Source organism: Vitis riparia, chromosome 2 (genome assembly GCF_004353265.1).
Source record: "Vitis riparia cultivar Riparia Gloire de Montpellier isolate 1030 chromosome 2, EGFV_Vit.rip_1.0, whole genome shotgun sequence".
Taxonomy (NCBI): Eukaryota; Viridiplantae; Streptophyta; class Magnoliopsida; order Vitales; family Vitaceae; genus Vitis; species Vitis riparia.
The window spans coordinates 14,015,529-14,302,999 of NC_048432.1; the positions used below are offsets into that span (position 1 = coordinate 14,015,529).

The 287,471-nt window shown below is 34.8% G+C and overlaps 26 protein-coding genes and 1 long non-coding RNA gene across 44 annotated transcripts in view; 18 read left to right on the plus strand and 9 right to left on the minus strand.

Moving 5' to 3' along the window:
- The first annotated feature begins 4,409 nt into the window (after positions 1-4,409).
- Positions 4,410-40,178, plus strand: LOC117927874 (chaperone protein dnaJ 13). Its single transcript, XM_034847599.1, has 13 exons — positions 4,410-4,750; positions 11,050-11,336; positions 11,952-12,149; positions 12,240-12,354; positions 12,781-12,867; positions 22,187-22,275; positions 26,065-26,149; positions 33,757-33,810; positions 35,669-35,749; positions 36,506-36,583; positions 38,628-38,858; positions 39,577-39,684; positions 39,765-40,178. Exons 1-13 carry the CDS (start codon positions 4,607-4,609, stop codon positions 39,819-39,821), a joined length of 1,614 nt encoding a protein of 537 aa, XP_034703490.1. The 5' UTR covers positions 4,410-4,606; the 3' UTR covers positions 39,822-40,178.
- A 78-nt stretch (positions 40,179-40,256) lies between these two features.
- LOC117927872 (protein arginine N-methyltransferase 1.6) lies at positions 40,257-48,664 on the minus strand. Of its 2 annotated transcripts, none has more exons than XM_034847585.1 (14): positions 48,252-48,664; positions 47,879-48,113; positions 46,446-46,571; positions 46,171-46,335; positions 45,974-46,092; positions 45,784-45,887; positions 44,964-45,235; positions 42,933-43,169; positions 42,507-42,580; positions 41,732-41,825; positions 41,490-41,639; positions 41,284-41,358; positions 40,840-40,936; positions 40,257-40,711 (listed from the first exon to the last, which is right to left on the minus strand). In XM_034847585.1, the coding sequence occupies exons 1-14, from the start codon at positions 48,560-48,562 to the stop codon at positions 40,554-40,556; spliced, it is 2,217 nt and encodes a 738-aa protein (XP_034703476.1). In that variant the 5' UTR covers positions 48,563-48,664; the 3' UTR covers positions 40,257-40,553. The 2 variants fall into 2 exon arrangements, with proteins under 2 accessions (XP_034703476.1, XP_034703485.1); XM_034847594.1 differs by having other exon boundaries at positions 40,635-40,711; positions 40,817-40,936.
- Positions 48,665-49,997: 1,333 nt separating this feature from the next.
- On the plus strand, positions 49,998-53,144 carry LOC117931390 (bifunctional adenosine 5'-phosphosulfate phosphorylase/adenylylsulfatase HINT4). Of its 4 annotated transcripts, none has more exons than XR_004654037.1 (7): positions 49,998-50,127; positions 50,210-50,256; positions 50,991-51,067; positions 51,188-51,254; positions 52,235-52,312; positions 52,397-52,558; positions 52,803-52,896. XR_004654037.1 is itself a non-coding variant. In XM_034852371.1 (7 exons), exons 1-7 carry the CDS (start codon positions 50,053-50,055, stop codon positions 52,913-52,915), a joined length of 537 nt encoding a protein of 178 aa, XP_034708262.1. In that variant the 5' UTR covers positions 49,998-50,052; the 3' UTR covers positions 52,916-53,144. The 4 variants fall into 4 exon arrangements, 3 of the variants coding, with proteins under 3 accessions (XP_034708262.1, XP_034708281.1, XP_034708270.1); XM_034852371.1 differs by lacking the exon at positions 52,397-52,558 and adding an exon at positions 51,334-51,413 and having other exon boundaries at positions 52,803-53,144; XM_034852390.1 differs by having other exon boundaries at positions 52,397-52,494; positions 52,803-52,892.
- Positions 53,145-53,146: 2 nt separating this feature from the next.
- LOC117931383 (probable aspartyl protease At4g16563) lies at positions 53,147-60,575 on the plus strand. The gene is given in 4 exon segments (XM_034852359.1): positions 53,147-53,233; positions 53,884-53,957; positions 57,478-58,959; positions 58,962-60,575. Coding segments are annotated over 2 exon segments (1,455 nt in total). The 5' UTR covers positions 53,147-53,233; positions 53,884-53,957; positions 57,478-58,838; the 3' UTR covers positions 60,296-60,575.
- Positions 60,576-65,653: 5,078 nt separating this feature from the next.
- LOC117928900 (phosphatidylinositol/phosphatidylcholine transfer protein SFH11) lies at positions 65,654-74,882 on the plus strand. 3 transcript variants are annotated; one of them, XM_034849024.1, is made up of 12 exons: positions 66,119-66,249; positions 66,357-66,715; positions 67,070-67,169; positions 69,269-69,535; positions 71,524-71,601; positions 72,717-72,818; positions 72,899-72,948; positions 73,046-73,154; positions 73,272-73,337; positions 74,207-74,353; positions 74,437-74,478; positions 74,593-74,882. In XM_034849024.1, the coding sequence occupies exons 2-12, from the start codon at positions 66,531-66,533 to the stop codon at positions 74,635-74,637; spliced, it is 1,191 nt and encodes a 396-aa protein (XP_034704915.1). In that variant the 5' UTR covers positions 66,119-66,249; positions 66,357-66,530; the 3' UTR covers positions 74,638-74,882. The 3 variants fall into 3 exon arrangements, with proteins under 3 accessions (XP_034704897.1, XP_034704905.1, XP_034704915.1); XM_034849006.1 differs by having other exon boundaries at positions 65,654-66,715; XM_034849014.1 differs by having other exon boundaries at positions 65,656-66,715; positions 74,228-74,353.
- A 1,273-nt stretch (positions 74,883-76,155) lies between these two features.
- Positions 76,156-78,961, plus strand: LOC117928558 (vesicle-associated protein 1-1-like). The gene is made up of 8 exons (XM_034848468.1): positions 76,156-76,474; positions 76,575-76,645; positions 76,932-77,013; positions 77,106-77,221; positions 77,289-77,453; positions 77,616-77,657; positions 78,219-78,296; positions 78,579-78,961. Exons 1-8 carry the CDS (start codon positions 76,423-76,425, stop codon positions 78,687-78,689), a joined length of 717 nt encoding a protein of 238 aa, XP_034704359.1. The 5' UTR covers positions 76,156-76,422; the 3' UTR covers positions 78,690-78,961.
- A 2,086-nt stretch (positions 78,962-81,047) lies between these two features.
- Positions 81,048-82,081, plus strand: LOC117904917 (23.6 kDa heat shock protein, mitochondrial-like). Its single transcript, XM_034817741.1, has 2 exons — positions 81,048-81,274; positions 81,528-82,081. The coding sequence occupies exons 1-2, from the start codon at positions 81,088-81,090 to the stop codon at positions 81,944-81,946; spliced, it is 606 nt and encodes a 201-aa protein (XP_034673632.1). The 5' UTR covers positions 81,048-81,087; the 3' UTR covers positions 81,947-82,081.
- A 4,952-nt stretch (positions 82,082-87,033) lies between these two features.
- Positions 87,034-88,384, plus strand: LOC117928201 (small heat shock protein, chloroplastic-like). Of its 2 annotated transcripts, XM_034848131.1 has the most exons (3): positions 87,034-87,264; positions 87,500-87,919; positions 88,249-88,384. In XM_034848131.1, the coding sequence occupies exons 1-2, from the start codon at positions 87,078-87,080 to the stop codon at positions 87,916-87,918; spliced, it is 606 nt and encodes a 201-aa protein (XP_034704022.1). In that variant the 5' UTR covers positions 87,034-87,077; the 3' UTR covers position 87,919; positions 88,249-88,384. The 2 variants fall into 2 exon arrangements, with proteins under 2 accessions (XP_034704022.1, XP_034704017.1); XM_034848126.1 differs by lacking the exon at positions 88,249-88,384 and having other exon boundaries at positions 87,500-88,210.
- Positions 88,385-89,097: 713 nt separating this feature from the next.
- Positions 89,098-90,741, minus strand: LOC117907257. The gene is made up of 3 exons (XM_034820744.1): positions 89,818-90,741; positions 89,637-89,718; positions 89,098-89,459 (listed from the first exon to the last, which is right to left on the minus strand). The coding sequence occupies exons 1-3, from the start codon at positions 89,872-89,874 to the stop codon at positions 89,278-89,280; spliced, it is 321 nt and encodes a 106-aa protein (XP_034676635.1). The 5' UTR covers positions 89,875-90,741; the 3' UTR covers positions 89,098-89,277.
- A 638-nt stretch (positions 90,742-91,379) lies between these two features.
- Positions 91,380-95,280, minus strand: LOC117907247 (leukocyte receptor cluster member 1 homolog). 2 transcript variants are annotated; one of them, XM_034820731.1, is made up of 3 exons: positions 94,389-95,280; positions 93,659-93,664; positions 91,380-91,612 (listed from the first exon to the last, which is right to left on the minus strand). In XM_034820731.1, coding segments are annotated over exons 1-3 (654 nt in total). In that variant the 5' UTR covers positions 95,036-95,280; the 3' UTR covers positions 91,380-91,611. The 2 variants fall into 2 exon arrangements, with proteins under 2 accessions (XP_034676622.1, XP_034676616.1); XM_034820725.1 differs by lacking the exon at positions 93,659-93,664 and having other exon boundaries at positions 91,380-91,610; positions 94,389-95,279.
- Positions 95,281-95,876: 596 nt separating this feature from the next.
- LOC117907771 lies at positions 95,877-105,517 on the minus strand. 2 transcript variants are annotated; one of them, XM_034821421.1, is made up of 16 exons: positions 105,343-105,515; positions 105,088-105,259; positions 104,639-104,690; positions 104,518-104,557; positions 103,268-103,321; positions 100,598-100,710; positions 100,414-100,479; positions 100,175-100,320; positions 99,833-99,926; positions 99,658-99,719; positions 98,822-98,926; positions 97,765-97,840; positions 97,131-97,243; positions 96,550-96,609; positions 96,285-96,434; positions 95,877-96,186 (listed from the first exon to the last, which is right to left on the minus strand). In XM_034821421.1, the coding sequence occupies exons 1-15, from the start codon at positions 105,428-105,430 to the stop codon at positions 96,329-96,331; spliced, it is 1,347 nt and encodes a 448-aa protein (XP_034677312.1). In that variant the 5' UTR covers positions 105,431-105,515; the 3' UTR covers positions 95,877-96,186; positions 96,285-96,328. The 2 variants fall into 2 exon arrangements, with proteins under 2 accessions (XP_034677312.1, XP_034677319.1); XM_034821428.1 differs by lacking the exons at positions 95,877-96,186; positions 96,285-96,434; positions 96,550-96,609 and having other exon boundaries at positions 97,156-97,243; positions 97,765-97,835; positions 105,343-105,517.
- A 6,498-nt stretch (positions 105,518-112,015) lies between these two features.
- Positions 112,016-113,969, plus strand: LOC117930556. The gene is given in 5 exon segments (XM_034851200.1): positions 112,016-112,639; positions 112,641-112,718; positions 112,808-112,951; positions 112,954-113,897; positions 113,966-113,969. Coding segments are annotated over 5 exon segments (1,791 nt in total). The 5' UTR covers positions 112,016-112,018.
- Positions 113,970-113,979: 10 nt separating this feature from the next.
- LOC117906377 lies at positions 113,980-119,020 on the plus strand. The gene is made up of 2 exons (XR_004649803.1): positions 113,980-114,021; positions 118,814-119,020. It is a non-coding gene; the product is annotated as an uncharacterized LOC117906377 (long non-coding RNA).
- A 16,278-nt stretch (positions 119,021-135,298) lies between these two features.
- Positions 135,299-138,546, minus strand: LOC117932952 (scarecrow-like protein 22). The gene has a single exon (XM_034854280.1). It carries the CDS (start codon positions 138,132-138,134, stop codon positions 135,711-135,713), a length of 2,424 nt encoding a protein of 807 aa, XP_034710171.1. The 5' UTR covers positions 138,135-138,546; the 3' UTR covers positions 135,299-135,710.
- Positions 138,547-151,312: 12,766 nt separating this feature from the next.
- Positions 151,313-155,535, plus strand: LOC117926538 (autophagy-related protein 8f). 2 transcript variants are annotated; one of them, XM_034845664.1, is made up of 6 exons: positions 151,313-151,421; positions 151,978-152,019; positions 152,158-152,213; positions 153,190-153,242; positions 154,968-155,086; positions 155,214-155,535. In XM_034845664.1, the coding sequence occupies exons 2-6, from the start codon at positions 151,983-151,985 to the stop codon at positions 155,315-155,317; spliced, it is 369 nt and encodes a 122-aa protein (XP_034701555.1). In that variant the 5' UTR covers positions 151,313-151,421; positions 151,978-151,982; the 3' UTR covers positions 155,318-155,535. The 2 variants fall into 2 exon arrangements, with proteins under 2 accessions (XP_034701555.1, XP_034701562.1); XM_034845671.1 differs by lacking the exon at positions 151,313-151,421 and adding an exon at positions 151,575-151,815.
- Positions 155,536-171,486: 15,951 nt separating this feature from the next.
- Positions 171,487-173,304, plus strand: LOC117906960. 3 transcript variants are annotated; one of them, XM_034820258.1, is made up of 4 exons: positions 171,487-171,649; positions 171,733-171,961; positions 172,405-172,487; positions 172,781-173,304. In XM_034820258.1, the coding sequence occupies exons 1-4, from the start codon at positions 171,539-171,541 to the stop codon at positions 172,934-172,936; spliced, it is 579 nt and encodes a 192-aa protein (XP_034676149.1). In that variant the 5' UTR covers positions 171,487-171,538; the 3' UTR covers positions 172,937-173,304. The 3 variants fall into 3 exon arrangements, with proteins under 3 accessions (XP_034676149.1, XP_034676163.1, XP_034676158.1); XM_034820272.1 differs by having other exon boundaries at positions 172,420-172,487; XM_034820267.1 differs by having other exon boundaries at positions 171,745-171,961.
- A 1,515-nt stretch (positions 173,305-174,819) lies between these two features.
- Positions 174,820-179,776, minus strand: LOC117928123. Of its 2 annotated transcripts, none has more exons than XM_034847989.1 (5): positions 179,415-179,776; positions 178,188-178,265; positions 178,019-178,103; positions 176,565-176,653; positions 174,820-175,276 (listed from the first exon to the last, which is right to left on the minus strand). In XM_034847989.1, exons 1-5 carry the CDS (start codon positions 179,712-179,714, stop codon positions 175,133-175,135), a joined length of 696 nt encoding a protein of 231 aa, XP_034703880.1. In that variant the 5' UTR covers positions 179,715-179,776; the 3' UTR covers positions 174,820-175,132. The 2 variants fall into 2 exon arrangements, with proteins under 2 accessions (XP_034703880.1, XP_034703888.1); XM_034847997.1 differs by having other exon boundaries at positions 179,426-179,491.
- Positions 179,777-181,481: 1,705 nt separating this feature from the next.
- On the plus strand, positions 181,482-183,578 carry LOC117926640 (L-lactate dehydrogenase B). Its single transcript, XM_034845823.1, has 2 exons — positions 181,482-182,271; positions 182,882-183,578. The coding sequence occupies exons 1-2, from the start codon at positions 181,663-181,665 to the stop codon at positions 183,347-183,349; spliced, it is 1,077 nt and encodes a 358-aa protein (XP_034701714.1). The 5' UTR covers positions 181,482-181,662; the 3' UTR covers positions 183,350-183,578.
- A 7,964-nt stretch (positions 183,579-191,542) lies between these two features.
- LOC117904852 (NADH dehydrogenase [ubiquinone] 1 beta subcomplex subunit 8, mitochondrial) lies at positions 191,543-205,189 on the plus strand. The gene is made up of 4 exons (XM_034817645.1): positions 191,543-191,721; positions 191,901-191,987; positions 192,102-192,197; positions 204,850-205,189. Exons 1-4 carry the CDS (start codon positions 191,584-191,586, stop codon positions 204,904-204,906), a joined length of 378 nt encoding a protein of 125 aa, XP_034673536.1. The 5' UTR covers positions 191,543-191,583; the 3' UTR covers positions 204,907-205,189.
- A 5,814-nt stretch (positions 205,190-211,003) lies between these two features.
- LOC117928025 (14 kDa proline-rich protein DC2.15-like) lies at positions 211,004-211,828 on the plus strand. Its single transcript, XM_034847774.1, has one exon. The coding sequence runs from the start codon at positions 211,080-211,082 to the stop codon at positions 211,476-211,478; it is 399 nt and encodes a 132-aa protein (XP_034703665.1). The 5' UTR covers positions 211,004-211,079; the 3' UTR covers positions 211,479-211,828.
- A 5,879-nt stretch (positions 211,829-217,707) lies between these two features.
- On the plus strand, positions 217,708-218,796 carry LOC117928138 (36.4 kDa proline-rich protein-like). Its single transcript, XM_034848009.1, has one exon. The coding sequence runs from the start codon at positions 217,852-217,854 to the stop codon at positions 218,548-218,550; it is 699 nt and encodes a 232-aa protein (XP_034703900.1). The 5' UTR covers positions 217,708-217,851; the 3' UTR covers positions 218,551-218,796.
- A 2,809-nt stretch (positions 218,797-221,605) lies between these two features.
- LOC117927947 (14 kDa proline-rich protein DC2.15-like) lies at positions 221,606-222,333 on the minus strand. Its single transcript, XM_034847683.1, has one exon. It carries the CDS (start codon positions 222,256-222,258, stop codon positions 221,851-221,853), a length of 408 nt encoding a protein of 135 aa, XP_034703574.1. The 5' UTR covers positions 222,259-222,333; the 3' UTR covers positions 221,606-221,850.
- Positions 222,334-226,901: 4,568 nt separating this feature from the next.
- Positions 226,902-227,738, plus strand: LOC117928541 (14 kDa proline-rich protein DC2.15-like). Its single transcript, XM_034848427.1, has one exon. The coding sequence runs from the start codon at positions 226,989-226,991 to the stop codon at positions 227,385-227,387; it is 399 nt and encodes a 132-aa protein (XP_034704318.1). The 5' UTR covers positions 226,902-226,988; the 3' UTR covers positions 227,388-227,738.
- Positions 227,739-230,124: 2,386 nt separating this feature from the next.
- LOC117928532 (14 kDa proline-rich protein DC2.15-like) lies at positions 230,125-230,817 on the plus strand. The gene has a single exon (XM_034848416.1). It carries the CDS (start codon positions 230,205-230,207, stop codon positions 230,604-230,606), a length of 402 nt encoding a protein of 133 aa, XP_034704307.1. The 5' UTR covers positions 230,125-230,204; the 3' UTR covers positions 230,607-230,817.
- A 10,132-nt stretch (positions 230,818-240,949) lies between these two features.
- LOC117905727 (protein NRT1/ PTR FAMILY 6.3) lies at positions 240,950-245,063 on the plus strand. The gene is made up of 5 exons (XM_034818611.1): positions 240,950-241,173; positions 241,296-241,473; positions 241,575-241,614; positions 241,906-242,477; positions 243,862-245,063. The coding sequence occupies exons 1-5, from the start codon at positions 241,062-241,064 to the stop codon at positions 244,733-244,735; spliced, it is 1,776 nt and encodes a 591-aa protein (XP_034674502.1). The 5' UTR covers positions 240,950-241,061; the 3' UTR covers positions 244,736-245,063.
- A 7,004-nt stretch (positions 245,064-252,067) lies between these two features.
- LOC117932364 (oxysterol-binding protein-related protein 2A-like) lies at positions 252,068-264,335 on the minus strand. Of its 4 annotated transcripts, none has more exons than XM_034853606.1 (12): positions 264,025-264,251; positions 263,482-263,923; positions 261,797-262,156; positions 259,775-259,871; positions 258,396-258,841; positions 257,470-257,625; positions 255,885-256,052; positions 255,615-255,755; positions 255,239-255,469; positions 255,011-255,130; positions 252,572-252,762; positions 252,068-252,456 (listed from the first exon to the last, which is right to left on the minus strand). In XM_034853606.1, exons 2-11 carry the CDS (start codon positions 263,872-263,874, stop codon positions 252,577-252,579), a joined length of 2,298 nt encoding a protein of 765 aa, XP_034709497.1. In that variant the 5' UTR covers positions 263,875-263,923; positions 264,025-264,251; the 3' UTR covers positions 252,068-252,456; positions 252,572-252,576. The 4 variants fall into 4 exon arrangements, with proteins under 4 accessions (XP_034709497.1, XP_034709488.1, XP_034709503.1 ...); XM_034853597.1 differs by having other exon boundaries at positions 264,049-264,250; XM_034853612.1 differs by having other exon boundaries at positions 255,011-255,124; positions 264,049-264,241.
- Positions 264,336-276,204: 11,869 nt separating this feature from the next.
- Positions 276,205-287,471, minus strand: part of LOC117933427 (probable lipid phosphate phosphatase beta) — a 13,800-nt gene continuing 2,533 nt past the window's right edge. Inside the window, exon 2 of one of the 2 annotated variants that reach the window (XM_034854791.1) lies at positions 276,205-279,606. In XM_034854791.1, coding sequence (XP_034710682.1) covers positions 279,494-279,606 — 113 coding nt within the window. In that variant the 3' untranslated portion in view covers positions 276,205-279,493. Of the gene's footprint in view, positions 279,607-285,516; positions 287,130-287,471 lie in introns of those variants that run through there. The other variant, XM_034854798.1, reaches the window with a different exon arrangement.

Sequence of the window (287,471 nt, forward strand, 5' to 3'; positions counted from 1 at the left end):
TCCAACAAGATTTAAGTCATCAACATACACTACAATAATTGCAAATCCAATTTCTGATTTCTTAATGAAGATGCATGGGCATATAGGGCTATTCACATACCCTTCTTTTAGCAAGTATTCGCTAAGGCGATTGTACCATATGTGTCCAGATTGCTTTAATCCATACAAGGATCGTTGTAACTTGATTGAGTACATGCTACGAGGCTTTGTACTATTTGCTCCAGACAATTTAAATCCTTCAAGGATTTTCATGTATATATTATTATCCATGGATCCGTATAAATATGTTGTAATAACATCCATGAGACTTATATCCAATCCTTCTGAGACTGCCAAACTAATTAAGAAACGAAATGTGATTGCGTCCATGACGGGAGAATATGTTTCCTTGTAGTCAATACCAGGTCTCTGCGAGAAACCTTGTGCTACTAATCACGCTTTATATCTTATGATCTCATTTTTCTCATTACGCTTTCGTACAAATACCCATTTGTACCCAACAGGCTTTACATCTTCAGGTATTTGGACTACAGGTCCAAAAACTTTTCGTTTTGTTAATGAGTTTAACTCTGCTTGTATAGCTTCTTTCTATTTTGGCCAATCATTTCTATGTCGACATTCTTCCACATTTTGTGGTTCAGGATCTTCATCATTTCTTATGATATTAGAGGCCACTTGGAAAGCAAAAATATTGCTAATAACAATATTATTTCGATCCCATTTTTCTCCCGTTTGTACATAACTTACCGAGATCTCACAATTTAGAGGTACATGTGTCTCTTCAGGGGCTTCTCGTTCAATATGTGGCTCTTCACGGGCTTTTTGTTCAATATATGCCTTTTCGGGGGCTTCTTGTTCAATATGTGTCTCTTCAGGGACTTTCTGCATTATTTGTGCTTCTTATACGGCTATAGATTTATCAATTTTAAATTGATCAGTCATTTTGATGGCCTATTATAGAGTGCCAAGTTTTTCTTGGGTTCTCCTCTTTCGGGGAGTTACATCATATGAGCCAATAGGTTTACCACGCTTAAGGCGTATCTTAGATTCATTTATTAACTGTCCTACAGGGACATCAATCCGTGTTGGAGTATTTGCAGCTGGGATATGTGACTTTGTCACTTTTTTTGTATCAATGAATGCATTTGGTAATTGATTTATAAGATTTTGCAAATAAATGATCATTTGAACTTCTAGTTCACATTGATTTGTACGAGAATCAAGATGGGTCATAGTAGATGTCTTTCAACTAATTTCTCATCGTTATTCAAGAATCGACTTTTCTCTCCCTAATGATGGGAAAACACTCTCATTAAAATGACAATCCGCAAAGCGGGCTATAAAAACATCGTCTGTCAAAGGTTCAAAATATCCTATAATAGATGGAGAATCAAAACCTACATAAATCCTAAGTCTTCGTTGGGGACCCATTTTAGTGCGTTGTGTAGGTGCAATTGGTACATATATTGCACAACCAAAGATTCGTAAGTGAGAGATATTTGGTTGTTTTCCAAGCATAAGTTGTGAAGGGGAGTATTCATGGTAAGTTGTAGGTCGAATACGGACTAAAGCTGCAGCATGCATAATAGCATGTCCCCAGGCGGAAGTAGGTAATTTGGTTTTCATTAGTAATGGTTGAGTTATTAATTGAAGACGTTTGATGAAGGATTCTGCTAAACCATTTTGGGTATGAGTATGAGCAACAAGATGCTCAATATTTATCCCTACTGACATGCAATAGTCAATGAATGTTTGAGAAGTAAATTCGCCAGCATTATCAAAACGTATTATCTTAATTGGATAATCTGAAAATTGTGCTCGTAATCTGATTATTTATGCAAGGAGTCTATCAAAGGCAACGTTACATGTAGAAAGGAGACAAACATGTGACCACCTAGTAGAAACATCTATTAAGATCATAAAATAACAGAATGGTCCACATGGTGGATGGATAGACCCACATATGTCCCCATGTATTCTTTCTAAAAAGACTGGTGACTCATATATGACTTTAGTAAAAGATGGTCTGATTATCAATTTACCTTGTGAGCAGGCAGTACATGAGTATTCATTGGGCGAAAGAATCTTCTGGTTCTTTAGTGGATGCCTATGTGAGTGTTCGATTATTCAACGCATCATTGAAGACCCTGGGTGACCTAGCCTGTCATGCCAAAAGATAAAAACTTTTGGGTCGTTGAACTTCTGGTTCACGACAACATATGATTCAATAGACTTTATAGTTGTATGATACAACCTAGAGGAGAAAGCCAGGAGTTTTTTCCATTATAAGCTTCTGGCCAGATATAATGGAAGTAATGTAAAGATATTCTACATTATCTTCATTCATAGTTTCAATATGATATCCATTTATGTGGATATCTTTAAAACTGAGCAAATTTCTTCTAGATTTGCTAGAATATAAAGCATCATTTATATGAAATCTAGTTCCATTTGACAACGTTATGTTTGCTATTCCATAGCCTTCAACTAAGTTTGTAGTACCAGATATGGTACTTACATTAGCTTTTATTAATGTCAATTCGAGGAAATATCTTTTATCTCGAAGAATTGTGTGCATGGTCGCACAGTCTGCGAGACATACATCATCCTCATTCATCTTGAGACCAAATAACACATGGATTTCAGATATAACAAAAAAAAAAACAAGGCATAATGTAAATAACAAAGTAAATCAAATGTAAATATAAGACATAATAATATATTATTTCATATATAAACTAACATCAATCAATGTTAATTTTCTCATCATTTATCAAATGGTCTGTTTTTTCATTGGGACCTCCAAATAAATCAATGTCATAGTAGGTTAGGTCCAATCCATCACCATCGGTAAAGTTCATCTCTATCTCTTTTCCTTTAGCTTTTATTGATGCTTGGTAAAGGTCGACCAAATGTTTGGGCATACGATAAGTACGCGACCAATGCCCATTTATACCACATCTATAACAATTATTATCATGGTTCTTAGGAGGTTTATCTTGTAAACGCTTCCCATTTTCTTGTTTTGTCTCAGTATTGTTCCACTTCTGGTGGTGCAATGAGACTTTCATTTTCTGAGAATTATTACTATAAGAACCATGGTATCGTGGATTTCTTCCATGACCATGACCATGACCACGTCCTCGTCCTCGTCCACGTCCATGAGTTTGGGATGATATTGCATTCACTTCAGGGAATGGTTCAGATCCAGTTGGACGAGACTGGTGATTTCTCATCAAAAACTCATTATTTTGTTTAGCAACAAGAAGACATGATATTAATTCATAATATTTTGTAAATCAACGCTCTCGATATTGTTTTTGCAGGAGCACATTCGAGGCATGAAACGTAGTAAAATTTTTCTCTAACATGTTTTCCTATGTGATTTTTTTTTTCCACATAGCTTTAATTGAGAGCTGATTTTGAAAAGTGCGGAGTTGTATTCACTAACAGTTTTAAAATCTTTCAACCTTAAGTGCATCCAATCATATTAAGCTTTTGGGAGAATCACAGTTTTCTGGTGGTCATATATTTCTTTCAAATTACTCCATAGAGTAAAAGGGTCCTTTACCGTAAGATACTCATTTTTTAAACCTTCATGGAGGTGATAACAAAAGAAAATCAATGCTTTTGCGCGATCCTACAGGGATGCTTGATTTCCTTGTTTGATCGTAACTCCAAGGTTTATTGCATCAAGATGTAATTCAGCATCAAAGATCCAAGATAGATAGTTCTTTCCCGAAATGTCAAGTGCCACAAATTCGAGTTTTGTAATATTCGACATTGTCAAATAACTTCATATATATATGACAAAACAATATTATTAGAATCAGTTATAATAACTTGATAGCATTGATATAATTTTGATTATAAACAAAATCAAATAATTTGTTTATAACTTTTAACAATATGTAGCAAAAAATTTCAATAATAATATAAATATTTAAATTTTATTTTATATAAATAACTTCAAGTTTAAGATACGAGAATTACCTTCAGAGCAATTCGTGTTGATAACATGTTGTAAAACAAAGACAAATATAATGCAAATCAGAGTAGTAGAGATAAAATATATCTTACTTTGATAATAATATATAATAGAGAAGGAATCAAAGAAGAAAATTGAGAAAGTGAAAGAAAGAGAGAGAGAATGAGAAGAAAAACTTTTCTTTCTTTTTTCGGGATGCTCTTACATGGGGTGTAAGAAGCCTTTTATAGGCTTCATAATATGAACTCCCATTACTCATCTTAAAGACGAGTAAATAGAGTTCATAATGACCATCAATGTCGTCATTCATCACTCTTCATTTACAGAATAAACAACCATTTTCGCCCATCTCTCTCTTTTTAATAATTAATAATTATTAAAAAAATAAAACGAAGAAACCCGAAAGTGGCCTGTCGTTTGGTGAGTGGTCAAAGAAGATAGCGTCCGGGCAGTGCGTCCCTAGGAATCCAAAACCCCTAAAACCCCTCGCACTCGTCAGTCGTCACCCTCCGCTCTCCACTGCAACAATCGAGCTATACTTCCCAACTCAACCTCTCCCCCTTTCTTCCTCTTTTGCAAAAACCCTAATCCTCTGTCTTGGATTCCTTTCTCCCAAACATGAAAGAAGAAGACGCCGGACCGCCCAACAGAGAACTCTACGCGCTTCTCAACATCTCTCCCGACGCCTCGGATGAAGAAATCAGAAAAGCGTATCGTCAATTCGCCCAAGTCTATCATCCTGACAAATACCAACCTCATCAGGCACGGCCTTCCCTTACCCTTTATCCAATGTTCTTTCTTTTTTTTCTTTTTTTTTGTCTTGAATGATGTTTACTTCTTGAATGCGTCTCATAGCTATGGATTCGGTTGTTATTGAATATTGAGTGCTCCGTTGATTTTGTTTTAGTTGCATTTTCACTATATATTGGAAGTGTATTAGTGACGGGTCTGCGGGGTTTGCAATTTAATTATTCGAATTGGTGTATGTCTCTGTCGAATGACATTGGGATGGAATGCTCTTTGGGCCATGTCGTTTCTGCCACAGTTTTTTTTTTTGTGGATTCTTCAACTTTGGGAATCTTAACACATTTAGATAATGAAGAGTGTTAGGGAAAAGAGAAAGGAAAAGGGAAGGAAGATAAACTATAAGTCTGAGTTCAATAATTTTTTTGTTCGATCCTTTCCCAAGTTTATTTTCCCTCTCATATAGAAAGAAGAATTGGAAAATTTATATGTTTTTCAAATATGTTTTCTTGTTGTTTCATTTTCCTTGATATTCCATGCTAAATCAAACAGGAGAAATTGAGACTATTAATTTTATCTATTCTGTAGTATTTTCTGAGACTCCACCTAAGTGTAAATATGTTGGTTGATAAATATGATTATGAGACTTTAGAACTGTGACAGGAGGTTGACCCTTTTAGCGTATAAAGAATGTTGGCCTGTTGGTCTAAAATTAAAAAAAGTGAAGAAAATTACTGCAAGAACCATATGAATACACATAGTTGAAGAAGAATGTATAGAAACCATGGATATGCATGCATTGATTATGATTGCTATAATCTTCTGCAAAAAATTGAAGCTCAATTTTGGTCTATCTGATGTGTAATTCCAAATAAAGGATAAAACTTACTGTGGAACTCACTCTTAAACTGGAATTCATATCTCTGCCATAGCCTCAAGCACACCTGTGTGTTCTCGCCTTCCTATTAACTATCCTGGTTATCCATCTTTATTGCTTGCTCATTTGCATTCGGTCATATTAAATTTCCTGTTTTCCATCATTATTTCCTGTTCATTTGCATCTGTAAGAAGTCATTTCCTCCATTGAATGAAGGTTTATTTCCTGTCCAAGAATCTCGCAGTAGGGATTAAAAGGATTTATGAGGGTTGGTTCTGTTTTGGCAAATGGATTTAAGGAGTTGAGCAAAAGCCCTAATCAGTGGAAATCTTCAGCAAAGGAGGATAATTGGCTCGGTGGGAAGGACATAAGGTGGATGGTCCACATTTATGATCCCACTATGTTCTTGAAGTGTATGGGTCAGGCTGAACATAGCCCAGATTTAAATAGTGCAGACAGTGGAGAGGTTGAGCGAGTTGAAGGAAAGATTTGAGAATTTGTGGTTGCTCCATTCAGATTTCAAGGAAGGATATAGTGTTTGGTGGAGAGATTTCCGGAGTGAAGGGTGGGAAGGGTATAAGTTTATGAAGAAGCTGCAATTTGTTAAATCAAAACTGAAAGAATGGAATAAGGTGTCTTTCGGAGAGTTAAAGGACAGGAAGAAAAATATTCTTGCTAATATTGCTAGCATTGATGCTATTGAGTAGGAAGGGAATCTATCTCTTAAGCTTTCAATGCTGAGGGCCTTGAGAAAGGGGGAGTTGGAGGAATTGTTGTTAAAGGAAGAGGTGCATTGGAGGCAAAAAGCTAGGGTGACATGGGTAAAAGAAGGGAATTGTAATTCAAAGTTTTTATGTAGAGTGGTTAATGGTAGGCATAATAGGAACTACATCAAGGTCTTGGAGGATGAAGAAGGAGCACTTTTGGATAACATTGACAATTTTTTAGAGGAAATATTGCATTTTTAAAAAAATCCATGTACAAGTCCCCTTAGAAAGTCTTAGAGGTTAGAGGGTTTATATCATCCATCTTAGCAAAGAGTGCTACTTAGTTGGATCGCCCCTTTACTGAAGAAGAGATCCTCAAAGCCATTTTTTTCAGTTATATAAGGACATGACTTCTGTGTCTAATGGTTTCGCCATCATTGTGTTTCAAAAGTGTTGGGATGTGGTTAAGGGGGATTTATTGAGGGAGTTTTTGGAATTCCACGATAGTGAGGTAATAAATCAAAGTGTCAATGCCATCTTTGTTGCTTTATTGCCAAAAAAGAGTAAGACCAAAAATATATTAGAGTTCAGACCTATTAGCTTGACCACTTGTTTGTATGGGATCATAGCTAGACTTATTAGGCGTATATGAGGTGTTCTTCATGAAACTATTCATGTTTCAGAAGGAGCTTTTGTTTAGAGAAAGCAAATCTTAGATGCAATGTTGATAGCCAATGGGATAGTGGATGAGAAAAGACGCTCAACAGAGGAAGGGTTGTTTTCAAAATTGATTTTCAAAAGGCTTATAAACATGTGGATTGGGGTTTTCTAGACCATGTACTTGAAAGGAAAAGGTTTGGTTTTAGGTGGAGGACTTGGATGAGGTTGTTTGTTTATGGCAAATTTTGCAATCTTGGTGAATGGAAATGCCAAAGATTGGGTTAAAGCAACTAGAGGTTAAGACAAGGAGATTTGTTGTCCCATTTTCTTTTCACCATTGTAGTTGATGTGTGAAGTAGGATGTTGTTGAAAGTTGAGTAGAGTAGGTTATTGGAAGGCTTCCTTGTGGGCAAGAGTAGAACTAAAGCGTCCTATTTGCAATTTGTAGATGACACAATTTTTTTTCTAGAGCCTATTCGGAAGATTTGCAAAATCTAAGTTAAGTTTGTTAGTTTCGGGCACATGTCTGGACTTAAGATCAATCGTGACAAAAGTACCCTTTTTGGTATCAACATGGGTTAGGATCAGATCATTCGGTTAGCTTTGTCAATTGCAAGGTCTCTGATTAGCCTCTCCCTTATTTGCGTCTCCCATTAGGTTGAAACTCAAAGGCTTGTATTTTTTGGGATCCAGTGATTAAGAAAATTTCATGAAGATTAGATGGGGAAAAAACCTATTTGTCATTAGGTAGAAGGATAACTCTTCTCTAGTCGTGCTTTTCTTATATCCTTAACTATTTCCTATCATTTTTTAATATACTTTCTTTAGTGGCGTTAAAGATCAAGCAAATGCAAAGAGGTTTTCTTTGGTTAGGGGTTGGGGAGTATAAGAGAGACCATTTCATTAGTTGGGATCTAGTGTGCAAGTCTAAGGTGGAAAGGGGTTTGAGGTTTGGGGAGATTTTTACAATGAATTGTGCTCTTTTAGGGAAATGACTATAGAGGTTTCCTAAGGAAAGTTATGCTCTTTGGCATTAGGCTATTTTGAGCATCAATAGGACACTTTCTAATGGGTGAGATGCCAACATTATAGTTAGTGGTCACATTGTTGTTCTTGGAAGGTCATTGCATAGGTCTTTCAAGAGTTTTCCTAACACACTCTTTTTATGGTGGGTGATGGGGCAAGAATATGTTGTTGGGAAAATTTGTGGTGGGGATTAACCTTTGTGATCACAATTCAATTCCTAAGTCTATTTAGAATTGTGATAGTTAAAAACCTTCATATCTCATCAATTCTTAGCTTCACTTACCCTTTCTCTTGGAACTTTAATTTTTGTTGTAACCTTTTTGACTTGGAGATGGAAGATATTGAAAGACTCATGTCCTCTCTCACTTGTTTGTATTTATTTCCATCCATCCTAGATGTGAGAGTCTAGTCATTATCTTCATCAGAATTATTTACAGTAAGGTTGTTCTTTCCAGTTTTGTCTAATCAATCTGATCCAATTTCATTGTGTTTAACTAAATTTGTATGGAAATCTAAAGTCCCATCTAAGGCCAAAACCTTTGCTTGGCTAGTGACACACAAAAAAGTAAACACTAATAACATGCTACAGTTGAAAAAAATCTTATAAAGTCTTTAGTCTTGATGTTTGCTTATTACGTATGGAGAGTGGAGAAACAATGAATCATTTTTTCTTACATTGTCTGTTGATGTTGGGGCTATGGCACAAACTTTTTAGATTAGCTAACCTGGACTAGCTTCATTCTTAGAGTGTTTGTGACATGATGACTGTCTTATATAAGGAATTGGGAAGCTCCATTAAAGGCAAGGTTCTTTGGCAAACCACTTGTTTAACATTGATTTGGATTGTTTGGCAAGAAAGAAATGCTAAGTTTTTTTAGGAACAAGGTGAGGACTTCAAAGGCTATCATTCATTTCTTTGCCTCCTTTTGGACCTTTTACACCACAACATTTAAGGGCATTCCCCTCAATATGGTCTAGCTCGACTAGTTTTTGGTGTGTAGATCGAAAGGTGTGGGTTAATAAGGAGAGGTTGCTTGGAAGGAAATTATTTTAATATTGGAGTTATGAATTGTTTTGGAGTCCAATCAGATTTTGGTTGGACTCTTGGTGTGGAGATGAGGCTTTGTGCAACTCTTTCCCTTTTTTGTTTACTTTGGCGGTTTCTAAAAAGGAGTGGTTGGCGGAGGTGTGGGACCCTTCGGTTGAGGGGGGGAGTTGGAGTCCTCGTTTTTTGAGGGCTTTCAATGATTGGGAGGTAGTCTTGGTGGAACGGTTGTTCATGACAATTCAAAGTAAGAGAGTTAGTGCAGAAATGGAGGATAGGGTGATTTGAAAAAAGACAAAAAGTGGGTTTTTTACAGTTAAGTCTCTTTATATTCTGGTTTCCAAGAAAAATAATTTGGAGCCCTTATGTTCCTTTAAGAGTGGGTTTTTTTCTTGGTAAGCCTCATGGGGGAAAGTTTTAACTTTGGATCAACTCAAAAAGAGGGAATGGTCCCTTGCCAATTGATGTTTCTTTTGTCTAGCCGAAGAGGAGTCTACTAATCACATCTTAATTCACTGCACGAGGACTAGAGTTTTGTGGGAGTTATTATTCGCTCTCTTTGGGGTGACTTGGGTTCTCCCTTGTTCGGTAAAGGAGACTCTCCTTGGTTGGTTTGGGTATTTTGTGGGCAAGAAACGCAAAAAAGCTTGGAAGCTGGCTCCTTTATGCCTTTTTTAGGCGGTGTGGAAAGAAAGAAATAGGATAGCGTTTGACAATGAAGAGTTTTCAGTACATAGGTTGAAGTATTCTTTTGTGTGTAGTTTATGGTCTTGGACAAAGTTGTATATAGATGCTGACCCTTTATCTTTAATCGACTTTTTTGATTGGATGGGCTCTAGGCGAGGGCGGGTGAGGTTTTTGTTTCCCCTCATGTTTTGCTCTTTTTAGCCTTTTGACACCTTCTATATACTTCCTGTATGTCTTGGGTTGCCTTCCAGGTTTCCTTTGTCTACTTAATATATTCTCTTCTGTGTTTACCCACAAAAAAAACAAAACAAAAGAATGAATTGTTTTTTTGTTGTATATTCTCATGTGGTACTTTACTGTAATATAAGTTTACTTAGCATTTTGGAGGCTTCAAACATACTTTCTGATTAGTTCATGTATTTTTGGGAGGATTTTTCATCCTTCTTTTGTATTTCTTTATCCTTAATTTATTATATTTGTTGTTTCTCATAAAAAAAAGAAAAAAGAAGTCACTTCCTGATAGCAGTTTTTTGTTTCAGTTGGTTCCTTTGTTAAAAGAAATGGTTTTGCTTCAAGTAATGGAATTTTAAACTTATTTTATAGGAAGTCGGAGTTCCTTTTTTAATGCCACAAGTTAATCAAAGAGGATAATATTTTTAGAAGGTTCTTTTTGAAGTTCTTTCTACTGCTTTTGTCTGGCATGAAGAGAAGTGCATTTATTATCATAGCTATTACTGATAAAAGTCTCTTTTGTATTGCATGTCTTTTCTAGTAAATGACTTCCATTGCACAGGTAACAGAGTCTATGTAACCAGTGCCTATGTAAATGATATTTTCAGTTATTTATTTGGATGGACTAATCATCCGCTGAAATTAAACAACTAGTCTGCAGGATCACTGGGGTGTGACACTAAAGCTGATGAGCATTGTTTTTTATGAAAGTAGATGGGAAACTAAAACTTTACTGGAAACAAAAAGAAGCAAGCCTGAGGTATACAATAATGTGAAGTGAATCTTACCTATCTTAATACGTGTGCTTCTCTTGTTCTCTATGTGCACACTTTGCTTCTCTTGCCATTTCAAATGGAAATTGTGCTAAAAGGACAATCATGATCAGAAATACATCTATACTTTTATCAAGTTAAGTCCTATATAACACTTGTTACCTGTTATCTATGTTTTTCCTAGTTGATTCTGTGTACACAGCTATTTGTGACCATAATTAAAAATTCTGAGCTTGTGGTTTCATTTGAATTTTTCCTCTCTTGATGTCAACGTGACTAATTGACTAAATTTCCATTCCACATCTTTCCAGATGAAGGAAATTGCTACAGAGAACTTCCAAAGGATATGTGAAGCATATGAAATTTTATCTGATGAGCATAAAAGGCAGATATATGATATATATGGTATGGAAGGGCTGACTGCAGGCCTGGAACTTGGTCCAAAACTGAATAGAGCTGAAGAGATTAAGCAAGAATTTGAAAGATTACGACGTAGGAAGGAACAAGAGAAGGTCTCAGCCCATATTCGTCCTTCTGGTTCAATTTTAGCCAATTTGTCTTTGCCTGAGTTTCTTAATGGTGATGGCATCATGATAGGGTACGATTCATTTTAATCATTTGTTTCTTTGTCTAAATTTGTCATTCTGAATAAGATTGGTATGCTTTTAGCAATTACTTTTCTCAACTTTATGATATGTCTTATCACATGGATTTTCATTAAAAAAAAAAATTATAAATTTGATACCCTATCAGACTTAGTTTTGCCCTCTTCAATTTTTGAAGATTCTTTCCAAATAGCAATCAAACAAATATGTCAGTGTAGCATTGTCTATTACACTCTCTTCTCTCTAGTATTTTGGATCTCTGTCATAAATTATTCTAATTTTGATTGCATTTATGATCTTCATATTCAAGTAAATTTAAATACAGTTTCATTAATTTGGAGGTTCATATTACAATTTTATTTTTCGTTTTAATAAGTTATGATCTCATGTATGTGTGAGTGTATATGTGTGTGTGTATCTTCTTCTTCTTCTATTTTTTTTTTTTTGGTAAGTATTTCTACATATAAATGATTCCCTTCTGTTCTTTTGGAGTTTGGTCGTTGATCTATTATGTGTGTGTACATGCTGGTAAGTGGTGAGGTTTGCTTTAGTTTATGAGTCTACTGCTTCATTTGGAACACTTATGCTTTTATACATGTGAATGTCAGCATGTCTATGTCTAGTGACCTCCAAGCTCAAATATCCAAACGCAATGCTATTGCTATTGGTGGAAATTTGGCAGTCAATGGGAATGTTGGTGGTGGAGCAGCTACTGCTGTCTTTAGGCATCAGATTTCTTCAGTTTCTTCAATAGAATTCATGGCCTCAGCTGGTTTACGGGCATTAATTGGCATACAAACATCACGGTAGGTTAATTGACTTGTAAGTGAGACAGATTTCACATCTTTTCCTCATTTACTGGTTTCACTCCCCGTTTTTTATGTCCCTCTTTCCAGCAATCTATCACTTCACTCAACTGCAACAACTGGAATTGCAGTGTCTTTGAGAGATGGTTCAATCAATCTTACCAATGCCTGGACTCGTCAACTGTCTGAAACGACAAGCGGAACTGTATGCTTCTTTTTATTACAAGTGGATTCGTGTTTATCTTGTCTTCTTGAGATTTCCATAATATTATTGGGGACAATATTGATATTGGAGAAGCAGTGAAATGCAATGGTTTATGTTTGAATTCAGCATACATTGGGACTCTTAGGTGTTTATGCAATTGCATTCTATTTATTGTTTGGGGGATATGTTTATGTAAGTGATTTAGCATATTAAGTGGAAAATTATCGATAAAGAGAAGATTAAATAGAAATAGCATGATCATTCGAAGTATGAAAATCACTGAAGAAAGAGAAATTAGGTATAAAAAATGGGCCATATTTGTTGGAAAGCAAGGGAATAGAACTTTTGGAGTTATATTGATTACATCCTTACTTTGTGTCTGCTAAATTTTTTAAAATTATTTTTGTTCGTCTTTTCTTTTTTCAGATACAGCTGGCTTTGGGTCCAGAATCATCCGTTGCTGTTGGATGGCAAAAGAAGGAAGAGAAAATGTCTGCTTCTGGAGAACTGAAGGTTGGTCTAGATTTTCTCTTTAAGCTAGCTACAACTATATCCCGAAAAGGTTATAATTTTTTTCCCTGAAAAACAATAACACCATGAAGAAAAGGATGATTGTAGATATTCTGTGACACTTGCATGTTCTATGGTGCTCATTCTCAGTGGTTGCATTTAATTTTCATACCATGGTTAATTTGAATGTTATTTTCTTAGATTAGAGGGTTTAGTGAATGATAAGCTGATGTCTGGCAGACTTTTTTTTTTTGTTGGATAGGCAAAGAGTATTTTACTGATAAAAGTGTCTAACAAAAAGGGGGGCACACTCCAAGTATGTGGGGATGTCTGGTAGACACATAAAATTGCTATAAGTTTCTAGTTTTTATAGAATATTTAAGATATAATAAAAGGTGCTGAAATGAACATTGAAGTTGTCAAGATCATTGCGTTGGCATTTTCACGATAGATTTTGAAAATATTACTTGGATTTTTTTTTTTACTTATATAAATTTCAAAATTTTCAAGAAGGGATATTAAGATCATGTGTTAGTTCTTCTCCTCTTAGTTGCAAGCATCTTCTTGAATAGGTGATTCTCCAGCTTGGGAATATCGATTTAGTACTTCCTACATGATAATCCAAAATAATGAGAAGTCTTTTGTGTAGTTGCTAGGAGGGACAGCTAAAAAAATAAAAAATGGAGCAACTATGTAAAAATTTACTTAGATAAAAAGTCTATATTGAAGTGAACGTATTAATATGATTTTTCATTAAATAGGCAACCAAACCTAAACAAGTTCCCACATAAAAGTAACCACTAATGCACTTGCATAAACATAACGGGTGTACTATTCCTAAAACATAGGACCCGCATTTTGACTCTTCCAAATTTGTATGACACATGTTAAATTTCGTTTGACTTGATCTGAGATTCCAACAACATCATAACTTCATGCTAAACCAGGGCTCAATTTTAATGTTAATCTCAACACTCCCCCTTAATGCTAAAATTTTACATCCTAACATGTCCCTGGAATACATAAACTTCTCCAAAGCCAGACTTTGTAAACATATCTGCAAGTTGCTCATTGGTGTTACAATATGACATCTTGATGCTTCCTTTGGCTACTTATCTCTGATAAAATGATTTCGTATCTCTCTGTGTCTTCTGCGTTGGTGAGAAACTGAGTTCTTGGTGTTAATCTCAACACTCCCCCTTAATGCTGAAATTTTACATCCTAACATGTCCCTGGAATACATAAACTTCTCCAAAGCCAGACTTTGTAAACATATCTGCAAGTTGCTCATTGGTGTTACAATATGACATCTTGATGCTTCCTTTGGCTACGTATCTCTGATAAAATGATTTCGTCTCTCTATGTGTCTTCTGCATCAGTGAAAAACTGAGTTCTTTGTCATGCAATAATGGATTGATTATCACAATGGATAATTGTTGGGTTTTCTTGAGATGTTTCACATATTCTAAAATTTGTCTTAATCAAATGCCTAGACAAGCTATAGAAGTTGCTGCAATGTACATAACCTCTGAGGAAGTAGGGTAGTTGATTCCTGCTTCTTTGAACTCTATGAAATGACCCCTGAACCAAGATTGAAAACATAGCCTGTAGTACTCCTACAACCTTCATTTGAACTTGCCCATTCACTATTAGAAAAACTAACAACTTAAGATTGTTAGCATTAGTATTGGGATGCGGCACTGGAGCAGATGGAGTATTGGGATGCAAAGGAGAAAACCAGCAGGCTGTCATTGGAAGAGCTGGAAGCCAGAAACGAAGCGAAAGAAGAGTATAAAAAATGGGTCTTACTTGAAGAAATCACGTGGAGGCAAAAATCCAGGGAAGTGTGGCTGAAAGAGGGAGATAGAAATACCGGTTTTTTCCACAAAATGGCCAACGCACATAAGAGGAGGAATAATGTGGACAGAATTAAGATTAACGGAGTGTGGCTCACGGAGGAAAATGATATTAGGGAAGGGATCGCCAATGCTTTTAAGACGTTGTTGTCTAACCTGGGGGATTGGAGACCTTCTGTTTCTGGGCTGCAGTTTGAGATGTTAGAGCCTTTGGACGTCAGTGCATTGGAGTCTCCTTTTATGGTAGAGGAGGTGTTTGACGCCCTAGTGGGCTGTAATGGGGATAAAGCCCCGGGGCCAGATGGATTCTCTATGGCCTTTTGGCTTTTTGCTTGGGATTTCGTGAAGGCTGATGTGATGAGCTTCTTTAAGGAGTTTCACGAAAATGGCAAATTTGTTAAAAGCCTAAATGCAACATTTATGGTCTTAATTCCAAAAAAAGCAGGGGCTGAAGTTTTAGGGGATTATAGGCCTATAAGCTTGGTGGGAAGCTTGTACAAGTGGTTGGCCAAGGTATTAGCCAATAGGCTAAAAAAAGTGGTTGGAAAGGTGGTCTCCAAAGCTCAAGGGGCGTTTGTGGAAGGTAGACAAATCCTAGATGTAGTGTTGATAGCCAATGAAGCCATTGATTCGACCCTGAAGAATAATGAGAGCGACATTTTATGCAAATTGGACATAGAGAAGGCGTATGATAAAGTGGACTGGAATTTTATTCTCACAATCATGAAGAAAATGGGCTTTGGGGAGAAATGGATTAGGTGGATTCGGTGGTGCATATCCACTGCAAGTTTCTCAGTGATGATCAATGGAACCCCTACGGGCTATTTTCAAAGCTCCAGGGGTTTGAGGCAGGGCGATCCCCTTTCCCCCTACCTCTTTGTCATTGCTATGGAGGTCTTTAGTGTTTTCATTAAAAGGGCAGTAGAGGGAGATTTTTTATCTGGTTGTAGGGTAAAAGGTCGGAGTGAAGAAGGGGTCCTAATTTCCCACTTGTTGTTTGCTGATGATACACTGGTGTTCTGTAAACCTTCACAAGATCAGTTGACTTACCTCAGTTGGCTTCTCATGTGGTTTGAGGCTGTTTCAGGATTGAGGATAAATTTGGAAAAAAGTGAATTAATTCCAGTAGGGAGGGTGGAGAGTATGGATGATCTTGCTGAGGAGTTTGGATGTAGTATGGGTAGTCTTCCAACCACCTATTTGGGGATGCCCCTGGGTGCTCCTTTTAAGTCAGTCACAGTTTGGGATGGAGTGGAAGAGCGCTTCCGAAGAAGGTTAACTATGTGGAAGAGACAATACTTGTCCAAGGGAGGAAGGGCGACTCTCATTCGTAGTACTTTATCGAATTTACCCATCTATCTAATGTCATTGTTGTGCTCACCAAGCTCAGTTAGACGAAGATTAGAGAAAATCCAAAGGGATTTCCTATGGGGTGGGGGCAACCTGGAACATAAGCCCCATTTAGTAAGATGGGAGTTGGTGTGTTTAAGCAAGGCGAAAGGAGGCTTGGGGGTCAAAAGCCTATCCCTCCTTAACAAGACTCTTCTTGCTAAATGGAATTGGCGTTTCGCAAATGAGAGAGAGGCTTTGTGGAATCAAGTGATTAGAGGGAAGTATGGAGAAGCTAGAGGGGGATGGTGCTCTCGGGAAGTGAGAGAGGCTCATGGTTTGGGTTTGTGGAAAGGAATTAGGGCGGATTGGAAGTTGGTGAGTGATAGGATGGCTTTCACAGTTGGTAATGGAAGAAGGGTGAGCTTCTGGAGGGATAGATAGTGTGGGGAGTCTCCTCTATGTATGACCTTCCCCTCTCTTTTTGCTTTGACGGTTGAGAAGGAAGCGTGGGTGGCAGATATATGGGATCCCTTGGCTGAGGGGGGTTGGGGGGGACCCCTGTTTTTTAAGAGCGTTCAATGACTGGGAGGTTGAGGAGGCAGAAAGATTTATGGAGAGGATTCAGAGTAAAAGAGTTATTGAGGATGTGGAGGATATGGTATCTTGGACTGAAACCAAGAGCGGTAAATTCTCGGTCAAGTCTTTTTATATAGCTCTTGAAGCGGGTGGTTCATCTTTGTTTCCTTCAAGCTTTATTTGGAATGCGAATGTGCAGCCCAAGATTAGTTTCTTCGCATGGGAGGCCACGTGGGGCAAAGCTTTAACATTGGATCTAGTCCAGAAAAGAGGATGGGCCTTGGCGAATAGATGTTTTATGTGTCTTGAGAAAGAGGAGACCATAAACCATCTCCTTCTTCATTGTCCCAGGACGAGGGCATTATGGGATCTTCTCTTTGCCTTATTTGGGGTGTCTTGGGTTTTGCCCTTTTCAGTTAAAGAGACCCTTCTGAGTTGGAATGGTTTTTTCATGGGCAAAAATCGCAAGAAGGTGTGGAGAGCTGCTCCTCTTCATATTTTTTGGACGGTTTGGAAGGAGAGGAATCGATTGGCTTTCAAGGATGAGTCGGTGTCAATTCAGAGATTGAAACAATCTTTTATTCTTACGTTATGGGCTGAGGCTAAATTGTTCATAGACGATTGCCCTCTAACTATAGCTAACTTTATTGATTGGTTGGGCTCTAAGTAGGCTTGTGGCAATAGGCTTTTTGTCTTTTGGCCTTTGATGGCGGGTGTATAGGTTTTGTATACTTAGAGTCGCTATTTTAGCGTCTCTTTCCCCCCTTTTTTCTTTAATGAAATTCACTTACTTATCAAAAAAAAAAGATTGTTAGCATTAGTGTACCATATATCATATGAGCTTATTCCTTTTAAATATCTTATCACTCTCTTGGTTGCTCCATAAAGAAGTTTGCTTAGGCTTTGCATGAACCTTGAAAAAAGACTTTTGCTTGCATAATATTTAACCTACTGTGGTGAGATACAACAAGCTTCCAATTAAACTTCAATATTCTTAAGCATCAATTTTTTCTTCTCTATCATTCAAGCAAAACATATAAAATATTTTTTATGTGACCCATTTCACATGATTTTACCTTTACAGTACCTTTGCCTTGTGCTTCTTTGACTATGCTATCACCCATCTTCACCTTAGTGGTCACAGATTTGTCCTAACTTGTGCAAGCTTCCAAGTTTGTTGTGATGTGATTACTACAACCACTATCCACACTCCAAACATTTGAAACACACTCTATAGTGGAATAACAAGTGAGGAATAATGTTTCAGATTCTTCATTGTCTTTTTCTTTCTCTTCAATGAATTTTGCATGCTCTTTTTTTTTTTTTTTTTTTTTTTTAATTCTATAGTATTTTTCTATGTGCCAAATTTCTTATGGTAGTAACATTGAGTTGACTTATGATTATAATTTTCACCTTTTTTCAACAACTTCATTTTGGTAGTGGTTGTTGTTGCCTGAATGTCCACCACCTTTTCCACCTCTTCTGCCATGAGAGGGATGTTCTCCATGCCCTCTTTTGTTGCTATTACCACTTGTCTTGTCATTAGAAAACTATAACTTAGTCTGAAATGCATTTTCTACAGAAGTTTCTTTTTGTATCTTTTCAGCCTATCTTCATGGAATTGAAGGGAACCAAGTAATTCATTAATGGTTAATACACTTAAAATCTTTGAACTCTTCTATTGCTGCAACCACATGATCATGCTTCTTAGGTAAGCTCTTTAAAATTTTTTTCAACCTGTTATTCATCAGATAATCGTTCACCATATTTCTGAATTTGGTTCATAATTTCCAACATATTACAAAAATAATCATGCATATGTTACCATCTTTCATTAGTGGTGTTTCAAACTTTCTATGAAGAGTTTGAAATTTAATAGTAAGTACCTTATTTGTGCCTTGATGCCCTTTTTAGGATCCTGAACTTCTTTGGAATTTGTTGCTGTAGAAATTTGAGGAAATATAGTTTCCGCAACAACTTGTTGAATGAAAAACAAGGCCTTGACATCTTTCTTTTGTACACCATAATAGTCTCATCCTTGTGCTCCAAAAATCATATGATTCATATCCACTTCTTTGAAAGAGTGGGATGGTAGGCTGCCGGGTGGGTTGGGGTAAGAACAATGTTGTTTGCCATTATAACTATCCACTAAAATAGGAGTCGATTTCAGCATTAATCTCAACACTAAATAGATGCTTTTCCAGCTTTTGGTCTTCTATGAGAGTCATGCTTATGTAATGATGAATCTAAAACTAGTTAGAATTGTTTGAGTTTTTAAGAAAAATCTATTTCTTTCTTGTATGGAATATTTTAGCAAAAGTAATGGAAAGTTAAATAATTTCTGACTTTACTGTAAAAAAAATTTGGAATTATGTATAACATATAATTTAGAAGTAGTATTAGTTATTTAGGTGTTAGATATGCCTTGTTCAAAGTTCTCATCATAAATATGTTCACTTCATCTATAACATATGGTCCAAAGGTTGAAAACATGTATGTGTGTGCATATGCGATCTTCTTCTAGAAACTTCTAGAAGTTCTCCTTTTGTGTTCTATTCAAATTTTCATTAGTGAGATATTTTTATTTTGTCCATAACATATATTTGACGTTTAACTGCCTCCTATTCTCTAATCTTTGGACCTTCTAATAGAGGGTGATTTTTGGTTCCCATTGTTGCCCTTACTTTATTTTTCTTAGTTCTGAGGACTTAAGGTCATTGATTTGGTTGGGGATGGAAAGGTGGGGTCTTTTGTGTCCTTTACTGTAGGGCATTTCAAGATAGGTTCAAGATTGGGAAATGGAGATGGTGAGCAGATTCCTTGAACATATTCATTCAATACCCTTTCCAAGCAATGGAGAGGATAGCTTAGCATGGAAAGTTACGAAGGAGTGATTTTCTTGTCAAGGCTTTTTACTCATCATTAACTTTGGAAATTTCTGTGAAATTACCTTCTTAAGAGGGATGTAGGTGGTTTCACTAAGAGTGTGCTTTTTTGCTCGGGAAGCTCTTGAAGAAGATCGTGGCACTTGATCTACTTATGAAGAGAGGCGGACCTTTAGTTCATAGGTTTGTGCAAGATTAGTGAGTTGTCAGAAAATCATATCCTAATTCATTGTGCTGAAGCCCATATGCTTGGGGCCTTTTGCTTGCTTTTGGGTTGGCATGTTGCTAAAAACTATATTAGGGAGGTGCTTTTAGGTTGATATCATGAGGCGGTGAGAAGATGGTGAAGAGGAGTGTGGAGGATGGCCACCCCTTTGTTTTAGTGTTTATGAAGGGATGCAATAACAGGATTTTCCCCCTATTTGTTTGTCTTAGGAATGGAGGCCTTAAGCTGCCTCATTAACAAAGCGGTTAGGGGGGGCTTCCTATCTGGCTGCAGGCTAAGGGGAAGGGGTGGAAATGGGATTCAAGTATCTCATCTTTTATTTGCGGATGATACGTTGGTCTTTTGCAAGGACTCCCAAGACCAAATGGCTGTTCTAAGCTGGCTTTTAATGTGGTTTGAAGCCATTTCTGGTCTGAACATCAACTTGGAAAAGAGCGAAATTCTGCCGGTGGGAAGAGTTGAGAATGCTGAGGTCTTGGCTTCTGAATTGGGCTGCAAAGTGGGTTCTCTTCCTTCCACTTACTTGGGGCTGCCTCTAGGTGCTCCTCACAAATCGGTGGTTGTGTGGGATGGTGTGGAAGAAAGGATGAGGAAGAGACTCGCTTTGTGGAAGAGGCGGTTCATTTCTAAAGGGGGGAGAATCACTCTCATTCGGAGCACTTTGGCTAGCATGCCGATTTATCTTATGTCCTTGATGCGTATTCCAAGAGTTGTAAGATTGAGGCTCGAGAAAATCCAAAGGGATTTCCTTTGGGGAGGGGGTGCGTTGGAGAAGAGGCCTCACCTTGTAAAATGGGATGTGGTTCGCTCTCATATAATGAAGGGTGGCTTGGGGATCAGAAATTTTTTTATCCTCAATAGGGCCCTGTTGTGTAAATGGAGCTAGCGCTTTGCGGCTGAAAGAGAGTCTCTTTGGAAACTTATTATCAACTCGAAGTATGGGGAAGAAGAAGGAGGATGGATCTCTTGTGAGGTTAGGGAAGGCTATGGGGTGGGGTTGTGGAAGGAAATTAGAAAGGAAGGCATTCTGTTGTTTAAAAACGCTTCCTTCACTGTAGGGGATGGTGGAAGGGTGAAATTTTGGAAGGACATTTGGTGTGGAAACACTCCCCTATGTGAGGCTTTTCCTTCTCTGTTTGCCTTTGCGGTATCCCAAGATGCGTGGGTAGAGGATTGTTGGGATTCTATGGGGGATGCGGGGGGATGGTATCCTTGTTTTTCTAGATCTTTTAATGACTGGGAGCTGGAGGCGGTGGCGAGTCTCCTTTCGGTCCTTCAAGGTAAGAGGCTCAATGTTGGGATGGAGGATAGAGTGGTGTGGAATGCTTCTAAGAATGGGATTTTCTCTGTAAAATCCCTTTACAATACTCTTGATTCTGGTGGTGCAGTCCCGTTTCCGTGGAGAATCATATGGAGCCCTTGCGTGCCTACTAAGGTGGGTTTTTTTTTGCTTGGGAAGCTTCTTGGGGGAAGGTCCTAACCCAAGATCATCTCAAAAGGAGGGGCTGGTCTCTAGCAAACAGATGCTTCTTATGTTGTGATGATGAGGAGACAATTAACCACATCCTTATTCATTGCCCCAAGGCGAAGGTGCTGTGGAATCTTGTGTTTACGATGTTTAGGGTTAATTGGGTCCTTCAGCTCACGGTTAAAGACACTCTCCTTGGATGGTCCGATTCCTTTGTAGACAAGAAGCGTGGGAAGATTTGGCGGGCAGCCCCCCTTTGTTTATTTTGGACGATGTGGAAAGAAAGAAATAGGATAGCTTTTGATAATGAGGCTTTGTCGGTCCAAAGATTGAAAACCTCCTTCGTTTGTAATCTTTTCTCTTGGACTAAGTCTTGTTTAGTTGGAGAGCCCCGCTCCTTAATTAACTTTGTAGATTGGTTGGGCTCTAATTGAGGGTTGGTGAGTGTATGCTTCGTTGTGCTTTTTGTTTATGGGGCTTCTCGTGTATACTTCCTGTATGCTTCGGGTTGCCTTCTTGCTTCCCTCTTTTAATATAATTATTCTGTGTTTATCTATCAAAAAAAAAAAAAAAACAGGATTTTCAAAGACAGAGGTGCTGAAAGCCTTTTTTTTTTTTTTGAAGATCTTTTTTTGATTGGTTGTAGGATCCCTTGGGGATTTGATCTTACTTTATTGGATTCTGTAGATTGTTTGGGTTAATGCTTAGAGGTAATTTTTGTTTGCTCTTGGCACTCTCTGTGTACTCCTAGTATACACAGCTGCACCCCTCTTTATCTTTTGCTTTCTCTTTGCCTATAAAAATATCCAAAAAAAAAAAAAAAAAAAAAAGAAAAGAATTTTTTTTTTTTACACTCTAGAAGTATGATTGATGAGAAGTGGAGTTGAAATTATAAGCTTAGTTGTCTGAAGTTTGTTCTCTCTTTGTTGTCTGTTCTAGACATGGTTTTCCCACCTTTACTTTGTTTGTTTAACTGCAGTTTGGAACAAGTTCTTTTGGGGCAACTGCGAGTTACATTCGTCGCTTCTCCTCAAAATCCCATGGTCGTATTGCAGGCAGAGTTGGAAGGTATGTGCCTGGATTCCACTTTGGGTGTTGATTTTGTCAACATGTGTTTAGTCAATATTGCTTTCCATGTATTTTGTAGAAGGATTTTCTGAACGGTTCATAACATTACACCATTCAGATTGTTGATTTGTTACAACTGGACATTCTGTACCTTGGGAGGATACTAGAAATCTCAAGTGATTAGTTTGTCAGTATACTGTCTTTCCACTTTAGATATATTTAGAGTATACATTGTTGGTGTTTTTGATTTTGGTAACACATAGTTTAGTCATCAATAGGCTTCTCCTACAAAGGAATTGTTGGCTATTATATAGGATCCAATTCTTGTCCCATTACGGGGCCTCCAAATATTTCATATGTCCATGGTTGCAACTTTCCATTAAGAGTGAAATTACATAAGAGGCCATTCAGTTTCAAGTTTTTTTTTTGGGGTCATATATCTGTTGCTGCTTTTTCTTTAACATTAACCTTCCACATTTGGGAATTAGTTTTTTGTTCCATGGTTAGGTATAGATTCTTTTAACCTGAAGCTGCTGCTGGCATGACTAGATGGGTTTCAGAAACTCTGCTGATGTAAAAATCTGCAGGTCACATGACCACCAATAAATTCACTAAATATGAAAGAAATGTACAAAGTTTTACCTGATTTGAATGCATCCATACCCAAGGATCTTATACCAGTTAGTACTTAGTACCTACACTTTTCCTTGATGTCCTTGATGCAACACCTGGTGTTCCTTAATGGATTACCTTAACCTCATGTTCAGGCTAGTGGATCAATGCACCTTACCTTTTTTGCCAAAACACTTCCAAAAATGCTCTTAAAAGGTCTGAGAGTTAGAGTGGCAGAGCAGAGGGAGGGCTATGAATTCACTTGCCTATTTTAGTTTAGAAAAATTAGGTTTTTATATCAAAACACAACATGGGTGTTTGAATAGGTTTATGAAAATAAAATTTACCAAAAAGTCTAACAAAAATATGAAAAAACGGGTTTAGAAAATAACAGGAATGAATCAGTGTTTGAACAGCCCCTGGAGGACATTTGAACGTTCTCCTTCGTGACGTTTGAATGTCCATTCTCATTTTTATGCATTCAATTTTTTTTTTTTTTCCGATATTCTCTTTGAAATTCCAACTTCTTTAAATTCAGTAGTCATTTCTTATGTCATAATACATCCAATGTGTAGGTACCTCGAATTTAAATCAACTCTGAAGTAGCTTGAAATCGACTCTAAATCAGTGAAACCCTCAAAATGTATGTAGTGTTGGATTCAGTACAATAATAAAATAAAATTGCCAATCTAATCTAATACATCAACAATATCCCTTTTTGGCAATTTTTTAACAACACAAAGATTATAATGAGGCCTCCCAACTCTCAGACAAAACCTCATTGAATCCTAATCTAAATTTGTCTTAACCATCGTGCACTTGAGTTCAATATCTCTATAACAAACCCATCAGATGCACACACTCAACCACCAAACCTCTAAGAAGCAATGGATGATAAAAATGTAAATAAAATAATTGTTGAATAAAGATAGAAAAAAAAATGTAAACTCTACTCCCTTTTTTTTGGTAACAACAATGACAAATCTGGAATGTAGAAGCATTCAACAGTGATAAGAGACGGAAGAGTAATGCAAATGGAAAATATCCGGAATATAGCATATATCATAATAATCAATATATAAAAGAAAAAACCATCCAAGATACATCTATAGAGTACTAGAGAGTGTAAAACAAAATACAACCATAGCAGAAATGTATCAGAATACATCTAAAACAAAAGAACACTCTCTCTCCTAACATCTAATATATCAAACTCTAGAAGTTCATATTAGGTGGCGGGAATGGACGAGAGCTAGGGAAGTATGTAGAGGAAGAAGGGGGGTAGTGTTCCAGAGTTTCGAGGGAAGGTTATGGGGTGGGTTTTTGGAAGGCAATCTGGAATAGGTGGAAGGAATTCAACAACAAGGTTGGTTTTAGGGTAGGAAATGGTAGGAGGGTAAGGTTTTGGAAGGATGGGTGGTGTGGGGAGGATCCTTTAGCAATGGTTTTCCCAGAGTTTTCAATTGCCATTGATAGATAAGCTTAGGTAAACCAAATGTGGGAGTAGGTTGGGGAAGGGGGTTGTTGGAACCCGACGTTCACAAGACAGATAAATGATTGGGAATTAGGAGAGGTGGAAGGGTTGCTTAATAGGTTGCAAGGGCAAATGATCAGAAGTGGTGTTGAGGATGTCATAGCTTGGTAGATAACAAAAGGAGGCACCTTTATAGTGAAGTCCTTTAACTACTCCCTAGTAGGGCGCTCTCCAAAAGGCTTCCCATTAGGTATTGTGTGGAATTCTTTGGTCCTGATAAGAGTCAGTTTTTTTGCTTGGGAAGTAGTTTGGGAAATTTTTTTAACTCTATATCAACTAAAAAGGAGGAGTTGGTGTCTTTAGAGTAAATGTTATTTGTGTAAAGGTGAAGAGGAGTCAACAAACCATATCTTTCTCCATTGTTCAAAGGCGACCTTGTTATGGCACCTCATCCTTACTCTTTTTAATGTCCAATGGGTAATGTCTTTCTCAATCAAGGATGCCCTTCTTAGTTGGCAGGGACACTTTGTTGGGAAGAAAACAAAGAAAGTGTAGAGAGTAACTCCTTTATGCTTATTTTAGATCCTTTGGAAAGAGAGAAATTGAAGAGCCTTTGAAGATTCAGACTTGACAAACCATGTTATTTTACGCTTCTTCATGTACATGTTTTTGGAGTGGGTCAGGGTACATTTAGGGTCTAGCACTTTGTTTTTATTTGATTTTATTGATTGGTCAGGCTGTAAGTGAGGCGAGGGTGTTGTTTTTTGTGAATCCCCTCATTTTTTGGCCTTGGATACATGTACACTTTAGGCGCTTTTAATACAATTGCTTTTACCTATATATATATATATATATATTTATATATAAAATAAAACCTCTTCTTATTGCCTTCCATAAGCTAACACCATAACCCTTCTACTAGCAAGAGAGCACCTACCTTTAAGTTCTTCCCCAAACTTTTCCACTATAACTCGTCTCCAAAGAAACTCCCTTTTCAAAGCAAATCTCCAACACCATTTTCCAAGCAAGGCTTTATTAAGAGAGGAGAAGACCTTAATACCAAGCCCTCCTAACTTCTTTGTCTTTGCAAATGGAAGACCACTTGACCAAGTCTTAGTCTTCTCTCAAGGGCTCCCCTACCCCCCAAGATGTCCTTTTTCCAATCTTAAAGCCATCATTAGGAATGACAAGAGGAGACATAAAATAGAGCAATGGATTTTTAACTTATAAATCATTTAATGACCTCGTCTATAGCTTAGTGGCCTCATCTACCATCAACCATGCTCTAGTTAACGTGGCATCTGCTAACTATTTCAATAATGATCTTAAGCTTATGGGAGTATGCCTAAGAATAATAGGACTAAAGATGGTCTTCAAACATAGTAGGTTACCTAACAGCCTTAATATTATGAGGCAAGATGTCAGTCATTCAAATAATTCTCTCAAGATTCACCTTACACTTAGATCAGATGAATGCAAATTTGTCCTATATTCCTCTTTTGATATATATATATTTTTTTCTTCATTTTTTTGTCCACATTGGGACTTGAACTTAGAGCCTCCCATAAGCCCATTCAAACCCTTTTACCACTGAATTTTGTTCCTTAAGAAGTGCCCTTTTAAATATTCAAATTAATTTATGTGTCTGTGGCTTTTATGCATGTCAAATTATTCCTTTTTGACTTTTAGTATTATTGTTACAGCTCTGCTCTTGAGATTGAAGTTGGGGGTGGAAGGAAATTATCTGATTTCAGTACTGTCCGCATGTTATATTCTATAGGAATTCAGGTAATTATGGCCATGTAGGCAAAAAAACAAATTAGCTTCTATATCCTGGGTGATGCTTGTGCCATTAATATTACATTGCTATTACTCTGGAAAATCCTCATTTTCAGGAAACCTGGAATGAGCCATGTCTGTAATTGCCTGGATGTGGAAAGAAATTACTTGACATACCATGTGTCTGATGATATATTGGTGTCATGAATTTTATTCCATTAAAAAAGTGTCATTCGGTTTTTACTTTCATAGGATTTGAGTCCCTGTATACCTAGAATGACGTTTGTGAATTTTGGCATGATTAGTTCGTGTCACCTTCCAGCCAAACTGAAAATAAAAAAGCATTGCTTTAAAGTAGAGTGCCAAATCTTCGCTTTTTCTTACTGCTGCTTAGCTTGATACTTTTAAGGCAAAATTGATTCCACCTGATTTTTATACAGCTCCAGAATGACCAATTGAAAGTTTATGCATCTCTCTCTCTCTCTCTCTCTCTCACTTTCTCTCTCTCTTTCTACATATATATATGCATAGCCTATCTCCTATATAGTGCTGATTGTTTTAATAGATTATCCATATAATCTATGCATATTCAACAATGAAGAACTTAAGAAGATTACCTGAGAAGATTTCACAAGTGCAAAATCCTCCTAAGCTTATGTGCAATGCTCCCTTAAAGCTTGTACTTTAACCTCCCAAAATAGAGAAAAATTGATGACTCTCACTAGTGATGACTTTCACTTTTTCTAGGCAAGTCATGAGACTTGCTTATTCTTAATAAAATAAATTCACTTTTTAGAATTCAAATCCAAAAATTAATTTTCTTATCAAATATACATGAATCCGACAATGGGATGCATTAATTTCCTTCTTAGGATAGATGAATTTCAAAAGAAAATGACTTTTCTTTCAAGTTTCATAAAATCCTGGCATACCATTTCTTTTAATAGGCATGCAAAAATATATTAAATCCTTGAATACCATGCATGAACTAGTATTAAAAGCCATGAAATTTTTTTCAAGATTAAGTTATTCGTATCGTAGGATTCATGAATTAACATGAAGAGCCATTAATAGGATAGCTATACTCCTATTCTCAAGTCTCTTAATAATTGAACTAATTATATATGTTTATTTGACTTTGCAATTGCAATCATGTACCATAACAAACTACAATCTTGTCTCCTTACATAGTTATATCACATATTTGTCTTTTTATCAAGTTATATTCTATATAAGCTCACATGGTAGGACTGCCTTTGGCATTGGTAACACCCTCATCTTATATGTATGTTTCTTTGTAATAATGAAATATTTTCCAAATTGTATTGGTTAATTTCACAAGAGACACAAATCAACATATTCTCTCCTGCAATAAGAGTTACAGATCCTTCATTAGATGTCTAAAAATCTCCATGATAATTAATATGAACCTTAGGCATCATTGGTTGACAACTTCAAGATCACATTAATCATGCATAAAATTTAGTAACAATCTGCAGGCCTGAAGTCATGAGGAGTTTCTGTAAACTGTGAATAAAACATTCTCTTTTTTCATTAATGGTGGTAAGTTTAAGAGTGTTTTATCTTATTTGTCATCCTACAAATACTCATAATCTTTACTAAGAGTCTTCTACTCTAGGGTTGGGATTCGTTACTCTTATCACATTTCTATCAAAAACTCCATATCACTTTCCTTGCTGTAATCACTTTATTTTTTTGCTGTTCAGTAATCCTTCATCAATCTCCATCTACTTTTGTAACTTTTACAGGGTTAGGTGCTTCTCTTTGGGGCCTCAAAATTCTTGTCATGTACACCTTATCAGAAGCTAATATCTATAAAATAAATGTGACGATAAATCTTTTGTGGGCTTAGCCGCATTCGAATGATTGATTTTCTGAATTTGACAAAGGGTTAGAGTGTCAACTTCGTGTACACTTCATAGCATGACACTATGATTAATGCAATTAAATTTGTTGAGTTTAGATTGAAGATGGTATTGCATTATATATGCATGGGCAAAGTGTTAGTGAACTTAATACAGCTTCCCTATTTATGGAGAAACTTTATTAGTTATAAATATGGTCCTCTTCATTTTAATTATAATAAATAAAATTTGTTAATGAAAAAAAGGGAGTATAAAATGGTGGACATCTTGTGGCAAAAAGGCTGGGAAAAGGGTTTGGGTGCTAACTTGGCTATTAGAGAGTTTCAGGGAAGCCCTTCGAAAGGTATTTCCTAGGAATTCTAGGATTCTAGCAATCAAACTTGTAGGAGATAGTTCCAGAGTTTGTTTATGGGAACATTTATGGTGTGAAGATCAAACTCTTAAACTTGAGTTTCCTTACCTACCTAATGTCTTTCATCTTAGGGAAGCCCATGTCATAGACTTTTTTAATCCATCTAGCAGGTACTGTTGTTGGAACTTGGTTTTTATTAGTCTGCAAGGGAGGAGGGTGAATAGGATAGAAGAAGATAGGATAATTGGATAGAGTTAAGAGTGGTAAGTTTTCTGTCAAAGCCCTTTACATTATCTTGGAGTCGAGAAATTCAATATCTTCCCAATAGGTGTTACATGGAATTCATGAGTACCACCAAAGGCTAGTTTCTTTTCTTAGGAGGCCACGTGGGGAAAAATATTAACTTTGGATCAACTTCAAAGGAGAGGGTGCTCTTTGGCAAACAAAAGTTTTCTTTGTCAAAACCAAGAAGAATCCATTGGCAACATCCTTATTCTCTATGTCAAGACGAGGGTTTTATTGTTGTTGTTGTTTTCCCTTTTTGGTGTCTCATGGGTGTTATCTTTTTCGGTTTGAGAAACCCTCTTAAGATGGCATGACCTTTTTGTGGGAAATGAAAGAAAAAAGGCATGACAAGTGGATCCCTTATGCATTTTTTGGATGCTTTGAAAGGAAAGGAACAGAAAATCGTTTGAAATTAACGAGAATTCTAACTAAAGGCTGAAATACACTTTTCTTTGTAATCTTTGGTCATGGACTAAGATGTTTATAGATGATGGCCTTTCTCTTTGATTGACTGTGTTGATTGGTTGGGTTCTTATTGAGGGTGGACAAAGTTTTTTGTAGCCTTCTATTCTTTTGGTTGTGCCTTTGTGTGATTCTTGTATACTTTTTGTGTACTTTGGTGCACTTCTTTTGGCTTCTTTCATATAATACTCTCTTGACTTATCAGAAAAAAAAAAAAAAAAACTACTTTTAACCTAGCTATCAAACAATCCTTATAATAATCTCATATTAGTTGAACTGGGAGGAGAGTAGCCTGATTAAATTCAGTCACTTTTTAGGTTTTTCTACGGAAGGCCTGGAGAAGGAAATACTGAGCTTCTTGGGCAAAATCAGAAAAAGAAAGGAAAAGATTGTAGGTAAAGGTCTGTTGGAGTCTTCAAGGTTTGAAAGGGAGCTTAAGAGACTGGAGCGCTCTATTAACTATGAGGGGGAATCTAAGAAGAAAGGCCCTATTCAGGGTAGAGGGAACCAGAATGCAAGTTTCCAATGACTTTAAGAATTTTGAGTTGGAATGTGAGGGGTGTGAATGATAGTTCCAAGAGGAGAATTATCAAGTCAGTTATCAGAAACCAAAAGGTGGATTTGTTCTGTATTCAAGAGACGAAGGTGCAAGTGATGTCTGAAGAGGTGGTGAGGAGCTTAGGGCCGGGGAGATTTCTTGATTGGAAGGTTTTGAATGCTATGGGGACGACAGGAGGTGTCTTGATTTGTTGGGACAAACGATCGTTGGAGATGGTGGGGGTGGAAGAGGGTCAATTTTCCATCTCCTGTAGATTCAGGAATGAGGGAGATGGTGCAATCTGGGTCTTCACGGGGGTTTATGGGCCTTTCTCCAGAGAAGATAGGGAGTGCTTATGGGAGGAGCTTGGGGCAATCAGAGGTCTATGGGAGGAGCCGTGGTGTTTAGGAGGAGATTTCAATACAACATTGTACCAAGCTGAAAGAAGTAGAACTGGGAGGATTACTTCAGCTATGAGGAGGTTTGCCCAGATTATAGACGACCTAGGGCTAGTTGATATCCCATTGCAAGGGGGTTCTTTCACTTGGAGCGGGGGGCTCAATAATCAATCGTGGGCCAGGCTGGATAGATTTCTAGCGACTCCTAGTTGGCTAGACCAATACAGTAGGGTTCATCAAAGAAGATTGCCTCGCCCAACATCGGATCATTTCCCGATTCTGCTAGAGGGTGGAGGGATAAGGAGAGGCCCGTCCCCCTTCAAATTCGAAAATATGTGGCTCAAAGCTGAAGGGTTCAAAGAGCTGATAGAGGGGTGGTGGCAAGGAATAGTGGTTAGAGGCAGGCCGAGCTACAGATTAGCGACTAAGATGAAGGGGTTGAAACATAGGTTAAAAATATGGAATAAGGAGGTTTTTGGAAGATTGGAGAAAAACAAAGCTGAAGCTCTTCAGCAAGTGGAGCGGTGGGATTTAGTGGAAGAAGAGAGAAATTTAACAGAGGAGGAGCTGCGTCACAAAAAGGAAGCTACGGAGAGTTATGCAAAGTGGGTGTCGATGGAAGAAGTGCATTGGAGACAACTATCAAGGGAACTATGGTTAAGGGAAGGGGATAGGAACACGGGGTTCTTTCACCGCATGGCCAATGCCCGTAGGAGAGTCAATGCCCTGGTTAAAATTAAGATAAATGGGGTGAGGTTCACAGAGGAACAAGACATGAGGGAAGGTATAGCAAATGCGTATCAACAGCTACTCTCGGAAAACTCGGGGTGGAAGGCGGACATAGGGGTCTCTTGCTGAAACAGATCAGTCCCTCAGAAGCGAATGACATTGAGCTTCCATTTTCTGAGACTGAAATCCATGCAGCATTAATGGGGATGAATGGGGACAAAGCCCCAGGTCCGGACGGATTCACAGTGGCTTTTTGGCAAAGCTGTTGGGAGATTGTCAAGGAGGACATTTTGGGTTTTTTCAAGGAGTTCCATGAACAGAACTCATTCATTAAGAGTCTGAATCATACTTTTTTGGTGCTGCTGCCGAAGAAAGGGGGGGTGGAGGACTTAGGTGACTACAGGCCAATCAGTTTGCTTGGAGGTTTATATAAATTATTGGCTAAGGTGCTGGCCAATAGGCTTAAAAAAGTTATAGGAAAGGTAATTTCTCTTTATCAGAATGCTTTCATCAAAGGGAGACAAATCCTTGACGGTTCTTTAATCGCAAATGAGGCAATAGACTCTTGGCAAAAAAGGGGAGAGAAAGGTATAATTTGTAAATTGGACATTGAGAAGGCGTATGATAGCATCAATTGACATTTCTTGCTAAAGGTCATGCAAAAGATGGGGTTTGGATCAAAATGGATAGGATGGATGTGGAGTTGTATCTCCACTGTCAAATACTCAGTGCTGGTAAACGGGGTTCCAGCGGGGTTTTTTTCAAGTACAAAAGGATTAAGGCAAGGGGACCCTCTTTCCCCCTACTTATTTGTCATGGGAATGGAGGTTCTAAGTGTGCTCATCACAAGGGCCATTGAAGGGGGTTTCATCCATGGCTGCAGGATAAGGAGAGGAAGAGAGCAGACCGTCAATATTACTCATCTCCTGTTTGCGGATGATACAATTGTTTTTTGCGAGGCAAAGAAAGAGGCTTTATTGCACTTGAGCTGGATCCTCTTTTGGTTCGAAGCAACCTCAGGTTTAAAGATTAATTTGGACAAAAGTATGGTAATTCCGGTAGGGGAGGTGGAAGGGGTACTTGAAATGGCAGCTGAAATTGGGTGTAGGGTGGGGCAGCTGCCTATTGTTTATTTGGGGCTGCCCCTTGGGGCGCCAAATAGGGCCTCTTCCGTATGGGATGGGGTGGAGGAGAGAATGAGGCGAAGGCTTGCCCTTTGGAAACGTCAATATTTATCCAAAGGAGGGAGAATTACTCTTATAAAGAGTACGCTGTCCAGCATACCCTTGTATCAAATGTCGGTATTCCGTATGCCTAAGACAGTGGCAAGAAGGATTGAAAAGCTTCAAAGAGACTTTTTGTGGGGTGGAGCCAATGGAGGGAACAAGGTTCACTTAGTCCAATGGGAGGTGGTGTGCGCGGATAAAGGAAAAGGTGGGTTGGGTCTAAGGAAACTTGCTATCTTGAACAAAGCCCTCCTAGGCAAATGGATTTGGAGATATGCGCGTGCTAAGGAGGAGCTTTGGAAAAAAGTGCTTGAGGCTAAGTATGGGCAAGAGGAGTTTGGGTGGAGGACAAGGAAGGCAAATGGGGTGTTTGGAGTTGGAGTTTGGAAGGAGATTTTGAAGGAGTCCACTTGGTGTTGGGAAAATATGGTTTTCAAGGTGGGAAAAGGCAACAAAATAAGGTTTTGGACTGACCGTTGGTGCGGTAACAATGTGCTGTCCCAAGGCTTCCTGAATCTCTTCTCCATGGCTGCCCATAGGAATGTCACAGTGGAGGAATGTTGGGACCAGAATGTGGGTCAAGGAGGGTGGAATTTAAGGTTGTTAAGGGACTCTAATGACTAGGAGTTGGGCTTGGTGGGCAATCTCTTAGTTGTGTTGAGGGATTATAGAGTAAATTTGGAAGATGATTCGGTGTATTGGAAGAAAGGTGAGGACGGGCTGTTTAAAGTCAAGAAAGCGTATAGCGTGTTGGCAAATACTCAAGGAGCGGAATTTCCTCATAGCAATGTTTGGGTGGACAAAGTTCCAACCAAAATTGTTTTTTTTGCTTGGGAAGCTACTTGGGGGAAGGTCCTCACTTTGGATAGGCTCCAGAGAAGAGGGTGGCATTTACCTAATCGGTGTTTTTTGTGTGGGTGCGAAGAGGAAACAATCAATCATATACTAATACATTGTACAGTGGCAAAAGGGTTGTGGAACATCATTCTTGCGTTGTGTGGTGTATAGTGGGTCTTTCCAAATTCTGTAAAGGAGGTTCTTAGTAGTTGGAAAGACTCTTTTGTGGGGAGAAAAAGGAAAAAAGTGTGGAAATCCATCCCGTTATTCATTTTCTGGTCTATTTGGAAGGAAAGGAATAGGCTAGCCTTTAAGGGGGGAGTTTTGGCTTTTCAGAAATTAAAAACTTCGTTTGTATACAGTGTTTGGGGTTGGGCTAAAGTGTACATTGATATGGAGTCGAATTCCCTATTAGGTTTCTTGGAGTGGTTAGCCTCCAAATAGGGTTTGGGTCGTGTTGTTTTTTGTTGAGGGGGTGGTAGCCTCGTATACTTCCTGTATGCCTTGAGGCTTCTTTGCCTTTCTTATTTATATATTGCTTGCTTATCAAAAAAAAAATATTAGGTTATAATAGTTCCACTCAAAGAATCTCAAGTAAACAATATACTACTTCATGGTGCTTTATATTGAAACTATTGTGGATCTACATTTGAACTATTTAATTTAAAATTGATTCTCTAAGTTAGGAATTCCATATTGTGGTTTGATTTAGTGTTCCCTCCACATTTTCCTTTTTATATATTTGCAATTATAGCTCCTTTTTCAATTTTTCTTTTTTGAAATCCATATGAGCACATCTTCACTTTACATAAGGATTAGACTGATTGGCTATTTGGTACTTGGTAATTTTCTTCCCCTGTTAGTAATATGTGTTTACATCTCATATTCTTCATTTGTTGGTAGGGCATTTATTGGAAAATTGAATTTCATCGTGGAGGTCAAAAGCTAATTATTCCTGTAAGTGTAATGTTATCCTTTCACTTTCATGGAATTTCATTTATTTTAGGCGTACCTAATATAGTACATAAATTTTCTCCTGATTGATGACTTTGGGAAGCTTTTCTTTCATAATTCTATCAGTCCACCAAGGGAGCTCAACATTCCATCATGTTTGCTTTCTTCATTCCAAAAGGTTTGGTAAACTATGAAAATAATCAAATTGGAAGCATCCATTGGGAGGCCCTCTTATGCTCAAGTGACCCAAACATAAGTTATGATCTTAGTTATACAAAACATAACCTGTGCAGTGCTCACAAAGCATGGGGGCAATGAGGAAAGTAATTGAAATGGTCTTCAATCCCTTAGAATAGGAATCATAAGAATGCGTTTAACATACTAGGGGGGTTTGAGGCCCAAAAAGAAACAGACTCACTAACTTCCCTGATGATAATATTTTCTGAACCAAAGAGGTTCTCAAAGAAGTGCTTATTTCAGTTCAACCAAACAAACCTAGTGGAATCTAAAGGGAGCACCTCCACTACCCACTCCATGCAATCCTTCATAACAGAGAGAAACATCAACAGAAGAAAGTAGATATGCCCTATGGAGGAGTCCATCTAAGTTCACTATGCTGAGGAAGTGGTTCCACCCAGATACAGCAACATCTTTATGGAGAAAAATGTGATGACACTCCACACACAGTCTCCTCTGTGTGTGGTTGGTAGGTTAGAAATCCATTCTTCATTTGGTTGAAGCTGTTCTTCAACCCCTCAACTTAATTCCCGAGTTCTATTGTAGTTTTTAATGCCATGTGGTCAACAATTTGTAGTTTTTCATTAGAGCATAATATAACTTGTGATATAAATCCACATATGTATATATATACTATATAGGTAAATTTTTTCTTTGTTTTCTTTTTTGTCCCCATTGGGACTTGAGCCTGGAAACTTCCATAAACCTACCCCAACCCTTTGCTACTTGAGCCAAGCCTCAAGGGATATTATAAAATTTATATCAAGTTCCTTGTGTCGTGGAAGTCATATATATGATCTTTTCTTAGGATAAAATCTTCTTTACAATGAAAAACAAGGTGGATGAAAACATGAGATGTAACTCAGAAAACCTTCTGGAGATTATGCATCTACGAAACAAAAGCTCTGAAAAAAATAAAAATTCATCACCAAGAAAGGACTAAAAAAGAATGTAACATCATTGAAGCAATTATGTAATTCTATTTAAGGCCCTTCTGGCACAAGGTAACTTCTACTGAAATGCCTTTTTCAATAGAGAAAAGGTTGCTATTCAATATATTAAAAAACCTTAAGGTCTGCTTCATCTTCTGCAGAAGTATCTTGCCCTCACCTTCACAAAGAAAAGCTTCTAAACCCCAAGTGTCTTCTACCTTAAAATGCTTTAAAGTGTAACTAACATGCTTTAAACTACTTTCAGATGGCTAAAAAGCTTGCCAAATGGGTCTTTGGTAATGGACTCTGAACAATTGAACTCATGGCATCAATTTGATAGGTTAATGTCTGGATTTAAGCAGATGTTTAAGCTTTAGTATGAGGACGGTTTTTTTTTTCTATCAGAAAAAGAAAAAAAATAATAATAAAAAAAAAACATTGCACTAAAATTAAATGTCAGGGAAAAAAGAGAAAAAGAAATATGAGAAACATTTCTATTAGAAAATTCATATTAAATTTAGAAAATTCAAGTCAAAACATTTTTGTCTTCTCTAAGTTTCAGTCAGATGATTATATGAATGTAGTTTGGTAGAGCTGTTGGAGGAATATAATATAGAACTCAATCCTGTTAATTTTGCTTTGGGTTATGCCTCTGTTGTTTTATTATATTGCTCATTGGCTGTTATTTGCAGATTCTGCTTTCCAGGCAATTGGATACTGTGTTTGCAACTGGTGCTTTTGTGATTCCGACATCAATTTACTTTTTACTCAAGGTCATCACTGATGCTGAATTCTGATTCTGTTTATTAATTTCAAAATCTCATAACTCTTTTTGTTAGAAGACTCCTTGTCATATAAAACAAGACTATTAATAGGATCTTACTGAAAGGATTTATTTGTTGCTAATTCTTATGAAAATATATTTGTACTCAGTTGAAGCTGAGATCGATTGTCGAATATTACTTGTGGGTAGTGCGGATTCCATCTTTGTTATGATTTGTCAGCTATGTTGTACATGATATGATGCTATTAGGAGGAAGCATTAATGTGCAGAAAATACCCTAATATTTGTATCAAATTTACCCTGAAAGTGGGTGAAATGGAAGATTATTATTATTATTATTTTCCGTTCCAAGGAGACTTTCCTCATGTCTAGCCTTATTTCCATGTGATGGGAAGAATGTTTGAGGAAAAAAATCCTGCACTTTTGGGTGCCTGATAATCCTACATCTGGCACTGCCATGTTGTTTTCATCTCTATATTCCTCATTTAGCACTGGCTTATCATGTACTGAAGTCACAATTTTCTATGAAGGTGTGTAAATTCAAGGTCCTAGTGTAGCTCTGAACTTCTGAAGTCAAATTTAGTCAATGACATAACTGATAATTTTTTTAATTGCTTTTTATTTTGCATGACATAAAAGTATTACTTAATAGAATTTGGATTAGGCATTTGAGTTGATTTTCTTTCTAGTACAGTTTTTTTTTTTTTTTTTGCGTTTTTATCTGATTCTGTATCGATGCTTGCAGAAATTTATTGTCAAACCATACTACCTTAGGCGGGAAAAGCAGAAGAAATTAGAGAATATAGAGAAAACTTCGGTGCAGGTATTGACGTGCCTATGTTTGCCATGGTTGTGGATCGTCTGTGGTTGATGTCTGTTGTATTTTTTTTTTTTATGAAAAAAAAGGAAAAAAAAGCTGTTGAAGGAATATAATAATTTGCCTGTCTCATAATTCTAGAGACAGTTTTCCCTGTGTGGCAATTGCTTGCATGCAGACACATCTAGAAGATGGTCTGTCAGGGAAAAAAGAAACCACTTATAGAAGATACAATGGTTATTTGATGATTCAATTAGTAGGGTGTATAACGTATTTAAGCACAAATATCATCTTTGGCATCAGAATGTGTTAAAATGAATCTACTATTATAGACCTGCTTGGGTTGATTTCTTGGAAATGGAAACAGTTTAAGCTCAATGAGAGCTTCTTCTGTTTGGATAATTTTAGCAAAACTGTGAGGCCCTTAGCTTGGGAAGATATGTCATGTTTAGAGGAACTTTCATAATCTCAAGATTACCCCATCAAAATGATGACTTCAGCTTCAGCTTCAAATTTTTGCTCAAATCAGAAGCAAACAAAATATCCTAAAGAAGGCCTATACCTTTATTATCAATAAGCTTCCTTCACATAGCTTTTATTTTCAAATGCTGTTAGATTGTTAATTAGAATAGTTCGTAATTAGGACTCTTTGACTCTTTTTTTTTTTAAGTTGCTGTATACTTTTCATATATTACATAATTCCATAATCATGCTCCTTGATAAAGTTCCCCCTGTTCCTGAAAACAAGAATGTCTATATCGACTGAAGGATTTTAGACGAGTAGTTTTCAGGACTTCCTCCCTCAGCTAAGATGCAATTTCATGGATGGGTTGAACATGATTAGCTTTATCTGTTTGGCAACATGAGATAGCTAATGATATGCTATTTGCCTTAACAAATCAAGTTTAAAGCATGGTTTCCACTTGGATGCAATATATTATCTCCCTCACTTGCCACATCTGCAGATGGTTACCACTTGTGGAAACAAAAAATAGATGATGTATGGAATTGGAAAAATGAACTATAGAAATGTGGAAATGCAATAATATTAGTAAAAATGATAGTTTTATGAGAGCATATGAATCTCAACAGCTGAGAGAAATTTCTTCTTTTTGGTTAGTAAAATTTTTTACCACATGTGGAGTAGATGCATTACAAAACAGAGCAAGGAAAAGATGAAAAAGGACAACCCCCTATAGCTCACTGATAGCCCAGACTGTCAAGAGCCTATGGAAGAACACCTCCTATTCCCATAGTTGCAGCCATCCATATATCCAGAGAAAAAAAAAATGAAGAAAGAAAGAAAAGAGAGAAACTTTCATCTTCCGCATCAGAAGATTGATCCCCTAAAATTTCTCCTATTTGGAGCTCTCCACATGCACCAGGCTTCAATAATTGTGTACTATATATATACATGACATGTCAATATGTTAGTATATTGTTATTGTAGTAGTATACTTGGGTTCAGTATGGATTGCATGGAAGTATATCTGGCCCCCCCCTTTTTTTTTTTTTTTGTGATAAGTGAAAGTATTGTATTACAGTAAGACGCTAAAATATTGACTTAAGAAATACAAGAAAGAGAGACTCACCCCCTAACAGCTGAAACAAAAAACTGTCCAAACAAAATGTACAAAAAACAATCCTTCCCTCAACGGGAATCCACCCAATCAATGAAATCAATTAGCATTGACAGACCATCTTTTATAAACAATTTAGACTCCGACCTCAGTAAATATACAAAAAATGCTTTCAGCTTTTGCAAGGACAGCACACCATCTTCAAACGCAATCTTGTTCCTGGCCCCTTGGTTATAACAGTTTATGTGATATAATGAAAATCTGGAGCAGTATTTCTGATTTAACAAACAATTCTTTGATCTGATGATTTTGGATGCCGACTGAATGTCAGAAAATTTGAGTAAGGGAGGGCCCTGGTCATGTATTGTACGTTCCTTTTTTTCCCCAAAGGGTTTTCAGATGTGTAGTTCATGTGTGTTATTCTCATCCAAAAGGCCTATGGTTTTCACATTTTATATATGTTTTTGCAGGTTCAAGAGGCAAGGGTGGCAGCTGAGAAAGCCCAACAGTTGTTACAAAATGTAGCCAATAGGAAGAGAAATAGACAGTTAGAAACAGGTGGACTTGTCATTACCAAAGCAGTTTATGGTAATCGGAAAGCTTTGAATGAACCAGGAGAAGGAGATGATCAATTAGCTTCACAAGTTGTTGATGTCACTTTGCCCTTAAATTTTTTGGTTAATGATTCTGGGCAACTTAAGGTATGTTTCTTTCATGTTCTCTTTTGGTCTGAGTATATATATATATATATATATATATATATATATATATATATATATATGCCCATTAAATAAATTGATTATTTCATGCTTCATAGCTTTATAAGCAAAGGCTTTGTTTGATTCAGTCACAAGCTTCGGCTGTTCACAGAATTTTTTAAAAGCCTGCATGTGCATGTAATCACATATATTTGCTATCTGCATTAGCATGTAGACATGTGAGATGCTGTACAAGAAAAAAAAAAGACGGGGAGGAAAAAACAAATGAAAGGTGAAAAATTTTGTTAGGGGGTTCCTGTTATCCCAAATCCCATTTTAAATCCTTAATAGCTTCAAGAGATTACTTAGCCATTTTCTAAAAAAAATATCCTAAGATGTATACATTATGTAATCAATCACCTTCAATACGGCTTGTAATTACCATGTTTCTCTTATATGTTTTACATACTTACAATCTTCCTAAATATTTTAGATAATGGACCCTTGAATTTAATAAATAGCAATAGCTCTCAGGTTGGTCTAAAAAGTAAAGCAGAAATTCTAGTATGCTGTTGATGGCTGTTATATTTTTATCACTCTGTAGATTGTTGTAGAGCTGAACCTTTATGTCAAACTAAACTCAGGCCAAGTGTAAAAGTGAACTCGCCATTCATTGCAACCCATAATGCAAGGCAATGTATTTACTTCTCTGTTGTTGCAGCTTCACGAGGGTGTAAAGAAATCGGGCATTATGGGCTTCTGTGATCCATGTCCTGGAGAACCCAAGCAGTTGTATGTGGAGTACACTTATGGTGGCGATAGATATGAGGTATTGCAATTTCCTCTTTTGTTTTCCTACATGAACATTCGGATGGTAGTTTAAATCTTGTATTGCCTAATTTCAAACAGGTGATAGTTGATGATTATGAGGAGTTGCTAATACCCCAGAGATCACATAGAGCCTGAAAGTCATCCAAGATGCTCATGTTCTTGGAACAGGTCCCAGTTGAGATTAAAAGCTATTACTAAAACTTCTTCTTTGGTCACCTCCTGCAATTTTGCATGCTATGCCATGCCCTTGAGGTATCATGGCTCATAGTTTCACTTTTTAATGTCATTTTCATTTTTGGGACGGTGTATTGAATAAGAGGGTTAATCACATTTATGGTGCAGCTTACTGATAAAAGGTTTTATTAAAGCTGTGTCCATAGAACCGTTGTAGTCCCAATTACATTGTCGGATGTTATACAATTGGGGGGCTGATTTCAGTTTCTCATTTGCCTCCATAAACAGGCACAATAGAAATCCACATTTTAAGGAATGCATTGCTGAGTATGATTTTAAAGCCCCAATATGTTACTAATAACTATAAGCAGTCAATGAGGTCATTGAAGAAAATGATAACACACATCAAAAGAATCCAAGGAAATCTCATTCTCCCATTAGTATTGTTAAATCAGAAGTTGACAAAATCACCAAAAGTCATCAAATGAATCTGCCCAATAAAACAGGATGAATTTGAATTAGAAAGATTGAACCCCACTTTAGGCTGAAGCAGAATAATCGCATTAGTCACTTGAGCACACATGAGATTGCTCATCAGAGCACAGCTGCAGTGCCGCAGCGATGGGTAGCAGCTGAGGTAATTGTGGCGTGTAAGTAACACGATCAGCTTGGGCACTAGAAGATTGATGCATATTATGGCAGAGTATGTTTAACAATGAGTTCCCCACTGGATGGATCAAAGGATGCTTCAATTTCTGTGGAAAAACATCCACTTGTACTTTCTGAGCCATGGAATCCGACTGATATGGGCTTGGAAAGAAGCTTCACTCCTTGCTTCCAATATCTGTGGACTGGACCCATATAGAACAAGGTGAGTTAAAACAAGAAACAAACCTCTTTGCAGGTCTCTACACTGATCCTTAAGGACGGGAAAGAAAATTCTTTTGCAAATGCACCTTAGCATAAAATTAAGGCATACTTGGCCCAGTAGGTAATACAGTGCAGTTCTCGGCATCCATAACCCAATCAATCCAAAGCACGAATCCATGGCATATCCCAGTCTCAGTAAATTCAACCTGCAGGTGGAAGTAGCATTATTATTAGTGATAGAACTACAGAGATAGTTATGTTGATTCTAGAGACACTGAGAATGAATATGCAAATGGATCCTCGAGTTTGCATCATCTATATCTAAGACTAGAGAAGAATGTAGATGCTGATAAACAAAGGAAAGGGAAAATAAAAAGAAGGGTTAAACTTGTCTATTAATAAAGGAAAGGGAGAATAAATTTAGCAGATTCATAGCCTCTACATCCTCCTAGTTTCCCAGATTTCACATCTAAATCCAATCAATATCACCAAATAGCCAAATTACAACAAGCATATCCAAATATCATTGCCAATTTCCTCAGTATGCACATACCATGGCTTTCCCAGAACAAGGATTTATCGGTTTGGAGAAATCAAATTCCATGACTGTGAGTATTTCACTGAGTTCCTGAAACGGGTCCAATGCAGTTGTATTACTGAAGGTGATAGAAGCCATCCATGACAAAATCTAATTTTGTTTTCTTCTACCTGAAAGGCACCTTGTCTTTTAAAAAACATAATACCATGTAAATTAGATACCTTAATCTCCCCACACTGCCAGACAAAATAAGGCAGACAAGGACCTTCTTGAGCTTCAGGCAAATCACCACATGCCCCTAAGGTGGCATTTACAACTGAATGGTCCAAACCCTCAATCTTGTTTAGGCATCTGCGACTGTTCCAAAGATCCTGCATAAAAAGATTTGCAATCCCTAAAATATAACATGGAATAGTCACATACTTGGTTCCAAGTTCAAACCATTGGATACAAAAACACTTACAGGGAGAGACATGGCACAAGCCCTCAGAATTCCTTTACAAGGCATTATTACTACATCTTCAGATAGGACAGAATTAAGCATAGTCCGTTCCTTCCTTTAACCCATTTCAAAACAAGAAAAGCAGTTAGGTAAATTGCCTGACCTGAACACACAATACAAATCAAGAATTAAGTGTAATACTGCCTATCTGTACCTACAATGGACCACTTATACAGAACACTGGTCAATGATCATCATATAAGTTAATAGCAATGATGATAATGCGAATAAACTCTCAGCAAGGCAGCTGGTTCTTAACATGTCACGATAAAGTAATTCACAATACAGGGCTACTAAATTAATATTTTTTTCCTCTTGCTTACTTATCAAAAAAAAAAAACATGAGTACTAAAATATCTAAAGTACATATTTGAAAGCACTAGATAAAAGAAACCCACAGTGACAGCCAACTTTAGAACGTACTTGAACTCACTTAGAAAACAATGTTTTATCTCCTAGTGGTATTTTGAACTAATCTTACTTGTACTGAGATCTAAAAATGAAAAAGCACATGTGGTGAACTGATGTGAGCAAATACTTTAATGGGCAATTTACTCATTCATGCGGCTTTGTCACAACACTTCTATCATGACCTGACAATAGACTAGGATGAAATAGATGGAGGTCTAGTGATATACTTAAGGAGAATGCATCTATTACTTAGTAATCTACTGACATTGAAATTCGTTGCTAAAATCAAGAAATCCTGAAAATGAGTAATGATTGTACTATTTACCAAAACCGCAGGTTCTGCCATGGAAGCATGCGTTCATTTCCATAATAGAAAGGTTCTCCAATCAATAGGTCAACCTAAAGAAAGAACAGGAAAACACACTGCTTGAATTCAATTTGTAGCTGGTTGGCAGGAGCTTGAAATATTTATATAAAATACTCAAGGAAAAGAGGAATAATATTTGACCAGTTGGTACTTATCAAAAAAAAATATATATTTGACCAGTTGGGCAATTGCAGCTCAAAATACTATGCAGCTGCATATCACCAGAGACTTTAGGTACTGGATATCCTGCAACTTAACTTTTTAATGAAAATATCACCACCAGAACAATTTTGAAGAAAAACATCACGATTTCACATTGCAAAAGAAAATAGAATTTTAAAAGTTCAAAATCCTGGTACACAAGCTGAATTGGGGATGAATTACCTTTTTCTGACGAGTATCTAGCGTAGTCAAGCATGTTTTCCAGTTCTGAAGAACTTCTACACGATCCATGGAGAAACCATTTACATCAGCAACAGCTTGCAAATATTGGGTACCCTTGTCTCGTAACCCTGGAAATAATGATATTACATGTGATGTTCTTGAAAGATGAGCAATGAGAATTGCCAGGAAAATACTGTCATCTGCAACAACACATAAGGAGATCACTTTTCCCTGCAACTGCAAGGAAAACAGCTCGTATTAATGAATTAAAAATGCCATGACAAATAAAATAAGAGGGTGAAATAAATAATTATGTATTTTACAAAAAAAAAAAAAAAATAGAGTTCAGATAGTTTTGAGTTTCAATATAATGCAAGAGACCAACAGCAGTTCCTCAACGAGGTGAGTGAACAAGATTCAAAACTGTTGTAAGAGGGATACAAGACAGGATATGAGTAGGGGTATATACAATTTTAAGATATCTTCATTTTCCATTTTATTTCCAAAATGGCAGAACAAAATTTGTCTGGCCTGCTTTAGAAGGCAAAGAAGAGAAGATGCACATGATGATTCAAAATATTAATATTGAAGGAAACAGAAAGGGTCCGCAACTACAAGACATCTCAATAGCCTTCAAAAACTCTAGCATAGGACCACACAACGACAAAAGAATAGCTCTACTTAAATAATTATAATACATGAAAAGAGGCATTAAAAAATTGAACATCGAAAGAATAATTTCACACAAAACCAATGGTCTTTCTTTGGAAATAATAATAATAATAAATAATAATAACAATAATAATAATCATAATTTCTTTTTTTGAAAAAAAAAAAAGGAGAAAGAAAACATAAACAAACTTGGCTTGGAATTATTATGCATTCTAGCAGCAACAAGTACCAGTATAACACAAAAATAAATTTATTGAAACAGAAAAATAATGCAGGGGCCCCAAATCCCATTATTTATTTCTCTAAAATTTCAAATTCTAGGACTTGAGACTAAAGAAGTGCAATCACAAAACAGAGATGCCACGCACATCTTTGAACCTAAAATTATCGTTTGGAATTCAACAGAATCAGATCATCCAATCACTGTAAACTGTGAAACCCCCAAAACTAGTCTTCCATTTGGAAACTTAATACGTCTCTGCGACAAAATCACCCATCACAAAAATGTAACTTGAAATCACCACCCAGCACATACACTTTCATATTCCAGCAACAAGCTAGTTCATTATAGACAAAAGAAAGCTCTAATTCATTCCCAAATAGAAGTAAGCTACCATGCTCATGTAGCTATAATGGCAGAACATGTAGTCAGCCAACTCAGTCAGAGCCTCCCACAACTGTGCATTTAATAAATATTGTGTTTGTTCACTTGATCCATTGTGATAAGTCTCAATAGATGCTACCAAGACCCATCTTCTGACAGAATTCTATAAAAGCAAGTATATTCAAGGACTGAGCTGCTTATGTACCAGGTTATACTAAACAAGATTCTGATGCTGGGTTACTTAATTCATATGCATTATTTTATTCACTAGGACATGTTCTAGGTGAATAGGTTTAAGGGAAACTCCAACTAATTATTTCCTTCAGAGAAGTCAATAAGTAATTTGATAGATAGTCTGTTTTCTTACCATCCACTTCATACAGTTTGAGCCAAAGCCTAAAGGTGATAACCTAATAGGTTATGATATTTATATATTCATTTTTGTGGGCAAGCAAGTTTAAGGACATTAAGCAGCCAATGACAGATTGCAAAGTTGGCTGACATATATTAGTCAGACATTTGATAATTATTTTATTAGCAAGCCAGGATTGAGTGCAGCAAAGAAAGAATATCAGACCAACAAATACAAAAAGAGTTTTTTCGTCATGGGCACATCTTAAGTGGAAAGCAGTTTTACATAATTACCAAAAAAAAAAAACATGCTAAAGCTTAGTTTTCTGCATCAGGATTTTCTGACTATTGTTCATATGCGTGTGTGTGCACGCGTACATGAGAGAGAGAGAGAGAGATCTTACAGTATTTTTAATGGCAGTCAACATGGAAAGCCTCCATTCACTGTCTCCATAAATTGCAACTCTTTCTGGTGATAGGATCAGTTGAGAATCTCTAGCAAATAAATCATGCTGTCCTATTTCTGTTCTTGACAATTGAGTCTTGAGATTATAGGAGATGCTAATATCAGTATGAATTGCATGTAAATGCACCTCTTCATGTTTGGACACATATATACCTTTCCCTGGAATGAACCAAACACATTGTTTCCAATGGTCACACCAATCCCCAGCACCTAATAAGACATCAAACCACCAAATTCTATTATTATGTGAGCACAAAACTCTATAGTTTATATGAAGGAACTCAAAAGATGATCTCTACTTGGTTCAACATTTACTAAGAGCAGCTCAAAAATTGAGACTCACATACAAGTGCATTTGTCCATTGTTATGTGTTTGGAAGCAACATCAAGGGAAATTACTTTCCAAGTGGATTTTTATTGCAAAACATTATAATAAACTTCTAGATCAGGCTCTAGTTAAAGAACTGGTTTTAACTTTGTCATCAATGTGATTCATATAAGAGACAGGTTCCCCCTGCTGTGTGATAAAAGTTAAAACCTTTGTTGCACAGATGGAAAAAGTTGTGCTTCATTGCATTATTGCCATAGCACTAGAATTCAATTTTCACCCACCTGTCTTTTCCAGTGTTGGAACTAAAAATAAATCTTAAGTAAACCATTAAAAGGCATTCTACTGGTCATTTGAAATCATTTCTTTCTTTTAGTTGCTTCCAGAAGCACCTTAAGTGATTACATGAACATGATACACCTCTACTCACTGGAAAATGGTGTTTGTGATTTGTTTATGTTGAATGGAACACTTATCCATTTTGGAGCAGTGGAGTAAAAGATCGTCCCTTCACAATCAAGCTGTAGAATCCACCTGAACAAAAACCGAAAATACTGCCATAAGAGTCCCTATAAAAAAATAATGAAATGAAATGATGACTACAGCAGAAAAATGTTTACCATGAGACAACAGCATGAACACTGCCATTGTCAGTTGCCTTTATGTGTAGTTCAGTTTCCTCATGACTGTCTGGCCGTTTCGAAAAGTCAAATTCAAAAATTTTGAAGGGTTCTGACAGCTGGATAAATATTAAATTGAGTAGGAACTAAACAGCTTGTCTTTTCTAACTTTGTAGAGAAGTATGTAATGCCAGTACCAGTTTTATTTCTTCTTTTATTGCATCACAGTGCATAGCATATTGTTGCTGCTTGATGGATAAAATAGTCTCCTGGCCAGCTGGAACAAGACAAACATTGTCTAAAGCTTTTGCTTCATTATCATATAAATCATGCAGCTTCCACAAAAACTTGCTTTCAACCAGCTGCAGGGGAAAAAATGCACTAGTGAGTCTCAAATTAATTAGACCAGTTCTTTCTCAACCTTGAGAGAGGGAATATGTCTTAACACTTCAAAAAATGCATGGTCAAGCACCTGGCCATAAGTAGTTGCTCGGTATGGCACGGTTTTTGCATTTTCCACTAATAACATGTCATGTGCATGTTGTAAAGTCGGTATAAGCCCTTCCCCCAGCAACTCTGAGTCTAGTATCTCACTAACCTGCATTAAGATTTCAAAGTGCTTTATAAATTTGAAAACAATGAATCGAAGTCCAGTGATGTATGCAATATGCCTGACCACCAAATTAACTGATCAAAGCAAAACACTACAGCAGAATTAGCATGCAAAAACAGAAAAAAATGTGAACTTCTGGTGCTATCAGTGGCAGAGAGTCACCCTGAAAAGAAGGGACATGGATTAATAACTAGGCTAAGTTTGTCCTTTTTATTGAATCTTGCCCCCAATGAAATAAACTTCTCATATTTTGTGCCTGCCCCACCCCCTCCCCCTCTTCAGCATCCTTAAGGTTGACACATAGTTAAAATGCATGACAACACGCATTACACGCCCATGGCAACTAGTTCAATTACAGTTAACATACCAAAGGGGAAGATTTAACAAAATATTCCTGGCCCAACTACATTAGCCTAGGATAGGTTACTGATGGATACCAAGACTATGTAGAATGCAGCTGGTTTTATATGTTTTATTAGAATGACCCCTATCACAAGCTCAAAGCATGGAATTTAAGCATCTTAGCTTCTGTTGCAATGTCAGTGTCAAGTTTATGCAGGCAAAGTCATCATGCCAATCATCTAAAATGAGGCCAGTTGCCATTACAGGTCATTATCACACCCGAGAATGACCAAACTGGCACTAGATATTGGGCTTTCTGGTTTACCATAAGTTTTACTTCTATAAGTAACCTCATTTACCAATTATTAGTATGTTCTCTGAAACGGCCTTTTCCAATGCAATAGAGCATGTTGCAAAAGATCAGAGAACATCAACTACTCCAGTATCAATTCTGAATGCTGACCCAAGAATCCAAGCACAACAGTTAGTGAAGTTATAAATCAGATCCAATGCTAGTAACAGGAGGTTCTCATACAAAGTTACACATAGGAAGAGAGTATGAACAAGTGCTCAACCTTAGGTGATTGAATCATGTTTCTTTCAACTTTAGGTGATTGAATCTTGTTTCTTACTTCTTTATATCAATTATATAGAGCACAAAGAGTATATTACATTTTTTGTATTTCTTAAGAAGCAATTTTAGATGACATGAAAGCAATAAGGAAAAATTTTGCCCTCCTTGCTTTACTTTCTTTGTGCAATACACATTTTTCCTAGTAAAGTTTCAGTTTTTACTAACCCTCCCATCCCTTGCGATTGCTCCTACTATGTAGGTAGTATCGCTTGTCACCTGTCTCATTCACAGCATAAATTTTCTTACATGCTAAGATAAATTGCAGAACAAACTCAAAAATTAGTGTGGGCTGCAAATCCAAAAACAGTATACTCACTAGCACATCTGCCCGTGAAGTGATATCCACGCCGATATTAAGTTCATCAGAGCGTTTGTTAATAACATTTATTTTCCTTCCCATACCATTGAGGTGCAGAACCTTCCGCATCAACTTCACCATTGGAAGGTAAGACTCACATGCTGTTACCATTCCCTCAGCTCTAGGACACGCCACTGAGTCACCAGAGCCCATTGCCCTTGCAGCCATCATTGATAACAAACCAGTTCCAGCACTGCACAATAATAATTGAATTGCGACCAATAAGAAAGAAACCACACAGATTCAATTACCCAGAAGGGCAGAGTCTCCAATGTCAATAATCTAATGAGACAAACCACACACAGGATTATGCAAAGTATATAAGAGGTACCCAATATCAAGAACACGGCAATTTTTGGTAACCGTCTTGTCAATGGCTTCGCGAAAGGCTCTGTTCCTGCGAGAGTCGTTGAGCATGTCAAGATACGACGTCGTAGACAAAAGGGGTTCGGAGGGGTTCTCTGAAACTTGGTCTTCTTCGTCGATGACGACCCACTCCGAGTTGCCGGTGAGTGGATCGAGCTTTAACTGGAAGAGGCGCTGAGCGGAGGAGGAGCTCATTGTTCGTCTGGGTCTGAGTCTGAAGTGAGTGAATGAATTAGGGATAGAGCGAGTTAATGGATGCCTGAAGAGGGAAGCCATGGAATTTTGGTAAGAGAATTGAGAAGTGAGCAGCGAGACATGGCTAGGGGGTGGAGGAGCGGCGCCGCGCGGCAAGCGAAGGACTCTTGTTGGTTTCGAAACCTTGGCATATGAAAGCGAAAATATGTTTTTAAGAAACACAGAAAATGTTTTTCCTTAATAAAATAAACAAATAAATGATTAATAATAATTTTATATTTATTATTTTATTGCTCCAATATTGATTATTAAAACCTTTTATCTTTTTGTCTATTTTTCATTAAAACCAAATAAAAACTATCATTAGATATAGATTAGAATAAAAATATTAAAAATACAATTAAAATTAATAACTTAAAACTAAATAAACAAAACTAAAATATCAATTTTTGGTGCAAATTAATCTTTTTCTCATTTTTTTATTTATTCTTTAAGTATTGTATATTTTTTTATAACTAATTCTCTTATTTTTATTTCTCGTTAATTTTTTTTAAATGTTTAAAATTAAAATATTAAAAATATGATTAAAATTCTTAATATAATAACTCCATTTTACAAATATACTAAAATATATCAGGAATTATGATAGATATTTTGACACAACATATTTATGATACTATAATGTTGAAAACTCAGTGAAAATATTATAAAAAAAATCTAAAAAGAAAATGATAGAAAAAGTAATAATAGATATTTTAATTTTTTATTTAATAAATCAATATATGTATGATACAATTTATTATATTTAATAATAATATGGTGAAGGTACATAAAATATATGAATTTTATAAATTTATATTTGTTACTAAATCTAAAAAGAAAAGGATAGAAGAAGTAATAATAGATATTTTAATTTTTTATTTAATAAATCAATATATGTATGATACAATTTATTATATTTAATAATAATATGGTGAAGGTCCATAAAATATATGAATTTTATAAATTTATATTTGTTACTAAATCATATTAAATATTATTTAACAACAATATTACAACATTGATAATAATTTGTTCAATTTAAAAATAAAACTATAATATATTAAATTAAAAAAAATGATGATACATATATGAATTTTTTAATGTTTATATTATTTATATTTAATTAATATATAAATAATATAAAAAAACTCATAAAGAAAATTATAATGATAATTTTATATTTTTGGTAATCATTTAAAATTATTTTATTTTTAAAAATATTATTTTAATATTAAAATTATAATCTATCTAATGATTATCTAAAATCGAGTTCAATTTGACTTAGCTTAGCTTGATATGTGACAAGTTATTTGATGAAGCATTTTAAATTTAATAAAAAAAATGTATCATTTTTGAAAATGGCAAAATATTATTTTTAATATTTCATTTTATAATATAAAATTGAATTTAAATATCCATCATGGTTTATATTGAGTTTGTCGTATTTATTTTGGAAGATTTATATGTCGTGAAGGTGTGAGGCGGACAATAAAACGGTTACTCGGAATCAGCCGCGTGGAATTAGGGCAATGGCTGGAGCATCTTCGCCCTGCATCTTCTGTCAAATTGCCCGCTCTTACACCTCCACCACTCTTCTCCACTCCGTCTGATCTTTCTCTCTGTATCTCCTTCTCCATTCCTCTCTATATATTTGATTGTTTTCTGATGGACTCTTAGGGCGTGCAGGATGACAAGGTGGTTGCATTTCAAGACATCAACCCTTCCGCCTTCAGGTTCTATTTTTTCCTCACCCTTAATTTCGTTTCAATTTTTCCTATGGATATTGATTCTCGTATTTTTTGTGCGTTCTGTTTGGTTCTGCATTGTAGAAAATCGAAAGCATGGAAACCCGTCCCTCAATTTCTTTTTGTTTTATTATTGAAATAGGGATTTCGAGATTGTAGATTTCATTTGAAATAAAGCATATGATCAAATGCAGTAGATAATCAAAAGCACGAAAACCTGTCCCTCAAAATTCTTTTTGTTTTATTATATGAATAGGGATTTCGAGATTGTAGATTTTCATTTGAAATAGGGCATATGGTCAAATGTCGTAGATAATCAAAAGCATGAAAACCTGTACCTCAAATTCTTTTTATTTTATTATTGAAATAGCGATTTCGAGATTGTATATTTCATTTGAAATAGGGCATATGATCAAATCAGGATTGGTACTTATGAAATATAATTCAAAACAAATTAAAGGACGACAAAATGATTTCATTTAATGTGGTGGAAGGTTAAGTGTTCCATGGAGTTGCAGAATTTTCAGGTGCAGTTACAAGCCCTTCGAACAAATACCATCTTGTCTCCTTTTTGAAATGCCATTACCTTCATCATTGCCCTACTCATTCATTTGTGTTGATAGCTCCCTTCTTTGTATCATTTCATTCCCAGGGGGTGTCAAAATTCACCCATGTGGTTTTCCATTGGTAAACTGACAAATTGGAGTTGGTCAACTTGATAGGCATTACTTGGTAATTCCTGTGGAGCACATCGCAACTGTTAAAGACCTCCAGAGGAGAGCTGAAGATTATTCGTTAGGTAAAAGAAATCTTAATGAAAGGGATTAATGTGTAGTGCAAACCCTTCAGAGTGTTCTCCTTGATTTTTGCTCTTCTTTTATTTCCTATGGCTAATCTTCATTTTCTATATCTTCTCTAGTTGGTCACATGTTAAATGTGGGGCAAACCCTACTACACAGAGATGCACCTCATTCCATGGAGTACAGGTATTTGTTTCTGTACATGAAGAAATGTGTCTTGATTTTCAATACCCTCAAATTGCAGCTTTTCTCTGTGCAACCTTAGATTGATCCAGAGAAGCTACTCTAGACTTCAGTTACCACCATTAGCTGTTGGAGTGTCCAAGAGCCATGTATTATTGAAAAGTATGTAATATTAACAATCTTGGTAGACAGTGGGACTATCCTTGGTGGTTCTCTTTATTCACTGCAACTGGATGCTTTGTTCCTATTTATTTGTTTCTTTATGCTTATATATATGTTTTGCAAGTGCAAAGTATGAGATGTTTTGTTTTTAAGTTTCATTTTCATTCTTCAATGGGTAACTGCCAACATGCATGCATTCAAATGCATTTCAGAAGTGATCCTTTAGGTATTTGATTGGCATTGCTCTGTAATGAGTGTAAAATATATATAATGGATGAAGTCAATTAACATGAAGGTAAAAAAATTTACGGAAAAATAGAGAGAAAGGCTATGTTTGGTTCCCGGAAAATTTGAAGAAAAATGCAAGGAAAGGAAAACAAAAAGAAAAAGTAGTAGGAAAGAAAAAGTGAAGGAAAATGAAAATTAGATTCAAAGTTAATAAAGTATTTTTATATGCTATTTTAAACTCATTCATTTTATTTTAACTCTTTTATATAAAGATTAAAATATTGAAAAAACTCAAATTTCTAATTAATTTAATTTCTTTTGTATTTTCCATTGTAAAACTAAATATGAAAAAATCATGTTCTTTAACATTTTCTTTCTTAGTACTTTTGTGGAACCAAACATAGTAGAATGAAATTAGGCATGTGGAATAAATTTAAAACTAAGTTATGGACATAATGATGCAAAACTTGAGTTTTTTTTTTTCTTAATTTATTATTTATGTATTTCTATTATTTTATAAATTAATGTTTTGTATATAAATTTGGAATTATTGACAAAAATTTCATCTAATCTTCTTGTGGCCCTTTTGCCAGCTTTGGCTTTCATCGGCCTCCATTTAACAGTGTTAACCATCTGCACCTCCATTGTTTGGCACTTCCTTTCACACCTAGGTAGGTCATTGGTTGTTGACTGTTGTTACGTGCTTGAATATTTTAGTTTTTATCATGGCTTTAATTCTGAAAGAGCTTAAACAGATGGAAACGTGTAAAATACTTGTCTTTGGGACCGTTGGGTGGATTCATTGAAGCTGAGAAGTTGTTGGAGAAGATAAAGCCATACCCCGATCTCTAAAGTGTGACCATATTCAATTACCTGTCATTTAGTTTATCTTCTGTTTTGTTTATTGATTTTCAATTGTAAGTTCTCATACAAACGGTTCTCACTTTGCAAATAAGTTTATATAAATTTTGTAGCCTATCAAAATAATAATAATGATAATAATAATAATAATAATAATAATAATAATAATGTGATGAATTTCTCTGTCTTTCATGCCAATCATGTATATAGGATGCTTCTCACCAAGAAATCTGTATTGAAGATGCTTCAAAATTCTGATTGGATGATCTATTATCCCTATTGATGATACTTGTGTTTCAGGTAACCATGTTGATGGTAGTGATGGCTGCTATATGATGCATCTCAGGGATATACCAGGATCATTGCTTTTGCAAGAGAGTATACCAGCCAAAATTTGGCTCCCTGTCATATGACTCGTGGGCCAGGTTGGGAGACTGATCATATTTGATTGATCCAACAAAGGGGTGTGGATGGGTTTTTGGGGCACTGAAAAGAAACTATACAATTTTTCTGGAATTTTAGAAGTATTTTTTAAAGAAAAAAATAATCTTTGGTTGTTGTGTATTTTGGAAGTTCAGACAGGTTCATCAACAGTTACCCTGCATTTGATTTGTGGACGAATTCCATGTTACTTGTGCAAAAGTAGACAATGAGGTGATTGCTCTGTATCAGCATGTCGTTTAATTGGCCCAATTCTTGGCCAAGATGGCCTTGCTGACTTCCCTCAAATGGTGATGATAAATCCTAGAATTTTTGCTATGTGAATTAGTTATTTCGATCAAAATGCGTTCTATGTGAGTATCCAGTTAAGGAAAGGTGAAAAGGGATTTTCAGATCTTGTTGCTATTATGTGCTAATTAAATAAGAAAAGTAGAGGGGGAGAGAGAGAGAGAGAGGGAGGGAGGGAGGTGAGGATAACTCCAAGAAATTTTTGCGTTGTGAATCATTTTTTTTTTTTTTTTTCTGGTCAAAATGTGTGCTATCTGAGTAACCACTAACCGGTTAAGGAAAAGTGAAAAGGGATTTTCAGATCTTGTTGCTATTATGTACTAATTAAATAAGAAAAGTAGAGGGGGAGAGAGAGAGAGAGAGAGAGAGAGGGAGGGAGGGAGGTGAGGATAACTCCTAGAAATTTTTGCGTTGTGAATCATTTTTTTTTTTTTTCTGGTCAAAATGTGTGCTATCTGAGTAACCACTAACCGGTTAAGGAAAAGTGAAAAGGGATTTTCAGATCTTGTTGCTATTATGCTTATTAAAAATGAAAAGGAGAGAGATTTTGTTGCTATAATGTGGTTTTTCCTTTTTTAACTTTCTGTTGCCTTTTTTTTGAATGTTATAATTCCTCCTTGCTTTATTTGGCAACTGATATGAAAATTGGCAGGCCACAGGTCTTGGAATGTGGTATTGCCTGTTGCAACTGCAAAGTGCTAGCTCCTATGTTTCATTCAGACCAAGGTATAAATTTCATCTTGGATCATTTTATATTAAAATTTCTAGTTAGATAATGTAATTCATCTGTTCAAATATCTACTTAAGCATTCAATTAAAGCTGTTCTCAGCTACCTATAACATAATTCATTGATAGGATCCATTGCATTGTCATTTTTAATGTGTTTGTTTTAGTTACGTCCATGGTCTGCACTTTGGAATTACTTATTATATGGCTGTAGAAAAACTTAAGAGTTTAATTACTTGAACCAGAATTTAAAAAACCTTTAATAAAAATATGTTGGCTTGGATGTCTTTGCATTGTAGATGTAAAATCACTGTTATAATGCTAGTGGTGCATACTTCATATCAATCTGGTTCATCTATGTTAGGCCCATATATTAGTTCAGCTAAAAGATAAGTCTCTATTCAAGAGTCTTCGCTGCTTGATGAGTAAATTCTTCTAGGCAGCCAGCTGTTTGAGTAGAAATCCTTTGTGGTCAATGGGGAAGAACATCCAACTATGTTGTCAGCTGTTCCTCATAATTTCCATCAGTTTAGAAGTCTCACAAATTTATTATTCTACTCACACGATGATTCTAGTGGGACATATTGGTTCTTTGGTGCAGAATTATCACAACTTTTTCAGCTCTGAACATAAATGATAAGAATTTTCATCTTGTTAACCAGCATGAAAATAATTTTTTTCCACTATTGAGGTGGCTAGATGCACTGTGATGATTTCATTTTATTTCCATGGCATTTAAAATAACAAATCTCTCTCTTCTGAGGTAAGCACTGTGATATGGAATTATGCTTGGATTGGAAAATGATACAGTAACAACATTGTCAGGAAAAAGCATCTTTTAATACAATCAACTACTGACATTTGCCCAAATTCAAAATATTGGTAAAACCCTGAAGTCACTTTTCCTCCATGTGGACTGGCACTGACTCATTACCATGTTCAGCTAAAGTTAAAATAATCTTTAGTCATAAATATCTCAGACCATAGTGTAAGGCAGTGGTATATATGTGGTTTTGGTGTTAGCTTTATTTAGGAAATAAAATGTTCTTGATTTACCTTATTTTGGTGCATTGGATTGGGAAAAGGTTGGTTGTTTGTATCTGAGCTAATATCTTTGGGGAGACAATGGCTTATAAGGTTTTGGACCCATCTGGTGAGGGCCATAGAAGCCAGCAATGGCATATGCCTAATTTTTCTTGAAGTGGCAGGCATGCTGGATTGCATCATAATGCCATAATTTTGTCGGGGAAATTCCTATCTGTAATGGTGAACCACTGCAATTGGATGTTTGGTCTTATGTGGAGGATTAGATCAGACTAGGTTGTGATGATGAGCCACAGAAGATATTGGATCTTTGGTCTTATATGGAGTGTTTGTTCTGGGCAAGCTGGCGATGATGACCAACAGCAGATGTTGGATCTTAGGTTTTCTTTAAGAGGGTTGGGTCTGACTAAGATAGACATAATAAACTTTGCTGTGTCAAGTGATAGGATTGTATCTCTTAGAAGACCTGCTCCTTCCCATCTAGATATGGATTTATGATCTAGAAGTCGATCCAAGGTGTTCTAGACCCAATGAGCTCTTACGGCTTTAAAACGTGTCTACCTTGTTGAGGGGAACTCACTACATATATAATGTAAATAACTTCCTTTTCTCTCACCCCTCTTATGGACATAATATCACATTCATCCTCTATGATGTTGTGTCCCAAGGATTTCACAACCAATCCAATATGGCCTGTCACATTCGCCCCATACGGACACAACATCATCGTTGTGTGACTTGTGTCCTACAACATCATAGGCTAGACATACAGGGTCGCACACTTAGATCGAGGATTGACTCTTTGTCATTTATAATGACCCAATTCCTCTTGTTTAGATACTATTTGTTTTGGGCCTACTACATTCTTACGACTTTAAAGCGCGTTAATTTAATTAAAAGAAGCTCATTACATATACAATGTCAAAACTTCCTCCAATCAATGTGAAATATCATAATCTACTTCAAGGATATCATGCAACCAAAAAGTACGAGATGACTTTGAGGCATCATGCAACCAAAAAATAGGAGAGGATACAACTATGATGAATTCTTTACTTTGGTGTAATTCTCATCCGTGCTTACATATTTATGCCAGTGCTGTGTCTTCAGACTTAGCACCACACTATCCTATTCACATGTATCTTGTGTAATGAGTTCGCAGACAGCTTGCAAAGCTTTTTAAAGAGCCTAGCTTGATAGATTGATAATGTAAACTAAGGCTTATGCTATAAAAGGCGTGCCTTTTAGCTCAGGTTTATGGTATGATGGAATGAGTTGGTTGCATGCTTTGGCTTTATGACCCAATAACTATCTGTAGTATACAAAAGACTAAGAAGAATTAGCTTTGCCTCTGCCATAAGAAGAGCAACAATGAGGGGAGGACACTTTTGAGTTACATATGAAAATGACGATGAAAGGATGTTAGTCATAATGCATGAACGTAAAAAGATGTTAAACTTGCCCCCACCTAAATATGGGGTCACTTTGGTCGATGAAATGTCACAATACATCCAAACCAAACTTTCCATATGTTCGCCTAATTGCCTTTGTATATCAACCTGTCGGTGGAGTGGATGGAACCGCTGCACCCATAGATTTGCCATACAATTTTGATAATAAGGAGCTACACAGGCTTTATCTATTCGTCTTTTATTAACTCTTATGAGACAGGAGGAGGCATGGCTACATATTCTAAGATAGTGGCACCATCCATTAGGTAGTGCATATAATAACAATTCCATTGTTTGTGACACTAGACTATTACTAAAACAATACGGGCGTTTCTTTTGGTACATAAACAAACAATGAGCTCGAGGCACAACCCTTTTCGGGGAGTGTGATCTACCCACAATGTTTGTGTAGACAATCTCCACTAAAGGAAAATCAATTAATAATCTCTCTATACCACTTTGTTTTAGTCCTTTTCTGGTAGTTTTGTCGTAGGGAATATATATTTATCGCGTGTTTGACCTTTTAGCTAAATAATGCTATTGTCTAACGCTGTGGCTTTAATTGAAAGACATTAAAAATCTTTTAGAATCAGTGTCCCAAATGAGGTAGGGCACCATCCTCGATTCAAATAATCGGACCCACTAAAATAATGTCCTCCTTTGTTTTTTGTTTTATACGTATATATGGTTGGTGACTGACCTTTTATGCAGCTGGCTCTTACATTAGCTTGAGAAAGGCTTAAAGCAATAGGACGTAGACTCCATGAACATTTATTTCTTTAGGTATGGCACCCATGATTCAAATCAAACTATCCAAGCATATCATCTTCCTCTATTAACCACTCTTGAGGGAGACAGGAAACGTTTGGATTGTAGAGAGGAACGACGTCGTTTTCAGTCTCTTGTTGTTTGTGCTTTGGCGGGTGGTAGTGATACAGCTGTGATTCATGGATGAAAGAAAAAAATGGAATACAATGATCAGCTTCTTCGAAAAACTGACGGCTCTGCACTCGGTTTCATGTAGCCGACAACTGTAATCGCATCTTGTCGTGCTGTGACGTGGCCGTCATGCCCAGCGAGTGTGAACCAGCGCCTGGGTCTGCGAGTATGCAGTGCTTACGGTCTGCAGTTCTGGGCCTTGGTCCCTTAGTGGTAGGCAGTGTGGGCTCACGGGAATCTGTAGGATCAAACAATAGAGTTGGACTTCAAACGGGTCCACCAAATTGGGCCCACAAAGGCCTCCTACTTCAACTGCGTGGCACGAAGTACAAGGGTCTAAGCCCAGATTAACATGCCACGTTTCATGTCTGCTTCTCTTTTGAGCAAATCACTCATGTGCTTCTCAAACGGTGATAATTTGTTCCATGACTTGTCTTGCTGGAACCATCTGATCTTGCATGTAATTGTGGCCTTTGTATCACATTAACTCCGACTGATTCTATATGCTGAAATGGTGGAGGGTTGATGAGGCATTTTAATGGGGGCCAATGGAATTGTTCCGAGTCTCTACCAAGGTACAAATTACTAGGAAAATGGTTCATGAAATTTATACTCAAGGCTCATGTGGGGGAGAGGGGGAACATCAATTTTTCTTGGGACAAACAATAATATTGTCCTTTTGCCATATTGAATCGGGCTTGCTTTAATAATCCTACTCGACCTTGGTACCTTATTGTTATATGGTAACGTAGTTGTTTCATGGTGACGAGCATTTGCAAGTCAACCAGCAGAGGATGAAGTGAATTTAGGATTGATTGTTCTTGTTGACTTTAAGGAAAAAAGAAAAGAAGAAAGGAAATGACAAGTCAGTGCGGTCGAGATGGATGTGTGAATCTTACTTGTTTAATAAGTATAGCATTCATTACTTGGTAGGGTGTTTCAGGAATTATATATCGGATATGGAGTTCCACTTAATGATTGAGAATATCTTAAAGTAATGATAAGTTTTTCATTCTTTTTATTTTTTAAATGGGGAAAAAGGAATTAGTTTAGATGAATTAATTTGAGGAAGGAATAGAGCAGTGAATTGCAAATGCCCGCGTGAGGTAGGCGCGACCTTGGTAGATGAATGGATGGGTCACGTTAGTGAGTTTAACAGGGGATTGGACATGGTTGTTTACCACTTCACTATTTAGCAGCAGAAGCAAAGCATTGGGATAATGCTCGATACTACTCCCCTCAGAAACGTCCTCTCACCTCTCTTTTTCCCATCCTTCCAACAAACAAGGTTCGGGACCCAGAAGCTTCGTCTTTCCCTTCTTCTTAAAATCCTCCTTCGCTTCTCTCCATCTCTTAAGTCTCAACAAATTCAAACTCTCTCTCTCTCTGCCTCCTATGTAATATATACAATACTCTGTTTTCTACTTTTCTGTCAATTTGGTATTCATGGCTTCCTCTTTCTTATTCCTCTTCATGACAATCTTTCTTACACACTATGTTTTTTCTTGTTCAGCCATCGTTCTGCTTCCTCTAACCCACTCTCTCTCTAAAACCCAATTCAACAGTACCCCCACCTCCTCAAATTCACCTCCGCTCGCTCAGCCACCCGCTTCCACCACCGCCACCGCCAAATTTCTCTCCCACTCTCCCCCGGCAGTGACTACACTCTCTCATTCAACCTCGGCTCCCATCCACCCCAACCCATCTCCCTCTACATGGATACCGGCAGCGACCTTGTCTGGTTTCCCTGTGCCCCCTTCGAGTGTATCCTCTGCGAAGGCAAATATGACTCCGCCGCCACCGGCGGCCTTTCCCCTCCCAATATCACCTCCTCAGCGTCGGTGTCCTGCAAGTCCCCTGCTTGCTCCGCAGCTCACACGTCGCTCTCGTCGTCTGACCTCTGTGCCATGGCTCGCTGTCCCTTGGAATTAATCGAGACCTCTGATTGTTCTTCCTTTTCTTGCCCACCTTTCTACTATGCCTACGGCGATGGAAGCCTGGTAGCACGCCTTTATCGCGATAGCTTGTCAATGCCAGCCTCGTCTCCTCTGGTTTTGCATAATTTCACTTTCGGCTGTGCTCACACCGCTCTCGGCGAGCCCGTCGGCGTGGCAGGGTTCGGCCGCGGCGTCCTTTCGCTACCAGCCCAACTCGCTAGTTTCTCTCCCCATCTCGGTAACCAATTCTCCTACTGTCTGGTTTCTCACTCGTTCGATGCCGACCGAGTTCGCCGGCCTAGTCCGCTCATCCTCGGGCGTTACTCCCTCGACGATGAAAAGAAGAAACGAGTTGGACATGACAGAGGAGAGTTCGTATACACAGCCATGCTTGATAACCCGAAGCACCCATACTTCTACTGCGTTGGACTCGAGGGAATCACCGTCGGCAATAGGAAAATCCCGGTACCGGAGATTCTAAAGAGGGTTGATAGAAGAGGTAACGGAGGGATGGTTGTTGACTCTGGCACCACGTTTACCATGCTGCCGGCGGGACTGTACGAATCGTTGGTGACAGAGTTCAATCACCGAATGGGCCGAGTCTACAAGCGAGCCACTCAGATTGAGGAGCGCACCGGACTCGGTCCGTGCTATTACTCAGACGACTCGGCTGCGAAAGTCCCTGCTGTAGCGTTGCATTTTGTTGGAAATTCCACTGTGATCTTACCCAGGAAAAATTACTACTACGAATTCTTTGACGGTAGAGATGGACAGAAAAAGAAAAGGAAAGTGGGCTGTTTGATGCTTATGAACGGTGGAGATGAAGCGGAGTCAGGTGGACCCGCAGCGACCTTAGGGAACTATCAGCAACAGGGTTTTGAAGTGGTTTACGATTTGGAGAAGCACAGAGTCGGATTCGCCAGGAGGAAGTGCGCATTGCTATGGGACTCCCTCCAGCAGCGTTAACGTGCACCCGCTTGGTGGGCGGGTGGGTGTGCTGCGCTCAGCCTAGGAGGTTTGACTTTTTTGGTCAGGTGTCCGGGGTTGACCGCACGTGGGGCTGTATGTAAACGGGCCGGGTTTTTTGTTTCTTTGCACTCTGCTTTTTGCTTTATGCACTCTGTTCATATTGTACATGTCACCCACCCTAAAGAGTGCATGAAACAAAAATGTAGAGGGCAAACTTGTAAATTTCCCCTCACGTCGAGAATAAAATATCTTTAAAATGTATTATGTAATAGTAAAATATTTTTAATAAAAATATCATTTTAACGGTTTTTATACTACAAAATAATTTCTATAACGCCAACTGTCATTTTGCTTCATAGGAAAGACGTGATGGTGGGGACCCAGAGTCTTAAAAGAGAGTGAAAAATCGAGAGTTAGGATTTGGTACGGGAGCATGGTTGAGGAATCATCATGATGCGGATGTCGGGAGTAACGTGAGATCTTGATCTCTGATTTGGATGAGGCCCACCTTTGCCAAATTAGGGTAAACTCCTAGGGTTAGCGTACTCCCTCAGCCAAGTAATGAATAAAGTGCTTGTTGAGTCAGACGCATGAGAGAACACGCTTCTTCTGCCTTCTTCAATTCATCCCCCCTTCTATTTGTTTCTCTCTTCACTCTCTGTGTTTGAAATTTTAGGTTCCGTGTATGAAAAGTTAAATTAGGGTTTGGAAAAAGGTTTCATTATGTTGGTAACTTTTAATGAAGTGCATTTATCACATGTGAAAAAAAAAGGACATTTTAGCCCTCTCACTCTAGAGCACTTTAGTCATAACAGTAATCATCTTGTAAATTTATATTATCCAATAGAAAATGTATTTGAAATGATGTCAATAACCAAACATGTAGAGAAATTGAACCAACTTTAAGAGGCAAAAGCAGCTTTAATAATAAAAAGTTTATCGCCAATCCTACCACATTAAATATATTTTGTGGTAGGATCAAGGATGATGCCCCTAAATTTGAGACTCTGAGTGGTGTGGTTAGCTAGCGGTCCTAATCCAAATGTAACGTATTTTGGATTTACCTGGCTCCCAGTTTGTAACACTGATCCCAATGCCAAATCCTAATGTAGTGAGAGCTGGCATCCAGTACCGGGTCAACTCAATCATCAAGTCCAGCTGTCTCCCCTTCTCTTTTAAGTCAGTCCTTCACTCCTTTTTCATGTCCTGTCCCACTTAATTATCACCTCTTTACTTCTTCCTTACTTCATTCCTCTCCATCAACCATACTCGTAGGTGGGTGTTATTTAATATCATAGGCCCCTCTCCATAATATCAAACTTCATTAAATGAATGATTAATTTATTACTATTTCAAAATATCCTCCACCCTCCCCCTCCCCCTCATAAAAGCTTCGAGTGTTGTACGGAAAAACGTTATTTTTAAATAAAATAATTTTTATGACTGGATTGGCTTGTCACAAAATTTGAAAAATGATAAAGAAAAAATTTTAAAAAATAAATTTTAAACTAATAAATTATTTTTATTTATTTATTTAAACTCAGTTAACTTATTTTAATTCTTTAATATAAAAATTAAATGATTTAAAATGCATAAATTTATAATTAATTTTAATTATACTATACTTTATTTTATTTTATTTTTTCATAATATAATTAAATATGAGAAAATGATTGATTTAATTTTATTATTATGTTTGGTTCTTCAAATATTTAAACAAAAATATAAGAAAAATAAATAGAAGGGAAAAATGGAAAGAAAGATAAAGTGAAATAATTATACTATATTTTATTTTATTTTTTCATGATATAATTAAATATGAGAAAATGATTGATTTAATTTTATTGTTATGTTTGGTTCTTCAAATATTTGAACAAAAATATAAGAAAAATAAATAGAAGGGAAAAATGGAAAGAAAGATAAAGTGAAAAAAAAAAAAAAATTGGATGTAAAATTAATAAATTATTTTTATATAATATTTTAATTTTATTTTATTTAATTTTATTTTTTAATATAAAAATTAAATAATTTAAAATGTATAAAATGTATAAAATTTAAATTATATTTAATTTTTTTTAATGTTCTATTCAATAGAAATTTTTTTTAATACTTTCTTGAAACCAAATATTCGTGAGGAAGTAAATAAAAAATTATCTTATTATTTTAAAAACATTTTAGATTATGAAATGTAACCGAATTGTACGGAAAATATGCGTTGTCATTGGCTAGTGGGGGTGGGTCCTCCAGAACAATCAAGTAACATCAGCCGTTGATTAGAACATAGACATTGACATGGCCGATGATAACAACGACGCCGCCATGATCTGAAGTCTGAGGCCGTCAATGAGTTTTCAATGTCCGAAGTGTCTGGAGCGCGAGCAGTGCTAGCTGTCAACATACGTGTGCCCCTATATGATTCCCACGTTTTTATCTAGTGGTCCGTGCCACACAGGAGTGAGGCCCCCACCGATAAAGACAGAGTATTGTGTGGATGTCAGAGGTACCGTACTCCAGAGTTTTGGATTCACTGCGGAGTGGTCCACAACTCTGAGTTGTTTTTTACTTTATTTTTTACTTCACATCTGGCGTAGATTGAGTCTCAGAGGCAACCATTCCCACTTTAGGATTTGGCACTGTAGCCCACCCTGGATAGAAGATAAATTGGATGTCACATCCCATCCAATGTAGCCGTTAATGGCATTTGAATTCAAAAATTGTATTATTTTCTGACTCTTTTCTATTGCTTTCTCCACTACCTTAATTCTATGGTGTCTAAATTTTTGCCAAATACATCAATAGTACTTACTTGCACCGTACATGATATATCGGGAAAGTTCTTCAGTAAAATAGAAATCAAAATTATTAAAAAAAAAAAAAACCTTAAATCATTTGAGTAATCTCGTATGATTTTGGGTCGGGTTTTGACAATTTATCTAAAAATTAATTAATATTTAACAATGATAGATTAAACTATAAATAGTTTACATACTATATATATTTGATTCCAATGAACATTTGCAACATGAATCAAAATTAAAAAAAATTAAGAATAATCTACTTACCTCTGATCATTGTATGAGTTATTGTAATCGGTTTCAAACTTTGATTTTCAAACTCTAATATGTCCTTTTAGATGATGTATTTCTGAAAAAATAAGTAGAAATGAGTTCTAGACCATTTCAAATCTATATAACAGTGACTTTCATCATATCACGTTGTTCTTGCCACCATGTTGAGCAGTTGATGGAACGTGCTCCTTAACCGCAGTGGAAGTCAGAGATGGTGGAGGACGTGGTCAAAGTGCTGGACCACATTTGAAGTACTGGACATGTGTGAACGTGTATCAGCTAACATAAACTTCTTATGACTTTATATTGTACTCAATAGGTCTATTTTAAGAATTAATATTTAACGATGATAGATTAAATTTCTTATGACTTTGATATTATACTCAATAGGTCTATTTTAAGAATTATTATTTTGATTATTTTTCATCAGACTTGATAATTGTTGCATTCTAAGAACGAAAAATTGTAGTAATCTATGATACATGGTACGAGTTTCTATGTGTTTAAGTTAAATACTAATTAAATCAATCTAATAGAGTATGATCTAAAACTTGGATACGAATGAGTATAATATATAGTAGGGTGTTGGAGATGTCTATCTCTTCCAAGCCATTCTTAATGTTGAAGAAATGGATTTGTTTCAAAAGATGTGAACAAGGGCAAGAGGGATGAATGAATGAGGATGGTAATCTGATATTGGACATGGGAAGATTCTTGTGGATATCATTGGACCTTAGACCTTTGACCATTGAAATTTGAATATGAAAAGGAAGTGGGTTGTGGACACGTGTTGTCTTTACAGGCATGTAGGTAATGGGCGGGCCTTGATTTGTAAGGAAGTGTGAGAGATTGAGATATCTGTGATGGGAGTGTGTCACCTTACAAACTGCTGACATTTTATGGGAGGTGCATTGGATTTCAGATGAATCCATCACCACATCGAGGACATGCAAAGATAGGATTCCTGAGTCCGGATACCATGTATGCAAAAATGGAGAATTTGGAAATATAGCTCTTTTTTTTTTCAAAGGGTGATAATTCAATTAAGAAATTGTAGATTTTTTTTTTCTTTATTTAGGTCAGATTTAATAAAAGAAAAATGGAGAAGTTTTACTAAAATAAAACTCATAAGAGAAATGGTAAAAGGACTCTTATCAAAGTAGGGCCTTTGATTTTTCTAAATTAAAAACAATCACATTATTGTTGGTTTGTCATTATCATCATAACTAGATAGCGACAATCGTGGATAAGAAATGTTGCATACTCTTCTCCAATTAAGATCATTTAGAATCTGTTTGATAGTAATTTTAATAAGTATTTTTAATATTTTTAAAAGTTGAAAATTTTTATTATTTGAATATGAGAAATGCTAAAAATACTTTTTAAAATCACTTTCAAACATACTTTTAGTATTATTGTTATAATTTCAAAATATGTAAAATATTGATCATATTGTGTTTGATAATTAGACTCCATAGAAGACTACTTCTAGATGAACTTCAAAATAAGAGATGATAATCGGTTTGGTTTTCAACTCTAAAGCTAATTTGCATTATATTGCAAAGATGTACTCGTTTAGTACACATTTAGTGCACGTCAAGGGTGTGTGATTGTTTTATTGACAAAGAGGTTACTAGTGTCGAAATGCAAGAAAATGAAGTTTCCATGTCTATGTAGGCTTTGTGCCATGGTTGTTAAAGGGGATGATTTTTGTTTGTGACAATTAAATACAATGACCTACACTCATGTACCAATCCTTCAATCAATCAAAATCATCATCAATTGGACTTGAACATAGTTGTTGCCTTATATATCAATGGAATGATTAAGACACTACTCACATTTTTAGTTTTGTTGTTTAAAGCAGTGCTATGGAAAAAGATTAGATACCGGATTTATTATAAGAAGGCTTCTAGAACCAAGTTGAAAGCATTAGGCCCGTTTGTCCATATTTTTTCGATACTTATTTTTAAAAATTGTTTTTAAGTTTTTAAGTTTTAAATTATTATTAAAAATTAATAAATTTTATGTATAAATTATAGTTTAATTTAGAATTTATTTGATTAATCAAAAATTTTGAAACTTTTTAATAAAATTTTCCAACAATTAATTAACTGGCTGTAATGATACTATGTGAGAAAATAATGAATTTTATTAATTTAATAAAAATGCATTTTTTATTTTCTAGCTTTGATAAAATGAAACAAAAGCCATTTAATTGGCAAAATTCAAAATTGGGTTCCGGTTCCGGTTCCGGTTAGTTGGGTTCAGAACCGGGAAAAACAGATTCAAATTAGGGTGCTTTACTTTTCGCGGGTTTCTTAGTCATGACCCTTGAAACATTCCAATTCGGGGTTTTCAGCCAAGTATCAAGTACGGCATCCTATACCCAAATCACTCCCTCGAAACTTCTTCTCTTTTGTTGATTCTGATTGCTTCATTGTTTGCCCCACTTTTGGTTTTTCTGAATCTCCCCTTTATTTCATTCTTCTCTCTTGTTATGTCTGTTTCACACTTGAAACAAAACCGTTTGGTTTCTATTGTATCTGTATCTGTATCTGAATGGGTCGGTTTGAATTTCTCTGTTGCTGGTTAAGTTCCTTTTAATTTCCAGTAGTTACAGAGTTTTCTTTACGCATTTCAATTGGGTTTTCTTTCTTTTGTTCCTCTGTGCTTTTCACCTTTATTTTCTGCTTCAAATTTGATACCGTGTCTTATTTTCAAATGGGGTTGTCTTGTTTCTGGACTTAAAGGGTTTTTCCATGCTCTTTGCCACTGTCACGAGGTAAATATTATAATTTTTCTGTTTTTTGTCAACACAAAATTTCTAACACATTTCCAATTGTTTTTTCCCCGTTTGAATTTGGGTTTTTCACATTGGAGGTAACTTTCTTTCTGATTGCTTTCATTTGAATTGGTTTGTTTACTTTATTTTCTTGATTGATATCATTGTATGTATGTTCTTAATATCACATATGTATAAATCAAAGGAGAAAGTTAAGGATATAGTCATATCAAGAGGTGGAGAAGGTGATCCCTCCTCAGGTTTAGAGGAAGATCAATTCTCCACGCGGAGGACTAAATTAATCCATCCTCCCATTGAAACACACTGGAATTTCCCTTCTCGAGAAGAATACAAAAGGTCTTCAGTTTCAAAATTAAGCATGTTAGCTTACCCATTAAAGTTCCGGGAATCCCTGAAGAAATTTAAGAAGAGAAAAGATTTGAAAGCAATTCTTGAAGGAGTTCATGATCCAAAGGATGAGCAGCTGGTTGAATCTTTCCGTGAATTGCTTCCATGTGATGCTCAGCTACAAGAGAAGCAAAATGATTATCATACCCTTTTACGGTAAGTTCCGTGGTACATTATCATGTAGATAAATCATTTATTCCAATGATTGATATGGTGCTGCATTACCCCAATCTAAAATTACTGGTCACCATGTGTGGGCATGATAATGCAATGTGTTGATGTAGTGTTGCCATGTACTGACGTTGCAATGCCATGGCATTGATAGCAACTGCAACATAAAAAAGAAAAGATTGTGAAGGAGATTCTCGTTTCTTGTTAAAATTGTCTGTGCAATTGGTATTACAATTATCACATCATAAAGCTTATCACATCATAAAGCATGTGTATAATGTTCTAGATGTAGTTTTTTTGGCACATGTATCATATGATGGTGTTCTTTTGTGATTTCAGATTTCTACGAATGAGGGATTTTGATATTTTAAAAGCAAAAACTATGTTCTTGAATTATCTTAAGTGGCGTGAGGAATTCAGGGTTGATACAATCTCTAAGGTGAATTTTTATCTACCTGTTTGCATGTTTCTCATTTTAGTCCTTTTGGTCTATTATTCTGAAGGCAAAATATTTTTGCTTTTTCTGGAAATGATATTAAAGATGGGTGTTTTAGATTTTACAAGATAGTATGATAGCTGGAGACAAACTGAAAGATTCGAGGTAGAGATTTTGGAATGGTGATTTATCTTTTGAAAGTCACTTTACTTCACTGTCCTGTTTCTTCATTACTAATCATACTTGCATTAGGTTTTTTTTTTTTCCTTGAGGATGGATTGAAATCTTCTTGTCAACACCAAAAAAAGTGGGAATTCCTTTTCCCTTTATGCAGTAATATAGAACAAGATTAATGTAGTTAATGGCTATACAAATATTGTCAGAAGGACTTCTAGTCTCTACCTTGATGTATCCTTTGTATCTCCACTCAATTAGACTTCAAAATTAAGCCCTTCACAATATCCCATCACTTTAAAAAAATGGTGGATAAAATGAAAATTCCAAATAATTTAAACTATGTCAACTCATTCCAAATCACCAAGTATCCTCATTATCTATTAAATTTTCAAAACATGAACAAGTCAATAGATGTCAATAGAAAAGATAGAGATAAAATGAGGTCATTTCGGGAACTAACACAGAGATAACTATATTTAGTTGGAAAAGTGGCAGTGCTTAGAAGTATCATGACAATGAATAAGTGACCAGCCCAGTGTCAAGTTGTCTTGGGGATGCCTAGAAGATTGGGCCACCTGGGTAGTGCCTAAATAATAAAGAGAGTCTTTTTCCTACTCCAATGAACTTAAACACATTTGCACTAACTATTGTTGCTACAGAAATACGAAAGTATAAAGAACAATGTTGCAATTCTAAAATTGTGCAGCTCTTGAATTTTATCCTTAGTTTTCATACCTTCTTAAAGGAAAGACACAAACATAGAAAGGAAAAGATGAATATGTGGAAGTCTTATTATTCTTTCTTTAGACATTGATATTATCAACTAATGAAACAGATTATAGGTGCATGATACATAAGTATGAAAGTATAAAGAAAAACATCTCTTGTTCCTCTTTGTGTTCTCAGATTGTGTCTATAGTTCTCATACATACTAAATGGAAAAAACAATTAGAACATACTGCAAAAGGAAAAGAAAAACTAAGTAAAAAGTCTTACTTAAAATTCTTTCTTATAAGATGCTTAATTGAAAGCATGCTTATCTTTTTTTCCTCTTTCCCAAAAGGCCCGTACATTCCACAAACTGATGTTTGTATCTTATATATGTTTGTATCTTATATATATATGTGTGTGTGTGTGTTATTGAAAGTAGATTCTCTAGCATTAATTGAAATAGGCCAAACTTAAGAAATCTACATGTCAGCAAACTCCACAAACCAATTTGAAAATCACTGAATAGTGTTGGATTGGCTCTAAAAAAGAACGAAGGAAAAAAATGGAATGCACAAGAGTGAAAGCTGTTTCCAAGATTACACTTTCCTTCCCTTCATAGTTACCCTGAAGACTCTTCTTAAAATCCTTGAATTGCATCAATGGGCTAATTAAGATGGATTTGGATTAGATTGGGTGTAACAAATAAGTCTACATTGTTGTTTTGTTATCGGTTTGGCTTGACAGCATCTGAGGCATGACAATGAACAGAGCACCATCCATCATTGTATGTATGCATTCCTTGAGACAATTCGGTTTTATCTCTCTTCTTTTGCTTTCTTTATCTTGTTCCGTTGGGTATAACCTAAATATAACTTATGCTAATTGGTGAAGGTAGATTGTTGTATTCCTTGGTCTCATTTGAGACGTGCTATTAATTTCTTTGACACGATGGAATCAGAGATGATCCCTGAAATTGGACAATATTACTTGTCAATGCTGTCAGTTGAGATGCATGTTACTTATCAATAGCTTTTCAAGTTATGCTCACTTCTTTTAAAATTGCATGAATCTATCTGCTCCTCCACTGGAAAGCTATTTATACTTTTTTCTGCCTAAATTGGTTTGCATTAAGCTTTTTTTTTTTTGGGTAATCATGTTGATGATTAACTATATATAAATTTCATGGAATTCATTAGTTTGAAATACACCTGCAGGAATTTAAGTTTGAGGAATGCCCAGAAGTCAAGAAATGCTATCCTCATGGATTTCATGGAGTTGATAGGAAGGGTAGACCATTATACATTGAAAGGACTGGACTAGTTGATCTTAATGCTCTCTTGCAACTAACTACTATTGAAAGATTTGTGAAGTATCATGTGTCTGAGCAAGAAAAAACATTGAAGTTGAGGTTTCCTGCATGTTCAGTTGCAGCTAAGAGGCATATAGCTTCTTCAACGAGTATAATAGATGTGAAAGGAGTTGTGAGTATCTGTACTAGCTTCTTTCTATCTTGCAATTTTTTTTTTTTTTTGAATAACATCTTATTTCTCTCACTTTTCAAATGGATCCATAACATTAAATAATGATATAACAATATATTTCATTACAATACTTGCATGTTCTTGCTTGTGGAAGTTTCGGTTCATAGGCACTTCAAAAGTTAGGTCTAGTCACTAATTCTCAGTTAATAAGTGAAATTATTCCTTTTACCCCTCTCAAATAGGTTAGTGTAAGGTGGTGTTTTTATTTTTGACTTAATTCTAGATAGAACTCAATACTAAATAGTGCTTAATAGTGTTAAGTATTAATTTGTTTGTCTTTTTAATATTTTGTATCTATTAAGTATTAACAAGTTAAAAAAAAACCAACAGGTTCATTTAGGTTATGGTGGTTCACTTTTAGCATTGAGAGCTTTTTTTATTCCGTCAAAAATTTAAAGAAATAAGTAATAAGTTAACAAAAAGTAAAAAACAAACTATCTCAAATTTGAATGCAAATTGCATTCGGTAAAAAGTTTAAAAAATAAACAACACCTTAGTGTGTGTCTTAATGTATGTGGCAGGTGTCTATTCTTATGTAAAGGCATGTGTCATTTCCTTCCTAGATCAGACAAACAATATGTGGCAAATGGAACAAGCTGACAGGTTTTCTCTTTTGCTTTACTCATTTTTGGTGTCCAAATTCACTGAGTCCATTATTTTGGTCAAACAATATAATTTGAAATTCTTATTTTTCAACTTGAACAATATCATTAAGTTAATGGAACAACCTAGATACACTGTCCTGCATTGATGTATGCATGCATTTTGTTTGACAGGGTGTCATTAGAGTCCAATAGACAAAATGATGCTTAATTGTTGGCAAGTGCTGTAGGTTGCTCTGTTTTTAGTAGCATATAATTATTGCCCTTGGCACTTGTTTTCTCTTTAAAGCAAAATAGCACTCTTAAGTCTCAATGCTTAGGGAAATTTAACGTGTGTGAAATCCTCATGCTGCTAGTCCATGCATTTTGTTTGAGATGGAGTTATTGTAGTCCTAGAGAGAGAGAGAGAGAGAGAGAGAGAGAGAGAGAGAGAGAGACTGGTGTGTACTGAAAATTGTTGGAGTGGACACGGTGTTTATCTGAATATGGAAGTTCTTGTCCAGTGGAATAATAGCTATTCAAGTTCAAGGGTTACTGTGTTAAGCTTTATGCCAGAGAGCTCATGGTTTAGCCAATATTCTGTTGGAACTTTTTAATATGATGCTTGTGTATTTTACAATTCCCTATAGTTTTTTATTATTCACGGGCAGTGTACATGTATGTGTTCATGTATTTAGTATCTATATGCATATGTAATAAGTATGAAATTTCTTAAAAAAGATTCAACTTTCAGCATTGAACAGCATTTTTGGATTCTCTATGAAAATATTTTGACTGTTGTTGGGGTCAGCAATCACATTTGGGCAGCAAATATATCTGGTTAATCATATTTTAATTAGCTTCATATTCCCTATTTCCTTCAGTGACCCACGACTTTGTTCACACTAATCTTAGTAAAGGATTTAATTATGGGTGTGGAATACCATTACTGAGGTATAACTAATGTAATATTTTCAGTTGGCTGTGATAATCATGTTTGACTAAAATGTGCATTTATAGGTAATATCATATGAGGAAAATAACAGTAGGATGCTTGATTTTTCATGGTAATATTTTTTATTGTTGTCTTGGTCAAGGATCGAATTTCGACAGCAAATATATCTAGTTAGCTAATTGTACTTTAATTAGCTCTCATATTCCCTGTTTCCTTCAGTGGCCATTGCCTTTGTTTAGACTAACTCATTTTCCTTCAGTTACAACCTACTGATTGAGTTTTACACTTGGGATAGTTTATTTAAAATAAACCTTTATCTCGATAAATCATTCATTATTTGATTCTTGCATGTAAGTGTAAAATTATTTGAAACAAATTTGTCTTTTGCATAGGGAGTTTCAAACTTCTCAAGGCCTGCAAGACATCTCTTTATGGAGATTCAAAAGATTGATAGCAATTATTACCCCGAGGTATGCAAACATAATTCTCCTTTTGTTGATAAACTTTATACTGGATGTGACGATTAACTCTCTTGAAAAAAGGAAAGAATGAAACATGGAAAAGGCACTAACCCACAACTCAATCACTCACCCGGGATCTAGATAAAGCAGAGTGGTATAGCAGGATTTATGCTACCCACACGTAATGGTTGGGAAAGGTTGTTGAAAGTAATCTGAATGGTGTTTTTGGTCAATACAAAAGACAAATAATACATGTTTCTTAACTCACATATTTTGTGTTAACTTGTAGCTTTTGAATGATATTACTTTGTTGAAATGTGCTTTCTTGGATTTGATTTATGAATTGAATAGTTTAGTAGATGTTTTATTAGGTTGTTGGGACCCCCTAGTCACCTCCCAAAGATGTAAAAATTATATGTACAAAAATACAGCAAAATGTAATTTTAAGTATGAACAGGCATTAGATAATTGTCTAGTAATATTATGGGATAGTTTTTGCTCATTTTTGTCAGTGAATAATTTCATCCTTTTGTATGGTTTAGGATGATAGATAGAAGTGACAACTCTTGTAGAATTCGCTCTTGAAGATTTGTTTTTGATTTCCTTTGCTTAAGGTAGAGAGATTTAACCTGAAATCACAAGATTTTCTTTAAACCCTACGCTTTTGGGACACTTTGGGAAGCCTGAACTGGACCACCAAATTTGAAGCTGGTGGAAGTAGTAAGCCACTTTTCCATAATGCCTTGATTTTGTGCACCTGTTTTATTTTCTACCATGTTTACCATGTATTCAGTGGAAAATTGGGCTTCTGCATGTCACACTTCCTTTGAAAATAAATGATCTTTTTTGTATTTAATTCAATGACCAAAGAAGTGAATTATGCTACAATCACCTTTGGCTTTTTGTCTCTCTGATCATTTTTTGAAGGCATGTGTTCCTGTCAAAGAAAAGGTTTTTTTAGTTCACCTATAATGTGTTTAATATAGTCTGCTAGATCCTTATGGATCCTATTGTCTTTCATTGGATCTTAGAAGCATCATGCCTATTATATTTACTTTTATTATAGTATGCCAAGGTATATTAACATATCATTTGTTAATATTTGGCCATTGGTGTTGTGGCAGACTCTTAATCGACTTTTTATTGTGAATGCTGGATCTGGGTTTAGGGCCCTCTGGACAGCAATCAAGGCATTTCTTGATGCGCGCACAATAGCAAAGATTGAGGTAAGCAAAACTGTCACAGTTTCCTTCTTAAATAGAACAGAGTGCGTTTTTTATTTGAAATTTTAAGATTACAATTTCAGGTTCTAGGAAGCAACTACCAGAGCAACCTGGTTGAATTCATTGATCCTAGGTACTATATTCATTGCATTTACATGTCCTAATCTTGATGTGTGTATATTTTTATTTTTATGTCAACCTTACCAAATTTCATTATGTACTCACTGCAGCAATTTGCCAAGTTTTCTCTGTGGAAACTGCACATGTTCTGGCTATGGGGGTTGCCTGTTTAGTGATAAAGGACCCTGGAATGATCCCGAAATTATAGAGATGCTTCAGGTGAAATTCTTAGTGCTTCAAGATATCTGATTAATCATCCTCTAGCAGCTTCTGATAAAACCAAATTTCACCTCCTTTGTTGACTTAGTTGATATATATTACATTTGGTTCTTACAGGCAGCAGTTGAAAATGAAGATGAAAACAATGATGAAGAAGACGGTGATGAGGCTTCAGAAGAAATGGTAAGTAACCTTAGTAGTAAAGGGATTTTGGGTTAAATTGACTCCCTGTTTCTAGATTAAATTTTTTAACATAGAAAATGATCTTATAACACTAAGGCTCACTACTTCATTGCAGCTTAAGTCCTCATTGGTTCCTTGCATGTCTTTTCCCAGTCCAATAATTCCCTCCCCTTGAGTTTGATGTTGAAACCATTTCAAACCAAATATTTTAACGATCTTCTCCTAACTGTGTAGCTATTGTTTAATTCACTCTCACGACTTTAAAATGCATTTATAATATTAAAAGAAGCCAATATATATTCAGATTTTTTTTTGTTTTAATACCATTTGTAATGATCTGTTTTCTCCCGAATAGATACTGTTTACTTTAAATCCAATGAGCCCTCACGACTTTCCCTTATTTGATATGGGTTAGACCAATCACTTCCCATACATACACAACATCCTTGCTGTGTCCTATGAGATTACGGGGATTCGATGGGTCATAACAAATTTTCCCTATTCGATGTGGGTATCATAATCACTTTTCATGCACATACAAAATCCTCGTGTCCCACAAGATTGTAGGATCAAATAGATAGACACCTCTTATGGGGTCGACAAATAAAGTCTCATACAGAGCATGTGATTAGCTATGATACCATTTATAATAACCTATTTCCTTTCATGTAAATATTATTTGTTTTGAACTCAATAAACTCTCACAACTTTAAAACAAGTCTAAGAGAAACTCATATATATAATATTAAAAAAAAATAAAAAATTCCCTGTCCGTGATGAGAAATCACAAGTTTTGACTTTTGAAACTATGGCAATACAGAAAAAGTGTACTTATTCCTTTCCTTCTTTCTCTACCCATTGCAATTTAGGCCCACCTTTATACAATGCAGGGAAAAAAACAAATTAGAGACTTCTACAATGCAGACGTAGAGCAATACAGTGAACAAAACTATATGGACAAGTCTGTGTTAGACAACATCAAGGAATTGGAGACTGCACTTCATGACACTAAGCGAGTGAGTTGTGCAAATATTTACAGTTCTAAATTTCTGGAAATTTAAATACCATATGAAAAATGGTGATTATCCTTATGATACAGAAAATCCAAGCACTGGAAATGGCACTTGAGGACACCAAGATGGTGAGTCTCAAAATTCAACAAGTCACAAATTCTGAATGCTTCTCTTTACTAGCAATATTAATCCAATATTCTTTTTTTTTTTTCCTTACTTTCTCATTGTAATGAAATTCACAGGTCTTGCAAGGACTTGCCAAGAATGTAAAAGGTCTGAAAATTTGAACATGTTACCAATTCAGTGCCTTAAGATTGAAAAAAGAAAAAATGAAAAAAAAAAAAAAGCAAATGATGAAAAGTGGAAGTAACCTCCAAGGATTGGATTGGGAAACCAGAAGGCAAATGTACCATGTTGATTTGTTTTTTCTTCAGAGACAATAACACTTGTGAGAAGTTTGGATTTTTACATGGGTTGATGTTCTTGAACTCAATGTCTATAAGGGATTAGTACATGTGGGTTTGTTTGGTAACATTCTTGAAAATAGTATTTAGAAAGCTGTTTTTGAGAACAATTCTCTCATAGTTTCTAAAATAAAATCCTTTAAGAACCTAAAATACATTTTGGATATGTTTTCCACATATTTAAATATTTCTTTAAATTAAGTTTTGTATGTAATACTTTAATTTCAATTTTTTTTTTTTATATTTGTACAATTATTTTTTAAAATGATATTTAGAAAATAATAAGTGAAATTAATTAAAATATATTTTCAGAAAATACTCTGTATCTATAATGAATTCTTAAAAAATTGTTTTTATATTTTGAGTTTATAAATAAAAAATAGTACATTGTGGATTGTATAATTGGGTTATTAATTTTTATATGTATTTACGCTTATTCATCAAATTTTATACTATTCTATCACGACTCCTTAATTGGTCTTAAATTTTTATTATTTAAAACTTTTAATCCACGATAAGAGTTTTAATATCACGATGGATCACAAACATACTCACTAAATTGAATTTTTAAGGAATAAGCCAATGGAAGAGATTTTTTTAATAAAATATTTACAAGATAGTAGTTGTAAACATAATTTAGAATATACCATAAATGGAAAATTATTTTCATATTTACGGCCGTTTATTTGAATTTTATTTTATTTTATTTTTGAGTATTCACACTTTGAGATTTGGCCCATCATTTGCCAATCATTGGTCCATAAATTTTGGAAATTTTTGGGAAAAGCCAAAGTTCTCATTTTGTTTGATACCTTCGTGTGGTCGCATCACAGCCAGAAATGGACACGATATCTCATAAAGGGATTTTGATGTGGATTCCACTGCTGCACTCTCCTTAGTCAAACAATACATTCTACCTCATGGTCAATGGTCATTATATTTCTCAAACTTTTTTATTTTATTTTATTTTATTTTTTAAATTTTTTATTAATTCTAACAGCAAAGCATATTTAAATAAATTTTATTCATTCAAATGACTTTTAACCCTTTAATTTACAATTTTTCTATTTAATATTTTAATAATTTTATTATTAAAGCTTCTATCAATTTTTTCTTAATTAAGCGTTGGAGCATTAAGTGGAATATCTAAGGTGGAGATCAGATCACATCAAAATTACTTTCACACCCTGAGATTTTAAAACGTGTTCATAGATTAGAGAAGGTGCACCAACACCCCCCGTACACGTAAAGCAGGGGAACACCACGCTCTTGAGAAAAGAGAGCGAGTACATAACTCGAATTTCGTAATCGCGTATTGGTGCCAATATTTGAGAGAAGTGCGTTTTTCCATCAGACGTTCATCATTAATTTCTCGGGAAAAAACGCAACAAAATATTTCGAAGTACCAAACAACCCCTTGTAATCGTTTCTCATTCACACCCAAACCCCAATCTAGGTTCTCCGTTCATTTCGTTGTTTTTGAAAAAACACTCCTCAAAAAACCACAAAGCAGATTCCCCCGCTCTCAGAAATTCCCGGATCTTCTCTGTTTCTGCTTTTTCAAAAGCAATTTCGCAATCCGCATTTGCAGAGCCATTGTTTCAGAAAATGAGCACGGGAGAGCTTCTCAGCATCGAACCTCTGGAACTTAAGTTCCCTTGTAAGCATTTCTGCTTTGGATCTGTTTTCGTCGAATATATCTTTTCCGCGTTTTGATTTCTTTTTTTCTTTTTTACCATTTCTGTTTTCTTCTTGGAAAGTCGAACTGCAGAAGCAGATCTCTTGTTCTCTTCAATTATCGAATAAGACCGAGAACCATGTAGTTTTCAAGGTAATTTTTTTTAATATCATGAAACTTTTTTTAGTTTTTCATTTTTGTGCGATGTTGTTATCCAACATTTCTGATGAACAATGTAGGAAAATGCAACAGATTAGAAGTGCAGGTATTAGATTTATAACTGGGCATATTTAGCATATTTATTTTCTTAAATGAAATACAGCACCAAATGTTAGATTCAAAATTTTCTTAGCGGCCAAACAGAGGGTAAAATGCAAATGTAGATTTTGATTTTCTGCCATGATCGGGATATTTAAATTTCGAAATTGTTCGTGTTCAGGTGAAAACAACGAATCCGAAGAAGTATTGTGTTCGTCCGAATACCGGAATTGTCTTGCCTCGGTCGACATGTGACATCATAGGTACTTACAGAGATGATTTTGTTTTGTGATTTTTGGTTTTTGCAATTAGTCTGTGATTTTCTTTATATGTTTGTTTTATGCTGTTGATTCAGTTACTATGCAAGCACAGAAGGAGGCTCCTTCTGATCTGCACTGCAAGGACAAGTTTCTCCTTCAGAGTGCAGTTGTCACTGCTGGCACGAGCCAAACGGATATTACTGCAGATATGGTAATTACATTGTTGGTTGTGAGGTTTAGGCTGTGCAGATTGTAATTTGTTGAAGTGGGTTTTGTAGTTTAATAAGGATTCGGGTCATATTGTTGAGGAATGCAAGTTGAAAGTGGTTTATGTTTCTCCCCCTCAACCACCATCACCAGTTCCTGAAGGATCAGAAGAGGGTTCTTCGCCAAAGGGCCCTTCAACAGACAATGGCAACCCAAGTGGTCCAGAATTTGCCTCTGTGAGTGTCTTCTTTCATTTATTATTATTGTTGTTGTTTTTGTTGCTTCTGTTTCCGGTTTCTTCCCATTGGAGTGGAGTTGGTTTAATGTTGTTGGTGTTCAGCATATACAGCTTAGCAATGTGAAAATATTGATGATATTTGTTTTTTTGGTGCTTAAAGGTTACAAAAGCATTGGCCAAGTCTCAAGAAAATTCTTCAGAGGTGAAACTTCCCTATTTTTTCTTCATTCATGTATTGTTTTAATCAGTTTTTAAACTGGGGAAGCCTTTGTATTAGTCCATTGTGGGTTACTGTTGCTTTTGCATTCATCCATTAATTTTCGCTTGGGAAACTCAAATTTGATCAAACTTCATTTGATAGTATGAAACTGGAGGTTATAATTCAAGGTTCAATTCCAAAATCCATGGATTTCTTGACGGTTCTATGCCAAAGAATTTGGAATTCACACAACTCTGAAGAATTGGAAAAATCTGGGATTTGGAGATTTTACGAGAAAACGAATACTTGATAAATACTAGTGGTGAGAAAGTTGGCTTGAAGTTAATCAGTTTGGGTAATTTGTGACATCTGGAAAAATATGCATTTGGTGCTTGCAGTTAATATGATTGGATTTGCATTGTGGTTCATATTTTATATGATCTCATTCCTTGTGATTAATCACACATATGTAATAATTCTCTTTGCAGAGCTTATACCATTGTATTTGCTTAGCTTGCTGCACATATTTTAGTGATGCATGAGTAATTTGGTATTAATTTTCAGACAAGAGCTCTTATTTCAAAGCTGACTGAGGAAAAGAATAACGCAATTCGACGAAATAGCAAACTTCGTCAGGAATTGGTGAGGGATTCATATTTGACTTCATTCAAGTGTTCTGTTTTTTTTTTAATCTTTGCCACCCACCACCCAGAAATCAATCTGCAGGTCAATATAATACATTGCTTTTGAGCACAGATTCTAACAAGACGGTTATAACCATCTATATTGATATATGCAATTTTATCAAAATGATCTCTCCCCCTCAAATTTGTCTGTTGATATACATAGTTTCCGATTTCTTTTATGTTCCTATTCTCTTTGAACTATCAGGATGCCTCACCTCTGTGTGATCACAATGTGCAGGACCTCTTAAAGCATGATGGAAAGAAAAACCGTGGTGGTGTCTCATTCATGTTTGTCGCCATTGTTGGTTTGATTGGCATAATTGTCGGGTACTTCATCAAGAAGACATAATCATCTACCCCTGATTCATCTTTTTGCCATATTTTTTCCCCTCTATTACTTTGTTATGCCAGGCCATAAAAATGGTGGCAAAAGAAACAAAATTAACTGAAGAGAAGGGGGGCGGCTGATAGTTTTTGGTCTGTGACTGGCACTAGAAATCTTGTCCACTTAGGTTTTTATGGGTTTGTAATTATTGAGAACTCCAGAGTATTGTATGACTGACACATACTTTGTCAACATGAATTCTTTGATAACTTGAAAAACCTTACTTTTTGTGTCTCTAGTGCTTCAATTTTCACACATCTTCGTTGGAGGATTCAATTTTCCAGGAAATTGGGCTGGAGGTGTCTTTGTTTTCTTTTCATGCTATACAAATTCTTTTGATATAATGTTTGGATTGGTTAGATATAACATAAGGTAATATAAAAGATGAAATTTCATATCCTAATTCACCTTTGATTGGTAATGTAATGGGATAACTTATTAATGTATCATGTTTAATCAAACATGTGATAATATAAATAATCGAATATATGATCTAACTTCTCTTTTATATTCTTTCTACATAGGACATGCTATTCTTAATATGATAAATGAGATATATATACAACAAATATATCATAAATTTACTCTTTTCTATATTTCTTGAAAAATTGTTTTATATTACTTATTTCATAAAATCAAAAAATATGTATAAAATAATACTTATGTATGTGATTTAGCATTATAACTTATAAACCACAACAAAAAGTTAATAATATGACTAAGCAAAGATTAGATTTAGTGTGTTTGACATTAATTATATAAAGTATTTTTAATATTTCTATTACTTGAAAAATAAAATATTTAAAGTGTTAAAAAAGTTAAAATATTTTCTAAAATCACTTTTAAACACACTCAAACGTACTCTTAGTCTTTATAATTTTTATCTTTTAAGTATTAAAGAGTGAAAAGTGTCTAAAGGAACATTTGAAATAATGCATTGGATGAACATAAAAGTGAAGTTAAAAGTTAATATGGTCAAGAAAATTCAAATAGCAATGATTTAAATTAGTGATTTTTGGTTAAGTATTTTAAGGGTAGCTTCCAAGTGCATGATGGTGGAGATCTTGAATTACTTAGAAACTGAAAGTTATGTTTTGGTTCGAAAAATTAAAGAGAAAATGTGAGAGAAGGAAAATAAAAAAGAAGAGTGAAAGAAAAAAACAAAAGGAAAGTAAAAAAAAAATAGGTTTAAAGTCCATATATTATCTGTATGTATTATTTTAAACTTATTTGATTTATCTTAAAATTTTAATATAATGATTAAATATATATTTTTAATTAATTTTAATTTTATTTGATTTTTTTTTTATATAGAAAAACCAATACTTTCCAAGTACAAAACATAACCCAAGTGATTTAACAATAGAGCAGTCAAAGTGTAACGGCAGGTGTTTAATTGCAAGTCAAAATTGCAGGTCTAGATTGTGTTTTTAACCAATAATAAAATCACAACCGATGACTATTTAAAATTAACAAATGTCATTATGATTAACATTTTTAATTGAAAATCTAACCATTTTCATCTATCCTTATCGATTATTGTTTTAATTTGATGGATATCCTTTTAATTTTTTTTATATTTCTTTATCCTCTATATTTTTATTTTTTATTCATTTCTCTTCCTTTTATCTCCTTTATCTATATTTTTTATTAAATATTTTTTAGTAAGGGTAACTTTTAAATGTATGTTTTTATTAAATATTTTTTTATAAATATAATGAATTGAATTTAAAGGAAAAAAAACATAATTAGAGGTTTGTTGTTATATCCTTTTAATTATTTTATAATTATAATTATAATTATATAAAACTAGATGCGAAAAAATTGATAACATTAGCCCACTAATACATCTATTCAATAAAATTATCATAAATTTGATTCATGATAAATTATTAAAATTAACTTAATTTTTTTTATATAATATATGTAAAATAAAAATAAATAATTAAAAAATATTTAGTAAAAAAATTTGAAAGAGATAAAAAGAGGAATAAAAATAAAAATTTAAAGATATAGATAAGGAAAGATTCAAACTTTAGAACAAAAATAAAAGAGTATCCATCAAATTAAAACCATAAAATATTAGGACGAATCTATGATTATTTTTTCGTCTTTCAATTAAAAAGGTAACTCTTGATTTATCTGGTAGCGATTAAAGGGAATTTGCCCGCCCTAATCCGGAAAGTAAAAAGTGTACAGCGTGGCTTGGGTTTCTCTGGAACCTTCTAGCGTCGACTCCTTTCTCTCTGTTTGCTCATTTCCCCGAGTCTCTTTTCTCTTATATAAACCTCCCCTCTCTCGATCGAGTTCAAAACTTTAGAATTCTATCACAGTTCTCTTACGCTATTACGCTCGAAGCTCCATGGCTTCATCTCTTGCTCCACGCCGTGCCGCCTCCTCTCCTCTCCTCGCAAAACTTGTCGGCACAATCCGGGTTGCCTCTGCTTCTCGCTCCTTCAATACCAACGCTCAGGTGGCCGACTACGATGATGGCGAAGACCGCCGCACCGTCTCTCGCCCCCGGTATTCTCCTTCTAATCTCTTTGCAGGTAATTGTTATGTCGTTTTTGTTTCTTGTACTTCTCTTACAATGCCGGCTAATTCTCTGTTTCGATGGCGGGAACTGGAGGAAATTTGGAAAGTTCGATATAACTACTGATTGCGCTGTTCAAAAACCCTTTCTTTTTCTTAGTAACCAAACTTTTCTTACCTTGCCGTACTCTCAGACATTTAGTCATTTGTTTTGATCTTTATTGGTCGTTTATATCAACGGGTTTCTGACTTGTTTGTTTCGTTTCGTAGATGCGTTTGATCCGTTTTCTCGGACGAGAAGTTTGATCCAGACGCTGAACTTGATGGATCGGTTCATGAAGAGCCCATTAGTGGCAGCAGCAAGAGGCATGGGAGCTGTGTCGAGAAGAGGATGGGACGTGAAGGAGGAGAAAGACGCTCTGTTCGTGAGAATGGACATGCCGGGACTGGGGAAAGAGGACGTGAAGGTGTCAGTGGAGCAGAACACACTCACGATCAAAGGCGAAGGAGGCGAAAAATCGGAGAACGATGAGAGTGGAAGGAAATACACCAGCAGAATCGATCTGCCAGCTAAGATGTACAAGTTTGATGAGATCAAGGCAGAGATGAAGAATGGTGTACTGAAGGTGGTGGTTCCTAAAGTCAAGGAAGATGGGAGGAAAGAAGTGTTACCAGTCGATATCGATTGAGGTTCAACCTTCTGTTTTTGCTTGCAAATTTTTCACTCTAGGGTTTGTTTATCTTTTTATTTAAATCTAAATAGAACTAATAATATTAAGGAGGATTAAATAATTAGGTTTATTTTATTTTATTTTTAATTTTTATTAAGTGCTAAGGATTTGTTTTTAATTTGTATTTGATTAATAAAATAATTTAACCTATTTTTAAATCTTAAAATAAGAAAATTATTGTAATAATAAAATTATAAATAAAAAATTTATCATTATCATCCTTAAAAAAATATTTAGTATATTTATTTTTGCTTTATATTTTAAAGTTATTAATTTAAAAAAATAAATAAATTAGAAAAAAAGTTCAGCTCTAATCTAGCATTAACAAAGTTGCTGCTAAGAAACTTAAAAAATATTTAAAAAACAATCAATTCAAGCTTTGATGAAAAATAAGGTTTCTTGGTTACCTTTTAAAATATTTTACTAGCCAAATTTGTTGATTTTTTAACAAAGTTTCACAAAGAAAATAGAATAACTTAATAAATAACTTTTTGTTTCTTCCGAAGAATTGTATTATTTTTTGTTTATTTTAAGGAAGAAAATAAATTGCATTATTTATTTTCAGGAAGAGAAAAGAGACTTCTTACAGAGAATAAAAATGAAAATAAAAAATTTATTTATTTTTAATAGTGACAGTTTCCAGGTAGTTTTAAAACTTCCAAAAACTATTTTCCCTTATTTGGGTCGGGTTGGGTCAGCCTACCTGAGCACTCAAACCCAATTTCAACAAGTTTTACAGCAAATTGTGTTCACTATTATGTTCAAAAAAAGGAACCCGACCTTAATAAGAAGTTTAATCCATATCTATCTCAAACTTGTTGATTATATGTAGTTAGTTTGGGGTCCTAGGGCCCAATTTCATGAAAGAAGAAAAGAGTTTGTAATCTTAAATTTTGGAGTAGTGGAAAAAGGAAAACCATGAACTCGACTTTGTTTAATACAACCATTGGATCTAATGGGTATATGATATGATTTAGATTTCATGGTACACATTTAACCATTACCTAATACGTGGGGTTAGGTGAGTATGAAGAGTTGTCTAAGACTATGTAGCTTCCCGGGTCTAAGTTCAATCCTCTTAAGACACAGGTCATGCTGAAAGCGAGGCTTTAAACCTTTCATGTGCAAATTTTTCCAGCCGAAAGGTGTTCTAAGCCCTCCATATGCTGATTTTGTTGGCAGCTTTGACAGTAAAAGAAAATCTGCCAACTCATTTTAAATTAAGAGATTCTTTGGTATTGAAGTTGCACGAGGAATTTGGTTACCTCGGTTCCCAACCTTCAAGAACTCCTAAAGTTAAATAAAACATGAATATCTCAATTCTTATTAGAAGACAACCAAAATCATCTACTCTAGAGATAATTATTAATGCTACGTTGAGTTTGTGTTGTGGAATTAGGGCAAATGTGATAAGTAAGAAATAAAGAGGATAAAATAAAAATAAGAAAAATAAAATTAATAATTAATTTTCAATGTTTTTAATCTAATTTCACTTATTTTTCTTCTTATATATAAAGATCAAATAATTTTAAAATATATAAATTTATAAATAATGATTAATGATAATTAATTTTTAAAAAATATTTTTTCATGATAAAATTATTTTAAAAATATTTTTTATATTAATACTTTCCGAGATAAAAAATAGGTACTTTAAACGGGGAGTTAAGATTATTATTAGTTAATTATATTTATACATATATTAAAAAGATTATCATAAATTTAATTTATCATAACAATTTATTAAAATTAAAAAATTAGTAATTATTGATTATCTGGGGTGGCGATTAAAGGGCTTTGGGACAATTGTGTTTTCAACTCATATAGGCTTGATAATTAAGGTAAGGTCATCCCAGCACCCATAATTGATTATAAGGATATGGGGTAGTAATTGATAAAAAAAACCCACTTAACTCATTTTTGTCTTTATTCTACTACTCTTCACATGTCACTATTCCTTTTTTATTTAACCATTTTTTTATTTTTCATTATTTTTTTTAAACTCTTTTATAAATAATTGAAAAATCAACATTATTTTTTATTTTTAAATTATAGATAAACAAAAATTATATTAATGATTCAAAGACTATTTTGGAAAATACTTTCTAAAAAAATATTAATTTAAATAAATAAAAATTATCTTTTACATTTATTTTTATCTTTTACATTTTAGAAGTAAATAATTTAATGATTAAAATACTATTTAAAATAAATATATTAACTATTAAAAATTTTTTTTTATACTAAACAGTATTTTAAAGTTTTTTTTTTTTTTTACTATTATAAAATAAAAAGTTTAATTTTTTTTAATCTTCTTTCTTCCTTATTTTAATAACTTTTTAAACATGACTTTTAGTAATAAGTTATATGAAATGTTACAAATTTGTTTATTAAGAATTTTTTTTTAATGATTTGAATTAATTGAAAATTTATTAAAATAAGAGAAATAAAAAGAAAGAAATAGGATGGATGGAGAGTTTTTATTTTAAGTACTCAATTAAAATGTTTTCATATGACATAACTTTAGAAGTGTATTATTATATCAATACATAGTAGAGATTGAATTTTTCTTATATAAAAAGGTTGAAATGTATATTTACTTATTTTAGATGAAAACAAATAGTTAAAAATTATATAAATTATATTTGAGTTTGGTTTTAAAATATTTTTCTAGTTTTTATTTTTTATTTTTAAAAATAATTTTTATTTTCTATATTGTCTCTTTTTGAAAATATGTTTAATTAAAAAATGAAAACTATTTTTTAAAATGAAAATTGAAAACCTTGTTTAGTACTATTTTTTTTATATGAAAATAAAAAATAATAATAAATTTTATTTATTCATTTATTGCGCCACTGTACAATTGTATTACTTATAAGAGAAATGTACTAAGTGTACAAAGGTGAATAAGGCTACCTTTTGTGAAATATTATAATCGATCATGAGTCATTCCTTTATTTTGCTTATCACTCACGAAATATACATATATGTCATGCATTTTATTTAATTCCAACATGGAAATTCTAATATTTTTCCCAATAATAATATTTGGAGAAAATTTTTTTTGACCTTAAATCATCTACCATCTTCTCAACTAAATCATTGGAAATAAGGTTAAACACTTCTACGTGGACACATAACTTAGGAGGAATATAAAATTTGTACCATTATATAAGGGTATTACACTAACTGTATAAGATAAATGTATTAATTGTACAAATGTGTACAAGATTATCCATTGTGAATGATTTTAATTGATTATAAACTACTTTTTTATTTTCCTTGCCACCCAAAGATTGTATACTTATGTCATGTACTTTATTTAACTTTCACATGGAAATGCCAATATTTTTCCCAATAATGATATTTGGGGAAAAAAAAATTAATTATAAGTCATCCACCATTTTCTCAAACAAACCATTGAAATATATGATTAATATACCTACATGGACATATAACTTATGAGAGATATGAAATTTGTGTCATTGTATAAAGGTATTACATTAATTGTACAAGGGAAATGTGCTAAGTATACAAGGGTGTACAAGACTTCTAATAGGTTTTATACGATTTTAAACAACTTGAGTTTGATATTAAGACAATTATTGATAGTTTTTTTTTTTTACCAAACTATTTCATTAAGACATTCCCTACAAAAATTAATACATAGGAAATAAAATTAAAATCAATCATATTTGAATTGTTGATTATAAGTAAACTAAATGAAATATATATTTTTTTTTTACTATTTTGCCTTTATAAATATAATTTCATTGTTATCAATAGAGATTAAAAAAAATCATATTTAAATGAAATTAAAAAAAAAAAACAAAAATTATTTTTATAACATTTTTAATTTTTAAAATCATTAATTTAAATTATGAAATTAGTTTTAAAATTAAAAATATTTGTTGTAATTATAGTTCTGAAGATTTCATGATTTTTATCTTATTACTTTGAAAAAATTGCTTTAATAAGAAAGTATTTATTTTAATGGTTTTAAATATTTAAATCTTTATTAAAAAAATATTTAGTATTAGTGTGGAGAGCAATTAGGTAATTTTGGAATAAAGAAATTTTGAATATTTTTGAAGACTTTAATTCGGCCAATTATCTTATATACACTTTCAAAATTATTGAAAGGTTGGTAAATTAGTCTTATAAATATTGTTTTATTGATTAATTATATATATATATATATATATATATATATATATATATATATATATATATATATATATATATATTGCATGTGAGTGTTTACATTATTTTCAAGAAAAATAATAAACATCATGTGTCTAATTTGCAAGTTTTAAAAAAAATTAATAATATTTTATGAGGTATTTAAAAAGTATTTATTATATGTTCTCTAAATTTGAAAAAATATAATATTTGATGATATCTAATTTATAAGTTAGAGTAAACAAATAATACTAATATTTTATGAGGTGTTTAAAAATTATTTAATATATATGAGAAATAATATAAGTTTGAAATAAAGAATGATATTTATTATATATTATGTAAGTTTGAAAAAAAGAATAATATTTGATGAGGTATTTAAAAGTTATTCACTTCAAAAATACATTTGGTAATAATAATTTTTAACCATCTTTCATATTTGATGAAGAAAAATTATTCAAGTTGGTTCCACTATTAAATAGATGAGAGAAAGTAATAAGAAATGTGAGATGATTGGTTAGTTTTTTCATTTAATAGTTAAGAGTATTTTAGATATTTTATAAAGATAATATCCTTACTCTTAATTTCCACTCTTTCATTAGATCTTGGGCTTAAATATGGAACTTATACGTACCATACATTAATTTTTGGCGCAACTCGGCCCAAAACACAAGCTTTTACCTGTACTAATCCAGAAAGTAAAAAGTGTACAACGTGCGTTGGGTCTTCCGGAACCTTCTGGGCACGTGACACCCCTTGTCTCGAACCTTCTAGCGTCCACTCCTTTCTCTGTGTTTCCCCTTTCCCAAGCTTCTTTTTTCTCTTATATAAACCTCTCCTCCCTCGATTGAGTTCAACACTTTGGAATTCTATCACAGCTGTCTTACGCCCATACGCCCAAAGTTTCATGGCTTCATCTCTAGCCCTACGCCGTGCCACCTCCTCTCCTCTCTTCACAAAACTTGTCAGCCCAATACGGGTTGCCTCTGCTTCTCGCTCCTTCAATACCAACGCTCAGGTTGCTAACTACGAGGATGGCGAAGACCGCCGCACCGTCTCTCGCCACCGGGATTCTCCTTCCAATCTCTTCTCAGGTAATAGTTATGTCGTCTTTGATTCTTGTACTTCTCCTCTTATAATGTAGGCCAATTCTCTGTTTGGATGGCGATAAACGGTGGGAAACTGGTGGGACTTCTGAAATTTTAATATGATAAATACCCTTCTTTTTCTTAGTAACCAAACATTGCTAGCCTCATCGTACTCAAAGTCATTGAATCATTTGTTTTGGTCATCATTGGTGGCTTCTGACTTGTTCATTTCGTTTCGTAGATGTGTTTGATCCGTTTTCTCGGACGAGAAGTTTGAGCCAGGTGCTGAACTTGATGGATCAGTTCATGGAGAACCCATTAGTGGCAGCATCACGAGGCATGGGAGCTGTGTCGAGAAGAGGATGGGACGTAAAGGAGGAGAAAGACGCTCTGTTCGTAAGAATGGACATGCCGGGACTGGGGAAAGAGGACGTGAAGGTGTCAGTGGAGCAGAACACACTCATCATCAAAGGCGAAGGAGGCAAAGAATCGGAGAGCGATGAGAGTGGAAGGAAATACACCAGCAGAATCGATCTGCCGGCTAATCTGTACAAGTTTGATGAGATCAAGGCAGAGATGAAGAATGGTGTACTGAAGGTGGTGGTTCCTAAAGTTAAGGAAGATGGGAAGAAAGATGCGTTTCAAGTCAATATCAATTGAGGTTGAACCCTCTGTTTTTGCTTGCAAATTTTTGAACTAGAGTTTCCACTGTCTTTGATTGACTCCTAATTCCAAGTTTAACCCATATCTATCTCAAGCTTGTTTTCAATCAAGTAGAAAATAAATTGTAATCTTAAATCTTGGAGTAGAAGAATAGGGAGAGAAAGTGTGCTATTTTCTATCACTATGTACGCATCGATTCCAGGAAATAGTTTTTGTATCTCTCATTTGTTTGGATTCTTGTTGAATATGATTTAGATTTTATCAAACACGTTCAACCATCAGGGTTTTATGTCCATCATTCGGTGATATTCTTGTATTTTGGTCCAGGCATTTTCTTTGGAAGAGTTGGCCTGCCGGTTCTAAGGTCAGTACTTTGAACATTTCTCCTGCAAATGTTTCCAGCCGAAAGGAGCTTTGAGCCCATTTTTGAGACCCAAATAAAAGAGTCTTTTGTCTCTGTTTTCAAGGGCAAGAGCTACTGTAGAAATAAGAAGCTGAAAATAGAAGTGATGAGTTTTGATCCTTTGGGTTCACGAGTGTGGCCATGTATGTGATTGGCAAGTTGAGTGATCGGTGGACACTTTTGCCTTCTACCACGTTACTTTACACTTGGAGTTATTATGTAACTGGGGAAATGAGATTTTGATAAATATAAAATAGAAATTCAAGTTATTTTAAGATTATAGATTTGTATATTATTAAAATGATTTATATTTTGCAAAGTGGACAAAGTCAATCATTAAATTGAAAAGGTTGTATGATTAAGGTTCAGTGATTAAATCATCGCAATGTCAATATGAAATCATAAATAAATAATTTATATGTTATTAAAATTAAAATTATTTGTAATTTAAATAATTAAAAAGTTAAAGTATTCCATTCTTTTATGAATAAAATTATTATATTAAATCATGATAAATATAAATGTATTAATATTTTTATTTTATTAGGATGTTACATATCAAAGAACAATATAAAAAATTATTATATATTTTATTTCTTTTCATTAATTTTATATTTTATAATTTTGTTAACTTTTTATTACAAATGCCCTTGAAAGTTAATTTTGTTATGAATATTAAACATATTTATTATAAGCATCTAACATAACAAATGAAAATTTTAACTTGTGGTATAACCCATGAAAGTTTTCAATCAACATACCCACTCTATGTCCACTGCTTTAATGTTAAGAATGGCCTATTAAGTGAATTGAATCCAACCTCAACTTTTGTAAGAAACAAGGAAAAAAGGAAAAAGGAAAAGGTCTGACATTGGTTCTTCGGTTTGATAGATTGATCTATTACTTCAATGCTATAAACTATTCAATAAGTAGAATATAAGAGTGGTTTATGCTCAATCAACTAAATGTTTATTGATGCAATTTGTTTTGAGAAAACGGAAAAAAAAATTGAATGGACGCTGCCCTTTCTTCATTTTGCCTTTGAGACTCTCAGTTCTTGTGTTCCATCTAACTTTGACATCGCCCTTTACTATCACTCGCTTGTTACGTACGTCCACTGTGTACTCTCTTAATCCTGCAAAAATCAATTACAAAATTTCAGAACCCAAATTCATCCTCTACTACCCCAACCTTGTGGAAATCAACTGTTTTTTTACCTTCCCTACATGACTTATTTTCAATTAGGTTTTGAAAATCCATATTGGTTTCTTCTAAAATCCAATTTCAATGGTAGGATATATTGAATTCTCACCGGTCATCCTTGAAGTAAGTTGGAAGACTTTTTGCCTACAACAAGCGCACCCCAAGTTAGCAGTCATTGCGATCACCTGAAACTGAAAAAAATAAAAAATAAAGCCAATTACAAGCAGAAGGCAACCAAAGGTCTCAGAAGCCAATTAAAGATGAAGACATATCAGAAGGGTGAAACCTACTGAGGGATACACCAGATTCTCAGAAGATAAGAGAGATTGTCTGGTTAATGCCTCCATTGTAGGGGTTGCAACGAAGGTCTGACTCTGAGCTTTGTTCTCGTCTATATTGAAGTCTAACTAGAGCTGGCGATGGCTTTATGTACTGAGGGTGGAGTTGTTAAGCAGATTTGTCATGTTATGTCCACCAAAAAGGAGGGCCTGTCTGGCAAGTCTAATGCAGGCTGTGGCCTTCACGTTCACATAATGCTCCTCTATAATTTAATGTTTTAACTGAGGATAAGGTTGGAATCAAAGAGCTGGTTGATCTATTGCTTACTAGGTTAAGGGGAAATTCATATTTTAACTTCACTAGCATGGTCCAGAAAGAGTAGAACGGGGACGGCAGCCGCTGCTTTAATTGTTCCGGTTGAGTTTACTCGCTATAAAAACAAAGAAGGAAATCTCATTCTTCTTGTCTTTTCCCACCACTGTATCGGTTAAGCTTTTGTTAATATCTACTTTGCATATGCGCTTGGGTTGTGTGGGTCACTCCTCTCTTTAATGCATTCTCATACATGTACACGAATCCTTTGGTTCTTACAAAGGCCAATTATTAATGCCACACTCCTGTTGTGGAATTAGGGGAAACTGTGACAGACAAGAAGATGCCTACAGAATCTGCTCCAGCAAGGGGAAATATGATGTAGCCCTCTGTGAAGTAGAGCCACGAGAGTAGAGCAGGAAGTTAAAAACTAATGAAAAGCTTGCCAGAGTCTCAAAATGTTAGGAATACTTATCGGAATACAAAGCTTCACAAATCCGGGAACTTCCATCAAAATTTCCCAAAATCTGTATAATCATTATTAAAGTAATTTTGGGAAGGTTAACAATGGATAATTCCACTTTTGCTTGAGAAAAATGGAAAATAATTTTTTAACTTGAGAAATGAAAATAAAAAACACTTTCCTGACTTTGAAAAATACATTTGACAAACTTTTTGTAAAAAAATAACTTATTCAGATTTTGGCTTGAAAATAAGTTATTTTCCATATTTGAATTCTCAAATAAAAATTTATTTCTAAAAATAATTAAGAACTGTATTTTAGAAGAATTTTTGAAAACGTTGCCAACCCTCTTCTTGTCCATTATGCTTTGGACTGCAACCAGCTGGGGCAAATAAGATCCAAAATGATGGTTGGATGAATCATTTCAACTCCACAATTCTTCAGTCACTCGAATGACTCAAATTTAGACTGGTCATGTAAATTTCTCATTCATCTCCAACCATTACTTACGGACTTGCGGTCGTTCTTCCATTACATGGACTCAAACCATTGGTATTTTGGTTGTTGGAAAACTTGAGGAAAGAAATAAACAGGGCAAATTAAAAATAGGAAAAAATAATAATAATAGTTTTACATGTTTTTCTTTTTATATTAAATATTAAATAATTTAAAAATATATAATATACAAACAATAGTTAATTATATTTAATTTTCTTTAGTCTTTTTCATGATAGAATTATTTTTTTGAACATTTTTTTTCCTCTATTAATACTTTCCTAGATCCAAAGGAAACATAGGTACTTTAAACAGGGACTTAAATCCTTCAACTGGAGACATAAAAGGAGTGCAATATAAATTTTCTAAAATTCAGAGCTCCCTGAGCATATAATATATACAAGAAGCCATTGGAAACAATGAAAAGTAGAGACTTCCTGTTTTTGGAGAAAGCAAAACCCTCTTCCACAATAAGCCAGAACTTCAAGGAAGGGCATGATACTAGAAATCATGTTCACTGGCATTGGTCATCCTCTGCACAGGAAAAAAATATTTGCTCCGTATAATGCTTCTTAAAACCAAGGTTATCATGATTAATTATAAAACAACCAATAGCCATCTTTCTAACTGCCACTGTATGCATTTGCTCCATTTACAACATTTTCACAATCATCAACATGGAGCAATCACTTCAAGAAATAATTAAATAACGGATCTTAACCCTCATCTACTTGGCATTGTTTCACAAAATTATATAGAATTGCTTTATTAGAAATAGACATATTCATTAAAATGGATTAGAAGTGCAAGTGAAGAATGAGAAGTCCTTCCCAAATCTGATTAAAAAAAAAAGGAGAAACCTTCTCCATCGAAAGGGTACCACATAAAACAATTCTAAGAAAAACGACTCAATATTCCTCTAGGTTTAGTACAACTCCTACAAAAAGGTCTGAAAGCATTATTCCTCTTTTTGCTATTTTAATCTATATATTAAATTGAATAACATTAAGAGGACTGCCCTTTAAAACTGTTACAGTAGAGGTTCAAATAGAAGAATAGAAATAAATTTGGTCTCATATCATCTCCGAGGCCCTCCACTTGTCTTCAAATTTCCTTACATTTCTTTCCTATCTACTATCCAAATCAGCAAAAGAAGGGGGATTTGCCATAGAACTTTGCCTCCAATTGTACTCCCCTAACCCCTGAGGAAATATCATGATGTCACTTATATTTCTAGAAGAACCCAATCCAATCTACCTAGACTAAATAGCATGTGCCATAGCCTCAAAGTCGCCAAACGGTGTTAAAAAAGGTAATCAATCTATAATTCTCTTCCCAATAGGCCTATCAATTGAATCACTCAAGACCTGAATTATGCATCAAGGACATAGTTGTATTGTTTTTTTGAATACATGGAACAAAGGGAACGGAGGCTATGAATTTTTAAAGCAAAATGCAATATGAAACACAAGCAGAATCACTACTCTATCCTATTTGCTCTGACATCCAGTTTAGCACGGTATTAAAACCATGAAATTTGAAATCCTGGATGGAAATTAAAAATTCTGTGCCTCACAAACATTGAATTTCTAGTTTCCTTGCAAAATGCTAATCATGACAACCCTTTAGATGGCACTTGCTAATCCTAAGTAGTGGGGATTATCCCTTTTAATAAGACTCTTTTAGCAATTCCAAAACCAACAAATCCATCTTTAACACAGCCTCCACCTACATCAACAACCCTAAAATAAAAGGAGAATGAACAATGACAGTAATAATAATAAGAAAAGAAATCACCACCACCATCCTGCACCATCACTACAACTACCGACACTTGATCATACCATGCTTCACTCCTACCTCCATGATCTTGCTGCCCCTGCTACCGTTACCAAACCTACACCTTATTGCCACCCCCTCCACCACCATGATTGCAATGGTCACTGGTGCTGCCTTATTACTATTGCAGGGCACTCAACCACTACAACACCATTGCTGCCTTGCCATGCCATTGCCACCATGGCATCACTGCTTTGCAAGTGCGGTGAGACCATCTCTTCTTTGTTGCTACTTGCTCTCATTGTGACTCCATCATGCCATTGTGGTTGCCACCATCTTCATCATTGTGCCTCTAACACTGCCAGCAGCAGCACCACCCCCATCAACTTTATATTCCACCACACCTGTATAAACCACCCATGTCATTGCCACCAATACCATGTCCACCACCACCAATATTTTTACCAGTCGCAGCACTTCCTAAACTACACACCTTGTTTACAGCAACACCCTCCATGCAATTTTTGGATTTTAACCCAAAATGGTAGAAGGAGAATCCAAAAATCCAAACTCAACAAATTTCACTTCTTGGGAATCTTGTGACTTCTAAAATCCTCAAAGTTTAGGTGTAACAACCCATTCCCAACCATGTAGATATTGTTCGCTTTAGCCCAAAAGACCTTATGGTTTTAAAATGCATCTACATGGTTAAAAGGAGCTTATACATATATAGTATTATGAATTTGATCCCCTATTTAATGTGGAATATCACAATTACCCCCCATCCCTCCATGCTAACACAACATCCTCTTTGTGTCCCACTAGATCGTGAGACCAAATAAATACCCCTTGCAAGAACAAATAAACTTTCACACTAGGGTCGAGGATCAACTCTAATACCATCTTGTCACTATTCCTTTCCAACCGTGCAGATATTGTCTACTCTAACTCAAAGGACCCTCACGACTTTAAAATGCATATGCATAGTTATAAAGAGTCCATATATATATAGCGTTAAGAATTTTTTCCTTTATCCAATCTAGGATATCACATTAGGAGTTTGACTAAAAGAATTGGAACACAATAAAATTAGTTTATTTAGACTTGAAGGACAAAACTAAGGGGTATCTCCCATCTATGCTTACCTTCATATTATTCAAATTCCATCAGCTGATAGTTAGATAAAATGAATGCATATCTGGATTAAAGATATGCTAAGAGAGACCACAAGATGGAGCCATCTAACAACCAAAGCCACCCATCAAATGAACTAGTGACAAGAAGGAAGGTTTTCTGTCTGCAAGAAAATCTTTCAATGTAGGAATTCTAAGACTAAGAAAATATAGCGGCCTATGCTTTTATTCCATCAGTTTACCACTGATAAAATTGATCATTCACTCTATACTTTATCTGCGTTATCTTTTTTGTTGGAATAGCTTTAAGAAAAGGGCAAATACATGTTTGATAACAATTTATAAATTCTAAGCATACAGAAAACTCAACTGCATAACAAAGAAATTTTGTTAAACTCACCTCCTCGAAAATCCTCTACTCCTTGACATAGGATCATTTCTTTGGGTCTTCTCTAATAACAAAGCTCTCTCCCTTTCCTTCTCTCTCTTCTCCCTCTTCAAACGCTCTTCCCTCATCTCTTCCAATGACTTCTTCCCACTACTCTTAGGCCCTTCCTTCCCCGATCTTTCTGATCCCCCTTCCTTACTACTCTCAGTAACCCCATCATCACTTGGCCTCAAAAGATACCATGGCAACTTCACGCCTTTCCCAGCAACCCCATACCCTAATCTATACTTCTCATCCTCGGGCAACACAACCTTCGGGGCCTCTTCCTTCTTCATCTTCTTCCTCTTTTGCGAAACGCCTTCATCTTCTCCAGCCCCACCAACCGGATCAAAAACCTTAAGGCCCTCAAAGAGATTGATATGTCCCGATTTCAATTCCGATCCACTGGCCTCCGCAGCTTGAATTGGGGGAGCCAAACCACGGGAAAGCCTGAGCTTCTCGAGCCGAGACTCGGCATCACGCTTCCGAGACTGTTCGCGCTTCAACTGCTCTTCCTTGGCTGCAGCTTCTTCGTCTCGGCGAACTTTCTCTCTGTTTTCGTAGTTGTACACATTCCATCGTTTTTGGGGAAGAATGTTGAGACCTCCATGACCTCCCATTGCAACTTAATCTGCAATTCTTCTGAAATTTAACACTTATCTTCGCTAGGTCAGCACAAATAAAAAACACCCGTCTCGGATGTAGAAAAGTTAGGGTTTCTGACCCTGTTCGTATCCAAAGGGAAATTTTTGCGGGCAAATAATAGATATGGAGTTACAAGAGAAACGTATTCGTATTCCCGAAACCAGTGGGCTACCTAAGGGGATATGCGCATCTTTGAAAGGAGTTCGGGGGGATTTCAAGGACTTGGGGCTTGTTTTGCAAAACAAGGTTCTGTTTTTAAAAATATACAACTGCTTTTTTTAATTTCGTAACACTTTTTTTGTTCCCCTTATTATCAATTTCCCATTTTAAAAAACAGAAAATAAGTTTTAAAGGGATTATTTGATTAAAAGGGTGAATGAAAATTCAATTTTAAAAATTTAACCTTTATCATTTTTTAACATCATTTTAATAAAAACATCTTCATTATTTTTTTATAAAAATATTTTTTTTTAACATATTATAAATATTTGAAATAATGAAAAACATTTATATCACATATGAATAAATTCCTTTTAAACAATTAATTCTAAAAGGCTCCATCCCACTGACCCATCCATTGGAATGTGCCTTTTCCCCAGCAGTCCCACTAGATAGGCGCCATTTCACTGGCATTATCATAATAAGCATATCTTCAGCCTAAAATGCTTCTGCTCAATATTAAGAAACTCAATTACCAACAGAAGTCCAATTGTATGTGGATGTCTAGCTTGACTCTGTTCCTCACAAAAAACAAGAACAGAAGGAAAAAAATTGTGAGAGAACATGATGTAACTATAGTTATTGCAAGCATCAATATAACTCGAAATTGACAAAAAGCCTTTTTCAACTCCATGGAATCTGTACATTCACTTTTTTTCCGACAAATAATTAGCTACTGGGTTGAACACTTCATCAGTCAATTACAAGAAGAAAACATAACAAGTTCCAACAATCATATCTGGTTGTTTTCCTCCATGGCTACATTAAAAAAGGAAGTCACTGAGCTGAATAGAATTGTTTTTTTGGCCATGCCTCCTGAAAATGTAGGCCTGTCTTCTGATCAGAAAAAAAATAAAAAATGTAGGCCCTGTCTTCTACATCTGCATTCAAACAATTCATCCTATACCTGTAGCATTGACAATCCAATAACAAATCTTTTAATTGATATATCAGGGCTAAAAAATAAGAAAAGAAAGGCAATATCGATAATATTACTAGACTCACCAAGTATGAAAAATCATATCTATGTGTTTTCTTGCATGGCTCCACTAAAAAATGAAGTCACTGAGCTGAATAGAATTGTTTTTTTGGACATGCCTCCTGAAAATGTAGGCACTATCTTCTACATCTGCATTCAAACAATTCATCCTATGCCTGTAGCATTGACAATCCAAGTACAGATCTTTAATTAATATATCAGGGCAAAATTTTTTCTTTTTTTTTTTTTATATATAAAAAAAGACAATATCAATAATGTTACTAGACTTACCAAGCAAAATGCTCTTCGCAGCAAATAGAACCCCAAATGATTGAAAGTCCATTTCCTTTCCTGCATTAAACAAACACAACAAAATGATTGACATCCTAGGTAAGAAGGTATGAGATTTAACCAAATTATAAGAAATTCCAACAGACTCATTCTGATTTTTTTGCTTTTCAAACTTAATTATTTGGTTCACCCATTCAAAAAAATTTGGGAATTTTTTTTTATACATTTACATCAATCAACCCAAAGGTGGCACCAATTTATGACCATGTATGGATATTTGGAGAGCCTCATAGAAACAACCATAAAACTCATTGTCATGCTCAAACAAATCTCAAATATCATATTGATTTTCCAGAATATTGTCAGTGTTCATGCATCCATTACCACCACCACCAATCCACTCAAATATGTGCATCATCCCTTCACCTTCCCCCTCCCAAATCCAAAAAGGCATAATAAATAATTATTTTACAAAATAAAAATAAAAGCAGCTTCACTTCCAGGAAATATTAGCAAAACTCAGCTCAATATTTCTTGATTGAGAACAGAAGGCAACAATATAGGTGATAGAAATTACATACCAAGTTGCAGTATACATATCATAGAACTTGTCAAAGGCTTTGTCCAAACAGTAGTGGCAGACTAAAAGATCCTTCAAATCAGTCACCTCGCATGTTGATTTACAGCATTTCACCTTATCAAGGAGATAACATTATTAAGTATACACTACAGTCAGAGAAACAACAAGCATATAATCACCTGATTAAATTACATCCTGAAATTAGTGGAAAAAATTACAATCCACTCAAATGATTCAAACATTTTTTGTGTTATCTTGGTATGAACCAAATTGCACAGAGTGAAGGTTTCTAATCAAGATCTGTTTTGCAGGACCACAGTGTTTATTTTTCACATTCTAGAATTAATAGCTTGCTAGGGGGTTTTACTTCTCTATTTTCATTTCTCACAATAGATAAAAGGGAAAAAAACAATAACACCATTGATACTGTGACCGGCTCAGATGTTTAGAAACTTTTTTCCTTGATAATTTACTTTAACTCATAGAAGGCAACATTAAAACACTAGAACGCCATATTATAGTTCCATATTAAATAACCCAAAACCTGCCAACCAAGATTGAAATATACATTCAAACATATAGAAGAAGTTGCTTTGTACATTCAAATTGCAAAAAGGAGGGAAGTGAATTCGCACCAGACGCTTGAGCTTATATGAGAAGATTTTCTGATGGGAAGGGTGTGCAATGATATGCTCTTTCAAATGACCTGCACTGGAAATTAAGGAATACACAGTTCATAAACAGTTCCCAAGTGTCAAAATTCAAAGAAGCATGAAGCTTGGCAAAAATAATAATGTATTGATAATGCAAATTAGTGCAAAACCAACAACTAGACATCGGAAAGCAAGACATTCCTCATGATGCCGTATTCCCTTTCTGAATATTTGCTGACACACTTCAATGATAAATTTTCCTTTGTAGCAAATTCAGCCTAAAGTGGCACCTTATCTTTGTGCTTCAGACAATCAAGAAAGAATTTAGAACTTGACCCTTTCTTACTTAGTAAATACCAGAGCATAATAACCTTTACACTCCCACTGATGGAATGTTCAGGTACACAAACTAAATGTGCATCTAATATTCCATCAGATTAATCCTTGTCACTGACTGTAACAGCACCCAAAGCAGTCTGTCACTACAATGAGTTTAAAGTGTGTGCTAAGCTTTTTAAATAACTTTTGGCACACAACAATTCAAGCTACTTCAAATGCAGATATCCAATAACCTAGAACTAAAAAGTTGATGAAAGAAATTTGGGAAAACCAAAAAATCATCTAATTCAAAACATTTTCAATACAGCAGCAGAATATTGGAGACATAATTTGGTGATTGGCAGGACGGTTGACCCCCCCCAGAGCTCTAGGAGCCTAGATAGGCCCAGAAGACAGAAGATCATTTGGAAAAGCAAGCAGCCACTATGGTGGAGGTGTTTGTTGGGGACTCCATCCTCCTTTGAAGTTCCTGGATTTGGAAGGATCTCTGACAGGCATCTATTGGGTGTCAGCAGTCTTCAGGATGTGCATGGGCGTGTTTAGATAACAGTTATCATTATTAGTTCACATTCCACTCAAAGGATACCTAATCCTTCATTTTGCTATACTTTTTCTTTTTAAAATAAAATACCACTCTTTCTTTTAAAAAACCAGAAAAAATACAAGCATCTTAACAGTGACATGCAAGTGGTGTGTTTACTTATCACAAATGACAGTACTGCAATCAAGGCATGTGGCCAAAGTTGATGAGCTACAGCACACATTGCACTTTGCTGTTGTCAATTTTTTGCCTATTTGATGGCACCTGCAAAACAGATTCAGAAGAGAACAGAATGGTGCTTAGTCCTTCAAATTGCATGTTATTCCATCCTTACCACATGAAAGGGTATACATTACTAAACCATTCTAGTTATTATGTAATTGGCAGTCTTGCATTAAAATATCATGTCAATATGAAGAGTCTAAAGGAAATTTTTTTATCATAAACTTATGCATACAGACCAACTACTCCACCTAAACCTTGAGTTTCAATATTTCATAGCGATCAAATTAGAAGATCAAAGTTATGAGGAATTCAACATATTTTTCACCATTATTAGAAAATGTCTTCTTTAAATAGAAGGAAAAAAATTTAGATGAATCCAACATGCTTTTGAAGAATGTTATAATAAAGTGTTCTATGAATAACAAGGATATCCATATCAGAATGACGGTTCAAAATTACTCACAAGGTCAATTTCATATCATAAATGCTACAGTGAGCATTAGAAACATCCCTGTATTTCAGGAGTTGTGGCCATCCTAATCCTTGACTATCCTGCTCAGCCCATCTATTTCCCCAACCAACACAATTAAATACTTTCCAACAGTAGGTCAAAAACTTATAACATTTTTATTCACCGTGTGTAAAAGCTTTCAGGATTAAATTTGAATATAGTTTAAATACAGCAAAACATTAATAATAATTGCACAAAGAACAGGAACAAAAATTAAATAATAAGGAAAGAAAAACACATGAATTCAAAGTTAGGAAACCTTTTGTACAGTCCAAGAAGATCTCTGGATATGAAAGTGGATTTGTTTTGCCCCATAGGTACCTAGACAAATGAAAAGGAACCTTAAGCTGCTTAACTGAAGTAGGATTACCATACATGTGATGAAGGAACCAACAGGTGCAGGCTTTAAATTAATGTAGAAAGAGAAGCAAAACCTTGTTACGTGTTTGACTTAAACAGGGTGATTGAGAATTAGAAGTCATCACCAAACAATCATCAGCAAGGTGCCCAGGCCTCTGGCATTTCCAACTACATTGGCAAGTTGAGAATTACAATAAGTAAAAGTATATTCAAAAAGAGCAAGATGAGGGTATTTATCTCTGTTGCTAAATAGACAATTTGAAAGTGCTCCTTTGTTAGTGACTCATGGATAGCATTTATGTTGAACTCAAGACTAGCAAGAGTTAAATAACAGAAATCATCACAGATAGCAATGATGTTTCTTTTTTCATCCAGATAAAGGACTGATCACAGAAATGTATTTCAACAAAATATACCATTCATAAGTGCATAAACTAGATCTCTTTTTAGACCAGTGATGATGAACATAATCCCAAGTATCCTCCCCAAACTCGGGAACTGGTAATGCACATTTGAGTCCAGATGAGGAGACAGTTGGACAACCTTCATTGCTTAAAGACTCCTGGAAACATTACAATGAGAAGAATTCAGAGTTTAGGAAGAATTACAAAATGTAAATGTGCTTAAACATTAAACCATAGTAAGCAAAAAATACCTCAGAAAGCCTGAGATTTTTTAAAAGCTCAGCTTTGCAATCCATACTGCAGACATCATCATCAGTCTATCAAAACAGACACACATCATACAAAAGGTGTCACTAGGTGCAGAAAAACGTAAAAACTTGTCTAGAAAATAAAATTAAAATTGACAAAGAAGAAAAAGATAGTTATATGTCCCACCTCATTACAAATATATTCTCCATACAAGCCACAAACAACACAAACAGGTTCCCCAGGAAGAGGAAAACGTTGCTCTCTTCTGCTCTTAACTTGTTCAACTTCATTTATATGACCTAGAAGAAGAAAATCAAGCCAATCATGTAAGCAAGGACATTTCCTTAATGCTTGGCCACATATCTGCCTTTAGGAGATGAAAGGAGATATCACAAACTTACTACTTAAATCACAAAATTGTTTTCTATTCTATGGGTTCAAGGAGTGGTCCTCAAGACAGAAATCTCAGGCTCAATCCACAAAACCATCTCATTTCAGCATGTTAAAGTTGATATAGGCATTGGATCTATGTTGGATTTCACAAACCAATCAAAGAATCTGATGGTTCAGGTTGACTCACTGAATCCATTGAGATCATAGAGCTAGTAATTCCATTTCATTTACATGCACACAAAATTGTAGTCATCCAAGAACTAGTAATCAAATCTTACTGCACTTCATTAATATTCGTGTAGACCGCTCGAGCATTATTTTCAACCTGTTCCTATATTTGATACTTGCCCAAACTTAAAAAGAATTTCCTCAATGTGTACTATGCCTGGCAAAATTGGATCCCACATACATTCTCTTATCCCATCACATGCGCTATGTATTCCACTTTCTTCCTCTTCTTCTTCTTCTTTTTGGCTCCTCCCTTTAAACCAAAATAAAAAAATAAAAAATATAAAAATATAAAAACAAACCCTATGTGCACCAAAGTGCTCCTTGCTACCAACAAAAAAAAAAGGCGAAAGAAGCTGAAATTTCAGCAAAAAAATCAGGTGTCAATTGGAATGAAAAGAAAAAGGGGTGGGAAAAGGTCTGGCAGAAAATTTTTTCTGAAAAAGTCAGCAAAATGTAGTCGAAAAATTGAAATGAATGGATGATTTGTGCCATGCCATTTTATCGGGTGATAAATGGATCATTAAAAGGAAAAATTGGCCACATGCTCCAACAACTCTCTCCCTTAATCCATCCTGATGCAGATCCAAGGGCTATAAACAATTCCCAACGTTCAAATCACCATCCAACGATCAGATTTGAATCCAGATACAATCCAACAGTTAGAATGTTTTCCAAAGCTTATTTAGCCTTCTAACCACTATTTTGATCCAAATATTTTCCTGTAAATGCCTCATTTTCATCCCATTCAATCCACAGTTCATTGGAAAACTTCCCTGATCTAATATTGCTCTTTTTTTTTTTTCACAAAAATTTCTCTCAAGATACTTATACATGACATGTTCGGAATTATATCAATATTATGCAAACTCCATGTCATGGTACCAATATTATCTCCATTAAGATAGCCTTGCATCATTCTCAAGTGTTATAGAACCATATCAGTCTTCATTGTGATATTGAATGAAATCATTATGATATAATTTATAAAAACAAATATTGATATTTAATGAAATCAAATATTTACTTCATATTAGTATTAAGCAAACACTTTGAAAATTCATATTCCTTATCAGCACATATTATGTTATTGTCAAATGTCACCAATTATATCATACATGTATTACCTATAAAAAAAAAAACCAATTCTATTATACATGTATTGTTTTTTTTAATAAAATAACTTCAATATGTATATTATTGTTTATTTTGCCATTTTTAGGAGTTTTCCCCAACATTTCTATGAGTTTTTTATCATCCCACTGATATTTTTTTCCCAAATTTCTATCCGATATTTCCTAAAATTTCCGTAAAGTCCAACTACCAATATTTTGTCAATTTTAAATATTTTGATCCTTTCTTGCCACTAATGATATCACAAATCATATTATTATCTGTAAATACTTGGACCACCCAAATGGGCTTCTTCATTTCAGTACACATAGGGAAACTAGTAGCTTCAACCATAAATTCCTTTTTTAAGTTTTGTTGCTAAAGTTATGCTACTTTTACAATCTAATACCTTAAACTAATTTTTTTAACATGGTTCTCAATAGCTCAATGTTCAGTTTTGTTTGTAATTTAAGGGAATAACCAAGTTTTAACTTCAAATTCAGTAAAAACATCCAAAGGAGAAATGACAGCAAAGTGGAATAATTAGGACAACTAAGAAACTAAGGGGAGTTTTATCTACATCATATCAGCCCCTTTATAGACCGAGTCTTGTGTTAGTTATATACATTCCAATAAAAATTTCTAAAGATCACCATATGTAACAGAACTATCCAACTAGTTATGTTAGTGGACATTCCAGAGTTGAGAAAAGTTCCAAGTTTTCATTGATAATAAGAAAGAGTTCAATATTATCAAAAAGAGATGAAAAATTCATACTTTTTTTGATAGGCAAACACAAATTAATACTTATATTTGGAACTGAATGACAATAGAAGTATATATGGCATTTAAGTAAAAAACATAATAACTTTCACAGTATCAACAGGCCCAGAAGCATCATCAACATACAAGTATATAGTGACTGACAATTTTCACATTGCAATATCATAATGAATTCCACAAATCAAAAAAAGAACAAGGTGTATGAGTGTGTGTGTGTGTGTTTTAATTTTAGATGTGATCCAGATTCTGGATGTTACTCAAAAATTTTATAAACAAAGAGATATAAGAGGAAGGCAGTTGATGGAACTGAAAGTCAATAGATAGGATCTGAAAACAAACCAGGATTTGGAGGATCTTGCGCTGCTCCAGATTCTGAAGAAGTGCTTTTATCACCTGAGTTGTTATGAACATAATTTTAGTTTTAGGCAAAAATCCACTGCCAAAGAAACAAATTTTAGATTTTTTTTGTTTTTTTTACTAAATCGTACAAGCTATGCATAGCTATATTAGCAATCATGAACATATTATGATGCTGGGACAAAAAAAGATATCCCCAGGTTTCTTTGATAGCGTGGGACCTTCAAGCAATAGATTAGATCCAACATGTCACATGGTTAAACAAATTATAATCATCAAAACTGAGAAACACTTAAATACACAAATCAAAATAAAAATAAAAATAAGAAGGATCAGAATATTTAAATTTAACTAAACATCATAGTATGTTGTTGGTTCTATACCAGTCACAATACTCATTAACCCCATATTTGAATTAAAACAATCTCCAAAGCAATCTTGTATCCAAAGTATCACTACCAGATCCATAGGCAACCAAAAAAAAAAATTTCTAAGGAATGTAAAACATGAATTACAAAATCATTTTTATCTCTTTCCTCCACTTTCTCAACAATGAAAAAATATATATATTTTTTTTCATGAAACAAATATACTTAGAATTGAAAAAAGAGATTTCTTTGTGGTTTTGTGTTTTTCAATAATTAAATAAAAACGACCCACTTTTTCATCAATAAAACAATACAAAAGATGAAAATTAAAAAATAGAAATCAATTTTCTCTTCCTTTTCCCCCCCTCAAATTTCATAGCAACCAAACAGAAAATTTCCGCTTTCCTATTAACCAAAGTAACATAAATATAAAATTTAATAAAAATGAAAATTTTTGTTTTTTATTCATACTTTTATTGATAGCATTCACTACTGTTCTCTATGTCCTATTTAGAGAGGGATGAGAATAAGTGGGGGGGTGGGGAGGAATGAAACTCGTGGAGGTAGCATGGAATACAAATGAAAATTTTATTCCCACTCTAGGCATTACATGCATTCAAACACTTGTCTGAGACATTATTCAAAAGACTCCAAAAGAGATGTGCTTTTTGATTACTGACAAAGTGCCATACTGCTGTACCAGAAGAACATATTATTGATAACAACTGGGGTTTGTCTGATCCAATTTCTTGCCTCTACTTTTTATCAAACATCAACAGCTTATCAAATTTTAATAAAATATCAATACCAGGCCATTTCATTAACAAAAACAAAATCACATCATGAAGTTAACATAGAACTTACTTTCATACTCCACTAAATGTAAACCTGAATTAGAAGTCCCCTGCCACAAAAAAGGAACCAATAGCCCATGATCAAAACATATTAAATTTCACAGAAAGTAAATAAAAAAATGCATAATTACCAAAATATCTGGAGTTAATTCCTGATAAACCTGACCCGAACTAACTTCCTTCCTGTTGATGCAAAAATCAAATGAGGATTATACAAACTAAGGGTATCATTGATTAGCATTCTGTACATGCATTCACTGATATTTGAAAAGCTATATCAGTACTCAAAATTGCAAAGTTAGTATGCAAACATTAACTAGCTCATAGTTTGTTTAACATTTTGGAATTACTTTTTCATACTCTAAAGAGCTCAAATAATTGTGGTTCAGAAAAGAAGTTGCAAATACTACCTGATAATACCTAAATTATTGTTTGGTTAGGAATTTTTAAGTAGTGGGTTTCAAATCTTAGAATGCTTTGTTCCAGCATTCAAAAGCAATATAATCACCACGGTTATGCAAACCAAATAGTGCGTAAACTTGCATTCAAACCTTAATTAAGATTTAAAATTAAAAATTGCCTTCTTTTTTTGATGAAATCCTGGTGAGACATAGGTCCATCGGTCTCTTTGAGTTCAGGGTTCTGACATGGCGGTGATCTCCGGTCCGGTCGGCGTTTCCGGTTGACCTTTTTCTCGTTAGCGGGGGGTGATTCATCGGTCGGAGAAGCGCTTCCGGTGGCAATGTTGTACGCTGAAAATTGGGAGGTATAAAATGAAGAAACAAAATCTTACGAAAACAAAAATCGACAGAGAATTGAGAGGTTGGATCGAAACCTTTGAGATTTTGAAGAACAGAGGAGAGACTGAAGTCTCTGTTATAGGAAAATGAGGGATTCTTGTAGAAATTCGTTCTCGTTCCCATCTCTGTGTGTGCCCCTCTCTCTCTCTGTTCCTAGGTAAATCAGAGATGGCGCGTTTTGGAGGGGGTAAGACGCTGCGTTTTATTGGGAAATTTGAAGATGTACTCTAAATCTAAATATGATTCCTATTAAATTTCATTTTTCAGTTGATAATATATATAGGAATTGTAATACATTAAAAAAGGTCATCCGGTGTATAATATGGACATCATTTATGACTTTATTAATTGCAATTCGATGATTTATATGTTTCATCACATGATTGTTAGTTTTGCGAACATAATTTTTTTTAAGTTTTTAGAGTTGGACCGATGATTGAATTGAAAAAATTACCAATTTATGGTTCGTTGGTTGAACCGATGTTAGAACTCAAATCGGTGACATCATAAATATATAATTTATATTTTATTAAAATTAAAAATGATTATAAAAATTTTAAATATATATATATATATATTTAAAATCAATAATATTTATTTATTTTTATCTATACATAAGTATAAATGTATTAATATTTTAAATTTTATTAAATGAAATATGTGTAATATTTAAACGTGAATATATTAAAAATGAAAGAAAAAATAATTATTTAATTATAGTTAATTTTATAATTTCAGGATCCAAATGACATTGGGATGAATGAAAGCAGGTGGGATCTTAGAGAAATGCAGGAACTGCTTAAGGAGAAACAGAATGGGAAGATGGAGGCTTGCAAATTGTTCTTTAATGAAGTAGATCATATTCTGAGGGAGTTCGTTTGTCGATGAAGCTTCTTCGTCTATTGACGAAGCTTTCCCCTCTGACAATTGGAGAGATATTGAGTCATCAATGTAGAAACGAACACAAAACTTTGGTTCAAAAAGCTTGTCTATTAGGCTATCTATCTTGGAACAAATGGACTTGGATGTTTTAGACTCACCGTGCTGGGACTTATCGTTTGTGGATGAGACCCCTCTCTTGTCCATGATTGTAGACGGAATAAGGGCTGAATGAACACCTGCGTGACAAAAGCACGAGTCAGACCTAAACGGATGATCAACTTAAGTTAACCCTCAAAAAGCAGCACATTGCTTCCTTAGACGTTCTCATCTTAGCCAGCCTATAATGAGAAGCTTGTTGGGCACGTTATGTACAATTGCCCAGCAACCCACAAAGACAAAGCCCTCATTGGGGCCAAAAACTGTTAAACAATAGGATTCAAAGCAATAGTAGAAACACCTAATGCATAACAAACAACAAACAAACAAAGAACATCCAAAGACAAAATGACCTAAAGAATGCAAACATATTCAAACTACAACCAACAAAGAGGAAATTGTAGAAAGCCATAACATGGTGGCTGGAAGCTGAAAGCGTACCTAACAAGGAAAACTGCAATCGCTAACAGAGCAGATTGCCAAAAGAAATCACTGCTAAAGATGACCATCAAGAGCCAAAAGTGTTGTCGACAATCCAAGCAATAAGAAAACATAGGGAGAATAGTGATGGAACAAGAGGCACAAAGAAGAAATGAAACCAACTCCAAAAAGAAACCAACCTATATAAGGTATGGGTGCGAAGATTGAGGCATTCAAGGGGGCGCATCGCTTGACACATCACCTTGATCGATGTGACCCTTTGAAGTGTGAGCAATCGACATGTATCTCCTAGCACCAAAAGTTTCAAATTCTCAACTCTTCCACATGTTTGTTTACTTCCTATTTGGGCACAACTGCAAGACTTAAGGGGCATTGTGGACCCTTCATTGCCATTCCGAACCCCACTTCCGCTTGTGTCCATGACTCCATGACGCCATGACTTAGTCGTCTAGGTGATGAGCATAAGGCTGAGTCGGGAGCTTAAGGTCGAGCGAATAGTCCGTTTGGGGCCAGGATAGTAGACAGACTATTCTAAACAATTGGCATTAAGAATGACGCTTGAGTTACCTCAAAACATTAATTGTGTGCTAAACAATAGCCTTGATTAATGCAATTGCTACAAAGATAAAATGCAATATGGGCTGACAATCATTACCACAGTAATGCATAATGTAGTGTAATTAATGATGAGATATTATGAATGTTTAGATATTAGGAAAGTTGAGATATTAGGAATGTTGAGATATTAGGATATTAGTTGTTCTTTCCTTATATCATTCATTCCTTGTATCATTATTTCCCTTTCTTAGAATGTTGATTACCCTCTATATATACTCTGTACATAAACGAATGAAATAATTAATGAAAAACTATCATTCATCAATTTGAAGTTGGTATCAGAGCCATAGAACTGAAATCCTGGATATTTTGTTGGTAAGGTCAGGCATCACCCTCCTTTGTGATAAAAAAATAAATAAATAAAAAGTGAAAAAAATACTATTGTTTTTCAATCTGAATGTCCTTTTTATCTAGGAATTATTTTGACTGAATCAAACTATGATGTTTGGTCACAACTCGTGGAGATGCATATTGCCGAACAGGAAAAACTTTCCTACATTCGAGGTAAGACAAATCCACCAAAAGAGTCAGAAGATGGATATGAAAAATGGTATGCTGAGAATCAAAAGGTAAAGAGATGGTTGTTAATGTCCATGAGTCCAGAAATTATGATGCGTTACTTACGCTAACCCACCGCTCAAGAAATTTGGAGTGCATTATCAAAGGCCTTCTATGATGGAAGTAATGAATTACAAGTTTTCACTTTGAATAAAAGAGCCTTCACTGCCAAACAAAGCGGCAGGTCTCTTTTTTAATATTATGGGGAGTTGACTGAAATTTTTTGCGAATTGGATCATCAGGATAAGATAATCATGAAAAACCTTAAGGACATTGCAGCATACCGAAAATCCATTGAACGACAACAGGTGCACATTTTTCTTGTTGGATTGGATGGTGACTTTGAGCAAGTTCGAGGAGAGATTCTACGCAAAGATCCTCTTCCTAATTTGGAAGAATGCTATGCACTGATTCGACGAGAGGCAACGTCATGCTAGTATGAAAGCAGAATTTGAAAACCCTGACACCTCAGCTATAGTAGTCCGACAATGATCAACCTAGAATTGGCAGGACCAATCCAAGACCAACCATCCTAAGACAGACCCTAATATTGATAAGTCAACCTTCAAATGCACTCACTGCAATAAGACTGACCATACCAAGAGTTGTTGCTTTGAAATTGTGGGATATCCAGACTGGTGGGATCATAATCGTGATCAACGGAAGAAAGATTCCAAGAAAACCTCGATTGTAGTTGTTGCCGAAATAAAAATAGAGGCTAGTGTTGCTGAGAAAGCCTCTGCATTGGTAGCCGCTACAGATTATGGTGGTAAGTTTTTAAATACTTCTACACCTGTTATTAATAGTGCATGGATAATTGATTCTGGTGCTACAGATCATATGACTTTTGATTTTAGACAAGTCTCACCCCTTAGATCTTCCTCACAAAAAAATGTTTCCACAGCCAATGGTAACACAACCCTAGTCATTGGGGAAGGATCCTTAACTCCACACCGTCATAATAGAGGTATTTCTAAACCCACATATGAACCTGAATTGTCTACCAAAATCAAATATCTCATGAACAATTATGTGTTTAACCATCGTTTGTCTGAATCAAATAAGTCATTTGTAAATCAATTATCTACTATAGCTATTCCTAACAGTGTGCAGGAAGCCTTAGTTGATCCAAGGTGGAAAGCAGCCATTAATGAAGAGATGAAATCATTGCAGAAGAATGAAACATGGGAACTCGTAGAATGTCCACCAGGAAAGAAGCCAGTTGGGTGTCGTTGGATCTATACTGTGAAGTACAAGACAGATGGTAGTATTGAACGATTTAAAGCAAGATTGGTAGCAAAAGGGTACACTCAAACTTATGGAATTGACTACACAGAGATATTTGCACCTGTAGCTAATATCAACACAGTTCGAGTATTACTGTCTTTAGCTGCAAACCTGAATTGGTCATTACAATAGTTCAATGTGAAAAATGTTTTTCTACATGGCAAGTTATTTGAAGAAGTATATATGGATCTTTCACCAGCATGCATGGTGTCAGTAAAACAATATCAGAAGGTGTGCAAATTGAAGAAGTCATTGTATAGGTTGAAGCAATCCCCGAGAGCATGGTTTGGAAGGTTCACAAAGTCAATGAGAGCTTTTGGTTATCGTCAAAGTAATTCAGATCACACTTTGTTCCTGAAAAAGCAACATGGTAAGATTACGACACTCATCGTATATGTGGATGACATGGTAGTTACAGGAAATGATTCTAAAGAAAGAAAAACTCTGCAAAATTATCTATCTAGATAATTCAAAATGAAAGATCTAGGTCATCTGAAATACTTTCTTGGGATTGAAGTTTCTCGATCAAGTGAAGGAATTTTTCTGTCTCAAAGAAAGTATGCCATAGATTTTTTACAGGAGATTGGAATGTCGGGATGTCAACCTATTGATACACCAATAGAAGAAGGTCTGAAATTGTGTGTTGAGCCTAATCAAGTATCAATCGATAAGGGAAGATACTAGAGGCTTGTGGGGAGATTAATGTACTTAGTTCATACAAGACTAGATTTTACTTAGGCATTAAGTGTAGTAAGTCAATATATGCATAATATTGGAGAACAACATATGAATGCAATCATGCATATTTTGAGGTATTTGAAGAATGCTCATGGGAAGGGAATTTTGTTCACTAAAAATGTTGATCATCAGAGTATAGAAGTATATACTGATGCTGATTGGGCCGGTGTAGTGGATGATAGGCGATTTACATCTAGTTACTTTACCTTTGTAGGTGGTAATCTTGTGACAAGGAAAAGTAAGAAGCAGAATGTCGTCGCTCGTTCAAGTGCAGAAGCGGAATTTAGGGGTATGACTCTAGGACTTTGTGAGGCATTATGGCTAAGACTTCTCTTACAGGATTTAGGTTACCTATCTAGGCAACCAATCCGATTGTTTTGTGACAATAAAGCCGCATGTGATATTGCACATAATCCAGTACAACATGATCATACAAAGCATGTCGAGGTGGATAGATTCTTCATTAAGGAGAAGTTGGATGATAAGATTGTGGAATTGCCTAAGATTCGATCAGAAGATCAATTGGCCGATATCCTCACCAAAGTTGTAGTCTCAAGTCAAGTGTTCTCAAATTTTTTAGATAAGTTGGGCATGTGTGACATCTATGCACCAACTTGAGGGAGAGTGTTGAGATAGTATGAATGTTTAGATATTAGGAAAGTTGAGATATTAGGATAATAGTTGTTCTTTCCTTATATCATTCATTCCTTGTATCATTCTTTCCCTTTCTTAGAATGATGATTACCCTCTATATATACTTTGTACATGAACGAATGAAATAATTAATAAAAAACTACCATTCATCAATTTGAAGTATTAAAGCCCTATAAGTACGCCTAGACATTACCCATAAGCAAGAATAAATGGCCACCCATGTCCACCGGAAATGTATGCTACTTTCTTTCCAAAAATCACATTTTCTTGCTCAAGTCAACTCTTTGACTTAATCTTTGGAGGGGCGTGTCCAGAATCCCATCCAAACATTCCTTTGCTTAAGACAAAATAGAACTGACTTTCATTATTCATGCACCAGCAGGTTTGGTTCGTGGTTAAATATTTAAATTGAGCCCCAACTTTTAAATTTTTGAATAGAATTGAAACCAAGTTTTTAAATGATGATTTGAAAGTGAAATAATTGATTTTTTTTTTTTTTTTTTTTTTTTTTTTTTTTTTTTTTTTTTTTTTGGCGAGGAAGCCAATTTAACTGCAAACTCAATAGAGTTCCAAACCGGACTTAATGACCGGCAATCATGATACCTCCGTGGGTAGAATTTCAGTAAAAATATACATATGCTAAAATAACATCACAATTCCTACGCCATCAAATGCATCCAACATATGCAGTCTTACCAAAAATTTCTCAATTGCTAGGAAAATGATAACGAGTAACTACAAATTTACGCCATTTTCAACCACTTTTCTACATCAGAGGGCTGGGGGTGCTGATAATCCACGGCTGAATGCCTCCGTCCCCATCATCTTAATTGATAGGTTCACAACAGATTAACAACCAGCTACATCGCTACATACTGTTCGACTGTATGACCACGAGATAATCACTATATGATGCGCCCAAACCATCATCTAGACCAGAAAATTAATGGCCCCCTACAATTTAACTTTCAAATAACTCTATGCCGTCTCTGGTATGTTGCACCAGGGAAGAATAAGATAACCCTGAATTCGGTAGCAGAGCAAAAAGCAATCCCCAGATACAGAAGTGAAGGAAAGAAGAAGATGGTTTGGCAGGGATGCAGTATTCATGGGAGCGTGAACGATTCGAACTTCAATGAGCCGATGCCATGGATCGGCATCTATGTTGCAGCAGCGTCTCTGGTGTGCTCCCTCGCAATGGGTGCAGATGCTTTCTTGGCCTTCCGCCACACAAAATTCTGGTTTCCCTGCAAATTTTTTTCTCTTAATGTCACTTCCTTGACCATAATAGCCGTGGCGACCAAACCGTCTGTGGATCTGAATACTTCCATGCCTCGCTGCCAGAATCAGCTCTCCAAACTGAGCAGCACCGTGTTGATGTGCACGGTAATGGGTAATTTTATGCCTTCTATAGGGGCCACGGAGAACAAAGAAGTATTTTCAAATGTCATTGCTCTGGGCATTCTGGTGATAACCCTGATGGTAAACGTCTGCATCCAAATGGGAACTGGAGTGATTTATGTTTTCTGGAAAGAACATGCTGTCCTGATGTTCATCATGCTTGTTTTGTTACTGATCTTGAGTTTCTCTGCTTTAACTGTTCCAACTACAAAGCATTATTTTGAATTCAAGTACTGCAAAATGTATGAAATAGCTGTGAGAGAAAGCTCCAACGAAGCGGGCATACCTGTGTTTAAGAAACTCAGAGAAGACCTAATGAAATATTGGACCATGGCTTATACCTGCTGCCCCCAGTTTGTGAAAGGGCGCTCCGTGACATGCACTGCTGCTGGGGCACTCTGTCTCTTCAGTGCTGCAATTTTAGTGGAAGCATGGCTTCGAACTACCTTGATGCTCTGGTCCTTCAAATTTTGCAGCGGCGAGTCTGATTACAAGTGGTCAGTCACTTTTATTCTCATTAATCAGACTATTGCAGTGGGACTGGGTACTATTGGCCCAGCATTTAGATGGTTCATTGCCATACATTTCAGATGTCCAAAGAAAGGGAAAAAAAAGCTTCAAAGATGAGTTCAAAGTAGAGAAATACTGGATCCAGAGGTTGTGTAGAGTGGAGAGAGTGCCCAATAGGTTTACCAATCCATAGTCGCAGTGTAGGAAACTTGTCCATGACACAAGAAACCTACTTGCCTCCGTATCATCATGCAGATTGGCATAGTTCTGGTGTGTAAAGCAGTGAGGCTTGTTTCCATCTTCTTCGTACACTGCTTGTTGATATTCTCTTGCTGGTTCAAGGAATTGATAAGGAAGCTTAAACTGAATAACAGCATTTCCAACAATGAATCTGGGTCAGAGTCGTTGCAGGCTTGCAGCCCAATCTGAAACAGGATATCAGCCGTTTTGTTTTGTATCTTGGAGGAGAGGAAGATTTGGTTGACTTGATGACAAAGAGCAATTGTAATCCTATTGATTGTTGGCTTCATATGGTAAGAAATACTCAACCAAAATATCTCATGCAACTGCTGGAGAAACATATGTCCTCACAAGGATTCAAGGGACTAGAAACATTTGATAGTGACAAAGTTCCCTCCCTTGATTATAAAGAAGTTCCCAATTGTTGGGCTCTTCCTGTGGCGACACTAACCACCATTGCAGTTGCGCTCCCTCACATTGAGAAGTGTTCGATCAAACGTTTGACGCGGAGTGTAAATGAAGGGCTCAGTTATGTCAGGCTCATAATCCAGAACCTTGATGACAAAGAACTGATCAACATCAGGAAGGCAGCATACACAGTATGGCTAGGAGTTGATCTCTATCACAAGTGACTAGGTGTGGATATCCGTAAAATGGCTCTTCAGGCAAAAGGCCCCAAAGAAGTAGTTGAAGAACTTGCTGATATTGCAAAGAACAGGCTTATGGAATATAACCAAAAAACTATGGCTGGAGGTTTGAAGGAGACCCCTTCCAAGTTGCCCATAAAGGTACTGGCTGCAAATTCCATGTACAGAATAGCTCAAACCATTCTGCTGGTTGACAAGTGGATAAATGAGCAGATGATTGTGAAATTATTTGAAGAGTTATCAGTTGTGGTCTCTGATATACTGGTCGGCTGTCTTACCAACATACCGCACGCTATAAGCATGGAGTGCATTTCCAGCATAATCGAAGGGAGGGAAGGTAGGGCGCTCCGTGCCATTTTTATCCTGGGATTAACTGAAAAGATTCTGGAACTTCTGGACCAGAAGGCACTTCCCAGTTTGGATACCAATAAAATGATTTGTGTTGATGACTCGCATTTGTTAAGCAAGCAGATCAGTTGCATTTTGCTCCATCATCAGATTGTAAAACGGAGGGCTTTGAATTCAGATGATTTGTGTCTGTCCATTGACTAGAAATCAGAAGCCTCAAGTTGGAAATCAGAGGTAAGCAGTATTTAACATACTGGTGTAGAATAGAAATTATTGAGATGTTTCAGCTCTGATACCGGTAGGATATTTATGTAAAATACATGTAGGATGTTTATGTAAAATGGAAGTAAATCCAAAAGAGATATCAAGAAGGTAGGCAATGTTGAGAGATTTTAGAAATTATATGCTGTCTCATGTAAACAGAGATCAACTCAAGCAGACTGAGACCAACTCATGCTAATTCGAAATCTGTTGGAATTCAATTACTTGGGCAAACTTGTGGAAAGTAAAACTGGATTTTATAATTTGCCAGAGAAGCTTCTTGCCCAGTTGGCAACAACTAGGTGACAATTCACCTAGGATTTAGATACTGAAGAGAGCTAAGAATCCTTAGTCAGCCTCACGCCAAGTACAGAGCATTTATTGAAATTCCTTTAATTTGTAGGGGGAAAGTTCTAAAGAGAGAAAAATCCAGGAAGAAAAAGGAAACAAGAAAATTGTTGAGTTGCTCCAGAGCCAGCTGTTGGGTTCAAGCTCAACCACCTTTCTTGTATTCCTCTCTACTCTCTACTGTTGCAGCATGTCTGGATATCCTAGAAAATAGAATTCACCTAGTTTTCCTGTTAAGAAATTTGGAGGCAAAAGTCTAGTCCCCTACAGCAGACAAATAAGGGAGTTCTAAATCAAATTGGCCTTTGACTTAAATAAGGGAGTTCTGGATCAAATTGGCCTTTGACTTAACAAGACATGTTTATTAGTCATGTTTTCAAATTATTATTCAAATGAACTTTTTCCAAATTATTATTTTTTGAATTATTTAGAAATCTATCTTCAAAACGATGTTTCTAAAATTCTATTGAAAATAAAGAATGAGAGACAAATAAATAAATAAATAAATAAAGGACTATTTTAAACAAAAATTTCAAAAACACGTTTAAAAGAAATGATATTGTTTAATTGAAAAACCATTTAAAACAAAAACTCTAGCCTTAAGGTAAGTCCTAAAACTAGTCTTCGACATGAACATAGACAGATATCAAGAGATAAAAGGGAGAAAATCATACTTGTTCCCAATATGATATACAAAAAATGAATTAATTTAATGGATCAATAGAAATCTCTCACCTTTTGTTTCCAACCGAATAGATATTATATACTTTGAATCTAAAGGACTAACAAATTTAAAACACATCTATATGATTAAGAGAATCTCACATGTATAACATTATGAACTTTTAATCCTATTTGAATGAGATATCACAATCACTCTTCCATATAAATACAATGTCATTATTATATCGTAATTGTGAAGTTAAAGAGACAAACATTCATAATAAACGCGAGATCAATTTTGATACAATATATAACAATCTCCTATTTTTCAAATGATATTCTAAAAATAGTTTTCTTTTTCTTAAACTTATGGTTCCTTAAACATTAAAAAATTAAAATTTCAAAACTTATTACTTACTGGTTAATATATTTTTATCTTCCTTTTAACGTGACATTGCTTACTTTGAAGTTATGGAGACAAATTTGATTTTAAATGAGTTTTTATTTTTATTTTCCAAATTAGGATACCAAAACATACTTTTTCCCTTATAAAAAAATAAAATAAAAAATTCAATGTGATATTTTTTGGAACTTAAGAAATCTGTAACATGTCATCACCACATAAGAAAAAATATGAGGCTTCTTTATTCTTCAATGCATTATAGCGGAATCAAACCTATAAATATACCCATTGATACCATATTTTGAGAGTTGTATGTGTAATAGAGACAATCAATTAGTCCTACTTGTTAAATACTGTCTTTTATTTGGAAGATTCTAACTAAAGTTTCAAAATTGATCCAATTACATAAATACGTTGTATATTTAGTTTTTATAATATCCACACAATCATGATAGCTCAGTGGATAGATCTCAGTAAAAATATACATACCAAAATAACATCCCAATTCCTACGGCATCGAATGCATCAACATCTTCAGTCTTACCAATAATTCCTTAATTGCCAGCAGTATGATAACAAGTACCCGCATTAGTGGGCTGTGGTGATGACTCCGTCCCTATCATCTTTGTCGTCCACTTGTACTGGGCTACCATGATGGCTTCACGATAGATGAACAACCAGCTACATACTGTTCGACTGTAGGACCACGACATAATCACCATATGATGCGCCAAGCCTTCATCTAGACCAGGAAATCAATGGCACCAACAATTTGACTGACTTGACTTCCGAATAACTCTATGCAGCCCCTGTTATGTTGCATCAGGGAAAAAATCATTTGACCCTGAATTCAGATATTAAATATATGACCGACTGAAAGTGGTTGAATTTAATAATTTATCTCTGCGTCTAGAAACAAAAGGCGGCCTACTCAAGACATCATGTATGACCAAAGCAAACCAGAAGGATCTTGATCAGATGAGATAACTTCGGTTGCAGTGGGGGAATCATCAGGCATAATCCGCAGAGCAGAGAACAATCCCCAGATACGGAAGTGAAAGCAAGAAGAAGATGGTTTGGCAAGGATGCAATATTGACGGGAGCGTGAACGATTCGAACTTCAATGAGCCGATGCCATGGATCGGCATCTATGTTGCAGCAGCGTCTCTGGTGTGCTCCCTCGCGATGGGGGCAGATGCTTTCTTGGCCCTCCGCCGCAAAAAATTCTGGTTTCCCTGCAAATTTTTTTCTCTTAATGCCACTTCCTTGACCATAATAGCTGTGGCGACCAAACTGTCTGTGGATCTGAATACTTCCATGCCTCGCTGCCAGGATCAGCTCTCCAAACTGAGCAGCACCGTGTTGATGTGCACGGTAATGGGTAATTTTATGCCTTCAATAGGGACCATGGAGAACAAAGAAGTATTTTCAAATGTCATTGCTCTGGGCATTCTGGTGATAACCCTGATGGTAAACGTCTGCATCCAAATGGGAACTGGAGTGATTTATGTTTACTGGAAAGAACATGCTGTCGTGATGTTTATCATGCTTGTTTTGCTACTGATCTTGAGTTTTTCTGCTTTAACTGTTCCAACTACAAAGCATTATTTTGAATTGAAGTACCGCAAAAAATATGAAATAGCTGTGAAAGAAAGTTCCAAAGAAACAGACATACCAGTGTTCAAGAAACTCAGAGAAGACCTAATGAAATATTGGATCATGGCCCATAGCAGCTGCCCCCAGTTTGTGATAGGGCGCTCCGTGACATGCACTGCTTCTGGGGCACTCTGTCTCCTGAGTGCTGCAATTTTAGTGGAAGCATGGATTCGATCTTACCTGATGCCCTGGTCCTTTAAATTTTGCAGTGGCGAGTCTGATTACAAGTGGTCAGTCACTTTAATTCTCATTAGTCAGACTGTTGCTGTGGGAGTTGGTACTATTGGCCCAGCATTTAGATGGTTCGTTGCCATACTTCTCAGATGTCCAAAGAAAGGGGGAAAAAGCTTCAAAGATGAGTTCAAAGTGGAGAAATACTGGATCCAGAGGCTGGTAGAGTGGAGAGGGTGCCCAATAGGTTTACCAATCCATGGTCGGCATTGTAGGAAACTTGCCCATGACACAAGAAACCTACTTGCAGACCTCTGTATCAGGATACAGACTGGCATAGTGCTGGTGAGTAAAGCAGTGAGGCTCGTTTCCATCTTCTTTATACGCTTCTTGTTGATTTTCTCCTGCTGGTTCATGGAATTGAGAAGGAAGCTTAAACTGAATAACAGCATTTCCAACAATGAATCTGGATCAGAGTCGTTGCAACCCAATCTGAAGCCGGATCTCAGCCGTTTTGTTTTGTATCTTGAAGGAGAGGAAAATCTGGTTAACCTGATGGCAAAAAGCAATTGTAATGCTACTGATTGTTGGATTAGTATGGGAAGAAAGACTCAACCAAAATATCTCATGCAACTGCTGGAGAAACATATGTCCTCACAAGGATTCAAGGGACTAGAAACATTTGATAGTGACAAAGTTCCCTCCCTAGATTATAAAAAAGTTCCCAATTGTTGGGCTCTTCCTGTGGTGATACTAACCACCATTGCAGTCTCTCTCCCTAACATTGATAAAAGTTCAATCAAACGTTTGATGCGGGGTGTAAATGAAGGCCTCTGTTATGTCAGGCTCATAGACCAGAACCTTGATGACAAAGAAAAACTGATCAACATCAGGAAGGCAGCCGACACAGTATGGCTAGAAGTTGATCTCTATCACAAGTGGCTAGGTGTGGATATCCGTAAAATGGCTCTTCAAGCAAAAGGCCCCAAAGAAGTAGTTGAAGCACTCGCTGATATTGCAAAGAACAGGGTTATGGAATATAGCCAAAAGACTACGGCTGGATGTTTAAACGAGACCCCTTCCAAGTTGCCCATGAAGGTACTGGCTGCCAATTCCATGTACAGAATAGCTCAAACCATTCTGCTGAATGACAAGTGGATAAATGAGCAGATGAGTGTGAAATTATTTGAAGAGTTATCGGTTGTGATCTCTGATATACTGGCCGCTTGTCTTACCAACATACCGCGTGTTATACACATGGAGTGCATTTCCAGCATAATTGAAGAAAGGGAGACGAGGGTGAGCCGCGCCATTTTTACCCTGGGATTAACTGAAAAGATTTTGAAACTTCTCGACCAGAAGGCACTTCCCTGTTTGGTTACTAATAAAATGACTTGTGTTGATGACTGGCATTTGTCAAGCAAGCAGCATCAGTTGCATTTTGCTCCATCATCAGACTGTGAAACAGAGGCTTTGAATTCAGGTGATTTGTGTCTGTCAATTGACTAGAAATCAGAAGCCGAGGTATGCCGTATGTAACATATTGGTGTAGAATAGAAATTGTTGAGATGTTTCAGTTCTGATACATGTAGGATATTTTTGCAAAATACATCTACCATGCTTATGTCTGTCTCGTGTAAACTCGGAGCAAATTTGCCCCATGCCCAACTATTGCAATATGTCTGGATATCTCTAGAAAATAGAATTCGCCTAGTTTGCATTTTTAAGGAATTTGGAGGCAATACAAAAATGGAGCCATCACTCAAGTAACAGTAAGCAGTATGCACTCCCCTACAGGCTACAGCAGATAAATAAGGTCATTATTTTCTCTCTACTAAAAATAATTTTGGGTCAAATAAATAAATAAAGGGATAGAATTGGGCAAAACCAATAGTCCAATCGTCCAATAAGACGAACCAGTGGCCTAACCATTGAACTGGAAGAATCAGTCCAATTCCAATACACCAGTTGTTTGACCAAAACATCAGTGGCCTTTTGCGCTCATTTTGGCCCAATTCATCTTGACAGGAAGCCCACCGTCCCAACCCCAACTAGCTTGTAGTGGTAGTGTATTTATACTACACATGGTCGACATGATCTTTTGTGATTAACAAAAGATCTTTTGTAATTTTTTTAATCTTAAACGTATCTTCATATTTAAATACTATATATATATATATATATATATATATATATATATATATATAATTTAATATATTAATACAATTGTATTTATCTTATCATTTAATTTAACATATCAAATATATAAAATAAAATATTATTTAAAATTTGAATTATACATATTTTTTATTTTTAGAAATTATTTTTAATTTTAATAAAATACAGATTATGTATTTATGATGTTATTGATTTGACTATGATTCAACCACTAATCCGACCATTAAACCATAAATCGATAATTTTTTCGATTAAATAATTGATCTGCTTTTTAAAACATTGGTTTTTATGCAATTTAATGGCATATTGGCATGGATGGCAAATTGGAAAAGAAAAAAACAAATTGTATGTGATAATTCCTAGATGAATCGAGGACTTTGGCAGATTTCCCTTCATATCATTTTATAATGCTACTTGCTGTCATTCATTACATATGCTTATGAATAACTTGCTTTGACAAATGAAACTTTTTCATGTAATCAAACAAAAAATCACAAGTATTTTGAGGGTTAAAGTAATACTTCCATAATTCCAAAGTCAAGGCAAACATTTTTTACTAGGGCTCCTAGATAATAGGATTAGAGAGGGCTAGTTTTTTTGGGTGCTCACTCCTAAATGAATGAGTTTGAAATTAAAATAAATAGGTTATGAGTGATTTTGATATTTTTTTATTTTATTTATTTATTTTTAACTTAAGATGGGTTCAAATATTGCTTTGTTCCACCTAACCCATATTACATATAAAATCAATTTTAAAAAATAATTTAATTTAGATTTTTAAATTTTCCCATTTATAATACATATAAAATAATAAAAATTTACTTTTCAATAAATTGATTTATAAAAATTTAAAATATTTTAATATATTTAATATAATTAAAAAATTAAATTTATTTTTTCAAATAAAAAGTTTTAAAAAATAAAAAATAAAAAATGAAAGAAAAAATCAAATGGGGGCAGGATGAGTAAGGGAAATCTCTATATACCTAGGACATCCCACCTCGTTTAAGTTTTTTACTAGAGTGGGAATAAGAATTATTTTAAATAAGTAGGATGAGATTGGAATGGAAGCCACTCATCCCGTATCCACACAATTATTATCCTTAAATAGGATCTTAACCCCCAACCTTTGTCACCTTATAAGAATCTTCCTCATTGGGTTCAAGTTTTCCCTCGTTAGGGTTGCACATTCCACACCACAACCTACCTAATAAATTGTTTGCCTACCCTAATAGGTAATCTTCAATCTCCATTTGTAAAATTATTCTCCACTCTACCTAATTATAATAAACTCAAGGTTTTCATTTGCTTATGTTATCCATGGCTAAAACCTTACACCCACCACTAACTTGATCACAAATCCAAACCTTGTGTCTTTATAGGGTATTCATTGAATCAAAGTCCATATATTTTATGTATTCACCCATCTACCAATAAATTATATTCCACTAGACATGTCATGATTAATTTCTATTTCATAATCTTATTTTCTCATTTCCACATGTACTCTTCAATGACACCATTCAATCTTAGTCCCATCACACACGCAATCCACTTGTTGGATTAAGAAGTATGAATTAGTTTTATTGTGTTGCACAAAGGATGTCATGGGTTGAACTTCCCACTAAGTTCATGATGGTCAAGCCTTCACTATTGTAAGGATTGGGGATTCTTGAGTATTAGTGTGTTCTGTGTGGACGTAAGGATTGAAGATGACTTCGATGGTTGAACCACATTAAAATCTCTTATTTTTTTTTCCTTATATTTTCACTCATGTGTGTCTTTCACTCAATATCTTACTATAACAATCATGACCCCTTCCATTTTCCCAAACTTAGGCTTCATGTTACCCACTATTGTGACACCTTCTACATCTCATCAAAGTTCAAAATATTAGTCAACTCATATCTACCTCAGCAAACTCCTTGATGAGTACAATATGTGATACATGTTCTTGAGATGCTTAGATTGCAAAGTCTAATTCACCAAACTACTTTGAGTTAACTTAGATTGATGGCTTTGAAGCCATGAAATAATACATTCTTCTTCGTTGTTATTGAATTGAATAATGGCGAGTAGCAGCTAGCACTAAGATTAGCTGAAGCATTGTCGCAAAAGATTCTGATGCTAACCCTTTTCTTCAATCTTCGTTGCTTACTTGCGTATTGTGTTAATATCTTGGTTAAACAACAATATCATCTTTCTTCGTTGACTGTTGACAATGAATCTTATCACATGAGTGAGACGTTGGATGATGTGGTGTTGTGACAATGCCTCACATGTGCTCTTTTTTTGGTTTGAAATTTAAGGATTGGGAAAGTAACAATTGGAATGTTCATTTTATGAAATTAATTAAATGTATCAAATGATGAAGTATTCCTTACATTTTTTATAGTTGCATTTGCAATCTATGATAATTTATTTATAAATTTAATTATATTGGATATTCATAAGGAATTGACAATATAACAAATTGAAATATGGTAATTGTTTCAAGTATTAAATATGGATATACAATAATATTAAAATTGACACCGATATCAATCAGTAATAATAAATTAATAGATTTATTATAATATATATATATATAGAAAATAAAGGCTATGCTTAAATGAGAAAAACACCTAAGAGGGGGTGAATTTGGGTTTTTCAAAACTTTTTCAACACAACAAATTCAAACACAATATAATCAGTAAATAAAGAGATAGAGTTAGAGAATTCAAATTCGGATTTTATAGTGGTTCGACACTTCCTTGCTTACATCCACTCTCCTTAATTTCCTAACTGAGTGAGGGTTCCACTAGTTTGAAGCTTCAACCAAGCTTCCAATTCTTTACACTTGGATTCCGACTCCAATGAACTCTTACACAATCTCTTCAAGATTCAAACCTCTTGAAGGCTTTAACACTCAAGTTTTACAAGAAAGAATCCCTCAACCTAGCTCAAAAATAGCTCAAATACAAAACAAAGTTAGCATGACTCACAAGGGTGCACTAAAAGATATGCAAGTGATGGTTTAATGCACTAAGAAAGAAATGAGAGCTTTTAAGCTAAGAACAGGTAGGTAGACAATTGATTGCAAGTGTTCTTTTTTTTTTTATAAATGAAGTGGAGCTCTCAATTTATAGGTTTCTAAGCTCGGGAGCTAAGAAAAGCAAAAGGAAACTTTGACCGATTGAGCTGGGGGTCGACCGATTCACTAGCCGTTGGAGCATTTAATGCTTTGGCAGGTTACCGTTACCTCTATCAGACCTCAACCAGGAATGATGGAACCTCAACCAGGAAGAGGAAGTTATTGGATGAGGGAGAGTGTTTTTGGCACTCCTCGACCGGACCTCGATCGGACAAGGGAAACCAGTCGATCGGTTCCCCAACCGGTTGAGCCGGTTGACCAGAACCTCAATCGGTTCAGCCTTTTGGCCCTGAAAACCTATCTTTTTCAATTCCTTTCTTTTCTAACACTTAGGCAAGGTCTTTAGGTAAATTAATATGTCAATTTTGAAACGTTTTGCCTAAGGTATATTTGATAAAACTCGGGTTTTAATGAAATCAGAATTTTAATGAATAAACCGAGTTTTCAAATATGCATAAAAAGATATGAAAAAACTTAAGTGCACCCATGCATTCATCTTACATTCGTTTCTTATGATAAAAAATCTTTCAATAGTCTTGATCTTGTATCATTTTGGTCATTTGATGAATTTCCGAATTTATACTTGAGATTTTTTACCATTCAAACCAATTAGTCACTTAACCATGATTTGTTATCATTAAAACTCGATTAGGAGAACCCTTGGGCTAACATATATAATTTAATGCCATAAAACTTAATAATTGTATTTAATTTTTTTTAGTATATTTATAGTTAAATATTTCATATTTATTAATTATATTTAATGATTTAAAATTACGTGCTGATGTAACTAAATATTAAATGAAAGAATTTCATTTTAGATTTATTTGATCAAATGGGATGCGATAATCTCTGACTTGAGAGTAACAAATAAGGTTATTTTTACCAAAAAAAAAAAAAAAATTAAAAATATTTATATAAAAAATATGTTACTTTTCAAATTCAAATAGGAGAAGAAGAGTTAGATTTACAAAATTGGATCATTTCATCCTATTATGAATATTAGACTAATCCAACCTATGGTAATCACCCTAAAGGGGGGTGAATAGGATGATAATTTATTTTTCACAAATTTAAACTATATGAATGAAGAGACAATTATATGCAAGTATATAATAAATAATATAAATACAATTGCATATAAATTAAAAGAGTAGGGAAGAGAGAATGCAAACACAAAAGTTTATAGTGGTTCGGCGCAACCCAGACTACATCCACTCTCCTCTAGCTTCAATCCCGAGCTTGAGGTTCCACTAATTTAAGGCTTCCAAACCAAGCTTTCAAGCAATACAATTGGATTATGGTTTCAATTCACCCTCTTGGACTTTTGGCTCCAAGCACCCTTTACACTTCTCAAGAAATATCACACTCTTGAACAATCCCGCAAGTGATACCCCACACATGAGAAACTTCCTTTCAAAGGTTTACAAATAAAATGACCTCTCAAAAATCCTAACACAAGAACTTTAAGCTCAAATGATACAAGAAAAACTAGGATTGAATGGTGCACTAAAGATATGCAAATTTTGAAATAATGGTGCACTCAAACATACTCTTCCAAGGATCAAATATAATCAAGAAAGATTTGGGAAGATTAAACTATTTAAACAATGAAGTTTGGAGCATTTTTATAGAAGAGAAAAACCAAACTAGCCGTTTGGGGGTTCGACCGGTCAAGCTAGGGGTCGACCGGTTAACTAGCCGTTAGCATTAAATGCTTGGCAGGTGACCGTTAGCCTCAACCGAACCTCGATCAATCCTCGACCGAACCTCGACTGGGAAGAGAATCACCTTGACCGGGAAGAGAAGGCCACTGGGAGAAAGATAAACTTTTTGGTCTCCCTCAATCGGTACTCGATCGGACGGGCACAACCGGTCGACCGGTTCCTCAACCAGTTGAGCCATTTTTTGGCTCAACACCAAACCTTTTTTCAACTTAAAACCTTTTGACACAAGTTTGAAAAACATTTAACACAAGGTTTTAGTTGAAAATATGAAATCATCCGATTCTAAAGATATTTAAAACAATATTACTCTTAGATGATTTTGGTGCATAAATAAAGAATGAAATGCATGAAAGCCCTAGTACACCAACAACCTTACAAAGAGATCTTATGAAGCTTGGGTCTTGAAAAACTCTTCTCTTTGAGGTGGTCTTCTTCTTCATGATTTTTCATTGGCTTGATTTGTCTTTATGATTGCCACTTTGGAAATCGTCTTGCCTAATCACACTTGAAATATAATCATTAGTTCTAAACCTTATTTTGTTATCATCAAAATCAAGATTAACCAAACATTGGTTTCACACATCCCTTTATTCAATTAATTCTTTATTTTATTAATGCTTGAGTTCATCTAATTGCGTGTGTTTTTTTTTCTTTATCATTGATATAATTTTTAAAATATTTTTTAGTTTTTAATTAGTATATTTTATGTAGAGGTTGATACCAAGATCCATGTGTCATTTGAGACCTCCAGAGTCGATGACGGACATGGGGACTTTGAACCATGCATCTCATGCAAATAGAGACCTACTCATGCACGTCTCTCAAGTTCCTAATACTCCATCCCCCATGCCAGAAAATGCTCAGAGACCAATCGGAAAGCAACTTTCTTATCCTGGTATTACATCTCCAAATATTGCCCCTCCTGCTCCAAAACTTTTGTACCCGTCCCATGATCACTCACTCTCATAACAACATTTTTAAACCTAAACAACTCAACATTACCACCACTCACACCACAATTGAGATTCTTGAACCAATATGTGTGTCTCAAGCCCTAGTGGAATGCTATTGTTGAAAGAAGTTAACGCTCTTCTTTAAAATGGCACATGGGAACTCATTCCACCGCACTTATACTAATATTGTCGGGTGCAAATGGATTTTCAGAACCAAGAGAACCCAGGTGGCAATATTAATTCTGTTGGGATTGAGCCATATGGGCCTCTCAATCCACCAATTGTTTATTTGTCCCTTTATAAAGGGGGTGTCACAAAGAGGATTTGATATTAGGACTAAACCATATGTCCAACCAACTCCTAGTACAATCTGAGTTGGGACAAATAAACAATTGGTGGATTGAGGGGCCACGACTTTAGGTCTCTGGCCTTCCCTTCGGATGTGTTAAGTGTCAGCCATGTTGGGTCCATATGGCTCAATCCCAACAAATTCTTGCTACAAAGCATGCTTAAAACTTGTTTAATAGTGATTTTAAAGAATATTTATAATTTTATTAATACTTTAAATTAATATTAGAAACTTTGCCTAAAATCACTGGGGAATGGACTCTTAGTAGCTACAAGATTCCATGGAAGATCGGGTTTTGATTTCCACGCACCATTTACCCTAGTTATTAAGTCCACCATAGTTCGGCTCATTCTGATGAGTTGTGACTAATGGCTAGCCTTTACACCAACTAGATGTAATCAATGCTTTCTTGCTAGGTACTTTGTTTGATATATGATGTTTATATGGATCAACAATTGGGGCTTGTTGATACTCCTTTTCTGACTAGCTCGGTGTGTAAATTAGAAAAAAAAAAAAAGAAAAAAAAATCCATCTACCAACTACAACAAGCACCCTAAGCCATTTTCTCTTTCAATTCGACTTTGTCAACTCAAAATCTGATACTAATTCATTTATGTTAATGACATTGGCAATCAGATTTGCCATCAAAGATGTTGGTGATTTAAGTTACTTTCTGGAAGTGGAAGTCATCCTAATTGACAAAGGAATTTTTCTCTCACAACACAAGTACGTCCAGGACCACCATGAATGAACAAAAATGATCGGTGCCAAAAATAACTGGACCTTGCTATCTACCACAACTCCTCGTGCTCTGCATGATGGTTCAGGCGCCACTGCAGCTGCCACTCTACACCATACTGTCATTGGTGCTCTTCAGTATCTCTCTGTACGCCCAATGTCTCCTTTGCAGTCAACATATTGCAGTTAACCAAGCCATTCTCTCATCTCTTATCTTACTTTCTTTGCAATGCTAGCTGTTTCCGTACCAGAAATTGTTGTGCCATTTATTTAAACATGTAAGCATCTTTGTCCTCTCTTAAGATGCTTAGTTGAGCAAGATGAAACTAACATGAAGGTCGATGATGTTCATTTATAACTCATTAAAACTTGAGGTCCCGGAAAGTGTTATTGAAATCATCAACATTTGGGTTATCAACATGAAACTTCAAGAAAGAAGAACATAAATATTTTCATGACAATAATGTTCCTGCAATGTCTCCTTTTTCCTTTTTCTGAAAATCACAGACCATATCCAGTTCTGTGCAAACAAAAGCACCTTTTGCTTGAGCTTTATTGTCTTCGAGCCTATAAATGCAGTAGATGATAATCTCTTCAGCCCTATCTTGCATGCAAAATAACTATAATGATTGCATCAGCTTTTTGGCATGGTGTTTATAGTAAGTGCTTATCTTGGTCTAAAAAGGAGATACAAAAGTCCGCTTGAGAGTTGAGACATGTCAAAGTACCCACTGATCTTTTAGAGATGGGTGTCCCAAAATAGCTTTGATCACCCGAAAGTGTTTCCAATCATAATGTCACAGTAGATCATTTGTCTCTTTACCCTTTGGGCCCGGATTAGAGAAGTAATTTTTATCCTCCAAGGCCGAAAGAACAGTGGTGCGGAAAAGGTTTCCAATTAATTTTCTCTGCAACAACTGCACGAGACAGACTTTACATCATATAAGATACAATAGTTCAGTATTTAACAGGGCATCTATATTTCAAAATTCTGTTGGGTAGAGTTGATTTGGTGGGCATTCACTTTAGGCCATGGATTGTAATGAATTTCTTAGATTTTTTTGAGTTATGAGCTTATTGGAAACAGTTTGTGAATCATAAAGCATTAGAGGAGTTGACCAGGGGTCTAACACGTAGAGCAAAATGGCCCAATTTTGACATTTTTTAGTAGAAAGAAAACATCAGAAAGCATGAAAGAGATATGGGCAATAATGCATGGTTGATTATGGGATAAGAAAACAAAAGAAAAGGTGCATGAAGGAAGAAAAAGGAGGAGACCCATGGTTTGAAAGCCACCCAAGTTGTCCAAATGAGAGTTTCGTGGGGGAAAAGCTCCACTGAGTTGTATGGTCCAAAGAAAAAGAATATTGGTCCAGGATGGATCCCAAATGAAAAAATGAGACAAGCTTTTATGCATGTGTGTGTGAAAGAGAAAGAGAATGATAAGGGCGTTGGTAGTGCCTAGTTTTCAATGGCTTTTGAGATGCATGAGTGCTTACTTTTTTGGGTTTTTCGTATAAAAGAAAAGTATAAAAGGAAATCAAGGAACGCGTTTTTCCTACGCACACTAAGACATAAAAAAGAGAGAGAGATCGAGATCAAAACAACCATGGAAACTCAAAAGGATTGGATTGGAAAAGATATAGAGGCAAAGCATCTATAAAAGACAGAGAAGCAAAAGGTTTGTGTGATGGCAACACTTAACTTTTCTTCCATACCCACTCTAATCAAACCATACTTTTCCCCTTTTTAAGCTTTGCCCGTCTGCCTTTGGATGTTTCCACATATTGTTACTCTCCCCAATATTAAACATACAGCTTCATCATCTTTATTCTATCTACATGCATTACCTCTTATTTGATCACACATACCTTTCTAGTCTAAGCACATGAGTCTCTTCTCAATCAGGAACTCATCCCCCCCTCCATTTCCAAAAACTTTGGCACTTTAAAACTCTAAGAACTGTTTATATTACTGTTTCAAGAAAGGGTTCACGGCTACATGGATTGACGTAGTGATCTTTTGGCTAGCTTTGTCTTATACACAAAAAATGGTCACAGGTAACCCAATTTGGCCCTTGGGATAACATAAATTTTTACTTCAATTATTTGTTGAAGTAGGGAAGTGAGAGAGAGAGAGCGGAGATGGTGGGGTCAAGTAGGAGTTGATTGGTATGACCCACTCAACAATGCGGTGGGGTATATGATTGAGAGGTTGGCATGCAAGAGCTGGGTGGTGTCTCATGAGAGCATCTATATGTTGGCCCAACCAAATCCCTCACTCTGAGGAGGCTTGTTGATGACAAAAGCACATACCCCATTTACAATAAAAAGTGATCCATCATTATACTTTTTCTATGGGCAAAGGTGGTTTAGAGGTTGAGTAAAAAGTGTCCAGCGACCTTTAGATGCTGCTCATCACTTGATCAGTCCTGCAGAGGATGATCAGGTATTATCTCTTGCTTTTTCTCTCTAAAAGGTCCTGGCTAGGCTGGTAAGAGGCGATCCATGAGTGCCAAGTGCCCACCAGGTGGATTCATGTACGTGAATGCTCTACTTCATGGTTAACTCAACCCTCGACAAACTTCATTTTGCTTTCCGATTTTAAGAAAATTCCCGAGAGTTTGGCCAGCAATTCGTTTATAGGCACGTATCCGGATATTCGCGACTAAATTCCCATGTCCAAATATATTAATATTTTGTTTAATATAATATTTTATATTAAAGGTATTATTCATGCGTCAAAATTTAGTATAATAGTAATATATATATATATAAAAATTATTTAGAAAATAGAAATTTTAAAAAAATTGTACTAGGGTAAAACCGTAAAACATCTTCACAAAAATAAATAAATAAAATAACAACGTTACTTTTCCTCTGAAAACCGACCTCAGCGAGACGTAAGCCCCAGAGGCTCCTTTCGTAGGGTTCTGAAAGTACCATTGACCAGGACAGCATGGTAGGGAAATCATACACCCCAATCTTCGTACACGTGGCATGATCATGACACGATAAGCTATGAAGTGGGTCCCATATTAAGAGCTTCAGAGATCACCAGTCCTTTTCATCTCACTGTGCCACAGACTAGACGAGCCGTCGCGATCACTTGCTAAGGGGGTTTAGCGCTTCAGATCGTACGATTTCATCCATTCAGATATTGCCACGCGTACGTTCTTTTTTATTATTCGGGGCAAAGTTCTCAACCTTCCGCCTGTCTACCTTCTCCCTAAGAGCCAATCAAACGCAAGCTCTTAATCACGTGGGATTAATTATAATTAATCACGATTTATTAGGGGATTACCTATTACGTAATAAACGTGTGGCTATTTGGGCCCACCATGATGCAGTGGATCACGTCAATGCCAAGCAACGGCCTGGTGGGCCATTGAATCTATGAAGATCATATCAACGGTTGGTGTGACCTATTCCCTTTTCTAGCCTAGGGTTAGGCGGGCTGTTTTATCAATTATATTATATATATACGCCTAAAAATGAGTCGTAACAATAAAACTTTTTGGACGGCTTACGAATATATGCTTAGATGCAACGGAAAAATAATTGAATGTATCCTTTGACAGTAATTGAATAAGAAGAGGTGATTGAAAATAAGGGATAATAATATATTAATTTTTATTTTATTTTATATATTTATGATGAGACTAAATATTTTTTTTATTAAATCATAATTTAGTAAGACTGAATTAAACAAGGACTTAACACCCTCACTCACTATCATCCATATGGTCCTCCGGAAAACTAGATCTGATTCATATTCAACAAATAAAAGAAAACATGCAAATTAGGGAGAGAAAGGGAAACAAACGTGTGAATTACAAAAAAAAAAAATTGTTTAATTAAACTTATAACTTGTTACCAAACCAAACGCTAATACTATATTAAATTATTAATTTTTTAAAAATTTTAATTCTATAAAATTTGAACTCAATATATATACTATATTTCTTAATATGAACATTGACCATAGAAAAAGTCTATTTTATTTTTTTCCTAATAGTATACGTAAAATCAAATAATATGTAATTTTTTTTTAATTTAGCTCTCTTGTATTTTGTTTATTAATTAAAAATTTTGAGTAATTTTTTTTGTTTTTAAAACTTTTTTAAATGATGAAACTTGTAAAAACTTTGCGGACCCATGGAGGAAAAAGTTTCTTATTTTTATTTATTTATTTTCAAACTTTATTGTTATAGTTTTCTTGAATATTTCAATATATTATCTCAAAAATTTCAAATTCCACTACCATTCCATGAACAAGACAAGAGGTCTTTTCAACGCTTTTATTTATAAAATAAAAAAATATATATTTATTTCCAATATCAAATGAATTTCACATTTCTTTAAAACAACTTCGTCAATTGACTTCTCACATTCACACAAATATTTTAGTTGACCAATTTGGTCGGAATTTAAATAATAATAATAATAATAATAAGAAAACATTTGGAACATGGAAGAAGAAAGCATTTTTCCTTCATAAAAGAAAAAATGGACCACCACTGACAAATGACGAATGGAGGGAGTCACCATCTTGTGCATAATGCTCAAAATCAAGACCTATTGCCCAAATGGAGGGCTGGACCACTGGCGCACCCACACCATTTTCATATGGTTCATTCCGAGTTTTGGGTCAAAATGGCCCATTTTTGAAACTTAATGTTGAAAATGGGCACATTTTGAAACTATTGTTCAAAATGGCCTCTTTGATGCCACGTAGGCGCCACATCATTCAAAAATATTTTTTTTTTCGTCATTATAGTGAAAGCCGCAGTTGGGAAACGCGGCTTCATTTTTGCACTAAAGCCGCAGTTGGGAAATGCGGCTTCATTTTGCACTAAAGCCGCAGTTGGGAAATGCGGCTTCATTTTTGTACTAAAGCCGCATTTGCCAAACGCGGCTTCATTTTTTAACTAAAGCATTTTTATTTAAATTTAAAATTTAATTAAAAAATTATTAAATTACAATTTATGAATGAAATTTAAAAATATACTTAAATAATAAATTATTTATATTTAAATTTAAAATTCTAGTATTACTTCAATAAACATAAATTGATAAATAGAAGATATTATAAATGAATGTTTTATTTATTAATAAATTAATAATCTTAAAATAATAAATTTATATAACATATAAATAATATATAAAATTGTATAATTTATTAATTTAAGATATTTAATTTGTTAATTTTTAAGATATTAATTTATTTATATTATGATAAATTTATCTTTATCGAAATAATAGTATAGTAGTTAATAACTGAGATTTCAATTATAATAATTTTTTTTACTTTCCAATTTAATTAAAAACTATTAAATCACAATTTATTATTGAAATTTAAAAAATATACTTAATTAAAAATTATTTATTTATACTATTATTTCGATAAAGATAAATTTATCATAATATAAATAAATTAATATCTTAAAAATTAACAAATTAAATATCTTAAATTAATAAATTATACAATTTTATATATTATTTATATGTTATATAAATTTATTATTTTAAGATTATTAATTTATAAATAAATAAAACATTCATTTATAATATCTTCTATTTATTAATTTATGTTTGTTGAAGTAATACTAGATTTTTAAGTTTAAATATAAATAATTTTTTATTTAAGTATATTTTTTAAATTTCAATCATAAATTATGATTTAATAGTTTTTAATTAAATTGGAAAGTAAAAAAAAATATTATAATTGAAATCTCAGTTATTAACTACTATACTATTATTTCGATAAAGATAAATTTATCATAATATAAATAAATTAATATCTTAAAAATTAACAAATTAAATATCTTAAATTAATAAATTATATAATTTTATATATTATTTATATGTTATATAAATTTATTATTTTAAGATTATTAATTTATTAATAAATAAAACATTCATTTATAATATCTTCTATTTATCAATTTATGTTTGTTGAAGTAATACTAGAATTTTAAATTTAAATATAAATAATTTATTATTTAAGTATATTTTTAAATTTCATTCATAAATTGTAATTTAATAATTTTTTAATTAAATTTTAAATTTAAATAAAAATGAACTAAAGCCGCGGTTGCCAACCACGGCTTTAGTTAAAAAATGAAGCCGCGTTTGGCAAATGCGGCTTTAGTACAAAAATGAAGTCGCGTTTGCCAACTGCGGCTTTAGTGCAAAAATGAAGCCGCATTTCCCAACTGCGGCTTTAGTACAAAAATGAAGCCGCGTTTCCCAACTGCGGCTTTAATGCAAAAATGAAGCCGCGTTTCCCAACTGCGGCTTTCACTATAATGATGAAAAAAAAATATTTTTTAATAATGTGGCTGGCGCCTACGTGGCATCAAAGAGGCCATTTTGAACAATAGTTTCAAAATGTGCCCATTTTCAACATTAAGTTTCAAAAATGGGCCATTTTGACCCAAAACTCGTTCATTCCTCTATTTCACCCTCACCCTGTTGAAAGCTCCACCATGCCCCACCAACCTAGCCAAAGCGATGGGAGCGTGTAAGTTGTAACAGCGCGTGGCTCGGGTGTCTGAACCCTCCTTTGGTTAACATGTAAATCAAATTTAAGACTTAAGCAACTGAATTAAAGAATAAACTATGAACCATTATCGAGGTTGTTAGGGAGGATTAATTTTTATGGAAGTTGGTTTTCAACGAAACCGACGTTTTCCTTTCCTTTTGCTAGTTAAATTTTCATATTTTAATTCGTGGCAGACCATACTCTGCATGTTCTCATGAATTTTATACTATAAGATTTCAATTTTAGAGATTAATATTATATGAACATCATTGCCACCTGCAATGTGATCTATCTTAGCTTTTGTTAAAGAAAGGTTCAAAAGGGAGTAAAGTATTGGAGCAAAAGATCAATCAAACATGAGGCATGTGGCTTGATTAGGAGAAGTCTAAAAAAATAAGGCCAGGAATAGTAAATTCAATGTACTATAGGACAGGCAATTGTCTGCATATAAAAATCAAAGGTGGTCGCCTTAATAATTGTTCTTAAACAAAATTTTATTTGAAACAAGTAAAGAGAATGACGCGTTACTAGTTTGGTTACATGCATGGAGGATTATTTTATATAAGGAGGAGCGGCGCCTAAATTCAACATAAGCATGTTATGTTTAAGTGTAGGCATATGATTGTTGGGAGAGTTTCGAGATATTTTGATCAAATTGAGGTGTCATTGTATTCACTATCTTCCAAGGCTATGCTATGTAGTTGTGGTCTTTGTTTTTACACAAGTACACACTAAAAGTTCCCTTTTTTTGGGTGGGGGGGGACAATTACATGCAGGTCTCTTTTGTTTTGCTACTCAAAATCACAAGACTCCAGGACCCTACCACAGAAAACATCCCCCCCACCAACCCACTATAAGGTGGGAGTCTGATGAGAAGCCAAACTCCCTTATTTTGGTAAATTCCCTTGCTACCGGAGTGGGTTGAACTCTAAAGATTTACCACCCATTTCACACAAACATGGCAGAACTAACTGAAGTGGAGTACTTCTAGGGCTCAAGGAGTGAGCTATATTATATCGCCTGGATGAGGGTTTGCCGTTTGGAAAGTTGACTGTGGAAGATGAAGGCATTACCATCACGACCACCAACCTGAAAGTGGACCCTAAGGTGATATTAATTTGCCTGCTTACAGCATTGATCAAGAGAACCTGATTTCAGTTTGCCTTCCTGCACCTAAGAGTTTGATAGCATGAGAAGTTGGTGATGTTGCGGGGCTTAAGAGTTAAGACCGCTACTTGATATTCATGTCACTGAGTGAAACAAGAGAGTATAGGGAAGCTTTTGGATTATGAAGTGATCATCTATTGTTGTTTAATAGAGAAGGGATTCACTTCAAGGTAGAGTGAAGGCTAGAACATGATTGATTAAAGTTCTGCTCTGAAGTACTTTCTAGGGCTAACTGCAAACAGAATATGAATAATCAACAAAGCTCAAACTAGGCTAGTTTTCATTCTTCTTTATCAGAGATGACTAATTTAATCTGAATAAAAGGCTAAAAACTACCAATCTAAAGTGAATAATTTAGCTCATTGAACATAGTGGCACTGGTGGGCACTAACCGACAGCATGTTTTGACAGGCTCAGAGATATCAGCTCAATGAAGATATAATCTGTGACTGATAGTGGTACATTCACAACTCCACTATAAAAGGCTTAGATCACATACAGGAAAACAAAAAGGTCATTTTAGAAGAGTAGAATAAGGGCTCACATTTCTAATCTTCTTGTTTTAGTGATTAACTGCAGCTGCTTACAAAGTTCATGGAACCTTATGGGAAAGCCATAGCCATCAGGCCAGACTAGATCAATCACAGTAAAAAATACTTGAAACTTCTACATTTGGAGGAGAACGAGTGCCACAAAAACAACCAAATTAAAAAATGGGGTGAGTAGTGGCCAAAAGATGCCAGGGGAACAAAATCGGCATCTGGTCTAAATATTCCAAATGATCAGCTTCTACATCTAAAAACTTCTTTATCAACCATCAAGGTAGCAAAGGTAAAGAAAGCAAAGCATTTAAAGTGTTCTTTAAAATGACCCTAAATACGTTGACCCTAAAACCCTCAATGCCTAAAAAATTTGTTTGCACAATGGCTACCTAGAGAGTTCCATTTGAATAGGGCAAGAAGAGGAAAAATCTTCCGAGGGGCAGTAGTTATTTCAATCTCACTGCATGAAATGCGACTACATGGAATAGTAACCTCGGTATAATTCCCCACATGCCAAACAGAGCTGAACTACAATGTGCAACAAATACAATACTTGACTAAAAAGAAGAAAATGAAACCTTCTTTGATGGATTCAACATAAATTAAGATATTAGAGTTTATGCATCAAATTAAGCATCAAATAGTAAATTTAATCATATTCATGATCACAAAGACAAACCAAAATTCTGGCAGGTTAAGTTCATCTTCCATTGCTGATTCTCCTTTGTGAACAAATATACAACAAAATATCACCACCTTAACCAGATGAAAGTTTGGCTTCTCATCATCATTAAAACAATAAAACACCATATATCGATACCCATGTTCAAGAAAAAGATTAATGAAAGAAGACTACTCAAATTCTAGTTAAATGTTTTGTTTTACTAGGAAACCAGTCTATCTAGTTGAGATAGATGACAAGCAAAGGAGATTCACAAGCAAGAGCATTCACAAGAATTAGGTCACAAAACAGGTGCCAGCTCCATAGTTAGAGATTTATTGATTTAATATCAAAGAAAATAAGTCGGCACCTCTATAGAGAAAAGTGAACCGCTCCGAGACTCTCCTGCCTGCCAAATTGCTGATCCTCAGCACCTCCAAGCAGAAGCCGAGATAAGCTCCCGATTCTGCCAGCAGAGAATGAGCAATGCCTGACGCTTCTCAACATGAAATCCCCTCACAAGTGTCCTCTTCACCACACAATCTGCTTGACTTTCGGTGAAGTTACTGAAGGGTACAGGTGTGAATCCAGCTGAGGCAAAGAGTGTTTTCCAAGGAGGCATTTTGTCAGGGGAACGGAGTCGACCCAGAGTAGTGCTTTCTATCCTCGGCTGGAAGAGGAACCTCTCAATTTTGCTTACAGTGTCTGTCATCGCATTAGTAGCATCAAGAGATTCCAAGAGGTTGGTGTAGGATTGGATGCCATGCAGGAGATGTTGCTGCAATGGGAGGTCACCTCGATCACAACCTCTATCCAAAGAGACCATAAGCTTAGGTGAGAGCTGCTTTATAAAACGCAGGAGCAAGGGCAGGGCAGCCGGGTGATTGGAAGAGGACCAGATAGGGAAATTCACCACAATTGCCTCATTATCAGAGGTTTGAAAATAAGGCATTGAGTAGGAAACGGGGTCGAAGGAATCAAAGTTCACCACTTGAAGCTCAAAGGCAATTCCAATTTCATCAGCAAATAGTGTTAGATTTTCACGCAAAAGCTTGAGCTCCAGGGGATGGTGGGTGGTGGAAGGAGAGGCAAAGGCTGTAATTTTCAATGATGGGGCACCCCTATTCCTCACAGGAAGCTCCTGCATAAAGGAAGCCCATTGCGCACCAAACCCGATATCAAAGTCTATAATGTGGATTCTGTCAGCATCATCAAGAGCTTCCAGGAGGGCTTGGTTGCAAGTGAAATTTGCAAATTGAATAAGAGGAGAGACATCAGAGAACACCTTGTAAGCACCCATCTTGAAGATGACGTCAAATGGTGTGGGACTCCTTAGTGGAGGGGAGGCAGCTGGGTTGTTATTCATAAGGATCAGTTGCAAAGCCTCCTTGAAGTAGAAAGCAGCCCTCTGAAACGGCTTTCCTTCCGGGGAGAGCTGATGATTGAGCCGCGCCAATATCCCTTGCGCGATTGAGAAATTCCCAGTGCCTACCAGCTCTGCTGCCTTGCAGAGCTGGTCCAGCAAAACCTGTTGTTGTTGTTGCTGCTGCTGCTGGTGATGGGATTGGGGCGCCATTTCTTCCCCGCCTCCCACCATCTTCTGCTTGCTCAACATCAACGGCTTCTGCTGAAGCTGATGTTGTGGAAGCAATTGCAGCTGGTTAGTGAAACACAGTGGCTGCTGCTGCTGTCTTCTGAGTAAAAACTCATGACCCAGATCAGCAAAAGGGACTTTTGGCATCTGAGAGCTCGGGTCCAGACCGCCAGGGTTGTGCCGCTTGGCTTGAGGCGGCTGAAGGAGGTGGTGCTGGTCTTGTTGGGTGTAGGGCGGTACCGGAAAATAGTTAGGATTTTGGGACTGTTGATGGTGATTAATTGCCGGTTGTGTATTGAAAATCTGAGGCTTTTCTTCAGGGGTTTCCAGCTGTTGCTGTTGCTGCTGATAAATCATACCAGGAGATAACGAAACTGGTAAAGGAAGGTTGTTGAGTGATGCTGAGAAAACGGGATTTTGGGGATTATAGTTATTGTTCAACCCAACAGTAGAAGCTTTGTAATTAACAACCCCTGTGGAGAGGTTCTGTGCGATTGAAGCAATCTTTCCATTGTTGTTATTATTTGCAGAAAACCCAGAACCACCGATACCTAAAAAAGACGGATTCAAGGTTGTGATCAGATTACCAGTGGCCGGAGCGCCTGAAGCTTCAAACACGGCACCGCTGTGATCGAGCATTCCCATCCCGGCATTGCCGTCAAACTCCAGAGGATTTCCTCCACTCTGCAAGAGATGTTTCAGACCGAATGACGGGTCATCGACGTCGCCGGAGATCCATCGGAGAAGCGACTGCTCATGGCCCGGCGAAGCGGCTGCCGATTCCGATAACATGCTCTCCCAATCCTCCAGCCCAAGCCCAAGACCCCCACATCTCTCTTCTCCGACTCCGCCGGCAACAAGCTCCACCAGTCCACTCGTTATGGGCTGGAGCTCCGCCGCCCACTCGTCCTTCCGGCTACCACCACCAGAAACGCCGCCGAGGTCAGGTGGGTTTGTCTCCAGCGGCAAAGAAACAGGCCATTTTTGAAGACAGTTGTCAGAAACCAGAGGCCCTGCTGCCACGCCGGGTATGTTGTCGGCCGAACCACCACCACCAACACCAACACTACCAGTACTTCCTCCTCCTCCGGCGAAAGACGAAGCCAGCGTCGATGTGGATGTCGATGTCGGAGGGCTTGGGCTTCTTCGCGTATCCAAAACAGAGGTGGGTTCGTTGCTCAGAAAGCTAAGAACCTCTTCTTCTTTCCACTTCTCCAACACTCCCTGCCCCTGAAAATTAAAGGGTATACCTCTCATCTAAAAAAAGACAAAACAAAATCACAGAAAAAATTAAATGTTCTTGAAATATCAGAGAAAAAACCCCCCAAGATTGTAGACCAAAAAGGTGGGCTCGGTGGCTTCAGTCCCACCAATCATATTCCTTATTACAAAACGCCATGAATCTCCTCCAAGACAAGAGAAACAAAGCCACACCCATTTCACCAAAAAAACATATGCTGCCACTATTTCAAACCCCTCCAGCTTTTTCTCTTCCTTTTGAGTTCCATATCTATTCCTTCCTCCATCACCATTTCACCTCCATATCCTCTGCTTTCTCTCTCTCCGTCTCTCTCCTCTTCTACTCTTTCTCTCTGTACCCCCTCCTCTATTCTGTCATGGATGCGTGCATCATAGACCAAAAAAAAAAAAAAAAAGAAAGTAATAAAGTGCCCTCCCTCTTCTCTCCATATATCTCTCTGTTACATATTTATATTTATATTCATATATATATATATATATATATATATATATATATATATTGCTCTCTGCTCCTCTCTGCTCCTCTCTCTCTCTCTAAATTCTAATTATGCATTTTTCCTTCTCATTCAATATTTCTGGATACATTTCTCTCTCTTTCCCTCTCCCTCTCCCTCCAGTGTTGCTGTCAACCTCCACTACAGTGGTATTCTAGTCGTTCTCTTTCACATGGATAAACCGGGCGCTACCCTTTTTCATCACAACTGTGAAAATATCATTTTTACCCCTCTCCATATCACATACCGCGCTCCTATTATTGTACTTTCCTCCACATTGAATGAGTGGTGGCTCGTAAAATGGGCGCCCAAATCAAATCATTATATTATTATTTTATTGTTCTTGCACAGAGTGAACCCAATGGACCGGGCCGTAATAAAAGCGAAAGGCCGCAGCGCAACTGAAAAAGGAGAGGGTGCCACTATTACTGTTATGCCCCTCCACTATTTTCTTTTTTTTGCTTATAAAGGCCTTATTTCTTCTCAAATTTTATGTTTTCCCGGACATGTCCTCTAGACCCAAAATAGTGAGGCCATGATTGATATGAATAAAAAATATTTCAAATTTTAAAATTTATATATTTTTATGTAAAAACAAATAAAATAAATTTGAAAAAAATATAAATTTTAAAATTATTTTTTATTTACTTTCATTCAATTATTTAACTTAAAAAATTAATATATTTTTTTATTAAAAAATACACTTTTGAGAATTTATTCTAAAAACATTTTGTTTTTTAAATAAATATAAAGTATTTTTCAATTTTTTGTATACTATTCTAAGCAATATTTGAAAATATAAAAAATATTTTAAAATTTTTCTATCACATATAACCACAATTAAATTTATAGGAAATTAAATTTCATAAATTAAAATGAAAATAATAATACTAAATATAAAATTTATATTATAATTAATTTTTTTACGAATTTTCAAAATTCAACCTCCTACCATACAACAAAACTATTTTTAAAATTAAAAACTTTAATAATTAATATTAGAAATATTTTATTTTATATTTAAATCAAATTCAAATTTATTTAAATTTGATATGGGTTTAAGAAACTGAAATATTTAATTAAAAAAATGAAATAATACCCATATTTAAAAAAATAATTTTAATACATTAAAAATTACACAAATATTTTTATTGTAACATTTTTACCCTTACAACTATTACCTAATGAGAGTTTGCTGTGAAATCGAGATTAAAAAATTGGTTGAATTGAAAGGAAAATTTTCAACGTTCCTTTCAATCAAATGATCTTAAAAACCCAATCACAACCAAACCAAACATTAATAGAAAGTCTATCAAATAATTGAGTACTTATATTTTATATATACTATAGTTCTTTGATTCAAGGGGTTTAAGTTTGATTTAATAATGACCACTAATATATGAATAAATTACTAATAATGGCCTTTCAATTAGGCATATGGCATATCATTTTCAAGGGGTTCCACACCTCCACTTCCATCTTGTCATCACTTAATTCTATTATTAGTCGTATTATTTTCATGACTTTCAATTCTTATCCTAATTTCATTGCCATGATGATGCACAATTATTGTTTACGTAATATGGTCGATTAAGTAAGGGTAAAGATGTAATTGACTGTATACAGTACTAGAAAGTCAAAAGTAATTTTCGTGGGGGCTAATTTTTTATTTGGATGTTCATAAGATTAAAAAAACTTAAACATAAGCTTTAATAAAAGCGAGGTGCTTGAGATTAAAAAGTTAAAAGTTCAACGGTTAAAAGGGGAAATCCCATGTCTTTCACCGCACCCGGTCACGGTTAAACGACACGCTCGAATGAAAGGGAAATCTAGAAGGTGCGGGGCCCGTTAAGCCGTATCGTGCACTGCAAGCTGTCGATGTTAAGTTGAGAGCGCGCGTGGGTCTACGGCAGTCGCCATTTCAAGTCTAGGCTTTGAATGGCGGCGAGCCTGAGGTTAAGTTGATTGATTTTTTTATTTTCTTTTTCTTTTTAGCTTTTGTAATTTTCGCTTTTTTTTATATTTTATTTTTTATTTTTTAACGCCATGGGGCTGGAAAGGGGTAATAAAGCAGTAAAGTACTGTTGTCTGAGCGAGACTCTGATGATTCACTGGGACTTCTTTGGAATTTGTAGAAAGAGAAAGGGTCCTTTATCTATTTTATTGTTCCTCAGGGGCTTTTCTGTCCAAATAAAAGATTAATCAAAAGTACGGTCGCACATGGACGTTGATTGTTGTATAGGAGGTTTCCAAATTCATCAGCCGAGTCTTTCTAAAGTCAATTGAAGTTTTTTTTTTGTTTCCAAAATAAAAAGTTTTTCAATAAAAATACTTTTTACAAATTCATTTTAATTTTCTGTAAAACATAAATGATAAAAAAAAGTATATTTATGGTTCGAATTACCTTCTATAATACTCAAAATTCAGATTGATTATTTTATCGATAAAATTTTTGTTGGTTGTAAATAAAATTATAAAAATTTGAAAATCACGTTATTTGATAGGGAATGAGAGAAACGATTCCCTCCTCGTATCTCTTCTTTTGTTGGATCGGGTTGGATCATATCAATATCATCTGAGCACCAAAAATATGGGTATAAAATAAAATTATTAAATATTATTGTATTTTTCTATGGATAATAATTTCTTAAATTTACGTATAGTCGGTATACGCATGTTTTTGTGGATGGTCAAGAGCTAAATCATGTTATCCAACAGGAAATCATCGTTGTCATAAATCCGGCCGTCGTCTTAACACACGCCGTCAAATTATCATGATGGTGGTGATTATCGGTCCACTTGACATTATAATTAGTGATCATTAAGTTGCCAAGCACCACTGTTGACGTACCATATCAAATCTCTCCATGCCCAGATATTTATTTGATGCTAGCCGCTTGACGAAAATGGCCCTCATTCCAATATTATTCACAGATGCAGCCAGGCAAGCTTTTATGGTTAGTGCACTATAAGCCTTTTAATATCACAGGAGTTCAAATTAAAGCTAAAGAAAGATTATCATCTTGTCTGCCCCCTGTTTCCACATTTATCAACGTATTATTAAATGCCTCCTCATAATTTTAGATTAATAAAATATCATTAAAGTCTAAAATATATATGGTTAAATGATTTTATTCACGATAAAATCATGTGAATAAAATCACTTCTTAAATAAAATCAATATTATACTCATGTCAAACCCGACCAAGATCAGATTATAAATTACAAACTCAGACCAAACTCGTACATAATTTAAGTTACTATAGGTTTTCACAAGTTATTAAATAAAATAATTAATTTAAAATTTGTTATAAAACCTTAAAATATGTTCATTGGTTATTAACTTAACATAAATGATAACTTATAAGCTCAAATTTTAACCTTCTAAAATATTTTAATAATAAATAAAAATTATAAACTTGTTAATTTAAGATTGATAAAAAGGTGATAAATCATAGTATGAGATAATGAGAAAATGAAAAATGTTAGTTTATTTATCATGCTTTTAATATTATAAAAATAATAATAGGTAATATAAATAAATAAATATAAAATAATAATAATAATAAATTATTAAAGTAATATAGGAAGTCGCAAAACAAAAAACCAACAAATTAGAGGGAGAAAAACAAAGAGATAAAGTTTAAGATTTCATAATTGATGAGTTCCTTAGCTTGTTTTCTTGTTTCTATTCTTATTTTTTATTTTTATTCCCAATAGAGCAAGATTTAAGGGGAGTCAAATTGTCTATAATTTTGTTTTTACAAAGTCTACTCTTCCTCGTCTTAGACTTTCAAAATAATAATAATAATTTGTCCTTTTGATATTAGACTTGTAAAAGAAATTTTATTCTTGTTATACTCATCATGGGCTCATGAAGTTTAGACAAAAAAAAAAAAATTAATAGGAAAATTAATGGTTACACAAGTGATTGTGGTATATATATGTGTATTCTTTTTATTAAATCATAATATTAGGTTTGTGGTAATGAAATTATGTTTTTAAATATTTTCTAAAATATTATTTCTTTTAAAGGTGAGAGAATATTTATTATTATCAAGAAACTTTATATTCCAAAAAATATTATTTCTTTTCTATACCATCTCTTTGTAAGAGTTATGTTGTTGACTCTTATTACCTAGTTCTATTGGATTAAAAAATTTTGCTAATTGGGTAGTCATCAATTCGGATGATACTATTTTATTGACTTGATGTCTTTTGATTTGAAGGTCATTGAATCTAACAATCTCATTGATTAAACAAATCTAATTACCTAGTTCTATTAGATGTCTTTTGATTTGAAGGTTCATTGAATCTAACAATCTCATTGATTGAACAAATCTAATTACCTAGTTCTATTAGATTAAAAAATTTAGCTAATTGGGTAATCATATGATACAATTTAATTAGCTTAATGTCTTTTGATTTGAAGGGTCACTGATTCTAAAAATCTTGTTGGTAAGACAAATTTATTTATACTTTGTATGTTTTAAAACTTTGTTATAAACTATGTCATATTTGATTTTCTAAAAAGAGATTATTTTATATAGCAATCCTCATTAGTTTGTTCACTTTAGCTTACCATTTCTACTCTTCAAAACCTATATTGAATACTTTTGATGTAGATGATAAGAATTGACAATGAAATAGAAATTCTAATTAGTTTATTGTTTGTTTAGGCTTGAATTCTTTAATAAAACATTTAGTTATGATTGAATTAAGAGTTATGTTTAAATTATCCGTTTGATTTTTATTAATATTTCTTAGTTATTATATTAAACTTCTATCAAGTATTTTAAAAAACTCAAAGGCTTCCAACATAACTTTTAAGTTTTAAAATTAGATTCATCAACTCTAATGGACACTACAATCCTAAGTATTCCACCAACTTGATGCCTTTTCACTAAAGAGTAAATAGATAGAAAATATTTTAGTGCTCCCAATCCTAGTATAAATATGATTCACGATACAAAAGAAATTAGGATGGATTTCAAATATGCACTAAAGGAGTTTGCAAGTTTGGATTCGATGCATTTAAATAAAGAGTTTTGAAAGAGAGAAAATAAGTGTATTCAATTCAATGCAAGTGTTTTTTTTATTCTTAAATACAATGAAGCTCTTCAATTTATAGAAAAGAGCCTTGGGCACCTAAAACCACAAAAGTGGCCTTGATCGGTGAAGTTTTAGTTCAACTAATTAATTAGTCATTAGTGCATTTAATGCATAATAGGTGATTGTTGACATTTTTTCGGTTCAACCGACTCTTGATTGGATTTTAATTGGGTGAGCCAAAACCTCAACCGGCCACATACATGAGCTAGTGGAAAAGAGAAGGAAACTGTGTACCCTCAATTGATCCTTGACTTGAAAAACCCAACTGGGTTAAATTGGTTCCCCAATTGGTTGATATAATGGGTTCAGGATACTCTTAATCGATTACACTTAAAAGTGCAAAAAATACTTCTAGTTTTTAGTTCCAAGTTTCCAATAACTTGTATAACGCCCTTAAAAATCATTTCAAGTCAGTTTTGAAAGAATTAGACCTAAGGTTTTGAGTTAAAGTTCATATTCATCCAATTTAATGATAAAATATCATTTTAAAATTTAAGTAATGATGAAAAAAATAACTTTGAAGTGCATAAAAAAATATTTAGACCAAAGTGCACCAATAGAGACCATCTTACAACATTTCCTAGACACTTTAAGTCTACAAGAGGTCCACTTCTTTATATCATTTGGATTTCTTCCAAGGATACTTTAGCTTTCTTTAGAATTTGTCATTGAAACCTAAAAACTTTACTTGATTTAAACTTGTTAGTGCACTTGACTTTGTTTTGTGATCATCAAAACCTAATTAGGAAAACTCTTAGACTAATACCATGTAATTTGCAAAAAATGAATATTGGTAGACCTTAGTAAAGTTGAGGCTATTGTCAGTTAAACTAGACTTAACTTAGTGTTTGAGATCAGGAATTTTTTGAGTTTCAATAGTTATAAAATATGTTTTATAAAGGGGGTTCTCTAAAATTACTCTACCTTTAACTAAGCTATTGATAATAAGACCAAGTTTGTATTGTTAGATGGTTGTGAGAAAAGTTTTCAAAAGTTGAAGAATAGATTTTTTATTGCTTCAATGTTCACTGTCCTTATGGTTCTAGAGTCTTTGTTATTTATATTGATGCTTTTTATCAAGGGTTTGATTATGTGCTTATGAAGAATGGGAAAGTCATAGCTTATACTTTTAGATCATGTGAGCAAAACTAACCTACTCATGATTTGGAATTGATAGAAGTGGTTTATTCTCTTAAGATATGGAGATACTATTTGCATGATGAACATGTGAGATCTACATTGACCATAAAATCTTGAAATTGTTGGTTTCTCATAAAGAATTAAATATGAGATAAAAAGAATAATTTAAACTCCTCAAGTATTATCATGGTAAGACAAATGTAGCAATTGGTGCCTTAAGCAAGACCCCTCTAATTTTTTAGCAACATTAAAGGTGAAACAACCATATTTTCTATTCAACTTGGAGAGCATGCAAGTTCTATTCGATGCTTCAAAGTCTAAAGTTTTATTTGCTCATCTCAAGGTTCGACCAAATTTGTTGGAGAGGCATAAGTTCTTATAAAATGATGAGGTTGTTCAATTTCTAGATGGGGTTAAGACAAGTATTAAGCTTAACTTTACTATGATGGAGCATTGAAATTTAGAAATGGTTTGCATGTGTTCATGTTGGAAATATTAGGAAGGAACTTTTGGAGGGAGCTCATTTTTCCAAGTTTGTAGTCCCCTTTGGTACAAATGTTAAGATTATATGAATAAGATTTTATATTATTTAATTTTAATCAACTCTTCTACTTAGTTCAATCTTTAACTTTGCATTCCCTAAGAATTTATCTTTTAAATATTTTTAAAAATGTTAGTTTTTGGAAAGATTAGGAAAAATATCTTATTTTTATCAAAAAAATTTAAAATTTAATTTTTTTTTTTTTTTTTTGTACTATGATACCTGGTCTAGTTAATAAGGATTGTGTTGTCAACCCTAATTGCTTAATTATATAAGGAATGGATGAGATATTCATTGATTGATTGGTATTTTCAATTCTTTATTTTTTTAAATTTCTTTCCTTTTTTTTTTTTTAAATACATTTAGTTGAATATATATATATATATATATATATATATATATATATATATTGGATTTTAAAATCTTCTTTACCTTTGTATTTTGAACATTTCACAAAACTTTTTTTTTTGAACCCTTTTAAGGAATTTTTGAAAACATCAAAATTTTATAATTTTCATAGTTTTACCTTTTTTTTTTTTTTTGGATTAATTGTTTATAAAATGAAGGTTGATTTGAAGCATTCAAACAGGTTCTGTTTTCTATAAAAATAAAAGTAGAAAAATATTGTTTATATGTAAATAAGATCTAATTTTCTAAAGGGGAAAAATTTACTTAAATGTTATTTTTGGAAGTATGTTCTTTTAAATTATTACTTTAAAAACTCTATTATTTGTCATATTTTAGAAAATAGAAGATGATTATGAGAGGTTTTTATTTTTTATTTTTTATTTTTTGCTAAAAGTAACTTATTTTTTGTTTATTTTTTTACTTTAAATTTTTTATTGAATAAAAAAATTAAAATATTTAATATTATAAAAATAAATAACTTAATATTATTAAACACTAATTAATTTTAATTTCTATTTAAAATAAAATAAAAATATAAACACCACCTCCTTGTTTTGATATAAGCTCTTTTTTGCGATGCTTTTTTACTTGAAGAGAAAAAATCAAGAAAGTTGTTGAAATGACACCCTACTTGCATGTAGAAAATGTGAAGACTAAAATAAACCCATGGACCCCTCTGCTAACTCCAATCCACAGAGTCAAAACTGAGAAAAACGTTGGCTCATGGACTTGTCAATTCACCTAAAATTGTATGGACTGTAAATAGATTGCCATAATCATGCTTCTTTTTTATACCAAAAAAAAAAAAAAAGAGAGAGACAGTCAGTCAGACACATCATCTACACCTTTTGACCAAAAAATGACTCTTTTTCATGACATGTTTTCGTTGATTGATCAACTTTCATTTGGGTAAAAACTAAAATGCATTACAGGCAGGCTGTCTTTCGGAAATGGGTGCCCAACCGCTAAACCAACCAATCCAAAGTTTAGTTTTTAAAATTATCCAGGCCCATCTTTTAATCCAATTTATAGGTATTTTATTTCAGTCTCCTTTCATTCATTTAAATAAAAAAGAAATAAAAAACCATTAAAGAGATTTTTCTCTTAAAAATGTCATTTTTTTGAAGTTTTTCGGTTTTTTTTATGATTCTCGTATTCATACTTCTATTTATGACTTGGGATAAAAAACAGGTCGAAGAAAAAATCAAATTGAAATTCTTGGACATCAGGTAATCCAATTTTTTTTTTTTTTTTATTAACATTATGTAAACCCAAAAAGAGAAGTGCAGAAAATTTGAGAAAACTTGAATAGAAAAAAAAAACAGGTCGACTAAGTCATGTATGCATGTATATGTCTGGTACTGCTTGTCAGACCTCCTTGTTCAGAGTTTATAATTCGGTCGTGGTTCAACGTAGTTCCAAACTTTCAGCAATATCATAAATAGCAAAGCCACAGGGTTTTGGGTGTTTGCATGGATGAAATCACATGATGAAGGTGGGCATGACCTTACAAAGTTGGGACATGGTGTGGCCTGTAGGGTAGTTTCTCAAATCCATTGAAGGGGTCTCCATGGCTATCAATTATCTAACTGCATGCCCTTTAACTTATCCACAATGTTGCTTTCATTATACTACGTTTTCTTTTTGCCATGAATCAATGTGTTAGGCAAGAGTTTCCATTGCAGAAGTGTTGCATGCATGAAAATATTGCTTTTATTTATTCCACCTTGCTTTGTCTTCATCTACTTCTCCCTTCAAGCTATGAATGTATGTACGTATATGTAAGCTTTTGGGCGATTTCATAGGGATAATGAAGCTTGACTCCAGTGTAAGATATCTGCTTAAAACCCTAGCAATGGAGTTTTCACTGATTGAAACTATAAAGGTGAACTTATATAATAAATGCAACTGGCTAGATATGGTTTGACTGACTTGTCTCAATTGCATTCTCTTTACAATAATGGAAAGAGCTGGGTGCTATGGGAAACATGGCCCAAAAAAGGATGTTCCCTTGTCTATACATAAAGGAAAAGAGAGTTCTTGATATTTGTGTGGAAAGGAAAGAGGGGGGGACAAGCTTAGGTCTAGTTTGAATTGTTTGTGAAAATCATGACTTTGACATCTCATGAACATGGCTTAATTTATCTCCACCCCCATGTGACCATGGCTAACTAGCTACATAGACACCCTTCAATTTTATCAAATGGAGAAGTGAAATAACTCTACTCCTCTTTGCTCCATTTCTCCTTGTTTGAGATTGAATCTTAAGATCATAATCGAAAACTTGTATAAATATGTTATATCCCATATTGCTAGCAAGAACTTTCCAACACTCACAAAAGGGTTTTCTGATGGCATATATGCACGTAGGGCCGGAGCCACCTTGTGCCCAAGAGGGGCATTTGGAACAAGGATTCTTTTGACCTAACATTTGCATTTTATTTTGCCCTAAAAAATAAATTTCATATCATGCTCATCTAAACTTCCTTTGTAGCTCTGCCATTGTATCTACGCGTATTTTAAAGTCTAAATAAGTTGTATTTTCACATAATAAGATGCAATTCAAAAGATGTATCCTTCATCCCAATGAGAATTATGAGAGTAAGTGATGGGTGTGTGTGTATCCAACATCCCTTGGCACTTTAAGCTTTACCCATAAAAGCAAAAAATGATTGCTAGATGAAAATTTGAATGGGCCATAATTTGACCAGCCCTCTCTTTTCGGCTTGCCCCAGCCCTTTCTCGCCTTTATATTTTTACTTGTCTTTGTTGGCTTAAAAGAAAGGTGATTTGGGGTCTTCCTCTCTCTTCAAGACACCTTAATCCCAAAAACAATGTGAGTTGGTACAATTTTCCCGGTCGCCAAACAGAATGGAAATGGAAGGAACAAAAAGAGAAAGCAAAGAAAACCTTCATAACACGCTTAGAGGTTGCACTTTTTTAGACATCATAACCACTATTAGCTTATAAATTTTTTTATCTTTGAATGGTTATAGAGTTCCTTCCTGCTCAAAACAATCAACAGAAAAGTAACTAAAGCTGGCTTGGGGCTGGGCCAACCATTAGACATGGTTTTACTTTGTTGCTGCAAACTGAGCCCAGGCCCAAAGAAATTATTACTGTGGGGTGTGATTAAGCTTTATGTCTAGGAACCATATTTAAAAATATTTTTATTAAAGAAATTTAGTTAAATATCCACAATAATGGGCCGAGCAGCACACTCGTCCATGTCCACAATAATTTTCAGTCCTCTTACGAGTATAGAGGAAAAAACACAATGATGAAATCTTTTACTTCTTTCCCATTCAGATAGAGATGCTGGTAAATTGATAAGAGTGGAAACCTAAAATTAGGAGACAAGCTTTGCTTTTGGATTGGTTTGGTTGTTGGCTGAGTGTATTTGCACTTGCGTTTGCCTTTGCCTACTCTTGCCATTAGTCACTCCTTCCTTGCTAAATGCTGATTGCAACCCATAAAAAGAAGTGCAAGCACCCTGTCTTCTCCTTGCTCAACAACATTCTCAATCTCATTTTATCTTTCAATGCTTCCATCATTTTATTTTAAGGCTTTTTCAAATCATACACCAACATTTAGTTATATGGGAAAAAAAATATCTTACCATAGGCACTCAAAAACAAAATCCAATGTATAAGATCTCGATTGGATATCTTGATCGATTAGATCGTTTTATGGGCATTCCTTTATTCAAGATCTACTAAATTAAATAATTCAAAAGGACTCTTCAGATGGATCTGCTGATTCACCAATCATTAATGTTTCTTTCAATGAGAAGAATTCCTTTAATTTTATGAATTTTTTTAGATTACTCTTTTCTTTAATATCATTCAAAAAAAAGTTTTGGATTGCCTAACATTCCATCAATTAGGCTTAATTTCTAATTATATATATCTTTTTAAAAAATAAAAATGATATATATGAGGTTTTAATCATCAACTATGCCATGTTTATATGTCAATCACCTACAATGGGACTTTAAAAAACCTAATGTTTTGCCCTAGTTACTATTTTTTTTAGAGTTTTGAGTAAAGATAATTCATTTAAAAAAAAAATTTACCTCAATAAATTTCTATCAAAATAATTTTTAAATTAACACTAGCTTCTCAATCATATGGGCATTCACGTGGCAGCAGGAATGGAATCAAATGGGGGAAGCAGACATTTTGAGGGAACTCCATGAATGCTAGAGCAGCAATCGATGACCAGTTCAATCAAAGATTGTAGACCTTGACGCAGTGGAATGAAATTCTTGGCTCCAGATAATGAAGAGTTGCATTAGCAGTTACATGCACATCGTTCCCCATCTCTAATGACTATGATGATGTTACCCCCAACCATAATATCTCAGCGTCAAAATTTGTTTCCATTTGCAAAGGAAGAAAAATCGGTTTGCAATAGAACAGTCTAGTCTTTTCAAGACCGAGGTTTGAAATAGCAGATAGAGAGAGCTCGAGGGATTACGTTTGATGTTTCTCTACGTCATGCATGCACTAGTATAGATGGAAGCTTATGACGATCCTAGTTGTCATAGTTGGCAATAGCACATTTTTTAACCTTTCCCTGTCTTCTTCATGGAGAAAGATGGGCCGTGTCACCACCTCAAGAAGAGAAGATCTCAGGATCAATTCAAATTGCCCACCATTTCTAGGGCACCTTGGGGCTCTTCTCTCCTAGAAACCCCAGGTTTGGAGATCTCTTCTTAGTTTGAGCCCTCCTTTGTGGTGTAGACACATTAGATGGAGACTGATTTTTGTTATGCATGATCTCAATCGGATTGGCGATGAAAGAGATTGGGACAACATCATCAGAAGCTCTCACTGTTTAGACTCTCTTAGGTGGTATTTCCAGCCCAAATTCAATTGAGCTGTCATGGGCCAGCCCGGGCTAGGTTGAGTTTCCCGAATCTGGAATTACTTTAGCCCAAATGGCCCTCTGCATTTTTCATGGCCCAGTCTGTCTTTAAAGTTGGGCTTCGATCAAAAGGCCGCACCCGTCAACTAAGTCCATTTCTGACTTTTCCCGATTTGGACCAACCTGATTTAGATATGTGGGACCAGCTCACCGATTTTCAGCCGTCAATCATGCTCAAAGAGTTGAGTAGGTGCATTAGTAGATGATGACTTCTACAACAAGCATCACCGGAGTATATTCTCATCATCCTACTTCGAACTACCTTACATCTGGCGTTTCATACCCTAAACTTGCATCCTAACGAAGCCTTTTCAAGCCACATCAGCACGAGTAGTGGGCCCACCAAGGTCAACTGATCTAACGGCCCAAAACCATCGAAATCTGTAACTCATCCATTTCCACACGTTCCTCCCATGGCCAGCTCACTTCTTGTTGCTCAAGTATAAGAAGTCGTATGAGTGGATACACACGAGAGAATTCATTATCTTTTATTACTTGCTTTAAAGATAAATATTTTAAATCTTATAAAATTCTATAAATAGTTGAAGAAACCAGCGAGGCTGCCGTATTTTATCTTCGACGAAACGACGCGCTTCGAGTGAGAGAAAAAGAGCTGGTTATCTTCTTTTCTTTGTGTTCTTGGATTTCGTCTTCTAAAAGGTTTGAGTTTTTTTTTTCTTGCTTTTGTTTTATTTCTTTTCTTTGATTTCAATTTCGTTGACTTCTGAATCGAATTTTCCCGGAAATTCTAAGGTTTTAATTCTTGAATTTATCCCTTTTTTCCTTCCTTTGTTTTTCATTTTTAATTTAATTTAATTTTATATGGTATTATGTGAACACGATTTTATGTTAGTTGCCGCTCTGGTTGTTGGTGGTGATGATGATTTTTGCTGATGAAGGTTTTTGTGTGTATGGACCTGTAAATTTAGGGTTAGGGTTAGGGTTGTGTATTTTTTGGTTGTTGGATTTTGGCATTTAAATTTTTGGTTCAAATGATCTTGCTGATCATTCTGGTTCGTTGTATTCTGAAGAAATCTTTGTTTTTCGTTGTTGGGTAAGGTATTTTTTGATTTTGTTAACATTTTGAGAGTGCTTTTCTTGTCTTGATATTATTATAAACTTGATCATTGCTTCCAGCCGCAAGAAAAGTGTTTTCAAAGTGATAAAAGAGAAGGATGCATAATAAATTGATAGAGTTTTGTTCTTTTTACTTCAGGAGGAATGGCAAAGAGTTACTTCAAGCAAGAGCATGATTTTGGTATGTACTTGTTTATTTTTTTCTAATTTTTTGATGGATGATTTTTTTTTTTTTTTTTTTCTTTTTTTCTTTTTCAATTTCTATCGTTAGTCAATGGCTTGTTTTAGTTTCTGAAAGTATGAGCTCTTTTTTCTTCAGAGAAGAGACGTGCAGAGGCTGCTAGAATTAGAGAAAAATACCCAGACAGGATTCCGGTGATTGTCGAGAATTGAGCGCTTTTCCTCTAATTCAATTATTCATTATGTGCATGTCAGGCCTTTTATAATAGTAACGTTTTTAAAGGTTGAAAACCAATGCGTTTTTATCATTTGATTACAATGTCAAGATGAACGATAGTAATGTTTTTATAAGGTGTAGAACCAACATGGTTTTATAAGATGCCTCAGTTATGGTTTTATTAAGCCAAATGGTCCAGTATTATGCTTGTGCTATTTGGTATTGTAGACATTGTTATATACTCTTCTGTTCCGTGGAATATTTCCAAATTTTTGAAGTGTTTGAAAATTGTTCTCTAATGTTTTATAAAACAAAAATCTCTTTGAGAACTTGAAATGTTCTTAACCTTGAAATGTTCTTAACCTGTTTTTTATATTTTAAATATTTTTTTAAAATAACTTTTATCTATTGTATTTTATTTTAAATCATTCGTCATATTTATATAATTATTTTTTAAAATAACCCTTGGAAAGTAGTGAAAACAACTAAAATATGTTTTTAGAAAATACTATGTTTTTGTTTTTAAGAACAAAAAACCATTTTTTGTTTTTTAGTTACCAAAAATGTTTTCCTGTTTATTTATTTTTTATTTTGGGGAACAAAAATTTGTTTTGAAAAATAGTTGCCTAGCAGGGCCGTAATCTTACCCCTAATGTTAGAAGAATAGAGTTGGACGCTTGTCCCCTTCTTAGAGGCTAAAACTCAGACACTGAACAAATAATGTTCTTGGAGGCAATACTGTACAAATGATGTTCTTTAGAGGCTAGATTCAGACACTGAACAAAGACATCTAGACATACATGATGATCTACCCTCAATGCCTTTTTGGGTTCCAACACCTACTCATTAAAAGAAAATTATAATAATATAAGTGCATCGCATAGTCTCTCTATTATGCATTTTGACTTCACATTTTGACTAATGTGTATATGACTTTGTTTTTATGAATTGAAGGTGATTGTCGAGAAGGCTGAGAGGAGTGATATTCCGAACATAGATAAGAAAAAGTAAGCACCACTGCACTTTGTTAATTTCTCTGGAATTCTGTTTTCTTTCCCTGTTCACTTATCTTTCTTCTTTTTCTTTTTTTTTTTTCCTTTTCTTTTTCCACTATTACATGTCAAGTTGAAATTATCTCAATTCTAGTGAATAAAATCTCATCCAAGTCTAAAGTTTTCTTAAGCATGCGTACTAAATAAAGAAAAAGATGTTTAGGAAGGGTTACTGCTTCCAGTTTCCATCAAAAAAAGGAAGGGTTGTTGCTTCCAGTGTCCACAGAACATATTGGAATGACAAGTGTGAACTATATAACCGCTCAAAGAATCTAAGTAGTAAACCCTCTTCAAAATGGGTTCTGTCCTATCATTGAACCTAATGATTTTTATTCTTTGACTTTCCTGTACCTTCAAGTTGTCCTTCATTCCAAAACACAATGATAGACTGCTTCCTAAAACCAGATACTTTCCTATCCCATGATGCATATCCAGGGATATGATTATTATCAATAGGTTGAGCCCATATGACAGAACCATCCATTCGCATGCAAACAAGGTACATTGTTTCTTCAATGTTCTGCTCAATTGTTGAGGAGAATATTTTCGTTAGTGATGATTTCACAAGCACCTTTTCTTTCTCAAGATGAAAGGTTTCCAATTATTTTTCAGGAAAACTTATAATCTTATGTGGATGCTCTACCTATTTCTATTGTTACATATATTTGTACTTGTGTCTATATTTTGGGTAATTAACACATGATCTTATTCTTAAATGAACTTTCCACAGACCTAACCAATTACCTTGTTGTCCTCATTTAAATTGCCTTTTCTTTGTGTTATCACACCATTCTTTGATAACTACACGTTTACTACGAATACCCTGCCTGCATTCGAAATGTTTTTAGCCTATTTTTTATGTTTTTAAATATATTTTAAAGATGACTTTTATATGCAATGTTTTATTTTTAATCATTATCTGTATTTGTCTAATTATTTTGTAAAATAACCCTTAGAAAACAAGTGAAAACAATTAAAAATAACTAAAAGATGTTATTTAAAAACACTTCGTTTATTATTTTTTAAGAATAAAAAACTGTTTTCTGTTTTTTATTTGTCAAATGTGTTTTCTTGTTTTTTTGTTATGAAGAACAAAAAATTGTTTTCAAAAACAGTTTCCAGAACATGTCCTTAGTATTTACAATACAAACTGACTTTTCCGCTCAATCCTTCAAAACTTGTTTTGCTATGTTCTTTGCAAATAGACTAAACGAACAACATAAAGAGGTTAAGTTCCAAACGAAGTTGCGATAATTTAGGAAGAAAAAAATACCATGCCAGCTAAGTAAAACACCTTTGACAAAATTGGAAAGAACCCAAGCCATCCAAAAAGGGAGAAAAACAAGGACAACAAACTGGAGACAAAGTTATGGTGGATAAAGAGATGCAGTGCAAACTCCTAATCTTTAGCCATACACCAACTTTTCCTACTAGCTAATCAATGGTATGAATTTTCTTGCACAGAGTCTCCCAAACAAAAGCTGACCTTGGATGATATATATTAATATTTTTAGAGGTCAACATGGACTTCTTTTGGTATAGGTGTTTGCTCATGTTAGTTCTTAAAATCCATGGTCTTTTGGGGAATCCATTGCTATTGGTTAGTAGCAGTTACTTCAAGTTGGTGGTCATTTTTGTGGTCGTAGTGTGATTTTGCTTATATCCCCGTTAAAATTACAGGTACCTTGTCCCAGCCGACTTGACAGTAGGACAGTTTGTCTATGTAATACGTAAAAGGATCAAACTGAGTGCAGAGAAAGCTATTTTTATATTTGTGGACAATGTCCTCCCACCTACAGGTAATCCTTGCAATTCTAATTTGTTCTCTACTGATTGATGCTCTGGTTAGGTTCTTTATCACTTTACTTTAAGTAAGCTGTTACATTTATAGATTGAAAATGGGCGTGGTGGTTGTGTTCTTTTTAGGGGCAATCATGTCCGGAATATATGATGAGAAGAAGGATGCAGATGGGTTTCTCTACGTCACTTACAGTGGAGAGAACACGTTTGGATATGAGATACCACATTAGTGATTGATTCTTTGGGCATTGCGATTGTTTCATTGACAGTTCACCATCTTTGCCTGCATCATGATAATCTCCATTCCCCTTCATTATTGCGCTTATTTTATGAAGACAATGTCGTTGGTAATATGTACAGCATATTTTGTATATAAAAACCCTGCACGATGTTAGAAACTCTTGCTTCATGCTTTAAATAATTAAATTCACACTATCTCTTGCTTCTAGTGTCTTTTGATTTTAATTAAGCCGCTGAGCAATCATAATCACATCCTTATGCTTTTTATTTTTTATTTGGAATTATGCATTTACTTGTTAAGTCATCGAGATTCCAGAAAAGCTACACTGTTACTGGGAGAGAGAGTTTCCTCAGTCTGACTCGGGGGACCATGTTGGCTTAGTTGTATGAACTTAAATGCGCGAGTTATGGTAAAACTCAATACTTATTACTTAATGATTTAAGTCGATTTTAAATTAAATTATTTTTAATTTGTTGATTTAATATTTTTTATTTTAAATTTTAAGTTCGGTTGATTTAAAACTTATTACTTAATTTTTTCTTTTAAGTTGTAAGGTTGTTTGATAAAATTAAATTAAAATCTATTTGAAATTATAAAATTGACATATTTATCTTCATATGCAAAGAAGGTTGAGTAATAATAACAGAGGTTGTAAAGTAGTATAAAAAATCCTAAAAATAATTAGGGTAAATAATACTAAAAGGGTAAAATAAAAATATAGATTTAAAAATAAATTAATTATTTGTATTTATTATTTAAAATTATTTTTTATTTTTAAGTCACATTATTAAGTTATTTTATTAATATATTCAATTTACTTAATAATTAAAATTAAATTATTATATTATTTTTAGTTATTAAGTTGATTTACTAAACACCAAAATTTTATTTATTATATTAAAAAGTATTTACAATAAAAAAAATTAGAATGTATTTTAAAAAAAATTGTTTTTAAGAAAAATTAGAGGTTTGGTAAAATTTTAAAAGTATTTCTAAAAAGTAAAAAAAATGACTTGTAATATTTTTGTTTTTTAAATTTGATAAGTTATTTCTTTTTTAAAAGTCAAAACACCTTTAAAAAAAACATTTATACTAAAAAAACACTTGTACGGTGTTTTTGAAGTTACCCTTTCAACAACCTTTTATAAGCATCACTTATTTCAATAAGTCATTGTCTCGACAACCTTTTATGACCACCTCTTATGCCAGTTGCAATTATTTTTTACTTTTTTCATTAAAGGTATTATCTTTAGTTATTGAAGTGGTATTTTTTTACTACTCTGGCAACTTAACATGAATGAAATTTGAATGATTTGCAAGGGATTTTCTTTTTCAAACATGTGCATTAAAAAAAATATAAAAATAATTAGAATTATATATATAGATATTCTTTCTCATTAAAGGTATCATCTTTTGGTCATTGAAGTAGGTATTTTTTACTACTCGGTAACTTGAGAGTGCATGATACTTAGAATTATTTGCAACGGATTTTCATTTTCAAACGTGTGCATAAAAACAAGCACTTCCCATTATTTCTTTCCTGGATGGATGTCCTTGTAGAGTCGAGATAGAACCAAATTGTGTCTTCTGCCCAAAAGTTGTGGACTGACAGAGACAGGTTTTGAGAGTGCAGCAACCCCATGTTCCCTTGTAGCAATTGCATTGGACATCCATGATCCATGTTCATCTCTGTTTTATAAGCTTGGGTTTAGGCTAGGTAGGTTCATTGTATCCAAAGTGTTGGGACGTCATTTGTATTTTTTGGCCCTGTAGCCAAGATGGTACCAGGATGGCAACCGCATGGACCCTAAGGTCACAGGTTCGAATCCTGGGGAGGCTACTCTGGGCGCCGCGCAGGCTCTAGCCTAGGTCCCAGGGCCAAAAAATACAAATGACGTTCCAACACAAAGCCCCACTAAAATCATGCATATTTTTTTCAATTTGGATTCATATTAATATGTGTACGGGCTTGGTGTGTATTAACCAAAAGAATTCTAATAATACTCAATAAAATATGGTTCTTCTAATGCCCAGTAACAGAAAGACTAAAAAATTATGAAGATTCATTTTTGTGTTTTGGGAGACAAGCACATTGGTGTTTTGTCACACACATCCTCCATCACTTAAACCGTCTGAGTAGGAGCAGATTGGTGCTGCAGGGGGGGGGGGGCTCTGGCCAATCCCAGAGTATTTATTCAGATTGTCTCCAAGACTACATCAAGGACTAGAATCATGAGGTGCTGGCAAATATTCTAGTCTACAATGAAGAGTGAGGCAAGAGGCATGTGTTGTTTGTTGAATTAATGAAAGAACTTGATACAGAGAATATGTTTCTAAACATATAGTTGCCGTGATAATACGGCTGCCGGAACTGGTACTGTACAGCCCAGACTCTAGGACATTTCCCCGTATTATAGCCCAAATAGAAGGACATGTTTGGCAACCACTTTGAAAGTACTTCTCAAAAAATATATTTTTTATAATAGTTTTTTTAAGAGTAAAATTCTGTTTGAAGATTTAAACGTGAACAACAATTTTTTTTTCACATTTTAAAAATAATACAAGTTCTCAAAAAACTTTTTTTTTTTTAAATCAAAAGTTTATGTGTTTTATGAGTTAAAAATTGTTTTAATTTTAATTATTTTAAAGAATAGTTCTCAAATATATCCTAATTGTTGTAATATTGTTTTAATATTTTTAGGTGTCTGAGGGCTTTTTGAAAAAACCAGGGTTTAGGTAAAAATCGGAAGTGTTGCACCTACCATTTTTTGTGGGTCATGTTTATGTTGTATTAAAATTAAGGTATTTAACTAAGTGGGTCAATCTAAACATAACATAAATAATAATCAAATTAAAAATACGAATTCAAATATAATCTAAATATTAAACAAATAAAACAACTTCCCGTAAGGGAGTGAGAACAATGTAATATAATCTAAATATTAAACAAATAAAACAACTCCCCCGTAAGGGAGTGAGAACAATGTAAACGTAAGAATGAAAATATTGATTTTTGGTAGTTAGATTTTATGGATATATTAAAAAATATCTATAAAAATTTTAACAAATAATATAAGTTCGTAATAAATTAATAATATATAAAATTTAAATGCACTTTTTATACACATCTACCTATTTTAGATATATCTAAGAATACAAAAGAAATTATATATATATATTAATTAATATAAAAAAGATATTAATAAACTCATTGAAAAATTATGAGAATGGTTTTTTTTATGTTTAATACTCAATTAAATTAAATCTAATTTGGATATTAAATAATTAAAACTAAATCATTTATTAAAATTGTATTTTAATATTCTGTGTTTGATAAGAGAATATTAAAAATATATTAATTTCCAAAATTCTTTATTATTATTATTATTGTTATAATAATAATAACGAGAGATGAAAAAATATGAAAATAGCACATGGGTCCAAGTGGTCATCACCTCCTTTTCCATGTTTGCCCCCTATTTTTATTTCCCAAACCTAATTTTTATCACTTCCTTGGCTACTAGGGTCATAAGCAGTCCAACATGGGAACATGGGAGAAGCCAAATTGTTTTTTGGTTTTTGATTCTATGTTTTTTTTTCCCTTTTTTTTCTTTAATTTAATAAAATTTAATACTTTTTTTTGGATAATTTTATTAATACAGTCTATAACTTAAAAAGACCATAATATGAATATAAAAGAAAACATTATTTTTCATAGAAATTAACCTTATTTTGACTCATACAAAAAGTTATTGTATTTTACTATTTTTAATAAAAATTTTACAAAATCTATCTTGTTCTTTTAAAACAACCATTTTTTACCTTTTTTTTTAAAAAAAAAAAAATATAGTTTTTAGCAAAAAATAAAAAATAATTTGAAACTAGACTAAACTTTAAAAGTAACTATATCGAGGTCTGATTCTTTGGGGTTGGTATACAAATAGTCTATATTTTTTGATAATTTGTACCAATTAATATTGGATTATTTACCTATCTGAAGTATTTGTGAGTTGGGATGACGAAATAAAACAAACAAATAAAAGTTCTTATTTTCTAAGGCCACAAAGAAAGAATTGATATTTGATAAAAGAAATATATATATTATCATCTAATTATAGATCACATGTACGAGAAGCCTCCACCAGATTGCATGGAGGCTGTCTGCAAAATGTGAAGTCATACAATTTTTTTTTGATCAGTGATTGGAGCCAAAAAGTGAATTATTTTAAGCACAATTTCGCCTTGTAGAAGTTAAAATTCTTCAAATAGTGTTAAAAGAGAGATGGAGGAGTTGAGGTGGGAGGGATGTGAGAATTCTAGAATTTACGAAGAGAAGATGAAAGTCTTCTATGATAAGATCGATCATCTAAACAAAAGAGTTTAGGTCAATATGGAAGGTTTTGCTATACAACTCGACTCCATGTTTTTCCTAGAAATTTGAGAACTAGATGGTATGAGTAATTTATAGTGCAATACTCCTATCCCCATGGGGCCACTAATGTTAGGAATCCTAGGATGAAGGAGACATTCAAAGCGAATGTTCAAATGCTAAAGATTTACTAATAATCTAATTTGGGAATGAGTATGTTGAATTACTTAATATAGAAATGTTAAATACTAGGATAGAGTCGTTTGTCTCTTTTTAGGTTATACTCAGAAGTTGAGAAAAGAGAGTATGAAAGCTATCACAAAAGGTTAAAGGAAAATAACAGTGTTACGATATTAGAACATAAGATCACCCTAAGCGAAGATCCTCAACAAAGTAAAAATCACAAGAGTAACCAAGGGAAAATTAAGGTTAGCGAATTCCCTTAATGAAATAAGTTATGTTTTATTTTATTATATTTTTAACTTAGTAAAGCTCTATTATTATCACTTGTCTTCATGATTATAGTAGCTTATGTTATGCTAAGAGGTTGAGGACCTTATGGATTAAGGAGAGGAGAAGTCATGACCCATCTACATAGTTGTTGATGCTAGAGTTAGCCTTATAAAACAAAGTTATTATGAGATATTTTACATTTATTAATAAAATGTGATATTTAATTATTTGCAGACTTTTGTTTAGACGTTTATTGTTTCGAACTATGTCATTATAATCATTCTACCTAATCAAGTTACATTGTACATGATTTGGATTTATGAGTTATTATAATGAAGATACATACCATAGGTTCCTTGTAACTTGATAAATTGTTCACAATAGTTCATAAGTCAGGGCAATTTAGTGGTGTAGTTGTAATATATTACCTTCCTCCTATGGTGGAATTACTTATCTTGGTAATTAGATTTGGACTTTAAGATAAATATACTAGTGCATGTCTACTATACATGGAATAGGACCTACAGAGAAACCTATTATGAAGGCTATTAGAGGAATATCCATTCTCTTCCAATCACTATGTTATATGTATCCTTAATCTTGAAAACATGTTATACTAACATTTGAATTAATAATTATTGTAAGTTTTAAATGAGTGAAATCTTAAAGTGATCGTATTTTCCCATTAACTTGAATAATTATTAATTCAACAGTTAATTATACATTTCTCCAATAGGCACCATGATATCTTATTAATGGGACAAATTATATCCTCTAGAGTAATCCAAACATGAATGATCATAATTAGTTTATGACTATGGCAATTTTGTTAAATTAGAATTTGATATTTATCCTTATGGATTTAGAAACATTAAGTGATCATAGAAAGTATGGATTTACAAAAGGATATATAATCTCATTGGTGGATAACACTTACCAAATTGGGTTATGAATATTAGTTTATGTAGAACAACATATAACGATATAATGAGTAACAAACTTGATGGGAAAAACTTGAATATCTCCGTTTCCTAAGTTCGAATCAAGTTAGGAACATACATAATTATCTTAAACTTTTCTAAATCTTATTCACAAAAAAAAAAAAAAAAAAATTAAACTTTAAAGGGATTCAGAAAGTGCTAACATAAACCATATCTTAGATTCAGATGTTCTTGAATCAAATCCATGTGGTGAAGATGGATGATGAAATCATAAAAGTCTCATAAACCCAAAGTCTTTCGCTCGATGACTTGAATCTTGATTTTGACAAACTTCTGATGGGGTTGGAAGGGAATGTGGAGGCTATGACTCTCTCTCTCTGGATGTGGAAGACGACTCTCCATGAAAGATATAAAAACCTTAACTCCTAAAGGGGTGTTTATAAGGTTCCTTACCAAGTTTAAGTGACTTGACTTAAACTTGTGAGGATGAAGGACAAAATCATAAAAGTCTCGTAAACTTTAAGTATTTCGCCTGATGACTTGAATCTTGATTTTGATAGACTTCCGATAGGGATAGAAGGAAATGTGGAGGCTATGACTCTTTCTCTTTGGACATAGAAGACGACTCTCCATGAAAGATATGAAAACTTTAACTCTTAAGGGGGTATTTATAAGGTTCGTTACTAAGTTTAAGTGACTTGACTTAAACTTGTGGGGATGAAAGACAAAATCATAAAAGTCTCGTAAATCCGAAGTCTTTCGCCCAATGACTTGAACCTTGATCTTGACAGACTTTCAGTGGGGATGGAAAGGAAGGTGGAAATTATGACTCTCTCTCTGGATGTGGAAGATGACTTTCTAGAAAAAAATATAGAAACCTTAACTCTTAAGAGGGTATTTGTAAGGTTCTTTACTAAGTTTAAGTGACTTGAGTTGACTAATGGTTTGTGTCACTTAACCCAAAATAGGTTCTAATTGATTAATTAACTTAATATGATGTACTAATTAATCAATTAACTCAATTCAGAGATCTTGTTCACCTATCCTTGTGCAATATTATGTAATTACCAAAATACCCTTATGCACAAAAGTGAACCTAGAATCAATCTGACCCTCATAACCCATGTCAACAAATTATATAAGCTTAGTGTGGGGACCATTGAGACCAATAAAAATACTGGTTTCCTCATAATCCAATTCTAAAATTGATTCAACATCCTACTACAGAGAATCAACTGAACTTCAGTATCCCATATAAATAATAACGAGATAACATATGCTCGGGTCTGTAACCTACTATCCATTGTGTTCAATCTTCCCATGAACTGGTGTCCTTAGTCTAATAAGGTAAAAACTATAAATCTTTCAATACTACCTCTACTATTCTTGAGTTAGAGACCTCCTATTATGTGTTCAATTGACATATCTTAACTCTCAAATAGTCTATGTCAAATTCTACTTAAGGAATTACTAGAATTATAGTTTTCATGAACACACCTTCTTATGATCACCTAATCAGACATACTGTCTAAATCCTAAGAGATATCATTGTGCGTCTATTGAGAATACCTATTACTATCGACTTCCATTTAATAGTGACTCAATCCATAGGGAATATATGATCTCACCTATAAGTTAAAGCCACTATTAACTTCGGCACAAACTCGATACTCTTTCAAAGTTGAGAAACAACACTATGAAACAAATTGGTGAAGTCATGACTACTTGATAGCCTTAAATCATAATTCACCATAGTCCTATTCAACGTGTAACCATACACACTAGTGCACTCACCATGAGAAGTTTATCTTGATAAATAAGACCAATCATCCTTCCAATTAGGAGGTGATGCACTACAACCTCTAACGGGTTACCTAGACCCATAAATTGATTGTGAACAAGTCATTTATTTGCAAATAACCTATAATTTGGATCTTCCATGCAACTCCTAATGCACCCAAGTCATGTACAATGTAAAAGATGTAGGTCAGAGTGCTTATAAGGTATAATATATGGAAATATGATAGATAAAATTGAATTGAAACTTTATTAAATAAATAATAAAATCCAAGAGTTTATTATATTATGTCATACTTTTAAGGGTTCTATTCTAATAAAGCCATACTATATATTTCGTTTAATTATTATGGACTACTGAAATACTATTAATCTTCTTTAGTGGAATGAAAATTAATTATAAAATTTTAATAATTGTATGGAAACTAGTTATTCTAGGTGTTCTAGTGGTACTTACACAAGCTACCTTTGTTTGCATTTACATTTTAGAGCTTAGTTGGAAGACAATGGTACACCAGAGACTTGGGTGCACCATAGAGGTAGTCTTGGCTCATTAAGGGCAAAGTAATCCTTTTACTAAGGGTAAGGTCATCTTTTTGGCTTAACTTGAGTTTCGATACGAGGAAACACTCATATATGACAACCAAGAAGTCACTACCCTTATTCCCACCCTCTCTTCATAGTCTTTCATGGTGCTTTATGAGATCACCCACACAATTGTGCTTACATGAAAATAGATTCATCGAAGAAGATTCTCATAGTCTTAAAAGCAAAAATAAGGGTGATCAACAATCCTACAACCTCCTAGACTTGTGGACTTGAGTCTTGGTGAGTTTTTTTAAACCCTAGATCTCCATGGATACATGTAGAATTTTGTATACACTTTTCCATTCCGTATGGGATAGTTGTTTGATTCATAGTCATGAGGAGATGGAAATGCAGGCAAGAAGAAAAGAGAAACAGAGAAAACAAAGAGAATTGAGAGAAAAGAAAGCAGAGAATATTTTGGAATTTCAGCCTAAACACAAAATGAGCCTAGGACAAATTTATATAGTGTAGGAAAGGTGAAACCAACCATACACGTGGCAAGACCTGATACAAAGTAACATTTCCTACAGCTAATCATAACTAATTACATTATTTAACATCCCCTCACAAGTTGAGAGAGAGGGTTGTGAAACACAGTCAGCTTGTTTCGTAGACTTTGAAAGCGAGGCGCAGGCAACGACTTGGTTAGGATGTCTGCAAGTTGCTCTTCAGAAGGTGTAAATTTGACCAATAGGGATTTATAGAGCACACGATCATGAATGAAATGATAATCGATTTCAATGTGCTTTGTACGAGCATGCAAAATGGAATGAGCAGCAAGATGTGTGGCGTTGAGATTGTCACAAAATAGGACTAGGGGAGTGAAGAACGAAATGTGTAATTCAGTGAGAAATGTTTCAATCCAAATAAGTTCAGAAGCGGCATTAGCAAGGCCTTTGTATTCAGACTCAACACTTGAACGAGAAACAAATTTTTGTTTAGTACAAGACCAGGAAATCAAATTAGGGCTAAGGAAACAACAATGGCCATTTGTACTTTTCCGATCATCTGGGTAGCTAGCCTAATCAACATCAATATAACAAGTGAGAGAGAGATCAGTAGATGGTTGAAGAGAAATGCCATGAGAAATTGTACTCTTGAGATAGTGAAGAATCCTCTTAACATCTTGCCAATGAGTTGTGATCAAAGAATGCATGAATTGGCAGACCTTGTTGACATAAAAACCAATGTCCGATCGAGTGATGGTACAATACTATAGAGCCCCCACAATGTTGCAGTACTAAGATGGATCCGAAAGAGGGTCACCATCATACAAGGACAAGGAAGATGAGGTGCTCATAGGAGTAGAAGCATGCTTACAGTCAAACATTTGAGCCCGATGAAGGAGATCAACAATGTACTTATATTGACATACATGTAGGGATGATGAAGTACGAGTAACTTGAATGCCCAAAAAATAAGAGAGAGACCCCAAATCCTTGAGAGCAAACCTATTATGTAGTTGGTGAATCAAGGAGTTCACCAAGACAGAGTGACTACTTGTATTAATAATATCATCCACATAAATCAACAAAATAATAATGGAGGAGCCTTTGTTGGAGAAGAACATTGAAGTATTAGATTTGGAGCCTTGGAAACCACACCGTAGCAGATAAGTATTGAGCTTTGTAGACCATGCAAGAGGACTTTGTTTAAGGTCGTATAAAGCCTTGTTCAACTTGCAAACATAGCCTAGATTAGTAGCACCGATAAAACCAGGGGGTTGCTCCATGAAAACAGTTTATGATAGGTCACCATTTAAGCATGCATTATGGACATCCAACTATTTGATGGGCCATTGAAGATAAATAGCTAAACTTAAAACAATTCAAATAGTAGTGGGCTTAACAACTGGGCTAAAGGTTTCAAAATAATCCAAACTAAGTGTTTGTTGAAAACCTTTAACAACTAATCGGGTTTTATATCTTTCAAGGGAGCCATCCGGTTTGAGCTTGACCTTAAAGACCCACTTGTAGCCAATTACTTTGTGATCAGGTGGTAGAGACATCAATGTCCAAGTATCATTTCTAATAAGGGCCTCATATTCTGTGGTCATAGCCCTTTGCCAATGAACATATTTGACTGCTTAGTGAAAAGAGGTAGACTAAAAAAAACAAGATCAACAGGGAAATCAAGTGTTACCACAAGGGTTTTAGGTTTATAAATCCCAGCCTTGGATCTAGTCACCATGGAATGAGTGTTGGTGGGAGGTGGGGGGCAATGGAGAACAAATTATGGTAAGTCAGTAGGTACAACAAATGGGATTGGACGTACTGAAGTAGTCAAATGAGTGTCCTGTGAGAGACGAGGAGAGAGAGATGTGGGAGGAGAAAAAGAAGAATGAGAAGACAATGAGAATGTAGATCGATGAAGGAAAGAAGGAGAAGAAGAAGGTAAGATAGAAATAGGATATGGAGTGGTTGAAGAAGGAAAGGAAATGGAAATAGGGAGATTATGAGTAAACATAAATGAAGGAGAAGGAAAAAAAAAAAGAAAAAGAAAAAGATAACTCATTGAAAACAATATGACGGGAAACATAAATTTGACTTGTTTGTCTATTTAAGCACAAATAACCTTTATGGTGATAACTAAACCCAAGAAGAACACATTCAGTGGAGTGAAATTGAAGTTTATGCTGATTCAAAGGTCTTAAAAATGGGAAATAGGAGCAACCAAACACTCGAAATGAAGCATAAAAAGGAGATTTATCATAAAGCAAATCAAAGAGAGTTTTGTTATTCAAGACAACAGTAGGTAATTTGTTGATTAAGTACACAACATATTGGAATGCATATGGCCAATAGGAAATAGGAACAGAAGGATGGGCTAACATGGACAAGCCAACTTCAACAACATGAAGATTTTTGTGCTCAACTTGCCCATTTTGTTGGGGAGTATAAAGACAAGGATGACGATGATGAACACCAAGATTTTCAAGAAAAGGATTAAGTGGACGAAATTCACCACCCCAATCAGTTTTCAAGGCCTTAATAGTTGTGTTAAATTGATTTTCAATGAGATTTTAAATTTTAGAAAGTAGGAGAAAACTGCATCTTTGCTTTTTAACAAATAAAACCAAGAAAAATGAGAGTAATCATCAATAAAAAAAGAAAAAGTAACAAGCACCAGTGACAGATAAGATAGGGGAAGGACCCTAAAGATCAGAGTGAACCAAATCAAAAGGTTTCATTGCTTTAGATTCTGAAAGTACAAAGGGTAATCTATTCTTAGCCAATTGACAAGAGAAACACAAATCAAAAGATTTAGAAAATTTCAAATTATAGCTCCTCATAACTTGAGTAACTACATTAGAAGTAGGGTGTCCTAGTCTATTATGCCATAATACGGTATTATTATGCTGGGTGATGAAGGCTTGAGCACGATTGAAGGATAGTTGAGTAGCAGGAACTGAAGGTGAAACTGATGAATATGAGACAACAAGGGATGACGAAATACTAACTGATGATGAAACTTTGTAGAGTCCATCTTCAAGTATTCCCTGAAGAAATATCCTCCCCGAGGCTTGATCCTTCACAAGAAAATGAGAGGGATAGAATTCAACAAAAGTTTGATTATCAGAACAAAGCTTAGTGATGTTGATGAGTTGTTTTGAGATTTGAGGAGTGTGCAAGACATGTTTTAAATGAATCAGTTTCATAGGACTAGAAATCATAACATTACCAATATGTGAAATTCCAATTGACTTACCATTGCCCACCATAGCTTACTCATCACCAGTAAACACACAAGGATCTGTTAAGTTGCCAAACTCTGGTGTAAAGTGATGTGTTGCTCCAAAATCCATATACCAAGGAGTTTCATAAATAGTAGGAGATGTTGAAGTAGTGAGCATTGCAGTTATGGGATTTGGAAGTTGAGGCTTGGGTTGAGAATTTGGAAACTGTGGTTGGTATTTTAAGTTGGCTCGATGATAGCAATTTAAGACTATATGACCGAACTTCCCACAAATTTGACACTGTGACCTTGGTCCAAAATTTCCAGTTCTTTGTTTTTGAAACCATTTAGAAGATGATTGTGGTTGTTCTTGAGGTTTTCCAAGGATGCTAGGCTGGGAGTTTGGACGAAAGGATTGATAGAGATTAATAGGCTTGTTTGAAAAGATGAATATGAACTTTGTGGGTATTTGGGAAAATTGGGTTGCTGATTTTTGTGAAATTTGTTTTGGTCGGAATAAGTAGTGAGGTTAACTTGACGAAACTGAAGTTGTTGTGCAGTATTCCTTTGTTCCAACTGATATTCATAAGTGTAAAGGAGACTATGAACCTCTTTTAAAGAAGGCTTGTCATATCTATTATAGATGGAGGTCACAAATCCATCATATTCCTCGGTCAATCCATTCAGGGTATACATCAGTTTATCTTTGTAAGATAATGGCTCACCCATGGCAGAATACTTATCAAAGACTTCCTTGATACGAGCAAGATACTCAGAAATGGTAATACCTTTCTTTTTAATCTTCTGAAGTTGAGAGTTCAACCTTAGCACAATAGCAATCGAAGGAGACTGATAGACTCTGTTAAGAGCTCCCCATATTTCCTGAGCAGTCTTATATTCTACGATTCTTCCTACCATGGTAGGAGTTAAGGAAGAATAGATCCAACTCATGACAAGTCTATTCATTTGTTCCCATTGTATGAAAAATGGGTTGATCTGCAGTTGGGCATCATCCAAGAATTTGGCTAGTATAAGCGTTTCTCCCTCAATGAAATCTTCCAACCTATTGGCTATGATCACATTCAAAAGTTGATTTTTCTAGAGTAGCAGGTTCGTTTCATCAAGTTTGATAGTTAGAGGCTGAGAAAGAGATGGGTAATTGGTTTGGGTAATGTTCGGACTGGAGGTTGGAGTTGGGTTAATATTGGGGATTTGTAGTTAGGGTTGTCAAAGAAGTAGTGTTGGACATTTTTGGCTCCGATACCAAGATGGAAATGCAGGCAAGAAGAAAAGAGAAACAAAGAAACAAAGAAAACAGATAGAATTGAGAGAAAAGAAAGCAGAGAATATTCTGGAATTCCAGCCTAAGCACAAAATGAGCTTGGGACAAATTTATATAGTGTAGGAAAGATAAAACTAGCCATACACATGACAAGACTTGATACAAAGTAACATTTCCTACAGCTGAGCATAACTAATTACATTATTTAACATGAGGGGTCCCTCAATGGCTGATATCACCTTAGCTAAGATCGAAATGACTCACCGGGCAAGGACCATGAATTAGCTCAACTTAGCACCACATTGTTCCCTTGGTTACTTTAAGCAAGTGGTCTCGAGCCGAAAGGAGTAGGTGAGTTGGCAAAAAGGTTGGAGAGCCTCTATAATGAGTGATGATATTAGTCCATGGGAGGGAAATATCTATGGAAATTAAGGAGGAGACAAGCAGGCTGCACCTAAGTGATACCAATATCAATGCAGGTGACATCAACAAAATGTGGTTGGGTCATACATAATGAGACTCACCTAAATACATGCAACAGACGATGGGTGATCAACGACCCTTTACCTTACCCAATTATTTTAAAATGGTTAGTTGATTCTATTCTTGCTTAATCACCTCACACTTAAACCACTGACACACACCCTTCACACTAACCTCATCCCACTCCAATGCCATGAATGACTGAGTCACAATCAAATAATTGAAGTCTTGCACTTGGGGGCTTGTCATTTAATTCAAGTCTTCTAAAATTTTTCACCAAGGTGAAATTTTGCAACTCAATTCAATAGCATGCTAAGAGTTCATCCATATAGGTCCTTCCTAACAAAGTAGTTCATGTAAACAATTATTTTAAATAAAGACCCATTAAAAACTGACCTTTGGCCCAATTTATCTTAGAGTAACTTCAATTTGAAGACTCAAATTTTCTTGTTGGAAAGAGTTTGAGACAGTGATTAAGATAAGAACCTAGTTCCACCTCCACATGAGATGTGGCCAACACAAATATTTAACTTAATGCCGGAGTCAAGATGCATGTCCTCCGCGTCCAGCTTCTCCCTTTGTTTGGAGCCAATATATTGTTCATGGCTCTGTGCCATAAACTTATGAGACCTTATTAACAATCCAAGAGTATTACAATGCATATGTAATTTTGTGGGACAGCTGATGTGGTCGTCCCTAGTCTACATGGCACGATGTCATATGTTGAAGGCACATGGACTCCATGCCATGTGAAATGCATGCTGCTTACCGACGGTAGGGGAGACCCGACCCTCCATGTCCCATAGAAGAGGTGCAGGCGACGGTTTGGCCATGCCCCTCTGTCTCCTCTTCCCAATCTTCCCCTCCCCTACCTCCCACTCTCCTTTTGGCCCCAGCTGTTCCAACCTTGCATTTCACCCTTTTTCTCTTAATCTACTGAGTCCAGTAGCCTAGAGAAATCAAGTAAAAAAATTGAAAAGTTTTCAGTCTCTAAGGAACAACAGCATGTCTAACTAATACATAATCAAGGCTCCTTGTGCATTCTGTCATCTAAAAAAGTGGGAAGCCTAATATTCTAAGCAACATGTAGGCACAGTGAGTGCATGTGTAATAACATACTAGAAATTTTAAGTTAGCTTTGTCATTTTGTGTTTAATTGTTCTAGAGTCGGGTAGTAGTGCTTTCTTTTTCATCTTTTGACACGCATCTGAGGCCAATCGAGTGGTCCAATATGAACAATCATCAAGATTAAGAGTTCCATCAGTAAAACAACTTAACACCAGGCCTGTCGATGGATTGAATATGGACGAGATAGCAACATATTTGGTGGGTCTTGGAATGTTGATATCTATATCTCTCTGAATCAAGTTTTTGTTTTTTTCTGGTTATGAAGTTGGCCAAATTTGGATTAAAGAAGATGCCTTAATCAAATTGAAATTGGGGTTTGAAAATTTTAACATCAAGCAATGTAACAGCAGATTTCTTGCCAAATCAAGGGAAATATCAGAAAATTCGGCCATATGATAATTTTGCACTAACACTCTGGATTTTTAAAACCAAGTATTGTATCAACCTAATTAAGAAAGAAATCTTGAACTATGCTTTTGTTGACCGAATGAAAGTACAGACTTAAAATACCTATAAATGCTATGAACAAATGAGGAGAAGCAAGGTACCTCTGCTGGTGATAAGAGTTTCACTTTTATGTATTTCAAAATATAGTGCTACCCAAACTACAATTTTGTAGAAGTAAACCACTACCTATAATAATTTATGCAGCTCTTTTTAGCAGACTACTGGTCAGCTCGAAATTTTATCGTAATTCATTTCAAGGGACATATAATCTATTAGTCATCACAACATATTTTTGAAGATAAATTGATTTTTATATTCATCCAATAAATATATTCAATTTCTACCACCCACCCTTTAATGGGTTCTCTTAGAAAAACAGTGTGATGCCACTTGATAGCTAGTCTTAATCATGGTTCTTCCAACACCTCTTATTTGAAGACGAGTCGGTTGTAATGCTAATTATAAAGATGATACCACCACATCAATTGAATCAAATATAAGAAAGAAATCAATTGGGTAATGTAAGTATATATATTTTTCTAAGAAAATAAATAAGATGGGCAAGATTCAGGCAAGGAACAAGGAGTCACAAGGAATGCAGCAGTAAAATCTAACACAAAGGAATGGAGTTCCTATATAGATCACATGGGCAGGTCAAAGATTTTCTCCTTGAATCAAATCTTGCAAATATATTACCTTGAATTATCTTTCAGAAGAAATTTCTCTATTCCTACATGCAAGTGCTCATTACGTACCTCTATAATGGGCTTCTCTTTGCTCGGACCACATTGATTAAAACGTGAGGGGAGGGGACAAAGGAGGCCCCCAATATCTTCGATTTCGTTTTCAAGGGTCATCACCCAAACACCTGCATGTTCTCTTAAAGAACTTCTAGCATCACCTACAAAACCTGCATTTAATGCTCTTCATCTTTTTATCAGTACAAATACTTGAAAACCCAACATTGAATTCACACACAAACCTCAATAGTAAATCTGAAACTTCAACCTGATTACCTTTCCTTGACCCTTGTCATCATCTTTCATCATGTCTTCTCTGCTGCTGCTTCTTCTTCTAAGTCTGTCTATGCATGCATGTAACGCTCGCCATCTTGGTGTTATTGGTAAGGAGAACAGAGAAGTCCACCTCCTCAGCAAGGTTGGTGCAAGATTTTTTATCTTCTAAAAGGTTTCAATAACATAGTTAGCAAAGCATTTGATGAGAAGTAGTCTAATTTTCAGGGTTGGGTGCAGGTTGTAGAGGAGGCTGATCAAGTTCATAAGATTTCTCTTCCTCCAAGGCTGAGACCCTCCATGGAGACAGCTGAGAAACTCCATCCACAACAAATACTGCCGGTGGGAAGTGACAAAAGAAATCCCCAAGAGAATTGGGGTGGTGTAAAGAATATGATTGAAATAGGTTCAGAGGCTCTTTCTAAAGAAGAGGAAGACAGCAAAAGAACAACTTCAGGTTCTGTCAAAAAACGCATCTCTTGGTTTTCATCTCTTTTTTGGCATTTGTGGCATGAGAAATACCCATATTTATCCTAGGAGGACCTTCCTCATAACTGAACAAACCCCTCTTACACTCCCACATCTTCCAACCTAGTCAACAAAAATCAGCCTCCCACCCCTCTCCTTTTTGTCTGTTGAAGTGATCTTTATCTTATGTTCGCATGCACAGACTTCATATCCAGAAGAGGTAGCGCCAGAATCTTGAGTCAACTCTTGTATCCTTGCTTCCACAACTTTGACACAATTATTTTACAGCATACTGTTGCATGTGACACCATTCATTGGGTTCTTCTGTTTATATTCAATGTATAATGTATACCATAGAGAAATATCCACCTTTCTATCCTAATTTCTTGTGTTATTAAACTTAAGATTACTGTAATCATTGATATTATATAGTGCTGGAACATGCAGGAAGTAAGATTATAGTTTTATCTTCTCATGAGGATTTGCAACAGGCAACAAAAGCAACAAAAATAGAGGTATACAATTAAATACTCCATACATTCTATTTTCAGATTCGAAAATCCATGGCCCATCTCCTTCACCATGTCCTCAGTGAGGATGGCAAGGGCAGATGGCCTGCACCTGCATGCATGCGTGGTACATGTTTGTGTTGGTATGCACAAGAGTAAATTAAAGGGAAATCCAAGAAAATGGAGTGGAAATGCAAGTAGAAGTGATAAGGAATGGACTATAATTAATGATTAGTGACCCATACAAAAATAATGGAATGTACTGTAGTGTAACATGTTCTTGTCTGACGCCTGTGTAGGGATGGAAGAGGCATTCTCGGTTGATGCTGGGATCTGCACCACATGATGTTGAGGAAACTGTAGATTCCAAGGAAGGTGACATTGTCGAAGATATAGTAGTCATGGATTACGCACAACCCCACAGGAAACCCCCCATTCACAACAAGGATCCCTAGATGATCAATCTTTTTATACGCAGCTAAATGGACAAGCTCATGTATTTTAATTTCTCCCTTTTTTGAGACTTATGTTTCAAGAAGAGGCTTTTGATAATGCAAGATAAGACTCACTCGTCGAGGGCATTTAGTCATGATCATGAGAAGAATTAGTATGACAGAAATTAATGGCCTTGACAAAGGAGTCTTCTCTTGATCCTCAAAAACCCTAGACAAAATATCATCGTCCTTTTTTAATTAGCTAGCTGGTGAGATTGATGTCAGGAAGATGGATGGGGTCCCTTAAATTTGTATGCATGTATTTTTTAAAATGATATCTTTGAATCAAAGAAGAAACATGTGTGTCCATGGCTGTAAATGAGTTAGTTGGTCCGTTCTGGCAGTTTTCTGTTAGTTTCTGCACTTCGTCTCGATTATACAACTGTTATTTTTCATGGCCTGCCTGAAAATAAAGCCCTTCCAACAAAAATATCAGCTCTGGAAATAGATCTCCCTGAAATTCTTAAAGACAACACCTTTCAGAAGCAGGAAATTAACTCAGGAAGCAGCATTAGCTACCAGTAAACTTGAATTGCAGAGGCCATAGACAATAAGCTAGTTTATAGATAAATACATTCTTATATGCAGTCCTAAAATTTTTAAAATTCATCACTTTCATCCTAATTCTTTTATTGACAGACTAGTTAGAAGGATAGAAGCTTCAACTTACAGATTTAGCAAAGAACTTTCTCTTGAATTTTACGTTGGAATACGACCTTGACTGCCATGAAAATTGTAAGTTTGTTATTTATTTTCACCCAGCAGAATGATAAATCCCAACTGTTCTCAAGAGTTGATGAAGCTTACTACCACCTATAGCTATAAGATAGGCTCAGAGAAAGTGTCCTAGAGCCCTCTATGATGCTCTTGCCTAAAACAGGTGTACATCTTAAATGTGGGAACAGAGCCCATTAAGTTCCATGAGCTGGGCCCTAACGCCAGCAAGACAATGCCTGTTTGTTGATCTTGACCACATTTTGTTCAGTACATTATTACTTTATTATTGATATTCGACCACTTAGGAGCTACAAAATGAACAATTTTACTGCCCTACATCGGTCCTTTCATCCAAGGTTCAGAAGGTATCTATGAAATTCATATTCACATGATATATTTCTAATCTTTAGAGCACTTACAAATTTTTATCAAAAATTTATTTTTAAATATTGAAAAGGAAATGCTAGAAATATTTCCTAATATTACTAACAAATAAACTTTTAGTAGGTTTGAACGTATTATCATATTAAGTAGTTTCTCTAAAAACATTTTTTTGATAATCATTTATTAAAATATTTCTCCAAAAACTTCTCAACTTTTTAAAATTTTATCCAAGTTCAATTATTTTTTTTATCCAAAACAACTTTTATGTTAAAAGTATTTTCTAAAAGCATTATGAAAAGATTTTTCATAACTTAATTTAAATCATTAACTACATCATGTTTGATAAAATAAATTAATATTATAATTAAAAATTTAAAAATAATAACTCAGAATAAATAAAATTTTTAAAATCTCAATATCATTTATTTTAATCATTCATGTCTCATTCTTCTCTTATTTGCTCGTTACTTAATGTGAAGAAAAGAAAATATTTCTACTTAATATTTAAAAAAAAAATTTTAAAAATTATCAAACAACCTTAATATTTCAATAAACATTATTAAATCATAATTTAATTTAAAGTTGGTTTGGCAATGATAAAAGGCGTTTATAGCCTTTCTCACACTTGAAAATAACTCTTGATAAAAATTTTCGAATGCTAAAAAGGTTTGAAGGTATTCCTAAAATTATTATCAAATAGACTCTTAATATTATCGTAGGGCTAGTTACTTAATTTCAACCTCTGACTCAATATTGTAATCTTCCATCAAAATAAAGAAATTATCACGTTACGTTTTGTCGTGCAAGTCGTTGAATATAACAATTAAACTACAAAACTCTCGAATGAATTTTCAACATCCAAAAACTAACTAAAAATAAATATATGTAAAGCAAAATTTCCTGCTTTAATGATTACCAAAATCCTAGAATTGGACCCCAAAAGGAGTAAGGTCCATCATGAGATCATCTTCCTTGACATCATTACGTTTAAGAGATTCCATTCCATCGTCTCAGTCGAGCGGTTCCATTCCAAAGAGTTGTGGATCTTTGGGGAAATTAAATACCACTACAGCTGACAATGAAAGGTTTAACAAAGTTAATGAATTCAGAAGTCTTGATCCCCAGCTTCAGATCAATCTCCCCACCTCCTAACCAGAAGGAATTGGAATCAAGCTTTACAATTGCTTCATCCAAAATCACCTGAAATCCATCCACACTTTACATTGTGATTATCACGAATCAATAAGATGGTACCATATGTTGTTTAATTGTGCTCTGGCCTTCATCAATTACAAATGAAAAGTGACTTAATTTTAAATTTAACCATTTACATGATAGAACATTTCTTATTTTGCCCATCGTCTAATGAAAAATAAAACTATCATCGTTCATTCTTCTAACTCAACTTCAACTACTTGCTACATTATGTTAACACCCTCATACCAGACATGGTCAAAGCATGGGTTTTCGCTTATGAATAAAAAATAAAGAAAGAAAGAAACATGCACCTGCATGGGTTTCTTGTGGCCATTCTAAGCTTATGTTTCACTTTTGGATGTCAAGAATTTTCAATTCATTTGCAAGTTTGCAACTCCATGTGGATGAATTTCACTATTGTTAGTCCAAGATTGTTTAACAAGTTATATTCAACTCTTAAGCAATGGTTTTTCTATTCTGCATCAGATGTTAAATATAAATAATTCTGATGCAATAAAACAGAGAAACTTTATACATTTAGCCAAATTCAGAAGGCATCTAATGTTTAACGCAAAATACCAAAACCAAGCACGCTAATTGCTGCAACTATAGGAGACCTCAAGGTTACCATCAGCAAATGGAAAGATAAAGGATGGCACTAACTATGAAGTACTACCCAGTAATGGTATAAATGCACATAATCATTTACGCAGATAACAAAATAGTGGACCACTATATTAGATACCAGACTCAGGTAAAGGATCATAACCCAAACATTGATCTCTATGAATATTTATTTTATATAAACAAGTCACTGGCTGTAGGCAAGAGAGGGATCAGTACCCAACCCAGGCAATCAAACCTCAGGGGCCCCCATGTTCAAGCTAGCAAGCAGGATACAACACTGAAGTGGGACTGTCCAGAAAATATGCATCATAAGAATGCATTTTCATAATCTATAATATTCAGAAGCATATTAATAAGTCCAGAAGAACAAATGAACCACTAATTCTTGTCAGGAGTTCCAGTACAATTTCCTTTTTGCTGTTTCTGCTAGTCCTATTATATTTCAAATTCCGACTTATGACTTATGAGTTAATTTTGGGATGTATGCATGACCAACGAAAAACTTCAGGAAAAAATGCACAGTAGATGAATTCCAGAAACTGATACATGTTAGGAAGGAGCAAATTCAATTACAATAAGGTGACTCATTTCAAATGCCAGCGAAAGATATAATAATTTCATTACCAGACACTAAACATGTCCCAAAAGAAGAAATATTAATTACCGGAATGTCGGTTTTCATGCCAATACATGTCACCCCATTGTGCTCATATCCAGTCAATTTCTGTGATGACTCCTCAGGAGCAAGCCTCACTGTATAAGATAACAATTGTCATCACCTTCATGGTTAGAACAATTCAAAGATTAATCTAACCACTATAAGACATCAACTGTTCATTTAAGACTGCCAAAATTACAGCAAAGTTATATCCACTCCTTTGGTGCATGAACAAACAAGAAAAGCATAGTAACAGAGTACTACATACCAAAATTTATAAAGATTCAGACACATGGTGTTCTTGTTCATTCAAAAAACAATGGTATAAAGTGGATGAAGGAATATGCAAAAAGTAAACCACATTGAAAATTTTATTAAATAATGAACATATCACCATAATAAGGGACATAAGTTGTATTTCTTGCAATAAAAATATTGGATACAAAAACACAATTAGACCATAGAGTGGACAAAGAAATGTGCACAAACATACCCCTGATTTGAAAAGCTTTACAAGTAATGAAAACATCACCATAACTAGCGATACAAGTTGAAGTCCTTGCAAGAGCAGTTTATGGCTTGTCATTATTTATTGTATCCCTTATCTGTCTCCCTCAATCAATGTACATCTTCATTTCTCAACACCTTATGTTCCTGTCTAAAATGGACAACAACTCCTTGTGCCCAGTTATTAATATCTCCTCGTTCAAATCATGTGCATGATTTCCATTCTTAGCTAACAATTACTGACACAGGCAGCATAATTATAAGGAAAATATATTTTTGTGTATCAAATAATTGAGAGGATTTAGATCATGTTTCATGATTTAACTTCCTGTTATCAAAATATAATTGCAAGGATGAAAATTTCATCATGGTGTGAAACAATATTCACTTGTTGACATTTCATCCCTGGAAACTTCAGTTTTGATCATTCACAATTCATGATATCATGAAAATATGAGGATTTACATGGCAAGCTATGAAAATTATGAGCAGGGAGGTCAACTATTGACAAATTGGACAGAACTCATACAATACCTAATTATTCATCAAAATTTTTTGCACTAAGCTGTAATTTGAGTTGGGCCAAGATGAGGCCAAATTTGTGTTCAGATGCTCAGGTTGGCCTGAAGTTCATTCAGCCTAGCTGAGAATAGAACATCACATACATATTTGCTATGTTTACGTTACTCGTAAATATACTATTTTAGAATCAAATAATCAGTGTGAGTTGGTTGGAATTTAATTTAAACTCTAATCATTTATTGGATTAATACAACAAGCTGAGCTTGGACTAAGCATCATGGTTCAAGATCATATCAGAATGGGCAGTTTAGTCCAGATTTTAAACATTGGTAACCTTTCTGAATAGTTGTACAAATCCATATTTGAATAAAAGAAAATCTTAGGTTGAAACTTTTGGGAAACTTCTTGACCTTTAGCAGACACCAACTTACAGTTGAATTTCTTCTTTGGTATCTTGCCATTGTTGAGTGAATACAGAAAATTCTTCACAGTTTCAGCATTGAATCTAGCAGTATACTACAATAAAGAAAATGTAAGGTCAGATAGTTCAGCCGGGAGGTCAGATGCATAAAATAAAGGGATGGATTCAAATTGGGGTACCTGAACAACAACAAGATAATACTTTGAATTGTTGCGGTCACTACAGTCAGTAACATTGGATGGAGCTTGAGTATTGACCTGAGAGGGAAAAAAAAAAAAAAGCAAACAGGAAAAATAAAGAATCTTAGCACCAGCGATAGAAAAAAGAGAAAAATTAATTATCCATGAACTAGTCATGTAAAAGATATGCATGAATCCTAAGTAAAGGTTTGTAATATATACTTTGGATGAACAATACAAAGCATTTAAAGGCATGGTCAACACTAATTTTCAAGATATCCAATCCTGTTTGATCAAATTTTCATTTTTATAACTAATTTAACCAAATCATTTAGAAATGTTGGAAAAGATGAAACACATATTTCAGTCATGCATTAGTCTCAAAAAAAAATCTCATATTGTCACAGCAATACATTTATTAAAGATCAGAAAAACCAAGATCTAACTTTCCCCACCAATTTTTCCTTGATTTCATTGTATCAGAAAGAATACTTGGCACGTACATACTTGCATCGTTTAAAAAAAAACAAGAAAACAGAGTTATTTCTGCATCCAAACTCCCTTTTTGCAACACCCTTTAAGACCTCTAGCCCTAAAGTTCACTATCATATACTCTAGAGCATTTATTTTCATTATTAATCTCCACACAAAAAACCAAAGTCAATTAAGCCTTATCCCAACTACTTGGAGTTTGATGCATGAATCCTTTCTCCAATTTCTTTTTCTATTTTGGAGTAGTTTCTTCAGCCAAAACCATTCGCCATTACATCCCCCTTCATAGCCCTGAAACTCTCAGCTACATTTTATTTTCCAGACATGCTGCAGCAGTTTCCTAATTTGATAGCTATTCATTAATAACACATCATTCTGGAGATTTCCCACTTTATCCACCGTGCTCTATATCCACTAGTAAAGTCCCCTTCAATCCATGATAACGAAAATGCTCATCTCTTGACCACCAATCTCCATTAAACCTAGCTTCCATATATTCCGCCTCAATCCTACTTATCGAAAACCCATTTTCCCAAAATTAAATGTTAAACGACAAGTTTGCAGTATATGAATAAATAAATGGAAATTTCGAATCTCGTATCCTAAGGTTATAAACTAAGAGCCAAAATTCCCCAAGCACGATAATATAAGCTAGAAATTGGAAAAAAAAAAAGGATTAAAATTGATGCAATTCGATAGTTGGAAAATAAAGAAAAAGTGGGAGATTAAACGTACAAGAACGATGCTTTTGCAGAGATGGTGGATTGAGGGGGCGCCGAGGATGTCTCGCCGGGCTTCGATCGGCCAGTCATAGTAATCGAAGGGCACTCTCTTGAATGCGAAATCCCGGACGTTGTTGGCTCGAAGAATCGCAGAGAGGCGCGCTTCTGTGTCGCCATTGGCGTCGGAAATTTGAGCTGGAGAAGAGACGGATAGGGTGTCGGCGAATCGTTGAGGGAGAAGAGAGAGCTCTAGGCTTGCTATTCGTTGGAGGACTCGGTTTTGAACCCTCTCGAGTTCCTCTAGCGCTTCCATTGGCGGATGCTGGAGGGCTCTGTATGTGCGGGCTCTGAGAACTTCCTATGATGACTTTGAAGTTGGATGATCAGACGGCTGATAGTCTTTGAATCTCACAGACCCGTTGGAAGTCAATCCAAGCCAGCCAAAGGGTTATGATCAACGTCGACTGCTTAGATCGGGCCCTTTTTTTTTCTGTCTTTTTTTGAAATTTATACAATTATTATTGTTTAGTACCATAATTACATTTCAATTATTTAAAGTACTTACAAATCATATTTTAAAAAATTGATCTATTTAATTATAAAAGGTTAAACTATATTGTAAATGTTGAGGTCTTGCGTCCCTGTGATCCACGTAGCTGTTGAATGGACACACGATTCCAACCAATACTGAGTTCTGGTTTAGTAATACCTGCAAAATATGTCCGGATAGGGTATCTGGACACACCTTTCGATGGTTTTGTCAGCCATGTATCTAGAGAGATTTATTAGTTGGCCTTTTACTAGATATAACAAGCTTACCTTTCTCATTGTGTGAAGGTTCATATATATAGTGACAGAAGCTCTGTCTCCCTCTTTAATGATGAGGAGACTTCTTGGCTCGTCATGATGCCTTTAGGTGGTGGCAGGGTCATCATCACCCTACGGACGGTTGTTAGAGATTTTTGGAGATGACTTGGCTGTCTGGGAGGTGACTTGTCATCATTCCTGTTCTGCAGGCGGCGAAATGTGGGCTATGACAGGCTGTCGGAATGACATAGTAAGACTTGCTTACTTTGATCAACCATCCGGACAATCATATATCCGGATAGGATATGGCGGTCGTCCGGATGTGGTGTTTGCGAGTGCTGTGTGCTTCTCCCCGAGGGAGTCCAGATAGGAGAAGCGCACCACGTGTCCTTTTGGGGGAATCTGAATGGAGCTGATTCGGATAGAAATGCGTGCCACGTGTCATCAGGGAGAAGGGTCCCTACAGTAAATACAATATTTTGTAACAAATATATATAAATATAACTGTAATTTCATGTGAACTAATCAATTAATATTAAGAATAAAAAAATAAACCTATTTAGGTCTTTAATTATTTATACATATTTTAAATTTTATTTCAAAATTATACATCGGATATCATGATTTATTAACATTGAACAACCCATTCAACCAATCACCCATGATGTAACAAATTTATTGATTTAATGAATGATCCGATACTAGGAATATTAAATATTAACTAACAGGCGAATAATTTTTGAAAAAACAAACAAACAAACAAAATAAAACCATCTTTTTCCAACATTATAAACATTAATAATACATGAATTTCAAAATAATAGGACGCAATCTTAAATGAAAATTTTAAAATTGTGTTTGGGAAATTTAATTTAATGTAATTTAAAAATCAGGTGGCCTCCCAAGGAACTAGAATTTCGGGAAGGAGAATGTGAGTATGCTTTGAAAACACGAACTCGTGTTCTAGAAAGGAAGAACAGGTTGTGGGTTTAAAGATGATTACTTTTCAAAGGAAAAGGAGGAAAAAGGTACAAGAGTCTCAGGAATTGTGCTGCAAGTCTGGAAACCCGGTTGCAGCCCACAGATTGGATTGTGCTTGTGTGTGCCCCAAGAAAGGTTTTAGTAGAGACCAGTCATCGTACAGGTCTTATTCCAGTCTTCCTCTTCTAGATATGGCCATGGTTTTTATTTTCTTTTTCCTTTTTTTCAAAGTTAATAAATAATGTTAGTTTTTGAAGAAATTGTTGACGCGAATCAATTAAATTGACAGGAAACAAACAACGTAGGGTCATCGATCGTGCTGACCGTGGAGAAGCCAAATGGGCACCACCCCACGGAGCCATGATCCCACGGTCCCACTTTCCTATTCCTCTCAGGTTATAAAGCCCTAAAACCTCTCTGCAACTGCAACATACACCAAGACAAGACTAGTTGGGAGAGAAAGAGAGAGCAACATGCACAAGAGTGGTTCAGCATCGTCCTTAGGCCCAGGGGGGCTGGACCTCACCCAAGCCTTCTTCAAACCCATCCAGCAAACAGCCCCGCCCTCACCTACCAAGCGCCACACCAAGGTCTCCGTCATCGGAGTGGGCAACGTCGGCATGGCTATCGCCCAAACTATACTCACCCAAGACCTCGTCGACGAGCTCGCCCTCGTCGACGTTAACGCCGATAAGCTCCGCGGCGAGATGCTCGATCTCCAGCATGCCGCCGCATTCTTGCCCCGCACCAAGATCCACGCCTCCGTGGACTACGCCATCACCGCCGGATCCGATCTCTGCATTGTCACGGCCGGAGCTCGGCAGATAGCCGGCGAGTCCAGGCTGAACTTGCTGCAGCGAAACGTGAGTCTGTTTTCTCGCATTGTGCCCCCGCTTGCCAAGTACTCGCCCGATTCGATCCTCCTGATCGTTTCGAATCCGGTGGATATTTTAACTTATGTTGCTTGGAAGCTTTCCGGGTTCCCGTCAAATCGGGTTCTTGGGTCAGGCACGAATCTTGATTCATCGAGGTTTCGGTTTCTCATCGCCGATCATCTCGACGTCAACGCTCAGGATGTGCAGGTGAGTTTCTCGCTTTTGTACCTGATGCTTTGGCCGATTGTTGTTAGAAACATAGCAAACTTAGATTGGATTTGAGCATCGATGGTTGGTCAAGGAGTAGAGCAAATAAGACCTTCATTTAAAGTGTTTGCTTTTCTGCCAATATTTTCTGAGAAAAAGTATTTTTAAAATAGAAAATAGCCCTTTCAAATATGAGTGTTGAGAAGAAAAAAATTGAAAAAAAAAAGAAAAGAAAAATTCATTTTGGTTCCCATACACTCTCCACAACCAAATCCACCAAACAGCATTAAAGGTAGAAATTTTGTAATGAAAATCTCCATATTCTATTCCTTAGTGGGCAGGTTCCTGTTTCTTAGATGCAGCTTCGCACTAAGGCCACTGAGGTTAGTATATTGTCCCTAGAATTCAGGGTGGGTCTAGGGAATCTCACTGGATGTTCAATGATAAACAATGGCCTCACCGTCTTATATGTCAGCTATCTTTAGCATTATAATCTTTAGTTGTTGCTTTTAAGACCATGCTAGTGTTCCTAAAAAACTAACATGGTTCATGATTACGTATACACTACTCTTACACCTTACCATATGCAATCCTTGTAAAATTGGTGCAGGCCTATATTGTTGGGGAGCATGGTGACAGCTCAGTGGCGCTATGGTCGAGTATTAGTGTCGGGGGAGTGCCCGTGCTGAGTTTCTTAGAGAAGCAGCAAATTGCCTATGAGAAAGAAACACTAGAGAACATTCACAAAGCGGTTATAGACAGTGCATATGAGGTGATCAGTCTCAAGGGCTACACATCGTGGGCAATTGGGTACTCGGCGGCTAGCTTGGCTCGCAGCATACTTAGAAATCAGAGAAGGATCCATCCTGTCTCAGTCCTTGCAAAGGGGTTCTACGGCATTGAAGGTGGTGATGTGTTCTTGAGCTTGCCAGCACAGCTGGGCAGGGGTGGGATTTTGGGTGTGACCAATGTGCATCTAACTGACGAGGAGGCACAAAGGCTTAGAGACTCGGCTAAGACCATCCTGGAGGTTCAGAATCAGTTGGGACTTGGAGGATCAAAAGCAAATTCTTGTTGAAGAATTTTGCCCTTTTCAGAAACCCTTTTGGATCAATTTCCTTATATAGATCCACTAACAAAAGTTGAACATTGTGCTGTTATGTTTCTTTGCACTGCAATTGCTTGTTTATTTTGTTTCCCTTCTTTTGATTTGAACTCTATTGCTGGGTCGATGATAGTATGTAAAAAGAAGCCAACATTTTCATTACCTTCAGAAGATGTGATTCCAGCATGAGGAATGTGCCATATAGAACTAGAAAGCAAGTAAGAAAACAGGTTGATTATTCCTGCAACTAAAAATGTTATAATGTTGGTCACTTTGAATTCTACCTTATTGAGAAGGAGAGGAAGAGGGTGTTTTTAAATTGTATTAAATATTCCTTCAAGTAAAAATTATTGGATAAAATGTTTTCTATATTAATAAGTAGTGATGGTAATTTTGATATGATTTGATAACATATCTCGAAACCAATACGAATTTTAGTGGATCATATTTGTTTGTTTTACTTGGCTAACCCATTTGTGATCCATTTAACCATTTATTTAATAGTATAAAAAAGATGAAGCTTGTTTATGACCCTTTAATCGATATAAAATTTATTAATTTTATATATTCAAATTTATTAAGATTATATTTTTTAAAAATTTTAAATATCATGTAGTTAAATTTTTGAATAATTAAGTACAATTTTATATATTTCATTATAAAGATGTATCATATTTTATAATTAAAACATTAAATAGAATAATAATAATTATAAAATTAAAATTTTAATTTACTTTCCATACTCTAAACATATTATGATTAAAAGTAAATAATTAAACAAATTAAGATTTAAAGATAGAAATAACTAAAAAATATTTTACAATAATATATTTTAAAATTTTAAATTTGTTAAATGGTTAAAATCATATTAATATATGCAATGGAATAGAATCATGTTAACGAGTTTAACAAGTTAGAATCATGTTAATCGGTTACTCACATCAATTCACATACAACTTTACTACATTTACTAATAGTGTTTAATGGATTTTGTCATGAAAATTATGCAATAAATGTTTGTTTCATATCATTCTTAGATGATTATTAACTAGGTTATGTTTGTAAATATGTTTGTTTACTAGTTTTTACCTCAACCTGAAAATGAACATGATACTACAACCCATTATTATCCATACATATTTGTACTCTTATTACTCATAAATTATGAGGAGACTTTTGCTCTTGTTACAAAGGTGACTATTGTTCATACTCTTATTGCAGCTACTTTTGTTCATTAGTGGCATATATCTCAATTAAATGTTAAAAATGCCTTCTTGAATGGTGATCTTAAAAAAAAAAAAGTCTACATGGTCCTCTCTCCTAAAGTTTTTCATAACCCTAGAAAAGTTTACAGGCTCAAGAAAGTTTTCACAGTCTCAAACAAGCACCTTGTGCTTGGTTTGCGAAGTTCTTTGATGCGCTTACTTCTTTTAACTTTCACCTTACATCATGATTTTGCACTTTTTCTTAAGTGCACCTTTGCATGTCATATTTTTCTTTCTTTATATGTTGATGACATGATTATTACAGGTGATGATATTGATATGATTGCAATGTTGAAATCCAATTTGGCTTCCTGTTTTGAAATAAAGGATTTAGGTGTTCTATGATACTTTTTGGGCATTGAAGTAGCCTTTTCTCTAAAAAGTTATTTTCTTTCACTGTTTAAGTACACATTTAATATTCTCAATCGAGCTCACCTTACTAATACTAAGATTGTTGATACTCCTCTTAAGGTTAATGTTCGGTATTTTTCTTCTTATGGTAACCCTTTGCCAAACCCTACTTTATATCATATTATTGTTGACAACTTGATTTATCTCACCATTATATATCTAGACGTTGCTTATGTTGTTCATATTGTTAGTTAATTTGTTGCTTCTCTATTGTAGTTCATTGGGCTATTGTTATTCGTATTTTACGATATCTCCAAGGCATTATATTTCAGAATCTTTTATTCTCATCGACTTCTTCTTTAGAGTTACGTGCCTATTTTGATGCTGACTAGGTTAGTGATCTTGAAGATTGCAAGTTTACCATTGGATTTTGTATATTTTTTGGAGACTGTCTTATTTATTGGAAGTGCAAGAAATATACTATTGTTTCTTGATCTTCCACAAAAGCTAAGTATTGTGCTATGACGTCTACCACCAGTGAGATGGTTTGGTTACTTGTTGATATGTGTGTTTCTCTTCCTTGTCCTACTTCAATGTATTGTGACAAAAAAGTGTTATTCAAATTACTCACAACTCCATCTTTTATGAAAAGGTCAAGCATATTAAGATTGATTGACACCTTGCTCATCATCACCTTTAGCATACACACTCTCACTTTGTCTTTTTTTCATTTTTCCTTACAAATTGTGGATTTGTTTACTAAGTCATACCGGCTTCCTCGTTTTCGGTTTTTGGTTAACAAACAATCGATACTTCTTGTAGCCACATCGTGAGTTTGTAGGGGGATGTTAAAGTTATTTATTATTAGTTTTATTTAGTTACTATTTTTTTTTCTTATTTTTTTATTATATTAGAATTATTCTCTTTTTCTTTTAGAAGTAGGGTAAGTTAGTCTTTATTCCTTTGTATTAGGTTTATTTAAAGCCTAATGATGTTGTAATTTTTTTTTAAGAGTGTTCAAGATTTTCTTTCTTTTTGAATATTTTGGATTTCAAAATTATAAGCTTGCTAGTGATGCACATCGGGGAAATAGAGAGTTCAAAGACTTTATTTGTTATGAACCACTTTGAAGTATTTCTCTATTTTCCATCATTAAACAAATGGTTAGATAAAAGTTGTTAATTTTAGTTTGGGCGACTTGCTTTGGTGCCTAGTTGGTGAGAAACCTAGTGACTAGGATCTTGCTTTACCGGTTGTCAAGTTTGCTTATAATAACTTGGTTAATTAGTCCACAAGAAAAAGTCATTTTGAAATTGTTCATAGTTTTTCACTATCAATCCCTTGACCTCATTTCTTTACCAATTGATTAATGTCCCTCTAATTTTGCCCATGCATTTATTGACCATATTAATGACTTACGTGTTGAAATATGATGAATATTGTTTTGAATAATGTAGATTGTAAGCTTGCTATTAATGAACATCATAGAAAATAAAGAGTTCAACGAAGATGATTATATTATAATTTGCATTATCTTGAGCATTACCTTAGAAATTTCATAAAGAAACTTCATGCCCTCACTTGGTTCATTCCTTATCCTCTTAAGTCTTGGATCCAAAGTAAATTTGCTTGATTTGCTTTTGCACAACTATAAGTCCAATTTTAAATGTGACAAAATTATTTCTTTATTAAGGGATATTCAAGTCTCTAAATTTACCCTATTTTCTAAGGCAATCCTCCAATCCAATGCTGGATATATTGGTGGACTAGTTAGTGGTGGTCAATACTTCTTTATTTGTCGAAAATAACATCTTACCAAGAATAATACTTAAATTATTAATGAGAAGTTTTGTTGATTTGATCCTAATCTTTTAAAGCAATATCTATAATATGACTCATCGAAGTCATGTTCTTTTTTATTGAAGGAAAATGATGATAAGGCTTTTTGAAGTTAGGATTATTAAAATTAGTTTTATTGTTATGCCACCGAAAGCTTTGATGCCAACAATATTAGTTCAAGAACACAAAGATAAAACAATCACACATACGATACACGAGGTTTTAACGTGGTTCGGTCAACCATGTCTACTTCCACGAATGAGAGAGAATGATTCCACTATACAACAGAGAAGATTACAGAGAAAAAAATCAAATACAACTATTGGGTTCTCAAAACATCTTATGTTTCCCCACTCCTTGTATTCATACCCCCTCTCGCTCCACCGGGTACTTCCTGTTCTTCCTTACATCTCTATCCACCTCGTATAGTCTCTACAAGTCCATCTACATCTCATAACTTTTTCCCCTCATGACCTTAAATATTTATAGAAATATTTCCAACAACCTTCCTCATTTTATAAGGAAGTCCAATATTGCAATAATATATCAATGTAGAAATATTCTATATAATATTCTTTATAAAAAAAATGAATCTATACTGTGAAACCAATGTTTGGTTAATCTTGATTTTGATGATAACAAAACAAGGTTTAGAACTAATGATTATATTTCAAGTGTGATTAGGCAAGACGACTTTCAAAGTGGCAATACAAAGACAAATCAAGCCAAGGAGAAATCATGAAGAAGAAGACCACCTCAAAGAGAAGAGTTTTTCAAGACCAAAGCTTCTTAAAATCTCTTTGTAAGGTTGTTGGTGCACTAGGACTTTCATGCATTTCATTCTTTATTTATGCACCAAAATCATCCAAGAGTAATATTGTTTTAAATATCTTAAGAATTGGATGATTTCATGTTTTCAACTAAAACCTTGTGTTAAATGATTTTCAAACTTATGTTAAAAGGTTTTAAGTTGAAAAAGGTTGAGTGTTGAGCAAAAAAAAATGGCTCAACCGGTTCAACCAGTCGACCAATTGTGCTCGTCCGGTCGAGGATCGGTTGAAGGAGGCCAAAAAGCTTCTCTCTCTCCTAGTGACCTTTTTTTCCGGTCAAGGTTGAACCTCAACCGGTTGAGGTCCGGTCGAGGTCCGATTGAGGTCCAACGGTCACTTTCTCTAATGGCTAGTCAACCGGTCAACCCATAGCTCGACCGGTCGAACCCTCAACTGCCAGTATGACATTTTTCTTCTATAAAAAGGCTCAAAACTTCATTGTTTCATAAACTTAACCTTCCCAAATCATTCTTGATTATATTTGAGCCTTGTAAGAGTGTTTTTTAGTGCACCATTGTTTCATAACTTGCATATCTTTAGTGCACCATTCAATCCTAGTTTTTCTTGTATCTTTGAGCCTAAAGTTCTATTACTAGGATTTTGAGAGATCATTATTTGTATATCTTTGAGAGGATTTTTCTCAAGTGAGGGGTGTCACTTGAGAGGTTGTTCAAGAGTGGGATAACTCTTGAGAAGTGTAAAGGGTGCTTAAAGCCAAAAGTCCAAGAGGGTGAATTGGAACCATAATCCAATTGTAAAAAGATTGGAAGCTTGGTTGAAGCTTCAAGATAGTGGAACCCTCACTCGGTTAGGAGGTTGAGGAGAGTGGACGTAGGCAAGGAAGTGTCGAACCACTATAAACTCTCGTGTTTGCACTCTCTCTTCCCTAACTCTTTTAAATTATATGCAATTGTCTTTATTTTGTTTATTATATACTTGCTTATAATTGTCTCTTATTTTTGCATAGTTTAAATTTGTGAAAAAGAGACCATCACCCTATTTACCCCCCCTATAGGGTGATTACCGTAGTTTGGAGTAGCCTCAAATTCCTAACATATACTAATTAGGAATTTGGGACACTTCCCAACAATTTCCACCTTGGATCAAAATTCCATGAAGTTAATCTTCAAGCTCTCCATGACACAAACTTTTTTGTATCATATCACCACGAGAGAGTAATCGACTCCACCTTTAGTGAAAATTTCTTTTGTTTTCATCTTGCGTGCTTTGTGATCTTTTACTCTTCCAGAAATCTTCAACTCAAGCTCTGATACCAGTTCTTATACTAGCGAAAGCTTTGATGCCAACAATATTAGTTCAAGAACACAAAGATAAAACAATCACACATACGGTACACTAGGTTTTAACGTGATTCAGCCAACCAAGCCTACGTCCACGAATGAGAGAGAATGATTCCACTATACAACAGAGAATATTACAGAGAACAAAATCAAATACAACTATTGGGTTCTTGAAACATCCCATGTTTCCCCACTCCTTGTATTCATACCCTACTACGAACCCTCTCGCTCCACCGAGTACCTCCTGTTCTTCCTCACATCTCTATCCACCTCGTATAGTCTCTACAGGTCCCTCTACATCTCATAACTTCTTCCTCTCATGACCTAGAATATTTATAGAGATACTTCCAACAATCTTCCTTATTCTATAAGGAAGTCTAATATTGCAATAATATATCAATCTATAAATATCCTATATAATATTCTTTACAAAAAAATGAATCTATACTAATTAGGAATTTAAGACACTTCCTAACATTGAGTCTTCTTGTCTTTTATTATGTTCTCAAGTCCCTAAATTTATAAAGTCTCATTTATGTAGTGAACTAATTCATTGACATACCACCAAGTTTGTTCTTCCTCTATAAGGAATTCTTCTAAAAAATTTGAACCTAATCTTTTCAAAAAAAAAAAAAAAAAACCATACAATACTTTTGTGTTTACAAACCAAAGCTTGAGCATAAAAATTCGGTACAAATTCTTTTTTCTATTGTCTTATATCATTTGTTTCTCTCCACCTTCGCCAACTCATTTTTATATTCGCATATGCCTTCTTGTTTTTATCCATTCAATAGAATGAGCATTGAGAGAGGAAAGACTGGTGCACTTAATATATCCAAGTCAAAATAAGACTTAAACAAGTTGAAAAATTGAAAAAAAAAAAAAAAACTTGTATAAAAAGGGAGTTGCAAAGAAAAAAAGAATAATATTTGTTATATAAAATCTAAAAATAATGAATGAATATAATTGTTGAGTAAGGATACTCAAGATAGAATATAAATGAAAATAAAGTTTACGATACAAGTATTTACAAAAAAAAGTTATAAACATAGTAAAGATAACTCTTTGTTATTTTATTGGATATATATAATATGTTTATATAAAAAATAATGAATGGATATAATTGTTGAATAATGGACTCAAGATTGAATATAAATAAAAACAAATTATATCATACAAGTATTTATATATAAAAAAAAGGTAATCGATATGTTTAAGGAAATATTTGGTAAAACTTAATAATAATTATTTAATGACTTAAGTTGACCATAAGTTAAATTAAATTTAAATTATTTATTTAAAACTTATTACTTAATTGTTATTTTAAATATTAAGATTATTGCTAAAATTAACTTAAAATTTATTTTAAATCATCAAATTAATGTAAATATTCTCATAAATTATAACTAGGATAAAAAAGGTCGAGTAATAATGAAAGTATCGTGGAGTAGCAAAAAAGATCGTAGAAGTAATTATAATAAATGAGAGTAAAAAAGTAAAATGAAGATGTTGACTTAAAAATAAGTTAATTGTTTTTACTTATTACTTAAAGTTGTTTTTGTTTTTAAGTCATACCAATAAATTATTTTATCAAATATACTTAATTTACTTGATGTCTTAAATTAAGTTATTAAGTCACTTTAAGTTATTAAATTGATTTACTAAACACCCATTAAATAAAGATTTATAACAAAATATCTCTTTGATATTTTATTGGATATATATAATGTATTAAATGTTAGGGTTTGGTTATAATAGTAAATTCGTATAAAACTATGTTTGAATTGGAATTGAGATATTGATGCAAGTTTTTCCCTTTTGAATAAGATAGATTCATATATGAAAGTGATTGACAATAAGTAATTTTAAAATTGATTATTTATCCTTATGTTAGAAGTGTTTGCGATTGAGTAAATAGCTCTACAAACGAATAGATTGAATCAAATTGGAAAATAAAAAGATTTGTACGAGTTATATATTTTGTCACTACTTTGTGGGAAATCATTACGTATGAATATGTCGAAAAACATAATGAAACAAATCATGTGACATATATATTTATGTATGATTATTTTATATCATGTTTAGTTAGGTTATTTGGTACCTTAATTATCATTTTTTTTCTTTTTACTTCTATTATTTATACCTAATCTCTTTCATTTTTATCTCGGGTCAATTGTCTCGGTTCGTTATTTAACAACCTAAATTTAAGAACTAAGATGAAGTATTGAGAAGCTCTTTGGCCCCTTTAAACTTTTGAGAAAAATCCGTTTTCTTATATATATATATATATATACATTTGAAAAAATAAAACACAAAATATGAAATTTAATTTGTGAAATTCAAATTTAATACATTTATCTATAAATAATTAAAATTTTATGTATTTTTTGATAAAGATATTATCTTCGATAACGTACATTTAAATGAAACATGTATTACTTTTGACCCAAGGTATAAACACAATCTTCCCTAATTTTTTTCGTACCTATTGAATAAACATTAATTTTAGCTGGTACATAGACGACGTCGTTTCTTCTGGATCCCTTGAAGTTGAAGTCCTACATACACAGGCAGAAAAGGGTTTCACTTGTTCATAGAGGAAAATCTAATACAAGAAAATGGCAGGGAGATTGAGCAATGTAGCATCAAGGATCATGGGCGGAAACGGAGTTGTTTCTCGTTCCGTGGCTTCTTCTCTTTGTCTTCGCTCCGGCATGGGCCTCCCTGTTGGCAAACACATCGTCCCCAACAAACCAGTGAGTTTCTCTCCCCAAAATCTTAGATTTACATAACATTCCAGAAATCCTTCAATCCATCGCTTGATTGAGAGTTTCAAATCATTTCTGAACGCAAAAATCGTATTGATTTATTCTTGATAGTACCGGAAATGAAACAGTAGAAACCCTAAATACGTTTTGCTATGTTTCTGCTTTAGCTTCCTGTAAATGACGAGCTGATTTGGGACAACGGGACTCCATTCCCCGAACCCTGTATAGATCGCATTGCTGAAACTGTGGGAAAGGTAAAACTCCCCGGCTGTTGGATTTGAAGAGTTTTTATTTATTTATTTATCTTGATAATCAAAGTTTAGGGCTTTTCTGCCTGTAGAGTTTTAAGAACTTGCTATTGATTCCAGTATGAAGCATTAGCTTGGATGTGTGGAGGTTTGAGCTTTTTTGCGTCCCTTGGACTGTTGGCCGTGTGGAATGATAAAGCCTCTAAGATACCGTTTGTAAGTGAAAAATCTACCCCTATTTATAAAACCTTGGATTTTGTGAAATTCATTGATCTTGTTCGGATAGCTTATGCTTTCTTAAATTGAAAAGAGAGAAGTCAAGGGTTATAACATGGTCTTGGAGAGGAATTACATCCTTGAATAATTATATGTTTGTTGGATTTGTTGCTGCTTTATAGCAATTCTTTTGCCTTGCTAGTGTGAAACTTGGTCTCTGTGTGAAAATTGGTGTTACATGAAAATTAGCTCAGTTGATTTTTTGACATCTATGGTTGGGATTCTGATCTTTTTCAGAGAATGGAGAGTTGGAGTTCTGGTCTTTCTGAGAGAGTGAAGAGGCGATTTTGCCTATCAATTGGAAAACATGGAAACCCAACTAGAAAACAGAAGAAAAATAAATTGTACTTCCCATTCGGTTATAGATTGGAGCATTTACCTTGGTACTTTTTTTTTTCTTTTTTTGATGGGCAGAGTATTTACCTTGCACTTAACTTCTTAATCCCTTTTAGTTTGGGACCTTGCATCATGGAAGCATCAATATTTGTCAAAGGGACCCTGCTGAAAATAATTCTTTCTAGTACCCTAATCTATGTCATGTCCTTTGTAATTTTGACAAAAATGGTGAGTAATAAGCTTGAAAGGATCCAAAGAGATTTTCTTTTAGGTGAAGGTCTTTAGAAATTAGTTTGGTGAATTTGGAAGGCTGTCTTTGGAGAAGTCAATGGGTGGTTTGGGTGTAAGGAAGTTGTAGGCACAAAAAGGCTTTATTTTAGAAAATGGTTTTAAGTTGGAGGTGTTTGGGAAAAAGTACATGAAGAATAAAGAGGGATGGTATTCGGTATTCTAGTGAGGTAAAGAAGCCTCATAGGTTGGGCATGTGGAAAGTGATTGGCAAGGAAGATCGGGAGAAGGGGGGCTAGGGATTTTTTAACTAGAAAATGAGTGACTATGTTGATGGTTAGTTATCTAGATTATTGACCAATATTTAGTGGAGAGAGACTTCTTTGGAAGACATTTCCCCTCTTTCGTTTATGTGGCTACTTCCAAGACACTTGGGTGGGTGATTGTTAGGAGTTTGCGGATGAGATTGGATGGTGTTGGGTGCCAGGGTGCCTCCTTTTAGGAGAGCCTTTTTGGTTTGGAGTCAGAGTGGGTGGTACCTTCTTACATTTATTGCATATTGAGACTATTAGAAATTATTTAAATGACACACTAATGTTGATGATTTGAAGAATAGGGGTTTCAGTGAAATTTGATTGTAAGGCTTTAGAGGTTGATGGAGTATCATCTTTTCCTATACAAAAGATTTAAGCTATGTTTGGTTTCTGAAAAGTACCAAGAGAAGAAAACTTTAGGTGCGCCGTACAGATCGCTGACTGTTTGGGACGGTGTGGAGGAGAGAATGAGGAAAAAATTGGCTAGATGGAAGAGCCAATACATATCCAAAGGAGGTAGGATTACTTTGATTCGGAGTACTCTAGCTAGTATGCTCATTTACTTTATGTCCATGCTCTCTATGCCCAGAAAAGTTAGACTGAGGTTAGAGTGAATTCAGAGGGATTTCCTATGGGGAGGTGGGGCTCTTGAGAGGAAGCTTCATTTGATTAGGTGGGTGTTGAATATAATGTATTTATAGTATATAACCTTTCCTTGTTAATATAGGATACATGTATGGTAGTTAGGACTCCTAGCCTTGTATATATATATATTTCTCAATTGTAAGTAGATCATTAGATTAATAAGAATTAAGGTCTTTCTTCTTTCTCTCTCTCTCAACATGGTATCAGAGCCAAGGAAGAAAACCTAATTCTTTCTTGTTTCCCGTGTCATCAACTCCGGGAAACCTTCCGGTGACCGTGTTTCATTCCGGTCACCTTCCCCATCTTCCAATACTTTCCGGTCATTCGGATCGTCGACAGAAACTACTCACCGCCGGCGAACTTTTCCGGCGAATTTTCCGGCGAGATTTTCCGGCGACTTTTCCGGCGACGTATTTTTCCGACACCGACTATACCAGAAGGAGCGCCTGGAGGAGATCTACAACTTTTGTGAAGGCACCGGCACCAAAATCCCATCCACGCGCCGTCCACGCGCAAATTTCCGGCCGGCGACTGAATCTCACGCGCCGGCGCGTGAGGGCGCGTGAGGCCTTTTCCGGCGACGCGCCTCCTCCTCCAGCTTCGCCTGACGCCGACCAGCCTCCCTACCTCCCTGGTTCTCCCATCCGAGCCCTGCACATACCTCTTTTGGGGATTTTTGTCTCCGTCGGCCCTCCAAACAGCCTTTCCGGCGAAGCTCCGACTACTTTTTCTCCACTCCAATCCCTGCACGTGCCTTGGGAAGTGTTCTTCTACCTTTCTGGTGGTACCACGCCGCGATCTGAGGCCGTCTCCCTTTTTCGGTGGTGCCACGCCGCAATCTGAAGCCGTATTAGGGCTCTCTTCGATCCAAACATACTTCATTCTTCAGATAAGTAGATATGACTACTAAAAATTCCATTTTTTCCGCTGTTATATCTGGATCTCCTATGATTACTTCGGAGAAATTGGTTGGCAGTGACAATTATCTTTCCTGGTCTGCGTCTGTTGAACTTTGGTTTATGGGTCAAGGATATGAGGATCACTTGATTACACAGGAGGCAGATATCCCTGAGGTTGACCGCGTACAGTGGAGGAAGATAGATGCACAGTTATGTAGTGTATTATGGCAATCGGTTGATCCCAAGATTCTTCTTCATCTTCGGGCCTACAAAACTTGTTTTAAATTTTGGACTCAGGCCAAAGGATTATATACGAATGATATCCAGCGTCTTTATAAGGTGGCTTCTGCAATTGTCCATCTCAGCCAACAGGACTTGGATCTATCTACTTATATTGGCCAGATTGCCTCTCTTAAGGAGGAGTTCTTGACTGTGATGCCTCTTACTCCTGATGTTGGGGCTCAACAAACACAGCTTGACAAGTTCTTCATGGTTCTTACTCTTATTGGCCTCCGTCCGGATCTTGAGCCTGTCCGCGATCAGATTCTTGGTAGTTCATCAGTTCCGTCCTTGGATGATGTGTTTGCTCGCCTCCTCCGTATCTCCTCCACTCAGACTTTGCCATTTGATAGCACTTCAGATTCTTCTGTGTTAGTTTCTCAAACTAACTCTCGAGGAGGCCGTAGTGGTACCCGAGGTAGAGGTCAACGTCCTCATTGCACCTATTGCAATAAACTTGGCCACACTCGCGATCGTTGCTATCAGTTACATGGACGACCTCCTCGCACTGCCCATGTGGCCCAGTCCTCTGATTCTCCGCTGCCTCAAGCTCCGAGCTCTTCCGCATCTCAGGCTTCTGTTGCCTCTGTTGCCCAGCCTGGTAATGCCTCTGCCTGCCTTACCCACACATCTTCTCTTGGACCCTGGATTCTAGATTCTGGAGCTTCTGATCACTTATCTGGTAATAAGGATCTTTTCTCCTCTATTACTACTACCTCTGCTTTACCTAATGTTACCTTAGCTAATGGTTCTCAAACTGTGGCTAAAGGTATTGGTTTGGCCCTTCCTCTGCCTTCTCTACCTCTCACTTCTGTCCTTTATACTCCTGAATGTCCTTTTAATCTTATTTCCATCAGCAAAATCACTCGTACTCTTAATTGCTCTATTACCTTTTCTGATAAATTTGTGACCTTGCAGGACCGGAGTACGGGGAAGACGATTGGCATAGGACGTGAGTCTCAAGGCCTCTATCACCTCACCTCGGATTCATCTCCTGCAGTTTGCATTTCCACTGATGCTCCTCTCCTCATTCACAATCGTCTGGGCCACCCTAGTCTCTCCAAGTTCCAGAAGATGGTCCCTCGTTTTTCCACTTTATCGTCGCTTCCGTGTGAGTCATGTCAGCTTGGGAAACATACTCGTGTCTCGTTCCCAAAGCGTTTGAATAATCGGGCAAAGTCTCCTTTTGAGCTTGTCCACACTGATGTTTGGGGTCCTTGTCGGACTGCGTCTACTTTAGGATTTCAGTATTTTGTCACTTTCATTGATGATTATTCTCGATGTACTTGGTTATTTTTAATGAAAAATCGAGCTGAGTTATTCTCTATTTTCCAGAAATTTTATGCTGAAATCCAAACCCAGTTCAATGTTTCTATTCGTGTGTTACGCAGTGACAATGCCAGGGAATATTTTTCAGCCACATTTACTTCGTTTATGTCTCATCATGGGATTCTTCATCAGTCTTCTTGTGCTCATACTCCTCAACAAAATGGGGTAGCTGAACGCAAGAATCGACATCTTGTTGAGACAGCTCGTACTCTCCTCCTCCATAGCAATGTTCCTTTTCGTTTTTGGGGGACGCTGTTCTTACCGCTTGTTATTTGATTAATCGTATGCCCTCCTCTGTCTTACATGATCAGATTCCTCACTCCCTTCTCTTCCCTGACCAACCACTTTATTTCCTTCCTCCTCGTGTCTTTGGTTGTACTTGCTTTGTTCATATTCTCACTCCTGGACAGGACAAGCTTTCCGCCAAAGCCATGAAGTGTCTCTTCTTGGGATACTCTAGACTTCAGAAGGGTTATCGTTGTTATTCCCTTGAGACTCATCGATACTTTATCTCCGCTGATGTCACCTTCTTTGAGGACTCACCATTCTTTTCCACCACTTCTGAGTCTCTTCCTGTTTCTGAAGTCTTGCCTATTCCCATTGTCTCCCCACCTGATGCTATGCCTCCTCGGCCACTTCAGGTTTATCATCGTCGCCCTCGTGTCGTTGCTCCTCTCCCTTTTGCTGAGGCACCTGCTGACTCACTTCCTATCCCTTCGGCTTCACCTACCCCGGCTCTGCCTTCTCCTAATGACTTACCCATTGCTGTTCGGAAAGGTACTCGCTCTACTCGTAATCCTCATCCTATTTACAATTTTTTGAGTTATCATCGATTATCTTCACCCTATTCTGCTTTTGTTTCTGCTATATCCTCTGTTTCTCTTCCAAAGAGCACCCATGAAGCTCTTTCCCATCCAGGCTGGCGACAGGCAATGGTGGATGAAATGGCTGCTCTGCACTCTAATGGCACTTGGGATCTTGTTGTTTTACCCTCGGGTAAATCTACCGTTGGTTGTCGTTGGGTTTACGCAGTTAAGGTTGGTCCTGATGGTCAGGTTGATCGCCTTAAGGCCCGCTTAGTTGCTAAAGGCTATACTCAGGTTTATGGTTCTGATTATGGTGACACATTCTCTCCGGTTGCCAAGATTGCTTCTGTTCGTCTGCTTCTCTCCATGGCTGCCATGTGTTCTTGGCCTCTTTATCAATTGGATATTAAAAATGCCTTCCTTCATGGTGATCTTGCCGAGGAAGTTTATATGGAGCAACCTCCTGGTTTTGTTGCTCAGGGGGAGTCTGGTTTAGTATGCAGGTTACGCCGTTCTCTATATGGCTTGAAACAATCTCCTCGAGCATGGTTTAGCCGTTTTAGTTCTGTTGTTCAAGAGTTTGGCATGCTTCGCAGTACAGCAGACCATTCAGTTTTCTATCATCATAACTCGTTGGGGAAGTGTATTTATCTGGTTGTTTATGTGGACGACATCGTCATTACAGGCAGTGATCAGGATGGTATTCAGAAACTAAAGCAACACCTTTTTACCCACTTTCAGACCAAAGACTTGGGGAAACTCAAGTATTTCTTGGGAATTGAGATAGCTCAATCCAGTTCTGCTGTGGTCCTTTCCCAAAGGAAGTATGCTTTAGACATCCTGGAAGAAACTGGTATGTTAGACTGTAAACCGGTAGACACACCTATGGATCCGAATGTCAAACTTGTACCAGGACAGGGGGAGCCTTTAGGAGACCCCGGGAGATATCGACGGCTCGTAGGTAAATTGAACTATCTCACCATTACTCGTCCAGACATTTCTTTTCCTGTGAGTGTTGTTAGTCAATTCCTACAGTCACCATGTGATAGCCATTGGGATGCTGTAATCCGCATTCTTCGATATATCAAAAGTACACCAGGCCAAGGTGTGTTGTACGAGAACAGAGGTCATACTCAGGTTGTTGGTTACACAGATGCAGATTGGGCTGGCTCACCCACAGATAGACGTTCCACTTCAGGGTACTGTGTTTTTATTGGAGGTAATCTAATATCTTGGAAGAGTAAGAAACAAGATGTAGTGGCCAGATCTAGCGCTGAAGCCGAGTATCGAGCTATGGCTTTGGCAACATGTGAACTCATATGGTTGAGACATCTTCTTCTAGAGTTGAGATTTGGAAAGGATGAACAGATGAAACTCATATGTGATAACCAGGCCGCATTACATATTGCATCCAATCCAGTCTTTCATGAAAGGACCAAACATATTGAAGTTGACTGTCATTTCATTAGAGAGAAGATCGCATCAGGATGTGTTGCTACAAGTTTTGTTAATTCAAATGATCAACTAGCTGACATCTTCACTAAATCTCTCAGAGGTCCTAGGATTAAATATATTTGTAACAAGCTTGGTGCATATGACGTATATGCTCCAGCTTGAGGGGGAGTGTTGAATATAATGTATTTATAGTATATAACCTTTCCTTGTTAATATAGGATACATGTATGGTAGTTAGGACTCCTAGCCTTGTATATATATATATTTCTCAATTGTAAGTAGATCATTAGATTAATAAGAATTAAGGTCTTTCTTCTTTCTCTCTCTCTCAACAGTGGGATTTGGTATGCCTTCAGAAGTGTAATGGGGGGTTGGGGGTTAAGAGCCTTTCTATCCTCAATAAGGCTCTTTTGTGTAAATGGAGTTGAAGATTTGCTATTGAGAGAGAGGCTTTTTGGAACCAAGTGATTAGGGGAAAGTATGGGGAGGAGCAAGGGGGATGGAGTTCAAAGGAAGCAAAGGGGGGGTATGGTGTGGGGTTGTGGAAAACTCTTAGGAAGGATTGGGAAGTTGTAAAAAGTAGGCTATTTTTTGTTGTGGGGAATGGGCAAAGGGTGAAGTTTTGGAAAGATATTTGGTGTGGGGATGAACCTCTTTGTGTTTCTTTTCCTTCCTTATTTGCATTGGCAGTTTTTAAGGATGCTTGGGTTAAGGATGTTTGGAGGTGCAATGAGGGTGGGGGAAGTTGGAGCCCATTGTTTTTTAGACAGTTGAATGATTGGGAGTTGGACGAGGTGTGCAGTTTTTTTTGTGGCCTTAAATGGGAAACGAATTCAGCAAGGTGTGGATGATACGGTGATTTGGAGAGAGACTAAATGTGGGAAGTTTTCAGTTAAGTCTCTTTACAAATCATTAGTATCAGGCCATCCAGCCTCCTTCCCTTTGTCGGCTATTTGGAAAGTCTCGGTGCAGCCTAGAGTGAGTTTTTTTGGGTGGGAAGCAACGTGGGGGAAGGCCCTCACGTTGGATCAACTTCAAAGGAGAGGTTGGGCTCTAGCTAACAGATGTTACCTTTACCAAAGGAACGAAGAATCAATTGATCACATTCTACTCCATTGTGAAAAGGCAAGGACTCTTTGGGTGTTGCTTTTCTCTTTGTTCGGGGTGCAGTGGGTGCTGCCAGCCACGGTGAAGGAGATGTTTTTGGGGTGGAATGAGACCTTTGTGGGTAAGAAGAGGAAGGGTGTTTCGAAAGCAAGTCCTTTGTGCCTATTTTGGACGGTTTGGAAGACAAGGAACAAAGTGGCTTTTGAGGAAATAGAGCTGTCAATTCAAAGGCTTAAGTCTTCTTTTGTTTATCTTTTTTGGTCGGAGACAAAGATGTCTATAAAAGATGGTCCCTCGACCTTAGTTGATTTTGTTGATTGGGTGCTCTCCCATTAAGGGTGGTTTTTGGGTTGCTCCTAGGGCCTTGGCGTTCAGCTAGGGTGTGAGGGGTGTTTTTTCTTTCTTGTAATTCTAGCCACTGCTTTGGTGGCTTTTTAATACAATCCCTTTATTTATCAAAAAAAAAAAAAAGTACTAAGAGAAGAAAAAAAAATGTATAGGAAAATGATTCTCTCATATTTGGTTTCACCCACAGAAAATATGAATGCAAATCAAATATAATTGAAATTAGTTTGAAATTTATACATTTTAAAATTATTTAATCTTTATATAATAGAGGAAAATAAGTGAAATGAGTTTGAAAAACATAGAAAAATAATTTATTGACTTTAAATCTATTTTTTATTTTTCTTTCCTTTTACTGTTCCTTTTTATTTTCTTTCTTGAGCACTTTCCTTCAACCTTTTCAGGCACCAAACATAGCCTTAGAGATCCAAAATTCCTTTGAAGATGAGTTTCTTTGTTTGGAACACGGCTTAGGAAAAAATCTTATTGGCCAATGGAATGTGGTTGGATATGCCAATTTTTTTATAAGCTGGTTAGATATACCGATATTGGAAGGAATCCATGCAATTGCATTTTATTTATTTTGTTTTTTTTTTATAAGAAACAACAATGCATTATATTGAAATAGGAATTAAGAAGTATAATAAAAGGATGAGGAATCTTCCCATAAATGAAAGCTAAACATATTGAATACCAAAAGCAAAAAGTCATATGGTAATTACCAAAAACAACCTCTCCTTATTAATCCACGCCCTTAGAACTATATACTGCTAACCAATCTAGTTGAACTGCATTAAGGGAAATGCCCTTAAAAGTTGTGGTGCAGGATGCCCAAAAAGAAGTAAGGTAGTGAATGGTATTCCATAGAACCTTTGAATTCCTTGCCTTATCCTAAAAAAAATCCTAGTATTTCTTTCCCATCACACAACCCTAATTAAAGCAATACAAGCGGTTTGCCGGAATACTAGGCCTCTCTTGGATCTTTCCAATTCCTTATAATTAATGGTCATCAAGTCACAAATGCTCCTCAGGGGAATCGAATCTATCTTGGCTATTTGAATAATTTGTGCCATCGTCCATCGTCCATCGTCCATCGTCGAAGGACAATGTAAGAAGAGTTAATCTATTGATTCTCCATGCTCCATATATAACTTACAAGATATCAAGATTAAGAGCTTTGCAAGGCCTTCTCAATTATAACATGTCATTAGTATTTGCTTTTTTGTGTGCCACTAACCAAACAAAAGACTTGACCTCAAAAAGGACTTGAGATTTCCAAACAAAATTAGTAGGGAAAGCGAAAGATGAGTAGAAAGGGTGGGATAAGAATAGAAAGAAAGACTTGATTGTAAATAACCTCAAAGTAGATAAAGACTAGGCTCTCGTATCTAGAATAAATGGGGTTAAATGCAACTAAGTAAGAGAATATATGAGACTTTCTAATTCTTCTATCTCATAATCAGAATGGTTATGATGGAAATTAAAGTTCCAAGAGAAAGGATAAGTAGACCTAAGAATTGAAGAGATGTGAAGATTTTTAATTGTGACTATTTTAAATAGTCCTGGAAACTAGGAACCCAAAGGTCGGTCCCCTCACCACAAGTCTTCCCAAAAATGGATTCTCTCCCCATCTCCCACTGCAAACCAAGTGTACCTAGTAAAATCTTGAAAATCTTGTGCAATAGCCTTTCAAGGGCAACGATGTCACCACCTGATTATAGTATTGACATCTCATCAATTAGCATGTGTCCCATATATGCTTAGAATGACCTGATGCCACAAAACAAAACTCTCCCTAGGAAATCTTCATAACCATTTCCTTAAAAGAGCATGATTCCTTAGAGAAATCTTCCCAAACCCCAACCCCCCTTCCACCTTCGGCTTATGCACTAAATCCCAACTAATAAGATGGTCTCTCTTGCATTCCTCTGCTCCTAACCAAAGAAAATCCCTTTGCATTTCCAGCCACTGTAGCGGGAGTCTTGAACAAGGATAGAAAGTAGTTAGAAATATGGGATAGGCATGAGTAGATGAGAGTTATCCTTCCATCTAATGATAAATAGGCCTTTTTCCACCCATCTAATCTTCGCAAGATTCTCTCAATCACCGGATCCCAAGAAACACAAACCTTTGGGTTCCTCCCCAAGGGAAGACCCAAATAGGGAATAGGCCAATCAAAAGCCTTCCATGCAATTGCATTTTGAGTCATTGTGGACGGACTTGTAGGTAGTTGGGCTTAATTGTTTCTTTATTTGGAGTTCCTTGGGTTCTTTCTTACAAGATTAAGAATGTGATGCTTTGATGGTATGGTGGTTTTATGGGCAAGTGTGCCATTGAAATTTGAAAAAATGACTTTCCTTCGTTTTTGTAGACAATATGGAAAGAGAAAAATAGAAGAATTTGAGAGGATAGAGTCAATAAACTAAGTGGCAAAAATTTTGTTCCTTCAATACTTATCAACAAAAAAAAATTTGTTCCTTCAATATCTATATATGTGTGTGTGTGTTTTAAAATACTAAAAATTTTCACACAGGCAAAAACCTAATTTCTAACAACACTTTCCCAGAGAAGAGGTGAAGAAGGAGAGAAAAATAGAAGAAGACCAACAAAGCAAAAGGCAACACAAAGGACCTTTCGCTTAATCCATTCAATGGGATGAACCATTCAAGGTTTATAAATGCAAGAAAAAAAAGATAAAATCTATGAGTTTCTAGGGGGTACTTAATACCATCCCTTTGTGATCTTTAAATTCAGCATATGCCTTAGAACACAAAGAAGAAAAGTTATATATATATATATGATGGGGGGGAGGCAGCCGGTACCGGTGGGTTGTGGTAGCTATAATGTAACATCTATATTCAATTTTGTAGCTAGTTGGAGCATGGTCTAATACAAACTTTCCTTTTCTCTTTGATGGTGTGCCTTGTATTCTCCTTGTTTACTAGATTGCAATCCCTTTTTCATTAGATGATTTTTGATGATATTCTTTATTTAGTTTGTTGAAAATTCATTGTACATCAATATGAATCTAATTGTCAACTTCCATCAACAAAAGTAAAGCTCCAAATCACGGTCCAACAGTAGTTGCAGTAATAAATGGCTGATTCCTTCACCGACTTCTTTTTATTCTATTCACTAGTTAGGTATGATCCATTTCTAATATATATTTTCTCTGTGTGTTTACTTATAAAAAAAAACTAGTTAGGTATGATCCATCATTCAAAATAGGATGATCAACTATCACTATTTTATTAAATTAATGCCTTCAAACAGAGAGTAGCTTCTTCATAGGAACTAGACTGATCCAAGTGATTTTGGAAGTGAAGAACTTGAAGGATGATTTTCAAAGTGTGTTCCAAATCCAAAGCCTGCCTTTTTACATATGAACCACATCTTTAAGATTCTTAAACGTTGAATCCTTCACAACAGCATAAATAAATATTTCCATGATTTGATTCACCATCGCATTTTTATAGTTTTCTGACACAATTATACTAAGGAATCCATCCCCATCTCATGTATCTTTGTATGCCTTTGCTTTTCACCAACTCATACTGAATTTGCCACCATACTGCTATACCTCTGTATCTTTGGATCCTGAGTTGACTTAGCTGTATGTTGGCACCATACATCTTATTATAGCTTCCAACCTCCTTCTCCTGACTTGTTAATTCTTAACTGTCCATTATCGGAACTAGAATCCTCAAGGAACATGTCACTTCGATCCATATGTCTTGCTATCATTTTTTTTTTCCAATTTAAGAATTCTGTCTGACCATGATTCCCTCATTATGATTCAAATGCTTCCGATCCCACTTGGTCATGTGGCTCAGTTGTTCCCGTTCTCAGTGATTGGATGGACTTGCCATTTTCCGACAAGAGTTTCCTATTTGATTTGTTCTAAAGCTTTCCAGATCTTTCTCCCTTGCTACATGCTTTCATTCACCTTCTTACTTGTTTTTTGGTAAGCTCCCTTTGACAGGTTTGAACACCTGTGCTTCCCGGTAGACACCAAGCCACCCCCTTGCTGTGGCTCCTGCAGTAGTTTATGACTTTATGTTGATATAGCATTCTGCAGCCGAACATGGTTGCTGCAGATTCAGAAATTTTCAGTTGATTCTGGGTTCAAAAACTAAAGCAGACGAGTCTCTCAAGTAAGATATATTTGAGGCACATGAGTTTGCAATTTGAAATTCCTTACATAGGGAGAGTACCATCCGAAAAATTGAGCTCCTGATGAGAGGAAGACCTCTCTGATGGAAACGTCCTGAATTGTGAAAGCACCTGCAGACTAACCTGTTCTCCTAGTATGAGAATTGTGGTCCAGATGCACCACTTGGAATACTCTCTCAATTAGTGGTAACATCCATTCTCTGTAGGTACTGTTACACTAAGCAATCCAAGTTAGTGTTTTCTGTTTAAAAGTGTGTGTGGTATACTAAGTCATCTGTATGCATTGAAGTGGTTCATGTCTTCCTTTTTCTTTGACAGTATATTGCTTTGTCTCTTCTATTGGTGAAGCTCAGTGAGTTGTAATGAACTTTGGAATAATAATTTTGCATTTGGCAATTCTTTTGGAAATCAGTCTTTTCTACTAGAAGCAGCTGAATCAAAAATTCATTTTGTGCATGAAATTATTCATGTTTTTCTGAAATGAATTTGGGCCAGAAATGCTAGTGACAGAATTGCTTAAATTGCTTTCACGTTCTTGTTTCAATAAATGTCAGTTTTCTGTAAGTGACTTGGATAGATGCATGGATCTGTTAAGGTTGATCCCTAAATTAATTTAGTTGATATTACTATCCTATTCTGCTGCTGATTCATGGTACTTTGCGTTTCTTTTGAACAGACACCTAGGGTCTATCCATATGATAACCTGCGAGTGGAGCTTGGTGGAGAACCTTAGATATATCTGGTGCAAAAAAGTGCATGAACATTGTTGTTACTCATGTGTTCTCTTGTCCATTTGTTTCTCTGGTGTTGGTAGTGTCATTGGAAATAAAGGATAACTGCAGGCTCTAGCTGAAATTAACCTGTCCAAACATAATTTTTAATGTGATTCTCATTAGAAGTTTTATAATCTCATGTTTTCTTTATCCAGTTAGAATGATCTTGTATGCCTTAATATCTTCCAATCAAATTGGCTCTCTAACAAGATGCCCAACACACCATTGGAAGGGGAGTGTCAATTCGGGAAGAGCAGAATGGATGTGGCTTTGCACTTTGGGAACGGGCAGTTGATTAATACTCATGAAATTTGTTTTTATTTTTATTTTTTGCTTGTAGACTGGAGTCAATTGGAATGTCGACATGGCCTTTTAAAGCAAGAATCAAATATGAAACTAGAAAAGCACAATATGTCAAGAAAACCCTATCAACTATAAACAACTAAGCTGAAACTGGTAATTGTTTTCAAGTGGAGCCATGAACAGTCTGTGCCACTTGGTCATAGAGATTATGGGGAAGTTTGTCCATGCTGTTTGTGAAATGGTGGACCATTGTGCATTCTCTAAGGCCACGTGGTCCAGCTTGATTAGTGGGCCACGTGGTCCAGCTTGATTAGTGGGCCACGTGGTCCAGCTTGATTAGTGGGATTATGTTTCGAGTGATGAAGCTGTCATGACATGTCATTGTTTTTGGTCGGGTCACCTAACACTGAAACCTCATTTTAATTTGCTTTGGAAGATCAAATGTTTTATGGTTTGTGTATGCTTCATAGAGAGCTGATGCGGTTGGCTGTTGTTGCATGTCGGCTGAGACAGACGTTGGAAAAGATATGAACCCCTGGAAACTCCTAAATTGATCATCGAAGTGTCCGTTCTAGAATTTTTTTCTTTGGTTTCCCATTCTTTTCATACGACTTGGCAACCAAGTAGAGTATTAATTTTGGGATACTTTGACTTTTTGGATTAGAAACTGACCTGTACACTGGACCTCATCATGGGGAATTTAATTGTTTTTGATACTTGTACACTTGTGGCTGGGTATGAGGGAGAGACGCTGATGTCTGAGAGGTCGGCAGGCACATAATGCCATGGTAGTGTCCAGTGGCGAGGCTCCCTTCTTCCCTAGTCATGATACCGAGTTGAGCAGAAAATGACTGCCAAAGGGGTCCCATTAACCGAGTGTTTGGTTGTAGTGACGCTGGCACTGCGTGGCCTTGTGCGTGATTCTATCTCTGAGTTCCTCAACCCTTCAACCACGAGGTTGGCAGATATCCCAGGCTATAAATCTGTCACTAGAGTGTTTTTCACCGGTCACGGCAGAAAATGAAAGAAAATAAGTGGAATTACAAAGTTTTAAGGACAGCAAGGATGCAATTGAACAACTCAAGATTGAATTGAATGAATAAGTAACTACGCATGGATTAAAGGTATATCATATAATTTTTATATTAATATGTGAAGGTCGGGATAAGTTAAAAAAAGAAGATTTGTTAAAATCCTTGTTTCACTCGAACTCTTTAGTTGAATAGAAAATTCAACATGAAGTTAGTCTTGATTGGACTTTGATCATCTTGATGTTGAGGATAAATCAAATATTTTATAATATTTGATATTAGACACCATAAACATGATCTACGAGTTATTATTTGGATGGTTGGGTTTAAAAGTGATATTATTACATTTTAACAATTACTCTTTACACATTATGCTCTTATAACTTGAATCTATGATACTTTGTTTTGAACAACTCAAGATTGAATTGAATGAATAAATAACTAAGCATGGATTAAAGGTATATCATATAATTTTTATATTAATATGTGAAGGTTGAGATAAGTTAAAAAAAAAAAGATTTGTTAAAATCCCTGTTTCACTCGAACTCTCTAGTTGAATAGAAAATTCAACATGAAGTTAATCTTGATTGACTTTGATCATCCAAATGTTGAGGATAAATCAAATATTTTATAATATTTGATATTACACACGATAAATATGATCTACGAGTTATTATTTAGATGATCTATCACCGGATTTAAGAGTGATATTATCATATTTCAACAATTACTCTTTACACATTATGTTCTTATAACTTGAATCTATGATATTTTGTTTTGATATCCACTCTTAGATTAAGTTTTGATCACTTTATCTAAAAATCAATGAGTGTCCATGGTATTACATTTCATATGACTATTATTTGGATGACTCATTCTTAAATTTAAGATGAAAATTTCACACCGCAAGAACTAGAATTTTGCTTCAAATCCAACTTGTAATTTTGTTGATTTAGATTTAAGACTGAGTTAAAGTGAATCATGTTTAACATGTATATACATCCATGGCTGCTTTAAAACAGTGGGTGGTGGGTCAGCGGAAAAGCTTTTATGGAAGGACAATTATTGATTTTAATTATTGTTTTTTGTTTTGATTTACTATTTCTTTGTTTTAAACTTGCCGACATCAAATTGAAAAAATAAAAAAATAAGATTCCCAAGGGACCTGTCCTAAAATCCATCTCAAAATAGTCATCAGTACATGAAAGAAACATGCTAATTTATTCATTATTCAAATTCACAAGGAGCCAATGCACAGAATTCGGTAGGATAGTAGAGATTTTTTATAAGAGTATAGTGGTTTAAAAAAATAATTCTTAAACTACCGTTATGAAAAAAATAATTCAAAATTTATCATAATTTTTATTAAATAAGAATGAGAATGTTATTTTCTTTTAAAATCGTCTCTTTAAAAGATGATTTACATATTAAAGAAATCGTTTTTTAAAAATATGATTTTTAAAATTCATTTTTTTTAAAATTTCCACACTAAACTCATATTTTGAAGAGATAAGACAAAAACTATATAGATTTAGAATTATTTTTTTCATAACGGTAGTTTAGGAATTATTTTTTTAAACTAACGTACTCTTATAAAAAATCCAGGAAAGCAATAGCCCGTAAGCCCAAATGAAACGGTGGCTTTGGATATGATCGACCCTCAACACCCATGTTCGGTCTCTATTCAGTTTTTTAGAAAAAAATAATCCGAAAAAGCAGGTTCACGGGGGAGCCTTGAAAGTCAAAAGTATCTGCCATGGCCATTGGGCTACCTTTAGCGTTAGATTCAACCATTCATTTTGCACCACAGGTTCAGCCCTGATGGACATTTGACTTCAGACGTGATTGATCAATTCACATAGATGGTCGCCCCTCATTCAACTTTATACAAAGAATCAGCTCTCTCCCGAATGCAAATCCTATTTGGAAGTTCACGGGGGACATTGAATCGCTCTCTATTGTCCTCTTGCGACTCATCATCTCATCATCATTGATCATCATCACAATTAAAAGCCGATATTGTTTTCTTTTTTATTTTTCTCCCTTAAATTAAGCAGTTCAAGTTGAAACTCTCTGCAACGCGGATTCAAAAGATGGGGGGGACAACAGCAATGTGATGGTGTGACTGGTTGACTCGGGACTTCTTGTCTTGCATGGAGTATTATGCTCCGATTCTCATCCACAAGTTCCATTTTTTTTTTCATTCGGAATAAATAAATTTGGTGCAAAAAAAAAAAAAATATTTAATTAATAGAAATTTATCCATTTCTTCTTGTTAAACGACGTATTCTCAATTTTCTTTGAATTTGTCATCATTCCCTTTCTCTCCTGTACTATCTTTGTAAGGATCAAATCTTGGAATTGAATCGTGTCTCAGGTGCGTTACAGGAATTCAATCTCGTCGTTGTCTTTACCTTTTTCAGGTTCTCTTTATATTTTTTCTTTGCGATTCTTTGTGAATAATAGCAAGCTACAACCCCCAAGTTTCTCTTTAACAAAATTAAAAACACATATTGATGATAGTCAAAGACTCGAAGCATAGGGTTTGTCTGCAGCAATGGAAGGGTGTGGTTTCTTCTCTGAAAATGTGGCTTCAAATATCACTCCCATGAAAATAAAAGGGATTTAATGGTGAAAGTGTTTTATTTGGAAATTATTTAAAAAAATAATTTTTGACAACAATTTTGATATTTTGTTTTTTGTAAAATTAAAATCCCTTTAAGAAGTTAAAAAAAACCTTTGTAATCCATCTTCTGTATTTTTAAAATATATGTTAAAGATAACTTTTATGTACATTTCTTTTATTTTTTTTAATTATCCTTTATATTTATATAATTATTTTTTAAAATAATCCTTAAAAAACAAATAAAAATAAGAAAAAATAACTAAAAAATATTATTTAAAAACATTGTATTTTTTGTTTTTAAGAACATAAATTTGTTTTTTTTTTTTGTTACCAAATAGGACTAAATAAGTTTGTGATGCACTTTTATTATTATTTGTATTTTAGGATTCTCAAATTTTGCCTTAAAGACTTCTTTCAATTGGAATTATAATTATAATTTTATTACAAAAATATATAAATTTTGCATCCTTATTTTAGTATAATAAATCACAACATAAAACACAATAACAATAATAATTATTTTTGGAATGCCAAAGTAAATAATGTTAAAATCTTAAAGATTAGTTTTCATATTTTCAATCAAATTATTTCAATCTCAAAAATGACTTATAAATTTATATCTTATTTTTAATTTTTAGGTAAAGAATTATGTTATTAATATGATATTGTATCGAAACTCGTGATTCAAAGTACTTAAATATACGAAGAAATTTAAATTGTTGAATGATGACGATAATATAAAATATATGAAATCAAGATACAAAAAATAAAATGAAATTATAAAACAATGAAAACACCTACAAAATATAAGAAAATAAAACTCAAAACATCTACATGCTATTTCTTCATTGAAGGTATTGGTACCTAATTGGGTACCTTATCCCTTCTATTTGTATTCAAATAATTTCTGTACATAAGTTACATCTAGTCATTTCCGTCTCTCCCAACAAATGTTAAATGAATCGTAAGATAAGCATAGTTTCAAATCCAACCCTGCCTGCAGAACTGAATCCATATGCATAAACAGTGAAACCATATGCTTAAACACACTAAACAACTCTATAATACAATGAGATTTGGAATCTGATCTTCAAAGCTATTGACAACTCACAGTACCCATGTGCTTCAGTACGTTCATTCTACAATCTTCATTTCCAATTTCGTGAAATCTCACCATGAAAATTCCATTTCACTTTGGAGTAGTAGCAACTAGCAGTAGCAGTGAGTGACTTGACTCGTGATTTTGATCCCTATGCCATTCTTAGCCACACCTGTTTACCAATTTTTTTTTTCAATTATTCGTGCTTTCATTTTCAAAACATCACATGTCGGTTGGGAAACTTCTCCAGAGTTTCTTTGAATCTATAATTTTCTTTGGTTTTTTCTACTGTTTTTAGTCATTTAACATAATGAGAAACAAAATTTTCTTGTGACTTTTTCACCCTTTTTCTATATATGTTAGGGTGTTGATATATCCGCAAATGTCTCGTCCTTTTCTCTGCTTGATCTCGCATGGTAGATTTTATTTAAGTGTAATTGGTCCATTGTTTTCTTGCGCGTGGAGAGCTGCAACGGTAGAGTCGGACAGCATTAATGCTAATGTTTGGACAAATGGAAAATCGAAAGAGCCTAGGGAATATAATTTAAGAATTCCTATTTCCAATGGAGAAGACACTTCTGGTTCTGTATAAACCCTAATTCTCATCCCTGGTCTGTCCCAATGCCTCCAATTAGTTTATTTTTTTACCAAAAGAGAACAAGGAACCAAAGGTCAAAAACAAAGAGATGGAGTTCCTGTGCTCTCAAATGCGAGATTTAGATATTATATAGTATACAATTATGGACATGCATGAAGAAAACAACACTAGAAAGTGAGCGCGGGGAAGAAATTATTTGTTTTCGCGAGAAAGATAAATGACAACTAGCCAATTCAGAAAACTCCAAACTTCTTAATCTCGAAGGCTTATCATCCGTGATGAACGCCAACTTGTTTTGGCTGTTGAAATCCAATGTGCCCACATGGGATTCCCTTGTATTTTCTTAGTACCCATACAGATCATCACATCTCTGGTCCCCTATAAAACCCTAGCCCTACTTCATCATTTCCATCACCGCACATTCTCCCAAGTCCCAACCCATCTAAGATCTTTTCTTTCCTTTCGGTGTCTTCGAGATGGCTTCGAAGGCTCTAGCAACCACCGCCCTTCTCCTTGCCCTAAACCTCCTCTTCTTCACTTTGGTCAGCTCCACCTCTGTCCCTTGCCCACCCCCACCAAAACCTAAACACCACCACAAAAAGCCACCGGCCAAGGCTGTTTGCCCCAAGGACACCCTCAAGTTGGGTGTGTGTGCTGACTTGTTGAATGATTTGCTTCACGCTGTTGTTGGAACCCCACCAAAGAGCCCTTGCTGCAGCCTCATTGGGGGTCTGGCTGATCTTGAAGCCGCTGTCTGCCTTTGCACCGCCATTAAAGCTAATGTCTTGGGCATTAAACTAAATGTTCCAGTTTCACTTAGCTTGCTCTTGAACTACTGCGGCAAGAAGGTCCCAACTGGCTATCAATGCGCATAGTTCTCCGCTCTAGTTCTCACTACATCTCAAGTTTCCTAAACTATTTCCCTTCTTTTTTTCTGTGTGTTTAGAATTTGGAGTGCTTATGGGTATGTCTCAGGTATTGGTAATGCACGTCCAGTGCATATTTCAATAATGTTTCCCTCGTAATTAAATGTCTTTTTCTATTTGTTTCAAGGGTCGAAGGCTAGCTATTCCCCTTCCTCCGCACCTATATATGTCAATTAATTTCCCTTTCTACAAGGCTGAAACCATGAAATACTCTTTCAGAATAGAAAGAGCTAGAATATTTGTGTACCTAGTGAATTTACATTAGCCTACTTGCTTTTAATGTTGTACAATATTGAAGGATGTTGGGGTGTTTTTCTTTAAGATATTATTAACAATTAACTCATGAACATGCAGATCTATCACTAAATACCTATGACAATAATTCACTGACTAGAGCTAATTAATCACACAATCAACCCCACTACTATCTTAATTATTATTAATTCATGTCCTTTGGCAGTACCGATAATTGATCATTCCTGTGGAATTAATTGATATTCTTTACTGTCCAACTGCAGCATCATATGAAGAATCAAGAAATAATTCTTAAATCAAAGTTTTTCCCGTAATCTCGATAAATTAATGGCCCCGACGTATCTTCCAAAACACATCAGCTAACATGGTTTTCGTTATGCATGTGTACGACCCTCCGGTGATCCACATGCATGCGCTTACGCATGGTGTTCCATTTGTTATCATTCTTTGAGGGCCGGGTCGATGGCCCATCGAGATGGAAGTTCCTACCAAATCTCTTTCTTGTGTTTTCAGAGTTGGCCTCGAGTGACAGGTACCGGACCAACCTTGAGAGTCCGCAATTGCAAGTTGGTCACGGATACATCAACTTGACACGATAGAGGTGGGGTTGGAGAGATTTAGTTTGCCTTAAGAATTAGTGTAACAAAAAAGAATGCTTTGCTTGAACTCGCTGTTCATTTAAATCTTGATTAAGGGAATCGCCTTATGGGAGTGAATAAGTGATCCAATTAAGCAAGTTATTTTAATTTTAAATTTTATTTAGATTTTTAATAATACCAATTAACCTCAATACATTCAAGAATCAATAAGAGATAATCAATCTCATACAAGAACATAAAATATAACTGAAAAACCATCTATAGAGTTTATATGAAATTTTATAGATGTAAAAGATTATGGGTCAAACAAAATTACTTGATCTAGAGAGTCTTATAATGATCAAAACTCACATATTTTTTCATGTCACCTTGTACTCCTTAGTGTATATCTCAACCCCATATTGAGGTTAGCTGATCAATTACCCTTATTTTTATTAAAGAAAATTTTTAAGATTTGAAAGCTTGAAAGATGGAGAAGTATTAGGATTAAATAAAAGGAAATTTTTGCTTCTTAGTGAAGTGATAGTATTTTTAAAAATATGATTATGTTATAAACATGAAAAATAATTAAAATAAAAGAATGATGTATATAAATTTAAAATAAAAATACTAAAATTAAAGCAAAATATGAACATGGGCGATTTTCTCAAACAATTAGCAAAATATCACCAATAAACCCATGATATTTTACACTCCAAAGTGATGACCAATAAGCTTCTTCGATAAAATTGTATGGTTGATTTTTTTTTTCTTTCTTTTGATAAATTGTTGATTTCTTTCTCGATTTTTTCCCAAAATTTCCTTCAATTGAGATTTCCTCCATGTTTTTCTCTTTGGTTCATCCAACCACCCAAAATTTCATAGATATTTCAATGATTTATCCCCACATTTGTTTTTGCATGCAACAACTTTGATTGTAATTAGGCTTAGCTTAGAAAGAATATTAAACAATTTTATTTAATCCTTCCTTTGCATTTTTGTTAGTAATTCCTTTGTTAATAATGATTGGTCTTGCACTATGGTTCATCTTGCCTGCATACACATAATGAAAATGATTAAATTCTTACCTTTGCTTTATTATCTTTAAAATTTGATTTGTTGCCTTTGGAAAAACCTTGGGCTAACGTATTATAGGGGGAGCTGTACTTTCCACGACATTAGAGTCAGATTCAAATGATATAAAGTTATGATGCACGTCTCTTGAACATTTGAACATTTGGGTGAATAGAGAATGATGAAATTAATTATTCAGGAGGAATCTTTTAAAGTTGTACTTCGTACAATAAGATGATATAAAGTTATGACACATGTGTCTTGAACATTTGGGTGAATAGAGAATAGTGAAATTACATAAGAGGAATCTTTTAAAAGATGTAAAGTCATGAAAATCAAACTCTTGTCAATTCTATGTGCTCAAGAAACAATATGGTTAGTTTCAAGTTTGTATCTCTCGCATAAGTTTAGGTATTCTTGATTGTGTTCATTCTAATGTTTGAGGTCCTATCTAAGCTCCTTTTATTTGTGTTGCATATTGTTTTGTTTGTCTTGTTGATGATTATTCAAGAAAATAATGGTTGTATATTTTTGGGATGTTTAAAGAATGGAAAAAAGAAGGTGAAAATGAAACAAGGAGGATAAAATATTTCAAATAAGATAATGGACATGAGTACAAGAGCTGAGGAGTTTAAAGAGTACTACAAAAATTCTAGTATCACCCAGACATTTCATATACGAGGAACTCCGTAGCAAAATGGAATGACTGAACAAACAAATTGCTACTAAGACGTGCTAGACATATAAGATTGAATGCTAGGTTATATAAGAATTTTGGGTGAGGGTGTACACAAGTTGTTATATAGTTAATTAATCTCAATGTGTTACAATTAATTTCAAGATTACAGAAGAAGAATGGTTGGGTAAACCAATAAATTCTTTGTTCCTCAAATATTTGGTTATCTGGCTTATATATATATGCAAAATTAAAAAATAAAACTTGATCCAAAATCGAAAAGGTTCATATTCTTTGGGTTTAAAAAAGGAATTGAAGGTTATAAACTTACAGATCTAGAAATTAATAAAAAAAAAGTGGTGAATAAAATTGTGGTATTTGATGAAAAACATATGTTGAAGAAAAATCAAGAACAAATGAAATTGTTAATGAAAGTATTCAATCTGTAAAAACAAATTATTAAGATGGAATTTGAGAAAGAAAAAAAAAAGTACAATTTAAAACAAAAAAACAATGCTCACATAAAGAACAGACCAATCCAATGATTCTAGCTTATAGCATTGGCAAAGAAAATATGCTCACTTAAAGCCCTACTACGGTATAGTTTTGAAGATATGGTTTCTTTTGCATTATTTACCGGAGGTAAATATCCCTACCCTTTTTAGGATGCAATTGCAAGTGGTGATAGTGACCAATTCTTGGTGTTATACTGCTATGTTATGAAATTATTGCAAAAGAATAATAAGAAAGGACTAATAAAATTGTTTGAAGAAAAAACCAATTGGATGTAAGGGGTCTATAGGAAAAAGAAAGTCATTTCATAAAAGGAAAGAGAAAAGTACAAAGCATGACTGATAGTGAAAGTATTTTTGCATGAAAAAGGAATTGATTACAATGAAATTTTTCTCTAATTACGAAGCACACTTTAATTCAAGTTGTTATTTCTATGGTTTCTATATTGTACATAGAGTTAGAGTAGAGTTGATATGAAAAAAACTTTCCCATATGGTGATTTAGAAAAAGAAATTTATATGTATATACCCAAAGGATTTATGAAACTAGAAAAAAGAGTTGTATATATAGATTGAGAAAGTCCTTACGTAGTTTGAAATAAGCTCTTCGTTGATTATGCAAGTGTTTCGATAGATTCATGATATCTCATAGATATATACAATTTAAGTGTTGTTGTTGCTTTATTTTAGGTCCACTTAATGATGAATCTTTTGTTCTAGTTGTTTGTATGTTGATATATTGATTGCTATAAAAGTAAGTTGACATTTAAAAAATTGAGGTGTATGTTGAGTAAGGAGTTTGATATAAAAGACCTTATGGCTACAAAGAAAATTATTGGCATTAAAGTATAAAGAAACAAAACGGCTCAAAAAACGTGGATGCTTCACAAGATGTGTGTTGACAAATTATTATGAAGATTTAACATAAATGAAGCTAAATATATGAGTAGCATCTTTTGCTGTATATTGTAGATTACGATCTCAAATTTGTCCTAGTATAGGAATGAGTAAGAGTTTATGTCAAAAGTTCTTTACTCTAATGTTATTAGTTGCCTCATGTATGTAATAGTTTGTACTAGGTCTTATATTACATGAGCAATAAGTATAGTTCGTATATACATGATGAATATTCTTTGAAAAGGAACTTTGAAATGGTGTAAATTAGATTCTTAGATACCTTGTAGATAGACAAAAAAGATGCATGTACTAAAATTGTTGTAATATGTGACTTATATTGAAGGAAAAACATATATAGAGAAAAATAGGCAAATCTCGGAGTGGAACGATGACATTTGTTATTCAAGCTTGTATTTTTATTGTTAAAAGCGAACGATAGGTTGTGGTGCTGTGTGTGGAAGGGGGGGGGGGGGGGGGTCCCGTCGTATGGTTTAAGGGTATTTTTGGAATTTCATTATCTGAGGATTAAAATAAATACCCTTTTTATGTAACCCTAATTTGACATATAGTAAAAGTTTTCTTTCCTATTCTCGTGGACGTAGGTAATCCGTCGATCCACGTTAAATCTGTGTGTTTCTTTTGTTTTTCTCTAATTTTTTCTTTGGGAATCGTTGCACGAAGATCAATAAAAGTCATTGGATATATATCGATTCAAATTATGTTGGAAACATTGATTCTAGAGATCTATGATTAGTTATTAATTTATTTTTATTTGTTAACTTATTAATTGGAGGTCTCTATTGTAAGATATATGACAATTACTAAAGTTATAACGGAAATTATTTAGTTAGAAGGCATTATATAGCGCAATTAACTTCAGCAAGGAAGCATATTGTTACATTGTAATAATCAAAGGGTCATTCATTTGGTAAAAAAATATTCAAGTTTTTCATACTAGACAAGGCCTATTGATGTAAAATATCATAATATTATGGATTCCATCACGATAGATATTGCTATTGAAGACCCACATATTGGAGTATACAACTGATGTATATATTGATAGAAGTTATTCCTCTGAATCACCTCAAATATTACTCGGTCGACATTATTCATTTTTCATTTTATTTTCCTATATACAATGGATTACATTTTAACACTTTGGAGAATATATATTTAAGATGTTTACTCATTTTTAAATTGGAGCCAATTTGCAGATTGTTAAAAAGCATCTCAAAATTTCTTTTCAGACCTTTTTTTTTTAATAATATTTTTATAAGCAACTTTCTTATTATTAAAAATAAAATATTTCATGTGAGATTTTGTTATAGAGATAGGTTTATTCTTACATAGAATATTTTTAAAGAATATAAAAAGAGATTTTAAATTAGAGAATTTTTAGGATTGTAATTACACTTTCCGGGTATAAAGACATTGTCGAACCATGTTAATTTTTTTATTTTCATGTGATTACATTTTTGTTTATTTTTGTTCATCATTGACTTGCTTCAGCATGATGCGTTTTAAACACTAAAAACTCACCTAATACAACTTTTAAAAATGTTAATCTATACACAACTTTCAAAGCTTGAACTCCACCCTTTCCCAACAGGCAAAATGGTCTCTTTTCATTTTCTAGTTCCTATTCTCCCAATTATTTGATCATAAATAATGAAGAAAAGAAGTACAAAATAGAAAAAAAATAAAAATAAAAATTCACATGTTACGTTCAGTCGTATACTCAACTCAAATAATTGAGCAAAAAAAAAAGTGTTTCCCTGGAAACCCTAGTCTTACATTTACACCATCTTGGTTCAGACTCCCATCCCTCTCTAACCCGCCAACAGTTTTTGAAAGGGTGGACAAAGTGCTTCGCTGTAATTACAGTGCCCTGCCTCGAAACGATGAAAAAATCATTCTCAATCACAGAAATGCAAAGAAATGAGAGAAACCCAGAAAAAGCAATGGGCTAAAAAGAAATATAAAAGTGAAGTGAAATTATCAAAAGAAAACAAAGAGACGCAGCCATGGGAATCCGTGAGACTGAACTTGTTCTGAAATCGAAGGCTTTCACGGATTGAATTGGGCCAGTCACGGATTGGTTATTGGTTTTCCCGATCCAGCGCAAAACTACAAACTTTTCAATTTAATTTCCAAATTAAAGCCTATATTTCCGAGCTTGGGGTTCTATCCATGTATTGTCCTCCTTCACACTTTCAGTTCAAGGTCACTAGTCACGGGTGACTCATTGAATTCCGCTATAAAATCCTAGGATCAAGTTCATCATTTGCCTCGAAGAAGATTTAGTAATCCTCTGTGAACCCAAAGTTATGGGTTCTAAGGGTACAGCCATGTTCTTCATCTTCATGATTTTCATGTTAATGGCATTGCCGCCAATGCAGGCTTGTGGCTATTGCTCACAGCCACAGCCACCTTACCGCTACCCAAGCCCACCTTACCGCCGCCCAAACCCACCGACAATTCCTCATCCTCATCCTCATCCTCCATCCAAGAAGCACCCACCCGGCCACCACAAAGAGCGACCGATAGTATCGCCGCCTTCAAATAATCCACCAGTAATAACACCTCCGGTAGTAAACCCTCCGGTGACCATTCCGCCACCCTCAAGCACGTACCCACCTTATACTGGTAACCCCCCTTCCGGGGGTGGCGGCGGCGGTGGTGGTGGTGGAGGCGGCGGCGGCGGTGGCGGAGGAGGAGGAGGTGGTGGTCTTCCAGGTCTTAACCCTCCCCCCTCTACTTCACCAACTTGTCCAGTAAATGCGATTAAATTAGGAGCTTGCGTGGATGTGCTTGGAGGTTTGGTGCATATTGGTTTGGGGAATCCAGTGGAGAATGTATGCTGCCCGGTGCTTGGAGGCTTGCTAGAGCTTGAAGCAGCTGTGTGTCTCTGCATTGCCATAAGGCTTAAGCTTCTTAACCTCAACATATTCATTCCTATTGCTCTAGAAGCCCTTATAACTTGTGGGAAGACTCCTCCACCTGGTTTCGTATGTCCTCCTCTCTAGTAAGTCAAGTCAAAAGTGTATTCCATTGTTGAAATAAGTTCTGAGTTTCTACTTTTCACGCTTGGTCTTTGTTTTCTGTTAGGGTTTTGATTATTGATGGTTTTGGTTAGCGTTTGGTGTTTCTGTTGTGTTTAGAATTTGACTTGTGGTGGTGGCATACTCTGATGGCGATGTCCGAGTTTATTCTGAGTTATGTTTGTTGACTTCCAAAGCCTTCTCTTTTCAAATCACACTATATTACATTGAGATCACTGTAAAAATGCTAAGCATGATTCCCCTGGTGCTCTGATCTTCTGAGTTGGTTAACCCCATGAGCACCATTTTGGAATCACTCACTTATTTCTTTTCCCTTCATTCCTTTTTTATTAAATGGTAAAATTCATTAAGAGCCATCAAAGAAACAAAAAAAGACAATCTTAGCCTAATTAATATAATATGCACAACCTCTATCATCAAACTCAACTAGAGCAAAGGCAGCCTGAGAGACATCAAGAACTTGACGTTTTGATCTGAACCATCACAAATTATTTATATATATACACTCTATGTAAGCATATCCCTAAGCTCTGATGATATGAACGTGGTTTCAAGTTATAAGGACATATGAAACCAGAGCTCTAATCCTAAAAGGAGCCTTTCATCTGCCTTAACTTCTATCAAATGGATCATTGCAGTCTACTCAAGTCCAGAGACCCATCAATAGCTTAAACTCAAGAAGCAGAACTAATTAGGGGGCTCTGGTCCTAAAAAGTCTTTAAGGGTCTTATATTATAACCTCCCCTCTCCTGGAATCAAAGGAGGGTTCCAGCTTCACATTTCTTTTTCTTCTTGGAAGAAATTCGTATTAATGCATCGGTTTTCAATTAAGTCTCCGTTTCCAAAAACGAGAAAGTGTTAAAGAGCAAAAGCAAGTATTATTCTTTGGACATGAAATATAATCTGGTAAAAAGCTCTTCAATAAAGCAAGTCTCTTTGTTTTAACATGAAATATAATATAGTAATTAATATTTCCTCTATACAAGTGGTTGAAGTATTGCTTTTAATCTCTAGAGATGGAATAGTAGATTATGCTCGAGATATACATAATTATACAAATAAAATCTGGAAAGGATTTGTCGCACTTTTGGAAAATGTCTTCTCCAATAAAATGAAGGAATTAACCATGCATTTTCCTTATTCCTTGTTATATATTTCTTTCACTTTTTTCACACTAAGAAGGGAAAGACTTGTTAGGCCATCGCATCCGGCTAAATACGAGTTTCTCGTATTACATGACGTAATCGTTATAGAGCATTGAATCATGGCTGGCATCTCTTAAGCTCCACATATATAGTTCATAATAAAGTTGCCATTGTGTGCCCGTCTGTCTTATTGTAAAGAATATCATTAAGGAATTGATGTGGCAACTGCTGAAATCAATAGCGTTCTGGCATTGTATTCGACCATATGTAATTAATCATCGGTGGGAAAGACTTTAAAAAAGGTCATTTAACCATTAAATCTGTCTGTTCCAAAGGTGGTTCATGAAAGAGAAGTGGTGGTTAGGAGGGACTTCATATTTTATCTGGCTGGTTGAAGAGTCAAGCCAAGTATAACAGATTAATCTATCACTCAAATTATTCACTATAAAGTGGGACTTGATCCATACCACCATTTAGCCTGCACTGGAAACTTACCATCATACATGCCATGAAAGACATGTAAGAAAATAAAGAATGTACAAAGTCATGAAATAACAAGAAAATCTTAGCTTAGCTGGTTCCATTACTTTACCATGAAATTTCAAGCTGATTGAGGAGTAACATGATTCAAGTCTAGACAAAGTGTGGAATATCATATCAGTTGAACTATTACCCAAGGAATTGAAAACAAAATTGGATTTGGAATTTTGACCTGATAGAGCCTGAAATATTGATTTTTTAATTTATAAATGTAGATATAACATTTTACCTCTGAAAAAAAAATAAAAATCATTACTCGGATTAAAACCCAAATTAAAGAAAGAATTCATCAAAAGTTTTGGATGTCCAATATGATTGGTTTTCTGACTTTTAATTTGAGAAGTCCAAATTACAACGGGGCAACGAATCTTTCCCTTTTGACACAATGATGAAGTGAAACACTTTCTTCTTTCTTTTTCCCCTCTTTGCCATGTGATGATTCATCATTCTTACCAAATTCTGAGTCACGGGACCAACTGTGTTCGTAATATATAGCTTGCAACTGCTATGAACTTCCACTATATGGGCCCGTTGACGGACCAAAAAGGATTTCGTGTCTTCAGAAGTTAGAACATTACATGTATAACCATCCTCTTGGTTGGCCATTTTTGAAATTAATTCAACACTAGAATGATGAAGCCCAACTATATCATTGTCATATTCCCTGGAAATATGTGGGCTGTTGCAATTCAAGAATCTTTTTAATGCATGGTACAACCGACAAAAAAATAAAATAAAATCTGAGGGCCGGAGTAACTATAAGCATTTGCTAATTTGTACATCCATCAACGATCTAATTAAGCTATATAAAAATGATTAGATTTGATCTTGATTAAATATATTGGATTATAATTTCCTAGTTATTCTATTGCCTTTTAGGAAAATACTTACAATCTTGGTCTATTTTAGGCTTATATCTATATATTCTCCATCCAAGAATAATAATAAACATAGATACATAAATTTTGGTTAGCACTCGTCTTCTATTAATTGCAAAAAAATTCTTTGAAAAGTAAGAAAATTCTAATTAACTAATCAGTGTGAAGCAAATGATGCATTAATTAATTTTCTGCATGCAGTAGTAATCGCCACCACTTACCTTCTGCATGCACACATGTAATGAAATGCCTTATCGATCAAAAGTCATGCATGAATGTGGCATGCATGCATGCATCAATCATAAACTCAAATTTTCACTTTCTTCACTGTAGTTTTAGGGCTGATCTACCTGTACTGCACTGCAGTAAAAGCAACGTCACAATATGATTGACACAATCAACTTTAAGGACAGTAGAATAAACTTTGTGCGGAAAGTATGAAAAGAACTTCGGACATTAGTAAACATAAATAATCTTTTATTTCCCATATATGCGGTTGCATATGTAAGTAGACATTAGGAACTGATCACTTGAGTTTACAGAATGGGAAGTTTATTCGCTATTATTCCAGCACAAAAACACAATTATATTGTTACAAAGGAGACGAGCAGTTACCACTTATACCCATCTTAAACCAGAACTTCATGTGACGCACGCAGAACGAGCAAAAGGACGAAAGAGGAGAAGGAACAGTGATTTGTTTAGGCGCACTGGAAGCCAGATGGGACCTTCTTTGAGCAGACATTGAGAAGCAAGCTAAGAGAAAGAGGGATATTGAGGTTAATGCCCAAAACATTGGCTTTAATGGCAGTGCAAAGGCAAACAGCAGCCTCAAGATCAGCAAGGCCTTGGATGAGAGAGCAGCATGGGGTTTTTGGAGGGTTACCCACAACAACTCCGATCAGCCCGCCAAGCAAATCGGCACATACTCCCAACTTAAGGGTATCTTTAGGGCAAGTGGCCCTAGCCGGACTGGGGCTAGGAGTTGGCCTGGGGTTAGTCTTTGACTTAGGAGGATTAGGGCAAGTGCCACATGCAGAGACAATGGCAAAGAAGAGAAGGTTAACTAAAAGGAAGAAAGCCACTGATGCAGAGCTCTTGGAAGCCATATCCCAAGCCCTAATTTTTTTCTCTTTTCTGCAATAGTAATAGAGTGGTGGCAACTATAGAAGTGCTTGGGATGAAGAGATTGGAGTGAGTGATCACATTTTATAGAGTTCAAGGAGGGGAAATTTTTTCGATTGAGGTACACGCAAAATAAATAAATAATATATATATATATATATATATATATATATATATATATATATATATATATATATATATAAGTAGATCTACGCTGTGGCCATGTGTGCCTTGGGACGTTAGCTGGCACCGAAGACAGATTGTAGGGCTAACTTTTGGCTGCTTCTGTGGTGGGGATTGACAAATTGCTATATATGTTGCTTGCTCTTGCGTCAATCTAATATTTTATTCAGTAATTTGACCTAGCTTATGGCTTGCACGGTACCAATCCTCATATTCTAGCTAGTACAACCATGGAAGATGGGCTTCGAAGAGTATGGACGTCTCCTAATCCTTTTTAAGTGTACTACATTTTATAGCAGTATGTACCCAGAAGCATATAAACAGTTCTGAATTTCTAGAGCACAAAGTCAAGTATCCGTTCCATTGGAGTGCTGTACATTTTTAATACTTATTTTGATTTAACAAGCAAAATCTTCTTATTTTCCAAACAAGAAAATCTTGTTCTAGAAGGCTATACTTTCCACCCCTGTACAAATGCCCTCGCTTCAACGAAACAATTTGTCTACTTACTTTGACTTTAAAGCTAATATGCACCACTTCATTTCCAGCTTGCTTGAGAACCATGGAAAATCTTTATGTACTTGCTAGCTGGAATTAGATCCTGGACATGACAAGATTTTTCATTGATTCTTTCCCATTCTTGACTTGGTATGATTCAAAGAGATAAGCCTTTGGGGTAGAATACAAAATTATTATAAATGAATATTTGAGTGTATAATTAATAAATGTTGTTCTCAATAGCTTCTGCGGTGATCATGGTCTTTCATTTTGGCATGTACTTGGTGCAAGTTGCTTGCTGGATGGAAGTGTCACGAGCATCACCAGAACCTACCACGGGCTCCACTGAACCTTTAAATGAAAAATTTGTGTCCAGATGATAATCCCACGTCAAATCATGTATAATATTCTTTTCTCCATTCACACTGGGGGAGATGGCACTTGTTTACACATCTCTGGACCTTAATGGGACTATATGGTTTGATTCTACTGTGAAGATGGATTTTTATGGATCATCCTTGAACCGTGTGGAGCCATATGCGCATCAATTTTTTTCGCCATGTCCGATTTTAATATTTATTATAGATCAGTTTATGAATCTTTGTACCGTGTGGAGCCATGTCTGATTCTACAATATATAGCTGATGGTGATATAAAGACTAAGAGTAGCCCAGAGTCGCATGAAGGATCAACTGAAAATATGGCCTCATGTTTGCTCTATATTGTCATGAGCATGGGCGTTTGCCCGTGAATTCAAAGTAACTGATATCAGAGTATAAGTACGTACGTAGCACCAATTAATGGTTCACCACCATTGTCTTGACGCGTCGACATAGGTATTCATAGTATATCTTCTCAGATAGATCCAATTCTGGTCTATGGACAAATGAGGCAAAAGAATGGGGAGGCCAGTCTTAATTTGTTTCATAAAAGGACGTGACATTTCAGAAAAATCTATACATGTCACAAAGACAAGCCGTAATTAATTTGTCTCTTCTGTTTGGTTTTCTTACCGGAAGGGAACGCCTTCATACCTAGGCCCTGATGAAATAAAGAATGCATGAATAGAGGCCAATAATTTTGTGATCAGGATATTGGACAGAACTTCTATTGAACACTACTTTTTTAAAAAATCCCATGGCCAGAACAGCATTAATGGACTGAATTAATCTCATCACACATTTTCAGTTTCAACACATTAATCGAATCTCACCAAGGCTTGAGAACCACACCAACAGCTCTCCTAGAGTCTACCATGCATTGTGGTACCATGTGGGGAGCTTCCCTTCACGTGTCCTTCCCGGACTCAAAACCCTTTGACCGACCAGTGCAGACATATAACCCATTTGGGATCACTTCGTTTGGACCAAAATAAGCTTCGTTTGACACCAGAAGTAACCCGTTTGAGATCACTCCGTCTAGACTATGATAAGCTTCATCTAGCACTAGAAGTGAGAAGTTTTCATTCTTCTATAATGTCAAACAAAATGGACAAACTAAATCAGTTGGACCTTTCAGACGAACTTACAATGTCAAACGGAATGGACAAATCAAGCCGACTGGACCTTTCAGACGGACAAATCATTCCAGTCAAGTCGTCATGATTTCTGACGTGTGTAGTTAACCACACTTGATGTCAGAGCAAAGGCCTAGATGTCTGATGTCTGAGCATCGACCTAGACGCCTAATGTCTGAGCGACGGATTAGACATCATTTATACCTAAAAATCAATGTCAATTAATTGTTACACACAATTTTAGACATTGGCAAGTTAAATGGACAGTCAACTACATGGTTCAAAATTTTGGCACAATAATTAACAAAAGGCACAGTCAACAGCCCTTACTTGATGTGATTGGTCAATCCACGCTGTAGTGACGACATTGATTGTCCTATCAAGGCTCGATTTCCACCGAGCAATCATCATTACAAGAAAGACAATGACGGTGTCATTAACTCTATATAAACCCTTCAAAAAGTACGAACAAGGCACATACTCATTCTCTCCCACAAAAATAGTTAGAACTATTTTAAGTGATTTCTAACTTAAGCTTTAGAGGGGCATGCTTGAAACACCCATCCGGACATCCTTCTGTGCAAGAAAGAAGTCCGTCTGACTCCAATGAAGTTGGATGAACCTGAATCCAGTTGGCTCGACACCAACATTATGCATGTTCCAACTGAACTTGGGTCGACCAAGCAACATGTAAATTCAATCAAATGCTTTCCCTAGCAATTTTTTGTTTCCATTTTTTCTGCTACTTGTTCTAAAAGAGAGGGAAAGAAAAGGCAAAGTTATGCGGTGGTTGCGTTGATGCCAGTATAGTTTGGGGAAAGAAATAAGGAATATCTAATAAAAAGGGATAAAATAATTTCAATTCAAAAAAATAGGACTTGTTTGGCTGTTTTCTTTATAATATAAAATAGTTTTTTAATTTTAAAATCAGGATTAATAAATTTTGAATTGAAAATACTATTTAGAGAATTTGTTCTTAAAATATGATCCTTTTCTAAAATAAATTTGAGGTGATTTTTAGGGTTTTTTTTTTTTGGGTCAATGTGTTTATATCTTTGCAACGGTAAAACACTTTTTGACATTAAAAAGAAAAAATCAAGAATATTTATGTCAAAATTACAATGCATCTATAATTTAACAAAAATTAAGATTGATATTTTTAAAATGGAAATTATTTTGTGCTTTCGGTACAAATATTCCAAGAAATTAAAGTTCAATAAAATAAGACAATACCATAAAACATGCACGAGAATTTCCTATAAAATTAGAATAGAAACATGGTCTGCATATATTCTTTCTTCCTCTCCTCGCCCAGTTACACACATGCACTCACACTGGCCCACTATGAGAGGGTTTTGCTTCCTCTCTCAACATTTTTATCCTAGTCCCAGGAAACTATCATGTTACTGGCACATTATCCAATTATTCCTCCATAAAATATAATTGAAAAAATTGCTAGCCAGGTGTTAAGGACCCATGATTCCGGTGGGCTAAAACCAAGCAGCGGGTGAGCATGGGCTCTCTTTTGGAATTGCCGTTGGCCACCTCACTCTTCGGCTCGCCGGTGGAAGGATTCCTGTTGGGCACGCAACTTAATGCGACCCAACAAATCCTAAACCTGGGTATGTTACGAAAAAAAATCTTTAAAAACCTGTTTTTGGATTTTTCAAATTGGGTTTTGTGTGGTCATCATGAGTTTAAATAGAGACTTATGTTATGGGAAATACAGTAGAGATGAAGGAAAGAAACTTCTAATTTTTCCCTTTTCTTTCTTTGGATGAGAAAGTCTCTTAATATAAGATGTAAGTCAGGGAGAGTCTCTTAAAAATGACAACGATATCATATTAATTAGCTTTTAAAGAAAAGTGGAAAAGTACAAAATGTACTGTTTTTATCTAGGTACAGAAGAGTAATTTGAGAAGCGCAAAGCATACAAGAACAGAACACAAGTCTTACATGTAACAGATCAAACTGATTGACACATGCAAATTAAATCAGCCAGCACAGCAAAACAAAAATCACCTTTCTCATTTTGTATTTGTATCAGCAGAGGGACAAAATTACGGTGCTGAAAATCAAACTATATATGATGGGACGCAAACTCAGCAAAAGCCATTCTCATTGGCTGTAAACATATGAATGATTCGCCTGTCCCTACAATTAGAGTTACGGAACCATCACGAGAACGCCTAACATGCATGTCGATTGGTCTATCTTGTGATCCCAACTACAAAATAATCAATGTGGAATTAAATAAACTTAATCCTTGTAACGTGGGATAGATTCTCTTGCTTTGCCAGCTAAATTCCTGGACAGCTTGCTTCACATGGCTCCATGCTCTCTCTTATTCTCTATATTTTGTTGGATTCATTGTCTCATTCATTCCTCTAACAAGCTCTCGTTTCATTCTATAAATACCCTCGTTCCCTCACTTTCCACCACCACAGCAAAACACATTAGCTAGCTAGCTAGTACTAATACAATAGCATTAGCGCTTTGTATAGTGAAGTTTGGGAGATGGATTCCAAGGGCTCTTCATCAGCTGCTCTCTTCCTCTCCATCAACCTTCTCTTCTTTGCCCTTGTAAGCGCTAACAAACCTTGCTCTCCGCCTAAGCCAACTCCAACTCCGAGTACTCCATCCACCCCTTCCAAGGGCAGCTGCCCCAGAGATGCCCTTAAACTAGGTGTCTGTGCCAAGCTGCTTAATGGGACAGTTGGGGCTGTCGTTGGAACCCCTCCTGTTACTCCCTGCTGCTCCTTGCTTGAAGGGCTTCTGGATCTTGAGGTTGCCGCTTGCCTTTGCACAGCCATTAAAGCCAACATTCTTGGCATCCACCTCGACATCCCAGTTTCACTCAGCTTGCTTGTCAACATTTGTGGGAAGAAGCTTCCCAAAGACTTCCAATGTGCTTAATTAATTAAGCATGTAGCAGCATGGATGTGGTTTAATTTTTCCCCTTTTTTTCCCCTCTCTCCGTGTTTTTTTTTTCCTCCATGGTTGTGTTCTGTGAGTGTGGAAGTGTTGAATAATTCTTGCCGTGAGATTATAATTCTCATTGTAAAATTTTATGTAAAAGCTTATGTTATTATGTATTTCTTAGTTTTTATTTGCACTTACTACTTAAATATTGTTGGATTGTGAAGTTTGAATAAGTTTTATTGTGCCTCATTCGGAATGTTGGAAGTTGAACTTCAACTCGCGGGGTTGAGCTCTATAACTCTTCCATGTGTCGGGATTATCCGTTAGTAAATATTTATTCTGATAGTGTATATTAGTCGAGAAAAGTCAAATTTCTTATAGTGTATATATATATTAAATTAAGGGAAAATATTAATATCAATCATAAAATTAGAAAATGTGCTTCTCTTGATTAATGGAAATACTGATATGAATGCTTAATGTTCTAAAAAAGCCAAGAGTGAATGTTGCTTCCATCCATTCAATAGATCGAAACTTATTCATTAATTTGTTTTTATGATTTATTAGTGGATTGTTAACTATTGATGTATTATGTGGACATAGAGATCGTATTGATTCTTGAATTACATTAAAAATCTTGTTTTTTTTTTTTTTTCTACTCGTGTGTGCATGTGGTTTGGTTCACACATACACATATACACACACACACACTAAATTAAGGGGAAATATTAATATCCATCATGAAATCAAAAAATGTGCTTCTCTTGATTAATGGAAATAGTGATATGAATACTTAATGTTCTAAAAAAACCAAGAGTTAATGTTGCTTCCATCCATTCCAAATGAGCTTTTTCATTAATTTGATGCTTCTATGATTTATTAGTGGATTGTTGAATATTGATGCATTATGTGGATACAGGGATCACATTAATTGTCGAATCACGTTAAAAATATTATCTTTTTCTTTATTTTCTACTTGTATATACGTGTGAATTGGTTACCACACGCACACATATATATAGAAAGAAAAATATTAATATCGATCATGAAATAAAAAAAATGCGCTTCTCTTGATCAATGGAAATGGTGATACGAGTGCTTAATGTTCTATAAAAGCCAAGTGTTAAAGTTGCTTCCATTCAGAAGGAGCTTATTCATTAATTTGATGTTTCTATGATTTAGAAATAGATTGTTGAATGTTGATACATTCTATGGACATAAGTATCACATTAATTATCAAATCACATTAACTTTATTTTATATTCATATGTGCACGAATATATATATATATATATATAAAATGAAATAAGAAAATGTCTCTTTATTAATGGAAATAGTGATATCAATGCTTAATGTTCTAAAAAAAGCCAAAAGTTAATGTTGCTTCCATCCATTCCGAACTTATTCATTAATTTGATGTTTCTATGATTTAACATTACTCAAAAGTGGAGCGGGTCCAATTGAATAACTCGTCTTAGTACATAAGATTATGGAAACGTGTATAGTATGGTTGAAAATGTAGTTCGTGACGTGGCACAAATGCATAAAAATAGACATACATTATTGTTGAAGGTGAAGTTATGATTTGTAACGTTGCATGACTGTATGGTAGGATTAGTCATAACTTACACTTAACGACAAGATAGAGGCCAATTAATCATTTAAAACATACAACATCAAGATGGTTGTAAAGAGAAGTTACCATTTTTGTTCCCTATTAATGGGTTGGATCTTCAAGCTTATGAAATAAATAAAAATAAAAAAAGAAAAAAAAATTAAGTTGCCATGAAAATAAAAGGAGGAAGCAATTGTATATTTTTAAAATACATGATCATTTCATGTTTGAAATTAAATTGAATAAGGAAAGGTAATAAGTCAGAGTATAAAATATTTTGCTTAATTTTATTAGAGGGTTGTATGATTTTTAAATTATTTTATTTTATTTCATTTCTTTTGTTTTTTTCTGAACAAAAATTAATTTTTCATTTGATTTTTTCTTAAAAAAAATTTGAGAGTTGTACATTCATTTAGAAATTATTTTTCAAAGTTCTCTATTTTATTTATTTATTTATTTATTTCAGTTTTGGATGCTATACCTTCTCAAATAATAAGACTTTCAAATTATTATTTTTATTATAAAAACAAAATAAAAAAAGGGGCACTCGAGAGGATAGATATGCATCGTGCTATCAAAGGCAAAATTAGGGATACAATGCCCCCCTCGTTTCTTTTCAAAGTTTTTTCAGTTTTTTTCCCTTTAAAGAACATTTAGATGAGTACACCCATTTCTTTTTTCCAACCCACCCACCAAAAATACGTCCTGGCCCTATATTATTGTGAGCTCGTAAGTCATAGTTCGGTATTGATTTAAGTGATTAGCCAAGTACACCTTGCTCATCACGTGTTCTTACTAGAGAGAGCTACAGTGAAACCGTTTTAATGGGCTGTAGACATGAATGATTGACAGACCATCACGGGATGCCTGGTGTGATCCAAAAAAAATCAAAACATTGAATTTAAAAATAAAATAAACTTGAACCCTCCTGAATGATCGGATGTAGAACCTCTTGCTTTGCCAGCTAAATATCTGGCCAGCCTTGCATCACATGGCTGCATGCTATCTCACTTATAATTTTCCTATATTTTGTTGCAATTCTTGTCTCGTTCTTTCCACTAACAAACCCTCACTTCAATCTATAAATACCCACATTAGCTTTACTCTCACAAACCATCACAGAAAAATTAACTTATTCAGTTGTAGTACACTAGCAGCGGTACTTGGTGCATTGAGGTCTAGGCTCTGAGCTAGAGATGGATTCCAAGAGCACTTCATCAGCTGCTCTCTTTCTCTCCATCAACCTTGTCTTGTTTGCCCTTGTAAGTGGTTGCGACACTTGCCCTCAGCCCAAGTCAAAGCCAACCCCAACTCCCACTCCAGCCAACCCTAATTCGGGTAGCTGCCCCATAGATGCCCTAAAACTTGGTGTCTGCGCCAACGTGCTTAATGGGCTAGTGGGGGTTGTGATTGGAACCCCTCCTGACACTCCTTGTTGCGCCTTGCTGGCCGGCCTTCTCGATCTTGAAGCTGCCATTTGCCTTTGCACAGCCATTAAAGCTAACATTCTGGGCATCAACCTTGACATCCACCTTTCACTCAGCTTGCTGATCAACACTTGTGGGAAGACGCTTCCCAAAGATTTCCAATGTGCTTAATTAATTAAGCATTTCCTTCTACTTGTTCCTGTTGGGCATGGATATGGTTTAATGAATTATCCTTTCTTGCTTTTTCTTTTCATGTTTTTGCCTGTCGTGCTCTATGTAACCCTAAGTGTTTGAATAATTCTCCTTGTATTCCTAAGTGGAACTCTTATGTACTAATTAAGCTTATTATTATAAATTCCTAGTTCTTAAAAATTGAAAGAAAGTACGTGCTGTATCTGCATCTATTACCTGGATGTATAGTAGTGAAAGTGCAGGAAAAAAACAATGGCACATGGCTTGAAGCATCAGACGAAAGATGTGATGTAGCATGGTCGCAAGCTGCAATTGGTTAATAAGTCATATGCTCCACAAAAAGAGCCACAATATGACCTGTGAAGATACTGTGTATTTATGAATAATGTAGACAGATTTTATTTTATTTTAATCTATTATATATATATTTGTAATTATTTTTTAGGACACTAAAAACAAGAAAACAGATTAAATTTGTTCTAAAAATCATGCATTTTAAAAATAAATAAATAAAAATTGTTAAAACCTTATTTCAAGATAAGTTTATTAAATGTGTTTTTGGAATTGAAAAGTTATTTTCTATTCTAAAAAATAAAAAACGAATTTTGTGTACAAAATGTATGATACTCATACAAGTTGCCCTTTTTGCTCATTTTCCTACTAACATGAAATTGGGTCTTGAAAATTGAGGAGAAAAATGCTAACAAAAAACAAAACAAAGACAAATATAAAAAATAAAAAAATAAAAAAAAATAAAAAAAAGATTTTTCTCATTTGATTTTGATGAAAAAACAAAGAGAATTTTATACATTTTGAAATTCATCATTTTATATTTTAAAAAATAAAATAAAATAAAATAAATATCAAGGGAAAAATTAACATATAAAATATATAAAACCTTTTGGTAATTGCTAAGTTGTCTTAACAATAATTTTATTTTCTTGAGCTAAATTTTAAATGGTTTTATTAAACAAATATTTACAAGGTGGGTGGTTATATTTGTGGGAACGACTCTAATCTTTGACCAAGGATATGAATTTTCTTCCACTTACAGGATGCAAAGTAACAATTTTAAAAAAAATTAAATTAAATTAAATAAATAATTATTAACATGTACTTTTCAAAGTATTTATCTTATTTCTTCTTTAGACAAAAAACAAATAATTTAAAATTATTAATTTAAATAAAATTTCACCCTATTTTATTTTTCCTCATATTTTCAATACAAAACCTTTTTTCTTTTTTTTTTTTTCTTTTTCCTTTTTGGTATGTTCCAGAGGTCAAATATGACTTCAGACTTTAAATTCAATCGTGAAAACCGTGATCGAATCCAATAAAAAGCTTCTATGGATTCTTTCCTTAATTCTCTAGAATGAAAATTTTCTAAAAATTATTAATACCTTAAATAAATTTCATCAAGTTATTATTATTATTGGATAAAAAAATAAATTTATGAAAGATAAGGGTCAAGCTTTGTTAATCTACCATAGAGGATCAGATTTCCCTCCTAAAGTTGGAAACTTCTGTGGGTAATGATTCATATTTCAAAGTAAGAAATGGGAGGCTCTCAATTGGCCAATTAAAATCAAGAATTCCATTCTCAACTAGACTTTCACCACTATCTGTTGGTTCACATGTCGCTACCTCTAACTTGACATAGGAGCTCGTGACTCCATTCCAATTTTTCAAATAATAAAGCTTCCTTTTCATAAATTAAAATATTCTCCACTCGTGGAAAATTTTTGTCGGCTATATGGTTTTTCTTGAGATTATATTAATTTCAAATTGACATTAGTTAGAAGGGATCATTCATTGCACAAAATCAAACCCGCGTTAGCAAGTAAGATCCAAAATATTAAAATTATAAATGACGTGTAGAAGGACAAGAACAAAATGTGATTAAGAATGCCCAATTGAGTTATTTTATTATCTTGTTCACGAAGTGGAAGATACCTGATATGTGGGCGACGACAGGCCCACTGTGTACTCATACTTAGCCCTTTTTAGAAGCCTCATGTGTCATTATCTATGTATAGCATTATTAACCTCTAGGGCCCTCAATCCTTCAAAGCCCAAGTTATTAAGTCCATTGTCGCCTTGCTTCTCTTATGACATCTTCTTGCTTCTCTTACATGAAGGGTTGACATGCATGGAGATAAATCCCACTTTAAGAAATATAATCCACCAATTTCTAAGGTCTCATTGGCCTCAAAATTAAGGGTAATTTAATATGAAACCATGGTTATTATTTTTAGGAATTATTTAAATTTTAGCATCCAATGCCTATCAATTTCATAGTCGAAATTATTAAATCATTTTCCTTAGTTAGCCAAAGTGGAGGGGAGAGAGGCAGATTGAGTTTCTGAACGTGATGAAGGCACCAATGTTATTTTCTCTTACCTTCTAGTAATCATGAAAATATCTAGGGTTTTAATTTTTTATTTTTTTTCCTTTTCAAATTCTTTGTGATTGAAGAAGTAGAGTTTCTTTAACATGTTAGGAAGGCTTTTGTAGTACAATTTTGTGAAGTATTACTAAATAAACCTAAGCAACCATCTAAAAGGTAGAGTTAATTGAGTAATAGTCTATTTGTTAAAACTTTTTTACCAAATTATAAGATAAGCAGTATATATATATATAACAGTAAATTAAGAGATATTGCAAACAAGGCAATTTCATTGTTATTCGACATCTTGTCGACATCCTACTTACATTCATAAGTTCTAACTCCACAATTTTGAGATTTTCATTATTCTAGAGGTACTCTCAACTAAGACTCTCTTTATTCTTCTTTACACTTACATTCCTTCAATTTTAATGGACTCTTACAAATTCTCAAGTGATATCTTGCACTTGATAAACTTTTAATACTTTATATTTAACAAATATTCAAGAAATATCTCATACTTTATACATTTACTCAAGTGTGAACTCAAGTGACACCTCACACTTGATACAAACCCCTCACACAATGTAATAAAAAATAACTCTTAATTTTGGTCTCTTAGTTTGCAATTGAAGTTCAAGAAATAAGAATAAATTGGGGTTAATGGTGCACTAATTAAGGATTAGCTAGTTGATGAAAATGACGCCCTCAAGAACATGTTTCAAAGCTAGCTCTTTAATGTGATATAATTGAAGTTCAAAATATAAGAATAGATTGGAGTTAATGATGCACTAATTAAGGATTAGCAAGTGGATGAATGGTATACTCAAGAAAATCTTTCAAATCTATTTAATGTGATGTAATATTAATTTCAAGAGCTGCTTATGCCATAAATAAACTTGTAAAGTTTCAAATGGGAGTTTTGGAATGAAACAACCATTAGGCATAATTTCAACTCAACTAATCAATTAGATGGACAACCAAAAACTAGCTTTTGGACATTTTGCAGTGCAATAATCAAGACCCATTAAAGGTTCGATTGATCGATCCTCAACTAGGTTAGGCCAAACCTCATTTGCCCCAAGGTTGGTTATTACTATTTGATTCCCATCTCAAAATACCTTTAACCTGTCAATTGCAAAAGTTCCATTTTTTTCTTTTACAATATTTTAAGCTTAGAAAGTTTTAGGAATAAGTTATGGCAACACTCCTTATGATTTTTGAAAGCTTTTTAAGGATAAATGATCCTTATTAAAGTTGGTTTTCGTTTGAAAAGAACTTCATCTAATTTTTTTTTTTATAAAAATAATATAATTAAAGTTTTAATTAGATGAGTTCTCAATCAAAAATAAAAGTTTTTGATATCTTACACCATTTTTATGCATTCTTAACTTAATCTACATCATCCTTACAATTTTGAGGTTCTAATATTAATCTTGAAAATGACCTTTTAATTTACTTTCTTCTAAGCTCCATAACATTGAGTTGCATGGCCTTCTATAGCTTCTCTTTTATTGACAAGAAAATCTTTTTATCTATTATAGTTAAATTAAATGTTAAGTTCAAGTTTTATTTTATCATCAAAATTTAAGTTTAATTGAGCCAACGAATCTCTTATTCATTACAAACATAATCAACATTTTTTTTTTTATCATAAACATTTTGTGTTTTGTTAGTTTTTGTGGTCGTCATCTAAACGAGTGGATGTTGTAATTAGCTTTATGTAACTTTTTCTTAACTAACATGAAAATGTTCTTATTTATCATACTTAAATTAAACATTAAATTCAAGTTTTATTTTATTATCATCAAAATTTAAGTTTAATTAATTTTCTTTAACTAACAAATCTCTTATCAATTACAAACATAATCTACATTTTTTTAATCAATATCTTGTGTTTTGTTAACTTTTATGGTTGTCATCTAAACAAGTGGGTGTTACAAAAGGACAAAATATATATATATATATGTATATATATGTATGTATGTATGTATGTATATATATGTATGTATGTATGTATTATTATATTTAGTTTTGGAATATCTTGTTTTTCCTTTTTTATAGTTTTTAACCTTAATTTTCTCTACTCAATGAGGTTTATGATTAATTTATTAGTAGTAATAAGATTTTTAATTTATGATGAACAAATATCGATATATCCATCTATTAAACAGAAGTAAGCTTGGAATAGATTGATTTGAGATCTTTTTGTCTTTCAATGGAGTGTTCCAACATTTTCGGACTTGTCATCATCAACACTCTAGAAGGTAAATTTTGACTTTGTCATTGTTATTAACTAGTAATGACTCTATATGCATTGCATAGGATCGCATAGAGAGTTGGCATCCAAAGCCGGCCATTCTAGAGTTTGAGTGCATGGACGAGGATGTCAAAAAGAGATCAGTGTAAGAGTGTGATGTTTCACTCGTTAACTTTGATTTGTGGAATAAGGTTGATTTTAGGATTGATTAGTTAGGTAATGCACTCTTCGAGTGCCGTGTAGAGTCTGTCTTTTTGGTCATTACAGTAATACATCAAATATCATACTTCAAATCAAGGACATTAATGGGAACACGTTGCATGTTTACTAGAAATGCCAATAATAATATCTGGGATCTCCCTTTGTTTCTAATCTTCTTAGCAGCTAGGCTGTTGAGCACCCAAGATAAGCTTGCATTCAAATATTACGATTATTTTCTACAGGTTTCTTCTCTGCAAATTTAAAGGGTCTTTACTTCTGCTTGCTATCCTCCAGCATTAATGCTGTAGAATCTAGAAACAAAAACCATTATTGAGGCTCTCGAAAGTCGTCACCTCGTATCTTTTGCCTTCAGTTATTACCAATTTCTTATTTCAGTATTTGTTCCTATATATTAAAACAATTCTTCTCCATGTGAACCGATATTATTGGCTCTCTCTCTCTCTCTCTTTGTTCGCATTTACTCGGATTACATACTCATTATATGTTAGATAATAAGATCAGAATATATCTATATTGTATCATAGAAGGTCAAATAGCTAGTTTCTCTTTTTCCTTGGTTAGCCGCTCTTAATTTTTGAAACCATAATCAATGTGAGCACATGTATAAAAGAAAGGAAAGCTTTAAACAAATAAATAAATATATAAAATAAAATTTGTAAAAACAGATGTGAATTAAGCTAATGCCGCTCTATCTGAAAAGCAATTAAGAAGTAGAACATTATTTAGAAGAGTTTGACTTAGACACTCCAACACCTTGGCTGTCTGAATGGGGTTATACATGGATAAGATGCGCAGTTTCTCCAATTATTGTTCAACCTGCTCCCATTAAAATTTCCACAGATGTAGGGCATCAGCTGGCAGCCGCAGCCCCACGCCACACTCCATCCATTAACTCTTCCACTTCTTCTCTTATATCCTTTTTTTTTTTTTTTTTTTTCTCATGATACCTCCATTTTGTTCAAGATCCCATGAAACCCGGCCCAATATAAATTTCTAGCTTGACCTTTCACTCATCTCTCACGTACCTTTCAAACCTATAATATAAGGTATAAACACTCGATCCTTTCCAATTCTTCCACCTCCCTTTTGTGGCTTCCATGAAACCCATATAAATTTCAAGTTGGCCTTTCAGTCATATCTTAATGAAATCAAACAACGAAAAGAGTCGCTAAATCCGAAATCAAAAAGTCTCAAAGTTCTAGATGATGATTTCAGCAGGCTATCCATGGACATCCTAACCCTAGTCACCTATTTTTATGCAAATTCTGTGTGGTTGACAATTTACGAAAATTAATAAATAGATATCCTGATAAGCACGCTCGTGGTTTGCCACATCGCATATGACATCTTATAAGTCCCCAGTCCAATTTAATTTCTGATACGTGACTTGTTATAAGCAGTTCTTAACATGCTTTAATTTCAATAGGAATACTAATATATATGAAAAAAAAATTATAACTAACATAACGCTCAAATACTACGAATTCAGTCCAATCTTCTTTTGACAATGTAAGGTTGGTTTTGCCGTCCATGGATATGTTACTTTATATATAGACTGTTGATTAGCGGTATGCATGTATGGCGCTTCAATATTTTACAAAACATGGGACAACCCTACCGAATCACAGCTAACTTCCACGTGGTAAGTTTTTTCTTTTTCGTTCTCTCTCTTCTATAATAGAGTTTTTTATCGAGGGGAAATATTCATCTCCATGGGTCAATAATTGTATTTTAATCAAATCCGACCCTTTAAAGAACTATATTTTAAGCCACTTGGCATGTCCTATCTGGAGGATTGCCTCTTGGGGCTTCCGAAAGAATACCGTGGAAGATCCCTTTTGGCAACTTGGTTCAACCATTCTTCAGAAAGTGTCAGCCAATGGAAGTGCGCCATGAGGCCTGTAGAGGGAAAAACCCATTTAATTATGTGGGAACCCCTCACCCATGGTCTCCTTCTTTAATTAAAGAAATAGAGAAAGGGGAAGAAGATTCAGTTGTGTAAATGGGTCCCTTTCAGAACCGACATGTAAAGTCTTTTCTTATTGGCTTTCTGTAGACTTAAATTGTTTCCTTTAGTTTCCATCTTCACATCTCTCCAATATTAATTTAGTCAGCATCTTGGCTGAGCTAAGCACCAAACCAAATTCATTTTTCACACAAGAAAACCGTGCTGGAGTGGAAATTCAACTTCATAATTCAATCATCGAGTCGCCCGTCCACGTATGGTCGGTCACTTGTGTCCAAATTTGATCAGACCAGACCACAGTACCTCGATCCCCTCTTTAACTTGGAAGTTAATTACATGAACTTTATTTCTGAACTTAGTTATATTAATTTCAAATCCTATGATGATTTCCCTCTAAATGAAAGATTTCTAGTTTAAGTCTGGTTTACATCACATTGAGTAATTGATTCTCTCTACACCTCACCTTTACATACATCCTTTACTTTTCTTAGTATCTTTAATCATAGTTTAAACATACTTGAAAGCATGGTTTACAAAAAAAAAAAGTATTTAAAATTAACTAGAATTTAAATTTTATTTTGTTTTAACAATATTCAATGAGAGGTTTCAACATCTTGAATTCATAAACATAATCAAATTATATTTAGTATATGTCAAATAATAAAGAATTAAGACGTTAAGTCCACTAGAAATAATATTTCTGAAAACATCAACTCGAGGCCAATGGAACATTTAATTGGGTTTGAAACTTTCAATGGCTGGAGATTTATCCCATTATGTGTAGTAGAATTTAGAAGTTGTAATGGATAAAGACAGAGGAATAATGTTCACCAACCCAATTTTTCTATAATCCTTGGTTTCAACCTAAATGAAAACATAAATTTATTGAATGGTTTGGATAAACCTACATCATTTAAAAAATTTAGAGCAAGTTTGAAAAAGAACAAGTAGTGAATAAAATATATCAACTCTTGAAATGAACTGATGTTTTAGTTAAAATTTTGGCAAATGTTCATGTTGGTGAAGTAGTAAATAATAGTTTTATATGAATTTAGCATCCGTTGTTTCTTTAATTTTCATTGGTTAACCTATTTGAATTTCTTAATAATTTCTTTTATCTTGATATGAATGAGTTGAACTTTTTGTTAAAATTGTGAACTTAAGCATCTAATTTAAAAGACTTACTAATAAGACTGAACTATTAAACTAGAGTTTAAACATCTCATATCACATTTGTTTTGGATCTAATTATCTTTACACACTGTGTCATTTTCTTAATTATAACATGCACCTATAACCTGACTCCAATATCATTTGTTAGTGTCAAGGACTTAATCATCTCCTTTGAAAATCAATTGATAATATCACGGTTGAATGTCATATTCATTCATACTTCCAAATTTTACTGTCCAAAAACTCACAATGAAACTTGATCACCATCCCAATAAACATACCCGTCTTGGGATCTTCTCTCATCCCAAGCCTTAAAGCAGTGGGTTTAACCTTTCCAAAACTCATCCATTCTAGAGTCTTCACTCATTATGAGGACAATACAAAGGCTGTAACCATCTCCGCCTTTACATATATCCTGAGGTTATCTTTCATTCATCAGTTTTTGGAGGAGCAACATCCTTGCATATCTAACACTTTGATACCTTAAACCCTCTAGGCTATCCCCAAATCACAAAAAAAAAAAAAAAAAAAAAAAATCCCTTTAGCCTTTGACAAATCTTTTTCATGCATCCTAAACCCTAGATCGTTACCCTTCTCCCACCCCGAAGTTGAGTTTTGAGGCTCTAGTGCTGAGGATTTATTACAATCTGTAAGCTCAATTATGGCTTCTGTTATTCTGTATGGTGGGTGAATAGATGGATGGCAAAGATACGCATTCAATGGTTAAGCATCAGCGCACCATTCCTAGACCAGTGGCCCACACGGCAAGGAAACTCCTTCTGAGTCAGCCTTGTATTCATTGCCCTCCATGTTTTGATAATTTTAGTATCCAAGGAATTGGGAAGGGATAATCATGGACCTTTTAACAAATTTGTTGCTTTTACCATCTAGGTGCAACAATATTCAAGAAGATGCTTTATCACGATTATATTATAAATTCCATTATAGCCAATGTTCACCAAGTAAGTAATGAAGCTCTAGTTTAATATTTTAACCAGATTTTCAATGAGAGGGGAGCTATCACACGGCCCCTTAATCAAAACCAGAGAATGTTACGCGTCGAAACGGATAAGCGTCATTAAAGATTAGTCATGATTCAAGTTGAATTTCGGTGAGGAATGAGGGTGACATCTTGCATTTAACATGAAAGACGGATCCATCAGCTATCATGAGTTGATCACCTTAATTCCAAGGAAACTATCTATTATAAATACAGTTCTTCATAATCATCATCGATTGCCTTGGACAAAAGATTCCCAAGGGTGATCCACAAAGAATTCAGTCCAATCTTATTTCTGTCTTGTCAATTGAAGCAGGCTCCACAATGAATATCGAAGCATATCCAGGATTTGTGAATTGAATTAATGTCATTCGTGAACAAGGCCATCAGGAATAGTAAAAGGGAGTAACGGGAAAAGAAACAAAAATTAGATCACCTCTCTTTTTGAGATACTTCTCCTCCGGGCCATGATAACATTTTTAATTGAGGCACTTTAGGAGTAATAATAAGACCACGTACATGCCAAGTTGGGTCGTCTCTATTGACGTTTGGAAAACTCCTTTCGTTAAAGATGCTATTATAAAGAATCTAAGGGGGTTACATCTTGTTAATTTTACATGTCACTTACAATAAAATGTCAATTTGATACGACTCGCAGGTGCTGTGCCCCCGTTCCCTTCCTTTTTACTACCACCGTTCTCCTCCATTCATATTTGCTTTCACTTTCTCTCATTGTTGTTTTTCTTTTAGGTTCTTATCCCATAATTTTCGTTACCTATTCAAAGTTAAGGTAAACTACTACCTACTGATCATCCAACAATTCCCTTGTATTGGAGTTTTGTTGCCGACATTGATTGGTAAATTTACTCCGACCTAATTGCCTATACTGGACAAGGTTAAAAGCATTCTTCTTCAGGGAGGTTGATTATTCAATACCAGTGGCACTCAGTATATACATATTTAATATTTATCAATTTTATATTGATTATTATAGAATTATCTGAAGTATTGATTAAACATATTTGAAAGTATTAATGTTTATATTTTATATTTGACAATTTTAATTAGAAGTCTTGAATTGAAATCCTCCCAACTCATAATAAATAAAGTTAAATCTTCCTTGAAGTAGTAGGTGACATGGCTCATTGGCTGATGTTTTCTCTTTGCCTCTGCCATGTTTTTCTCAGGTAAAACTTGCTCCCAATGGGTATACTATAAAAGGAGAAATGGGTATTTTATTGACTAAATTTAATGGGCAGAAAGATAAAATGATGTCATTAGGTTGCCCGAGTTTGGCTATAAAAAGGCCACAAGCCTCCGCCATCGACGTGCCACAGCTCAGTCTCTCATCTCTCTCCTCCTCTGTAGCTCTGCTTAAGTGCTACCTGCCAATCTCGATAACAAAGCCTCTGCAACCAATTCAGACCATGTCACTCCCTCAAACTCAAGGGGATACCATCCTAGATGCTTGGGACTATAAAGGGCGTCCAGCCGAGAGGTCCAGGACTGGTGGCTGGATGAGTGCAGCCATGATTCTAGGTCCTTACACCCTCCTCCTTCTCTACCTTTGTTCTACTCCTGGACCCAACTTTCTCTTCTCAGTGATCCTATCAACTTCTCGTTTTTGTCTCTCTCTTATGTGCTGCTGCTTTTTGTGTCAGGGGTTGAGGCTTGTGAGAGATTAACCACGCTTGGTATTGCGGTTAATCTGGTGACGTACTTGACGGGTACTATGCATTTAGGCAATGCAAGCTCTGCCAATACAGTCACCAACTTCCTTGGCACCTCCTTCATGCTCTGCCTGCTCGGTGGTTTTGTGGCTGACACCTTTCTGGGCAGGTTTGAGCTTTGCTAATGGTGGTTGCGTGGTTGGACCAGTCTTTTGCTGTTATTGTAAGAAGGTGTTTCTCACTGTTTTTGTTTTATCATTTGCTTTACAGGTACCTCACCATCGCCATCTTTGCCACAGTTCAAGCGACTGTAAGTCTACCCTTCTTGAATTGAATCATTTTCTTTGAATAACGTGCTGGGTGCACCATATAGAATAATAAACCTAAGTGTCCCCTGCTTTTCTCTTCCGACACTCTGTTTTTTCTGGCCCCAAAATTAAGTTTGATGCTGCACTTTTGCCTTTTGAGAAATATCTGCATTCCTTTAAAAAGTTGGAGAATTCTTTTTATTTAACAAGATCAAGTGGGTACTCACAAAAGTAGTATTTTTGTTCCTGGTTCATGAGATTTATTAGTTCTTTTTACTTGTTTTGGTGATCAGGGTGTTACAATCTTGACAATCTCAACTACAATCCCCAGCCTCCGGCCACCCAAATGTGCCATGGAAACCGGCCCATTGTGCACTCCAGCAAGTGGCATGCAGCTGGTTGTTCTCTATCTAGCACTGTATCTGACCGCCCTGGGAACCGGGGGTCTAAAATCGAGTGTTTCCGGCTTTGGGTCTGATCAATTTGATGATTCGAACAAGGAGGAGAGAAACCAGATGACAAACTTCTTCAACTGGTTCTTCTTCTTTATAAGCATAGGATCACTGGCTGCAGTCACCATTCTTGTATACATACAAGACAACCTGGGAAGGAAATGGGGTTATGGAATTTGCGCATGTGCAATTGCGATTGGCCTAGTGGTGTTTTTATCAGGCACTAGAAAATACAGGTTCAAGAAACTCGTTGGTAGCCCATTAACACAGATCGCCACAGTGTTTGTAGCTGCTTGGAAGAAAAGAAATCTGGAATTGCCAACAGATTCGTCGTTTCTTTTCGATATCGATTATGCTGCAGCTGAAGGGCAAAAGAAGAAGAAGCAGAGGTTACCTCATAGCAAGCAGTTCCGGTTAGTACTGTTCCTGGAACTTATCTTATTAACCAACTTTAATTTATAACTGTTGAAACTGTCCTTGTTTGCATTTCTTCTAGTTCTAGCCAGTCTATTGGTTTTAGGAATATTAAAGCTACCCCTCTCAATCTAACTCTACATTTACATTAAGAACCTTACTATAACAAAGATTTTCTATTTCGAATGAACATCATCTAAGACACAATGCGCAAGCAGTCTTTGATAACAGCAGGTTCTTTATCCAACTAAAAATTTTGATTTTCTTACTTAAAAAAACATGCATGATAGTTGTAGCAATGGTATATTCTTTGCCCAAAAATTAGGCTATGTGGCAAGCTGAGGACCTATCGTTTTCGTGGGGTATCTCTGGTGGGTAAGCTTCAACTGATGCAATAATACCATTCAATCATACACCAGAATAATTTATCATACGTGTGTGTCTCTCTCTATATATAGGCTTTATGATCATATGCTAGGCTTGATCTACTAATTACACGCATGTGCACTACTCAATTCTCAGTTTTGGTTGTCCATTTTGGAAGTGAGGGCAAGAAGCAGTTGTCCTCGTCAAAAACTGAAGAAATAAATTAAATAAATATACAATCCACCTCCACAAGTGATTCACATGGATTCCTGTCAATTGAATTCCTTGCCCCAAAAAAATTCCATTGAATCTCATCCTCTCCTTAATATGGATCTCGTTTAATATTCTCCACCGCATATCACAACCGGTACTGGTTCATGCATCCCTTACTTTAATAAATATATAAACCCACTTCCTAGAAAGAAGACAAACCTGTTATGAAAAAAAGACTGGTTTTGGCTGTTCCACGGGGTTGGCTGTGAGAAAATCTACATATGGCCGTGATTAATGTGTAAATTATGTAAAGAAAATGTTGAATATCAGTGACACAAATTACAAAGGAATCAAATATCACGAGCTTTGCTTGTCCAGTCTGTCTTCACGCCTCTTGTCTTCTCTCTCCCACTATCCACCTTCCCCAGTTAGCTCACGGACAGACAGACTAGCATGCATTCGTTATTTGGACTGACTGTTCCTTTGCCTCCGTCACAGGCAACCTATTAATAGAATATTATCATCAGAATTTAACTCTTTTCCTGATTGGTTCCTACTTTGTCCTGGTCTGTTATGCAAACGACACAAGTGATGAGCATATTGGAGATCAACTTGCTCATATGCTTCCAGAATTCCACTACTTTTGCTCACATCTTCCAATTCATGCAGACTGGAAAGCTTCTCTATAACCGCCAAATTTCCACTCCAGGGAACAGTTTCACTATTATTACAGCAAGATTAGAAAGTACTATATTTATCTATTTTATGTGCTTACCTAATATAGATTGTTTTATGGTTTTGTAGTTTCCTTGACCGGGCTGCAATCAAGGATCCTCAGATGGGTAATGGCATTAATGCTGTGGTGAACAAATGGCAACTATCAACCCTAACTGATGTGGAAGAAGTGAAATTGGTACTTCGGATGCTCCCCACCTGGGCAACTACTATCTTGTTCTGGACAGTCTATGCTCAAATGACCACATTTTCTGTGTCTCAGGCTACCACCATGGACCGGCACATAGGCAAATCATTCCAAATCCCACCTGCATCACTAACAGTTTTCTTTGTTGGAGCCATTCTATTGACTGTTCCAGTGTATGACAGGATATTGGTCCCAATAGCAGCGAGGATACTTAAGAACCCCCAAGGGCTGACCCCTTTGCAACGTATTGGTGTTGGCCTAGTCCTCTCAATATTAGCAATGGTAGCAGCAGCACTGACTGAACTCAAGCGGTTGCATGTTGCTCGATCCCATGGTTTGATAGATGATCCCACTGCAGTTGTCCCATTAGGTGTGTTTTGGCTAGTGCCCCAGTTCTTATTGGTGGGTGCGGGTGAGGCCTTCACTTATATTGGGCAGCTTGATTTCTTCCTTAGGGAGTGTCCTAAAGGGATGAAGACCATGAGTACAGGGCTGTTTTTGAGCACACTTTCATTAGGGTTTTTCTTGAGCTCCCTCCTGGTTTCCATAGTGCACAAGTTGACTGGGGACAGAAAGCCATGGCTAGCTGATAATCTTAACCAGGGAAAGCTCTACAATTTCTACTGGCTTCTGGCAATTTTGAGTGTCTTCAACTTGGGATTCTACTTAATTGGTGCTAAATGGTATGTGTACAAGGACAAGAGGCTTGCCGATGAGGGAATTGAATTGGAGGACGTTGGCCCTACTTGTCACTAAAGGGTTTTCTTCTTTCTCTAGTATGGTCAAGTTTTTCTGGCTGATCTGCTTTTCCTAAGCATCTGCAGAAAGAAAAAAAATTATGTCACAATAATAAATACGCCATAGAAGCGATTCAGAGCAGCAGATGGGAAAGCAAAATGATTTCCCCCTGTCCCTTTTTTTTTTTTTTTTTCAGTTTGATTTTGTATTTTAGTTTTGCTGTTACCAAGGTTGTAATCCCTTCTGTACAAAAGAATGGAAAAGGGGACTCAATGTGAACATGATGATAGTCTCTTGAGTTTGCATTTGCACATAAATAAATAAAGAAATGTAGTGTTCCTCATCATCAGTCGACCATGACACGTGATGCATATCAACTCCTCTGTGATGAAATTATACCCAAAAATAATAATAATAAATAAATAAATAAAATAAAATAAAAAATGGAAATCTGTGTTGTGTACGCAATTTCTCCTGTCTACTTCAGAAAACGAATTAGGACACAAGAGCCCCCTACCCCATCAGATCCTTGGGTACAATACATGGATTTGCAGCTCATAAGCTCCTTACGTTTTTTAGTTGGGAGAAAACAGTACACAATATATCTACATATATATTTCACTTCTAATTATTCATTTTTTTTTTTTAGCTATAGAAAAACTAGAAGCAAAAATATCTATTTTATTTGTTAATGATTTTATATTGCAAAACCATATTTTAAAAAAAATTAAAAATAAAAGTAAATTTAATATTTTTAAAAAGTAATTAAATATTTGTTATTTGCTTTCCACAAAAATAAATTATTATTTAGGTCGTGTGACCACTATTTTTTTTCTTTTTCACTTTATGTTAAAATTGAAACGTATCTCTAAACATAGATATGAAAAGAATATCTTTTCAGTTCATAAATAAATGACCGAATCTTTAATATAATCCGGCCATAGTATTGTGCATTAATGTAAGTTAATGGGCATCCCTAGCCTATTTATAGATATGATTTGAAGCATTGTCACGTAAAATGTGGGAGTCTTTCACGCGTTAAAGAGACGGAAAGCAATTTAGAATATGATAGTTGTGACAAATAATTAGTCGGTGAGTGGAACTAGTTATTTAAAGTGGGATGAATGTGAAAGTATAGCCCTTTAATTACCAGGAAGTGAAATCACTGGGCTCCACCGCCATGCATGCGATCAATATCCATTTTTTTTTCTTTTTTTTAATATTCAAAAGCATGTACTGACAAGACCCGGAGGGTGAGGATATCCAGCGTCATTACAGAGAGGAACATTGTTTGGATTGAATTATTAAATGCTCCACAATAATATTTTCAGTCCTTTATCCGACATAATAGTACATTGCATACGGAATGGATAAGACCTTTGTCACAAAGTCTTATCAGATTTTGGTAGATGTGTATTGAAAATAATGTGAAGAAGAAAAAAAAAAAGGGAAATGTTGTAGATGCAGTATGCGGTAACCTGAAATTTATGGGTGGGCTCATCTTGAGGGTATTAATTGTACCATATTTATCATTTTATGATTAGGTGTCAAATATTTTCACATTGAATTATTCAATGGTTAAAAAAAATTATAAAAATAATGATTAAGCATCATCTATTTTGGGGTGATGATCAAAGTTGAAGTGGATAAGGAGCATTAGATAGAATCATAAAGTTGATAATGATTGGATGCAGCCAGACATGGCATGAGCCCCTGAAGCAAATGGTCCTTGTTCAAAGCATATGATTTGACTATTCATAAGCTTAATTCCAAGGCTGGGAGGCATGCCCTATCTGGTCGATCCAAGTCTCAGTGTCAGTGAATTTCAAGAATTTTTTAACTGCATGCCATGCAACATCTCGTGTTGTTTTCATCCATGTCCAAAGTTTTCAAGAAGAATATATAGAATAAATGACTGGCACATACACATATAGGTCCTTTTTAATACGAGTTCCATAAAACTAGATGGATAGCCTCACTTTTTATCACTATGGACCACTTCAAAAGTATTGTCAACACAACATTACGTCCAGAAATTGCTTTGGCTGGCGATTGAAATTGAATCTTGTCATTTGGTGATGAATCCTTGTCTCACACCATGCCAACCCACCTTTGTTGAACATAAGGGGCGGGGCCCAAAATCAAAGTATATATTATATACATACCCAGATCATATCCCCATCTCTCTCGCAATAATTCCATAACCCCAATAATTTAAGCACTGAAAACTGATAATGTGAAGTGTCATATGGTAAAATAATGGTACGTATAGATCAAGATATGGTTGGACGGCAATATTCTTGACTTCGATCTCTTTGTTGTCGTAGTGGTGCAACTCAAATGAAGTGTATGCAGCAGATTAATCTGATGCCCAAAAAGTGAGATTGCAACATGGGCAGGGCACAAGGACAACAATTAGCCATATCTGCCATTAATCACCCCAATCTTTGAAAATCTGATTAATTCATTTTTTTTTTAGGAAAAAAAAAATATATCTTCATTTTCCTCTTTGAATTCCATTTTGCACGCCATGTTACGACCTCCTACCTGCCCAACAGCATACATTCCCCCGCATCTCCCTTTTGTGGAAAGGGGAGTTTCACCTTCCAACAGGGTAATAATGCATTGAATCTTTATAGGATTGCTACCAGTGATTAGTATATCATCTATATGAACATATAATGGAATCAGCAGAAAACTTGAGAAAAAGATAATGATCAACCTAAGATGAGATAAAACCAAGTTGCAATGATGATCTGAGCTTGTCAAACACCATGTAGAGCTTTATGTAGTTTGCATACCAAAGGTCTCTATTGATCACGTTGTTCAAACCCTAGAGGTTGATTTATAAATACAGTTTCTTAGAGAATCCCATTCAAGAATGCATTATTCACATCGATCCAAATGTCAATCTCCCAACCTTTAGCAAAAGCTATTTTAGCACCACATGAATTGTTGTAGGTTTAATTAACCATTGGAATGAAGGTCTCAATGAAATCAAAACCAGGCGATTGGTGATAACCTTTAGCCACCAAACATGCCTTGTACCATGAGACAGCCCCAACAGGATTCCTTTTGATCTTGAACACCCGATTTGCAATCAACTATCCTTTTATCAATTGGTTTTGGAACTAGAGACCAGGTCTTGATTTAAATCAAGCTAGTATACTCTTCTTCCATGGTAGCCTTCTAATAATTACTTTGTAAAGTCAGGATTCAAATAGACCTTAGGCTTAAATACCCCTTTCTTAGATTAACATAGGGTGAACATTACCATGAGTATCAGGAACTGGTTTGTAAAGAAGGAATAGAGGATTTGTTGCAGTGGCAAAGGCTGATCCAGAGATTGGAAAAGAAGAACCACCACTAGTTGATGATGGAGAATGTTGATCACAACCTAGTTTAACATAATAGTACAAAACACGTTAAAATTAATGGGTTGAAATTTTATCAAATAAAAGCTAAATAGTGGACTTATTTTGTACTCCAAATGAGCTACTTGATATTCTAACAAAGGTTGCACCGAGTGGATCATTTCACAAAATAATTAATAAAATAAAAATGGAAAATATCTACTCATCAACTTAAGAGGAAGTGTTAACTGATTTGATTGAAGATGTCAAAATTAATCTCCCTAATTTTTTAGATTTGATTGAAAACATTAAGAAATGTATAATCCATCCTATATTTCCTCTTTTATTTTTTTTAAGAAGGATTTCTAAGAACTAATCAACTTTCTTTGTATAATTTAGTTTCCTAATTTTGTTGGATTGTATATTATAAATATTATTTCATTTTATAAAAAATGTAATGAAAAAATATATATCATTCTTTTCCACAAACTTTTATCAACTGAGGGTCATGTATCAATTTTTTTTCTTGAAGGGGTCAATTTTTGCAAATTAGTGATTGTTTTTTCCCTTTCTAATATCTTTGTGATTCTTAAGAATAACTTGATTAGGAATAAACAGTGTCAAGGACAAGAATCAGAAACCCAATGGTCCATCAATACAAGGTAGCCCAGCGCAAGGGCTTAGGGGTGGCCATGGTCCTTGTCTTGAGTTTGACATACTGGGCCCAAGGCCCATTTAAATTTCTCTTGAAACGAGGGACCATTATTCTCAACTTCTAAAGGTGCTTTTCAAGGCCCAAGCCATGTTCTACTCGTTCTACTCAAAAAGAATCCCTTAAGCACTTTTACTTGCTTGCATACGACTGAATGATTAAACACTCAAGTCGATTCCCACTTCATTATCCAATTGGCATGCAAAAAAATAACTTCCAACTCTCCAAACCAAATCAAAATTCAATTAACAAGATGACGGGATCAAATGAACACATGATCTACTCAAATTATCTTTATAAGTAATAGAAATTAAATGAAATTGAAAAAGACGAAGATAATAGGCAAAAACACACGATACAATATAGAAATATAAAAAGATAAAAATAAAATAAATAAATATATCACAAACCCGAGGTTTGAAATTAATTCACTATGAAAATGAAATTGATGCAAAAGGTTTACCTAGTTTGAACATCTAGATCCATCTCAGATTCATCGATTAATACATTTTAAACCTCAAATTTTCAAGCCTTACGCTACCTTCGATGCATAAACATCTTAGAATTATCCTAGTTCCGAAACCTTATCAAAGAAGATTTTGGATTCAATCCAACAAAAAAGTAATATCAAGAGAATGGATTGTATGATTTTAATAAGTTATTAAATGTGAGAATCAATAGAAGAACATCATTTTTTATTGGAAAACTTAAATTCTAATGTTACAAATATATTTGATGAAACTTAATACTCACTATTTAATAACTTAATATAATTTTAAGTTAAACTGTACTTATATCATTAAGTTAATTTGTTAAAGTTATTTTAAATTTTATATTGTAATATTAAATTACTTAATCAAATATAATTATTATATTTGATAATTAAGTCATATTATGTCAATAAACTGATTTATCAAACACTCAATAAAAAAGTATGTCCAATTTTGTGAATACCCACAAGCAATTTACAGAAAACTCTTATCTCAATTTCCCTAATTTTCTTTAAGGGTATTTTTGTCTTCCATATTTTATATCTTTAATAACAATTATACTAAATATGCAGACTTTAAATCCATTATCAACTTTGCCTATCCTAAATCATAATTGTCCCTAAAGAAAATAGAATATAAATATTATAGAATTTTGAATCAAATTGATACTTCAAACAAACAATATGTAAGTTATTGGTATGAAACTATTGTTCAAACCAACCTTTTTTTTTTTCCTTTAAATTGGTTTGAAACAACATTTTCAAAATGTTATTTATAAATGTTTACTCAAACCAAAATTTCAAAATATGGTTTCTAAATTTGTACCGAAATTGCAGTTTTTAAATGGGGCATCTAACAAGTTTTTCAAAAATAAAAAAATAACAAAAAGAGGAACATGGCAAAGAGAGAGACCATTTTAAATAATTGGTTTAAAAGTGACCTTAAATGTATATTTTAATGGCCACAACCCACAAACTTCGGCTTGAACCAAAACTTAAGATTATATAGGTGAGGTTAGGACACAATCCAACCACCTAGAATACGCCGGCCCGTTATGGTTTTATGAACCAACTAATCATCATCAAGCCGGATCAAGGATGACCAAACTAGTCCATCACTCAAAATAACTTCAAACACCTTGGATATGCCATTTCAATTGTTGAGCCCTGAGAATACTTCTAAGCCTTCAAGAAGTGCTCTTTGGAAGACGCGCAATCCACGTTATTAACGGACGCTTTTCCCACATGAGCCCCTTTGGTGGAGTTATGACGTGGAAGTGCTAGCGTGGGACAATTCACTTTGATTCAAGCAACTGAGAGCGCACCGAAGAAGCCATGCCATGAGCTATTCGAATTACAAACTCTTATACTTATATTTCATAAAATAAGATATACATATCATAAAATATTATAATTTATTTGATAAAAATTATATATGATATGATTTACAATAAAAATTTATATTTTTATATATTAAATCTAATGGATATAATATTTTAAGATAACATATTAAATAGGATATGTTATGTTTTATTTACATTTACTTTATAAAATAAATAAAAAAAATTACACATATATATAATAAAATAAAAAGTATATGACATTATAAATTTTCTATTTAAGAAAATGAAATTTCTCTTACATTCATCAATATTTATAATTAAAATATTTAAAATGTATAAATATATATATATATATATATATATATATATATATATATATATATATATATATATATATATATATATTAATATTATTTTAAAATATATTTAAAAAAAATAACCAAGATTTTAATTTTATAATAAAAAAATTATTTTACAAAATAAATATATAAATTTTTTAAAAATAAATGAACTTATGATGCATAGGTCTTATATTTTAACTTAGAATTAACATATACTATGTATAAAGATATAAAAAGGAAAATGAATAATATATTTTACCATATATCTCAGTTTGGTTAAATATAGGATAAAATAAATGATAAAATAATTTATCTTATCTTATCAACAAGGATGGGATAAAATATAATATTTTCTCTTTTATAGCTTCATATTAAACCCCTTTATTGCCAAAATCAAATAAGAGAAACTTAAATCAATTAACCATGGACCCAAAATAGCATTGAAGCCCAAAGCATGTTGGTGAAAATTACACCCAAAAAGCCATTCACAATAGCACGCACTCACTATGATAGAGGCCCAAAATAGCATATGGGTGTCTAGGGCTGTAACTTGAGCAGTTTGACCCGACTTAATGTTAGCATGAACTTGCATAATCATTTTCAAAATTCAGATTGAGTTTTGGTTAAAAAATTTTAACCCAAACTCATTTTGGATTGAACTTGGACCAAGATTCAAGCAAATCAAGCTTAACCCAAACTTAATTTAATATCTTTATAATATCTATAACGTATAATAATAATAGTCGTTTTTTTTTATACTTTTAAGAAAAATATCATATATATATATATATATATATATATATATATATATATATATATATATAAATTTATGTTTATTCTTTTCTTACTATTTTAAAATTTTATCGTCTTTACTATTTAAATTTTCATATAAATATATAAAAATAAAATAAAATATTATAGATAAATTTTAAATTATATTACCCGATCAATTCAAATCTAACCGAACAGCCCGAACTTAAATAAAATGATGTTAGGTCAAGCTTGGATCGAGTGTTTTGAGTTAAAAATTGGATTAAACCATCCCTCCCAAGTTGTAACCTTATAGGTATCATGAATGCCAAAAAATGAAATTCCATGTTTGGACAGTTGGTGCAATACAACCTTTTTTTTATCTCTTTCATTTTATTTCCAACGAAAAGGTGGGTGGGGGAAAGAAAGAAAATACAAGTAATGATCTAAATAAATGGCCAACCAATGGATACCATAAGTTGGAGGACCTATAACAAATGGAGAGGTGAGAGAGGGGAGGGAGAGGAGAGGGAGAGTGTCACTATGCAATTTTACGATTAACAATTTTACCATCATCCCCTAACTAAAAGATTCAACTCTTCGCTTTCAAAGGTCCTTTAGGATCAATTTCGTTAACGTTGTTCCACAATCCCTGGCTTCACTTGCAGAATTGGAAACCAGTTAGGCTGCCTTCTGTGCACAGCTTTACTTTGTGACAGTCCTGAAGGTTTCTTATGCATCCTCGATTACCTGCAATGTCCCATACCATCAGATCACATAACTTGCCTGACCTAATGGAAGTAGCAAAAGGGGGGAAAAGTATTCTAGAGGTGTCAACATAGTTTTCCAGAAAAAAAGTATGCACCTGAGTTACAATCCAGACCCTTCATAGGAATTAACAAGGTCTTCTGTGAATTCACCGAATATATTCGGGCACCCATCCCATTTTCCCTGGTCCCGAGCTTCCCAGTATCCGCCCATATAACGAAAGGGTCCATCTTCACCTTCTCTCTCGAACCACTTCGGTTTCCATCCATTTTCTTGTAATTTCCTTGACTGTACAAGAGGAAGTACGTCAGTAACCACAGCAACAAAACCAACAATAATAGTAGTAATAACTGACAACTGACTGGAAAAAAAAACCTTAGTTAAACATAGATGCTCCAAAAGAATCTAGATGAATTCAGAAGAAAGCAAAGATGAAACACTATTGGCATGGTACCCTAAAATAAATGTTCACTCCCAAGATAGCCAAAATTCAGAACAAAAACCAAAGCTCAAAATCCTGAATTTCAGCTACACATTTCCTCTTACTGGGTCCTCAAAGTACATCATAAAACAGTCGCCCCTTCTTTTTTTGGTGAAAGGAGACTACAAACAGCCGCCCTTTCTATGCAAACAATTAACTGCCCGTACCATAACAGAAAGAAGGCAATCATTTGCCAGTCCTGTAATCTTTCATTGCAATTAAGCTCAAGATTGTTTGCCATGCATATGCGGCAGCCTCTTGTCCCCCCCCCCCCCCCCCCAACAAGTCACAACTTACATGGAAGATAATATCCATCCCCTTCTGGAACATCACCAATCAAGGTGCTAAAATGGGAAATTGATGAACCAACTTTCTTGACATGCAACAATGAATATTATTGTATATCTATTCCTAACACGTAATGAGTTGCAAAGAATATACAAAACCCAGGAAACCTTTTTCAGCCAAGTGACGAGAGAGATGAAACTGGAAATAACAACCAAAGAGAGAACTAAATAAACTTCTTTTTGTCAATTGGAAATCTATGGATTGAAGATTTTAACAAAAGAGGATACTGAAGATGCAAATCTTTAACAAAGATGAAGGAATCTTACAACATAGTCCCTTTCTGTGCATTTCAAATTCCATAAACACTGATACTTGAACACAAATGATGCCAACACGGTTTTGAATGTTTGCACTATATTAAGTTTCCTGTTTTACTTTCAAACCACTACAAAATTATAACTTTCTTATACACTGGGGAGACATTTGAAATGTACAAAGACATAGAAAACAGAGTTTCCTGAAAGAGAGCATGAAAGATATGAAGGACTAGAATCCAACAAAGCAAGCAACCACAAATAGAAGGTGAAAAAAAGGAAAATGCGATAAAGAAATTTGTTTTTTAACCCTTGTTTCATACAGGAAATTTCTCAAGAAATCTCAAAGCTCTCCAATGTGCCCCTAAAAAATAATTGAATTTCTACATTTACAGATCAAAGAATCCATTTAAATGAGATGTGTCTCACCCAGCAGCTCTGACTCTCTCTCTCCCTTCAGTGCAAACTTGCAAGAAACCAATTTGCTATCCAGTGCCACTCAATGGTATAGGAGAATTCCCTTCACCTGCAGTCCTGAGTTTCCCATAATTCTGCATCCCCGATTGTTTCTAAAAGTGCCCCCAGCACCCATTCTAAAATTTAACTATCCCATACAAAGAGGAATCCATTTAAAAGTGGGGTGCAAGATGGCTTAGACTAGTCAAGAAGACCTCCTTTCAGTCCTTCAAAATATACTAATGAGGAACTTGTTCAAATTCTTTCGTCATCAAACCCCAAAGAGAAACAGGGAAATTGATTCAGCCTAATCTGCCTCTAATCCCTTTGCTAAACTTCAAAATCTAAAACATTTAATGCTGTTCCATGAAGGAACCCAAGTCAACTTATCCTCAATGAATGCATTGCATGGGGCAACCCAACTCAGCTTGACTTTGGTGAATGCATGCCATGGAGGAACCCAACTCAGCTTTGCTCTAGTAAATGGGAAATGTAGAGAAACATGGTCACGAATCTCATTGTTCTCTAGAATAACAAACAAATATTCAAAGATAGCATCTTGTAAGGTTTCTACCATGAAGCAAGTTGTATGGAACTTTATGGTGCGCCACCATCAAGTCCAATGTCCAAATCTTGGGGAACGTTTGTGTTCCAAATCATTTTGTGGGAAGCAATTCAAAATTGATAGGAACAACTTATTATGTAACAACCAAATCCTCAACATAGCCCTCCAAGGACTGAAGGAAAACCACAATTGCAAATCCAAATTCAATCAACTAGATGCAAATTCTGAAGGAAACAATAAAGAAATCCTGGCCTGATATCCACATCGCTTTGTACTAAGAAACATTTATTCATCAATCAAAACTGTGGTGACTATGTTATGGCTGTGCTTTTGGCACAGAATCTCCAATTTGGTTAAATAATAAAATCATCAAACAATGATGCCATGAATAAAATGGATTGAAGAAATAGGGAAAGGAGGAGCTACTCATACCATCCTCTGCCGCTTCTCTAACCGTAGTTTTTCTGCATTTGCCTTTTCATATTCTCCATTCTCTAGATGTCGTTGATCTGGTCTAAGTCTTGAATCCGTGGGTGGGAGCTTCTCCTTAATCCGTGATCAAATACCCGGGATCAGACAGAGCTATAAAAGACAATTAGATATGCATAAGAGGAAAATGAATATGCACATAAAAAAATTGATTCAATACATTATCTCTACCTGAAGTCCTGACGTCAGCTCATTTAGTGTAATTGCAAATGACGTTAAGTTGTACCGAGTGAGACAAGGAGGTGGCCTATTCCTTTTCCACAACAAGGAGGCATCCGGGGACCCATTACAGTCCTTCAGCTTGCCAGTTCTGTCTCCAAGAACGTAATACATGCTGTCATCCCACTTCCCAAATAGGGTAGCAGCCCTTTCCCCTGTCAGATCCTCAACAAAACCATGTACCTGCATAGAAAGTAGGTTCCATTTAAACGATTCTGGTCACAATGCTAAAAAAACACTAAATTTGAACAGATTGGATAATAACAATATAGTGATGCAGCATGCAGATACATACATATGCAGAGAGGTTCCAAAGTAGAATGCTTACTTGGTGAGGATTTCTGTCAAGAAGAGCCTGCTCTTTGAACTTGAGTTTGCATGAATGTTGGCGATTACCTTGTATGTGCATTGTACCATGGTGATCACAATACACTTTACCAAGGATAAGATTATAAATGGTGGTCGTGACCTAAGGACAATATAAACACGTTTTAGATTTTTTTTTTTTTTTCCCCCTCAAAAAACAGGTATCCAAAAAATGAAAACACACAAGCAAGCAATATTTCTTGCACAAGCACAATCAAGCTGCAGCACACACCTTGCTCCATTTGAAAACCTCACCATCATCAAACTCAAGGGTCAAAACTCCCACAGGGTCGAGCTGAATTGATCGTCCCCAAAATTTTGTTCGTAGGTTACTGTCAGCCCAGAATTTCCACCCTTTACCTTCACAATGGCAGGCAATGAGTGTTGGGTGATGACTAACCTGTTTCAATAAACAACAGAAAAAAAGGGGGTGATGAAATGACAATGCTCAGAGAAAAATAAATCTTGCTAAGGAATTCAGGACTTAATTGATAGAAGAGAATAAGTAATCAAAAAGTGGAGAAGTGATGCAGCTGACAAAGGAAGGTTATAACTTCTACCAACTTGTCAATTTCACGTAACTTTAGATCTTGGGAAAAGGTCTATTCAAGATGTACACTAGTATGGCTGGGATCACAATAATATTTGCAGCAACTAATTTTCTTAGTCATTAATTTTTTTGCTAGGTGGACATTGAGAATAAATATTTAGGGTTCTATTTAACAAACAAGGTTTTAGTCAGGCTTTTAGAGAGAGAGAGAGAGAGAGTATAAAGTATTGTGAAGTGTTTTTGATGAATAATAGAATGAAATTCAGAAAATTTTCAGCATGTCCCATCTTCCTTTTCTCGTCTACACTTTTGGAAGAGCACAGACTTGTTTAACCAGACAACAAATTTCTTTCCAGAAATTATTTGCCACATAATTAGAACCCTTCATTATTTTGATAATGGAGGAAATTAGAGTTCAATATTTAACTACTATTGTTCTTGTTCAACATAAAACCAAAGTGGTTAAATTTGGATGATAAATCATAAATCTATGTTCCAATTTCTTCAAATAAATTCAAAATATCCACATTGTATTGTCAAAACTTGGAATGTCCTAATTCAATGAAGCAGGGAAATGAGTACTGTCATTTTTTATCTCTTTAAGAGTCATTCGAGAAAATTTTCAAATGCAGGTCATGTTTTTCATGCATTTTTTTCTCTTGCAATTTTCTCAGTAATTGCAAACTAATGATGTTATTTTTTGAAAAATCCCAGTAACAGTTTCTTTTCTCAAGGTTGCACAATCTCTTATGGGTCCCACTTAAAATTTAACAATATTACTTCTTCCCTTTCACCAATTTCTACATTTGTCCTTGTGTATGTTCCTATGTTGCATGGATATTCAAGTACGAGTGTCAGATGTGGGAATGTGTCTAAGTGTCCCGTCCATCCACAACTCAAATTTTAGGATACAGGGACTCAGCTAAAAGGATCTCAAAAAGGGTAAGAAAATTCAATTAAAAATACATTGGAAGTGAAGATATCCTTCTCAAAAGCTCTCATCTTTCCCCTTTTATCCATAAATATTCTTATAAAAATTCACTTTTTGGCCAACTCTTTCTTTTCTCCAATGTAATTATTACTAAGATTTGAAAGAATAAAAGGACATCAATGAAAAAATCAAACACTCACACCTAAAATAAAATAGGAATATCCAACAAGGATCTCATAACCATATACCCATGTCATGCTATGTCCACATGTGTGTGTTGGTGAAATTAAAAGATTCGAGTATCATAGATCTGTTCTAACATCCTTAACTACGGACCTTCTCAGAGAAAAAGCGAATTCCTTTATCAGGAAAATCAGCTTCATAAGTTTCCCCTAACAACGGGTTGAAGGGTTTGCAATGCCGACCTTCAGAGGACGCATATCCAGAAACCGCAAAAGCTGCAACATGTAGAACTCTTAGGAGACTGTTTCCCTAGAAACAAAAAGGAAGCCCAATGAGGGAAAAATGTCAGATTTCATGAAGATGTTAAAGCAGTAAATGTCTTTAACAATCACAAAATATTTTAGCATTACTAAATTTGATGTAAAGTGTAAATGAAGGCTAATCTGGAAAATGCTCATTGAAACATAAACTCTGGAAAAAAAATGTCAACCTTGCTGTCCTAGTTTCAAATTTTTATTAATTGAATGCTAGGACCATATGTATTAATGAACTTGAAGAATTCAAAACTGCAATTTACATGATACAGTTTCACAAGTACAACATTCTTAATTGGGTTAGGGATTAGTACTCTATACAATTTCAACTCATGTTATTAATTGCAGAGAGACTCATGACAGTTAAAACTACTTTTCCTTGTGTGCTGAGGCAGTAGGCCTCTGATGTACTTTCTCTTATAGCAGTGACATATTCACGCAATCTTTATTGGTGTTCTAATCTCATTTGGACCCACACTGAATCTATTTCTTTCACCTAAATCTTTACTTTTTCACAGGTGGATAAGGACATTAAGAATAGAATGTATGATGCAGAAAAGAAAAGCATTAGACCATTGCAAAACACAGAAGTTGATTATAGATTTGGGGAAACTTCAGACATCCCACAAAGATTGAACAAGTGCTCGTGTTTTAAATAGTATTATTATAGACAAGCATGTAGCATAATAAGGAGAAATAACCAAAAAGAACAATGCAAGTACACGTATATCAAAGGGAGAGAGTAAGAGATAAAGATATGCATACATCTTTTCCATATTCATACGCTCGATCCAAAAGATAAGAGTACTCCAGGTCCTCAAAACATTTCTGAAGGGATGATATTGGCTCATTAAAATAAACAGGGAGACAAACTCGTGTGAGATCCTTTCCGACATTGTCTTTGATCATAGACCAAAGACTTACCCCTTTCTCTTTCTCAACTGGATCGGGAAGCTTCTTTCGCCTTTCAATTTGTGGATATCTAGATTCACAAAATCTATTCTCAGTATGAATCTTCTCTGCATTATCAAGTTGAATTTCAGGTTTCATTTGCTTATCCATGTAATTTACAACTCCTGTTATAGACCCACAACTGACTGTGGGTTCAGCAAAATCCTCTCTAGTGTCAAAGAAAGAGGTTTCCTCCTCATCTGACACTTCCTCAAGCTCTTGTTTCTCAATATCATCAGATGATTCAGTTGTGCTGCACTCTACCAAAATGAAATGTAGAGAAAATAAGAATGCATGCTAAAAGGAAAATAGTAATTACAAAAATTTTAAAGAGAATCCACAGAATGAAATTTTCAAAACAAAAAAGAAAAATTATCTACCAACATATCTAAGAATCTTGATTCAGAAAATTCATGGCAATCATGGGAAGTTGAGTGATTTTAATATCACAAGCACCCATACAGTTATTAGCTGTGCAAATCACTCAAAGAACAAAGAACATAAAAATTTTCTGCTTTTGGTAATTGAAACTTCAATTTAAAAATAACTAACTCTTAAGCTTCAGTAGAGTAAACAAGGGGCAGTTAAACACTACAAGAATATAGTTAAGCTTTTAGTTTAAAAGGAAAATTTATGAAGTTGTGATCCATTTGGTCATATTCAGCAGGAGAAAGATGTACCAAAATAAACAAGTCACTAATGAATCAAAACAAAGCCATATTTAATCTGCATGGTGCTGCAGCATAGTTTTTCTAAGAGGTAACCAAAATCTGCAAGCAGTCACTGGGATATGCAATTAAAGCTTATACCTTAAGTCCTGGCAATAGAAAATGCCAAAGGAATGATAAACAACAAGAAGTCATGAAAAAGGATTCACCATTGGCCTTAATTGAAACTGAAATAGGAGGACTAGATATTTCAAATTTATGCATAAATCTTAGAAAACTATGTATTACACAAAGCATGGATGCAACATTCATAAAACAAGAACACAGACCTTGCATTAAAAGCTTAAAACAGGAGGAAAATCTTAGTAAGTACATGGTTTTATGTAAAACGTATCTTTTACATCTTTTGCTCCATTTTCCATATTGGGGCATGCTTACAACTTTTAAAATGATAAAATAAATGAAGCAAACAAAGAAAAGGAAGGATATATATTCAGGAGCAGAAGTGATGCACATTAATCATACCACTATATTTTCCACGCCCTAGGCTGGACAGTTCATGCTTTGTCAATTGAAATTCACTATCATTAATTCCAGAAACTTCAGCTTCAATATTAGCTGCCTGAATGTGCAAAAGAAAAGTGATGAATTTAATCAATTAGCAAGTTCATTCTAGAAACACATAGGAAATAAGACAAAAAAATAAGGATCCAGTAAAATATATTATAAAAGAGTAAAACCACATTTTAAGATCATTCAATTATACAACTAAAGAAATTAATATGTTAAACGCACCACATTTAGTAACACTGGGTAAAGTATGAGAATCTAGATGTGACTGTATTAAGGTGTATATTTACACTGAAAACTATCTAAACGCAAACTTTCTTGACCATTTTTCTATTTCCAATTATTTTCTTTAATGCCATACTACACCAAAGACACCACCTATGACAAAACAGAAAAAATTATTCGCACTAACAGTTCATGACAACTGCTGAGGCAATGTATAATCACCTCAATAAACTAAAAGCTAGATCTTGAATTCTAAAAAATGTCTAATGAGCAACACCAGGAGTATAGTCTTCACTTTTATCCTAGATGTACATTCCCTTGAACCATTTTCCATGTTACTCGAATATCAATCACAAGTTTGAAACTAGGGTCATCAAACAACTTGAAATATCACTGAACGCACACTTCAAATCTGTCATTTCCATTTTTTTCTCTAGGTGCAGGTTCTGATATGAATTTGTAAAACTTTGGGTATTGAAAATTTTTCATTTTCTTAACTAAAATTTAGCTTTTTGAACTACTAATATATTTAAGTCACTCTTTTTTTCATTTCTGATTTTGAAAATTTTTTATGTTATTTTTTATTTTTGGGTTTATTGGAGCTTATAAGATCCTAAATGGGAAAAACATTCCATCTTTTGATTTTCTAGGAAAGATTTATTATTTTTGTGGTGGGGCTGTGCAGGGTCATCTCAATTGGTTTAGTATTTAGATTCTAAATGTTCACATAAAATTTATGAAAAGCAAGCAGTGATGGCATTTCCTATCCACAATGAGTGTAAAATCAGATATAAAACAAAATATCCATAGAAAACCATGCCTACAGGTTGAATGAAAATCATCGGAAACATTAGTATAAGGAGATCTGGGTCAAAATATTCTCATCATTAACATTCAAGAATTTTATTAGTCCAATGAAAGATTTCATAGCACTGATGCTGGCATCCCACTGCAGGGCATCCATGGCTCCAACCACGATTTAAAACTCAAGCACCCCATGTAACCAAGTAGTCTAGCTAGTGACTATCCTAAGATACTCCAAGACCAATCATCATTTACTTGAGCTTAAATGCCTGAAATGAACCAAAGATACCATAATACTTTGGGCTTAGTATATATAACTTAATAACAATTGTATATCTTTTCCTTTTTTTTTAACTCATATGTGAATTTGTACAATGGTAGATATTTATTCCAGCAGTGGTAAATACTTGTCCCATGAAATAGTAAAATGACCAAAAAAAAAAGCGCAAATTATTAGATCAACCAAGAACAATTATCTCAAATATGCTGCTCAACATCTAAAACAGTTAGAATAAGATGTCAAAATGGAGGAATGAAGGACCAGAAGCAAACACAAAGGCTAAGATGGATTGTCATGTTCCACAAAAAAAGAATTACTGCTATTTGGTTCAAGTGCAGGATGCTACAAGAATAAAAGAAGGTTCGGAGTTAAGGCTGTATTTAAGTTGATCTTGCAGTTGCTCCCCTAACATGGGAGGGAACAAAACCACTTCAATTGATTACATCTACAGTCTACCCATTAAGTAATTTATAATTTATTATGCAATGGGAATTCACACTTCCAATAAAATGCAAAATGCAGTTTCATATACATTAAATCCAAACTGCCGCGCTGTGGCAGTGTAACTGTCAACTAAAAGATTGGAATATTGCAAAAAGAGAAAGAGAAAAGAGAATTTTCACCCACTCCATTGTCGAGGCATTACTTATAATTAAGTGCAAAGTTACCTCCAGCTGTCTTAATGTATCGAGCAAATTGGATCGTTCTTCACAAAGAACTTTAACTTGGCCTTGTATTTCCGAGAACTCAGAAAGCATGATCTGTTCGCAATCTCTAACTAGTCCCTCATGGGCTCCCTCTTCAAGCAAACGATTTTTAAGCCTTTCAGTTGATACAGATATATCATTTGGTACCAGGGAGAGATTATCATTTAGCGGTCTAAAAGAAAATAGGCTTCGAGTTGAGACTAAAGCTTCTATCCAAGCCACCCGATCTCTCTTTGACTCGGTCCTTAGATGAAGGGTTTTTGTAGCAGTAAATATATAAAATCTTCGATCATCAGACTTGCTCTCACGAAATGACGAGATCTGCCAAAAGATCAATAGCATCACTGTAAATAATGCGACAAAGCTTATAGTTCCAGTTCCACTAATCAGGTTAAAACACTGTCAATCACGAAACTAAATCTAATATGAAATAATTTCCAAACACAATTACCCAAAAGAAATGTACACGGAAAAGCTCTAATTTCAGAAAGACGAAAATAAAAACTCCTGGAAAAACCAGCACTAGTAAGAAGAACACAATGGTACCAAATTTCAAGAACATAAACCATTAGCTCGAACTCAGCCCATCTAAGCTTCTTCAAACCCTGAACCATACAAACCTAGTTCGGCGATAAAGCCACACCATGCCAATCACGTAAAATCCCCAACAAAAACAAGACTCAAACCCCAATATCCTCAAATCTATTGCCGCCAAGAAAGAGCTTCAAATGACATATGGTAAATGCTCAAAGGAAGTCAGTTTCAGGTTTCCCGAACACGCCAAGACCACCATGCTTCAAATGGGTTCAACTCCACAAAGCCTCAGCTAATCTGTTCAATTTCCCATAGTTTTCCTAAAAAAAAGTCTAACCCATATTGTTTCCTCCATCTTTTCACGAAAGGTCTATAGCCCATACCTTAAAGTCACTTACAACTCAAACCCATTCAAATCCTGTCAAAAGTCAAAAGAATCCAAAGCACCCAAACCACGGAATCCGCGAAAAACACACTTACAGAGGTCAGATCCACCGTCCGATTAAAAAATATATATTTCCGAGTACGAAATGAGGTTGAGGAGCAGGAAATGGGGAATCTGAGAAGAGGCGGAGCAAAAAAAGAGGTCAAAATCAGTGAAGAATTCGATGGCGTTGATCACAAAACCATCGCAGGATGATGTGACCACAGCTTAAAACCTAGGCCTACAGCACAGCCTATCCTGCCCTAAAACACCTGCTGATGTGACCCACTCTAGATTAACACCCAGTTAAACTGTAAAAAATTTAAAATCATCAAAATAAAAATAAATAAGTAAATGTTTCCCACTTTCCCCCTCCTCTGATTCGCAGATTGCGTGAGAAACCAACGGTTCATAGATTTTGCAGCTCAGATTTCAAAGCTTTTTTTGTGGCAGACGGATACCCAGAAATTTTTTACTGACTGGGGTTTGGTAAAAATCAAGTAAAATTTTTTGAATTGAGATGTTTCCGATAGGGGAAACTTTTTCGTGAACTACCGCCAAAAATTAAAAATAAAAAAGAGAGAGAAAAAGGGTGGAGTGTGCCAATTGTAGCGTTGTGGTGTGGCGCAGATCGCACTGTATAATTACTCTTTGGCTTACGATCCGTTGAATCGTTCTCTATTCATACCTTGAGATGAACGATGCCAACATTTTTCTGGTGCTTTCGTCTGCCGCCACCACTGTCCAACCTGGAGAGGCGACTCGTGGAGACGTCGCCTATCACCCGGATGTCGTCTGCCGGTGATGGTAGGTGGAGGCTCTCCGGCCGGCGAATCTTGGAGTAAGAAAGAACGCCGTTCCTTAGCAGGAACCACCGGGATCTCCAACCCTTGCCGTAATTTGTCCACTTGTAGAGAACTCCGGCGACGCTGGTATCGGATCCCGCCGGCCGCCCCGCATTGCCGTCAGATCCGCCGGAAGAGGCTGCAGTTGCCGCTCTACTCACCTCCGGCGACTGGTCTCCTACTCCGGGACTCTCCAGCGATATACAACACAATGGATGCATCTCCTTCACCCGCATTCCGATCTATAAACACCTCAATTCACCAATCAAATATCCATTCAATACGCTGCAGAAACACGCCGAAACAAACAAACAAAAAAGAATCATTACTTCAATATTCTTATTCAATGCATAACATTATAAACAAATAAACAAAGAGAGATTCACATGTAAATGAATTTAGGGTTTTACAGGAAGGGAAGAGAGAGAAAGAGAAGATGGGCTCGAGTTTTGGAGAGCTCTGAAACTGAGAGAGAAAGCAGATGAGGGAGGGGGGATTTGAAGAATTCCAAGGATTACTAAAATAAGGAGGCTTTTGCTTGAATTGAAAACAAAGTATTTTATTTCATTTTTTATTTTATTTTATTTTGTTTTTATAATATTGTGTATTGGAAGGAGGAGTTGAGATGTAGTAACAGGTAATTAAAGTAGGGGATGGCAGTTTCGTAATTAAGTAGGCATTCAAGCAGAGAGAGAGAGAGAGAGAGAGAGAGATGTCTAGTATAGTTTCTTGCTTCTCTCTTACTCACTGTACTCAGGAGCGGAAAGAGAGAAAAAAAGGTGGGGAGGGAGAAGAGGAGAGGAGATATCGCGAGATATAGAGAAGGAAAATATCAGTAAAAAAAAATCGAGGGGTGAGTTGGGTGGTGGGGCAAGAGTACGGGGAGACGACTGAAGGGTGATGAGTGGGAAGTGGGACGGAAGTGAGGACTGAGGATGAAGACTGTGACGTGTTATTAATAGCATTTACTGCGTAATCATCAACTTTTTCTCTCTTTTTTTTTTCCTCTTCACACTCACCAGTTCTCATCCACTTTCCATTTTATCTCTTTTCTTTTCCTCTTTCCGTCTTTTTCAATTTATACGATATATGAACAAATTATCCATACGATCCTTTCGTATCAGGTACATTTACTCCCAATTTTGTCTTTTCCTTTTTACCTATGAAAACTTAAATGTTAAATTTTCACTTTTTAAGTAGTTTTTATTTTAAATTTTAAATTATTAAATTAAAATAACACTTTCTACTCAAAAACCAGAATAAGAAGCAACTAATTTATAAAAATGGATCTCCCCCACTATCTCTTGAAGCTAAGTTATGATAGATCCTACCAACTAGTGTTCTACCTTTTAATTAAAATAAACAGGTGTTGGGTTCCACTTACAATATTTTAGTATATGTCTAGATATACAAATAAATCAATACTATGCCCTGGGTTCCACATACAATATATATAATATAAATTATGAGTTATTAAAAATTATAAAAATAAAATAGTATAAAGAATTTGAATGATTTTTTAAAAAATTGAAAATATTATGATTTATAGCATCATTCCATGTAAGAATTTCCAACAATAACAAGAAGGGAAAAAAAATTGAGAAACACATTTAATTTAATTTGTATTGTAAATAATAGAGAGAGCTTTTAAACTTATTAATTATTGTAGTGGGCATAACATATATATACGTATATAAATAAGGGGGACAATAAAATATCTTTAAAGAGTGACAACAGCCAGATATTTCCAAAAGCTTATTTTAGAACTTATGCCAAAATATCAAGGGGGGCATTTTAATGAAATTTTATTCTTTATTTTTTGGATAAAGAAATAGGAAAAAAAATCATTTTGTTGAACTTTTCTTAATGGGTCTGAAACTGAACCAAAAGGAGAGGAAATGGAATCAATGGGATGGACAACTTAAATTCCCAAGTATTCTTTTTTCATTTGGTTCATTCACTTACACTGTGTCTTTCATGAGGGTGACAAATCAATGAGTAGAGTAAAATTATTAAAGAAAATAATGGCATCCTAGCTGTTGTAATTATTGTATATTTAAATTTATAGATACGATAAGCCAAAAGTCGAAGAAAGTTCTAGCTCAGTCCAAATGTTGGCTTCAAGCAACCTTTCAACTTTAACCCTAGCATAGACCATGGACCCCCACTCTACGCCCTTTTAAGGAAATTAGAGAGGCCAGTGGACGCCACTCTTCAATTTTTTTGTTTCTCTCACTAATCTAATAATTAATGCAAATATCATAGTCATCATCAGTGTCACATTAACAGAAATCATTAATGGACCATGCATGATTTGGCATAGTAAAAGAGAAGATTATTTTCATGATGACATGTTGACCGAATTTGACTTTATTTTCTTCGACTTTTTGATGGGTAAGTGGTAACATCAAAATGTTTTAAATAATTTTTTTTAGGTAAGACGTGGAATTATTTATGTTAATTAATGTGTAGGAGGGGAAATTAGTTTGAGTAACGGAGAGAGAAAAGGGGCTAGTAAATGAGAGTGAGAAAAGAGAATAATTATTGGAAAATGGAATGATGTAATGAATAGAGAAAGAGTGTAGTATGGGAAAAGAGAGAGAGAGAGAGCGCGGGTAACGATGCGTGGAGGGGCCGGGGAGGAGAGGACGCCTCTTCCTCTGACACGTGTCAAGAGCAGTCTCAACAACAAGAATAATGCTGCTCTCACCCCATGTGGCACGCTATTCCACTGCCCACGCTTCCCACATCCTTTCTTTTCTCTTCTCGAGGACCCCCCTCCCCACTTCCTCCCCCGCCCCTCTGGGCCTCTCCCCACCGCGTGCGCATCAAACACCGCGGTCGTGTCCTCACGAAGCCGATAGAAGCGTGAGGATGCATGCTCTCATGGTTTGTATCTAGGTGAGGATATTCGAGCTCATGAGCTGCGCACATGCTTATGTGATCAAATTCTTCCACATTTCCCTATAAATTTTCTCTCTAATTATGATTGGTGGAAGGGTTTGGGGTTGGGCAAAATTTTCACATGTCATCACTTTCCACAAAAATTTAAAATATGCGATTATTTTTTAGAAAGCGAATAATAATATTGGGACCTTCGATGGCTTTTTCAGTTTCGCTTTTCCGGGTAAAGCTAAAACTATAATTTGAACAAAATATTAATTTTATAAAAGCCCATAATTTTTCTATTTTTTTTCTAAGCATTTAAATTCAGAAAATTAAGAAACAGGACAATTTATGATGAATTTAGGGTGCATTCCAATTTCACAAATTCCCCCTCGCCCGCGCACTTGTCTAACTAAAATTGGACCAGCATGGGCTTCCAAATCTGCAATGGATTCATTTAGAAAGAGCCAATTATGCCTACCCACATTTGAGTTACCTCAATCTTATTCCCAATTTGACAGCATTTTCCAAAATTTCAGTATCAACAAAAGAATTCCTCCAAAGGGGTGTATTTTTCTCATACTTGGCAAACACAAAGGGATGAAGAATTGGGTGGTTAAGGAAGGCCCCAATGAACTCATCTCTCTTCCTATTTTCTTCAAGCTGCAATTGGTTTGGTACAACTAAAAGAAGCAACTATTTAAAATTTGACCAACCTCAGGTAGGTTCAATTTATTCAGACTTTTTGGCTGCAAGGGTTAAAAAAAAAAAAAAAGATGTAGGAGAATCTCATTATTAAATGGTGGGGCTCCTTTAGCTTGACCTCTTTTGGGGAAATACTTAGTATAAAGAAAGTACAAGCATAATTGGGCTTTGTTTTATTGGATAAGCGTGTTACTTGGTAAATGACTTTTTTAAAAAATCACTTTTTTATTATATTTTTTTATATATAGGTATTAAGTAAATTTTTTAATAATGTTAGAAATAAAACCGTTCCAAACAATGTTTTCGATAATAACAATATCTTATTAGAAAAAGTCATTAGTGACAAAAAAATTAATATTATATTAAGAAAAAAATGTAATGAAGGAAAGAAAAAAATAAGTAATGTTAAAATTTTATTATAGTAATATGGAAAATTGATAATTTAAAAAATATATACATATTTATGTTTTATCTAAATTACAAAAAAAAAAAAAAAGGAAATGAGAGAAAAAATTAGGTGAAATATATATTTTTTTTAATAATTTTTCTTAGGAATAACAAGGTGCGGGTTTGGGATGGAGGTTATATCTATTATTATCTGGTCAATAAATAAATAAATAGGATGAGACTAATGTAAGAAATTTTCGTACCTTTTTTAAAAATTTCATCATTTTTAAAATTTTAATTTTATTAAAAATAAATATAATTTATAAATATAAATATTTACAATTTATTTTTATGAAAAATATTATTTTATTTATATTTAAAAAATTAAAAATAAAAAAATTAAATTAAAATTTTTTTTACTTAAAATTATATATAATAGATACATAGCCAGGCGAGACCTCAAACCACCTCAAATCCAAACTTTTAAAAACTTTTCAAACCCACTTCCAACTCATTTATCTTTATTTTTAACCCTTTTCATTAAAGAGTGAGATAGGATAGACCTTAAAAAATTTACCTAATTATGATCTCTAATTTTGGTAGAGGATTTAAAATTTCTATTTGTTAATTTTGGGTTTTACACTCCTTTATAAAATTTGAACCAAACACTAAATATAACAAGTATCTATCAATGAAGGTCCTTCTCCTTCCGGAATCAAACACGAATAATTACTAATTAGATGGTTGTAATAAATAACTATAACCAAACTGATTAAGTTCACGCTTGGATGTCATTATGTCAATCATAAGTAACGCCAAAAGGCAATGATAAAAATAAAGTGATGATAGATAGACTAGAGCGTATAGGGGTGAGCTATCAGAAGATGAACACATGTAGAGACTAGGAAAGGGGGAAAACTCATAACTGTCACCCACACCAATTTGGATAATTTGGAACACCAATTATAAAAGTTTTTGGGAGCCATTGGCCTTAAATGGCGGAGGAAGGAGCCCCTTTTGCCCTCCAATTATTTGATTTTATTGGTAGGTGAACTGGCTTGAACTACAACTGGAAATTGACACATCCAAATTTTGACGTTAGAGAAAATGACCACATCCCCTCCCCCATCATTTTTTCAATTTAAACATATTCAAACAAAGATAATGACCACATCCCTTTTTCTTCATTTGGTGGAGTCTATACTGTTGAAATTTTCGTGTTTATTTATGGCTCCTTCACATGAGCTGCTTGGAAAGTTGGAAACCATGCCGTAAAGAAGAGAAAATTTGGGCCATCCGACAATCCAATAGAAGATTCCTCCCGTGGGGTTTTATTTTTATTTATTTTCTTTGCGTTGGGCTGACGTACAAATGATCTAGAACCCTTATAATGAAGGCAAGACAGCATGGAGGAGTATACCATAAGCATAGTTGCATGCTTAAAATATGGGTATTTTAGAGGGTAGAACAATAATAAATTATTATTTCATGAATTTGGGAAAATATTCGTCTACAGAGTGTAGTCCATTTCATAGAATTTATTGGGGGCTGCATTTGTGTTTGACGAAAATTACGAGGCCTACGGTAAATGGGAATGAAAAGGCATAACAGTGATGAGAGAGGTCTAGTCGACTAGGCTAATATTTATCTAGGGAGAAACGAATTCTCAAGAGTACTACCAAACTACAAAAGATTGTATTGGTTTCTAAAAAAGCAGTGGTGAGTGGTGGGAAGGGTCACCCTCCTCCATAGTTGAATGGTCACATCAAGTAATGTTGATTTCAACCTCCTTTTTAATTTTTCAAAGCTTTGAGCCCCTCTAATTTGTCTTTCCAGATAAAGCCACATACTATTATTACTTTCGGACGGGTAACAAGTATGACATGTAAGTTTCACCTTCGGAAAATTCATAATTTAATATGATATCATATTAAATATTTTTAAAAATTAATAATTAATTTAATAAAGATAATATTTAAATGGATAGATAGTAAAATTTATCAAATTCAGGTTAATGTGAAATTTCTGGAGCAATTAATTTTAGTGATGAAAGGACAACTGAGAATGACATATTGAGAACTTTCATGTCTCGATTCTGGGATATACGTTTGACATGCATACATCATAAAGTCACAAGATTGAGTTTTATATATATATGAGTTTGATGGTTGAAGAAGAGGGGGGTAGAGATTCAAGGACAAGTTTTGCTGTAGAGACATGTACAAGTAGAGAATCGAAGAGGTATAGGAATTAAAAATGGTCAAAGAAATCAGATCACAAACACTAACCCCCAAAAATAATGGTGTCGTCCCTTTGTGAGACCAAAACTATGTGTGTTATCTTCTAGCCATGTGTCTGTAATAAGGTGTGTTAATACCCCATTTCGTATGACCCCACCAAGCTTCCTTATAATATAGTCTCAATCACAAGTCGCTTCCAAGAATCATCTCTTAAAGCCAAAAAAGAAAGAGAAGGCAAATTTTACTCGCATAAGAGGAAGACTAAATCTCACTTTATAGCCACATGAGAAGCCTTGGCCCTTTTATCATCACTTCATATCTTGAGCACTTTATAAACTTTGTCATCTTATCTTCCCTCTTGTTTTGAAGCCAAGTTGCAGTGATTGACGTGGGTATAATGTTTGTTTTATAGAACCAATAAGATTATGTCTTCTTCTTTTTAAATAGTAAGGTTTTTTTTTTTTTTTTTTTGGGTACCCATGGATGATGGTGGGCTGCCACATGCTCATGTGTCCCAAGGAGAGAAGGGCGCCTTAACCTTAGGGCTATTTCCTGATGTGATTTCACCACACTCTCCCTCTCCCTCCCCCCCCCCTCTCTCTCTCTCTCTCTCCATGTGCTGTGCCCTTGAAGCTGAATTACTCAAGTGGGGATTGAGAATTTGAGAGTTGGGACACGCGGTAAGAAAAATATCTTTGTACCCGCAGAGAACACCGAGTATTTTTGCTAACATATGGCAAAGACCTATGATGGAGAAATATCAAATATGTGAATTATTAGATGTAACCATGCATGGGGAATCTAACATCTACGGCTATTTTTAGACCGGTACATCATCCTTCCCTCTTTTTATTGTTTTTCCTAATTTAGAATTTTATTCAAGTACCAATATAATTTCCTATTTTTATATAAATTATAAAAACTAAGAAAGTGCGAAACTCTCTCTCCAAAAAATAAAAAAAGCAAAAAGAAAAACCTCTATATATATATATATATATATTTAAACAATAAAAAATCAAGTGATTCATAATCTTGAAATATTTTCAACTTATTTTTAATTCATACAAGTTTGTTTAGGCTTTCAATTCATTTTGAAATTTATAGTACTATATACCTAATATTTTAATCAAGAAAATATGAATGGGAAATAAAATTTTTTTAGATTAATATAAGGTTTAAGCCTATAGTTCAAACACATTCTCAGAGTATGGAGACTTAAATTTTATTTGGTTCTATTCAGAAAGTTCATGACACCCGATGATTTGATACAGTGAATTTTCTTTTTTTCTATCCATATTTTTTTTAATCTAAGATTTTTCATATATAAATGTGTATATTTTTTTATTATTATTATTATCTATTCTTTTTATTGTGTAACAGACATGCAATACAATATGCATTAATTTGAGCTTGATTTTTCTATTTTTATTTTTAATTATATATGGGATCACAACCTTTTCTTGAAAGATATTTTACTCGAAAAGTAAAAGAATCTAATTACTCACTTACCAAGGGGGGAGAGTGTTGGGTGAATGATTTTCAACTGCTACCACACAAATAATAATAGGCTAATGTTGCCAAGGAGATTTTGCAGACCGCACACATTATTTTAATCCAATAAAAAAACCAATATTCAATAATTAGAACTCACCCAACAATGCCCTTTTTGTCAAAGTGCTTGAGAGCATTGAGGGCATCGCTAGCTAGCCTTTGGTTTGGTTTGTTGGCTTTTCAAAAGCAGATTTTGGGATGATGTCCTTATTTATTTGGCATCTTGGTGGCAACCTCACCAGAAGAACAGCCTTTGTTGCGGTACATATGGAGGCAAAGAGAGGGTGGAGACCATCATCATCATCATCACTTCCAACATCTCTATTTATTAATACGAAAATAAGCTTTAATTTAAGGATTAGATGTGGGCACTGCGTTGTCTAATGATGATCCCACCTGATGATCACCATGACTGAAGCAATTAATTAAGTGGAAGCCATGTGAGATCTGTGCATGTTTCTATTTCCCTTAACAAGGTGATAGGTTAACCAAAAGGAGATCATATAGATAGTGATGAGGAGATGGTCCCACTACTCCAGACTCCAGAGCCTCTGCAAATGGGTTCAACGGCAACCTCCAAGCCAGTGTCAGAAATGTCGAGGCCATGGTGATGATGCTGAGCTCCTTCATTTTAAACCATGCATTTCAAGCCAAATTAATATTACAGCACATGCCTTCACTGCCATGTCTCCGATTAGCAGTACTACTACTACGACTACTACTGCTGGTGTCACACCACCCCAGTGTCTAGAATTTCAATTCGTATCAAAAAGATCACACACTATACATATATATATGCATGGCAGGTCTGTGGGCTTGTTCCATATCTATTTGATTACTCTTGCTGTTCCACCATTGACCAAGGATTTTTGACAACCTATTGTATCTTCCACTCCAATCAAAGATCACACATGTAGGCCCCCGTAACACAGGAGGGTTCTCTTTTACCACTGCCCCATCAGATTCTTTACCTTTTTCTTTTCTTTCTTTTTTTTTTTTGAATGTCACATCTTACATAATTTCTTACAAAGTTGAAGATGGTTTGTTTGCTTAGAAAGGAATCTCGTATTGGTATTTTGTGGAATTCATTCTTCCAAGGTTCAAAACGGTGATCACTAGATCTCCTTTAATAATTGTCTTAGATAATTTCTCTTTTGATGCCTTGGAAGCTGCATATGATATAACTTGACCCATGAATGACATGTCTACATCGGACCCTTTTCATCAACCTCCCTCCGGATTGGGAAAAAGGTGATTACATTTTGTATACAAATGTTAGCAATAGTGTCAAAACATGTTCCAATGGATGCCCATGCCCATGCCCATGCCCATGCCCATGTCAATGTCCATACCCATGCCAACAACTTTATAGATTACACTAATAATATAACCCATCACATATGCTTCTTTGACTGAAGACAAACATCATACACATATGCCTAACTGCTTCAAAGAAACTCAACAACAATATGATTCTCAACCTCAGAAATCTAACATTTTTTTTTTCTTTTCAATGTTCGAGAGGTTTGGAGCAGCCCATGCAAAGTGGAGAGATAATTGAAAGAAATCGTTTCCAAAAAATTAGGTCATTCTCCATAGCAGATATATACAAAGGAATATCATATCATGGGAGCTCATAGGTGTTTGAAGAGAGTCCAACTACTAGAAGCAGTCTCTGGGGCTATAATTGAAATGGAATGCCAACAAGAAATAATGAAGACTAGTTGAAAACCTAGCTCACAAGATATATAGCATGCAGACTGAAATCATGGGTGCTCCCTAGCTTTACGGGAAGGATGTCCCAAAATGAATGAGATTCAAGATCCAGCTAAATTTTCATTTTTAAGGGTGGGGGCGTCCATTAATTGATAAACCCTGTATCCCATGTAAATTTGAGTCAAAATTTGGGAGATTAGATGAAGAGAATAGTGGGAAGGCAGCTGTGGCAAGGTCGGTTGAGAAGGACCAAGAAACGAACAAGAAGCAATCAAATCCATGTTTCTCAAGTACTGAACAATGAACCATGAACAATTTTTCCATGATCAGATTTCACACACACCCCCCACGAAGGTCATCAGCCCTTCCAGTTGGGAAACAACTCATCGAAGCACTACCAACCGGCCCCTCCACCTCTCCTCATGTCTTCCATGCATGGACCCAATATTTCTATGCTCCCTGTATATATACATATATAAATTTCTTGAAATGGGTCTCAACAGCACCACATGTGCCTGCCCATACTATCAGTCTTTCGAGGCATGAACCGTAATATATGATATGGTCTCCATGCAAATTACATCACTGGCGTAGGTTAGATCCAATTTTTGGGGGGTTATTTTTCGTGGTACGTTTGATAATTTGAAGCCAGTGGGTGCAAGACAGGTCAGCTTATAGGGTACTCTTTTTTTCTTTTTCCTTTTTTATCTCTTAATGTTATGTGGAAGTTTCTAGTGTGAGTGACATATTGACGTGTTTGTGACCCAATGGCTGATAATATGTTGACCAAAATGAGCATCCCTTACACGTTGGAATTATTGTGTCCTTGAACTTCATGTTTGATATGGGTTGCGTGCATTTTATATACGAAATTATAGATATTACATACGTTATAAATACAACATTGTAAAGAGGCCATATATGTTCCTTGTACTTCAAGGCCATTTTATATACTCCCTTATTTAAGATTTTTAAAAAATGATTTTTTTTTAATAAATATAAAAATAAGGTACTTTTGACCATGTTAGGATATGAACCCCTTCCGACTATTTTTGTTTCACCTTAAACTTATATTTTAATTTCGATTTTTTTTATTGTGAACTCATTTTTTCAAAAGATGAATTTACTTTTCAAACAAAAAGTTTCTATATTAAACTCATCTTTGAATCATGAACTATGATAATTTAAGAGTTATTATTAACACAACAATTTCGTTAAAAAAAAAATTAATAATTACCATATTTGTGCAAAAAGCCCCTCTTTTTTCCTTGGTCATATGGATTGTGATGCAATAACTTGGTGCATTATATTGTTAAAGAGTGGTACCATATTTTATTAAATTATCTAGATGATCTTTTATTTATTTTTAAATAAACATAGTGCATAAATAGAGGGATAATTACATATTGTTAATTATGTAAAATATATGGTAACATGCCATCAAATAAGTCAAAGAAACAAGTGAAGGAATTTGTTAATTTTCATGATTAGTAAAAGGTGTAAAATTTTTAATCCTACCTGCAATAATAATTCTACTTGGGTGGGTATTTTTTAAAAACGTCATCATGCCAACTCTTAACTTCTCATTTTATAATTTTTGAAAATCAAAATATTGATATTGAGGAAAAATATTTTCAATAATCATCTTCTCTTTTGTATCTCTGGATCATCCATTTTGTACCTTTCAAATTCTGTTGTCCTTGGACTCTCCAGAGCAAAATGTTTAAAAAGGTAACGTGGCGTCACTGAGACCATGGAAAGTGTCTTCTCTTCCAAGGGCAAAAGGTCATTCTTCTGACTCCAATTTTTTCTTTTTTTATTTGGGAATATAACATAAAAGGAACTGCTTTTTACTCGAGAAAATCTTGTAATACCAAAGAATGGTAAAGGAGATGAACATAAGATTGGAGTACAGAAGGTACGATACACACATGTTGCCCTCCAGTTAACCTTTATAATCCATCAATGTCCTTCAAGAATTGTGTTCCGTCCTAGACATATATGTGACTAATGATTAAGGGTTGGATTTTAAGGCTCCGTAACTACAAGTCTACAAGGAGCAAAGCATTTGGGAGAAATGTTCAAAGTCATTTGTTCACATGGGAGTCTGAGAAGTCATTTGTTCACATTGGAGTACGAGAGGTTTACAGATAAGAGGTGTTGACATTTGATGCACTGGGGAAGGACAATTGAATTGACTGCTACTAGAAACCGAGTGGGCTTATGATGATGAAAAACACATTTATGAGATGCAGTCAAACTTGTCACGGGTGGCAGCCAGGGAAAATAAATAAATAAATAAATGCAAGCAGATACTGTGAGACATTCAGCCAACTCATACTCAAAACATTTATTCTTGTGCTTTTCAATTTGTTGCAAAAGGAAATACATATATGTTTATTTTTTAAAAAAAGGAAAAAGGAAAAGGAAATATATGATGGGCCTATTTTGGTCCTAGGAGTACAGTAGTTTGAAAAAGATAAACCAGAAAATGACAAAAGGCATCCACAGTCACAGGGTTGCCCATAAACATAATGTGATGTCAGGGTTTCGCAATGAAAATTAGTGTAAAAGCCAAAAGGCTTACTCAAAGGGTGAAAAATCCAAGTAATGTAAAGCAAAATAGAGAAGGTACCCATACGCAGGCAACTATTTGGGAATGGTAGTAAACCACTGGGAGCATAGCATTGTACCCGTAGTAAAATTCTTTGACAGTTTAAAGCCTGTTTCAATTACTAATGTGGCGGCAAAACATAATTTGATAAATATAAATTCTCCTGGACGAACATATTTGCTCCACATTTAGGACGGTAGCATAGAATTTTGGGTTTTTTTTTTGGAGAAAAACAAATAAATTCTAGGGCTTCTAAGATGGAACCTGTCTGCACTTAAACCCAGGTTGAATAAATCTATATATCCTGCTATTTATCCCAATATAATGTGGGTTGGTGGTATGATTATCCACCTTTATCCTGGAAACTTAAAATTGAAATTTATCATAACAACTTTATATGGAAGATTAAAGTTAAAAATTAGAAGCAAGAAGATGTTAAACAGATGTAACAATATAAAAGTGCACAATTAAAACTTAATAAAAGCAAATGATTTTAAAAGGAGTAAAATGCTGTCTTATACACACCCCACACAATCTGAAAGCTACATGACTATCTCTTGGAAAAAGAAAGCTGTTTCTCTTTCTCTTTCTCTTTCTCTTTCTTTCTTTCTCTCAGACAGACACAAACATAAACACAGAAGAAAAGAAAAGAAAGGGATCACAAGAGGGAGCTGAAATAGTAGAGATTTAGAGCATCATAAGTGGTGGGGTAAAAGGGGCAGAGCTTCTAATGATGCACTGTCCACATCCCTCCAAACTCCCTCCAATGTTTCTCTTTCAATGCTGTGTCAGTCCTCTTTTTGAGTCTTTCTGCTCTGCTTCGCTCCCTCTCTCTCTCTCTCTCTCTCCAGGTTCTCTGCTTGTGCCAGTCATGAAGTATTATGGGTACCACTCCACTGCTAACATAGAGGGCAGGTAAATTATATCCCTTTGCATTTTTCCTGTGGTTCTCTCTCTTTTTTTTTTTTTTTCCTTTGAAACCTTTTTGGCTGGTGCATGGTCTCTATCCTGAGCGCTGATGTCCATTATATATCCATCCAAAACTCAGGTTCCACAAACCCCGAAAAATTGGTAATTGTACAAATCCCACTTATAGCTTCACATGGTTGCATCACTCGCTCTCTGGGTTTGCACTCACAAGGTTGCATTGTAGAGTGAAGTGAGAGAATGATGATATCAGCGTCATTCATCTTATCTCAGATCCTGTTCTAAGTATAGTCGTAATCAAGGAGGCTTGACCGGTCTAACATTTCAGAAACTCAGGCTCTGGACTCTGGATTCTGGGATTGGTCCAACCTCAAGCACCATGACTCATAAAAAGGAACTCCAGCAGCCACAACAATATGACCTAAAAGATCAGATTGTAGTACAATCTATCTTTGTCATGGCCACATATGATGATCACATGATCTTACTATTCAACTAGCTGGCCAAAATTGGATTTGGTCCTAGTGCCCCTATTCAATGAGGGTATTACATTTTGCCAGAATTTTCTAGCATAACATGCAGTCTGTTAAACAAATTAAGGAATCGAAGGGTAACCCTCAATGTGCATGACCCAAAAGCAATTTCAAATAAACAGTGCCCAACATAATACTGGGTGCCCAGTATTTTCTTGATAATTGATCAATGAAGTTATGCCTCAGCTTCTCATTCATGTTTCTATTACCATATGGAGAGCACAAATGTTTTCTAAGAGGTGAATTTTTGGTGTAAAGTGATTGGTATCTTGTAACACACTAGAACGAAGGGAACATGAAGACTTGCAGCCACTTGGCCAGGAAGACAAAAATACTCATCCTAGGTCCCAAACAAGAAAAGGATAAAAGTAAATAAGTCTCAGGCCAAAAGGAAAAGAGCGCTCATCTTGCCTAAAGGTCAGACAATTGAAAAATCCATTGGAATCTGGGCGTGTTCTAACTTTCTTTTACCTATTGCATTATCTGATAAGTTTTAAAACTGTGATAGAACAGCATCTCTACCCCACATAAACTCTAGCCCACATTGTTTCATAACTTTTCTCCTTCCTTGAATTTTCTTTTTGCCATTTTGGAGCTAATCTAGCATAGGCACATGCTTGAGCTCAAAGGGCTTGAATGATTTTCGGTAGGGACTAGTTTCCAAAAGAAAGCCGACCTTGTAGAAATTAAAAAGATCATAATGGACAACGAAGATGAAAAAGCACATTTTCATGTCCCACCACTAGGCAAAATCCACCATTATTCCATAACCAAAACAAAACGTCCCTCATCATCCAACAGCAAACTTCCATCTCCAGTCAATTGAAAATCTGGGGACCAGCCATAAAGACACAGAATGGACAGTCTTAAGAACAGACCACCAATTCAATGTTTAATGGCCTTGGTAGGACCAATGGAGTAGTGGTTCCAGCCTAACACTAGGATAGTTACATTTAACTGGTGTTGAAGACCGAACACCATAAACAAGTTTCTTTATTTTATTTATCTAAAAAAAATAGAACATTTGAAGTTTAACTTCATCCACAATAAACATACTCAGAAGTCAGAAAACATGCATAGCCACTAAAATTGACACCGAAATAGCAATAATGCTAAAGTCCTGTTGGAAAACACCAAACTAAAAGAGCTCTTAGGCTTTCATTTGATCCAACAAGTGGCAATATGAATTGGGACTCCTTAGGTCCCCTTGCAGGTATCTTCCCACACGTCAACTCAGTTGATCCAAAGAAATACCAAACCCCATTTATCTGTATGTTTCACATTCTTTTGAATGCCAACAGAAATGATGGTGCTAGCATATCAAAACAATCATTGTGGGAGCTAATTTAGAAGAATAGTGATCACTTTTTCAACTAGAACCAAAAGCAAAGAATCAATCAATCAGTCAGTCAATCACTCCAGCAACATAATCTTATCTGATAATCTTATCATAAAGCAAGTGCTTTGAAATGATTGGGCTTACTATTTTTGTATTTTATTTCTTAACATATATAGAAGGGTAAACAGGACTTATATGGATAAGTATAGGAGGAAAAGGGCACTTGAGTTGATACATCCAGGAAAAAAATGGTGGAAGTCTATGAAGCAATGGACTAAAGCATTGAGTAAGGTGATCCTTCATTCACTGAATCCAGGGTCCTTGTTTTTCTTTTATCTTCCACTATTGACTTGAGATAAAATGAGAGCACATCCAATTTGACTTTGATTTATCACCACCTTACCAGAACCAGTTTTTATATTAACTTGATTTAACATTGATAATGTAGTAAATTCGTACACTGGAATGCCTTTTTACAATGAATGGGACAGTAGTCTTGACAAGTCTCAAAAGCCGAGATGATGGCCCAGCCAATCACCTCGGCACCTGTGTTCACCTAATGTATTTTCCATATGTGCTAAAGCAGGATAACAAATTAAATTTATCATAAAATTTTTAGGCTTAATTTTCTATGCGAACCTCATGATAGATGAAAATACAAACAGAAGGCTTCACCAATGACAAGCCGAACAAATGAAGAATGAAGTAAAGAAAATCTGATAGTAGTCTATTAATATCTTATTGACACATTAACAGAATTTTAGGCACAAACAAGCCAGCCCAATTTGAGTACTAACAAGCATGCTCAAGCTTTGTTCATCTGTCACTAAACAATTCTGAGCTCACCTAGCCAAAGTAAGCTTAAATAGAGTTTAGGCCTAAATACAAGCTTGGGCTTGATTTTATGAATTATGCTAGAATGACTTGAGGACTAAAAATACGAGAGTAAAACTATACTCACAAACAAATGGGAGGAAAGAAATAATAGAATAAACGGTCCCTATTTCTTGTATCTATACATGACCATAGTGACTGCAAGCCCCCCAATTCAGACTGTAGGTTGCTTGAACCTGGTTCATTGACCATTAAAAAAATGAGTGTTAGACTAAGGCTTGAGCTCGCCTCATAAGATAACAAGCCTTAGATCAGGGCTCAAGCTAGGACATGATAAATGGTAAGATGAACAAACCTGTTCTTGAGTTGAACTAGTTAAAGTGAACAGGATCCATTTGCACCCAAAACACAAGCATGCTAAACAAGTGACTAAAAGTCATAGAGTCAGTCTAATAAGGTTGGGGGAAATCATGGTGCTGAAGTTTCAGAAGCTATTTAGATGGATTGATATTTTTCAAGAGATGTGGATTCTTTTAGAGTGGGTAAAAAAAAAAGGTTGGGATTTTAGAAAGATGCTGAAAAAATTTGACCTAGGAAGGAATGTCCTACGAGCATTTTTTGTTTTCTTTTTGTTTTTTTGTATATATATATTTTTTTTTTGGTATCACATAGCAAGGATGTTTGGGAAGAAATTAAGCAGTTTAAAACAGAAAAGGTCATGCATTGGAACTTGAGCTGCAGTACTAACCTAATCTCACCTATGGTATTGTGTTCTCAACCCAAACCTCAGTTAGGTCAAGTTGCTTGGGCTGCTCAAGTTAGCAAAGTAATTAGTTCTGTTTATAGCAGATATACTTTTCTTTTCTTAGTACATCTATTACATCACACGCCAATCAATCATAAATTAGGTGGATATGTTATACTGTAAATATGTGGAAGTTGAAATAAGTTGCAAAAACATGAAACATTCGATGAATATGTGGTGAAGATAACTATAATTTTATATACAATAGAAACAATTGAAATCATCCAGAATTAGGGTTCTTATCATTTTTATATTTTCTGAAGGACTTAGTGCGATAGATAATTTCTTGCAACTTTAAATTTCTGTACCATTTTTAACCTAAAATATTAACATCTTACCATATTTATCAAATGCTCAATGGGCACTCAAGTCACATACTTCACCTAGATCCTAGAAGCAGGAACTAAAGGAACACACCAAGGCAGTCTAATGAACTAATGCAATTTTATAAAATTTTAGCATGCAATTGTATAAAATTTTCACAGTTGTATCCATGAAAAATGAGAATCCAAATGGATTGGCAAGATGGGCTTTAGACAAAAATAGAAGGCATGGATAGAATTTTACATTTCTTTAGTTGAATTTTGCATTTCTTTAGTTAAATTTTCCATTTTTGGTGAATGGATTCCAGACAGGATTCTGTTAGAATCCTAGGGGCTTGTAGCGCAGCCATCTTTCCCACTATTTGTTTGTGTTACTGATAGGGCCCCAAGCAGGCCCTCTTTCCCCTGTTTGTCCTAGTGTTGGGGACCCTTAGTTTTCTCATCTCTAGGGCAGTGCACTGTAGGTTTTTCAATGGGTGTAAAGTTGGGAGAAGTGGAGACTGGAGAGGCCATGGAGGTTTCTCACCCTCCCTTTGTGGACCATACGCTCCCCCTTTTTTATGAAGCTAGTAGAGAATAGTCAATGTATTTGAGGTCGGTATCTATATCTACTTTAAGGTAGTTTATGGCTAGAAAGTTAACCTTGGGAGAATGGTTGTGGATCAAAACCTTTCCTACCTTGACTAGGGCTTTGCTTGGAAATGATTGTGAAGGTTTGCAGTAGAGAGAAATTGTCTTCAGAGATGGATCATTTTTTGGAAATTTGGGGAAATATACACAGAATTGGGGCTCTAGGAAGGCATGAGAAAAATAAATTATTTCTAAAATTTAGAGAGATTGACAAGAATTGAGACTCCAGGGAGTTGGGAGGCAAGGGGTATCAATTAAGAGAGGTTCGCAGGAGTTTTGGCAACAAGGATCTAACAAATGGCCTCACATAGGAAAATTCTGGGCTTATTGATGGTGTTTGTAGTCTCCTCTAAAAGATTGATTTCCCACTCTATATGGAATTTCCTCTAACAAGAACACATATATGGCAGGTTTTTGGGTGGAGGACATGAGCAAGGTCATGGGCGAAGTCACTGGAGACCTTACCTTAAGAGATCTTTCCATAGAGAGATTGAGCTGGTGATTGATTTTTGGAGTGCATTCACCTTTGGCTATTCAATGGAATTAAGAGAATAGATTGGTGTAGATGCATGCAAGGAATGGACACTTATATTAATTTTTTTATTCTTCTTTATCCTCAAAGATTTTCTTTCATTTCCTACTAAGTAAGAAGATTCATGGCTTGAAACCACCTCTTAACATGTGCCTTTATTTTAGTCCAAGAAGCTATTTTGTGGGAAAATTCTAATAATTGATTATCTTATGAGGATTAGGTGGTTGTAACCAATAGATGCTGCATGTGTAAAAATAGGAGCTTGCAAATCATATTCTCATTCATTATAAAAAAATTCATCTGCTATGAGACTTTTTGCTCTACTCATTTGGGTTTTAGAGGGTGCCCTTGTGGCAGATTAAAGGGTCGCTTTTGGGGACCATATTCGTTTGTGGTCCCTTTTCCTTTCCTGATTATTTCCTGCTTGCTCCAATTTTCTAGTTTTATCTTGTCCATCAGCACTAGTCTACCTTCACTTAGCCATGGCTTGTGGCAGATTAAAAAGGTTAACAACAATGATCTGTTGTAGCTAAGGAGGTTTTCTAAAGCTTTAAAACCACATGGTATATTCTGTGTGTGAGCAATAGTGACACTCTCAACCATCTTTTTTTTTTTCACTGCTTTATAGCTCTAGCCTCTAGGATTATGGCACAAAATTTTCAAATGGGTTACAGCTGTTCAAATTCCTCCTAGATCTATGGTTGATATCTCGTGATCGCATTCCAAGGTTTTGGGCTAGTAGGCGCAGGGTTCTTTAGAGAGATTTGGCTAAAGAGCAATGCCAAAATATTTGAGGATAAGGCGAAGCCAGTTGAGTCATTATGTGACTCAATTACTTTCTTCCTTCCCAATGGGCATTAGTAACTTCAGAATTTTTAGGCTCAATATTGCCATGATCAGGTTGGATTGGAGGTCTATTTGCCATTCCAATACGAAAAGTGATGAGATAGTGGTTGTATGGAAACCTCCTTCCTTAGGTCTTTCTAAGCTTAATTTGGATATTCAATCTTTAAGAAACCATGTGATAGGGGAAAGCCTTTTAAAGTTTATTCAATGAGGAAATGGAAGACCTAAGTAAACTTTAAGTAAGGTTAATATTAATTAGAATTGAATTAGGATTGGTATTTGTTAGAGTCTAATTAGGATTAGCTAGTTGAGTTATAATATAATTAGAATTTGAGTCATGATAGGTTATTAGAGTCCTAGTAGACTTTGAATGTTATAATTAGAATTAGAATCATAATAGGTTATTAGAGTCCTAGTAGACTTTGGATTTCTTAGAGAAGCCTATAAATAGGCTAATCAATGTAAATCAAATGGATGAATTGATATTAATAATATTATATTTTCTTTCATTGCAAGGTTGCAACCCTCAATGGTGAGACTCCATTGATTTTCTTTTAGGTGAAACTCCTAGAAGGCCTTAGTGAAACTCTAAGGTTTTCCATATTTTCTTCATTGTTTCTTCTTTCTCTCTATTTCTTATCTTATAATTTTCTCTACCATAAAATTTATTCCTTGTTCCTCTCCTTACACCCTAAAAATAAAACCCTAGTCCACCTACCCTTGAGTGTAGGCAACCATCCTAGGGTTGTCCTACATCACCATGATACATAGGTATTAGCATAGTTTGTTGTGATCTATAGAAGAGAAATGGTTAAGTGTTTTTTCTCAACCCAGTTTTAATAGCTTCTTAGTGGAAAGTGTTGCGGCCATACTCATCTAGGCTCCTTGTGAGGTCCTTGAAATGGGAGAATTGGTTACACAAAGTGTTTGATCCATCTACCGAATTGGGTTGTTCTTTTAGATGGAAGTCTCACCTCGGCTAAACTACAAATAGGTTAGCTAAATGGGGTGTTTCCTTGTTAGAGGTGTTTACAGAGGAGTATTTACCTCCCTGGACATTGTGATTTGGTTTTGGGGTCAGCCTACAATTACCTTTTTAGCATTTTGTGTCATCCTTGTCTTCGAGTGATTCAACTATATATTGTTGATTCAATTGCATTTCATTTTCTTGATTTCTTTCTGGAAGGACTGCTCATCTTTCATTTTTTTTCTTTGAAGTGTTAATCAATAAATTTCATTGTTTTTAATTGAAGAAGAAAGGAGGCCACATGATAGAGATAGAGAGAGAGTGATGAGGATGAATCTCTAAAACATACATCAAGAAAGGGAATTAGTATTAATTACAATTAAAGTAGGATTAGGTTGGAGTCAATTTAAGATTAGCTAATTAATTTATAATATAATTAGAATTTAAGTCATGATAGGTTATTAGAGTCCTAGTAGACTTTGGATGTTATAATAAGAATTAGAGTCATAGGTTATTAAAATCTTAGTAGACTTTGGATTGGTTAGAGAAGCTTATACATAGGCTAATCGATGTAAATCAAAATAATGAATGAATTGATTGATGTTAATAATATTATATTTTTTTCATTGCAATTGTTGCAACCCTCAATGGTGAGACTCCTAGAAAGCCTTAGTGAGACTTTAAGGTTTTTTTATCGTTTCTTCTTTCTCTCTATTTTTTTATCTTATTTTTCTCTACCATAAACTTTATTCCTTGTTCCTCTCATTACACCCTAAAAACAAAACCCTAGCCCACCTACTTTTGAGTGTAGGTAACCATCCTAGAGTTGTCCTACATGAGAGAGAGAGAGAGAGAGAGATCGGTATGCAAGGTGGGCATGCTTGAGAGTTAGTGCATCTTTACTTGTTTTAGTGTATTTGTAGAGAGCATAATAGTAATTTCCTTTTAGGATGAAGAGCACTCTAATTAGTCATTGAAAGTGTTCATTCTCAATTTTTATTTTTTTTTATTTTTAAGAGGAATAACACTATATGTAGTAATGCCAATATTATGCCATTGAATTTTTGTATTAGGCAAAGAACTTGGCCACAAATGTTAAGACAAAATATATAAGCTGGTAGATGGGTTGTATAAGCTTTTAGCTAAAGTGTAGGCCAATTGGTGAGAAAAGCGATTTCCAAGTTCCAAAAGGCTTTGGTATAGGGAAGATAAATCTTTGATGCAATGCTCATAGCTAAAGAACAATTCTAGTGGTGTAATTTGTAAGCTTGATATTGAGAAGGTGTATGATCATGTTACTAGGACTTGCTATTAGCTATTCTTGAAAAGATCTTAGCCAAAAATAGATTAGATGGATTAAATGATGCATTTCTACAACAAAGTTTTATGTGCTACGTAATGGTACACCAGATTTTTTCAAAGTTAAAGAGGGTTGAGACAAAGGGGATCTTCTTTATCCCTATTTATTTGTGCTTGCGATGAAAGTGTTTGGTTATCTTTTGGAAAGGGCTAGGGAATGTGAATTTTTTGTCCCAATTTAGGCTGTTTTGACTTGGCTACTCATGTGGTTTGAAGCCAAATTGGGTCTTTTTTTTTTTTTTTTTTTAATTATGCTAATATTGAATTAAATACACCTATTTCGCTTTTTATCTTTCTTATTTTTTTTAATATTATACCACATAGTAGTATTAAGTAAATTGTAATATAGAATAAAGAAATTTTCAATTAAATTCTAACTTTGGTAATTGAAGAAGTGCTTTATCACTTTTTAATTTTTTTAATTATAATAAATAAAATTTAAAGATAAATATAATAATTAATAGCATAAAAAAATCCAAAAATATATAAACATTACTGCTTTAAAAAATCTAGAGATGAATTATAATAATTAATATAAAAATCAAGATTACCACATGATAAGAAATTGTATAGGAATTATATTTTATCAACATCTAATGTATTAGAAAACTATTATTGTAAAACTAATATAAAATTTTAAGGTTCTAAATGAATCAAAGTTCCTAATAATGTGATCATGTTTTCTTAAAGATTTTTCCCAATATCTGATTAAAACAAAAGACCTAAAACAAATAGGTTATCCATGTACAATTAGCAATAACACCAAGTAAAATAATGCTTAGCATTTTATTATATTTTCTAACTATAATTAACCATGTAATATTATAGATAAATTATACTTATCTTATTGTGCTTATAACTAGTGTTAATTTATTTTTCATGAATATCATATCCAAGTACCCTCAACTATTATATTTTCTAATTGCAATCAACTGTGTAGCATTAAAGATAAATTATGCTTATCTTATTGCACATATATTTATTGTCAATTTATTTTTCATTAATAGCATATACAAGTACCCACAACCATAGTTGAGATCCATTTTAGTCAAATCCACGCATCCTAGAATTTTAGGATGCAAAGGATTTGACACCTAGACACATACCTGCACCCGAAACCCCTACATGAACCCATGTAACATAGGCCATCATAACCTTAGATTGAGTTGGAATTCTCAACTTAAGCTTACACGTTTTTCAAGTTAGGTACAAATTGGCCATGTTTAATCAATCCAAGTTATAGTTCTAATGCACTCTTGTTTTGTGAGAGATGGCCATGAGAACTTGAGTCAGCTCTTCCTTTCTTTGATAGATTAAATTCAATTATTGTAATATGAAATTGCAAGGTAGTTTGTTGTGGAAATAGGCTCTAAGGGTTTGCTTTCATAAAACCTCTTTCTGCATTCCTTCAAAGTAATTTAGATTAGGAAGGGGGGTGATTCCCAACAATATCATATAAGGATGATAGATGTGGAACTAGTAGACTATCTCTTTTGTTATTGCCTGGTGGCTAGAATTCTTCAAATGGTTGTGTTTTCTTTGTTTGAGGTGATCTAGGTCATAACAAGGTTAAATACCAACTAGGGATGGTAAAGTTTGGTATGATTTGCCAATATGACTCAAACTTGACACATTTTTCAAAGGGTTTAAATTTAGTATAATCATTTTTGGATAAAATTTATGTCGACCCACATAACTCATTTAATAAGAAGATTGCTTTAACCATATTTACTAATTGTGTTGACCCACATAAACCATTTAATAAGAAAATTGTTTTAACCATATTTAATAATTATGTCGATTAACTTTATAATATCCATAAGTTATTAACTCACATTTGATTCATTCAAAATTTGATTTTGAATAAATAGATCAATGAGTCATACATATTTCTTACTGATCAAAAAAAAAATCAATTGAGTCATAAACATGTCAAGTTGGATATTATGGATAGATCAATGAGTCAATCATATGGACTCAAACAAGACCTAACTTCACCTGATTTTTTTTATTTTTTTGATAAGTAAAGATAAATATGTATAAATTAGTAATAGAAAAAGGTACACTAGAGTACACAAGATTTATATAGGGAGCACAAAAAGGAAGGTCTCGAAAAAAGCACACAAAAAACACCCAAAACACTCAAGAAGACAACCCAACCTACTCTACAAATTCAAACAAAGGAATTGAGCCTTCACTTATATACATGCTAACCGAAGTAGAAAGAATACATGGTAATGAAAGTTTTAACTTTTGACATTTTGTTCCTTATCTTCAAAAGCACTTCGATTATGTTCCTGCCAAGTCGTCCAAAAAAAAGCGAAGGGACTAGATTATTAAATAGGACTTGATTATTAAATAAATTACACAATGTGTTACCTATTTAATAATTAGATCATGTTTAGGTTCATGTTTTTGACCTAATTATAATTCATGTCATGTTTGGGTTGACCTATTTCGCCAAGTGTTTGAGTTTTGATACGACAAGAATATGACCCACCAACACATATTGTCACCCCTAACACCAACTTGGTTCACCGTTAATGGATGAAAGGTGGTAGTAGAGTCAAGAAGGAGGTGAAGAGGGCTGCAACTTGTTTCCTTCCAGAATACAACCATGAAGAGCAGCATATGAAGAG

Coding starts and splice junctions, on each gene's coding strand:
- LOC117926640 (XM_034845823.1), top strand. CDS start 181,663: ATGCACAAGAGTGGTTCAGCATCGTCCTTAGGCCCAGGGGGGCTGGAC. Junction 182,272..182,881: donor TCAACGCTCAGGATGTGCAG/GTGAGTTTCTCG, acceptor AAATTGGTGCAG/GCCTATATTGTTGGGGAGCA.
- LOC117928201 (XM_034848131.1), top strand. CDS start 87,078: ATGGCTTCATCTCTAGCCCTACGCCGTGCCACCTCCTCTCCTCTCTTC. Junction 87,265..87,499: donor TCCTTCCAATCTCTTCTCAG/GTAATAGTTATG, acceptor TTCGTTTCGTAG/ATGTGTTTGATCCGTTTTCT.
- LOC117931390 (XM_034852371.1), top strand. CDS start 50,053: ATGGCTGGAGCATCTTCGCCCTGCATCTTCTGTCAAATTGCCCGCTCT. Junction 50,128..50,209: donor CCACCACTCTTCTCCACTCC/GTCTGATCTTTC, acceptor TAGGGCGTGCAG/GATGACAAGGTGGTTGCATT. Junction 52,313..52,802: donor GCACTTCCTTTCACACCTAG/GTAGGTCATTGG, acceptor CTTGTGTTTCAG/GTAACCATGTTGATGGTAGT.
- LOC117905727 (XM_034818611.1), top strand. CDS start 241,062: ATGTCACTCCCTCAAACTCAAGGGGATACCATCCTAGATGCTTGGGAC. Junction 241,474..241,574: donor GCTGACACCTTTCTGGGCAG/GTTTGAGCTTTG, acceptor TTTGCTTTACAG/GTACCTCACCATCGCCATCT. Junction 241,615..241,905: donor TTGCCACAGTTCAAGCGACT/GTAAGTCTACCC, acceptor TTTGGTGATCAG/GGTGTTACAATCTTGACAAT.
- LOC117928900 (XM_034849006.1), top strand. CDS start 66,324: ATGTTCTTAATATCACATATGTATAAATCAAAGGAGAAAGTTAAGGAT. Junction 69,536..71,523: donor TAATAGATGTGAAAGGAGTT/GTGAGTATCTGT, acceptor TCTTTTGCATAG/GGAGTTTCAAACTTCTCAAG. Junction 73,338..74,206: donor ATGAGGCTTCAGAAGAAATG/GTAAGTAACCTT, acceptor ATTGCAATTTAG/GCCCACCTTTATACAATGCA.
- LOC117927872 (XM_034847585.1), bottom strand. CDS start 48,562: ATGGCTTCCCTCTTCAGGCATCCATTAACTCGCTCTATCCCTAATTCA. Junction 46,336..46,445: donor GAGCAACTACTTATGGCCAG/GTGCTTGACCAT, acceptor TTTCCCCTGCAG/CTGGTTGAAAGCAAGTTTTT. Junction 41,359..41,489: donor GGCAGTGTGGGGAGATTAAG/GTATCTAATTTA, acceptor GACCCGTTTCAG/GAACTCAGTGAAATACTCAC.
- LOC117904852 (XM_034817645.1), top strand. CDS start 191,584: ATGGCAGGGAGATTGAGCAATGTAGCATCAAGGATCATGGGCGGAAAC. Junction 191,722..191,900: donor ACATCGTCCCCAACAAACCA/GTGAGTTTCTCT, acceptor TTTCTGCTTTAG/CTTCCTGTAAATGACGAGCT. Junction 191,988..192,101: donor TTGCTGAAACTGTGGGAAAG/GTAAAACTCCCC, acceptor TATTGATTCCAG/TATGAAGCATTAGCTTGGAT.
- LOC117928558 (XM_034848468.1), top strand. CDS start 76,423: ATGAGCACGGGAGAGCTTCTCAGCATCGAACCTCTGGAACTTAAGTTC. Junction 76,475..76,574: donor TCTGGAACTTAAGTTCCCTT/GTAAGCATTTCT, acceptor CTTCTTGGAAAG/TCGAACTGCAGAAGCAGATC. Junction 78,297..78,578: donor GCAAACTTCGTCAGGAATTG/GTGAGGGATTCA, acceptor CACAATGTGCAG/GACCTCTTAAAGCATGATGG.
- LOC117928138 (XM_034848009.1), top strand. CDS start 217,852: ATGGGTTCTAAGGGTACAGCCATGTTCTTCATCTTCATGATTTTCATG.
- LOC117927947 (XM_034847683.1), bottom strand. CDS start 222,258: ATGGCTTCCAAGAGCTCTGCATCAGTGGCTTTCTTCCTTTTAGTTAAC.
- LOC117904917 (XM_034817741.1), top strand. CDS start 81,088: ATGGCTTCATCTCTTGCTCCACGCCGTGCCGCCTCCTCTCCTCTCCTC. Junction 81,275..81,527: donor TCCTTCTAATCTCTTTGCAG/GTAATTGTTATG, acceptor TTCGTTTCGTAG/ATGCGTTTGATCCGTTTTCT.
- LOC117907771 (XM_034821421.1), bottom strand. CDS start 105,430: ATGGGAACGAGAACGAATTTCTACAAGAATCCCTCATTTTCCTATAAC. Junction 100,321..100,413: donor AAAATCTCAGGCTTTCTGAG/GTATTTTTTGCT, acceptor TAATGTTTCCAG/GAGTCTTTAAGCAATGAAGG. Junction 99,927..100,174: donor AGTTTATGCACTTATGAATG/GTATATTTTGTT, acceptor TTGCCAATGTAG/TTGGAAATGCCAGAGGCCTG.
- LOC117932952 (XM_034854280.1), bottom strand. CDS start 138,134: ATGAGAGGTATACCCTTTAATTTTCAGGGGCAGGGAGTGTTGGAGAAG.
- LOC117927874 (XM_034847599.1), top strand. CDS start 4,607: ATGAAAGAAGAAGACGCCGGACCGCCCAACAGAGAACTCTACGCGCTT. Junction 12,355..12,780: donor CTGAAACGACAAGCGGAACT/GTATGCTTCTTT, acceptor TTCTTTTTTCAG/ATACAGCTGGCTTTGGGTCC. Junction 22,276..26,064: donor ATTGCAGGCAGAGTTGGAAG/GTATGTGCCTGG, acceptor TTATTGTTACAG/CTCTGCTCTTGAGATTGAAG.
- LOC117907257 (XM_034820744.1), bottom strand. CDS start 89,874: ATGGAGGCATTAACCAGACAATCTCTCTTATCTTCTGAGAATCTGGTG. Junction 89,719..89,817: donor AGAATCTGGTGTATCCCTCA/GTAGGTTTCACC, acceptor TATTTTTTTCAG/TTTCAGGTGATCGCAATGAC. Junction 89,460..89,636: donor ACTTACTTCAAGGATGACCG/GTGAGAATTCAA, acceptor TGATTTTTGCAG/GATTAAGAGAGTACACAGTG.
- LOC117932364 (XM_034853606.1), bottom strand. CDS start 263,874: ATGCGGGTGAAGGAGATGCATCCATTGTGTTGTATATCGCTGGAGAGT. Junction 258,842..259,774: donor AGGGCGTGGAAAATATAGTG/GTATGATTAATG, acceptor TCATTTTGGTAG/AGTGCAGCACAACTGAATCA. Junction 255,470..255,614: donor TTGACAGAAATCCTCACCAA/GTAAGCATTCTA, acceptor CTTTCTATGCAG/GTACATGGTTTTGTTGAGGA.
- LOC117906960 (XM_034820258.1), top strand. CDS start 171,539: ATGTCTTCTCTGCTGCTGCTTCTTCTTCTAAGTCTGTCTATGCATGCA. Junction 171,650..171,732: donor AAGTCCACCTCCTCAGCAAG/GTTGGTGCAAGA, acceptor TCTAATTTTCAG/GGTTGGGTGCAGGTTGTAGA. Junction 172,488..172,780: donor CAAAAGCAACAAAAATAGAG/GTATACAATTAA, acceptor ACGCCTGTGTAG/GGATGGAAGAGGCATTCTCG.
- LOC117928532 (XM_034848416.1), top strand. CDS start 230,205: ATGGATTCCAAGAGCACTTCATCAGCTGCTCTCTTTCTCTCCATCAAC.
- LOC117928123 (XM_034847989.1), bottom strand. CDS start 179,714: ATGGAAGCGCTAGAGGAACTCGAGAGGGTTCAAAACCGAGTCCTCCAA. Junction 178,104..178,187: donor ATTATCTTGTTGTTGTTCAG/GTACCCCAATTT, acceptor TCTTTATTGTAG/TATACTGCTAGATTCAATGC. Junction 176,654..178,018: donor ACCAAAGAAGAAATTCAACT/GTAAGTTGGTGT, acceptor TATCTTATACAG/TGAGGCTTGCTCCTGAGGAG.
- LOC117907247 (XM_034820731.1), bottom strand. CDS start 95,035: ATGGGAGGTCATGGAGGTCTCAACATTCTTCCCCAAAAACGATGGAAT.
- LOC117928025 (XM_034847774.1), top strand. CDS start 211,080: ATGGCTTCGAAGGCTCTAGCAACCACCGCCCTTCTCCTTGCCCTAAAC.
- LOC117926538 (XM_034845664.1), top strand. CDS start 151,983: ATGGCAAAGAGTTACTTCAAGCAAGAGCATGATTTTG. Junction 152,214..153,189: donor AATACCCAGACAGGATTCCG/GTGATTGTCGAG, acceptor TATGAATTGAAG/GTGATTGTCGAGAAGGCTGA. Junction 153,243..154,967: donor CCGAACATAGATAAGAAAAA/GTAAGCACCACT, acceptor TTAAAATTACAG/GTACCTTGTCCCAGCCGACT.
- LOC117928541 (XM_034848427.1), top strand. CDS start 226,989: ATGGATTCCAAGGGCTCTTCATCAGCTGCTCTCTTCCTCTCCATCAAC.